General features: G+C 37.9%; 3 protein-coding genes and 1 long non-coding RNA gene across 15 annotated transcripts; 2 read left to right on the plus strand and 2 right to left on the minus strand.

Moving 5' to 3' along the window:
* Positions 1-30863: 30863 nt before the first annotated feature.
* On the minus strand, positions 30864-168463 carry STXBP4 (syntaxin binding protein 4). 6 transcript variants are annotated; one of them, XM_037491920.2, is made up of 18 exons: positions 168166-168462; positions 162946-163022; positions 162368-162492; positions 157603-157735; positions 146146-146252; positions 145727-145946; positions 144690-144768; positions 138723-138817; positions 131631-131727; positions 130272-130363; positions 125078-125167; positions 121984-122049; positions 97231-97407; positions 91034-91150; positions 90547-90593; positions 87426-87559; positions 49667-49724; positions 30864-36238 (listed from the first exon to the last, which is right to left on the minus strand). In XM_037491920.2, the coding sequence occupies exons 3-18, from the start codon at positions 162412-162414 to the stop codon at positions 36127-36129; spliced, it is 1671 nt and encodes a 556-aa protein (XP_037347817.1). In that variant the 5' UTR covers positions 162415-162492; positions 162946-163022; positions 168166-168462; the 3' UTR covers positions 30864-36126. The 6 variants fall into 6 exon arrangements, with proteins under 6 accessions (XP_037347817.1, XP_054544958.1, XP_054544957.1 ...); XM_054688983.1 differs by lacking the exon at positions 168166-168462 and adding an exon at positions 167915-168155; XM_054688982.1 differs by lacking the exon at positions 168166-168462 and adding an exon at positions 167541-167903.
* LOC119230622 (cytochrome c oxidase assembly protein COX11, mitochondrial) lies at positions 168306-176018 on the plus strand. Its single transcript, XM_037491931.2, has 4 exons — positions 168306-168692; positions 169398-169553; positions 170750-170875; positions 171217-176018. The coding sequence occupies exons 1-4, from the start codon at positions 168330-168332 to the stop codon at positions 171397-171399; spliced, it is 828 nt and encodes a 275-aa protein (XP_037347828.1). The 5' UTR covers positions 168306-168329; the 3' UTR covers positions 171400-176018.
* TOM1L1 (target of myb1 like 1 membrane trafficking protein) lies at positions 169343-219705 on the minus strand. Of its 7 annotated transcripts, none has more exons than XM_054688987.1 (16): positions 219684-219705; positions 215916-216000; positions 213973-214051; positions 205948-206097; positions 205108-205233; positions 202032-202127; positions 200926-201042; positions 186882-187015; positions 183341-183401; positions 182405-182522; positions 181035-181131; positions 176608-176659; positions 174648-174753; positions 174125-174206; positions 173445-173503; positions 169343-172860 (listed from the first exon to the last, which is right to left on the minus strand). In XM_054688987.1, exons 2-15 carry the CDS (start codon positions 215951-215953, stop codon positions 173446-173448), a joined length of 1314 nt encoding a protein of 437 aa, XP_054544962.1. In that variant the 5' UTR covers positions 215954-216000; positions 219684-219705; the 3' UTR covers positions 169343-172860; position 173445. The 7 variants fall into 7 exon arrangements, with proteins under 7 accessions (XP_054544962.1, XP_037347819.1, XP_037347820.1 ...); XM_037491922.2 differs by lacking the exon at positions 219684-219705 and adding an exon at positions 218303-218434; XM_037491923.2 differs by lacking the exon at positions 219684-219705 and adding an exon at positions 218303-218434 and having other exon boundaries at positions 169343-172921.
* LOC129144823 (uncharacterized) lies at positions 218644-226600 on the plus strand. The gene is made up of 3 exons (XR_008549519.1): positions 218644-218682; positions 219798-219966; positions 226400-226600. It is a non-coding gene; the product is annotated as an uncharacterized LOC129144823 (long non-coding RNA).
* The last annotated feature ends 61758 nt before the right edge of the window (positions 226601-288358 follow it).

Consider the following 288358-nt stretch of genomic DNA (forward strand, 5'->3'; position numbering starts at 1 on the left):
TATAAAATGAAAAATAGAGCAAAAAATGAGCTTAATAAGCAAGACTTTCCCTCTGCTCAGGTTTTCCTCACTAAGACATAAGAGCATAAAATGCCATTGGAAAATTTAGATTTATAGACTGTGTCATGGTTTAGTTCTCTTCTACCTGGGTGTTGAGAACAAGCGAATATTCTAGATGCAGGGAGTCAGCGTGCTTGAGAGATAATCTGTGGTTTGGTAGCTGCCTTAATTCTGTTTTCCTCATCCCTTTCCTTCCCACTAAGCACACATTCACACACACTCACCCTAACTTGTTTGGTGAACCCCTTCACCACTAGATCTTATATGTTCAGCCTGGCTCTTGTTGATGACTTGAAGCCCACAAGCCTATATCTGACTCCAAGATGGGGATCCTCTTGGAAAAGGGGAATATTTGGTGGGGTGGAGAGTGATGTTGTCGGCAGCCAAAGCTATCTTTCAGCTCATGACATGACCTGCGGGGCTCAAGGTGATGTGCTTTGATGATTTAGTCCATTTAGGCTGTTGTAAGTTGTCTATTACCTAGGATATAAACTAGGTGGCTTATAAACAACAAATATTTGTATCTTAGTTCTGGAAGCCAAGATAATGGTAAAACCTAGGACCAAATACACAGTCATTTTCTGTTAGATTCTGAGTTCAACTCACTTAATAAGCCACATACACACAGGCAAACAGATATACACATATCATATACATCCAACAACCACCGCAATGGAGTTTTTAAAGATATACTATGAATTTTTCATAACTTGATGTACTCACTAATCAATAGATAGCCAATGATAGTAAGGTTATAACTGCCTTTTATTTTTTAATAGATTTATAGTATGCTATTTAATGTGTGCACAAGCATTTAATTAGCAATTCCTTTACACAGAGAACATTTAGGTAGTTGCCAATGTCATACTGTTAGAAATGTTTCAATATATTTCTTTGTACCCAAATAACAATATTTCTGCACAAAGACCCTAATATCTAATGTTATAAGAAATAAAATAATATTCATAAAGTTTGATAAATATTGCCAAATTGTTGCCCATAAAAGTTGTATCAACTTATTTTTCTACCAAGAGTGTTTAACTACATAGTCTTGGTTAATATGAAAGATTTTTAAAAATCTTATATTAATGTTATTTTATATTTCAGATTTTTTAATGTAGTGAGGTTGAACATCTTTAAATAGGTTTTAATAATTTTTTATGTAAATTTTCCATTTACCTTTTCTCTGTGATTAGGCTAAGTGTGTGTGCAGGTGTGTCTATCTGTCTTTCTGTCTGACTATAACCTTTTCTGAAGGCCTAAGAGAGCTAAAAAAGCAGCAAGAACTGAGGAGCAAGAGCTCAGAGAAAAAAACATATTGCTCAGCCTCGTTGGTGAGAGAATGAGAGACTGAGAAGGTGGAAGCACTGCCAAAAATTGAGTACAGGAATCACCAAGGAGAACCATTCTTGGTAAACAAAGATCCAAGGCTTTTAGTTAGAATCCCTGAAGGGATATACCTTAAGAACAGCCAAAATATACTAAGCCTAGCTCTCACAATGACTGAAGTTTAGCTCTCAGGGAATAAGGTGATCTACAGCTATTATAAATGTTGTCACAAGCAAAATTAAAACTTTCCTGAGGAAGAAAATATCTTTCATAGTCTTGAATTACCTCTTTGATTTTCATATACAATATTTGGTATTCATTTTTAAAATAGTAATAATGAGGTGGATACACAATTAATAAAAAAAATAGAAATAGGCCCACAGGTATTCCAGATGTTGGAGCTACCAGGTGTGAAATCTAATTTAATTATAAGTTAAACTAGAAACAGGATGACAAAAAAGGGAATTTCAGCTGATAACTGGAGACTATGGGAAAAAAGCAAATAAAAACTATGGGCATAAAGAATATAGAAACTGAAATTAAGGGCTAAATATTTTAACATCCGATTACCCACAGCTGAAGAGAGAATTAGGTAATTGGAAGGTAGGTCAGAAGAAAAGATTCAGTATAAGAAGAGTAGTATTTTTTAAAAGGATGATAGAAGGACATGGAGAAAACATATCCAACTATATGATCTAGTCTACATGTAGTGGAGTTCTAGAAATAAGGGAAAAGGAAAATGTGACTGAAGCCTATTTGAAGAACTATTGAGATTTTCCAAAATGACGAGAGTCCAATCACTTTTTCAAGAAGTGTTGTAAACTCCAATCATAATAAGTAACAAAGAAAGCCACATCTATAAACACATAGTAAATGGATAAAAGTCAAAGGAAAAATATTAAAATCTTTTTAAAAATTACCTTCAAAGGCACAACAAAGACTTATGGCTGGCTTCTTAATAGAAACAATGGAGGACAGAATATAGTGTAATGTTATTGCTGAAATCCTGAGACAGCCTTGAAGACTTCAAGTGAAATTGGGAAATAGTTTCATTTAGAGATACTTGTGATTGATAGAAATGCCTTTCCCATATTGTGCTAAAATATTTCTGTCTATGGGCATAGGTGGCCTGGTGGGGGATTGAAAAAAGTAATTAATTTTTAAAAAGAATATTAAGAATTTATTGGCTGCAGAAGCAGAGCATTCAATCTAATACACACACACACAAATATACCTGCCCAAAATTTTCACTGGGTCTAGTCTTAATCAGGTAATGTCAGAGAATTTGGAATTATAAAAATTGTGGAGCTTATGTTTCCTCTATGTTTTCTTTCCTCTATTTTTTCCTCTATAATTCTCAACAGCTTCTGCAGTTTAAGAAACATTTTCAAACTTGCCTAAAATGCCCTACCACTCATCCTGCCTACAAACTCAGAGCATCTCTCGTATACCTGTTACTTTCCTAAATGATGTGATTGCAATGGTAACTGTGACACACTCTCTATGTAGAGGGTGGGAGAGACAGTAGACAGTAATTGCAATGCTGTAGGATAGTTCAATTAAAGGTCTCCAAATGCTAGGAGAGTGGAGAGCAAGGCTATCACACTCAACATGGGGAAAAAGGACAAATCTCCAAAAGGAATGACCCCTGAATTAGACAGGAATTATCTGTATTTTTTTATCTTTTGATGAAAAGGTAAAACAGGTGTTTTAGATAGACAGAGCCACGTGTGCAAAAGTTAAAGAAGTGCAAGAGCAATCTATCTGTTTTTTTTTTTGCTTTAATCTCAACTACAGCACATGAGTTCCTTCCTGCAGTTAAGAAATACTAGTGCCAAGAGCTCCAGAATTGTATTGTTCCAGCTTTGCAAACTCAGTGGAAAGAGGAAGCTTTTTTTTCTTATAGTCCATTTATCATTTTCCAGAGTTGAAAGCTCTGAAAGAGCTCTAAACATGTTTGCTTGGCTCTTATACACATGCCCTGGACTATGTAGATTTGGTGGAGAAATGCAATACCGAGATTGAGCAGCCTTGAAGCATGTATCCAGCCTCAAGAGAGGCGAGGGCATAATTAGAGAAGGATCAATCATTTCCAGCTCCGGTGAAATCACATGGAGTAGGGAAGGGGTAGCATCCCATGGGGTAAGATGTTAGCCAGAAATAAGCGATGCTTACTACATCCTCAGTTTAAATAACTCAGACTATTTGCAACCCTATTCGCAAGCATTTTTCTATGTTGTTAAGAAAACAGCATGAAATTTGGAGTCTGAAATGACTGTTTACTGCCTTTGTCACTCTGAACATGTCACTCTTTAAACTTTAACTTCTGTGCATATATATGTGAAATATCAGATTGGCTAGGGTCTTAACATTTTTAAATGAGAGCATCCATATGTAAACATCCACCACAAATCTTGATACTCAATACTATTTAGATTTCCTTTGCTTTTTCTTGGACTCTCAGCCATCTGAGAATTTTATACCTGCATACCAGGTGTTCCAAGATTTTAGAACTACAAGAGCAGATTGCAGAAAGACTTGAGTTCGTGGGATAGGAAAGAGATTTGAGACAAGGTAGAGGTTGGGTTTGGAGGATAGGGGGGTCTTTGATTTGACCATGGCACAATTTTCTTGTGTGTGTGTGTGTGTGTGTGTGTGTGTGTGTGTGTGTATGTGCACACTCAGAGCTTTGTGTATAGATTTAATGAATGAAGTTAAAGGTAAATTATTGATACTAATATAAATGTTCTTGAAGAACGAAGGAAAGGGAACATCTTGATTAGAGAATGTAAAGGTAATGCCACCTTTCATGTGAATTGTTTACCATTTATGCTAATTATACTGCAGCAGAATAAGAACCCTGAACATTATGAAATATGCTTTAGATTAAGTTTGTTGCAAGTTGCATTCAGTGACAACAATGAGCTGTGTGCCCAGCTTGCTGGGTTCCTGCTGTTACTGCTTGGCTTGAAAAATTAAGAGTAAGAAAAACTGTTGAGGAAGCAAATATAGATAGAGCAGATCTCCTAGAGTGGCTTATCTTGGTCTTTCCTGCTTTTGCCACTTTTGAGCATTTCCTTCATTACAACCTTAGCAGTTACATCTTGATAGAACTTCTTCCCTGGAATTTGTTCAAATTTCCTAGGCATGCTGAGAAGTGAATTGGAAGCTGATGGGAATGAGAAATGCTATAATTACAATGCATCTAAATATTGAAAAAGCAATTGGTTCTTTAAATTTATTTTCATTAATAACGCAAGATACTAGCATCCTGAAGCAGAGTTCTTCTCTCCTCCCTTCTCTCCCCTCTTGTACCTATCTTTATTGTTTGAATAAAACAACAATAATGATTTTAAATGAACATTTATTATTTAAATAAAAACAGTACATTCACTATGTAAAAAAAATAATAAAGCTTAGCTGACTTTAAATATTGCTATTGTAATTACTGCTTTCAGTACCAGTGGGACTGTGGAAGGAAGGCTTAATTCTGCAGCCACAGCTTATATGCTGCCATGGAAACATCTGGGCTGTGATGTTAACAGTGAAGCTTGTCATAAAAATCAACTTTGGCACGGAGAAATGACAGTGAATGGACAGTTTTGACTATGGGCGCTCTTGTGTTAAGCAAAGCATTTGTACAACTGTCTCCATAGGAGAAAAATATGAATGTGTCTCCTTCCTGCTACCATCCTTAATCAGATAGCAACGCACTCCCCTTGGGTCAGAGAGAGAGAGAGAGACCTCTGCTTACTCTTTCTTCCATTGTCTTTGTTTTATGCTTCTATTTTGTTTTTAACATATGCATTGTGTTTGTTAATTGTTAAAAATGTGTGCTGAAACTGCTTCTCAAAAATGGATTTTCTCCAGTCTGTTAATTTAACTGTATACTCAATCCAATTTGAAATCAAACTATATTTCTCCTTCAGGGTAGATTTTTTTTTTTTACAAAAATCATCTCCAGAGTGTACCAGGAGTAACTTGACTGCAAGACAGAGAATAATGAGGCAGGGTGGGGAAGAGAATGGAAAGACCAGAAAATTAGGTACCTGTCCATCCAGGTCTGAATCCTAGTTCTCCCCTTGTTAATTTGTGATCTTCGGCAACTAAAAATGTGGGAAAACTTCTGTGTGTAGTTTTTTGTTTCCTTATAAGGAAGGTGATATTAGTAAAAGTACAAGGGAGTGCTTTGTGAGTTATAAAATACTATACTAATGGCATTATGATGAGATTAAGTCCCTTTGAAAGTTTTCTCTTCCTGTTTACAGAGAAAGACCCTTACTTAGGAAGATCTCCAGAGATAATTTCATTAATTGTGACTGATTTGGTCACAGTTAATGAATTATTTTGCCAATTCATACTCATTCAAACTTAAAGATAGCTGATATTTATTGAGATGCTAGTAAGTAAAAGGTACTGTTCTGGGTCATTGAGATGCTATGATGAAAAATAATTACTTAAGCTGTGCCATTTTGGAGTTTTCCTCCATTAAAAGGGACAAAAAAACAAACCACACAAAAATAATTCCACTATTCTGAGTGCTACAAAGAAACAAAGAGAATGGCAAAGTTCTAAGAATAGCAGGAAGGGGGTTAGGTAGATAGGATCAAGGAAGATTACTAGCGGAAGTAATAAAGTAAAAAAAAAAACCAGGGGTAGGACACGTACTCAGGAGAAGCAGCATGTGCAAAGGCCTGGGGTGAGGAGATGTTGGTTTCCTGAGAGAGAACTGAAATTAGGTCAGTGTGTCTGGGGCAGGCGGAGAGAGGTGCACAGGTTGAGAGTAGAGACAGAGCTTAAGGCTAAGTCACCTGGGCCTTGGTACTTTAGTCTGATGTCCTGGAAAGGTTTGAAACAATGGATGAACGCAAAGATCTTCTGGGGCTAGTCTACTGTGCGTCTCTTGAGTTAGAATTCTAGTTATTGCACTACGTATAGTTGAAGATATAAGTACAAAATAACAAGCACTCTTGTTATCACCACTAAGGGAAATCTCAAAATTAGGCTGAGCTCATTTTCCTGTCCCCTTAAGCTTTTCAGTTGAAAGCAGAAGATGGTTGTATTAGTGGAAGGTCACTCGAGCTTCCATATGAGGTGAATGGCTAACACAGATGTTGATGGGTTTTCAGAATTGAGGAACAGGAAAGAACCAGCTAAGGCTTTTCATCAGGAAGGCATGCATATAATGAGCTGAAATTCTTTGAACTTGTCTGCAACTCGGAGAAAAGGCACCCTGTTAGAGAATGATGTTAGCTTCCTATAGTTTTTTTTTTTTTTCCCTAAGACATTCAAGAATTCACCCAGTACTGCTTTCAGCAAGAATATGAATAAAACTTTCTATCCTGTTGTGCTTTCTGTTTTAAAATTTTTGTTCTGGGCAGAATCCCGTCACTGAGCAAGAAATGCTAATTGGACATTTGATTCATCTGGACAGATGTGAATGGAATTTTTGCTAACCAGCAGCAGATGTGGACTAAAACAGCATGGCAAATGGCCATTGGCAGAGATGCCATGTTAGCTGTGTGAGCCCGTCCTCCAATCCACAAGCTCTCAGTCTCTTATTCCTTGAAAGACTTTTACTAAATGTTTCTATAAATTAATCTTAGTAATTCTAAAGGGTGAACCTAATCCATTGGCATGGAAAGAGAACATTTGTCATTGCCTTTACAGTACTCCAAAGAGTGGAGGTCGATGGGAAACACTTGGCTTCCAGTTGAAAATGCAGAACAGATGCTGCATTATTAACAGAACATTGCCTACTTGCAGTTCATGTCCTGGATGGAGTGTGTGCCACTCGGTCTCCCCACTCTCCCAAACAGGAATTCAGTGAATTTGCCACAAGATGATACTGATCTTTTGTCTTTGTTTCTAAGTTTGATGAATGGGTGAATCCATTTTACATCAAATACTGGTTCATCTAGAGTGGCTACACTGAACCTAGGTATCTTAAATGCCAAAAATCATTCATGGTATTTACAAAAAACAAAATACATGGGCTCTATCTGCAGAGATTTGGTTTCAGCATACTTCCTTGAGGATTTTGATGCATACTCCTGGTTGAGAATCTCTGGTCCAAATAAGAGTAAAAAAATAGTTTAAGATTTCTGGTGTTAGTTCGGTCTGGTATATATGAGCCGCAATACCACACTCCTACATCCTGGAGTTCCTGTACTGAACAGCCAGTTGAGATGAAATCAAAGGATTTGACATCCCATATCTCAATGGCCTGTGATCCTCTCTGCAGCTTTTCTCACTGTCCCAGCCTGCTTTTCTAGAAGAATCAGGCTAATATTTTTCAATGTATGTTCCCTGGTGAACGTGATAGACTTTATTCCTGTTGTATGAAAGAGCAGCCCATTCTCCCACCCATTTTATATAGACAAGAAGTTTCTCCATTTGAGTAGAACCATGTTTTCCTTTGGCCGGTCAAGTCTTTGGCGTGTTTTCCTCGTTGCAGCGCATCTAGAGATCCACACAGCAGTTCTCTGCCTTGTCTGCACATTAGAATCACTTGGGGGGTTTCTTTTTTTTTAACCATGCCTTCTCCCTCCAGCCCCTAAGAGATTCCAATTTAATTGGTTGGGCCTGCAAGGTCTAGTTGTTTTAATAGCTTTCCAGATGATTTTAATATGCAGCCAGATTTAAGAATCACTGGCCCATACCCCCTGGTTTGTCATCCACAGATCTAAGGGTCTGATCTCGATCGAGAACAGTCAATAAGGAGAATTATTAAGACAATTGGCAGGATTTATTACAAACCCAGTGGGACGGACACAAAGTCTTCATCATAACCTTATTGTGATTTGGTTATTTATACATCAAGCTGCTGATCCAATTGATTTGTCCATCATTTGTGATTTAGGCCTCCAAGCTCAGAAAATTATCAAGTCTAAAGGATTATCAGATAGGACTATTCTTCAAATATCCATTCATTTTCATTCATTCTTTCATCAAACAACTATTAAGTACCTCCTATGTGCCAGGAATGGAATTAGATACTGGGGATAGACATCTTATAGGAGCTCACAGTCTAGTTGGGAGGAACAGGTATGCCAATAGTTGCAGTATAATGTCATAAAAAATTCTATACAGGAGCAATGGACAAATGAGATCACAAAAAGAACAGCTGATCAGTCCTTATGGTGAGTATGGAGATACATTAAAAATAAAATGGGGAAGTTGAACTAGGCAAATGGAAGTTCAACAAGTAGATATTGTTTAGGGCAGGGTTAGAAAATTCTAAGCAAAAGGAAGACACTCTGCACAGCCTTGAGAATTCTAAATGGCACATCTGTATTGTAAGCTGAATATCATTTGGGGCGGCTGGCTGGAGTGTACAGTAAAGAGAGGAGGGTTCGAGTCAGCAGGAATTGATGGTGGGGGGCTTTGTCTGCCATCTGTGGGAATGTGCCCTCTGAGCTCATTGCCAGCAGCACCACAGAAGGGGACAAGCGGCAGATGACTTATGTATCATCTTACAAAACACACGTCAGCACGACTGACCATTCAGGCAGAGAAAACCAATCACCTCATCTCAGAGCCAACCCATATTGAAGGGATTCAGACATGAGCAAACCGCTTAAGCAAATGCAGACTATCCATCATCCATCTAGTCATTGAACATTCACTGAACACCTACTATGTGCCGAACACCAGAGAGATACACCCTGATTTCTCAACCTTGGCATTGCTGACATTTTGGACAAGGAGCACATTCGGGGGAGGGAAATTTTGTGTATGGTAGGAGGTTTAGGAGTCACATTCTCCCTCGGCAAAGCAAATCTCCCTTTGATTTTGTACAATCAAAAATCACTACTGATTGAGAACCATCAGGGTCCAGAGATGAATAAATAAGCCGCTACTTCAGCCATTCAGAGCTTACAGTCGAACCCAGAAAAAAAAAAGTCCGTTAAAAGCACAGAGGTAAGAGTGAAGGCATCACGAGAGATATACAAACTGTTCTGAGGGTTTTTATAGAAGGGGAAAGCTGTTTCTATTTAGGGTAAGCAGGGAAGTCTTCCTGGAGGTGAAGAGTTTTTGGCATGGCTCTTCAAGAGGTTCTGGGTGCACGAAGGTGAACTGCAAAGACTGACACTCATCCTGCCCCTCCAAGGCCCAGTCCTGTCTACTGCACGGCTTCTCTGTAAATTGCTGCCTTGGGACCAGCTGATTTGAACCCTGCGCTGGGCCAGGGTTGGGCAGCTACCAATGTACAGGCTGACTGGCGACCCTAAGATGACCTTGCAAAAATGTTTACTTGTGTGCTTGCCACTGGATTTTAGCTTTTCTCCTCCATTTCCCCCTCGTGGCTGCCTTTAAGGCGGCATCAGAGGTCCCATTCCAATCAGCTGACGCTTGGGCTGCACAAGCCATTGCATACCCTGAACATACCCTGACCCGTCACCCAAGGAACATCATTCATACCGTCTTGTGGACACAGTGCCTGAGAGCTGTGCTCCCAGGTGCCCCTCACCTCTGCCAGCGGCGTGTCAGGCACAGCAGCACTGACCACCAGTCAGGATCCATGACAGCCAAGGCGCTCAGAGCTGCTTCTCTCGACTTCTAACCTTGAATCGATGCCGGATGTTTATCCTCTCTGTCTCTCTGCAGCAATAGAGAGTTAGCTCAGGGAGATCCCACAGCATTTTTCAATGTAGCCATTAGCAGAGACCCACCAGTAATGCTGCTATTTCCATTTCTGCTTTCCCTGCTCTAGGGAGAGCAGGAGCACGAGGACTTAGCTGATTTGTGCTACAATGGCGTTTGGTTGGGGTTTCCATGGAGCTGTGTTGGCGCTTTAGAGGGGACCCCCAGACAGGCCCAATAAGAGGATCTCCAGATTCCTCACTCGCTCACGCTCTGCTCCCTTGACTCAGATTAGTTCAGCTGTTTTCTTTACACATGTATATAAAGAAATTATGTGTATTCTGGGTAAGATTTAACTTGGAATAAAAGTCAGAATTTCTACCCTTTAGAAGTTGAAAGCGTGCGGATACATTTGAAATAATTTCTTCTGGGAAATGCAGACGCTGAGAGCTCTCACTGCGGAGGACGGCTTTCCCAGCAGAGTCAGAATCATGGATCCCGCTGGAAATGCAGATTCTCGGGCCCACTCCAGCTGTGAAATCCTGGATTGTGCATTGTGACTCCCGGGTAGCTCAAGTGGACTTCATACTTCATTATAGTTTGAGCAGCGCTGCCCTGATGTATCTGAACATTATTAGAGGGAAAGGAAAGGACTTGACTTCTCATATTCGCCTCGCCGCCACTCTGCAGCCATATGACTCTAACAATGGCTTATTTCCCCTGGGTCTTGGCTTCCAGATCTGATCGCGAGAATGACCTCTCTGCGCTCCTTATTTTTAGGACTCGTTGGGCAGAGCCAATGAAACTTAAATGTGCAAGTAATCGCCATGGGCCCTGGAAATGGAAGATCTTCCGTCTCTGAGTCTTTGAGGCTGAGCAAGGGACACTGATCTTTCCCCCAGTTGTCACTTGTGAGTTTAACTTTATGGCTGTATTCTTTCTTTCTGAGTAAACTTCACCATGTGTGAAAGAGATGTGAACAAGTCAGCAGATGATGCATTTATTTTTGAACACGTTAATTTCTTTATCAGCTCTATTTATTTTCTGAGGGCATCACTGTATTACATTAATGCCTCAAGTTGTTAACAATACCAGCTGGCACTGCAGGCATCACTTACATTCACAGTGTAAAAGCTCAGAGGGTTATATGGAAATTGCCATGCAAATGCCAATGCTGGGTTTCCTCCTTGGCATGCTTTTTACCTTCCCTCGGGAGCAGATCCACCATTCCCTCCTCCGTATCTGAAGTCTTTTATTTAGGATATCATTTGGCATCTCTGCAATTTATTTTCATCTTTGGTGGAATTTAGGTCTTGAGGAGCAGAGAGTCTTCATTTTCTTTTTTATCTTTTATTCCTTGGGACTTAGCACATAGTAGGAATGCAAGAAATAGCTGCGTTATTAGAGCAATGCAGGAAAATACAAAATCCATCATTTTATCCTTATGCATTCATTTATTCCCAGCATCAATGGAACATTTAGATAAGCTATCATCTTTGGCAGTGGATACCAGGCCCTGTGTTCCCATATACTCCCATAGCATCCTTTCAAAATGTTCAGCACCCAACTATATCTATCTTTAACCAATGTTTTTCCTGACTGCTGGTGAACTCTTTGATAACAGGGATTGTCTCTCTTATTCCTCTCCTTATCTTCGGGACTCAGAACAATGTCCCATCATAGGTGTGTTCAATAAACATCTGTAGACTACACCCCAGAAGGGAATCCCTATACTGTCAACACACTAACAAGGATGTAATACAATGTTACTTCCATGAAAAAAAAGGGAGGGGAAAATATGTTAGAATTAAAGTAAGAGATTTGATGTTGATTGCAATTTTTGAGGACTCCTATCTTTGCTGTTTTTTCTACAACCAAGTTATTTCAATAGTAACCTTCTCCATTGAGGAGTCAGGCCAATTTCTTCCCAGTTTAGGAAGTTTCTCTGCCAGTTGGTTTTCCCTAGTGGCCTATTGCCTGCAGAGAAGGAAAGCAACGCTTACTGAATGCCTGTGTTGGGAGTCCAAAAGAAATCATCCCATGCCTTTCTCTGTTCTTCTGGGGCTGAACAAGTCACCAAAACAGCATCAGGCAGGTTATAAAGGAAAAAAACAATTAATTAATGACAATTAATTTAAAGGAAAAACAAATATAGAGGTTTTGCAAGGTTGTAAATTCTAGAGCATAAAGGAGTGGACCAGGAATATTTATTTTGCATTTAGGGACCTGTGGCATCAAGGAAAAGGAGGAAGAAACTTCACAGGACAGACAAGGATGGAAACCTCACCTTTATCCTGAGAGTAAAGAGGAGATTCTTACTGATAAACCTACTACTGGTTGAGATCCTCCAAACTACATTCTTTTAGGTGTCTCTTTAATTAAGGATGGGCAAAGGATTTAAGTCAGGACAGAAGCTTCTCCTATGCTTCAGAGCCCTCATGGCTTTCAACCCAAATAAATCTTCTTTCTTTCTTTCTTTCTTTCTTTCTTTCTTTCTTTCTTTCTTTCTTTCTTTCTTTCTTTCTTTCTTTCTTTCTTTCTTTCTTTCTTTCTTTCTTTCTTTCTTTCTTTCTTTCTTTCTTTCTTTCTTTCTTTCTTTCTTTCTTTCTTTCATTGAGGTAACATTGGTAAGGCTCAGAAGGCTGTGACTGACCTCTAGTTCCCATGCCTAGTGACAAGCAGCTGATACTAGGCCAACTGAGAAAGCCTATATGGCCTTTGTGGGAGGCTGACCTACCCCTACTTTCAACATGTGATGTGTTGCTCTTTTTACTTTTCTAGTGACAAAAAAGATGCCCGAAGATTAATTATCTGACGAGTTCTAGAGCTACTAAGATGCAGTCTTTCAACTCACCTCTCACTGAATGAAGTCACTCCTCCCATGCAATCACATGGCATGAAGAGAGTGAATGAGAGTCTCGTATTTTCTCTCAGGTATCTTCATCTTGTCTGAGTAGGGGCCATAGAGCTGATCAATGTTTGAGAAAAGTGATAGCTGAATTTAAGGGACTGTATAGATTTATTGCCAACAAGCATCACTTTATAACCAAAATTCATTCTTCTACATGAATCCATTTCCTTCCAATGGGTATGTAACTTGACCATGGCCTCATTTCATCTTGCTCAGATCTGGGGCAATGATGATCAGCCTGTTTATTGTCGAGGCTTGCTGGTTGATCCTTTATCCAGTGGGAAGAACTGGGTTAAGACTCAAAGTAAGCCCTGATGCAAATATGTTTGGATTTTCAAGAAATATATCTTCCTCTTTTCCAGGTAAACAAACTGTTCTTGGCGTCTACTTACACAAGGCCTGCGCAAGTCACGTAGTTCATAAAATCCAAAGGGAAAATATGGTGATCAGTGTAATTACTGTCTGGCTGCAGATGGATAACCATCAAAGAAACATACATTCTCATCATTTAATTTTAATTTAATCCATTAAAGTTTTGATTGATTTTAGCACCTTTTCAACCTTCATTTGTCAAATAGATATTTGATACCCACTTTGCACCAGGTGCTTTGCTGGGGATTGAGAATACCCGGCAGAAAAGCATAAGCCCTGGCCCTCAAGTATAATTCTTTCCTACAAAAATTGTCCACATCTGCTTGGGAGCCTCAAGGAAGGCCTCTTAGAGGAGGGAGACTGAGCAGAGGAGTGAAATGAATGTATATGAAAGAGCTCAGGGGTGACTGAAAACATGACCTGTATGACAAGGTCAGGTTTGTACGAAAAAAAAATCTAGAACAACCAATTCCATCATCCAGTAAGCTCTGCCCATGAACTATTATTTAATGCCAATTAGGAAAAAAAAGGAATTTTTTAAAGGAAAGAAAAGGAGCATCTGAAAACATTCAAGACCATAATGTTGTTCTGGAAACATTCTAATAGGTTTTTCCTACCCTTCTGTGGTCATTTTGGTGGAAAAGAACTCTGCATCTCAACTGCCAGGAAAGAGCCATCTGACTGAGCAAAGAGAGAAGCCCTTTATGGGGTCACTTAAAATCAGGAGTGGCTGCAGCGCTCTTGACTGAGACAAATCTGGTCACCAAGAATGGAGTAGTAACTGAGATAAAGGCTCCTTCTGTTAATGGCAATGACCTTGCCAACCAGCACACAGGGTGCTTTAGAAAGATGCCTGTGTTTTCCAACCCCCCATGCATTTTTATTTTTCTTGGGAAAGAGAAGCAATTTCATACAGAGAAGGGGACTTGGGTCATAGCTACATTTGGAGGCTCTGGTTTCAACTTGATGGATAGCTCACTTATTTTTTAAAAGGATTTATTTTTATTTATGCATACAAGAACTGGGGTGTAGGCCAGAGGAACTGGGGTGCAGGGGGTCAGAGGATTCACCAGAGACAGAGTGGGGAGCAGCACAGGCAGAACTACTGAAATACACTGCTGAGGGGAGCAGTGGGCAAGACAGGAGAGGTTTGCTGTGCCATGTGGGTTGCCCCCTGGCCGGGGATCAAACTCATGCTGCAGTGGCTGCCAATAGCTTGATAGTGCTGACTTTAACCCCTGTACCATCAGGGAGGCCCTGGATAGTTTATTTTAAATGCTGGCCACCCTGGAACTTACTCATCATTTCTTATAACCCAGAGAATATCTGGTCTACACTCCTTTTTTTCCCAAATGAGGAAAATTAGAGCCAGAGAGGTCAAGTGATTTACCCAAAGTCACACAGCTGATAGGTGCCAGGTCTCTATTAATTCAGTGCTGAACTTGTAAAAGTATACTAATTATCTAATATTAGATAATTATTATCTAATATTAATATTAGATAATTATTTGTTTCATTAATAATTATAGATAAACATCTTTTTAGGCTGTGGGTTATTTTCAAAGGAGAGCAGCATCCATTGAACATCATCCAGCATTCAATGGAGAACAGTTGTGAGGGTTCACCCCTCACTGCAGTGGGGCCTGGGGCTCGTATGACTTCTCAAGCTTCAGTTTCCCCATCTGTACAATGGAGGAGACAACAACCTCTGTCCTAGGGATAGCGTGATGATGGATAATGCACGTCTTAGTGCATGTCTTAGTGCATGTCTGACACATGTAATGCCTGAGTCGCCACGATTTAATCCTGCACTCTCCTGTCAAAGATCTTTATTTTTTCATTCTTATGCCAGTCTGCCCTAAAGATGGTTATGAAAGGTTTATGTCCTTTGAGTGTTTTCATTTTCTCTAAGTCCTTCTAAATCTCTGATTGACAGCTCTGGAGGGCTGGAGCTTATCTCCCTCACAGTCATCCCTTTCTCTAGACACGCTTCCCCTCCTCTGGGTTCTTGGCAGCCTCCCCTGGAGGGATTTTGGATGTGTTTTCACTACAGCTTCCTAAACTTGGGAGGGAGTTTCATCAATGGTATCCCTGTATTTCCTGAATCCAGAGAGAAACAGGGCCAGCTCCCAGGAGGTATGTCATCCATCTCTAAGTTCAGCCAGGTTTGGGTTGGCTGAAAAGATCTGGGACTTGTCATAGTCTTTGGCATTCTAAGAATGGGTTCCTTAGAGCTCTGGAGTATACACACACACACACACACACACACACACACACACACAATATGCAGTGCAGTGCAGCACAGCATCCCTTTTGGCAAGATCCATGGGAGGAGCACAGTTGAGCACACTTGGCTGGGTGTGTCCTTAGAGCCATAACAGCCTTTTCTTGGTTCCTTTCAAGACTTGATCACCTCTAATGTAATAAGTCATCTTCTGGGCAAAATTTCTGCCCATGCATGGACATTCTGCTTCTCTGTCTCCTATTGCATATCGTCCTTCCCAAAAGTGTGCGTGTAGCCTACTTCTGTGCACAGCTAGGTGGAGGGAAAGCTGGCCATTCAGGGCACATTAATGCTGACGGTACATTCCCTCGGGAGGGCAGAGCTTCAGTCTGGAAAAGATCCACAGACAGCTCCAGTCATCCGCAAATTCCTTGGCCCCACAGACTCTCAGGCTCATTTGAATGGTTACCTTTTGTGGTTTGTCCCTTTTGTTTTGAGCAATGCATTCTGTTGTACATCTTATGGGAATTTGAGAGGGTCTTGTCATGACTTTTTTTTTTGTCAGCTATGAAAAGGAGTCTGTGGCTTTGAAGTCAGGGATGAGGACTCAGTGGAAAAGAGATTTTTTGAATGTAGGGGACTTACATGAGACTACATCCTTTTGTCATTTAACGTCTATGACAACCAGGATAAAACAATTTCATCATTTTATTATCTTTCCTCCAAGTCAGTAGTTCATTTTTTTATCACTAAATCAGCCTCCTTCTCACACTTCTGTATTCTTTTGAGTCGAACTTCATGCATCCTTTAGGATTCGGGACACTGCCTTTTCTCCCACTTAGATTCCAATAAGAACATATTCTCCTTCTGTACCTATTCTTTTTGACACTGCAGGCTTTGGTTAACTGAACAAAAACATCCCGTTTCTTCTAATTTGATTAGTGTTAGAAATATTAACCTACAGTGGAGTTAATAATTTCTAAAACTTCTCTTGCTATTTATGTTAGCTTGAAATACAGCTAGAGCTTTTCTTTCCACATATTGTTCTTATTCTGAAAATTCCTGTTTGTGGCATTGGGTATGTACAAGCATTTATCCCAAACTACTTGTTTAATTCATCTATTTGGTCACAAATTCACTTATGTTTTAGTGTCAGTGATAATTTGAGGTACTTGCAGACATGTCATTGTACAATGACAGTAAAATCTCTAATAGAGAAAATATGGAATGAAGTGAGTGGACAGAAATTTGCAGTTTGGGAAGCTATATGTGGCTGTGGCCCCATGGCTGGGGCCCAGGTCATCATGGCTGGAGCCCAGGATTTGTGTGGAGGCAGGAGGTCTTTGAAAAAGCAGCCTGGACATTATCCTGCAGGTGATGACACATCCTAGCATGCTTCACCTCTAAGTATGATTCTTGCTGTGAATTTTTTCTCTTTTTTTTTTAAGATTTTATTTATTTATTTATTTATTTATTTATTTATTTATTTATTTATTTATTTATACAAGAACCGGGGTACAGGCCAGATGTGCAGGAGGGTGAGAGAATTCACCAGATACAGAGCAGGGTACAGAAAAGGCAGAGTGATGAAATACACTGCTGAGAGGAGCAGTGGGCCAGACAGGAGAGGTCTGCTGCGCCATGTGGGACCCCACCGGCTGGGATCGAACTGGCGCTGCAGAGGCTGTGGACAGCTTCCTTGCTGTGAATTTTTAAAGTTACCCTTTAGAAGATTAAGCTAGTCAGCTTCAGTTAGCTTGCTATGAGAATTTAAAATCATAAAATGGAGATGACTTTTGTTGAATGCTTTTACTGAGATGAGAACACGATAATAATGTGGTGAGTTAATTGTTGTATTTTTGGAATATTAAACCAATCTTGCTTTTTTGGAGTAAACATTTCCTGGTCATAATGCATTACTTTGAAAACATTGCTAGATTTGGTTTGCTAGTCTATTATGAGTTTTGCACCTTTTATAACCAACATTGTACTGTAATTTTCACTTCTGGTAATGGCCTTGTCAGATTTTGGTATAAAGATTTTGCTGGCCTGACAAAACGAATATGGAAGTGTTCCATTTCATGCTGTTATTTGAAATAATTTGGATAATTGGCTTCTACCTTCCATGAATATTTGATCGAGTACATTGGTGAAGCTGTTTGGTACTGAGTTGTTTTTTTTTTTTTTTTTTTGGAAAGTTTAAAACTGTAGATTCAATTTCTTTGACTGTTACATGACTATTCAGATAGTCTATTTTTTCTTGTTAGTTTTAGCAAATTTTTTTAATATAAATTTTTCTATTTATCAAACTTTAAATTTTAATGACCTTCATTTGTTTATAATATTCTCTTACTATCCTTTTAATGTCTATGAGAGCTACAATGATTTTAATTTTTTCTTACATATCATTGGTTATTTTTCTTTTTCCCTTTATTAGTTTTGCTAATATTTATCCATTTTAATACTCTTTCCAAAGAATCAACTTTGGTCTTTGTGGAAAGAGATTTCCTCTAAGATGCATCCTTCTGTAAGTACGTTTATGCTCTTTTTTCTCTATTAGTGTAAAATATTTTCTAATTTTTGTTATAATTTTAAAAATAACATTTTATGTAGAAGGATAATTCTTAATTTCCAAAGACATGGAAATTTGTAGGATTTTTCAGAGATGAGGGTTTTGACATCTGGATATTGGGGACACAATATTTGGTCATTAAAAGGTGGTTGTTCTAGAGATTAAAACATGCATCCATTATTTATCAAGGATTAGTGTTATTTGATAATATTACCCGCTTTCTGGACAGTGTAAGGACCTTAAACTCTTTGAACTCTATCTTCCTTTTGATACACTATTGTTGCTGCTGATCAGCAAGTTTGTTTCCTTGTCATTTGGTGATAGGGCAGAGTCTAGTGAATGCCCTGCCTCAATGGGGTGCCTTCTGCTACTTCAAGGGCTAAGAGCCTTGATTTGCTTTAGTGATCTACACTCACAGCCTTTGCTTAGAGGACTGGCAAGATGCCAGAGCCTAGAGGAATGGCCATTTTCATTTTATGCTCTAGGAATCAATATGTGGCATTATCCTATTTCTGAATTACTAACATGCATTTCCACCTTACCCCAAGTGTTTTCAGGAAAATGGTCCCAGTTAGAATGCCTGCTGTGAACTGAATGTGCAAGATGTTGAAGATTTTCCTAAAGGAAGAATTTATTATGTCTTTTGATTTCATTATCATTACACTGATGACTGTTCCTGGTTTTGAAGGACTAGACAGGCACAGAATGCCAAGTCTGCAGTAATAAATATAGCAACGGTTTTGTTAAGGAGGAACCATTTAGAAGCACAAAGGTTACTTTTATGTGTCAACCTGACTGGGCCACAATGTGCCAAGATATTTGGTTAAATGTGATTTCTAAGTAAGTGTGTGGGTGTTTCTAGATGAAATAAACACTTGAATTAGTAGAGTGCTTACTATGAATCGCTCTCCCTAATGAGGGTGGGCCCTAGGCATTCCCACAGGAACAAGGGACTGACTTCTCTCTGCCTGACCTTGCTTTTTTTGTTTTGCTTTGTTTATGCAACTATATTGAAACTTTATTACTTTGATTTTGAATGGGGAGATAGGGTTTCTCCTCAGCCTTTTGACTCAGACTATAACTTCCCCTCCAGCTCTCCTGGGTCTCCCACTAACAGAGGACAGGACTACTCAGTCTCCATCGCTGCGCCATCAACTCCTTACAGTAAGTGTCTGGTCTGCTTCTACACACATGCACACACACTCACACATCTCTTATTGCTTTTATTTCTCTGAAGAATCCTAGTCAATGAGCGATGAACGTATATCAGGCACTGCCCTGGTGTGCTGCATATAATTATGTCAGTTGGCGTGACTCTTTCTAATTGTAGAACTCCGTCTTTCTTGTTTCTATTCTGTAGAGGGTACTTCGGTCAGCGAGAGAACTTTGTCAAGGTCACAGCTCTAGTGGCAGAGACAGCTGCTCATCCACAAGTTATGTGACTTTTCAGTAGGTGGATAAACTTTGCTGAATTTTTTGTGTTAAATGGTGGGGGGATGAACATACTCACCTTGAAGCACTGTCAGGGGTCAGGGATAGGTGTGAATTACTCTTGACACAGGGTAGAATGCATGGTAAAGGACTCGGAATTAGTAGAATTGTAGTTTCACCCTTTTTATTACTCATTGTTACACAATTCAGAGACTTTGCAGCTTGTGGAATAGATGAACTTCCTCCATCATAATATATCACTAACATCTGAATTTGATCACTTGTTCATCTCCATTAAGCTCTGATGATATTTCATGTTATTCTGGGGAAAGATGTGATTACTGTGACATTTAAAGTCGTGCACGACTCAGGGAGAAGGAGGAGGCACACTCCTGGGAAGGAGGGAAAGTCTGGGTTAGACCATAGCTCCCCAGCGGCAGGTTGCTGTACTGAGGAAGCTGGAACAGCTGCAAAGGTCACCACGAGGTGCTTTGCTTCCCAAAAGGTGTTTGGTATTTACTTTCACTCAAGCATGTTCCTTCTGCTCTGATAACCATTGTCATCTTCCATTACAATAAAAGATGTCAGAGGGATTTCTACCGGCATATGGCATTCATTTAGTTTTCCCTCTGTGGTCATAGGAGAGTTTACAAAAATGAAAACAAAACAGAACAAAGCCCCATGCAGCCATTCATTAATGCGTGTTTATTGGATGGCGATCATGTGCCCCTCAGCCTGGAGGAGGACGGGGGCTCTATTTTGACAGCCATGGAATGCACACACGCTCCTTGCAGAGCACTGGCTCTGGCGTGCTTCCTTTTCAATTTCCTCTCTGGTCTTTGGGAATTGGGTCAGAGGACTATGCAGGTTTCCTCCGGAGAGATAACAACATCCGCCACATTTTCATCACGGCATTACATGGGATTGCACTTGCCAGAGGCTGTTCCTGTCCACCCACACTGGCCTCTGACCAGGGGGTGGACTGGTCAGGCCTGATGGCTATTGTCGTATGGGTGAGGATGCTGAACTCGGGTTGTTGAGACACTTAGCCAACGTCTCAGTGAGAGAAGGGGCAAGTCTGTGAAAACTCCCTCCATTCTTGCTCCTGGCCCATCTCCCTTCACAGCGAGAAGAGCCTTTACACAATGATTCCCCACCTGTTATCCTATATAAAACCTACCCTTCCTTATCCTTGAACATCCAAACTTAACATGGTTTAGGGGGGCTTTCAAGATCTGGCCCCTGCACAGATCTGGCCCCTGTTTCAGACCACTCCCATTTCCCCCATTCTGTTGCCCACCCCCAAATTTATGTTCTGGTTATACCGAACCCCACTGTACCGCACTCTCCCCTTGCCCTGCCATTGCTCAAGACGCTCTCTCACCATCTCACTCCCCCATGGTCCAGTCCTGTTAACACTGATCACTTAAGCCTCCATTTAAATATCACTTCCTTCCAGAAACTCTCCCCATCTTTCCTATCTAGGTGAGATGCCCCTGTAGTGCATCCCTCACACCTCCCTCCCCGCACTGGGGCTATTTCTCTCTCCTGTGGGACTGTGAGTTCACGCAGCTCTAATAGAGTAAGGACCATGCACATCTCACCCATGGACAACAGCTGTGCCTACAGAGAGCCAGCTGAATTACCCATCAAGGAGAGATGGTTTGTTTACTCATTCTGATACGACTTCTCGGAGAGCAGATCCTTTGCACACAAACCAGAACTCACAGGATTACTTCTTATGCCATTTACCTCCATCTGCCTCCTCAGCCCCAGGAAGAAGTGAGCCCCTTGGAAAGCCGGCCTTGGGCTCGCCTGCTGGAGTTTGGGTTTGGCTTCCTTCCAGCAATGGGAAGTGCCTTGGGAGGAGACAGGACAGGAGTAGAACAGGAGCAGGACAGTCTTTGGTTCTGCCCCTTCTTGCTGTGATACCATGTTCTGGTGGCAGCTGGGTCCCTCCATTGGAAACCTTCTCCTCCAGGGTCCTGTTCTCAGCAGTCTGCAGCAACATCACGTCTTTCCAAACCCTTCAGCCCTAAAAGGAGAAATGGTTTCTAACAAATGTTAGTTTCCAACTGTTTCCCTATGGCTTGTTCTGTGAGTCCTCAGCACACTGGACCCTCTATTTTACTGCTTCATCAGTGGGTGGGGGTGGGGTGGGGTGTCTATTTCCAGGATTCTGACTGATAACATACTCTACTTGGTACAGGGAAGATTCCGATTTTCAAATTATCTGGGATGATTTCTGGCAACTTTAGATTCCTGGAGGTAATTCTCAAGACCGCTCCAGATTGCTGCCTTATTTTACAGTCGTAGACAAGAATTTCCAGAAGGTTTGCAATAAAATTTCCCCTCTGCTTAATTTTCAGCCTTTCTTCTCTGTGCATCAGCAGGTGTCTTTAGATCTCAAAAGTCACATTGTTTCAGGCAGATTTTGTGTCTATATATTTCTGTAATTCAGTGGTATATTTCTGTCCTATGTTTAGGAAGTACTCTGCAGTGATCTCTGGATTCCTCCCAGTTCACTCTGACTTCCTGTCATCTGATGCGTGTAATGGTTTCCTTGTGAAGGCCACATCCACAGTTTCACAAGATTTGGGAGTCTGTAGGGACGTTGGCATGAGGAAGCTGGAGATGCTGTGACTATTGTCAACAGCATTTTCTTATTAGGTCCTGTGATCTTATAACACTGTTTTTTTTAATAGGGCAAAAGTTGTATTCTCCAAGAGGAATATAGTATCAGGCTGAATTATGATTTGGGGATATATGAGATATACTATAACTAGAACAAGACAGAGCCAGGTTGTCTTCTGAATGGGGAACCTCAAACACCTTAGAATCCGAGATTGAATCACTTTGTGGCCTTGGCCAACTTTAACAGAGCCCAAGCGGCAGAAAAATTACATGCATGTAACTTGTACCTAGGGGAAATGTAGAAAACTGGACTTAGACAAGAAAATATTTGAAAATCACCTATCTGACAAAGGGCTTGTATCCAGAATATAATCATCATTATCATCATCATCATCATACATGGAGCTGTTGGAACTATCACATGGCTGATGGGAAGGTAAAATGGTATAGCCACTCCAGAAAACAGCTTGGAACTCTTGAAAAGATAGGCAGACAGGATAATTCCCCCTCCCTGACAAAGATGCTTATGTTCTAATCTCCTGCTCCTGTGACAGGGCTACCTTTAGTACTACCTTAAGGGAAAAAGACTTTTACAGATGTGATGAAGGGTCTGGACTTTATAATGGTGACCTTATCCTGGCTTAGCTGGGTGAGTCCAATCTCATCACAGAGCCACAGAGCCATTAGAAGTGAAGGATATTTTCTGGCTGCATCAAAGATGTGACCATGTAAGGAAGGGTCACAGAGAGATGTGATATGAATGGGACTTGCCAGACTCCAGCTGGCTTTGAAGGTGGAGGAAAAGGCCAAGCAGGCAAGGAAGGAACCAGGGGCCTCAGGGCTACAAATGCAAAGAACTGATTCTGCCAGCAACCAAGTGAGCAAGGAAATGGTTCTGTCCTGGACTCTCCAGTAAGGAATGCAGACTTGCTGGCAACTTGGATTAAGTCTGCTAAGTAAGCTCCATGTTGGGTTTCCAGTTTCTGACCTGAAGAACTGTAGGATAATAAATTTGTATTGTATAAGCCACTATTGTGGCGATTTATTATGGCATCACTAGAAAATACCATGCGATCCAACAGTTCTGCTTTTGGATATTTGCCTGATCCACACAAAGCCATTGCACAAATTTTGTATTATGCTGTTTTTGTTTTTTTTTTTCCCCCCACAATTGAAAAACAAACACCAAATACATGAATTTTATAGCAGCTCTGTTTGTAACTACCACCAACTGGAAACAATCCAAATGACCAAACTGTGGCAGATCCATATAGTGGAATATCCTCAGTAGTGACAATGAACAAATTACTGCTACACACGATGGTGCCTACTGTCCAGTGTGCTCTTGCCACAGAAGTGTTAGGTATTCCCAAGAGAACTGACTTCTGCCTCAGTAGGACAAGAACGCACATCTACAAAGTAGGGTGATTGTTACTGCTTTTCTTGCTTAAAGGGGGTAGTGAACTGGGGAGTATATTAGTTTGCTGGGACTTCCAGAACAATGCACCACAAACCAAGGGGCTTAAACAACAGAAATGTATTTCCTCACAGTTCTGTATGTTGAGGCACAGGAGCCAGTTTGTTGGGAGGGCCACGGTCCTACTGAAGGAGCCAGGGAAAGATCTGTTGGGGCCCATCTCCTGGCTGCTGGTGGTTCTTCAGCTGGTGGCTGCATGCCACCAGTCTTCACAATGCATTCTCTGTGTGTGTATGTGTGTGTGTGTGTGTGTGTGTCTGTCTGTCTGTCTGTCTCCACTTCCCCTTTTCATAAGGCCACTGTGATATGGATTAAAGTGCACCCCTTCATTTTAACTTGATTACCTTTGTAAAGAGCCTGTTTCCAAATAAATTCACATTTTGAGGTACTGAGAACTTACGACTTCAACATATGAATTCGGGGAGAATCACTTTACCCCATAAAATGAGAGGAGTCACAAATCCATGTCGATAGTGCCATGTATCTTATTCTGATGGACTGGAAAACAGCATGACAGGATGTGGTCAGAGGGGCTGGTGTCCACCTCGCCTCAGGTGGGGAGGGTGCCCCTGGTCAGCAAAGGAAATTTATGTGAGGGGCTAAGTCTCAGGCTATTGTCTCTTAGTGATAAAGCAATCTTGATTGAATGTTATTTAAAAAATACTTTTTAATACAATATTTTTGGAGTTTTAATTAAAAACCTTTTAGTGGAAATTTAAAGCATTTTATTAAAAAAATCATCTTAAGGCAAAATGAGAATTTTTTTTTAAAGGAATTAACAAGTTTTCCCTCAAGGACATAGCTCAGCAAAACCTTGAATAGCTATTGGCCAGGAATGCTTTAGAAGAACCATTTCATTTGAAAGATGGTTGTACAAGAGGGACTTACAAGTTCTCATCAATGGTAAGATTTTGTGCTTCTTGGAAAGGCATCATCAGAGTCTCACCTAATGTCTTGTAGGGACAGTCCTATATCAGGCGTTTTGTCCAAAGGAAGAATATTTCGAAGAGTTAATGTGAAAAACTTAATGATGGGTCATTGCCATTTTTTACTGCACAAATGTTTCCAGTGGAGGTTAAATAGGTCTGGGATCTTTGACAATGGCAGACAGATATGGCAAACTATGGCAACGTGCAGGCTGGTTCACCCTATGATACTCTTGGGAATATTCAACTAACATGCATAAGAGCAATAAGGGGCTTGCTCTTTACTTTGCCATCAAATCTGCTCCTCCCCAGAGGATGGAATGGAAATACCACATCTGTCACAACTCTAGCTTTCTAGTAAGAAAAAAAATCTGGAATAAGCATCCAGTGCAGAGACTCTGACCACACAAGTGGGGTAGAAACAAGTATTAAATGCAAATCTGTATATGTGTGTGTGGGAGGGGGGTTCGTTTCTACAATAATCCCCTTAATTATGGAGAGTGCAGTTGAGGTCTCACTCATGCCCACAATCCACTCATTTATCTTTCCAGCCCCTATAACATTACAAACTTTCACCAGATTGTATACAGAGTTCTAAAGCAAAACTGTCCTAGGAAATGTATGGGGAAATAATAAATATAATCAAATCAAATATGCTTTCTTCACACCTGCATAGAATTACTAACATTTATTTTTTCTAATAAAAGACATGCCCACTGTAAAGGATTTTTTAACTAGCAGGAAAGAAGGTGCTGGACTAGATTACTGAGGGAGTTTGAATTGTCTACAGCATTAAAGATTTGCATCACAGAGTAAAAAAGAGTTATCTGTTTCTGGAAGCTTAGACATTCAACTCTCATCCATATGGGACTATGAATCACTTGAGCTCTTCCAAATATTTTCTGTTAGGATTTTTAGGAATAGCTTTTAAAATCATTTTGATTGAATTAATTTTTTTTTTCAGATGGGGCATCCTGTTTTCATTTGTTAAGGCATTTCATCTTTAACTCAATTTTAAGGATGCTGCGGGATGAGCCAGGAGCAAGGAAATTTGATCCTTAGGACCATATTTCAAGGATTCTAAGACACACATTTTTCACATTTAAATGTCTTTGAAATTGGGATGTGTACCAGACACTGTCAGTGCTCTTGGGTCGCTCTACCGCTTTCCTGAATTTTAACTCTATGCATTTTCACCCTCAGCATCCAGCACCTGTGTCTCTTTGCTCTTGAGCTCTGGGAACCCACTTGGCCGACCCAGAGCTAGAGGTACCTGGAATTGACCCTCCCTCCCAGGTCTCTTCTATTCACCAATGACTGAAGGTGCAAGGGTGTGAGTACTCTGGGCTCCCTGGCCTCTGACTCGGCACGGGGGTGGGGCTGCCACTGTCTCCTGTGGGATCAGCTGAATTGGGCTTTTGCTTGGCATCACAACTTTACGCTGCCTTCTCCTCCACTCCCCTTTGTGTTGATCCAATTTCTGTACTTCCCTGCTGGATTTCTCCCTCATTCAAGCAATGCTTCATATCAGGGGAACCACACATATTCCCGGCTGTCTTACAGTCGTGATGTCTTGTGGTGCTGTTGGCCGGAACACAGTGATGCAGTCAGCACATGAGGAGTCTGGCTGCGTTTCTGGCTGTTTCCTGTAGCTTGAGTGGACCATTATTTCTTTACTCCTCAGTGGATCAAGCATTGAAGGTCTACTGGAGAAAGGGATGTGGATCCTGATTGCAATCTAAAAATCTATAAAATCTTTTTGAGAAGGAATAAAGTCACAAAGATAGATATCAGATGGTTTCACTTATATGTGAAATACAGAGAAACCAAACAAAGGGTCAGACAAAGACAAACTTTGAAAGCTGAGCATAGATATGAGGCGTCCAGGAGAGGAGGGGTGAATAGGTGTGGGAAGGGTGGAGGAAAAGCACAAGGGACTGTGGTGATGAGGTAGGGGAGTTTTGGCAGTGGGAGAAATCATATATTGTCCAAAAATTAACAACGATGAAAGAAAAAAATACTAAAAGAACAAAAAAACAAGCATCAAAACCTGGGAATCGATGTCAAAGCACAAGCTCTGTGGTGGAGCACTCGGGGTGTCTTGGGGGTGGATGTGGTGAGATGTCAACCTCTACCTCTCAATCACATAGTGTGATAAACCAATGTTACCTCAATAAAAAATTATATAAACCCCTAAAGACTTGGGAATTCTAGGAGCCACGGTGGAGTCCCCCTTTAAGAATTGCTTCAGTTTGAAGGTGGACGACTCTAGTTTGAAACAGAGATTCAAAAGCATTTCATTCTGAAGGTAAAGAAGTTGTAGGAATATCACCAATTATTTGTATTTCATTTTACAATGATACAAATCTATGTTCGAACATCTCTTAGAGTTACTTAAAGATACTATGCCATATTTTAAATAACTTTTTTACATATTCAATGATACATAAAATGGTGAGTCCTATAAGTGATGGTGTTTCACATTCGGTAAAATTCTGATCGGGTATATGGTCTTCAATGGGGCAGAAGGAATACAATCAAAGAACAGTCTTTGCAATATTGGGAAAACTGAGATAACCTCACAGATGTGTTACCTTCTGTGATTCAGTGAATCCCCTTGGTGAGTGAGGACCTACCAACTTGGTCATATGGCTGAAATTTTGTAGAATTTAGTCCATTAAATATTTTATTCTGCCACTGTGTGGGTATGTGTGATGTATTCATATTCAATGTGTGTGTGCACCCAATTCCCTTCAGATATTCCTGATATTGAGCACTTTTACTATTCAGATGCAAAACCATGCACTTAATTTGCTGCCAGCTTCTTATTTTGTGATCACAAAACTATATAGAATCCATGTGATCACCACACGAAAACAAGAAGTTGGCCTTAGATTAAATGTGTGCATGAGTTCCCAAATGCACAACTATGCAGGATACAGGACTTGGATCTGCTTGCTGGCACATTTTCCTCTTCCATTCCAGAGAAATACCTGACCGACACTGTCTATATGCCAAGATAACTTCATTAGCCACCCAGTTTGTGTTGTCTTCCTATTTTCCCTCCCCACATTTGGCTGATGAAAAATTAATTTCTCCATTGTGGAACAGCAATAGTCAAGCAACTCCAGTGGGCTTAGTTATAGATGGGATAATTTCCCCAGTTCCAGAGTACCGTGGCAACACACAGCTCCCCTGTGCCAGATCAATTCTTCGGCAATGTGATTAATTAACCTGTAAGAATAGAAGTTTGATGCTGTTGCCTTGAAATGCACTTGTATTTTGCTTCTAGGGATGATCTACTCTTTTGTACCTGCATTATTCTATTGCATTTTTTTAAAACCCTGAGCAAGTAAGCTATACGTATGTGCTTTACAAATCCTTCCACTGCGATCACAATGTGAGTTTTTTTTTTAAAAGATTTATTTATTTATTTATTTATTTATTTATACAAGCACTGGGTACAGTCAGAAGCGCGGGAGGGTGAGAAAATTCACCAGAGCCAGAGTGGGGAGCAGAACAGGCAGACTGACAAAGTACACTGCTGAGGGGAGCAGCAGGCGCAGCAGGAGAGGTCTGCATGCCATGTGGGACCCTTGCTGGTGGCTGGGGATTGCACTGGCATTGCAGAGGCTGCAGGCAGCTTCACAGCCCAGTGCTCAATCGCTGCGTTACCAGGGGAGGCCCCACAATGTGAGTTTTATGGTCAAATTTAAGCAGCGTAGACTTCTTCTTCAGCAAAAATCTCAAATTATTTCAACATTTGTAGACCTAGTTAGTATAGACGTGCTTACCTACCCTCTTATTTCCCTTTTTACATTCACTTGGTCCTTCCCTGCCAGAAGCAGGAAACTGCTAAAAGTTTTTGAAAACAATAAGTGACATTTTATATTTGTTTTGCTTTATTGGATATTGCTATGTCATGTCTTATGTGAGGGATAAAAAAAATACATGAACTCTGACTTACAGGGCTCAGAGTTGAGTAGGAGAGACACACAACTCCCTTTCCTGCCCAAGTGAATAGTAATATAGTATGATGGAGGTTTAGTAAGGAAACTTGAACGATAGGGGGCTGGAGTAGGATTTTAGAGTGTGATGGTCCCAGGTAATCTTCTCACCTTCCAAGGTTCTAGATAAAAACACCTGAAAGCAGCAATAGACAAAAAAGAAACAACAGACTTTATGAGCCAGTTTGCTATCTTTCCATTTTTCCCCCAGCGCCTGATGTACTTACCTAGATACTGATGTTAAGTGGAACAGCCACAGGAGAGAGACTAGTTGACTTCAACCAGATCTTCAATTTTCATTACCACATAGAGAAAGGAAGCACAGAGCAGATAGAACAGATTTCAAGTCTTTAAGACTCAGTTCCCCAGCTCATTAGACAAAAATAAATTAGTAAATGAAGGGAGTGAGTGTCTTTACAGACAGCTCAGCAACCCTGCTTGGGACAGTTATTCTTGCTGGGAAGAGGGGCTGGACACGGATGAAAAATGCAGAGGTGGCACCTCTAGAACGCCAATGCTGGGCATGCGGAAGGAAGTATGGGTCATGTCTTCACAGAAGAGAAAAATTGAGAATGGGGACGTGAAGAATGAGAAGGAATTTGATGAAAGAATAAAGCAGATGTTCCCCAGGCAGAGCAAACAGTTTATTTGAGTAAATTTTGGGGGAGAGAAATGAGGGTAGAGACAAAACAGAAGGGGTACTATGGAAAACAGGGGGACACTGGCATCAACTGTGTGTTTCAGAAAGATAATTTCGACAGAAATGTGGGGGGATCGGTGGAGACAGGTGCAGTAGAGAGGAAGGAAGGTGTATTGCCTATATTGCAATTATCCAGGCAGTAAGTGAGAAAGACCTGGGAAATAGTGTTTGCAGACAACAGAGAAAAGGTGATATATTTAAGAAATGTAATAGAAATAGTATGTCTTCTTCTTTGTTCTAAACTCACTAAGCATGTAAGTCACTGCTTGAGAGTGCAGAGGAAAAGATAGGTCAAAAATGTTACTCTAAAAGAGTTCCCTCTAGGAGGAAGTAAATAGCAGGAGAAGGGAATAAATGATCTTGACCATCACTAATTTCACCAACTTGCAGTTCCTTCTGTTGTCTGGAATCATTGCTAAATTCTAGGAGGTTTACCTAGTGCCAATCTCCTTGGGTTTGGATAGGCTGATGTCATTGCTATCAGGTTCAGTGGGTTTAAGGCAATCAATCTGATCTTCTTATTTGGAGCATATTGAGCTGCTGAGGCCCACTGAATTTGTTCAAAGGCCCAACTGCCTAGAATCACCAGGCTTCATTTTCATCTTAGAGAACAGTGAAGAATGGGCTTTCTTTGCTCTCCAAACTACAAACATAACTAGGGTTTTGCTGCTTATACAAAGTTGACCAGGAGGTTACATTACAGGAGGGCTCAGGAAGGCCTTTTCTCTGGGACCTACCAACATTTTTGTTGTTTCCCACCCACAGACAGAAGAATTTCCTAGATAGGGAGTAGCAAAGTCCTGTTCTTCCTCATCATAAATGCTCTCAAATCTTTGATCAAAATCATGAATCCTCTCCAGTTCCCAAAGGAGAAAGAGTTTTGAAACTCAAGAGTATATGTTCCTTTTCTTTCTTATGTTATACCCCTTTCTTCAGGCAATGAACATTAAATGGACTAGAAGTTCAAATATGGGATAAAGAAGGGGGTGAAAGAAAATAAATGGAAAAAGCTTTGGTGACTTTGCCTGTAATATAAATCACATGGGGGCTAGGATCATGTCTGTTTTGCATTGTACCCCTAATACTTAGCAAAGTTTCTGGCACCTAGTAGCATTCGATAAAAATGTTTAAGTGAATAAATGAATATAAGGTCATGAGAGTTAAACTGGAAACTAAGTGTTAGTTATGGACAGCACATTGTGCATTTGATTTGGAACATATGCACTGAAGTACTACGTGACAGGTACTGTGCCACGTCCTGAGGATACAAAGGTGAATAACACAGATAAATCCTTCCCTGTGGAGCTGACTTCCATTATTACATCCATTGTTCAGAAGGACAATAAATAAACAGATCACTGAAAATTGATAAATAATGTAAAAGGAATAAGTAGAGTGAAGTGATAGAGACTAATTTGATGATGGGGGAATTGGAAGGAGGGGGTGTCAGAGGTATTGAGCTGATTTCACATTCCCTTAGATACCCTCCCTCCAGAGTGAAAATCATACTAAAAACAATTAACACAAGTAGTGTTAGTTAAATGGAAAAAGTCATTTGAAGAAAGCAAATGCAGAACTGCAATTAATATTTAATATATGAAATTAAATTAAATATTTAATACATAATCATCATGCAGGCACAATATTACATGTGGATAGTTGCAGATAAAACATATCGGGCATTTTATTTCTAAAGTTACTCCATAAGCATATTCTTTTTAGAGTTCTGTCCATCTTATCAAAAGTTATATGCAATAGAGTATGCGAGTTGTTTCAATGTTAGTCCAGTTCGTTCTGTCCTATAGCTTGTAAAATTCAAGTTTGTTGACCCCTAAGAAAGTTGCATTTCACCTAGCAGAGAAAATAAAAATGTCTCATTTCCCCCTAGGAAAAGGATAATATTTTCTAATTTTTCAAGCACTTTATGAAAGTATCATTTGACTCTGTATTTTTACAGCTGGTTAGCATTTATTATTGGAGAGGCCCTTCATGCAGTATGTTCCTTTTCTTTCTAGTCGAGGGGTGTTGTTATTATTTTGGAATTATTCAAATTTAAGAGAGTGATAAAAGACCTCTACTCAGGGTTCTTGCTAAACAACCTCCTAAATTCCTTTAAGGAAAAATAAAATTTCTGAGGAAATGAAAATAAAGGGAAAGGTTTGGGATTATGAGCTTCTTGATTGGGAATCAGTGCTATTCAGTGTGGCAACTTTAAGACCTTAAGTCTTGTTTGCTATTTAGCAGGTGCTCAGGAAATGTCTGCTGTGTTGAATTGGTTCAGGAAGAGACAGGAAATTATGATCCTCATTACACAGATGGGGAAACAGAGGCTCAAAGAATTTATAGGGGTGCCTGTATTGTGCTTTGTACTTTAACCAGGGACTGTCACCCAAGATAGCTCATTTAAAAGTTGGTCCTCATCACCATTATATGTAAAGCAGTAAAGTGAATATTTTCAAGTAAAAAGATGAGAGTAATAGTGTGTTCGACATATGGTGAGTTATGTCATTCCTAGCTCCCCTATATACATCTAGTTAGTCTCAGATGCTAAGGGACAAATAAAACCTAATGATGACGAAATTCTGGTCCTTATACATAGAAAGAAGGCTATTCTCCCAAGGACAAAACAATCAGAACAGTTACTAGCCATGTTTGGATTTTAAGTAAGTCCTATAAGAGAGAGAAAATAAAAGCTCTCATGTACTATTGTGGTAGCATAAATTGGTCCTATTTTGTGGAGAAATTATATTTACCAGAATTAAAAAAAAAAAAAAACAAAACAACCACCACCACCTAACTTTGAGGTAGTATCTGACTTTTATGAATGTATTCCTACTACAGACATAATGGCACAAAAATACACAGGAGGAATAGCAGTATAATGAATCTAAGAATGTTCATGGTGACGATGTTAATAACAAGAAAACTTAAAACAGTCGAAGTGTTCTGTCAACAGACTGCTGGGTACAGATGTTATGGTGAGCTGGGAAGTGATAGTTTATGCAGACATTTGCAATATAACATTAATCTATGTATTGACATGAAATAATGACTACAATACATTAAGTCAAAAGGAAACTACTAACAGTTATGATCTCCTTTGAATAAAGACACCAAACTATTAATGATGGCTACCGCTGGAAAATGAGATTTTTTTTTTTTTACTTTATTAAATTCTCTATGACTTGATTTCTAAGGGGAAATAGATTATTTTTAAAATTAAAGAGAAGCTGTTTAATTCTGGTTAACTGAGAAGCATTTTATTTTTATTTTTTTTAAAGCCAACAGCAGAACCCAGGAAATGGCTAGCTGTTGCCCTACCCCCCATGGGGAGCACTGGGTACTGTGCTCGGAACCCTATTGGGGTGCAATAAGTGTTTTGGGAATGGATAAGTAAGGATGAAGTTAAGTGAGTTAAGTGAGAAGTTAAGTGAGAAGGACATACGAACATTGCAATTTTTCTAACCCTAAAATATGAGTGAGTCAGGAGAAGAGTTTGCATTGACCATGTCAACAGGGTTGACTTCTATTAAAGAAAGTTAGTTACATAAATGTCAACTCACCAAAATGTAATCTGGGGGTTTCCCTTGTGTTAGAAAAAGATTCTTAAGGAGTCCCCACCATGCTTTTTTTGGAACATCTTTGACCCTCTCTTAGGACACTTGGCTGAGAGGTCCTGAGAGCATAACAGAAGGGACAGTGCTCCAGTCACCCAGCCAGTTCAGACCCTCAAGCTCCATGACAAGGAGTTCCAGTTGACTGGCCACCTTCTATGACAGTGCTTCCACTTTCTCCCAGGGAATTCTTTCATCATTAGCTCCAAACACAAGAAAGATTCCTTACTTCACTGAACAGAAATCTGCTCTTCATAAAGCTGACCCCAGTCCCCAGCTCTGGCCTTAGCATCACACACACACATTAAGCAGTTCTGCACCATGGTTTGGGAGAACGGGCTCTGGGAGACCAGCTTCTACATGCAGGTGCTCTAACCCTTCCGGAAAGATGAGCTGCTGGCTTTCAGCCTAAGTGCCTTCTTTCCAAATGGAGAAACCTATTGTTTCTACCTCACTGGGGGGTTTTAAAAGCTAATGAATTAATATTTGCAAACTGCCCATCACAATACACAGATGCTCAACAAGTAATATCCTTACAATAGTTACAGGTCTTTTCCATTAGGTATTTGACAGAAGCAGGGAGAAAATGGCACAAAACAGCAAAGTTAACAAGCTCGGTGGCTGTCGGTGAGTTGCATGCCTGAGGACCTTGCTCTCAAGTCACTCTAGCAACTCTTTGTGTTTTCCTCACTGGAAACAAATTAGAAAGACACTTCCGTGGGGGGAGGGAAATTTCATACCACTAATTTGGCAACAACAAAAAGTCTGTACTTTCACAATCATAGGTACTAACTTACAAAAGTAACTTCAGGTGTTTGAGAATCTCACTCACCTCTGGGGGACACAAGGTAAGAGCTCCCTCAAGGGTTTCTCTCAAAACTTGTCTCCCTGAAGCTTCCTCATAGTCAAATGGCTGTCAGGTGAAATGCAAGTCTCAAGCCATTCTAAAACACATACATGTATTATAAATACATGTATTTATAATATTCATTGAGATTATATATAACTTATGAGATTCAGTAGATGAACTAGATGAGACTCAGGAACTAGGTCTAATCTTAATCTAGCTACTAACTTGCCATGGAAACTCTTAGGTTCTCAGTTTACTCATCTATAAAAATTAGAATGGATGCTGCTTACACTATACTCTAAGGAGCTCTAGTTGTGCACAGCGGTGCTGGGAGCTGCCTTAATTGAGCTTCAGGTTTTCATCCTATTTCAAGCAAAACAGCAGCACTGACCAAAAAAAAAAAAAAAAAAAAAAAAAAAAATGTGCCACATGTATCAGAAGTTGGCATAAGAATTCATGGAATCAGGTGATTTTCAAGGTTCCTTCCAGAATTTCAAAGTTCTGAGTTCCTGTTTCCAACTTTTATCTCCCTGGTAAAGAAGGAGAGCAGAGGGTGAGGGGAGTGGAGGATGAGGGGGGCAGAGAACACGTGGTGACCTCTCAGTGGTATCAGACAGGCACGGTTTGGGAGCCCAGTATTCTGATTAACTAGTGATTCTTGCTTTCTTCCTAAGTAAGTTACCTAACAAAACATTGGGTGATAATAAGCTCCTTTTTTATTATTAAGTTGGTTCTCACTGCCCAAGACATTGAAAATAACTTTCCGCCTCTCAACTCCCCATTTCCCAGCCTCAGCTTAAAGGCATTAAACTAAAGGAAAATTGGGGTCTCCCTGGTGGCTTAGGGTTAAGTCTCAGCACTATCACAGCTAAGCGCTGAGTTCAATCCCCCTCTAGGGAGAAACCCACATGGCGCGGTAGACTTCTCCTGTCTCGCCCGCTGCTCCCCTCAGCAGTATTTCAGTAGCTCTGCCTGTTGTGTTCCCCGCTCTGTCTCTGGTGGATCCTCTCACCTCCCTGCAACTCTGGCCTACACTCCAAAGTTCTATGCAAAAATAAATCTAAAAAAAAAATTAAAATTAAAAAATTAAACTGAGAGAAAATCTTTAGCACCTCCAGGTCAATGGCTCATTCCTCCCAAAAACTATCTAGCAGGATCCTCACAGTACAACAAAGCCAAATCAAAAGAAAATTAGCTTGCAGGTGATATTGGCAATAACATGGTCAGTGTTGAAGAATCCCTGGATGTCTCTTTGATGGCAGAGGACATTCCATGTATCCTCTTCTCATCAAGCCTCCTCAAACGCTCCCCCTGGCAAGGGCAACCAAAGCAGAGTAAATTCTGACGTCAGCCAGTCACTTGATTTTAGATTGTGCTGCAGAAAAACCATCCCTCCAAGGCTGTGTTCCTACTTGATGAGTGTTTGGGGGTGGAGATGGGAGAGGGTTCAGAAGAGAACAGTGGGGTTATGTGTAGGCCACGCCTGACTGCAGAGGCACTTTCTGAGTGTGCGGCCGCTGGCGCGCACAGCTGTGGAACTCAGCTGCATCAACAGAACCATGGAGCCCTGTGTGAAGGGCTGTGACCTCCTACTGCAGGGGCCTGGGGGTGGCAAGGGGACTGGACATGGAATCAGAAGACTTAGGTGTGAGCCTCAGTTGCTGGACAAGGTGCATTCTTTCTCTGAACTGTGATTTTCCTAACTGTAATAAAAATACTCACGAAATCTGTCTCATAGGCTGAGGTATGGCTAACATAAAACAGGTCTGAAAACATTTTGTAAATTGGAAAGCTCCATAAAGATGTACGCTGTATTCAAGAGCCTGTGAAATAACTGGCTATATGTGATCCTGAAGAAACACCAAAGAGCGTTGTCCCAATCACTCTCCTAAGATTTGAATATATGAGGTTAGTGAATTATCAAATAAATGAAGTGTTTCACTATGTTCTCAGAAATCCCAATGTCTGAATATAAAAACCATTGTATCTGATATTCCTTCACTACATATAAAATTACAAAGAGCTAAATATAAATGAACAGCAAACATATTATAAAATCTAATTAATATGACTTCAAAAATACATTCTTAAAGAACTATTATAGTGGCAACTGATACTACAAATGTATGCAGTTAACTATATATAAAATTACAAAGAGCTAAGTATACATGAACAGTGTACATAATTATAAAATTTAATTATCTATGACTACAAAAATATGATATTCTTAAAGAACTACTATAGTGGCAATTGATACTATAAATGCATACAGTTATACCACAAAGTTTTACAAAAATAGCCTAAATCCAGAGTGTCCATTTCTCAACTATAGTAAGTAGCGTGTGTCTTACTCCTATTTTGAACTGCTCAAGAGTTGTCCATGTGGGCCGAGATGCCAGATGGCCACAGAGCTCAGCTTCCTACAGGGAACCACTAACTCTTCTGGTCAGGTTCTCTGAAGCAATCCTCTTCATTTTCTTCTGAGCAGGACAGGTTCAGGGTGTTCATCACGGGATGGATCCACGACGTGGTCTGTGTCACGTGGCTTGAGGAGAACAAAGAATGCAGTCAGAGGCTGAAAAGGCTGGCCTCCTGCCCACCACACTAATGCTGGTGGGTCCTAGTGACACCACCTCTGCCCGCTGCAGTCCATGGTGAAGCACCTAGAATGTCCTAGTAGTTGTACTGAGTCTTAAAAATGTCTTAAGTTCAACAAAATCCATTTCTTTTTCCTTTGGTACAAAGGCTTGCAGGAGGACATACCATCTTTGCCTCCTCACTTTTCCTTACCTGACATCTTGTTCATCAGTATGTCTGATAATGATCTTGCTGCCACATCTATGTAATCTTTTCCTTCCTTTCCTTTTCCAGTGCTCTAGCTTGGGTCACTAAAATAGCTCATCTCTCTGCCTCTGTTCTGGCTCTTTTCTAATTCATTCTCTACTCCAGCCAGAGATCTTTCTAAATGACAAGCCATACACTGTTGCTCGCCCGCTAAAAATTCAGTGCCAGCCAATGCTTTCTGGATTCAATATATATTCTCTAGTATAGTAAACCTTGTTTTTTTACCTGCCTCAATAATACTTTCAATACAATTACAGTTCTCTGCTCCAACTGATTTATTTAGTTAGGTCATATTAATCCTAAAGAACCAAATTCCCTTTAGGATTCTTCCAACTTGTGCTCATGGTTTTAGCTCTCATTACACTATATAATACATGTCTTTTTTATTTTGAGACATTCTTACTGCACATGAAGCTCACTGGGGGAAGGAACTATGCATCTCTGCAGTTATGGTGCCTAACATGTCCACAGAACAAATGACTAGGCATTTCAGGGAAGAACCCAAGCAGAGCTAAGGAAGAACATACAAAATATATACATACAGCATGTCTAATGAGCAGTGAAAAAACTTTACAAAGTGTGTTTGGTGGATGGTTTTTCTTAGACCTCATATTCAACTCCCAACCTTCAGCTAGACAAATCACCTAAGTATTATACTCTCTGCCCAATTTTTGAGTGATGGACAACTTCTGGAATTAGGATGATTTATTTCTTCTCCCTGGCTACTCTTTCTAGTCCTGGTTCACCCACTGTCCTCACCTATTCTAGATGAGATTCCCCTCCCACCATCATACCCAAAAACCACCTCAGAAGCTGCCTTAGACCAAATCTGTCTGAGGGCTGGCACTTATGAGGCTCAATAAGATTGTGGATCTGAAACTATCTCCTGCTACAGAATAACATTTCCAAAGTGTATTCCATGGGTTTTTAAATAAATGTTATGTGAGGAAGAAAAGGCTATGGTCAAAAAACTTCGAGATACAGTAGGTTAAACATAGTTGTAGACCTCTTTACTGTAGGATTTCAGAAAGCCTTAAATATACCATGGTTCTCTGAGAGTATGCATTTTATTCAAACCAACCTGCCTCCATTGCACACCCAGGTCTGATGTCCCATAGAGCACAATTTGGGGACCGTCACAAAAATGCACCTACTTTATTGGTTGTCGATGATAATCACTGAAAATGGTGGATTTAGCACAAATGGTTAGTTTCACTGTTCTTACTGGATTTGGCTCATTTTTAATCTCATAGTCTAAATTTTATCTTCCTCACCACCCCATATAAATTGTTCCATTTCTCTACTTAAATATTTAAAAATACATTTTTCCAAGGAAGAAGATCACTGATAGTTTCAGGATGGGGTAAAAGTTAAAGTTTTTCAGAATCAAGGTGAAGTGGAAAGGTCCAGACATCTTCAGTTTCAAAATCTCAGAGTGTGGTTAAGTGCTACAAAGAATCATTATTCTCTTGACAGTAATCCACTTTACTATTATCTCTTTAAAATGGTTTAATGGAATTTCTTATTATGCAGGTTAAACTTACTAACGCATTTGATTCTGCACAGGTTAACTTCATTTCATGGCATTTATGAAGCTGGAAAGCTGCCTAAATGAAAAGTAGTTTTAAAGGAATACTAATGAGTGTAACGTAATAGGGCTAGAATGCCATAAGGTGAAATGAGGACAGCGTCCTGTACAAAGCACCTGCTTAAAGCTAAAAGGAAAAAGCTTGAGAAAAATTTAAATCTTGGTGTATTTAATGTTTATTAGCACATTTATAAAATGTTAGTTCAAGGGAGAAACTTGAATTTATTATTCCAATTCCCCTATAATGGAAGAGGAAGGGTAGGAAGAAAAAGAGAAACAATTATCTGGAGATAAGTTTCAGTGAATGTTTTCCTATCTGGCTTAAAAATAATATTCTCATGCTTGCAATATTATAACTGTCCATTATGGACACTGCATTAAATTTGTAATTTACAATAATCAAAAACAGAGTTCAAATTTTAAAAAATTTAGTTATAGACACTGAACGATGAATGAAAGTCATCCTTGTAACCTTCTAACCCTCCCTTAACACATTATCAAAAAATCAACATCTGATCCTCCTCCAAATACAAAATACCATGAAATATTTATTAATCATATGTTTATAACATACCTCTTTGTACATGTTTGATAAATCTAGCACCAAACATGTATTTACAAGTCAGACAGCATTTTATGTTCCAAGTATGTACTGGGTTCCAAGTTCATAACTGGGTCTTTTGTAAAAACATTCAGAACTAATGCTTTTAAACTTATTCAATGCATGTAATGTACCTAGCAAAGATACTCAATAAATGATCATGGAGCTTTAAAGATAATTAGGACTTTCTGATTACTGTAAGAAAAAACTTGGAGTTCGCCCTGTGATGATGGAATGGGGCCATTTATGTGTAGACCATTCAATTTCATGTCCTAGTGAACACTGTGACTAAGAGCTTTGACATAATCAGTATGATGAGATAATCCCAGATTTACTGGCTAGAGAATTTTCCTGTCTTAAAAATATTTCCTCTCTGATTTCTATGCTTGGTAATTCAACTGAGAAGAGAACGTAAATCAGCCCTGTTGACTCTGTTTAATTAATAAAGATCCATGGTTCATAAAGTGAGATGCTTCTGCTTAGTATGAAAAATTTAGAGGTCTGGAAAATAAATGAGACTGACTATGAAACATGAAACTCTTCCATTTGAACATACAGTATCTCTGGCAAATGTTCCTGCAGAGAGCATCTGACCTGACTTGGAGAGTAATAACAGCAGTTCAGATATATCTGAAAAATTAAGAAGCATAATACTACATGTCTCAGAATGATGGCCAAATCTGTTGTTGGAAAACAATAATATTTGATCTGGGAAGATGACAGTATTGTGCTTTTTCTTTTATATTAGTAAATTGAAAGACATATTTTAGAGCTTATGAGGGAGAGCTAAGAGAACATAATTTATTTTATTGGCAGAGAAATGTAAGTGAATTATTTAAATCCCATTTTAATTACCCTCCTTATGCTTCTTACCTTCTAACATGCAAACTGCTTCCTTTCAAAATAAAAATTTAGGACAGTCTGTTAAGAGAAAAATGGTTTTCGAAAGACAAAAAGTGTACTAGTTTTGTAGAAATTCATTCTTCCAACTGTCTGTAATGATGAAAGAGGTTCTTTTGTTAATTTTCCATTGTAGATGGCACTATTTATATATCATTGGGAATTTAGCAAGACTGCATGCATTATTTTATCACATTGAAGATAAATCTGCAGATCGATGAGCCTAAGTAATTACCTCCCAATGTCAACTTTTTTGGGAAAATATAATCGTATGTACATAATATTCACACGCACCAGAAAACAAAGACAAACAAGCAAATAAATGTTAATTACATATTTCTAGCACCAGTAACTTTGAAGCACTGGAAAATTTTACAAATTGCCATGAACTGCGAGCTATAATAACAATCAAAGAGTTATACTTAAAAGTAAGCCTAAAATAGTCTTGTGCTAGAATAATTACCTTTCATTTCTTTTTGGATGCATGTCATCAAAGATCAATTATGTGTGGTAGAGGAAATGCTGATCAATTTTGTTTAATAATAAAAAAATAAATACATGCAATTCTAATTGGAAACAAATTAGAAGCTAAGAAGAAAAAAATGAACCATACCAATAAGAGTTCATAAAAGTCACCAAATCACAGTAGGACAAATGTCATCTTGTCACATACTGTTTATGAGAATGACTACAGATTAGTAATAGAAGTAGCAATTCTAAAATGTGCTTGAGAGAAACTTATAGGCATTTTGCTCCCACTGATGTATAAGTAGAGTTCCCTCTTATATAATTCTGGAAATATATTCCTAAAATCAAAATGAGTAGTTCTCATTAATGATCTTCGTAAATATCACAGAACATTTTGAACATTTTGTAATTAGGCATTTGGAAATCCAACGAGGCTCTGATCAAATGAGAATTCCATCTTTTACGATCTTGAGGACAAATTTTATTTTTATTATATATTTATGGTACTTCCTATAAAAATTACATCTGATATAGTTTAAAATTTAAAAAATCCAATTAATTGAAAAAATCTTTAGGTCTCCAATTAAAAAAAGCTATAATAATATAGTACTTATACACAATGTTGGACAAATTTGCTATATCACTAAACTTGTTAAAGGTCAACACTGAAAATAAAATTTCAGAAAAAAGTGAAAAATATGAATTACATTTTTTAAAATAACATACACATACTTGGCTGCTGTAAATTATTGTATAGCAGTGATTTACAGAGTATCTTAGGGAGCGAAAAAGCCCCCCAGTTGACACAATAAAGTTTTCAAAGAAACCATTCTGAAGTCAAAGATGACAGTTCTTGGTAACTCTTGAAAATTGATGCTATTTTCAAACATGATAGAAAGAAAATCCAGAAGCCATCAAGGAACATGTCCTACTGACAATGATATCTATATCCTGACCTATTAGGTAGTATAGACAATTATATAGATTTTTATAGTTAATATAATTGTTTATTCTCATACACTTTTTAGCAGTACCCACCATCAATTTATGTTCTCCATAACAAATCTCTAAACACTACAGAGATCTGCTACTAGGAGGCAGTTGCCCACACAGGGACTAACTTCCCAGCTCCCTTCTTATACTTTTTTTTTATATATATACTTTTTTTTTTTTACATCGTTTTTCATTTTTGCACAATGTATGCATTTTCATCTTGGTTATTGTCCCCATACAATTCCCACCCATCTTGTTTTGTTCCTACTCCCTCCTCCTCCCCCCCACCCCTTGTAATGTGTCTCTGGTTTATAGTTACTTATTGATTTTGATTTTTACTTTATTATAATTAGGTTTTTTCCGAGTCCCTTATTTAGGTTTTCTACACAATGGAATATTACTCAGCAATCAAAAAAGATAAACTCATGCAATTTGCAGCAACATAGATGGGCTCATGCTCAGCAAAATAAGTCAGAAAGAAAAAGAAAAATAGCGGATGGTCTCACTCCCCCTTATGCTCTTACTTTAGCATATCACCATTTAGGCAACTAGAAAGTGTTTGGGGACATAATTAGGGTTAGGTGTGGTTATAGAGGTGGGACCCTGGCCCAAGGGCACTGATGTCCTTATAAGAAGAGGAAGAGAAGCCAGAGACCTCTTGCCATGCACACACAGAGAAGCCATGTGAGGACAGGAAGAGAGTGCACCAGAAACCCATCCTGCTGACATTTTGATTTTGGATCTCTGGCCTCCAGAACTGTGGGGAAAAAAAAAATTCCTATAGTTTTAGCCACCCAGTCTGCTGTGTTTTGCTCCAGAAGCCTCTGTTGACAAATTGAATTAGTAAGGCAAAGCATTTGATTAAAAAAAAAGTTTTTGTTAATAAATTTAAAGAAAGGGTCCTGGAGGAAGAGAGAAGTTCACCTCTGGCTAAAAATAAGTATAACCCCAGGAAGGGATGAATTTCCAAAGTATTTTACGCAACTATAGAAGGTTTGCTTATATTACCCCAATGGAATGATACAGAATAAACCTCATGCTTCAGTTATAGCTATTATTGGTTAAGGGGGGGGGAGGGTTTGATATTAGCTATTTTGATCTGGATGTTTTATTCATTTCGGAGGACTCTGCCATTCTGAGTATCCTATGCCCGCCACGGGCTGGTTTTTCCTTGAAATGACAGCTGCTCACACTGTCTTTCATAGTACTACACCCTTTCGTTGATATTTACAGAAAATCCAGAGCACACAGTCTCAGGTTCCCGAGTAATGCAACCTCTCTGCTCCTGTCACAGGGCTTGGCCAGGCAGAGGGTTAAGTGCACATCCTGTCTACTGGTTTCTACTTGCAGCTGTGCAAATGTCACTTAAAACTGTTCCACTGGCAAATATCCACAGCATAAAATAAGGGAAGGAAGGGGGAACTGACCTCTGGTAAGTATGAACCCTGTGCCAGGTATTTGGACAGGAGTTCTACGACCCTTATTTTATTAAATTCCTAAGACGCTCCTGGAAGATATAAACTACTATCCTTGTTTTTGGACAAGAAAAGGGGGTACAGACAATTGAAATAGAACAATTATACCAACGTCACACTTGAAAGTCTTGGCTTAAACATTAGAACCCAGGTCTAATGGGTTCTATATGGGAAGCCCATGTATTTTTTCTGACCGATTGCTTTCTGAAATTGCCAGTGCCAGAATTGCTTTGATAATATCTACTTAGTCACTACATGTGCTTCAATGGATGTTTCAAATCAGTTCTCAGATAGATGGTTACATCCAAACTTAAAATGTATTCATAGCAAAAATGTGTTTGGGGACAAAATATTTCAAGTCCTCTTTTGATTTCTTCCTAATAGTCTCATGAAGAATAAATGCTCAGGATTCTCACACATGGAAAAATAAAACAATGAGGCATTCACATGCATTCGCCTTATCTAGGCTAATGATAGGTACACAAAAATCACCCTGACACCTCGTCAAGTGAGACTTAGATTTGAGGAGTCTCTCAGTGGCTTCTTTTTTAAGTCACCAAGAATATATCAAAACAGCCAAATTAAGGGGGTCTTCAGAGGAAGGAATCCTGCCAGGGTCCAGGAGCTAAAACAATCTGCCAAGAATTTAGGAAGTCATAACTTTTTTGCAATCAAGAAACCATCCCTTCCTTTTCAATCTCCCTAAATTGTTAACTACATTAAATCTCCTACATTAGAACTAGGATTCCTTTACTTTCAAGAAAGTTAGGAAGAAGAAAAGATAACCTCAAATTTTTCTCTTTTGGGTTTTCTATTTTTTATTCATTTTAGAAGCGAAATGACAAAGAAACTTAAACCTTTAGTAGTAAGCTGACAAAGACACATTTTATTCATATTTAAGTTATAGTTTACATACTTTTTATTACCTGGAAACAACCTAATAGGTTGTCCTACCTCCAGTTCAGACAATCATTTAAGGTATTAATGAACTGAGTGGAGAGAAATGAGTAAAACCACACCTACTCAGTCATACTTTATAGTCATAAATGCAAAGCTCTTAAATCTCTATCTCATCAGAATTTGGTGCGGGTTACCACTGTCTAATTTGCTATTCCAAACTACTATTTGTAGAACTGGCACAGTACTTGCATCAGCAAGATGCTCTTAGAAGGCCAAAGATTGCAAAGATGTGGCATGTGTCTGATATGCCTCTTCCCTGCTATACCCACAACAGACATATCTAATCGATCAAGACACACATCACTGACATTGAATGTGGTCTCAGAATTCTTCACAAAACACTGAGACAGTGAGCTGAATTCTGTTTGTCTCCTCTGCTCTACCAGAAACTTTATTTTTATTCCGAAATCATAGATTCCCTAGGTTCTACTAGGGAGTAGTATACATTTATATGCTGTACATATAATACTTCCCATATAAAGGAGAACAGGTTTTACAACATAAGGAGCACTTGTTCAAATTTTAGGACCTGATACAAAGGCATATCAACACAAACACACAGGAAGAAATTATAAGCAAGCTTAAGTAACTTAAAAATAAATGATTATACCTACTTGAAAAATCACTAATAGTATAATTTAATGTTTGAAGCAAGTATTTAACACTGAAAATTTTATATTGTTAATATATTACATAAACAATATTATATACATTGTGTATATATTATGTGTTTGACATATTGTGAAATGACAAGGGGCAGCATCCTCTACGATACTTCCTGATGACCCCCACCTTCTAGTACTCACTCTTGTGTACTTATACCAGGGTTGGGCTGTGTGACCACTGGTATCTGGCAAAGGTGATGGTATACCATTCACCTCTGAGGTTGGTTACAAAAGACACTGTAACTGATGTCTTAATGTGTCTTCTGCTCTCATGTTCTTATGTGCCTTGCTCTGGGGGAGGCCAGTTGCTACTGAGCGCACAGCTCCAGGGTCCCATGGAGAGAGATCCACTTTGTGGTGAGGACTGAAGACTCCTGCCAACAGCCAATATGTGAGCTGGAAAAAATACTCTAGTCCCACTAAAACACTCCATGACTCCCAGCCCTGGCTAACAGTTTGACTACAATGTCATGAGAAACCCAGAGGGGAAAAGAGCCAGAATGATCTGGCAAACCACCCTTGGATCCTTATCTTTCTGAAAATTTGGTAAGAAAATAAATGTTTACTGTTTTAAATTGCCAAATTGGGGGGAATTTATTATTCAGGAATAGGGAATTAATATAGTAATGATCATCAGTCATAGTAAAATCTTAATCTTTCAAAGAAAAATAGAGTATGAAGAAAGCAATGTAGCAGCTATTTCTAATTTGCAATATTTAAATTCACTTTAATTATCAAACATAAGCCTCATAATAACTGTTAAGTTATAAAACATACATAGAAGGCATGTGAACTTTTAAAGTGGGATGATATAAAAAGAATACTATAAATCTGTAAACATATAACTTAAAAAAATAAGTTCAGTGGAAAAATGGTTAAGTTGATCAGATAATTTCATTATAGCACCATGAAAATAACTGACACCTTGTGATTAAATTTAAGAATGCCGTAATTCTCTCTAAAAGGAGAAAATAAGCAAATTTTCCTTTGAGCGCACTGATACCTATCAATCAATTAAGTGAGCAAGTTGTGCCTCTGCATACACAATTTAGTATGCATGCGTACAACATAAATATGTGCACAGACATGTCCATTTGTTAATTCCATGAGACACTGGCTCTGGCGATGCCAACACCTTGATTAAATTTGTCTGCACCAGTTAAACTGTTTTCTTCTCTTGCAACAGGACTTAAGTAGATGACTACAAGGTGTTAACAGGTATGCAGTGGATATGTGAATGGATAGGAATATTCAATGTGGACTATATTCATCGGGCATTCCTGGGACAGTTATTCCTTTGCCTGAGGCTTGGCTTCCATCAGATGTAATAATTCAGTTTCTGGGAAGACAGTGACAGATGTCAATCTCAGAGAAAAGATTCTATGTATACAGACCATCATCTTCGCCCATGTTCTGGAAGGCTGATTGCAATCACTGCTTTATTTTTTTAATTAAAGGTGAGAGTGGCAATAGTCAGAGTTCATGACTTATTTCTTGCCTCCAAAGTACCATTCACCTGGAAAATGAACTACTCCTACTTGAAAAAGCTATTTTTGAAAGAGTTCACTTTAGGTCAGGTGGTAGGACAGGCTCTTAACATACATAAGCTCATTTATTCTAGACAGGAACCTTAATAAGGGCTAATATTCTTTCCATTCTATAAATGTGGGAATTAAAGACCAGAGGGGTTAACTAAACAAACCCAAAGTTATTTAGCTCTTCTGGGGAGACAACAGCCTTTGAAGCCAAGTTTCTCCAAATCCAAAGCCCATGTTCTTCCTTCCTCTACACCAGATGGCCTTTCTGTAATCAAACCCACCTGCACCAGAACTTACACACTTGACTCTCATATAAACTCCTGTAGACCCACACTCAGGGACCATTTACAAGCATCAAATTAGTTTGACAATCGGGCATCCTGTCTTCTTCAAATAAGAAACTCCTGAAGAAGAAGGCAAAGAGCTTAGAGGATTAAAAAAAAGGTGGGGTTATGAGGACAGACAGGCGTGTTTGGAGCAGGGAGGAATGACAGCTGCCTCTCTAATCTGACTTATACAGTTTAATATCTCTCTGCAGAGCTCACTGTGTTATATATAAGATAAATGTGCACAATGATCTTGTTCAGTGGCTTTGGTATAAGAAGTCGGGGAAGTATGTGACTCTTACTGCATACGACTTTGATCTAGAATAGTTAAGCTAAAATTATCGTCAGTGTTTGCATGGGGTAACTTCAAGCAAAAAACCCATCTCACAGTAAATAACCGATTCTTCCATGAAGCCGGGTAAAGGAAGAACTGGAATGCAGTTATATTTTCTTATCTTTACTATTTGACCTTTCTAATCTCCAGAAGATAATTACTTTCTTAGAACTAAGTTTCTATTCTGCTGTTTTTTAAATGGATAAAATATAGAGCTCTACCTAAATCAAGAGCTGTTTAAATAGCTTTCTTGGCATATGTAAACATATTACTTGAAAATAAGGAAATAGAAATGGTATAGCACGGGTGTATGTGTCATGTGTCTTTGTGTGTGTGTGTGTGTGTGTGTGTGTGTGTGTAGGGATGGAAAGCATGGATCTGTGTCATGGCCCTGTAACTTTTCTATAGTGTGATCTTGATGAGCTTAGCCTCTTTTTCCACATATTTCCTCTTCCTGTCATGGTGAGACAATACCCACCATGGCCCTATGAGGAACAGGTCTATCTTATCTTTTTTCTGCTTTCCTGATAAGTCAAGATGAAGGTCAAGGAAGAGAACTGATGGGCTTCTCAAACACACCCTTGGAGATACACTTCCCACAGCTGGAGTGGACTACATAAATGCAGTGTCTCGTTGTATTCCTTCCACAGGGACTGTAGGTTAGATCTCAGTGCAGTCAAAGGGCACATCTATTGTTTCTCTCCTCTCCTCTCCCTCCCCTTTCCTCCCCACTCCTCTCCTCTTCTTTGAAGCTATTCTCCCTTGGAATGGGAACCTAGTCAAGGTTATTGTTCCAGTCTGTTAGGACAGTGACTTAAATCAGCTGCGTACCAGGGGCACATTCACTCTCTGGCTGGCCATCTCCTGTTCCCTTCAAAACCTTTGTAGTCAGTGATTGTGTCCTTAGTCTCCTTTGCTCAGAGGCACTCATCAGGCTCTGACATTCAGCTTTGGTTTGGGATATACTGACAGAGAGCTGAGGGTAAGCTTAGGCACAGGAGTTCTCCATAACCCCAGATTCACTAACATTTTTCAGGGGCCTTTGAATTTGGAACCCCAATTTATTTACCTTCCTTTGATTGGCTTATGGCTCATCACAAAGCCATTCTAGTAGGAGCTGAGTGAGGCCCACTTTCTGTGTTGTTAGGATTAGATGAAACAATGCACAGGACAAAACACCTAACCATGCTTGGCCAGTGAGCACCAGCTAGTGTTCAAAAAGAGCTCATTTCCTTCCCTTGTATGGTTTCCTTATTCATACAAAGCTAACAGAAGAAAGAAACCCAAAGTGAATTTCAAAGTGGTTTATCATGTTCCTGCCACACATAAAAATTGAGTGATTCAAATCTCCCAAGAATGCAACATATTTAACACAACATTAGAGCACAGTTTTCTTCCTCCAGGAGAGTTATGATTCTGGAAGTGAACAGTATGGTGTTGAATGCGATCTGTGAGTGGGATTCCTGGGTCCTCTGCTCCAGAAGCCCCTTGCTCCTTCACACGTTATCAACTACACTCTTGCTTTATTAATTACTTTTTGCTGGAGAGCACACAAAAAACACTTTGGAAGGTTTATCCCTAGTTTTTACTTCTATATTTTCAAATATGAAGCTTCTAGATTCTCAAGTGTTTCTAATGGTTACATGATTTTTCGTGTTATTTTTTGTCCACAGTGATGACTTCTTCGTAATATAAATTAACGATGACTATTTTGGGGCATCTACTGAGTTCACAGTTCTGTGCTAAGTGTTTAACATTTAACAGCTCTAGGGCCTCCCCGGTGGCGCAGCGGTTGAGTGCTGGGTTGCGAAGCTGCCCACAGCCTCTGCAGCGCCAGTTTGATCCCCGGCTGCTCCCTGGCCACCGGAGGAGGGTCCCAAATGGCGCGCAGACCTCTCCTGCCGCCCCCTGTTCCCCTCAGCACTGTCTTTCGTCAGTCTGCCTGCTCTGCTCCCCGCTCTAACTCTGGTGAATTCTCTCCCCCCCCCCCCCACCGTGCTTCTGACTGCACCCAGTGCTTGTATAAATAAATAAATAAGTAAATAAATAAATAAATAAACAAAAAAACAAGAGTTCTCCTTTAAAAAAAAAATTAACAGCTCTAAAGTAGGTAATATTTCTCTTACGATAAAACTGAGATGAAGAGTAATATAAGAACCTGTATATAGTTACCTGTATAAAGTCACCTTTATACAGAACCTGTGTAAAGAATCTGAGAATCCAAAATCTGGATAAAGCTTTGGAAAATATTTGCACATTTGAGAGGACAACAGGCACCTATCTCCATTTCCATCTCCAAATGCATACCAAGTATAATTTGCTAATAAGACATATAAGAGAATCTGTTGGGATTCTCCTTAATGCTCTTGCAATGCATACTATGACCTAAAAGGAGTTACCCAGAATGTGGAGGAAGTACAGCAGACTGCTTTGGCCAGAGTAACACTAACCAGTCCGACAGCTAAAAAATGAATTCCTGTTGAAGGAATTTCAAAGACAGGTCTATATCAGTGATGGTCTCATACAATAGAGAGACTTTTGGAGTCAGAGGACTTTGATTCAATTCTGGCGTGGTAATTGAACAGCTATGGATTTTTTGGCAGCTACTAGGTTCTTATTTTCTTCATCTACAAAGTAGAGAAAATGATATGGTACATTCACCTCAAAGGGTAGTCTGAAAATCCACTGAGATAAGGTTTGTTCATATATGGCCTCATTTATCTCTTCAGTTATTTATGTCTGTCTTTCCTCATGTTATGTAAAGTCCATGACACCAGGGAACTAGTCTATATATTTCATTACTGTGTCTCCAAGACGTGGATCATTGGTAGGCACATAGAAAATGCTTGAAAACATTTTCAGAATAAACAAACTGTGTACATTATAAAGCATTAAGAATGTTGGTTATTACTAGTGGTATTGTTAAGAAGTAATTTTAAGACACACTAAGTGGAGTTTTTCATTAGACATTAGCTTTTCTGAAATATTAATACTTTCGGCTGGAAGTAAATTCGGGTAGTCATCATTTAAGTTCAAATGATGATTCTGTTCCATTTTTTTTTTTTGATGTTCCCTTTTAATTATTACTAGGATTTTCCCCTCAATGGTATCTGATATTAGCATTTAAATCACATGAAATGAAAATGGTGAGGCTTCACTTCTTGTTTCTAATTTTTGTAACCTCCAAGAGGGTGTCTTGGTTTTGCTGATTATTTTGCAACTTCCAGGTTCTCTCCAGATGTGAAGAAAATTGCTTACTTGGTTGAGATGCTTGTACTTACTTGATGAAGTACTTGATTCCATCTGCTGTGTAAGCTTCCTCCCACCCGTAAGGTAGACCTAGAGTGAAAGGAAACCAAAAATACACTTAATAAGCTGATAAAGATAACTTTATTTCCTGGACAAAAACTTCCCACATCTTCACAATTATTTAAGTGCATTTCTTGTAAAAAATAATTTTTTAGAAAGGAGGAATTAAAACAATTCAGATGTGCTTTCATAATCAGCATCTTTAGAACACAATAAATAAGTCTTGAACAGTTAACAATCTGCTTTAGTTGCATTAACCGGATTATGACTTGTCATTTACATGTGGTGAGCATTTTTGTCAGCAGGATTCAAGCAACAATTTTTGGTGCAGGAGCTGGTGGTTTCTGCCTGGAGGCGGAGGATGGACAAGATGGCCGCTGCTTGTCTATTCTAGCTCAAAGTTTCTTTAATTGGCTGCCTTTACATTCCTTCACTCAGCTCCACAGGGAATCAGTGCATGAGTGCCAGATCAGCAGGGGTTTGAAAGTGGCTTTTGGACAAGACAAAAATCCTTATGAAGTTTGAAAGTTTAGCAAAGTGATTTACAATGGATTGTGGCATTTTATTTTGTTAATTAAGAATTTTGTGCACTAAACATAAACCGCTAATTTGCTAAACTTAGCTTCCATTTCTGTAATGGGATTGAGAATAGTTAGCTATAAAGAGATGCAGATTGAACTAAGCAAGCAATTATTTGGCCATATTTCTGTAAATGAGTACATGTTTGTCCTCATCATACCAATAGGAAGGGGCCGATGTTGGGCCCGCCACATCCTCCTACATTCTGACGATGGGTAACACCCCTCTGGAACACAACAGCTTTCAGCCCTCAGCTCCCAGCATCCTGCTAAGGATTTTAATTGACCTTTCAGATAAGTCCTTTGATAATGTCTTATCATGGGTCCTTTGAAGAAAGAGACTCTCGAAAGAGATCCCATGGCTCAAATAACTTACTTCTTTGGAAAGTAACTGGGCTATAACAACAAACTTCTGACTTCCATTCCTCCAAGTCTCAGTACAAGGCAAAGTCAAGATGCAGGAACTGGAGCTATTTGAAGTAAACCTAAGTTACCATTTGCTGCTTAGAAAGTATTCTGAGACTATTATAAGGATGTTGTTTCTGTCATTAAAAAAAAAAAGAAACATGCTTCCTTTTATATTTACTCCCAATTTTTGAACACAAATTGTATACATTGAGACTTTGGACAAAAAATTCTGTAACAGGTTCCCTTGTAGATTAACACAGATCACCTAGGGGCTTTTTTTTTTTTTTTTTTTTTTCATGAACAAATGTTCCTATTTTAAGTGAAAAATAAGCACTTCTGGGAACTTAGCATAAGTCAATGACTGGCTTCTTAAAAGTCCCTGAAGTGACACCACATACATCTCTCTGGAGCCACCACCAGCAGATGCTTGGCCAGATAGATAGGCCAAGATAAACGGCTGCTGTGTCTCTGCTAGAGTGGTCTTTCTATTTTCTTCACACTTTCAGTGTCTTTGTTACAGATCATTTCATCCATCACTGTCAAGCCCCTCACCTACAAGGAAGAATCTGATGACTGTATAGAAAACCTTGTTTTCAAGACAAAAATGCTCAGAAATACCAGAATTTCTGATCAATAAGGCTAAGAGAGTTAAAAGCTATGTATAAAGTCTTTCTGATGTGACTAAGATTTTTCTCTAAATAACTTATTTGTGCAGTACAGTCATATCTATATATCTAAGTACTTAATTCATAGATATTTTTAATGAAAAGAAGAAAATATGTACATGTTAGTATCTTTTAGTCCACAGGATCGTTTAAAAAAAATAATACTGCCCACATTCTCTGTGCTATCAGAATAGAACTCCTGCCCTGGTATATTATTAAACAAGAATTACAACTTCATAACAGACTAATTAAAGGTATTGATTCCTATTCATTAAACAAAAAGGTTAGGGTTGTAAACTTAAGAGATTTATTTTAGGATAAATTCTGTTCTGGAAAAAATAAGCATTTGCTTTTAGAAGACTGAACAGTTTCTTCTTTTTCATGTAGTTTATATAATCTATAAAAACCAAACTTGGGTGCTAAATTGATAGTAACTATCTCTCAGTGAGCATTCAAGTGATTTAAAACACAATTGCTGTCTAATTACAAACTGAAATCCACATTATTTAATAAGCCAAATAGCTTAGTCTGTACAAAAAGGACACATGAGATTTTCACATGCTTATTTGATCATGTGGATTCAGTTCTTTCCATTAGTAAACTGGGCTCAGTTCCACAGGTGAATGAATTCCCAGGGGCCACAAGCCCCTTGGCGGGTGGAGAGGGCACAAAGCTCTTTGCTCTTGGTAGGGAGAATGGCGCCCGAACAGGGACTTCATCTGTGACCAGCTGGCCTAAACTAACCAGGGATGATGGATTGACCGGGGATTGGGAGCTGCTCCTCGACCCAGTGAAGGGATAGGATGTCAGCCTCAGCTGTTACAGCTCACAGACACAAGAACTTCTGTTCAAGTAGCAGAATCTTGCCTTGCAAACCTGCTCCATGACTGTTGAGTCCCTCATCAAGTTCCTGCCGCAAAGCGGCAACAAAGTTCCTTTCCCAACAGGAGAGAAAGAGGTGGTGCAGACTCATGCAGGTCCTGCAAAAGTTCAAGGATAGAGCAAGGGAATCTGGAGAAGGTCCTCCATGCTCTGTGCCCTGCATGTGTACAAGATGGTGAGTGACTGCTCAAGGGGACATACACCTACAGATGTCCAGGGCCTGGCTCTGATAGGAAGTAATAGCCTGCGACTGCTGGAGGAGAAGCGAGTGACACTGAAACAGCCTGGGCACGGCTCTGACCACAGACATGAGGCAAAAATCATTTGTTCCTGAGGGAGGGACTAGAAATTGTCACACCCCTAGTTTTTTACCAGACTCCAGGAAAAATGCTTTTGTCCTGGGAGGTTTGTGTGCATGGAGGTGGGGAGGAACTTGACTTCTTCAGCAAGCACTGACATAAGTCACTGCAGGGGTGAGAGCAGAAAGTCTTTCACATCCAGAATTTTGTACTGATAGAAAGCAGAGTTTTTAACTTTGGCAAGGGGAAGAGTAGGAAACTCCCTTGAGCCTGAGTAGGAGGTGGGGTTGTTTGCCACAGAGGAGAGAATGAAGGCTTGAGAAAGTCCCACCCCTGGGCCTCACATGCACAGACAGGGCCTGCCTAACCAGAGACTGGAGTAGGAGATCCAAGCACCACTCCCCTACCCTTCACTCCTCATATCCACTACTAATCCCATGCTGAGTAAAAAGAACACTTTCTATTTCTGGGGAAAGTGAAAAAGCAGACATCAGACATTCACTATGATGCAGCTACTTAGAGCCAGCAGCCAGTTAAGGACGGGGTGGAAATACTGAAATACCCCCACAGCACTCCAGACCTCACATAAGCAAAAGAGAGCAGCAGTGAGACCACTGGAGGAATCTGAAGCCCATGGAGAACTCTAGAAACAAAAGTCAGCTTGCCTGCAAGTGAGAATGAATAAACAAAGCCCCACACTAATGGCCCATTTCTTGGTTTAAGTAATATTTATCTCAGCTTCTTTAGTTTTATAACTGCAAAGTCTGACCTTTAATCACAATGAGACACACAGAAAGGAAGAGATTAAAAAAAAAATCCATTACCAAACAAACATTGCCCAACTAAAAACCCACCAACAGTACCAGGTCCAGAGACAGATAAAATGTTTGACTATAAAATAATTGTAATAAAACATTAGAAGACCTAGTGGAATCTAGTGGATTATGGTTGTCTAAGTGTAGCAATGTTTTTTACATGCATTTATTATACAGAAGGTGAGTGGGACTGAAGTCTAGTTAAATGGTGTGTTGGAAGGAGAGAGATTCAAATGAGTTGAGGGAATTTCAAGAGATAAGAACAATGAGGTTAAGCTGAATGAAGAGACAAACAAGTGAAGAAAACAACAGTGGGGACTGAAAGAGAAAATAGATCTTACTGAGCATTATAAGCCATAGAGTGAGCTGGAAAGGAGGGAGGTTTGATTGGGAGAGTGAGGAGTTTGAATCACCTTCTGTTGATGTCCAGACTCATGGTGGGGCAGCAGGAGAAGTAAGTTGGGGGGAAAGGGCATGGAAAAAAAAGAACAAAAAAGTTAAGGTGGTGGGTTCACATGAATGATGGCAGGAGTTGAAATGGGGAGAAAGCTGGAGAATGAGAATTCTAAGAATAAATAGAAAGACAATACCAAAAGACGATACTCTGATTTCAGACAGAACTCACACAAAGACAAATTAATTTGAAAAATACTTGCTAGCATATTTATTATAAAAACTTAAATACATTTAACTTTTAGCATCTGATATCTTGCAAGAGAAAAGAGGAAAAGGGAGGGGAAAATGGTGAGAGAGGAGGAAAAGGAAAGGGAAAGACATCTGTAATTCACAAGAAAGTTTTATAAAAAAAATATGACATGAGACTAATTAGATTATACATAACTACATAATGCTATACCAAAGGAGACCACTATTATTCATAGTAATGAGAATAACAGCTCCTTCTTTGTTGCTCATGGCTCTAGAGATAGAAAGTACTTTGCATGCTTAAGATAGGAAAAAGCTTTTAAATTATCTATAGGGGGAAATTTCCATAAGGTGTAGGTATATTTATTACAAACCTGTCAAGACAGGAAATTGTAGTCTCTATTTCACTCATGATAACACTCAACAAAAGAATAAAAGAAACTAGTGGGACACTGTGACCCTCCTTGAGTGGTGTGATGGTAAATGTTTAACAACCAGCTCTTCAAGGGAAGGAATAAAAGGCCAACCTTTGTAGCAGTTGCTGAGTTCTGTGTTGTGAATACACCTAACTTGACTGATTTCAGACTACTCATGTGATGTTACTGACTACAGAGCTGGGGAGAAATGCGCAGCAGGACACCATGATACAGTATTCCTAGATATACTAGCTCTAAATAAACTCAAGAACAAAGATAATAGTAAAATGTAGGAAGATAATTAGGAAGTGGTGAATCATAAGTATTTATTATTTTTTCTTTTAATAGTGTATTCAATTTTTCGTTTAACCATCTTAATTTTTTTTTTTTTTTGCCTCAAGGGGTTACCTTTTTTTTTTTTATGTAATTCCTACATCATTTTTCATTTTTGCACAATGTATGCATTTTCATTTTGGTTATATTCCCCACACAATTCCCACCCTCCTTATTCTGACCCTAATCTCTCTTCTCCTCCCCCTGCCCCCTCACTGTAGTGTGTCTCTGGTCTATAGTTGCTTGTTGATTTTGATTTTTACTTTATTGCAATTAATCTTTTTCCTGGTCCCTTATTTAGGTTTTCTAAATTCCTGCTATGAATGAGACCATCCAGTATTTTTCTTTTTCTTTCTGGCTTATTTCGCTGAACATGATCCCTTCCAGCTCCATCCATGTTGCTGCAAATTGCATGAGTTTATCTTTATTGATCGCTGAGTAATATTCCAATGATTGTTTGACAATTGGCTTATAAAAGTCTTGCCAGTCCCAATCAGTATTAACCAGCTCCAACATAATCCTGTGGAACCCATCTCTTGGCTCCCTGGTCTTACCACACTGAAATTCTAAAAATCAAAAGACAGGAAGACTGTTCCGTTCCAGAGGTAGTTACATGAAACTGATACTAGTCCTTAACGATGTGGAGGATCAGTGCATGAACAATAAACTATGTATTTATCAAATGTTTACACATAGCTTTCCATGTGCCTGACTATTTTCTAGGTATTTTATAAATGTTAACTACCTGTATCTTCATAACTATTTGAAAAGGTGGTATTATTAACCTCATTTTGGAGAGAGGAAACTGAGGAGTAAAGAGGTTTAAGTAACTCACTATGGTTGTACTGCTAATAAAGGGTATAATCACACTGGAACCCAGGAAGTTGGTACCACCACCTATGTTTTTAATCATTCTGGCCTGTTTCCATTTTCCTAACTCCTATTTGCACTGCCTACAATCAATATTTTTAAGTGGTCAAATAATACTTTTGCCTAACTTTCTGAAGAACAGAAAAAGAAAATAAAACTCCCAACATCTCAATTTCTGTATTATTACCCAGAGAAATGTTCTTTTGAAAGAACTGAAATCATTTTTAGGCTTGAACACAAAGCAGTCTATTTTAGAAACACTTTATGTTAGACTTATGATTATACAAGTTAATTTGTAGGTCTGAACTGTAGTGCCAATTTTAAAAGAACTACTAGTTAATTTTCCTATGAAGAAAAGAATCTTATACTGCAAGATGGTCGTAACCTATAAATAACCAATAATGCAGTATTTTATATATAAAAATAATTTCTAAGGAAAATTTTTCTTTAAAAATTATATAGATTTCCTGAATTATGTTTAAATACTCCTTAAAATTAGATGTGCATAAATGTATTAACAGACAAACATTTTTGGACCTATGACTTGATATTTTTACCACATAGCATTTGATCCAAAAAGCACAAATGATATTTATCATGTAAGAAGATCTTATGTTTTTATATTTGTATGTCCCAAAATTATAAGTTCAAATGTTAACATAATTAGTTGTGAGTTCTTTCCAGCTAGAAGTCATTCACTGAGCATGCTAAAAGCTATACTATATTAAAGGAACAACATTGTAAAAACATACCCAGAGATTGTTTGATGGTTCATAGTTCTCTTTATTTTACTGTCACTACTTTTGGGCAAATAAGGATTTCAATTTTACAAATCTAAGTGAAATTTGAGCCCAATTTTGTTTTATAGTAAAGCATTTGTTGGATGTCTACTATATGTCAAGTGCTAAAAGTTGGACTGCTTTAAGACTTGGTCATTCAATTTCTTGGTTTAAATGTTATTTAAATTCTGATGACTCAGAATGCTATATTCCTAGGCTGGGTTTCTTTCCTGAATACTACTAAACTGGTCAATTTAGCTGCACACTCGCCCCTCCATTTCGCTTAAAGTTGCCATCTTTTTTTTTTTTTTTTAAAGATTTACTTATTTACACAAGAACTGGGGTATAGGTCAGAGGTGCGCGAGTGGGGAACAGAACAGGCCGATGGACTGAAAACACTGCTGAGGGGAGCAGTAGGCGAGACAGGAGAGGTCTGTCGTGCCATGTGGGTATCACCCTGGCCTGTGGGGAATCAAACCAGTGCTTCAGAGTCTGTGGACAGCTTCACAGCGCTGCACTCAACCCGCTGTGCCAACGGGGCAGTGCCCACTACTCATCTCCTGACTCTGCCCTGGACCTGGCCTCTCACAGTTCTCCCCATCAAGTGAGCAGCAGCTCTCTGCTTCCTTGCTCAGATGTGGAGCCCATCCTTGACCCTTCTCATTCTTTTACATCCCACATCCAATTTAGCAGCAAGTCTGGATGCTTTGTCTTCAAATTAGATGGAGAATTTGGCTACTATTTGTAACTGCTGTCTTTTTAAAACTGCCCATCCCCTACCTGGATTATTCCAGTACTCCTACACTGATAGCTCCATTTCTGCATTTATTTCCACCTCTACAGCCTACTCTTCAACTAACAGCCAGAGTAATTTAAAAAAAAAAAAAGTTCAAATCATGTTCCTTTTAATTCATAGTCTCTCTGGTCCCCAACTTCTCCAAATTTAGTTTCTAACTCTCCTTTTGTTGAACGTGCTTTGGTCATACTGGCCTCCTCATCATTTCTTTCTTTTTTTTTTTAAGATTTATTTATTTATTAATGCATACAAGAACTGGGGTACAGGCCAGAGGTGTGGAGGGTGAAAGGATTCGCCAGACACAGAGTGGGGAGCTGAGCAGGCAGATTGACTGAAATACACTGTTGAGGGCAGCAGCAGGTGAGACAGGAGAGGTCTGCTATGTCCTGTGGGTTAGCTCTCTGGCCAGGGATTGAACCTGTGCTGCAGTGGCTGCCGATAGCTTCATAGTGCTGAGACTTTACCCCTTGCACCACCAGGGAGGCCCCACTGTTCCATTTTTAAAGCATAGGTTATTTGTAATTCTGTCTCCCCACTCCTGGCTGAGAAGCAGTTGTGTTAGAGAGTTTTTGGAACCAATTTTCTCGAACATAACATGTATGCCCAGTATACCCCGACCTCAGAGCCTTTGCACTGGGAGTTCCTCTGCCCAGAAAGCTGCTGCCTCTGTGCTGTTCACTTCTTCACTTCCTTCAGGTGACTAACACTGCTCAGGTGTTAGATGGTCAGTAATGCCTTCTTTGTCACATAGAAATAACAAGCTTCCTTCCTCTCTAACCTCTGACATGAATTATCCCCTTCAACCTGCTTTTCTTTTGTCTCCTTCCTAGGATGCAAATGCCATTAGGAGGTACAGTTCATTCACTGTTACACTGGGAATACTTTTGTGTCACACAGTAAGTTCTTAATTGTTATTTGCTGAACTAAGGAATCAATATTTACTACAGTAAATATCTGTGGTAACACAAACACCTACTATTGAATCAGATGTAAAACTTGGGAGCAGAGTTCCTTAGAATAAGATGTTGAAAGGCTCTTAAATTAACAAGAGTATTGAAAATGCAGTTCCAAAAGGATACACTGAAATATCTGAATCATTTCTCATGAGCTGATATTCTTCTTTATGGGTTAAAGACACAATGTGTGTGGGGGATTACACAGATAAACAGATTTCTTTAAAGAAAGCTTTTACTGCAATAATAAAGACGTTGAAAGGTCAGTGGCTGTTGAACATAAATTAATGGACCTATTAGCAGGAAAATAAATGAATTGCCCCTTCTCTTCAGAGAAAAACTATTTAGTGGTTAGAGACGGTAAAGCTGCTATTAAGTATTAAGCTGGATTTCCACTGGCTAAGAGCAACAGCAGTGGTGGGTAGTCCAAAAAGCATACTACCATTTGCCTGCAACTAACAGGTTGTCTGAGAGTAACATTTAGTTATGGGATTAAAAATTTTTCACCAGTAACTCCAAAACACGGTTTTGTGTTTCATTCAGTGGTAAGGAAGATAAAGTGATAAATAGAAGAAAAGCGGGAAGAAAGAGAAGCAAGACAGCAAGGGAATGAGAGGCCAAAGATTTTTTAAAAAGCTTACTGCTCTTAACTGAAGTGGCTATGAAATCTTACAGTTGTGTGTATAAGTATAGAAAATGGGAGAGAGAGAGAATGCACAGGAGGGACTGCAGCAGGTTAAACTCAGGCAGGGAAAGTGGGTTTTAAGGGAGTGAACTCTACTCTCCATCTCTCAATCTGATGTGGCATCTCACTCAAGCTTTTCCTGGTACTGCTGGTCAACAAACATCTCCTTCAGACTTGCCCAGCATGGTAACCTTGTGAACATTCTCAGCTGTGTCTCTGGTTTCCTTACTTGCCTAGACCCTGGATCTGCCAGAAACTTCCTGTTTCCTACTCACATTTAGGGAGTGCTTACTACCCAACACCTGGTAGAATGGGGGCCAGATTCAGAACAACACTGCATTGGGCCCTCAAGTAGAAATGTGTCTTCCCATGAAGGCTGATGGTTCAGTGAATCCTGCACATATTTGAAATTTTACTGTTGTTACAAGGTCTTTGTACTCACCAGGGAAACTTTCTTACAAATATTTGTACAACTGTTATTTGTGGACTTTGACAACAGGGTAGTGGAGGACCAACAGACACACAATTTTAGAAACCCTGTCGCAGACCAGATGAGATGAAGTCAAGGTCACTGATGGTTCCTACCTTGCAGATAAATAATGTGACTCTAAAATCACTAGTCCATAATCATATAGCATTTTACTGCTAGCATTTGCTTGTTTTTCAATTTTGTTTATCTGGAAATATCTTAAGGATCTTGTATTACTTTGAGGTCAAATTGGAAAAAATAATAGAAACATAACTTGCTTCAGATATTTTCCTTTAAGAAGATTTGTTTAAGTTTTTGTTAAATGCATTCAAAAAGATTTAAAGAAAGTAATAACACCTCAGTAGAGCAGGTAAAATTTTCAAATAATAGTTTTCATACAGATATTCAATATATATTCAATATTGATTAAAGAGTTAGGAACTCAAATAAAAGTGATTTGAACTTTGCTTTTTGTCCTCTGTAAAGATCTCCTCTGTACAGAGTAGTAGTTCTCAGTCTGTTGATTATCATTTGAAATAAAAATAAAAACAAAATTTCAACTATGGTAGGGCATGCAAGACACTTTCAAAATACAGATCCACAGAAAGACATGTACTTGAATGTTCACAGCAGCATTAATTATTACAACCCCCAACTGAAAACAATTCAAAAATTTGGACATTGATGACTGAATTAATAAATTATGGACTACCAAATAATGGAATGCTGCTCCAATGCAATGTTGACTCAATTGATAGACACAAAATCTTGGATGAATCTCAAAAGCACTATACTAAGTGGAAGATGTTCATACTTAAAGCCTAGTTATATAAAATTTTAGAAAAGGCAAAACTAGAATGGCAAAGGGCACATCAGTTACTGCATGGGACCTATGGGCCTGCAGGGGCATGATTACACATGACAAAGTTTTGGAGTCATGGAGATGTTCTAGAATGTGACTATGGTAGTGCTGCACAACTGTATACCTTGACAAAGCTCACTGAATTATACACTGACATTTCAGTGCATACAAATTAGTTTTAACTAATTTCAAGGATCTGATTTAATGCACTATCAAGAGGCTTCAGGTGGTTGTCTTTTTAATGTTTTGTCCTGGGTTTATAATTGGGTTTTGTCAGAAGCCTCCTCAGCCATACTGTTAAGTGGAACTCAAAGATTCATAGAATTTTGAGTTGAAAGAGTTCTTAGAAGTCATCTATTCAATTATCTGATGTTACAAATTGGAGACTGACATCAAAATTGGTTAGAAAGCTTTGTCATAGAGTCAATCGGGGAAAAACAGTAATGTAACTTCGAATCTAATGAGCATCACCTCTGGTACTCTGCAGCAGTGCTAAAAAAAAAAAAGGCTAACTCTGTGCAGCGTGTAAAATATCATACATACTTAATATCTCAATGTATCTCAAATGTAAACATTGTATTAACTCAATTATTCATTACTGCCCGCTTACCAGTTTCCTGATTTTATGAACTGAATGCTTGTGTCCCCAGTAAATTCATATGTTCAAGTCCTAACCACAAGATAGATGTTTGACTACTGGGGCATTTAATAAAGTAATTTTGGTTAAGTGAAGTCATAATGGTGGGACTCACGATTATTGACCTTAAAAGAAGAGACACCAGATTGCCAACAGGCGCATGAAAAAATGCTCATCATCACTTATTCATAAGGGAAATGCAAAGCAAAACCACAATGAGATACCACCTCAAACCAATGGCTCATATTACTTAGACCAGAAACAAATGTTAAAAGTGTGGCAAGAAAGGAAGCCTTGTATACTGTTAGGAATGTAGACTGGTCCAGCCCCTATTAAATAGTATAGACGTTTCTCAAAATATTAATGATAATTTTTAATTAATTGTAACAACATTGCCCTATGATCCAGAAATTCCACTTCTTGGTATCTATACAGAGAATGTGAGGCCACTAATTTGAAGGGACAGATGCACTCCTATGTTCATTGCAGCACTATTTACAAAAGCCAAATTAGGGGAAAACTTAGTTGCCCAACTACAGATGAAGAGAATAAAACGATGTGGCATATGTACACAATGGAAAACTACTCAGTGATAAAAAAAAGATGAATGCTTTAATTTGTGACCACTTGAATGGAACTAGAGGATGAGGCTAAGCAAAATAAGTCAGAAAGTGAAAGACAAATACCGGGTGATTTCACTCACACGTGGAATATAGAAAAATAAAGCAAAGGAACAGACAAAACCAAGCCCAAACCAACCCTAGGAATCTGACTGCAGAATTGAATCTACCAGATGAGAAGGTTGAGGGTGGGGAGCAAAGTATGAAGAAGGTTGAATGGAGTATGTTGGTGGACTATGGGGTAGGTGTGGTGTGGTAACACATCTGAAGAGGTATGAACATATACTTCTGAATCATAAGCAGTGTTGCGTAACAATGTTACCTCAATAAAAATATAATAGAAAAAGTATTTTTAGAATTCTACTTATGTCCTTAAATTACCTGAATTAAAAAAATATTAAAAAATAAATTTAGTCATACCCAAAATAAAGTAAACATAAAATGTTTCAACTACTCTTATAGAGAGTAGCCCATGCTCCATCATTCATCTCAGCATTTGTACAGGCTATTAACTCTGCTTACAATTATTTTTTCCTTTCTTCTCTACCTTGTAAATTGCTCATCAATCCACAACCAGCTTAAATGGTACTTCATCTGCACTTCCTCCCCCAATTTCTTTGGCAGAGATCATCATCTCTCCTTTACGGTACTTCCGTGGTTTGTATCAGTTTCCATTACAGCACTCATCACTCTTCCACGTAAAATATGAGTTTCTTGAGGGCCATGGCCATGTTTTATTTATCTTTATATCACCTTCTGGTAAACAGGTTAGTCTTTGCTGCACAATGCATGTTGAGTATTCACATCTCAAGAAGACCTCTCTTCAGATTTTTTAAAAGCGATATTGCTGGAAGAGATTTAGCAAAATGTGGTATATTAATTAGGAATGCTTTTAGGTGAAAGTGACAGGCAACTCAATTAGCTGGGCAAACAACCAAGAGTTTATTTTTAAGGAGCTTGGAGATTGCTCAACGATAACAAGGTCCCAAGGTCTCTTTCACTCCAGCATCTTTAGTGCATAGATGGTTCATCTTCACACTTCTCTCTTGAGGCAGGAAGGCCTCTAAAACTTCAGGCATCATATCCATATTTGAAGGCAGGATGAAAGGAAAAACAGGTGGTTCCCGCTCCATCTGTCCTTACTTGTTAAGTCAAAGTTTCCCCAGAAGTTCCAGAGCACACTTTTCTCCATATCTCATTGGCCAGAACTGGGTTGTGTGGCTACCCTCCAGATGCAGGAGGCAGAGAAAACAACTATCTGCCTTTACAGTTTCCAGTGGGACAGACTGGGTTGGGCAAAACAGAAAATGCCACAGATGACAAAAAGCACAATGACAGACAACAGGAGAGTGGATTAAGGTTAATTACTAGGTTTGTCAGCATGAATATGCCTCTGAGAACTTGGGTGCCCTAGAGTATCTGTGCAAATGGGTACGTAGTTAATAATTCATGTCGAGATATTTCCTCAAGAATGGTTGCTTAAATAATAAGATATGATTCAATCTTGCAGCTCATAGTTCTTTCAGTGCTTTTAAGTTATGACGCTTTTTTTTCATCTCCCATTCATCCTAACTTCCCTTGGGCTCCTTTGCTGCCATTTAAAATTTCTCAGAGTCAATCTTAAATGTTTTCATTCTTTATGCTTTCCTGATTTTAAAATAATCTTCTTAGCTAGAAGCACTTTTGTACCAATTTGCCTGATCATTTTACTCTCCTCCTCCCATAGACTGCTAGCTTGGGAGTGTACTTAGTCTTTCTCAAACTAGGTCCCCCCCAAATTATTTTCTGAATTAAAAATTTAATTCATCTTCTTTCATTTGCTTAGGAAGACACTGTGGTAGAAGGAAATGAAAGACTAGTGTATAAAAATGGACACTACATACCTATTGCAATGTTGTAAAAACAGAACAACAAAAAAGGTTTCCATTTTTTTAATATTTTATTTTATATAATTCTTACATCATTTTTCATCTTTGCACAATGTATGCATTTTCATTTTGGTTATATTCCCCATACAATTGCACCACCTCGTTCGCTATTTTGACTCTAAAAAAAAAAAAAAAGGTTTCCATTCTGGGTTCAAAATGTGCAAGTGCTGGAGAACAGTACCTCCTCTGAGTGAAGCAGCTCTGAAGGCATGGCACTTGCAAAGCAGGGTTCCTTATATGAAATTTATAATGAGGCACTCCTTCCTCTAGAAAACAGTTCTGGCCCAGAATATCCACCTGGGTTAACAGCAGGGGCTGTAGTTTAGTCCCCACATACTCCTGTGACCTTTGCACAAAATGTTAAAGCTGCAGCATTTATAGAAAAGGAGTTTTAGTAGGTCCTTTTTTGCCCAATATAACTGGAAGTTTGTTTGATTTCTCCAGCTCTGTAGTGATGGGGAAATCTAGGACTTCAGATTTTTTGGCTAGGTCTAACTGTCCAAGGTTCTTGCTCAAAATTGACCCAAATTGTTTCTATCTGATGATCTAAAGACTTAACTTTTGATGCAGTATATAATCTTCATCTCAACTGTATATGTCTCTGGCAGGAAAGTGCCTCCTAACTAACACACAAGTAATAGAATATATATAATTTTATATATAGGAAACGTAAACATTCTATTTAGTTCAGACATCTATCTCTGTGTGCCTGCCAAAATTTAAACTTTAAAATCCAATAAGTAAAATACTCTAGGAACTGAATTTAGAAAGCATGCAAATCTTGAACTTCATTTCTATTCCCCCCCTCAATGGACTGTAACTTTCTATTATACTATATTTTATGATTTACCACCACATATTGCCCACTGAAAACTGACAACTACATATGGAATTTAACTTTGAAAAATATAACTGTTAATTAAAATCAAATGTTTGTGGCTAAACAGATAGAACAATGAAAACTGTTATTTAAAAGGTAGCCATATAAAAATTATTTTTCACAAGTCTACTAGTATCCTGGGAAATTAATTATGAAGAGAATTTTCACCACTAAGGGAAAATCTTCTCATTTATAGTATTTTCTGTTTTGAGAAGCATGCTTTAGTACCCTCACCTATGATTGTGTGTTAAGAAAAAAAGTGAGATTATAATGTTGGTTTGATTTGATTAGTAATCAAATATATTCTTAAAAGTTATCAGTGTCATTAAAGCAAAGAAATATAAAAGCTAGGTATAGAATACAATATGCACATGCTTAGACAACATTGCTTGTTTGAGGTAAATATCAAAATTGTGAAAGAAAAGACTACTTATTCTGCAATATTCTATTTATTCCAAGGTAATTTATTAAAACATTTTGGTAATGAACATAAGTTGAGTTAGTTAACCTGTATTGCCTACAGTAAAAAAAAAAAAAAAAAATCAGTTAAGGTTTTGAGGCTGTATTTTGATTTTGTAATTTATACATATATATCCATATATAATAATTTTAATTTTATATTTAATGTATGTAATTTTAAATAAAACCATGTAAATATATATATTTGCTTGCCGATCCATATTAGGTCAAAGTTTTTTCTTTGTTGATTCGTTCTCTGATTAGGGATCTGTATTGTTCTTGTAGAAACAATACTCAAAATGCATCAGCTATCATTTCCAGTTTCAGTTTCTTTAAAGTGGATTGAAAATGAAGAAAATAATTAAGAACAGAATCCTTCCAGACTTTCATAATTATAAATTTTATAATCTATAGATGACTCCCTCACATTGAATCAACAATACTGTTAGTTCACTTTTATCAAAACCTCTTTAAAGCATTCAATTCAGTTTTAGTGAAAACCTTTTCTTTCCATCGAGTTAGAAATTATGTAATTCAGGTATATACAAAATACCTGGCATAATCATTTTGGAGTGAGTTGGTTATTTTGGTTAATTAAAAAAGTCTACTTTTCTGAGAAATTGGTTCTTAATTTAAAAAAAATACATACAACACACACATATATAGAATTAATCACTGGAATCATTTATAATTTATTGAGGGTAATTTTTGAAAAACACACACACACACATCTTACTACTTATCTGTTCAAAAGCATAAACTTTTACAATTCAGTTTTCTTGGCTTCCACAACACTATGCTTGCCTCATTTCTTATCTTTCTAACCAATCTTTTTAAGTCCAGTTTCTTCTTTTTCCAGACCTCTAAACATTCCTTGGGTTTGTGTTGTATTCCCTTCTTTTCTCTCCTTATATTCCTATCTGAGACAACCTCATACCTTTCATTGCTTTAAAAACCCTTCAAATGCTGATGATTCTCATATTTGATCAACCACTCCTTTCTTGTGACTCCTGACTAGTATAAACAAATCAATAGCATCTCTTCTTAGACGTTTAACAGGCAATTATATTGAATTTTTTCAAAATCAAGTTTTGATTTATTTCTCAAAAGCTAATCCTCCCTGAACTCTTAATTCAGGAAATGGATCTATTCTAGACTCCCTTCATTCTTTGGAGTAGGCAGCTCTTTGCCTCAGACTGGAATGTTCTCCCCTCAGCTCATTTGATTATTGGCGCTTATTCATCTTTCAAGTCTCAACTTAAATCTTACTATTCAGACACCATCCTTGTCCACCCTCCATTTCTATCAGAGCAACATATTCGCTATAGGGCCTCCCCAGTGGCTCAGCGGGTTGAGCTCAGCACTGTGAAGCTGACCACAGCCTCTGCAGCATGGGTTCAATTCCCGGCCAGCTAGGGAGATACCCACATGGTGTGGCAGACCTCTCCTGTCTCCTGCTGCTCCCTTCAGCAGTGCTTTCAGTCCGTCTGCCTATTGTGCCCCCCACTCTGTGTCTGGTGAATCCTCTCACCCTCCCGTGCCTCTGGCCTGTACCCCAGCTCATGTATCAATAAAATAAATCTTTAAAAAAAAACATACTCGCTATAGTCACAGCACTTGCTCAGTTTGAAGTTACATACTTACTGGTTTTCCTCTTTCATCTCTAACATGGACCTAGTCAAATGCCTGACATAGAGTGGGTCCTCAAAAATTATAGGTGACTCAACAAATAACAGCTTTTTCTTTAGAAGTATTTATAAGATACAATCGAACATTTAAACCAGGCCTAATTACTCCCCACCAAGTATATGATAAGGCCATGTCTGTTTTATGTCCCTGCTCAATACATAGTGTTTGACCCACAGTAGGTGCTCAATTACTATCTATTGAAGGGAGGAAAATAAGAAAAGAGAGTAAAAGTGATGTCATGACTAAGAAGTAGACCCTAAAGGATAGTGCTTTACAGTAATATTTTAAGCCATGGTAACAATCCAAACACAAGCTAAAAACAGTCAGTCATTCAAATTGTTTTGCCCACATAATGTAGACATCTTTACTTTTGGAAAGAGCTAGATGAGTCAGCCTTTCACTCATAATACAGTTGTTTAATGTTATTTACATGCAGCTGAAACATCATTTTATTTTCTGATTATTCATGCAGCCAATTGGATATATCCGTGTTTCTGTAAGACATGTAATCCTCAAATGAGGTGTTCTCAAGGCCAGAATATTGGGAAGCCATGGCCATGTGAGGCATGTTTAGTGAAATAACCTGGCATTTGCTAACGGTAACAATTCCTAATAATTCCTAACAGTAAGAGCATAATGGGTGCCTAAGATCTTTCCTCACCATCAAAATCTGAATGGGCTACAAAGAGAAAATTTCACAATCAGTCCTTTTTACCCTAAAGGCTGAGCCAAGAGGAAAGGATCTTGACTGAAGTCTGCCATATCACTTGACATATGACATAATTGGATAGCTGTTTGCTTTCCTGAGTGTAAATACTAATTTTAAAAAAAGGTGAGATTATAATAATAGATTGCAATAACAGGAAGATTCTTTGAAGAGAGTAGATCAAAAAGTGTTTGTTTAGTATAATATCAAATTAGAGTCACAGTTTCTGCCTACCAAGAATTCCAAGATTACATCAGATGCAGAAATAAGAAAAATTTCTGTGTATATATTATTAAAAAAAAACTTAACAGGGCATCTTTAAATATTTACCTCCTGAGAAATTTGCTTCTAGAAAGATTCTTAATTATACTGAGCTTATTAGCTCATCTGCATTATTATAGCACTATGTACTTGTTTCTCATTAGTAAAAGGTTTTGAACAAAACTTTACAGAGATAGCGTCTCCATATAGCTGACTCATATATTATTACTGGTAGGTGTGCAGAGAGGGAATACATTGGTTTTGTACAGGAAATACTATAGAGATTTGAAATCTAGGTCACATAATATAGCACTGCTATAACAGAGGAGCATAAAAGCCTGCTGTTCTTTTTTTTTTGCCTTCCATTCAAATAAGAAAATCATGTTTAAACAAAAGTTAACAATTAACTGCTTCATAATTACATTTGGTTAACTTACATGACAATTAGTTACAGCCATGCTTATCTTATTTGATCTCTTTGGTCTTAACATACTACCTTCCTATTCAAGGAAGTCTATACTCAGTGTACTGACAGCAACCACCAGACAGAAAGCCAGATAATAAAATTTGTGCTTCTGTGAAATCTTTTATCTGAAAATCTCAAAACTATTTTAAATACCAATTAAATTTCTGTTGCATCATTAGGCAGTAGAGTTAAGATGAGGAAATGTGTTACATGGCAAGTCAACAAATACACAGAAAAGAGGGCCTGCTTGCTCTCCTGGGCAAACCAACAGATTTGCTTCCTTGCATGGTTTTCTGAATGTGATACATATGGGTGTGCTGTAACTTAGACATGAATGGCCTTTTGAAATAATACGACCCCCACAAAACAGGTTGGCAGTATAATATTTAAGCTACATTCTCAAATGCAAATATATTCCACAGCAATGTTTTGAGTACACCCATGAGGTCTTTGAGAAGTGGTAATATCTCCTCAGAGTATTAAAAAAAAAAGTTCATGGATATGTATGTCACATTAAATTTTTTAGTTTTGAGACATAAGAAAGTAGTTCAGATGTTTTAGTCTAAATACAAATAATCAAGAAGGGCATTATTTCCTGGAGATTGACTTAGGTGTTGGACTAGCATGACCTAGGTAGGAGACCTAACCTAAACTAAACTAACCTAACCTAAAACTAAACTAACCCGAACTGAACCAAAATCAACCCCTCATTAACAATTTAGAAAAGAACTGAAGGAGCCTTCCTCTGTCATTTCCTACCATGGGAAACCATACCCCCAATTTTCTGTTAGTCAAAAAAATTCAAATGATGAAGCTTTTATGACTAATCTTAGATAAATCAAGTTTCATGAATAAATAAAAGTAGCACAAGTTAATTGACTTAGGAATCTGTAAAAAAATAAAATCTAGCATATGATTCATTTCTTATTAGTCAAATTTAGTTTAGATTTGACTCATAATTTGTAAATTCAAAAAATAATCCTAGGTGCTGGAAGATGACATGTCTACATCCTAACAAATATTCCCATTTCTTAGATCTGCTTCTCTTGGCAATTGCTTTAGTCTGAGTTTCAGATTCACTTACTAGCAGATATCTGCTGCAGAATTACTACTGTAAACTGGGATTAGGCTAGATATTTAAATATTTAGTAAACAGTTTATTTTAAAATAATTGTGTCATTGCATTTCTTTAAAGAGAAAACAATGATTTCATTCCACAGAATAAAAAAGAGGGGTGTGGATAAAAATTCAGAAAGTACATGAACAAAACTTGTACTTCTCCATGGAAGGAGGTACATAATTAGTCACTTTTTTTAAAAGATTTATTTTATTTATTTATGCATACAAGAGCTGGGGTGCAGGCCAGAGGTGTGTGTGTAGGGGTGGGGGTGTGTGTGAGAGAGGATCATTAGTCACTCTTTAAAAGAAAACTTCCAGATAAATGAGTGGAGGTAAGAGGACACATAAATGGAGCCTTCTTAGTCAACTACTAACTAGTGCAAACACAGAATTATGAAACTGACATCTCTATTGGATTAAGAACAATCATCAGGGCCTCCCTGGTGGGGGAGGCGATTAAGCACTGCACTGTGAAGCTGTTTGCAGCCTCTGCAGCACAGGTTCCATCCTGGCCAGCCAGCAAGAATCACACAAGGCACAGCAGACCTTTCCCCTCAGCAGTGTGTTTTGTCAGTCTGCCTGTTCTGCCCCCCGCTCTATCTCTGGTGAATTCTCTCACCCTTCCGTGCATCTGGCCTGTACCCCAGCACTTGTATAAATAAAAAATAAATCTTTAAAAAAAAAAAAAGAACAATCAAGCTTTTTGTTGTTCAAATCCCTAGGAAGTCATATTACATACTGATAAGTTTTTCTTATCTTTGAATTAGAAAAAAGAACAAGATGATTTAAGAACTATGTTTAAGGTATTGCATTTTTAAAAAGAGCCAATGTGTTTCCTAAGGAAGTCTTTGAAGGTTGATTTACTGCAAGGTACTTAGAGAAACTCCTGCAGCAGTCTGTTTCCTTAAGTTAAAGTCAATTCACCATCTCCTCAAGCAACAGAACAATATTTTGCTGTTGGTAAAAATTCTCCAACCCTCCTTCTCCAACCCCAAAGCACAGCAATACATTCCACACAACCTTGTCAGCTCTTTATCAATAAAGACAGATCCACCTTCAGATAACAACCCACATTAAAATACTAGCACACAGAGAAAAGATGTTTGCAATAAAGGCTAAGATTGACAAAAACCTGCTCACATACAAAGGATATTATAGATACATCAACTTTTTTTTTTTTCTGAGTCCCAAAGCCTGAGAGTAATTGAAAGGCTCTCAGAACACTCAAAATCTAGGTTGGTTCTAGGAAAAATGAGAACTATAGTGACTATACCCAGAGGACCCATTGAAATCAATGGGGAGAACGACGGGTTAGTTTTCTTTTCCATCATGAAGCCAAGAAAGAGTGTTGTCTCTTCTATGGCATGTCCAGCCTTGATGCTATTTGACCAAGTATTTTAACTAAAAGTCTAACAAAGCCATTTTTCTTAATCTCTTTCTTCTTTAAGGATGTTTAAATAAATGCTAATCCTTTCCTGAAATAAAAGAAGAAACTGTTTTCTTTTGGGTTCTCTATTACTTTAATAGTTCACATTTAGCCTAGTCTTAGAAACATTTCTGTCACAATTATCTGCATAAAGCACACAGTGGTGATGGGGTGCCCACAGGGACATATTACCGTTAACAGCCCATCCAGTCATCTGATTATCATTGTATGGTTAATGGCTTTTCAGGATAATAACTTGGATACAGACAATAAGATGCTTTAATTAGTTTATTATCCTTTTTTTATTTCAGAACAGATATAGGCCATATTTGCCTTTAATGTGAAGGCAGAGTGCAATGCAACTTTAAGGCCATTATAGGTTAAGTATAATCCTCAATTGGGTCCCTTGGTTTCTCCTCTCAGCTCAGTTTCCAATAGAGGAAGGTTGCTACCAATTTAAATTACATTTTTAAACGAAATTTGCGTATCAAAGCAAATGATAAAAGTACAGACCATGAAAATGACAGACAAATGACAAAAGGGATGAGAAGTCATCCAAACGAGTGCCAGCGGAGGGGGAACAGAACAAGGAAGACTGGAAAGGTGGAAAGGATATGGGATCAACTCTGTTTTATATGCCAGATATTAGGACAAATAAGCTTATCAGAGAATTGCTTGTTTCTACACTTTAGAGATGAGGAGCCGAAGGCACAGAAAAGTTATGAATCTATTAAGATCTTGCCGGCTCATGAGAGGCAGAAGTGTCATTTGAACCCAGGCAAAATCCCAGGCAATCTGGCTCTGGAGACCAGGCTCTCAGCCACTATACTCCTTCTTCCAGTGTATCCAAAATAAAACAAAAGTGTTACAAGTTTTAGAAAGCAGGAAAAAAGGACTGAAAGCAATTAGGCCACAATGTAAACAAATGATTATCTCTGGGTGGTGGATTATAAGCAATTTTTTCTGCTTATTCATTCCTCTCAAAATAACAAAAAAAAAGTTTAATACATTTTTAGGTCCACAGGCAATAAAACTACTGTCAGCATAGACTAACATTTTCCCTTTTATCTCAGCACTTCCCAATTTAGAAAAGCTATGCGTACACCTAAATGACACTTTGTTGGCAGCCATCAGAATATGCTGTATCCTGCACTAGAAAGGCACAGAAACCTGGACACAGGTGGGGATTTGTTCAAATTAAGAAACTTCTACAATATGTTGTAGGATCAGTATATATTCAGTTCAATTTCCTATACACTTATCCCCCTTAATCCTACACCTTTTAAACAACAGTTACATAACTGGTATTTATAAATGACCAGGAGGTCCTAAGAGATATTGAAATACATTATGAATCACAGAAGAAAAATTAAACTGACATTCAAGACAGTGTTGGTGTAAAATGCATTTCTGCCCTTACCTATCTACTGATGCCTCTCTCTTAAAGGTCACAAATGCTTACAATCACAGTCAATCCTTTTCTCAAATGTTGCCCTCTTGTTATCATTTTGCACTGCTTACTACTCCCTTTTTGAAATTCTCTTCTCCCAGGATTCTTTGTCATTATTAACCTCCCAACAATCAACACTTTATTTCTACTTTGATCCCCCTCTGGCACCTTTTCCTCCTCTCAGTTCTCCCCACAGGACTGACCTTCACCTCCTCTTACACCTTCTCTCTGCAATATTAGGGCTTCAGTGATCAGAACTACATGAATAATGTCCTAATAACATCTCGAATTCCAACTGCTCTCCCAATTTTTCCTCTAGATTTCTATGAGATTTAAATTTCTGACACAGAATTCATCTTCTCTCCCAAATCTGTCTTTCCTTCTGAGTACCCATGACTTTCAAAAGTTCTTCCACCCTCCAATTATCTAGGCTCAAAAATTCAGTGGCATTTTTATCTCTCTTCTTTGTTTCTCTTTTCAGTTGTTGTGTAGTTCTACATAATCTACCTCTATGATTTTATTCATTTAGGTATTCAATTAACATGCATTGAATAATGTAGTAGGTTCTGGAGTGAATAAGACAAGTGAGGACCCTGTGTTGCTGGGGTTTATATCCTAGAGCACGCACATTCAGATGGTAATCAGTACTGTTAGAAAAACAAACAGGAATAGAGGGATCATGAGTGATTGATAGTGATAATGGGGGTTGGTATTTTTAGATAGAGTGGCCTCTTAAAAGATGATGTTATAGCACAGAGCTGAATGAAGTAAAAAAGTGATTCTGAAAATCTGAAGGAAGGCCACTCACTCAATGGAGGTAAAAGAGCACATGCAAAGGCACTAGGGTCAAAATGAACTGGGCATGTTTGAAAAACCACATAAGATCAGTGTGGCTGGCGTAGTATAAGCAGGGAAAGAATCATAGAAAGTGAGAACAGAATCAGGGCCAGAAAGAAAGGGCCGTATAAGTCTAAGAAGTTTTGATCTCATTCTAAGTGTTATAAGAAGTGATTGGAGAGTTTTGAGTTGGGAAGTGATGTGGGCAGATTTCTGTATTAAAGGCTACTAAAGCACAGACTGTACAGGGGAGAAGTAATAAAGTGCTCGTTAATCACATTCTTAGGCAATAGATGTGACCACTGAGAGCATTTATCAATTCACTTTTAAAAAGTGAAGGTTTCAGCTCAATTGGTATGGTCTTTCTTAATTCATAAATAATGACATTATGAGTTGAAATACTTTCATTTCCTTAATTTGGGTTAAAACAATACCATGCTTCTGAAATGGAAAGTGAAAGCAATGATGCATATATTTTTGCCCATTTTCTACTTACATGTTTTGTAAATGAAGCTAATTTTTTTGGCATTTGTCATTAGTAGTGTCCAACAAAGCAATTAGGAATGAATTAATGAAAGAATTTATAAAGAATTCACAAATTGCTAGTAATGAGATACAATGTATCAGGCATTCAATGTACCAGAATGAATAATGTCAAAATTATGTTTCCATTAGGGGTCTACAAAGAAGGAAGTTAAAAACAAAATGAATAAAACATAAAGGTATTTCAATTATTGTCAGGTTATAAAAGGTTTGTGCTTTATGTGACGTGAGGATAGAGAATGGAGACATTAACAAATGAGTCCATTATATGTTGGTATCATTTGGAATCAGACAATTAAGCTTTTGGCATTTACCAACACTGAATATGTCTCAAACGAAACTAAACACAGCTCTGCAGATGGAGAAGAAAAGGAGATAATTATGAAATAATCAGTATTCATGTTAGGTTTTTAAGGTTCCTTTTATTTACATAAAGTAAATCACTCACTTTTGTATTCTCAGGGTTCATTCATTTACTTCCCTCTACATAAATGTCATGCTTGCCTTTTTATTCCCAAAAGTCTAAGAAGAAAAAGCATCACCACAGGGAAGAGTGACTGTCCTTTTTTCTTACTGGATTTTTGGGTGAGGTATTTAAGGGATTTGTTCATCAAATAGCCATTGAGCACCAATGTGCCAAGCATTCTGAGACGTTCTGGAGATGGTAAGCTGATTAAAACAACAACACCAGGTAAGGAAAGAGAGCTGCTTCTTGCCAGGATCCAGCACTTGCACTATAACAGCAGCTTTTAGCTTCTAGAGGTGTAAATTGCAAAGGAGTGTCTTATTTTCTCCTTTGATTGGATAGAAAAGAGTCAAAGAGGTAGAGGAGATAGAAAAGAATCACCTCATGGGGAGTTTGAAGGTTGACTCCAACTCCAGGAATGCAATTTGTATTTCCTATTCTATCAGAGGGAACTTTTTATTTCAGGGAGAATTCAGCCCTTTGCCACTTTGAAGGCTATTTTCTCAATCTAAAATATAAAGCAAACGACTACAGTTTATATTATTAAATTTCTACTGCTACGTAATAAACTATCACATAATTAGCTGCTTAAAACAACACACATAGTATCTCACAACTTCTGTAAGTTAGGAGTCTGGTTATCACTTAGCTAAGTACTCTGCTTAGACTCTTAAAAGGCTACAATGGTGGCACAAGAGGTTAAGCACCGCACTATGAAGCAATCCACAGCCTCTGCAGCATGAGTTTGATCCCCGGCCAGCCAGGGAGCAACCCGCGTGGCGAGGCAGACCTCTCCTGTCTCGCCTGCTGCTCCCCTCAGCAGTGTACTTTGGCCAATCTGCCTGTTCTGCTCCCCACTCTGTCTCTGGTGAATCCTCTCACACCCCCCGCATCTCTGGCCTATACCCCAGCTCTTGTTTGCATAAATAAATAAATCTTAAAAAAAAAAAAGGCTGCAAATCAAAATCACAGACATGGCTACGGTCTCATTTGAGCCTTGACTGGGGAAGGTTTTGCCATTGTCAATAGAATTCAGTTTCTTGTTGTTATAGGATTGAAGGCTTCAATTTTCCCAGCTGTTAGCCAAAAGCTGTCTTCAGCTTCCATAATGTGGGTCTCCCAACTTAGCAGCTCATTTCTTTTTTTTTTAATAATATTTTCTTTTTTTTTATTTTTATATTCCCCATACAATTGCAACCCTCTGATTTTGACCCCAACCCCTCCTTCCCCCCCCCCCAGAGTGTGTCTCTGGTTCATAGTTGTTTGTTGATTTTGATTTTTTTCTTTCTTATAGTTATTCTTTTCCCTGCTCATTTCTTATACAGTGTTATATAAATACCCTGTCATTTTTGCTGCATTCTATTGTTTACAATGAAATCATAGTTTCTGTACATATGCCAGGGGAGGGGAATCACCAACGGCATGACATGACATCAGGAAACAGGGATCATGGGCTACCCCCAAAGAGTAGTCACCACTTTGCTTAGACTTTTCCCTCTATATTAACATACCAAATCTTTCTACCCATTATTGTTTAAATATAGCTTTTCTCAAATTTTTTTCAAAAATTTATCAATCTTGACTTCAACATTCCTGCCACTATTCTAAAGAATTCTTGTTAGTTCCAGGTCGTTTCTTTGTCCAACTTTTGAATATTTGTTAAACATCAAAACTCATCCAAGAGTTCTGTGAAACTTACCTTGATTTTTGTATACCTCCAACTTTCCTTTCCTATAGAGACTGTAAGCAATTGTATACAGTAGAGCTCATCTTTTAGAATTTCTTCCCTCACAAGTCACATTTTTAACTCATTATCTCTAAACATGAGAATGTTTAGAATGAGAACAAACCTATTTTACCCAAATTTAAAATAAAACAATACAAGGCAAAACAAAACAAAACAAAACTGCTTTCATGGGATCTGTGGTTTATGTCCAGATATGTATGTAAGTCAATAATCACATCCTCTTTAGATTCTTTAGATAAACTATAATTTCAGCAGATGTTACAGCAGTTGAAGTGTTTTCCGATTATGACAAATTGGCATGATCTATTTTTGAGAAAGCATCATTTGCATTTTTTTCTGCCTGGGCTTTTTGAGGTCCACTCTTAAGATTTCCATGAGTTTATTATCTCATCTCTAATGCTCTAGGGTGCATCCCTCTCACCCACACTCAGGGCTTTCTATACAGGAAACTGCCTATCTTACTCCCCTCCAATCAGATCTATTGCTTAAAAAAAATGGTGTAGCCTTTCCTAGAAATATTTTGGTTAGAAAAATACCATTGTGTGGCACCTGAACTGGGATCCATTTGTCCAAAAGAGAAGAGTTAATTTTGTCCTTAAGACCCACCAACTCCATGACTGAACTTCAGCTTCTTACCTTCTACGATAAGGCCATCCTCAACATTAGCAGAGGTGGTCTCTCATCTGAGTGTCTGATCACAGTTACTCAACAATATGTGTGGAGGGAATGACTATTTGACACCTATTTGTATAATCAAAGGGATATTTCCGTATATTAGATTCATATGTATGATTCTGTACTTATTTCTGTATAGTAAAATGTAGAAGTGAAAATGAGAGGTCAAAACTGATACACATTTCAGACTCCTAGAGACACAGAAAATTGCTCTCCATGAATTGAACAGAGAAAACATCTGTCTGCTCATGTGTACATAAGTACATATGAACAATATCACTTGACCATCATTGTTATTTTGTGATCTTTGGTGAATAAAAATGGTGCCTCATTGTTTTAAGTTCACTCCTAAGTAAATGATATTAAAACATATAAGTTAAATATTCATATATAGTAAATGTATTTATCAAACAGGTATTGATCACAATTATAACATATCTTATGAACTCCTACTGTGTGTCAAGTACTGTTCCAGATGTTACTGAAACTGTGATGAATGAGATCTTCAAGATCCTTGTTGTAAGAAGCGCATATTTTAGTAGAGGATGAACAAGAAACAAGGAAACAAGCAAAAACTAAAGTACTATGAAGAGAATAAAATAGGGAAATGAAATGGAGTGCTTAGTGGTAGGGTTTTTAGAGGTAGTTGGTTAGGAAAGGCTATTCTGAAATCAGACATTTAAACTGAGGACTAAATGGTACAAGGAGATGGACCTCTCCATCATATTGCCTTGTTTTTTGCCAACATGCCAGGCACTCTCCCGCCTCATTCTTTGCACTTACTGTCTGGAATGTTCTTCCACCAGAAAAACATATAAGGCTTACTCCTTCCTCATATGAGTGAAATGTCTGTGAAAATCTACTTTGAGTTTGCAGAAATGATAGGTCCTTTTACCTTCACTGGGCAATTTTAATATTTCTATTTTTCTAAGCAAGTTCAGCAAGGTCCCCTTTTCCACATACAAGACTATGAAATACGGAGAACACCTGAAGCTGCCAGTTATAGAGACATAAACTTTATTCTTTCAAACTTTATATCCATGTAATAAATTTGAGTTGAAACCTGGGTTTCCTATTCAAACTGTACTTGCTGTAATTTTAGAATGAAGTATTGCTTTGCAATTGTTTTCAGAGATTTTAGCACATGGTTTTCTTACATGTCTCAGTACAATAATGTAACAATGATAGCTTATAAAAAACTACAGTAGTAGAAATCTTTCACCATCTTTCAAGGTAGAGAATGAGAGAGAGAGAGAGAGAGAGAGAGAGAGAGAGAGAAGGAAGTGGGTAGGGGAGAGAATAGTTTATCATATCTGACTAGGTTGCAAGGACAAATACTCCCTTTACATAATGACAATGAATGATGAAGAAGATGATGATGATGATAATGATGCTATATATGGCATACCTACCATAGGGGAGCCACTTTATAAACATTATCTTTAATCAGATAGCAACTTCAGTACATTATCTTTAATCCTCACAACAACCCTGTGAGTGGGTAGTATCTCCATTTTCATAGAGGAAGAAAATGAGAGTTGGAGAGATTACAGAACCTCAAAAGCAGCATCTATTATGTGGTAGAGCTGGAATTTGAACCCTCTAGCATATGGTCTTTTTGTTATACTATTCTGCCTCTCTACAAATAAAAAGGAATCTATTTTTTTAATAAAGACATCATTTAGGATATAAACAACTAATATTTTATAAAATCTAAATGCAATTTCACAATGGTTACTTGATTTTATCCTGTAATTTAATGCATGCTTATTCTTTCAGTTTATAAAGGGAGGTTGAGGAATTTATCTAGAGTTTTAAAAGATCTTGTCCAAAAAGCAGATTTTTTTTCACCTCAACGTTCTCACTATGCAACCTAAACTTTAATTTTCATTAGCATTTGAAGGTTATATTGTAAATGAAATGAGAAATAGCAAAAATATTTACTAATTTTTAACCTAATTGGAAATGTTGATTGGATAAGTTCATAAGGGCACATATTTTTTAAAAATATTATTAAATTTCAGTTCTTGAATCTACATCCACAGTTTTAAGATCTTTACCTAGGTATGCATATATATCTGTTTTTTACAGTGATTGCAAAGAGGACTTTTATTTGTGAGGTTTTCATGATGCTTAAAATTCTTTTATTTATAAAAGATGCTTCAGAATTAACAAATACTCATTAAAAAAAAAGAAAAATAATACAGAAGTTTCTGAAGAAACTAAAAAAAGATACTCTCCCAATACATCCTCCAGAGAAAAACAGTATTTCAATAAATTAGATATCCCTCTACATTATACCTGATTGAAAATTATTTAAGTTCTTTGAACCAATGGAATCTGTTACTTTATTTTGAATATTTGTAAATCATGAAAGTTAGTTAATGAGGTAAATTCTGGCCACTGTTCTAATTTAAAAAAAAAAATTCTAAAATACAACAGTTATACAGTGCTTCACATTTTACAAAGCATTTTCATACTAGTTTGCTCAATTTTTGAAAAAAACTAGTGAAAATTGTATCTCCAGTTCAGAGACAGAAAGCTAAGACTCTGAAAGGTCATCAAATTTTATCAAAACCTAAGATGCCATTGATTACCAGACATTCTGCTATTTTCACATTCTTCAAATATAAAAAGAAAAATAGCCATTCACTTCTAATTACTTAACCATACCCCTGTGACACTCATGGGATTTAACATTAGAATAACTGAGCTGGGGTTCTGGCACTGTCCCTTCCAAGTGTGACTAAAGCAAGTCATTTTCATGCTCTAAGCCGTGATCTTTCAGCATCTTAAATTAGAAACAACAGTAATGCCTATCTTATAGCGTTGCTATGAGGACATATTGATGAGAAACTAGCACTTTTAAACTATAAAGCTGATAAAAATTTCAAGACCTTTTGTATTTATGGTATTATTATTTTAAAATCTATTATTAGTAAAGGCAATATTAATATTCTGTTGTTAAAGGTCAGAATGTATGGATATAATTGAACTACTATCATGTTAAATGACTGACAGTTACTGTATACTACCACTACTGCCGCTGGATCTTCTGAGATGAGTTGTTAATGTTTTGTTCTTATCTGAACTCTGAGAACACGTAGGCTATTAACCCCAAAAAATGCATTCAGTTTGGATGAGGAAATTTCAGGCCTTGAAGGACAATATTACTTTCTGGCATCATTTACATTTTGCCTATCTAGTTATAGACCTGAAACATGCACTACACTTTAGATATTCTATTATTACAGTTAGTTCTAATTGTGAAAGGAATCAGAATTTCATTTTATGGAAGAGTAATAGCAGACTATAATTTACCATCAAAGTCGCCTGTAATTTTTGAGGCAGCCTTGTGTTTTTTCTGCCTTTGTGTTAGAATCCACTTCAGTTACAGACTATTCACCACTTAGTGTGAAGGTATAGATAGAAGCTTTGACCTGGTAAACGAGGAAGATCCTGCAGTCCCTTTGACAACTATATTCTTGCCTTGTAAAAGAAACAAAATGCTGCTTTTATATCTTGCAGCTACTAGCAGTGTATGTGGTTAAATTATACACCCAAAATACTTTCCTGGAAATGATCTTCTATGAAAATGCCCACCACGTGGTAGTTCTGGGACTGATTCACACTAGATATTTGTTTGTATATACTAAATGTTGGAATAATAGTGACCTTCCAATTTTTATGACTGACAAACTACATTATGTTTGCTTCCTATGTAACAACAGAGAATAGTAGATGGTCACTAAAGATGTGCTACTATTACGTAATTTCAGCATGTCAATTATGAGGAATTTGTTTAATAAAAAAGGCAAACACCCTGTAGATAATGTACAAAAGGAATAATAGAAAAACCTGAGGCAGTCTAAGATCCAAGATGAGGGCTGATAATTGCTCTGGGCAACTGGATTTTCAGCTACTCATTGACCCTATAGGCACAGGAATGCTAAGCTTAAACATAATTCTGAATTTTAGGTGTTCCAAAAAGTTATACTCACTGATGAACTATGACTCTCTTTTTTAAAATGAGTATTTGGGCCTCCCCGGTGGCGCAGCGGTTGAGCGCTGGGTTGCGAAGCTGCCCGCGGCCTCTGCAGCGCCTGTTCGATCCCCAGCTGCTCCCCGGCCACCAGAGGAGGGTCCCGCATGGCGCACAGACCTCTCCTGTCGCCCGCTGTTCCCCTCAGCAGTGTACCTCGGTCCTTCTGCCTGCTCTGCTCCCCGCTCTGGCTCTGGTGAATTCTCTCACCCTCCCGTGCTTCTGACTGTACCCAGTGCTTGTATAAACAAATAAATAAATCTTAAAAAAAAAAAAAAAAAAAAAAAAAAATAAAATGAGTATTTGTTCCTTGCTACTTCAAACTTAGCCCAAGTTACTACTATCTCCCACATCAATTCCTGTAGCTGCAATTGCAACTAGTCCTGCTTTCTTCACTCTTGCTACTTTTACAGTCCAGTTTCAAACAACTGCCTGAATGATCTTTTAAAATGTACATCAGGGGCCTCCCCAGTGGCGCAGCGGTTGAGCGCTGGGTTGCGAAGCTGCCCGCGACCTCTGCGGCGCCGGTTCAATTCCCGGCTGCTCCCCGGCCACCGGAGGAGGGTCCCACATGGCGCGCAGACCTCTCCTGCCGCCCGCTGCTCCCCTCAGCAGTGTACTTCGGTCCTTCTACCTGCTCTGCTCCCCGCTCTGGCTCTGGTGAATTCTCTCACCCTCCCGTGCTTCTGACTGTACCCAGCGCATGTATAAACCAAAAAACAAAAAACAAACAAACAAACAAATAAATAAATAAGACATGCCTCTAGAAAATTAAAAAAAATAAATAAATAAAATGTACATCAGAAAAGAAAAATACCGGATGGTCTCACTCATAGCAGGAATCAAGAAAACTTAAATAAGGGACCAGGAAAAAGAATAACTATAAGAAAGAAAATATCAAAATCAACAAACAACTATGAACCAGAGACACTCTATGGGGGGTGGGGGGCGGGGAAAGGAGGGATTGGGGTCAAAATAAGGGGGTTGTACTTGTATGGGGAATATAAAAATAAAATTTAAATTAAATAAATAAATAAAAATAAAATGTACATCAGATCATGTTACTCTTCTTGCTTAAAACCATCAATGATTCCTTTGATACTCAAAATCCAAGCTCCTTAGCATGATATTCAGAGTCCTATGTAATCTTGCTCTCTCTACTCTCTTGTTTGCTCAGATGTATTGGATACTCAGACTTTTTTCTTTTCCTCAAATGTGTTAAGATTGCTCCTACCAGCTACTATATGACCCAGCAATTCCACTCCTAGGAATCTACCCAAAGGTCACAAAAACATTAATTTGAAAGAAATCCCGCACCCCTATGTTTATTGCAGCACTATTTACAATAGCTAAGATCTGGAAACAACTTAAATGCTCAAAAACAAATGACTGTATCAAAAAGACATGGTATATATACACAATGGAATACCACTCAGCAATCAAAAAAGATAAACTCACACCTTTTACAGCAACATGAATGGAACTGGAAGGGATTATGTTCAGTGAAGTAAGTCAGAAGTAAAGAGAAAAATATCAGATGATTTCATTTATAGGAGGAACGTAGGGCAACTAAACAAGAGATCAGGAAAAAAAAAAAGTTAAAACTAGCAGGCAAACTACAAATCGGAGACATTCAGCTGGGAAAGGGGTGGGAGAGAGATCTAAACAGCGGAGGAAAGAGAACTAGAAACTATGGTGACAGTTCATGGTATCTTGGCGGTAGTAATATTATGGGGATTACACCTGAGAGGAGAATGAACAACAATGCAAAAAAATATATAAATTAAAAAAAAAAAAAGGATTGCTCCTACCTAGAGGCTCCTATACTTCACCAGACAAGGTTTTTTCATAGATTTTCTCCTGGTTGGATCTTGACTCAAATGTCACTTCTTCAAAGGGATAGCATCTCGATTTAGTCACATTCCCTTATACATCTTCTGGTTTTACTATATGCATAACACTCATTACTGTCTGCAGTTGTAATGAATTTAATTGCTAACTTTTTTTGTTCATCTCTGACCACTGAAATTTATTTAAGGAACTGAAGAGAAAGGGGCTTGTTTTTGCTTTTATCCCAGGGCCCAAGTCAGTGTTTCTCCCATTGTAGATACTCAACAAATAGTTCATGAAAGAATGCAGTAATGAATGAATCTAAATGATTACCTTTTCTTAAATGATATATGTTTCTCTTATTTTCTCCCCCCAGAAATAAAATTGCACCATGAAAGAAATTATTTATTTTTCTTGAAGCCAACAATAATAGTCCATTTAAAACAAAATTAAATAACCCAGAAATCATCCAAGATTAAATTTGATATATTTTCTTAGTGGAATATTACAGCAGTGACCTACTTTCAATTTGCAACAATATAAGAGAATATGTGTGTTTACCATTTTCCTTGAATGGTAAGATACCACAAGTATTTACAGTGGTTTTTATCTGGCTATCATTAATTAAGTCACTAGAGAACAGATCTGCCTTACAAATATAGGTGAAATTATCTCTCAAAATGGCAATAAGAATTTGACAAGCTATTCCATCTTGCTTGGAACACCTTCTGTAACTCCAAATGAAGAAAGATACAAAATAGCAAGATTGCTTTGTGGGGATATAAAGACCATAATGCCTCTTCTAAATAGTAAAGTTGATATTCATTAAAATGTATGGTTTTTCTTTTTATAAATTCATGTAAGTTAATAAAAACATGCCCTGGGGGAAATAAGAAAAGCAATGATGAGAGCTGGAGCCTAGAATAAGCACAATGGGAAGATACTGTATCAACTCTGAGTTTTGGACATAAAAGAAAAATTATGAAGGCCTTCAAATGTTGCAGTACTGCATTTCCCCCTTTTCTTATAAAACCTTTCCCCATCTGTCGATACAACTTCTAATTAGCTTCAGAATTAAAGACAAAAAACAACCATTACTGACATTCTAATTTTAAAGTTAAAATATTGCTAATTCAGACAGGAGCACCTGAGTAGATGCAGGAGGTTTGTGTAGACAAACATGTGCAATCAGATGGTCATTGAGAGGGAAAAAAATGCATCCTTATTTTCAATTGATTAAAAAATTACATTATCATTCAACCAATTTGTAAGAGTTAAATATCCATATTCTGTTGTTATAACAAATGTGATGAAAATATATGTTCATTTTTATGCACATCTTTCCATTATTTTCTTTGCCAACAAATAGATTATTGGTTCAAACATGTGACTTTAAAACATTTTTTAATTTCATATAAACTTTTCTAATAGATACCTTAAAAGCTCTTGATATAGACTGCAAAACTGATTCCCAAGCATTTGTGCCCAGTTATATTCCCACCTGCAGTGAGTAAGAATATTTACTTTTAACTTCAATTACTGGTAGGCTCATATGACTCCTAAATTGGAGGGATTATTTAAATGCCTAATGGATGAGTAATTTAAGAAAAGCAAATGCCTGAAAGATGGGAGGGAAGAGCACAGGGGATATGGGTGCTTTGGTGGCAGGCGAATAGTAGAGGCCACACTAGGGGAGAAATCACATACTGTCCAGAAATTACCAATGATGTTATAAAGTTAAGGAAAAGAAAAATCATCTTAAAAGAATTAAAAAAAAAAAAGAAAAAAGAAAATAAAATGTTTTCTTTATGGGAGGATTCCTCTGCCCCCTTCAAATTTGAATGCAATAAGGTATCCCGTCCTGCTAGACTGCACTCCAGTTATTTCCATTGTCCTAATTAATTGCCACAGTTGTTCTCAGAGCAATAAAGAAATAGGTCCTCGGTGCTTTCCTTCTATATGGTCCTACCTGTTCTATATCAAAGTTTTGGGGATCTGCCTATAACTGGTGAAGTGTTTGAAGACTGTACCCTATTATTATATTCTACTTATCACTTCCCTGGGAATCTTGAAGGAAGACAGAAACCTGTGCTTATGCTGCCAATTTACCAGGAAGTCAGTAAGTTCTCTTTTCATTAAAGACCTCCTATGGGGTATCTGGGCATATATCATTTTATTATGCATGTTTTTAATAGAACTGCCTCTTCCTACTTTTGTTACAGAATTGTTTTGTCAATCTAGATGTCAATCAGACAAAGGTTACAGTTCAAAACAGTTATTTCAAATAAAGGTTGCACTAAAGGTTATTAAAATGGGTTGCATTGGATGGAGCTGGAAGGGATCATGCTCAGTGAAATAAGCCAGAAAGAAAAAGAAAAATACTGAATGGTCTCACTCATAGCAGAATTTAGAAAACCTAAATAAGGGACCAGGAAAAAGACTAATTATAATAAAGTAAAAATCAAAATCAACAAGCAACTATAAACCAGGGACACACTACATGGGGGAGAGAAGGGAGTATGATCAAAACAAGGGTGGTAGGAATTGTATGGGGGCTATAACCAAGATGAAAACACATATATTGTGCAAAAATGAAAAATGATGTAAGAAATACATAAAATAAAAAAATAGGTTGTAATGTTAATGTAACAGGTTATTACAATATCGGCCATGTAAATATTGATGGAGATCAATAGCAGCACCTCCAGGGGTTCAACACTGATTGAAAATGCCTATTTTTGGTTACATATTGTTTCACTGGAAGTAATGTAACAGAACAGATCAAAGTCTCATTACAGTTAGCAATAAACAACTAAAAGGTAAGATGCTGATTCAGACATTTATCTGCTGTGTCCTGTGATGTCTACATTCTAACTCAATAACACTAAATGTTATATTTTAAGAAAAGCTCTCATCGATCACATTTTCAAATGTATCTGAGATTAAAGAAGCTTTAGATAATACTTACATAAAATAATAAGGAAAAAGTAAATTGCTTTTAATAATAATAGCAATAATAATGATGCTAGCATTAGAAGCAGTAATGTCCACTTACAGAATATCTATAGACCATCTTATACTACCAGGTACTTTTCATGTATCTCATTTCATTCTCTAAGTCTGCCACTTTGATATTATGATCTCCATTTTTTTATATGAGGAAACAGGTACAGAGTTTAAGTAATTTTTCCAGTGAAATTGGATGATCAAGTGTGATGCTCTCTGGGACACCTCCAGGGAACATCACAGAATCTTTGGAGCACTGTTTATAAGCAAGCAATTTACTGCTGTTTGACTCCAGGCTGCCTCTCTGATTCACATACTTCCCTACTGCTAAAAGTAATCTGAGGAGGGCTGGATAGCTGTGTTGACGATGCTGTAAAAAGCATTTTTGTTTCCTGTGATGCTACATTGGGGTCCATAGTTGGGGCTCATAAACACTCTGAAATTGGAAACAATATGCGTTTATAATTGTGCCGCTGAAATCTATTACCAAAAAAAAAAAAAGTTCAGAATTGTCTTCTACATACTCCTTAAGAGCCTGGCTTTCAGTTATAAGACCCATGGAATCTTATTCTCATTTCTGAGGAAATCCTGTAGTATAATATCCTAGAATGTACTTACATTAAGATGAAAGTGGGGACAATTACCCTAGTGAAAATTTCAAATTGTAACTTGAAATAAGCAGACAACCATAGCAAAGGAAATGAGGTAGAGGCTGCAGCTGAATTATCTACCTCGTGGTAGCAATTTTCTGTTTCTCATTAAATATAGAAAAAGCTACAGCTTAAAAGAAAGAAAAATGAGATGAGTTTATCTGAATTATCAAATTAAAAAAAAAAGCTGTCATATAATTTTAAAAGCACTGGCAAAATATGCAAACATGAGCAATTATATGTTGAAATAAAAAGACAACATAGCAACTATTTGCTAGTTTTAAAGAGTAGAGTAGCTATAATCTTATAATGGATAAAAAGTACAGATGGAATTTTTCACTTTTCTTCCAGCGAAGTTCTGCTGAATTTCAAATATTTTCTTTGAATAATCATGTTTGACACATATAAAGATTAATGTCAGCAAGGTAATTAAAATTAATGATGGGAATTGTCCACTGGGCTATGTCTGTGCAGGTGTTTCCCTCCACTGTTCCCATGTAACTGAAAAAGGTCTGATACATAAAATTCTGAGCTTTCACATAACACACTAGAAGTGGTTATTTTCATCTTTCCTAAAGTCCACAGAATTTCTTTACACAAAGAGTTCTTGTAGGGTTTTTGAAATGTAATTTGATTTTTAAAAACAAAATAGGTCATAAAAATTAAAAAAAAAAAAAAACCTCACTGCAGAAATCACACAGATAAGATTAAAGGCATGGTCTCTAACCCTCTATAATAACTTTGAAGTCAAAAGTACCTTCAAAGTGTCTTTGAATATAACCCTACACTAAACCAAGCCATTTACTACAGGGACTCTACTCAAAACTTATTATTTTGATATTAATTAACATAGATTTTATCTATATCTTTATATATTTTTATTTGCATGTATGGGGTATCTGGCCCCCAGCATAGGGAAAATGAAGACTGGTAATTAAAAGGATAGTGGAATGTTAGAGGCCAGCAATTAGACAAACAGCAGACAGACTGGCATTAAGAAAAGAGACAGAAAAACAAAACAATAAAAAGGAAGTCCAAATACACGAAGAGGCAAAAGCGCTTGGAAGACAGGAGAAGGGAAGGATGGACATGTCCAGTCGTTTAAGTTTTTCCCCAAGGATCTCCATGTTTATGGATGGGAGGTTGTGCTGAAGGTTACTTAGAGCACTGCCCCCCTTCTCTTTCTAGCTCAGTGCTTTAGATGGGGGTGTCCAGTGACAGATCATGAGGCTTTTTAAAAGAGGTATACTCTGGTCCCTTGCTTAGGTGTAAATGCTTGAGCCAGCAGCTCTGGAAAAAGAGGGGACTAGTTCAGCTATTCTATAGCCCTTTAATTAATTACCTTACTGACTGCCACAGGGTCTGTTCCTGGTTTTCCCTGTCTGTGATCCTGGGAATTTTTTGCTGAAACTCAGTGTTTCAACAGCCTTTGCCTTTCATCTTTATTGTGTTTTGGAGGTCTTTCGTTCATGGGGCTGTACCTTCCATCTTATTCTATCTATTGTATATTATTCAAAAATTCCTCAATGTTGATTATACCCTTCCGGGTTTCCAGTGCTATTGTAGATGCAGTTTTATATTTACACTTCCATTTCAAAGAGACTGTGGATAGAAGCAGAGGTTAAGACATGTCTTAATCAGGTATCCTCTGTTGGAAGCTATTTTAAGTATACTAAATGAAGCAAATATTTTCCCTTTACAACCAGTGCACGAAATTTTTATTGATTATTGATTTAACTGTAGGCAAACCAATACATTTAACAAAAATTAAACTTTCATACTTTAAATTTTCTTTTGTTAAATGAATTATTTAAAAAGAAAAAAATATAGGAAACTTACAATCCATATCAAGCATTGCACGAACAGATTTCACAAGTTCTTTAGATTCCAGTGCCAGCATCGCTGGAATGTTACGTCCATTCCTTCCCAGGGGTGTGAGTGAAGTCTGAGAAGCTAACACAGATCTTCTTTCACTAAGAGGGCAACAAAATAAAGTTGAATTTAATACTCAGTAGATGACATCTATTCTTGCTAAATCTGAATTCTTATTAATTATGAATTTATATAAAAATGTTTTTTGAGGGAGCATTGCATTCTTATAGTCATAGAACAATATTTCTGTTCTCATTTATTATATAATAAATAGGTGTACTGAAAAATTAGGTTGACTTCATATAGGGAGAGGAAAGAACAGATGGATGGCCTATCTCTGCAATCACTTGTTATCTAATTTTGTGAGTACTGTGTTATTTTTTATATTATATTTTATAATATTATGTATCCTTTTATTTATTTTTCTAGAAAGTTAAAATTAAGGGCTTAAACATAAATTAAGCAGATATCCACTATTACTTCTAGTATTAACTATTCAATATGTATATTTGCTCCTGAAATTCTATCTTAAGCTCTAGAAGTTGTTGTCTCTAAATCTAAAACAGACTAGAGCAATTATATCACTTTTTAAAAATGCAAATGTTACCTGAAATGAATCCATTAATTAAATTAATTAAAAAAGCAAATCTTTACGGTGAAAAACCATCATGCTCAAATTTTTCCTTGAACAGAGACAATTTTAAACTGATGAAGGACCGATCATTACTTACAATCCATTTTCTTACACATGCTGCTATTAATTCACAAGAAGAAATTGAAGCATCAATTCTCAAATTCAAATACAGAAATTTATTCTGTGTTCCATGACCAAACCCAGTATCCATTATAAAAGATATGTATATTAAAAAGACTGAACAAAATTTTACTACTATTTTAATTCTCCAAGATGTGGGGTTAATTTGCTTAACATTGCTTTTTAAAGTGGTCCTTTTGTCACAAATCAGTTTAAGGCATAGGGAGGCTCTGACTTTAAATGTCAATTTTTAACCTTCATTTTTAATATCAAAATATTCTGAATTATTACTCAAAGTCACAATGTGACCTTGGAGGAAGTAGGGGGCCACATCTAACTCATATAAGGAGAATCTTATTGCTGAGTATTTTAACATTCTTACTGCATGGAGTTGACATAATTTTCTAATATAAGGAGCATGGGTTAAAATCAAAACATGTGAGATTCCTTCATTAGATGAAATAAAGCATTACATCAAAATGAGATTACAAGTATTCTACAGATATTCTTCTAAATTCAAATCTGCTCTGTGGAAAGCTAAAGTATAATAAGAATACAGTATATCATGTTCATTTATTAAATTGCTGTTTTCATAGTAAAGGGTAAAGTTTTCCTATGTTTCTGCAAGTGTACATTGCAAGGAGTGTACATTGCAAGGAGTCTAAGTACATTGCATAGCAGCTATTATGAGGAAAACATTGCTTTGAAAATGTATAAACAGGAATCTTTCTTTTATATGTCTTTTATATGTCATATATCAAAAAGACCATAAACTTGCAGTTTGAAATAAATCTTATTAGTATGTTTGTATCTCTTATTAAGAAACTTTAAATAGGAAACAAACTGAATAATAACAAAATCAAGGTATATTCTCCAAATAAATTTTTTTAGTATGTCTACTGAATGATAAAAAAGAAATTGATTGCATGAGGATGTTTTGTAAAATTTTGTTTACCATAAACATCTGATCCTGGGTTGAGATAGAACTTTAGCAGAATAGTGACTGTTATTCATAAACAGGATGCTTACAATTTCAAATTAATCTCACCTTTACAGAAATCCTGAGAAGGACAAAATAGGTGATGATTTCTACCTCAATTTTATTTATTTATTATTTTAAAAATATTTATTAATGCATACAAGAACTGGGATACAGGCCAGAGTTGTGAGGGGTGAGAAGATTTACCAGAAACAGAGTGAGGAACAGAACAGAAATATACTGCTGAGGGGAGCAGTGGGCAAGACAGGAAAGGTCTGCTGTGCCATGTGGGTAGCTCCCTGGCCAGGGATTGAACACATGCTGCAGTGGCTGCTTGACAGTGCTGCAGCTTAACCCCTTGCGCCACCAGGGAGGCCCTACCTCAATTTTAGAATACAGGTTCTCCCCACTATTTGAAAACAGAACAACCCTATGTAACCTTTCATAAGCCAAAATGGCATTAAAAGAAGAAATTAGTTTATATGGAAAACATTTTGAGAGTTCCCACACCCAAAAACTAAACTACCAAGTCATACCAAATAACACATAAAATCCAAAATAACATTAACATATAGAAAAAGCAGGAATGATGTGATAAATACACAGCCTACATAAAGTAGTTCCCCCGGGAGGGGCCGGATGATGGCACTCTCCCCGCTTTGGGTGTGCACTGCCTCCAAAACAGTTGTGGCAAAACCAATGCTGAACGCTATTTCTGTGTGTTTTCTTTGGTTGTCAAAGCAAAAATCCTCTGAATTTCTTTTGGTTAGCATAATCAGGTACTAATATGGGTCTTTCATGGAAGTGAAGTGGCATAATGAAAACTTTTGAGGGAAAAAAGAGGGGGGCACTTGCACTATGATACAATGACTGGCTACATACCTCCAAGAATTTTATTTGTGTAGATGAGCTCAAAACTAATGTGTCCTTCTATATCTTCCCATGAGACACTGAATAATAACACTGCAGCTCCAGTTAGATCCTTGATCCCAGCCAAGTAGCTAACCCACATGGCACAGCAGACCTTTCCTGTTTTACCTGCTGCTCCCCTCAGCTGTGTATTTTAGTAGTTCTTCCTGTTCTGCTTCCCACTCGGTCTCTGGTGAATCCTCTCACCTCCCGAGAGGATTCGTACCTCTGGCCTACACCCGTACCTCTGGCCTACACCCCAGCTCTTGTATACATAAATAAATAAAATAAATCTTTAAAAAAATAAGTTATTAAAAAAATAATGGTGTCCAATAGGAGTTATGTAGCATCTTAAAACTATTTAAGAAACTTTAGTATTTTAGTTACAATTACCAGATGAAAATGTAAGTGGTCATACTCTGCAGAACACATTTAAAGAATCTTACCTTAAATTTGATAAAGGAGCAGAACTATCAGAAAATACTTGAATAGCCTAGTGAAAAACAAGATAGTGAAAGAGATATGTAAGCTTGATGATTTTTTAAAAATGCTTTTTCTTAATAAATATTTATAACTTCTCATTGAATGAAAAGGTATTTCTGTTATGAGGAGGGAAAAGTTGCATAAACATGTAACTTTACTCAGAAATATAATATCCATAGAAGCATTTAAGTGTGACCATAATGTTTACATAGTATCAAAATTTTTAGGAAAACTTCATTAAAACATAATATACATTTGGTATAAAGTTATCTTGTCTCAATTATTTTTCTTCATCTGTATTTTCATTTTCTAGGGCATTTTAAATCTAAATCAGCTTTGAGCCCAGAGAATGTTTTACCAGCCACCAAACTCACTGCTATTTATCTGTAAGTCAGTCACCTATACAATTGTTAAAAATGGACAAAACATAATGTTCACAGGAGACTTTACCTCTACAAAATGAAGCAGCTTTTCCGTGGAAGCCTCAAAAGTTTTTCGAGCCATTTCTGATTTTCGCAATTGGCAGTCGAGAACTGTGATTCTCTTTCTTAACTCTTGAACACCTTCCTGAACAGACATCAAAAGAAATTTCATAAACATTTTTTTTGTTGTACATTAGTGGCTCCTATTTTGTTTTAATTAAATAATATGCAACAATACTGTATCATTTATTTTCTCTTATTGTACATCTCTTCTGATATGGGGGGGGAGCACTTTACTAATTGCAAACTTTAAGTGAAATTGTATATGGACACTACAGCTGCCTATAACTTTATTGATTCTTATAGTAAAATATATTTAAATTAGTTTATTGCATTTTTTGGGGGGAGAACAACATGATTTACCAGATACTGACAGAAACTTCAACCAAAAAATCCTTAATATAGGCACATCTATTTATTTATTTATAAAGATTTATTTACTTTTATACAAGATCTGGGGTATAGGCCAGAAGTGCAAGAGGGTGAGAGGATTCACCAGAGACAGAGCAGGAAGCAGAACAGGCAGACAACAGAAATACACTGCTGAGGGGAGCAGTGGGCAAGACAGGAGAGGTCTGCCGCACCATGTGGGATTTTCACATGACGCCAGGATTGAACCAGCACTGCGAACAGCTTCACAGCACAGCGCTCAACCCACTGAGCCACTGGGAAGGCCCTGCACATCTATTTAATGTACTATAGTCCAATGTAAAGCTGAGCTGGCAGGGAAGTAAAGGAATTCCATGAAAACAAGCAATAGCAATATTAAGTGAATATACTGGAGTAAGTTCACTGTGAAATAATTTGCTTTGAGGGTATATGCTGATCTCTTCAATGGACTACAGTTTGGGGTTTGATCAGCCACAAATGGCAAAAAGGAGTACACTAATAGTTGAAATAGGAAGAAATAAAACATCAAAAGGTAAACATGAATTTAATTTTGGCTGTGGTAGTGGGTAAAAAAAAAGTTTTTCCCAAATAATTTCTAACCACAAATCTCTCTCATGCAGATTTGAGGTGAGAATTTATATCACCTGTGTGGCCAATAAATTCATAAGCTGAAAATTTAGTTAAGTTGGTTGCAGGCTAGTAAAAGCAAACACAAACTTCTATGGAGAGATACTTTCTAAGTTCAGACCTCATATAATAACCACATATAATGTATCAAAATAGCATGAAATATAAAATTATGAATGAAAGCTAGCTAAAAGAAAAAATTACAGGGTCAGGCTTAGAGTGACAGCAGACATTGGAGTGATCAGATACATAAAATAAAGCAATTTTTAAGGTGTTTTAAATTTTTGAGAAGAAATGGAAAGCATAATAGAAGGATAAAAAACTATCAAAACAGATCCAGATTATATAAAAATAAGTCTTAAAAATAAAAATTTAATCATAATTACAATAGATACTCTATTGATTAATTATATAATTAGATACAGTTGAAAAGAGAACAGGTGAATTGGAAGACAGAGGAAAAGAAATTCTTCAAAATGGAGTAGAAAGAGAAGCAGAAAACATGAAAGGAGAAGAAGAATTAAGAGAAAAGAAGCAAAAGAAGATTCAGTATTCATCCTGTTTGAATTATGTAATAGAGACCAGAAAGAGAAGTAGTTCAGAATAACAGTCTATGGTTTTCCAGAGATGACAAAATATATTGTTCATAGATCAGGAAGCTCAATGAATCTTAGGCAAAATAAATAAAAATAAGGCAATGCATGACTCATCATAGTCAAACTGTGGAATGCTGAAGATACAAAAATCTTAAAAACATCTAGAAAGTAACAACAGATTGCAAACAAATGACAGATTGACAACTGATATTACAACATTGAATAAAAACACTGGAAAAAAATTAAATGTCAGCTTAACATTCTAAATGTAGCAAAAATGTACTTCAAAAACAGGAGTTTAATAAAGATGTTTTCAGACAAACAAAAAACAGAAAAAATTTATTACCAATAAATCACACCTAACAAATTTTTAAAATATGTACTTTGGAAGGAAATAAATATTGCAAGAAGGCCTGAGTGCAAGGATGGATGTTAAACAAAGAAAATGGCAAATGTGAGAGTCTATATAAACAAAGGTTGACTGCAAAAAAATAAGGGGAAATGGAATCTAATTTATGGTATTTAACGTCAAGAAAAAAGTAAACTACTGGGCCTCCCCGATGGCAGTTGAGCGCTGGGTTGCGAAGCTGCCTGCAGCCTCTGCAGCGCTGGTTTGATCCCCGGCCGCCGGGCAAGGGTCCCACATGGCGCACAGACCTCTCCTGCCAGGCCCGCTGCTCCCCTCAGCAGTGTACTTTGGTCCTTCTGCCTGTTCTGCTCCCCGCTCTGGCTCTGGTGAATTCTCTCACCCTCCCGCGTGTCTGACTGTACCCAGTGTGTGTATAAACAAAAATAAATAAACAAACAAACAAATAAATAAATAAATAAAAGTAAAATACTGACAAAAAGAGAAATTAAATAGGAAGAGATGATTGGATTTATATTCTAAAGTGCTTATAATATTGATAAGACATGGAATACTAGTGATTAGTTTTATACTCTAAGGTAAAAGAGTGTCGCAAATTTTTAGGATAATCCTTAAAACTCAGAATATATAACTTCTAAGACAGCAATAGGAAATAGATTGGGGAAGGCAATTCAAGAGAAATCTGCATCAATTTAAAAAGAGAAAAAAAGGGATAAATAAAATGTACAAAGCAAGAATATGGAATCGAAGCCAAGGACAATAGCTGATAAGAGTTTAATTGGAAAGTTTTTTCCAATTAAAGGTCCAAAATTAATAAGAATGGGGGGAATATCTAGTTACATGCAGTTTACCACATACACAATTACCATATTAGGACACTATAATGTTGAATATAAAAGGATAAAAAAATAGGTTAAAAACTAAAAGAAGCTGGTGTAATTATTTTCATATCAATCAAAAATAAGCACTAAGGGGGAAAAAAGATTGCCATATCAAAGAATCATAACATTTTCATAAAAGGATAACAATGTAATTCCAAGTTTTTATGCAGTCAAAACCTTACTTCAGAAAATATAATGAAAAATTAAAAAAAGAAACAATAAGTGAAATATTAACATATTTTGCCAACAAAAAAATTAATAACTAGTGAAGAGTTGAACCCCACCATAATGACTTTTGTCTACTGGACTATATCAAACAACACATCAAACAATAGCCGAATTCTCTGTAAGCTCACTTTGAACATCTGTATACACTGGTCAGATAATGGAGTTATAAAACCACCATGAAAAAATTATGCATTTGTTATCTTATAGATTAGATTTTCTTACCACAATGCAAGTAACCTTTCTGTGCCTCACTAGTGTTTACAAATTAAGTCTCAATCTTAAATATGTAAGGTCTTCTCAAATTAATCTACATATATAATGTATTTCTAGTAAAAACTCTAATAGGTCTATTTTCTTTAGGTAGAATTTACAGGTTGAATTCTAAAATACATAAGAAGTTCAAACGGCCATGTCGTCAACATATTTTTAAGGAAAATAACTAGACATCAAGACTTACTATAAAATGCAGCATATATTTGCAAATAAACTAACAAACCAATGAAAGAATAGAGACCCCCTCAAAAAAGAGCGACACACGTGAAAATTTTTAAATGTGACAGAGCTGATTTTGTAGATTAATTAGAAGAGGCACAAAGCAAATTGTAATAGTATCTAATATATGGTATTCAAAGTAAAAAAATGGAATAAATTATTGACAAAAGTAGACATTTTGGGCCTCCCCGGTGGCGCAGCGGTTGAGCGCTGGGTTGCGAAGCTGCCCGCGGCCTCGGAGGCGCCGGTTCGATCCCCAGCTGCTCCCCGGCCACCGGAGGAGGGTCCCACATGGCGCGCAGACCTCTCCTGCCGCCCGCTGCTCCCCTCAGCAGTGTACTTCGGTCCTTCTGCCTGCTCTGCTCCCGGCTCTGGCTCTGGCTCTGGTGAATTCTCTCACCCTCCCGCACTTCTGACTGTACCCAGTGCATGTATAAACAAAATCAAACAAATAAATAAATAAAACATGCCTCTATTTTAAAAAAAAAAAAAAAAGTAGACATTTCGCTGGGATAGTTTTTCATTTAGAATTTTAAAAAAAGACAATGAAATGGATCTCTGCTTCATACAATGCCACAAAACCAATAACAGAAGGAACAAAACTTAAAATCTTTTAGAGGCAAGTATAAAGTATACTTCTAAAAAGACACACGAGAGAAAAGACTGGGAAGTGATTACATGAAAATTAAGAATACCTGTTCATTTTAACATACAGAGAAATGGTAAACCATATATTTAGGAGATTTTCATAACAAATATAATATAGGATGAGTACCCACACATATGAACAATCACTACAGATCAATATGAAAAAGCAATCCAATGGAAGAGGGTTGACAGATATGAGGAGGCATTTCACAAAAACAAATACCTAATAAATATATGAATATATGCTTATCTGACTATCTGGGATGAGATAAAGCCTTGGCTCATATAACATTTGGGGTGTAATGAAACCCACCAGGGCTGATTTCAATCTACCAACCTGATGTTACTGCACATGTGTTGAGAAGAGATGCACTCAACACCACAGCATGTCAGTGACTCAAAGTCATTAGTAAGCAGGGAAATTCAAATTTCAAATTCAAAATGAGATGTATTTATCACACCTACCAGATTGGCAAAAATTAGAAGTAAAAGAAAACAAAGTGTCAGCAAGGATGTGCAGTAAATAGTAATTCTCATTTATTATTGGTGGGAGTAAAAATTGGTTCCAAACTTTCAAACACAACTGTTTTTCAGCCAGGACTGAGAAGACAGAATTACAAATAACCTATGCTTTAAAAAATGGAACACTGGGGCCTTGCTGGTGGCACAAGTGGTTAAGTCTCAGCACAATGAAGCTATCAGCAGTCACTGCAGCATAAGTTCGATTCCCAGCCAGGGAGCTAACCCACATGGCACAGCAGACCTCTCTTGTCTTGCCTGCTGCTCCCCTCAGCAGTGTTTTTCAGTAGATCCACCTTTTCTGCTCCCCACTCTGTCTCTGGTGAATCCTCTCACCACCTCCACCCCGAACCTCTGGCCTACATCCCAGCTCTTGCATGCATAAATAAATAAAATAAATCTTTAAAAAAAAGGACTATCCTGGGCCTCTCTGGTGGGTGCAGCGGGTTAAGTGTAGTGCTGTGGGACTGTCCGCAGCCTATGCAGTGCAGGTTGGATTCCCAGCCAGCCAGGAAGAGACCCACATGGCGTGGGAGACCTCTCCTCTCACCCGCTGTTCCCCTTGGCAGTGTTTTTGGTCGTCTGCCTGTACTGCTCCCCACTCTGTCTCTGGTGAATTCTCTCATCCTCTCGAGCCTCTGACCTGTACCCCAGTTTTTGTATAAATAAATAAATCTTTAAAAAGTAATAAAATAAAAAAAAAGGAATATCAAACACCTATTATGTTCATAAATGAGTTGTAAGAAGTTATAAAATATACATTTCAATTTCTTTAATTTGGTGAGTAAAAATGTATGTTATATATTTTATTTTTGAAGACTATAATGAATATAGTACACACATAGAAAAAAAATCGCGGATTCATCTTAAGTTCTCACTGTCTTCTGAAAAGCATTCAGCATTTTGCTATTGAACTGGAGACTGGATTAGTACATCTTACATTAAAAAAAAAAAAAAAAAAAAAACCTAAATTCAAACTCAGTTTCTTTCCATTAATTATCTCAAGCCTTGGGCAAAAATTACTTAACTTTCACACTTCCTGGAATGCTCTAATCAAAGAGTAAAATCCATCCCCAGGCTCTCCTCCTCTTATCCCCACAAGACAAGTCAGAAACTTTAGAAACAAAGGGGGGAAAACCAATGTCATCAATTAAATGGCAAATAATTCCAAGACTTAATGTTGACCAGTGATGCACACAAATTGGGGGTACATGCTTTTTCCACTCCAAAGCTATCTGAATAAAGGGAGGCTCACCACCTTCACATTAGCCCCATCACAACACATCATCCTATCATTGAATAATAGAAGACAAACACTGACCTAGTTTAGAAGTGCAGATGAAAAGAAAATGAAAACAGGATACATGACAACGGCAAGGAAACCATGGTAACGACGAGAGAGGACTGTTTTGCTTACTTTATTTTGGTCAGAATAATCAGCAAGCTGAGCCTTTAGCTCTGTAATCTCGGCCTCTAACAGACGGATCACTTCTTCATAGTCCATTTCCATCCCGTGGGCCTGTCTCTGTGCAGCTTCTGCGAGATGAATTCGGCTTCGCAGGGCTCTTGTTTCTTCAACTACAGCTTTGGTTTCCTAAAGATTTCAAAATTAAATGTCATTGCAAGAAAAACATATAGAGAGTAGTTTAGTGGTTAAACAAAATATTTCTCTTCCTCTGGAAGTCATAATTCCAAAACTTAATTGATATACATCTGTTCCTCACATCTTAATTTGAAAATTAACATTCATTGTTATTTTATTATGCAGGGTAGCTGCCTGATCTTACTTTTCCTTTATTGATTTCATGGATAATTTTCAGTGTGGAATCTCCAACTTCACATGCCTACCATAATGCTTTGAAAATAAAGGAAGGAGCAGAGAACTGAAAACAGAGAACAGGAGAACAGGAGTTGGGTTCAAAGTATAAAACCAGTAGTCTTCCACAAAAATCAAGTAGTCAGTGAGGCTGATGTTCGAGGAAGGCCAGGCAGTTTTATCAGATAGTGCTGGGACACTAAGGGTGCTGTGGGGCTTCTCTTTGGTTCAAGTCCCAGGGGTCAAAGCTTATTCTCAGACACCAGTCTAACTGCCACTTCTCCCTTTGATTTAAGCCAAAATGTAGAACTCAGTTGCAAAATATACAGTTATTTCTGCAAGATGCAATGTTTATAACACATTTTTTAAAATATGTCTCAGAGGATTTATTTTTCTTTCCTCTTTTAACCTTTGAACAACATTGAGAGAAAGGTCTTGTTAAAAAGTATTTTATACATAATCAAGAATCAGAGAGTATATATAACCTGTCCAACGATAGTCATGCCAAAATTGAAACAGCCTCACTCCCACATCAATGATCTCTTCACCATTTAGTCTGATGCTAGATGAAGAAAAAAACAATATACTAACAACATTCTTGACCTCTGGAAGTAGATAGGGTGGCCAAAACCATTTGCTTTCTTACAATATGCCTTAACACTGGTTAGTGATAGTCCCCCAGGACACCAATATAATTTAACAAGAAAGTTATATCATAAGCCATTTCTTTTCCTTCATTTGATGAGAAATCTTTTTTCTCAGCAATGGAACTTTCTGCTCCAATTGCTATGGCTAATATTCAACTATTGCTATTATAATTTTCTTGGAGTTATTATAGGGCATTTGCTTTTGTGTGAGCCTAAAAATCGTTCAAAGGAAATGGAGGGTTAGGAATATGAATGCATTATTCTTAAGGGTAAATTTTTATTTATACATTCAATACTATTTACTAAAACTTGATAGGCGCCAGATTCTGCTTTAGGTACTGAGAATAGAGTACTAAAAAAAATAGACAAAAAGTCCTTTCTCCTGGCCTCCAAAATTTACACTCCAGTTTGGGGAGATGGGCAGTAAATAGGAATTATCAGTGAAGATCTTACTGAGCAGGAATGTGATCAGAGAACTGCAGGAAGGATGGAGCCATAAGAGTTCCCAAGGAGGAGTTTTCTGGCCAGAGGGAACAAGCTGTGCAAAGGCCCTGAGTTGGGATTTCCTTTTGCATCTTCAGAAAACAGCAAGGAGACCAATGCAGCAGAAGAAGAGTAGTAGGGAACAGGTAGAGGGCAGTAGGAGGACATGGAGGAAAGCAGTTTCAGGATTAAGAAGCAGGCATGGGATAGGGGTGGGGGTGGGGTGACAGATCATAAGAGGCTTTGTAGGCCATTATAGGGGCTTTGGTTTTACTCTGGATGATGTGAAAAGGAATTGGAGGGTTTTGAATACAGAAGTGATATGATCTGACTTAAAATTTAAGTACTGCTATGTTGAAAGTAAATATAAAGGGTGGGCAATGATGGAACAGGAAGAAAAGAAAGGAGGCAAGGAAAGAGTAAATGTGACTTGGCCAAGAGTGACAGTGTTAGAGGTGGTATGAAGTAGTTAGATTCTAAATGTAGTTTGAAAGTAGAGTTAACAGGATAGTTTATCATCATTAACAAGCTTCACTTAGACTATATCCAGACAATTAAGCTATGTGCTAAAAAAATACAATCAAATATATACCTTCCCCTTTATGACTCTTAGAATATTAGATTGACAAAGGAATACTACTCAGCTATCAAAAAGGCAAACTCTTGTCATTTATAGCAACATGGATGGAGCTGGAAAGGATTATGCTAAGTGTAGTAAGTCAGGAGAAAGAGAAATACAGGATGGTGTCCCTTATATAGGAAATATACAGAAAACAAAGGGTCAGATAAAGCCAAAGTTAGAACTAACCCTAGAAAGTTGACTATAGAACTGAGGCTCCCAGAAGGGAAGGTGAAGGGACAAGAGCAAGGTGGAAAGGGAGCACAATGGACTATGGTAGAGGGCTATGGGATTCTTGGCGGTGCTATGATATAGTAACAGCACCAGAGAGGGGAGAGCCTACACTTCTAATGCACAAACAGTGATATAAGCCAATGTTACGTCAATTATAAAAAAGTGTAAACAAGAGAAGAGAGCAAGAAGCAATGTCATATATATGAGAAATGACATTAGAACAATTTTGACTAGAGTAGAAGGGATTAAAAAAGTCTAGGGGGAGGGAGAGAAAGGACAAGGCTCTGGTAGAAATGGATGATAGGGGAGTTTATATCTGAAGGACACATCAAAGCCTTCTGAGCAGAAATAGATACAGGGAAACAGTGTTTTAGAAAGCTAGGTCTTGCAGCAGGATGTAGGATGGGGAGATGGCCCACAAACTACCTACTATATCCTTGATTCAAATAAATATTTCTGTACTTTTTTAAGTAATTGCCCTATATTAAAATGATACTTTTGGTAAAGTGTACTTTTTAATGCGTTTAGAAAGTATCCTTTTATTATGAGTGAAAGCACCCAAAATAATTTGGAGAAATAAACATCTGGTCCATCACATCAATCTCTTCAGCCCAGCTGAGTCATAGAGTCACCAATGTCACACCTGGGTCAACCGCACATTAGACAATTGCTGTGCATATAAAAGGCAGTATCTTAGCATGTGCAGGCACAACTGTCTTACATGGATCAACTCAGTTAAACTACCCACTGCTGGGTGATGTATATTTATTATCCATCTTCACTTAATAGATAGGAAACTATAGACAGAAAGGTGAAGTAACTTGCTCAGAATCACAAACCTATAAGTGGGTGAGCTAGGACTTGAACCCAGGCAGTCTAGTTACAAAGCTTAGCTGCAATGCAAAGCTTCATTATACTCTTGGCTACTATACTACAGTCTCTCCAACTGCATAAAATGTTTTCTAAAAGTCACCTGTAGATGACAGTATCATCGATGCTCAGTCCTGCATGAGCTTAGGATGTGGCCATCACAATTGTGGGTCTGCTACTCCTAGGCAGCCTATTCGGCCACCATTTTGTCACCTAAACAAGGTCAAAATGGCCCGGCCAGTTAGGAACAGGAGCCCAAACCCTTAAGCCCTTCAGATCAAACAAGAGCACAAAGCTGGATCACACTGGGAAGGTTATGCATCACAAGGTATGTCCAGAACTCCCGGGGGTGCTGAGGACCGATGCATAACATGTGCATTAGGATGTATGTCCAGAATGCCCAGGTGGCTGAGGACCAATGTATAACATATACTCGCGATTTATACATCACGAGGTATGATTGGAAATGCCTGGGGGGCCTAGGACCGATGTATAACAAGGGTCCCCAGAAGCTGATCAGTGGAGCACCTTGTTGATAAGATTAGAACCATCGCTGGGGATTAGGGTGTATCATCAAGTAGATTAGAAGTGCCTGGAGGGCAAACTCACAATCCCTAATCTTCTATACCCTTCCCCTTTCTTTAATCTCCTTAATCTCCTTACAATCAATTACATGTGTCAATAAAAGGGCCAGGATCTTGCTCTTCAGCAGCATCCTGCATTATGTAGCCTGCTTCACCTCTCCCGTTTGTCAGTGTGGTGTTGTCCGACGCAACACACAATATCCTCAAACACATCTGAGACTGCTATACCATTCCCCATTTTCCATTCAATCAAAAAAAATATATTGTGTCTGAAGAGAAAGAGGAGCAGAGAATTCCCCATAGCTGCAATAATCTGATGACTTGTCTCCTCCACACTCACTTCCTGCACTTTTACACTTACATAAAAAAGAACTCTTTTATTTTTTGTTCAAAGAATATGTGTTCATTAAATGAAGAATCTGGGTGGAATTTATGTAGCTATTGTACACTGATAGTAAGACAGCATGAAATACAGTTAGTTGGGTGATAAAAATACATTGGTTTTGATGCTGAATAAATTCATGCAATTTTTTTTTTAGTAAATGTCTAACTGTCAGGTTGGTAAATGTGACCCCTTAGCAAAGTTCTAGACCAACTCCGACAGAATGGCTGTTGAAAAGATTAGTGCATCGAAATGATGACTCTTAGAGAAAATAGTAAAGAAAAGATAGCAGCGGTGTGCTGTATTTAACAATACATGATCACATAAATCCAATTTTTTCTCTTCCTCCCGACTACCTTCTAATAAATAACTGTAAAGCCTCCTATGCCAGTAACAACTGAGCCAAATTTTTCTCAATAGCTCACCATGAGTCTGAAATCTCAGCGGGGTAAATGCTGCAACCAGTTCACTGATTTACTTTGACTAGGTAGTGATTAATTCACTTTAGAAAGTTAGAAATAAAAAGGAAACTAAAATGAAATAGGCCAAAAAAACCAACATAAACATTATGCTTTGTAATACCGAGCAGAAGCAAATGTACTAGAAGAGAATCCTGAATTATGAAGGAAAATCTCTAACAATTTTCTTTTTTTTTTTATTTTTATTTTTCTTATAGATTTGTGATTCTGAACAAGTTACTTCGCCTTTCTGTCTATGGTTTCCTATCTATTAAGTGAAGATGGATAATAAATATGCATCACCCAGCAGTGGGTAGTTTAACTGAGTTGATCCATGTAAGACAGTTGTGCCTGCACATGCTAAGATACTGCCTTTTATATGCATAGCAATTGTCTAATGTGCAGTTGACCCAGGTGTGACACTGGTGACTCTATGACTCAGCTGGGCTGAAGAGATTGATGTGATGGACTAGATGTTTATTTCTCCGAATTATTATGGGTGCTTTCACTCATAATAAAAGGATACTTTCTAAACTAAGAAAATGCTTTCAACTAGTTCTGTCCCATTGTTAAAATGAAGATTTTCCAACTCGCTCTTCACATGCATCTTCAGAAAAGACTGAACAGAAGACAATATGCGGTGTGTACCCACACAAAGCACTTTTTCTCACAAGGCAACATGACATAGAGTTAAAAAAAAAAAAAAGGCATTTGATGAGCTACACCTAGGTCAGGATTCTAGATTTGTGCTGTTTCCACTTTCTGGCTATGTAAGTCTTTAAGATTCAGTTGGTTCATATGTAAACTGGGAAATAACAGTATCTATTTTATAAAATCAAAACAGCCCTCACAAGAGGTTAAAGTCATGATTACAGTTCTTGGTACAGTTTTTGCCCCTGTCCTTTATTGCTTCTGAAAAATATACAATCACCTATGCCATTTGAGAACTAGACTAACTTATTAAGGGCTCTCCTGGGGCACTCAAGTAGTTACATGAGTTACTGAACTTTAGAAAAGTTGTTTAGAAACAAAATGTGCTTGCCTTTTTTTTTTTCATATAAGCAACGGTCATGTAAAACCTTTCGTTTTCCAGTTGTGACTCTTAACAGCTCCTTACAGCAGAAGGAAAAAGAACTGACTGCAGTTCACATTTGTAATTAGACTAACACATCCACTTTACCAACTTCGACGTCCTGTAATTTTTATCAGTAAATCTTTCAAAATGTCAATGGTTGACAGGAGAAAAAGGAGACTGCAAAAAGATATATGTTTTAGTGTAATGTAACTTATGCCACAAACCCAAAATAATACTTTCTTATCAGCTTCCTACAACCACTCATTGGAAAACCTTTCTTGGTGTTGGCCCCATTTTAACTTGTGAAAAAGTTTAAGGGTTACCGTAGGATGGAGGCTGTTGATAAAAAAGCATTTAAAAGTAAGTTATATCTAGTTTCCTTAATTTACATGTTGGATTTATTAATATGTTCAATATTTCTCTCAGTGGATGATCTCAAAGTAATTCACAGATATTTATAAAAGAATCTATAACTCATCCTTTAAGCATAGATGTACTGGGGGAAAAAATCCACAGAACTAAATTTATCTAAGCCTCTGATAAGTACATGCTCCTTTCTTTTTTTACTTCCCTCTATGTACACATGTAGCCCGCTACTCCACCTCCCTACCTAACCAGTTATTAAGCACCGGGAAGTTTCCCTTATGATATATTTCCAGTCATTTTAAAATTTCCATTCTTTCCGCCACATTGTTGATTTATATCTTTATCACCTCATGCTTATGTGCTATGAAAATCATGTAAGTGATCACCCTGCCTGCTATGTTCTTCACTATAATGTATTCTGTGTACCTCTAAAGATCAATTTTCCTAAAATATTGCTTAATTCCATCTTATATAACAAACCTAAGTACATGGTACATAATAAATACATCCTCAATCTCCATACTTCAAGGTTCTTCACTAACTTGTTCTAAATCAATCTTTCCAGCATCAGCACATTTAACACTCTTACATGATTACCATACTCAAAAATCATACTCAGACACACCAAATTTCCCAGACTAAACTCTCGCACCTCTAAGACAAAGATGCTTTAGGTCACGTTATTCCTTCTATGAGGTGAGTAAGTTTTTCTCCTTTTTCTTCATCCAGTTTTCATGTATGTTTCAAAATATACTTCAGATTTTACTTCTCTTTCCAGACCACTTTAAGCTTATGAAGATTTTCCTTCCTTTTATCTTCTATAATATCTATTATCTATAACTAATCACATATTATGTAGTATCTCCTAATGTGATTTTGGGCTTTTGCTAAAATACTAAATATTTTACTATATAACTTTCTAATGCTAAAGGGTTCTGACTACCCAAATTAAAACACAAGTTGTCTGAGGCTGAGAAAAAGCCTATCTAATATGCACAGGTGCTCCACTTAACACAAATATGAGCTTTAACTGAATTTACAAACAGTGAAAAATGACTATTTTGTTTTTCATATATAATAACTGCCTTGGGGAACTTTATTAGGTAAGATGTTTTCATAGGGAAGATCTTCATAATAGCTTTCAATTTTATGGGAATATTAGAAATATATTTCATTTAAATAATTATAATAACTACCATAAACCATGCTATGAAAAATACCACATAATGAAAAGCAAAACATTTATTGTATTCTATATGTAAATTTAAAATATAATTTTATAATATTTATCAAGCTATATGGAATGAAGAAAATACCAAGTTATTCTCTACTGTGGTTGATAATTTTATTTCTTGATTTTTCACAAAGTAGATTTAAACATATAAAGATTTTAAAATAATGCACAGTAGTTTATATTTCCTTAAAAATTATAGTTTTCCAACTGCTTTCAAGGCCTATAATCATAAAGGTTCTTTCCAAGCCTATCCATATCTCTGATTCTATGATTTATGTGGTGACATTTTTTGTAGTGTGTAGAAATGATAGCTATCGGTAAAGCCAAGAATAAAGATTCTCCTTAACTTGTATGAAAAAGTAAAATTCTCACTTATCAAAGGAAGATTTGGTTAAGCTTTTTGGAGAAAAAGCAGGTCAATCAAAATATATTTAGCTCTAATTAACCCTCACAAGGGCTATCAACTTCTTTACCTGCAGCTGTTTCATTTTCCAAGAGATACAAAATTGATTTCTGCCTCTGAACATCAAAGAACAATTTTCAATCTACTTTTATAAACAGAAACCCCTAATCAAAGACAGATGCACAAGTACACCTATCTGATACATTTTACAATGTGAAATTTTTCACATTATAAAATAGTTAAAATCCTGCATTGGCAATGTATTTAAACCTGAATGTGACAAAAAATGTTGACATAAAAGAAAAAAAAATATTTTTCTGTTTCTCCAATTCTGGTAAAAATTTACGAAAGAGAAAAATTACAGTATTTATAAATTTCTTTCATAATTGGAATTTAACCTATTTAATCAAAACCTGGCACAACTTAAAAGCTACTTTTCTAGTTATTAAACATGTAGAATTCATCTGAAGTAAAGGAATTCTGGCTTCAAAACAAATATATTCCCTCCAAATTATCCTTCATGATTTAATTCAACTGGAATCAAAATATATCAACTTTTGTTTGTCCTGGAGAACTTGACCAAGAATTCTAAATATGAATATAGATATAATAAGATCTGAATAGTAAATAAAAGTTTAAGTTGGCTTGGAAGAAAAAAATCAGTGAAAACTAGTAAGCAAAGTTTGAGAAAAAAGAAGGCAGGAAGGCAGGAAGGACAGCAAGGAGGGAGGGGGTCACAAAGCTTATCTAAAGCTATAATAGTTGGTACTTGTCAAAGACTTAGACGAAACATTCATTTGCTCAATAAATATTTACTGACAAAGCAACCTGAAAGACCAGATACCTCCAAATAGATGCTACATTATGTAAGAATTTAATCTATGATAGTGGAGGTAACAAAAAACTAAGTGGTTGTGACAATCAACAATGTGAGAAAAAAGTGTGAAGTACATGCCCCAAGTGGGTACCATACACCAAACAACATAATTTCTCAGATGGCTCAAGGTCAGACAGACATGGGAGAACATAGGTAAATATATATATCTGAAATCTGGGTAGGAAAGAACATTTAAAAAACTATATAAAAATGGGTGAATTCACAAAAATATTTGACAATACAAAAACAACTGTATTTAAAAACTTTGAAAAATAAGAAAGGCAGTTCAGATATAGGGAAACATATTTGGAACAATAAGAGTGTTGATACTTACAATGTAAAGAGATCTTATAAAATGATGGCCAAGGAAAGGGAAGTCAATTATTAAGAATACAAGTGAGGTGAAGAAGAAGAAGCAAGAGTGGGAGAGAAAGAGATAATGGTCAGGAGTAATAGCACTTCACTGGCAATCGATCAGGAAATCCACTAACTTTAATACTGAAGAAGAATCAGGGTAGAAGTCACAATTTAATGTGAAACCTATGGGCACAGAAATCTCTGGTATCTAATATGGATGACAATGAATTAAAGTACAATATTTTCAAACAGGTTGATTTATTTAAATAGTATAGGGTATGTCTAGAGAAGTATTGTGTTCAATCTAAAACAGTTTCAGAATAAATCATATAACATAATGTCATGAGTCCCATCTTGAGGTAAGAGCGCTAAAAGTATTTCTCACATAGCAAGCTGCCAAGGTAAAAGTTTTATAGTATCCATTGCCTTATCACTACTTCCTCCTTGGGTAAGATTTACTAGTTTGTCAGCCAAAATAATACATATTGCTCTTACATTAAGAAACATAAAATGTTTGGCATCTACATAGATGTTTAAAATACACCCTGAAAGGTGATCTCTTAGCAACTGACTAATGGAATTTTAGAGATCTATATTCATTTGCTATATTCATTCATTCAGTGTTAGTTAAATGAATAAAATTATAGTAATGTTTACTTCAGTGTACAAACATGCTGTGACAACCTACCAACTATAGGCCACTAACTCTGAAGTGTTTTCTAGGAAGTCATGATTTCGGTCTATTTTTCTTATTAGACTGAGAATTCCTTGAACAGGGTATGTCTAGCTTTTCCAATACATCCAAAAAATTAAAAGAACATTTAATAAATGTTCCTTAAATTCCTATATCAAGCCTTCCATGTAAGTCACTACAGGCATGTGTGAAACAATGGATAAAAAGGGTGTTGAAAGTGGTCCTGAAAAGGAGTGGCTCACCGTATGGAATCTGGGCCCCCAACATCAGTTCTAACTTAGCCAAGGTACCACATAAAATACCATAATGAATCAAAGTGGAAGGTTTCTATGAAGAGTCAGATCACTGTCCTTCCAAATTCCTCCAGCATTGAAAATTCTGTAATTCTAACTAAACTAACACAATTAAAATGGTTCTACAGTATCAACAGGATAATGAAACTTTTTTTCAGAATTCTTAAGATAGTAGATTTTTTTTTACATGAATAAGAAACAACTATTTGGAAATGGGGGTTCTGGCACAGACATCTTTGTTTGCCAATACTTGCTTAGAATCCTACATTCACCTCCAGTGAGTCACTAGGAATGGCTGGTGTCTGTGCAGACAGGAATGCCAACTGAGGTGTCCTCATTTTCCATTTCCAAACAAGCTCTCTTTAACTTAGGTAGTTTCTTAGGCAAAATATTACATCTGAGAATACATGGTATTGAATTAATGTTTAAAAATAAATCCAAGTATGCTTAATAAGTTTCTCCATACAGATTGCTATCACTATAGTTTTGTAATTTCTTTTCTCAACTAGTTTTTTTTCTTTCAAGAAAATTTCATGATTAATAGTTGATTATACAAACTTGTAAGAAATCATATGGCTAGGACTCCAGTACACTTCACTTAGTGCTGCCAGTGGTTACATCTTTCTTGCATTACTAGAGTGTAATATTACAACCAGGAAACTTCTGCTGACCTTAATCAGATCCCACCAGTTTTATATGCATTCAGCAATAAAAAGGAGTCATCTATGAATATACAACCTGGATGGATCCCAAGGTAATTATGCTTAGTGAAAAGAGCCAAAAGTAAAAAGTACTACACAGTATGATAACATTTATGCAACAGTCTTGAAATGACAAAATCGTAGAGATAGAGAAAAGATCGGAGGTTGAGGGTGTAAAGGGAGGTGGGGAAAGGGAGAGGTGTGCCTGTAAGAGAGCAGCAGGAGGGATCCTGTGTAGAGGGGTTTCAACAGAAAATAAGCTGACAATCTGAAGTCACAAATGATTTTTTTGAAACGGAAACATAGGAGCACCCTTTTAGAACAGAAAAAAACTGACAAATCAAATATATGTACCTTCTCTTCTTTTTCCCTTGAAAGATGAGATTGGCATCTTAGACTATCTACTAGTGCTAAACTGAAATACTATAAAAATTTCAGAACACAAGGAAGAATAAAAAGGGAGTGGAAACTCATGTCAATTCTAAAAATTACAGGCTTTACTATTTAATAAATGCACAAAGGAAAACAATCTCTAAAAATGTGAAAATGTGAATTCTTTAGTAATCACATAGTACTGTTGTTTCTCTTAGATATATTTAATCTGTTTTTAAAGTTCCCTTTGTTGCCTCACCCATAAACCAAGTTGCACATGGCAACTGCACCAGCTGTAACCAAGTTCATATTAACCTCAGTTGTCCATAGAGGATCCTATGCTGATTTCACCTTACATTTCCGCCTCCTTCATGCCGTCTTCAAGCATTTAACTCAACCTTAGCACAGGTGAGGCCAACTACAGCTGGGTTTATTTGAACCCAGAGAAGTTGCCAAATGAACAATTTCCCATGTTTCTTTAGGGCAAAGACTGGTTCCGACAAGCTAAATATTTTGGCTTTGGATTGTTCACCAATTCATTGCTGCCTTAGGTCATAAGACTATGCTGAAAGAAACTTTAAAAACAACTTAAGTGTGAGAGTAAGTTTTAGAAAGTTGTTGATCAAAGAAAGTTGCTAGAAGAACGGCCCATACCTGTTAAAAGTTGTTAGAACTTGAAGAAAAAAAACAAGAAGTATAATTTCATAGGGAACTGTACTCATGGTTTTAAATAAAGCTGGGTTATTCTGTACTGCCCAAAAGTTTACCAAAGTACTTAGATTTTAGAGAACAGTACAGACAATTCTATACAAAACAGCAAGTATTCTAGTAGCCAACTCTGGTTGAAAAAACAATGTACATCAGACCCTGATGGTGAAAAAGGATTCCTTCCTAACGTTCCTTTTTCTTTGCTCTATTTTCCTTTCCTCCATTCTCCCTTTTAGTTTTTCATTGCTTTCCTATTTGGGGGGTCATCAGGCCAAAGAAAGGTAAATTAATTTCCATAATTTAAAACCAGCTAATGTACCTTCAAAAGGGAAGAATACTCTGTTTTTAGGATCAGACCACTATCTTAAAATAATTCAATTATGAGTTTATAAGTGAGTGAACAAAGGGTATCAAATTGTGTTCGCTTCTTCATTTGGAAGCAATGGTAACCATCATTGTAAAATAAAATGAAAGTTAATTTAGTAGTTTTAATAGTTACCTACATATTTAAAAAGATTTATATGGTGTCATTATTAATTCTGAACTGCTTTCATGTTAGTATCTTCAAAAAGTTACAAAGAAAGGGGAAGAAATTTTACAAAATTTCATATAACTTAAGTTTCTGGCTTTTAAAAAATTTTAAAAGAAGTTACACATGCTCTCAATTGTAATTTTTAAATGATCTTTTTCTAATTGTGAAAAAATAATCTTTGGAAAAACACAGAGGTAACATTTTCATTAAAGCATAGAAACTCTTTCATTAACAGTCTGCATGCATGGAGGTTTCTCAAAATATTAAAAATAGATCTACCATAAGATCCAGAAATTCTACTCTGGGGGAATCTAGTTTAAGAATGCAAAAACACTAAATTGAAAGGATATATGCATTCCTGCTTTCACTGCAAGACTATTTACAATAGCCAAGGTATGGAAACAACATAACTGCCCAACAACAGATGAGTGGATAAAGAACATGGGGTGTGTGTGTGTGTGTGTGTGTGTGTGTACATATGCAATGGAATACTACTCAGTGATTAAAAAAGATGAAAACTTGTGATTTGTGACAACATGGATGGAAGTGGAGGGGATTATGTTAAGCTACAAATACTGGATAATTTCACTCATGAGAAATATTAGGGGAAAAACCAAAGGAACAGACAAAACTAAACCAAAACAAACCCTAGAAATCTGACTGCAGAATTGAGGCTACCAGAGGGGGGAATAAAGGGGGAGGGGCCCAGTGAATTGTGGTGTAAGATTATGGATATTTTGGTGGTGGGTGTGGTGTGGTAAGAGTCATGAGAAGACCTGTGAACCTATCCTCTAAATCATATACAGCGTTGTAAACCAATGTTAGCTTAACAAAAAATAATGCAATTTTAAAAATAATAATAAAAGGCAGGATGGGGGAAAAATCTCTATTTGTATCACTGGAAGCCTCTTAAAGAGAATGATATTCTACATACATTAAGAGAAGCTAAATGGTGTACATATAGAAAACATTTTAATAAAAGGAGAGTTTTAACATTGATTTATAGTGGTATATTTTTGTATTTTAACTGCAAGTGTTTCTGAAATGAATAGTTGTACCAGTATACATGTGATTTTGTATAAACAGACATATAGATATATTCTTGATTATTTTTGCTAAACTGAAAAATATACATTAATCTATTCATTAGAAAACCTTTACATCTCTTTTCTGTTTGGTTAAATGTTATTTCAACCTCTTAGTCACCAAGTTACAAAGTCTTCACTGCTTTCTCTGATTTTTACTAAACATTTTGTTATTGGTTCTATTCTCTCCTGGCATCTTTCATACAAACCCCCTTGATACATGTGTTAAAATTCCACTGACACTACCCACTTAACTCCCTCATTGCCTATTATCTGGACAAGTACTTCTCAAATTTTAAGATACATATAAATCACCTAAGGACTGATTCAGCAGGTCTGGGGTAGGACCTGAGACAAAATTTAAAGCAAATTCCAGGTGTTGCTGACATTCCTTGTCCTGTACCACTTTTCGAGTAGCAAAGGTGTTCTAGATCTGCAGCTATATGTGGCTAATGAACAAGTGAAATATAGCTAGTTGACTGAAGGAGTGAATTTTTTATTTAATTTGCATTAAAATTTAAAAACTTAAGTATAAAATATTTTTCCATTACACAAAAGTTTATTACGGTAAAACTATATTTCATGTTATTAATCATTGCATCACTTAAGATATTACTGCTGAACTACATAGTATTTATGTCAGGCATGCGGGTCATTAGAGCAGTATACATTAATATAACTTATCTTGTTACTGCCAATGAATTAATTTAAAAAGTCTTTTTACACACCAATGTAACACTGTGCTTATCGGAATATTTTATGCAAACAGCATGGGTTACAATAATACTCATGTAAATCATAATTGGAAATATTTATTTTTATTAGAATATAATTAAATTTATTCTTTTGCATTTAGAAGGGTAGGTATGTAAAAGTTTTAATTAAAAATGAAGACATTGATACACAATAAAGTGGAGATGAATCAATTAGTAATATAACAAGATAATAAAAAGAGACTAGAAGAAGGCGTGTTACAAAATTCCCTATGAATGCAATTGCAATTTACAAAACTGTTTGCTATGCAAATTTTTTTAAACATATAACAGATGAGCAGTATTAACAGTCATTTCTGCAAGCTGCATGGTGAATTTGTTAAAAATTATTCCTTTAGTCAAACAAGAACGAAAGAAATAAACTATCTGAAATCAGAAGCAAATGTTCCTCTGTAGCACTGGCCAGCTATTAAATTGCTTAGCTTTTCTGAGCAAAAGAATAAGCCATTTTTAGATAGACAGTAATTTTTGTTAAATAATAATAATAAAAAGTTAGAAGAGATATTTTATGAAACTGAAAGGTCTTCAGTTAAGTGACAAAACAATGTACACAGAATACAAGAACTTTCTAACAATATCAATGATCAATTGACTCAAAATTTGAAAACCTCCAAGTACCTTTCTTCGATTTTAGACGAGTCCTGTGACATAAGAACTATTACCCATTCATGCTCCAGGCATGCACTGTCTTAAAGGACTTCTAAATTTACAAGCTGTCAATCTGCAATCTACAAAAATTAAACTTGTGGTGTAGATATTAATTCTTTCACATTTGTCAAAAAAGGGTTTCAGCTTGATAATGAAGAAAAAATTTTTCTTATCATAACTGATCATGATCCAACTACGTTACGTTGGATCCAAAACTTGAATTTATTGACATTTTCAAACAAGAGACTAATGTTTTCTTTACTGTTTCATTCTACTGTTTGATACAAATTGAAAATATATGTGCTTAGTTTTCTGAGGCTGCTTGTATGGCTGACTTCATGGATATAGCCATTAACATTGTTCAGGATATATGTGCAATTTTTATGACTTTTCATTAGTTACAAGACAGTTAACATAATGATTCTGTATTTGTTAATGCACAAACAAAAGGAATGCTTGCCTTTTGTTTGTCCTTTTGCCCTCTTTTATCAATAAAGATAAAAGAATTCAGCATAATTTCTGTTTTATCATTGATACCACACTAGATATGAATGAGCTAAATCAGAAGTTCCAAGGAACAGGAAAACTTATTTTTGAAATGAGACAAGTGTAAATTATACTAATAATGAAATAAATTATAACATCAGTAAATTATAATAATTTTACATATTTCTACCATAAAACAGTATGTAGATTTTAATTACTGAGAGCATTATATAAATTATAGTTTATATAAACATATAAATTACATAGTTTAAAAAAACTAAAAAGCTTTTGGAGTATGCTTAGTTGATACTGATAAATTTTAGAGTTGCTTTCAATATCTGTATTATACTTGATGTTAATAATATTGTGTTGGCAAGAATTAGTGATTTGCTTAACTTGATGTAGTTTTGAAATGATTTTGCTTCAAAGACAAAAACTTCTAAAAACTATGACACAGTTTTGTCAATATGGATATAAATATTAAAAGAAAAATGATTTTCAGTATTTAATTCAGTTACTGGAAACCTTAAAGTATATTTGGAACATTTATGTGTATGAGTTCACATTTTTAACTATAAAACATTTGGAACATTTGGGTGTATGAGTTCACATTTTGAACTATAAAAACTAAACACAGACCCAGTATTTCCAATGGAAATTTAGTGCACAAAGTAAGATGTGCTGTAAGTAAAATAACACTGGACTTCAAAGATGTAGTATGAGAAAAGAATGTAAAAATATCTCATCAATGAATATTTTATATTATTCCAAGTTAAAATGTTATTCTTGATATAGTGCACTAAATTAGACTTAAAATAATTTTATCTATTTCTTTTTACTTCAAAAACCTGTGGCTACTAGAAAATTAACAATACATACATAAGTGACTTAATTACATTCTATCAGACAGTGCTGATCTCAACTATTAAAGTCTCTTGTATGAACTTCAGTTACTTCCAAGATACTGTTAGATTAATCTTCATAAAATATAGACATTCTTCATTCATCTCTTCATCCACTCATCATATACCTACTGACTACTTATTCTGTGTCAGTAGTTTTTCTAAGATAAATTAAAGGAGAAATAAAAGATAGCTGCCCTCAAACAGCTTACCCTCCAGTGGGGGATACAGATAAAGGGTAAAAACACAAGTATGTAAATTGCAAGGAAACAATCAGCAATACCAAAAGTGTTCACATTTAGTGTGGGTTGGGTGTTAGTGGGGTGATAGTGCAGGGTGGTGAGAGGGTTTGGAGAAGTAGTTGGAGAGGGGTGGTGGGAAGAGTAGTAACAGCTGAGGTCATCATAGTAAGGTGATCATAGGGCGGCAGATCAAGTAGGATCTTATAGCCTTTCACACATGTAGGATTTTAGCTTTAATTCTGAGTTAGATGAAAAGTACTAGAATGTTCTAGCTTAAATTTTAAAAGGCTGTTTCTCTGTTCAGGTTAGATTAAATGGGACTGGGGCAAGGGTAAGAGCAGGATGAGCTGGTAATTACAATAAATGCAGGAGATGATGGTGACTTAGGCCAGTGATGAAAGTGGTGAGAAGTGATAGAATTTTATATATATATATATATATATATATATATATATATGGCCAAGAGATTGGGGTCAGATTGTAGGTGGAGTTGATAAGTTGTGTTCCCTTATCAAATATCTTCAGTGGCAGTCCACTATCTAAAATCTCAGACTGATATTCAAGTGCCTATATACTTTGGGCCCAAGCAAACCCTTCACCCCCATGTCATTTACCAACACTTTCAGCTGTCCATGTTTTCCTACATTCTTGGGCTTTTTATGATGGTGATGAAAAATAATACATCTCAAAACAGCATGTTTGACAATTTTAGGCTCTTAAACTCTCAAGTCTTATGAACAAACTACATAATAGACATCACATTTTTATACACAAAGATAAAAAACATTTAAACAAATAATAGTGAAGTTAGTATACAAAAGAAGGCTTACTTAACTCTACTGACAGGACTTTCCCTTTCATTCATTGATTTTCATGCCATATCCTCTGGAATGTTCTTCCCTTTCTATCACCAGTTCACGTGTCAACTTCTCAACTAAAATTATTTTCTCAGCCAGATTTAGGTTTTTCTCCTCTGAATCTGTGGTTAAAACAGATCATTTCCACCTCTTTTCAGCACTTAGTATCTTCTTGTTTCCTCTACTATTTATAATAATGACCATAAAAGTTAATATATGTTGACTGCTTACTATTTATCCATACAATGCATATTATTTAATACTTCGTACACTCCTGTGAAGGATCATGTTATCAAAGTTGTTTCATCCTTGAGGAGACTGAGGCTTAAAAAGGTAAAGAAGTAGTTCCTCCAATGACAAGAGCAAGTAAGAGGCAGGGTAGGGGCATAAACCTACATGGACCTAACTCCAAAGCCCATTATCTATTACACTACTCCTTATGTTAATCCAACCGTCATGACACGAGATTTTTTATTCTGCTCATTTTTTCTCAAATATGTCCCATCTCTTCCTACTGAATCTTGTTAAATTATGATACATATTAGTGTCATATTACTTATTCAGGCAGACCTGACCTTCCTTAACAACAGAAACTAATCCAGCCAGACAAATAAATATAGGAGGGCCTCATGTGGAAAGACTAGGTATTGCAGAAAAAGAAAGCAAAACGCATTTCCCTTTAGATTCACATCTCAATTACCCTTAATGTAATTATTATTTATCAATATGCTTGATACTCTAAAGTTTTTAAGTTCCAAGCATTTAGGAGATTAGAACATTTTAATCAAATGTAGAAAAAGCTCCATACTCTAAGTTATTCAACATGTAAAAATTAACAAAGAAGAATTTCAAATGTCTACTTTGGGGATGCAAAGAACCTAAAATGTATAAAAAGGCTTGGCCATATAAACTGATGCAGGCATTGAAGATGCAGAATTAAAAGATTTAAAAAGGCACACCAAGACACAAAAAATGGGGTCTGAAAATTGGCTAAAAATTAGAGGGCTTATGAAAACTTTTTATTTGGCAATAAGGCAAACATATATAAGAGTTGCAAGAATAGAAAGAGAACAAAGAATTATTCTCATACTCTTTGCCTAGATTTACTTAACTCACCAGTCACCCTTTTGTCAACATGTTTGTAAGTAAGAAATAAAACACTCTTGTAAACCACTGATATTTAGAGGTTATTGTTGCTGAGATTTTGCATATTCTACATCCCTCTCAAACATGTATATACACATGTTTACATATGTGTGTACATATGTCTACATACACATATACACACAATTTATAACTTACCCATTTGAGAGTAAGTTACATAATGGGCCTTTACCTTCCAAATCTTTATTATATCTTAAATATAAGGATATTCTATTATATAACCATGGCAAATTTACAGAATTTAAGTAATTTAACTTTGATTCAATACTTTAATCAATCATCTATATTCCAGCTTCCTCAATTGACCCAATAATGTCATTTATTGCATTTCTCCATCACATCACAGGATCCAAGCTAGGGTCAGGCATTCTGTTTTCATCTCTTCATCCTCTTTTAATCTGGACAATTTTGTTGCCTTCCTTTCCACTATTATTTTTACCCCCTATGGCACTGACATTTCTGAAGAATACAGCCCCCTACACACACACACACACACCCCATTTGTAAAAACATGAAACTGTCCTTCATTTCAGTATTGTCTGATGCCTCCTTATGGTCAGATCTAGGTTTACACATTCTCAGCCATGATACTAGACAGGTGATGTCTCATTTCAAGAACCACATCTGGAGTCACAAAGTCCATCTGTTCTTCACTGGTGTTATCAATTTTTAGCACTAGTTAAGAGGTTGTTTGATTTTACTACCATAAAATTACTATTTTTCACTTGCAAGAAATAAGCAGTTTATAGAGAGCCACTTTAAAAATGTGTAAGTATGCAAATGATCAATTCTTCATTAAAATTTCCCCCAGATTTAGCATCTTATGATTCTAATTTGAGTCAGTCTTTACTAAAATAGATGCAAAATGCTGATTTCCCAAATCTGGCAACCTCTCCGTAGCTTCCAGTCAACACTCAGCAGTCTATAATAAGCAAGAGTCTTCCTTTCTCCCTTTTAATTAACTAATTAATAAATTATACTATTTATTTATTGTATGAACTCATGAATTATGACTTTTTTAGGCCTGTAATTCTTTACTGTATTTAGTTATTTTGGCGCTCAAGTGTTTTCAGATTTGGCCAGAGGGAGCCCCTTCAAACTGGTTCCTTGCGACATACACCAGTCATTTCAAGCACCTCTTTATTTTCTGGCATATGATGTTCCAGACTAATCTTACACTCACTTTCTCCAAGTCCTGAAGTCAGTAAATTCTACAAGAAATCTAGGCTCCTTTTAGTAACTGGACACTTAGATATGCTACTGGTATGCCTGTTTCTTGGCTCTTTCAGCTGAAAACTGGATCTATAGATATACATATATACACATACATGTGTGCACATGCACAAACATATTTTAGAATGTTCACATTAGACCTCCAATCCCAGGCTGTCCCACAGGATTTTTTCTTTACTTTTTCATTGAGATTCTGGCTTTCAACAACAATCAACACATTTGCCCAGACCTATAAAATATCCTATAGTAGTTTCAGAATTGCTTTGATCATAACTCTGTAACAACCACAAAGCAAATACTAAAAAGGACTCAGGACTTGTCTCCAGTTCTTTTCCACTGTATTCCAAATTGTCAACACTCAACACAAATATGATCGTAAGTTACTTCGATGGGTTCTTTCCTTTTTTTCACCTTTAGTGTGATTATGGCATTCACTTGAAATACAAATAGTTTCATTTGTTTTAGTCTGCTTTTACTTTATTTTCCCTTTCCTATCTTTGATTTCTTTACATATCTTGTGAATGTGTAGAATGTGAACATTACCCAAAAGTAAAAATTACATTCAACAGTGTTCTTAGACGGGTGTCACTCCCTCCTGTATCTTACCCACCCACATTGTAGATAACCTAGATCACTGCTTGGTAGTTTAACCCTCTTTTGGTTTCTTTTGTAAAGATAAACTGATTTATATTTTCTCTTATTTATAAAAGAAAGCATTCTCCCTTCCTCTCTATTTCTCTCCCCCTCTCCACCTCTACCTATCTATCTATTTATCTTTATCTATCTGCCTTAGTACCTTGCTTTTTTAACTTGATAATAACTCCTGGAAATCACTGCATAGTACTTAGTAGATACTGTTCTTAGTCTTTCATGCAGTGATATACACTCTATGTATGTACCATAGTATATTCAATCAATTACCTACGTTGAGAGATTAAAGTAGGTCACAATATTTTCTAATTACAAATGACAATGCAATAACTACTATGCATATATATTATAATATTATTGGACATATGCCTTCAGGGTAGATTATTGGAAGTGAGATTGTCAGGCTGATGGGTAAACACATACATAGATTTGTTAGAAATGCCAAATTTCCTATCATAGGGGTGTACCATTTTACATTCTCACCAGCAATGTACCAGAATGTTTTAAAACAGTCCTGCCAGCAATGTACTATCAAGCCTTTGAATTTTTGTTAATCTGACGGGTGAGAAATTAACATAGTTTTTTTTAATGAGCTTTGATGAGGAAAAATTTACCTATAATAAAATTTACTGATGTTAGGTATACACTTTGATAACTTTGCTTAACCTATGGTTACAAAAGTTTCTTCTAAAAATTAATAGTTTTAGTCCTTATGTTTAGATATATAAGCTATTTAGTTAGATTTTGAGAATGATATGAGCTAGGGGTTGAGATTAATTTTTTCTCACACAATTATTTTCTGTTTTAGTTCCATGTTTTGTGACAAACTTCTTTTCTCAATTGACTTGTCTGTGAGCCATTTTCATTTTATTTATTTTATTTTTTTAAAGATTTATTCATTTATTTATTTATTTATACAAGCACTGGGTACAGTCAGAAGTGCGGGAGGGTGAGAGAACTCACCAGAGTCAGAGTGGGGAGCAGAACAGGCGGACTGACGAAAGACATTGCTGAGGGGAGTAGTGGGCGCGGCAGAAGAGGTCTGCACGCCATGTGGGACCTTCACCGGCAGGCGGCCGGAGATCGAACCAGCGCTGCAGAGGCTGTGGGCAGCTTCGCAGCCCAGCGTTCAACCACTGCGCCACTGGGGAGGCCCTGTGAACCATTTCCAAATATCAAGTGACTGCAAAAGAGTCAATTTCCCCTGTTGTTGAATTGCTGTTAGCTCCAGGCTAAAGGCCTAAAATAGGAAATTTAGTTCATAGTTCACCTCCTCCAAGACGAACAGTTTGTCTGGTTGTCCTCCCCAGTTCCTTCAGCAGATGCTTATTGTAGAATGTGCTGGTTTTTGAGCTGACTTATGCCATCCATCAGTTTCCTACTGTATCATACTAGAAGGTTGAAGTCCTATCTCAGTGTAGATTTAATTGGTATTTCTCTTATTATGAGAAAGAATATTTTTAATTGTTTAAGGGCCATTTTCATCTTTTTTTTTCCTGAGTTCTGCACATTAACTTTATACATTGCTAGCTTGGGAATTAAGTTAGCTGTATCACTGATTCTCCAAGGTTTTCTGGATGACTATTATGTCATTTGGCATGCAGAAACAGTCTTATTTTTTCTTCTCCATTTCATATGTCCCAAGCTGCTTGCTTGTCTATTTACATTTTCTTTTTTTTGTGCTATTTTTCTCAGGTTTAAGCATCAAATGTTATACTTGCTTCAAGAAAAGAGTTTAGAATTTTTCTCTTATTTTTTTTTATATTCTGAAGCCTTTTATGTAGCATTGGGTTTGATTGTCAAAGATTTGGTTAAATTTCCCTGTGAAACCATCTGGCCTGGTCCTTTTCTGTAGGGTAGTTTCTAGGTAACTTTACTTCTTCTATGGAAATTGGTCTGTTGAACTTTTGGTCAGGCTATATTTTGCTAAGAGTTAATAGATGTGTTAACACCATTCATGTTAATTAAGATGACTTATGTTTGGCCTCAATTCTGTCAAATTGTCTTTTTTTGGAATTATTATTTTTTTAAAAGATTTATTTATTTATGCATACAAGAACTGGGATACAGGTCAGAGGTGGAAGGGTGAGAGGATTCACCATAGACAGAGTGGGGGAAAGAACAGGCGGATTGACTGAAGTACACTGCTAAGGGGAGCTGCAGGCAAGTCAGGAGAAGTCTGCTGCGCCATGTGGGTAGCTCCCTGGGCAGGGATCGAACTCGTGCTGCAGTAGCTGCGGACGGCTGCCGTCAGTGGCTGTGGACAGCTTCATAGGTTGCATCTTAACCCCTGGTACCACCAGGGAGGCCCTTTTTTTGGAATTATTGTGCACATTCTCTTTATTGTGTGTGCCCTCTTTGCTCTAAAATTTTTTGTTTTGGTATTTAAGAAGGTCTGTATTGGGGCCTCGCTGACTCTTGACAAATTATTCCAGTCATGAAACATATCCTCTACTAGATTCCGCAGGAATACTACCTATATACACTATTCCCTAAATTCTGGCATATTCCAAGTCACTTTTCTATGGCCTTGATATTTGAGAGTTAGTTTGGTTCTATACAATATTCTTGATTTACATTTTCTGTTAATTTCTTGAAAATGTCTCTCCACTATTGCAGTACTTTGCATGTTGTGTGGGAAGGTTAATGATGGTCTAATTCTACTTCCTTATAAGCTGTTAGATCTTTTCATTTGGAAGTTCTGTACATTCTTTTCTCTGTCTTTGAAGTCTAATAGTTTCACTTGGAAATGCCTTAGAGTTGACCTAGCTAAGTCAAATTTCTCTACTCCCCAATTATAAATTCAGGTCTCTTATTGTATCTGAAAGTTTTTCTTGGATTACAGTTTAAAATGTTAGTGCTATTCAGATGTTTGGATTTAATTCTTTAAGAACCTCATTTACTTCTTTACTTTATTCTCATTTTTCTGGTTTTCTTCAATGATTCTTCTTTTGAGTAATTTCTTCCTTGGGTAGCTTGTCCATTTCCAATATAATGCTGTCTTCTATTTCTTTCCTAAGCTTTATGAACTCTCATTTTATTTCTTCCTGATTTTTTTTTTGTCAATTTCTATGCTAAGTTTTAAAATTTCTGATGTGAGATTTTTTTTTTCTTAGTACCAAAATGCTTGTGAATATTTGAGTTTACAGTGTTATGTTACAGTTTACTTCAGCTTTGTAGTTGAATTGTTTTGGGAAGTTTTCATAAGGAGGAGGGCCTTAATTCATACTGACTGATTTTTACCGTTGTTTTATATTGTTGGAAACAGATTCCTTTCCCCCTACTTCTTTCTCTTTCATAGACAAGTTCTTAATTCAACAGCACCCTCTTCTGTGCAACATCTATTATGGATCAGGTTTTGATGGTCAAGGGGCAGGGTAAATGGAGAGAATTGGTATTTCTTGTTTCTCTTTCATTTCTGCAAGATCCTTAATTTTCCTCTCTTATTTCCTTTTTCCCCTTCTGGGCCTGTCTCCAAAGGATATCAGTCCTCTACTTGGTTCTTCCCCAGAAGCAATGATTCTATAAGGTTGCCTCTTGTGCTATACACACTTTCAAGTGCTGAGAACCACTGAATCCTAACCTGTGCTCAGTATTTTGGCATTAACTGTTGCATTTTCTCTTTCTGGGTGATTTTATTTCTACTTTATCTAATTGCTCTGTTTATTCCTAGTCTTTTAAGCCTCATTTCCCCTCTGTTCTACTGTATCCAGGTTTCAGTGGCAGGCAAGCTGCCGGACGTCGCTGGGGTTTTTGTAGTCTGTTTAACATGTACTCTGAAGGTTGTAGTGTTCTCTGTTCATGTTGTAGGAATGGATCCTATAAGCCTTTATTTGTTCTTACTTGCTGACTTTATGTTTTCTGGGGGATTTTATGGGGAGAGTCAAAATCTGTAGATTGCCATTGATACCTAGCAATGTTGTCTTAACTTTCTATTCATTTGCTATTTGTAAAACTATTTTATGATAATGTAATCATATCTGTTTTGTTGTAAGCTCCCTGAAATTTTTGAACACTGATGCAGAGTGAAAAAGTATTCTGCACTGAGGGTTTTTTGTTTTTGCAGGTTTGTGTTTTCCTTCAGTAAAATGTGTTATGAGTAAGAGAAGGAAAAGAGAAAAGGACAAGGGAAGGTGAAGAAAAAAGAAAAAATATAGAACAGCAATGAAACTGATCATTTCATTTCAGTCCATGGATGGATCTCTGGTTTTGAAAGCAATTTTGAAGAGTAGTTTTAGTATCTGAGCAATAGTAGCAGGACTTCAACACAGATACAGCCTCTAAGTGTGATTGCTTTTAAGATACAGACATCTTATACTATTATATACATTGGTAAGCTCTGGGATATTATAAAGCATCCTTGCTTTATATCATATCTGTTTACACATGCACACGGAACACATGTATACCACACATGCACTTACTTGTTTCACAATCTGGAGTTCTTCTGTTAATTGTTTCCTTTGCCTTTCTGATTCAAACAATTTTTCCTGTATTTAAAAATCACTGAGTTAGTAAATTGCTATGAGGGTATCAATGGATAACTTTTTAGTGTTTTATTTCAAATTCCCCAAACATCCAAGTGCTGCAATCTGAAAATGTAGTCCCAGTTACTTTTCTGGCTTTCTACATGCCATTTAGAAGTAATTAGTTATTTCCTATATAAGTGTGATAGAAATATATTTCCTATTTCTGTTTCACAAGTTAGCCATTTTGTAAAATCTCAAAATCTGATGACCAAAAGTGAACCAGGAACAACATGTATAAATACTAACTGAATTTTTGGTAATACTTATCATCACCAAAGAACTTAGAAATTGAAAAGCATCATTTACATGGTAAATTTTGGGATATTATAAAGCATCCTTGCTTTATATTTTATGAAAGTATATACTTCCAAGTGAGAAATAAAGGTCTCTTACTGTACTAAACATGAAACATACCATTGGGTTAACTATTATCTTCCTAACTTAGCTGACTCTTAGAAGATTATCTATAAAAATGAAGATATGGCTGGTATAACCAAAATATGAATTAATTATTAAGGTAGAAAAATAATTTTCACACAAATCAAATATTATCATCTTTGAACTTAAAATTAAGATAAAGATATGCCTTAAAATGTTCAATTTTTTAAGTATTTCATAAATAAATCCACATTTATTGCTCAAATTAGAAATACTAAGAGTAATTTAATAACCATTATACTATAGACAAGCCTAGGAATTGCTCGAAGATTAAGTGGAACAGTATATATTCAGGGCAACATTGCAATGCTATAAGAAGCAATCTGCTTTCTGGTATATTTCAGATCATTCTGTCTGAGAAATGAAATGAGGGTGATGAAGATGAATATAATATAGCAATCTAATGAATCTTCCATAGACCAGGAGTGAAGTGCACTGGCTCCCCTGCTTTCATGCTCAGCAAATCACCTTCACTCTTTGTGTCCTAGATTTTTACATCTGTGAGTGGAAAATACATCTATTTTATTTCTGCTTTGCAAACAACAGCATTGTAAATTCTGCAGAAAGGCTTCAGGTTAAACAAAGCCTACTGCACTTTTAAAAATCATTCTTGCAAAATAAAAATTAGTCATTGGCATCAAGTTTTTATTTGTCCCTCATGTTTGACAGGAAGAATAGAGATATCACAGAATATAACAGGAAGAGATGAGAAACTATCTACATAGTCTATGAATTTTATTTAACAACCTCTATTATTTTTCTTTGTGTGTATAATACAAATGGAAATTTATTCAATTTGAACTATTACAATTGTACAATTGATCAAAGATATAACTACAAAGCTATTTATGGTGGAACTATTTTTAATAATGAGAAATGGCAATAGCCTAAATATCCATCAATAGGGAACTGGCCAAATAACCTAGGATTTGACAAGTCTATATATATTAACCTGAAAAGTAGCTTCATCCATAATACTAACTAGAGAAAAAGAGGCAAGCTGTAAAAAAATGGGCAACATATGAAGGAATTTATGTAAAAGTTAAAATACATACTTATTTATATATATATATTTAGGAAAATATGACTGGGTACAAAAGAAACTGAGAGAATAAACAAGATATATTTAATAGCTTCCTCAAGAGTTTAGATTTAAAAACTAAGGTGGTAAGGAAATTTCATTCTTTATTACAAAGATATTCCTTTAATAAAAAATAAACAATAGAATTTCATTTAAGTAAATAATTAAAAATAATTTAGAAATATCTTCCCATGGTGAATTAATGATAAATCAAGCAGGTAAGTTGCTCTTCTTGAAGATTTAGAAAATATAAAGGATTTCTGTAAAAATAAGGATATCATTTAAATTTGATATTTTACTAAAAAAAAGAGAATATATAAAGAAAATCAAAATCTTAAGGTACATTTGGGATAGATTGTGTGCTTTTTCTTCCCTTAAGTCACACTGCCTTAATTCTAAATTATGTTAGCAAAACAAGATGTCCCTGAAGCATAAACATGAATGTGGGAGAAATGTATTTCCCAATGAACAGCTGAAGATCCAAAATTGTCATAGTTTTCTTTGTTGGCTCCCCACCCAATCTTTCTTGGCTTCCCATCCTTGCCACAAATGTGAAAAGAAGAAAAAAAGGTGACAAGTAGCCAGAGATCAGAAGATATGTACAAAACCTACTACCTGCAATAAATCTTACCTGAATAATGCAAACATAAACAATAAGTGTGTGGACTAAAAAATTAACTTTCTGAATGTGAACTAAAGAAATAAATTTCAGGGCCTCCCTCATGGCATAGGGGTAAGTCTCAGAGCTATAAAGATATAGTAAGCCATTGCAGCATGAGCTCGATCCCTGGCCAGCGAGCTAACCAACGAAGCTTAGCAGACCTCTCCTGTCTCGCCTGCTGCTCCCCTCAGCAGTGTATTTCAGTAGTTCTGCCTCTTCTGCTCCCCACTCTGTCTCTGGTGAATCCTCTCATCCCCTGCACCTCTTGCCTAGACCCCAGTTCTTATATGCAAAAATAAATAAAAATAATTTTTTAAAAAAATTTTAAAAAGAAGTAAATTTCAAACAATTCTTATATTAATAACCAATAACAATTGCTATCAATATTAAATTGCTTGATGGCATATTCTTTAGTTAAAAATAAAACTAAGCTCTACTACTTCAGAACTCAACACAAGATCATTTTCTTTTGTCTCCTTTTTCTTTTTTTAATTTTTCTTTGAAAGATTTATTTATTTATTTATACAAGCACTGGGTACAGTCAGAAGTGCGGGAGGGTGAGCGAATTCACTAGAGCCAGAGCGGGGAGCAGAACAGGCAGACTGACGAAGTACACTGCTGAGGGGAGCAGCGGGCATGGCAGAAGACGTCTGTCGCACCATGTGGGACCCTCGCCGGTGGCCGGGGATCAAACAGGTGCTGCAGAGGCTGCGGGCAGCTTTGCAGCCCAGCACTCAACCACTGTGCCACCGGGGAGACCCTGTTCCTTTTTTCTAAAGAAAACGTAAGGGAATTAAATTGGAAGTTACCTTAAGTCTATTCACTTCTTCCAGTGCATCATTTCTTTCACGCTTAAGTCTTTCCATTTCATCTGCTTCTAAAGAATCACAGTGAAGGAGCTGTCAACATTAAAATACAAAAGTTATGCATTAGATACTAATTATAAGAAGGAACATAAAAATTCTTTTTGATGAGTCTTAGGCTTATGCATTCTATTAATAAATATTTTGGAATCAGATGATTTCACTTAAGCTTAACTTTATGCTACTGTTTCTTAAAACAGAATTTAGATTTTTATGAAGTATATATTCTCTGTTGTCATCTTTATGATTCTTATTTGAACAATGTAATTTTCCTAAAAAGTCTAAATACCAATACTGTTTATAATGTCAAAAAAGACTTTATGGGGAACACAATAGCCTATGGTGGGTACTTTGGTGGTGGGTGCACTATGGTATTAACACCTTAAGGGGAGGATCCTGTACTCCTAAAATACAAAAATGTAAACCTATATTGCCTCAATTTAAGAGAAAGACTTCCTTAGAGTTATGAACATAGTCTATTCCATAAAGACATCCACTTCAAATACATGGTTTCTAAGGTTAATAAAATACTGGACATTATCAACCAAGATAGTTTACATGAACCCAATAAATTCTATTAATCAATTATGTGTCTTCTTTTACCTAAACAATGTAATATAACAGTCAAGTGGCTTAAAAAGATTCCTGCATAGAACTGTGATTGAAAATAATTTTAGCAATTCATGTGCATGTGAACAACTACAGAATAGCAAAAATGACAACTTTTTTTTTACTTCTACATGATTTCTTTTAACTACAAGGTAAAAAACAATGACAAACTTATCAGAGGTAAAAATCCAAGTTCTAATTATAGTCATCTTCTATTAATATTTAAAAGTTATAACAGAATTTTTAAATAAGGCAATATAATTTAAAGGATTAAGTGGAGAATGTGATAGCTGTAAATTTGGGCTTAAAAGAGTACTTCAGTTAGGAAAAGTGATTCAGAGTAGGAAAACAATACAAATTATTAATAATATCAATCATTTATTAGTAACTTGTGCATTTACAGTGCTAAGAAATATATATGTATGGATATATGCAATATTATATTGTTACTATAATCTTTTACAGATGAGAAAATGAGCTCAAAATATTAGTAATTTGCCTAAGGTTTCATAGCTAATAAACGGGCACTCTTACCACAATTTACTTTTGATATAGCCATTCAATTGTGTTTAAGTTGTTAAAATGCTGGGGGGTAATTGATTTAACAAGAACCCAAATGTGGACAGCCTGTATTAGGGGATTTACAACATTTAGTCCGTGATCTTAAGATAATCCATTCATGATACTTGATCACTATGGTAAACTCTTCATCTGATGAGCTGATGTTTATCATATTCTAAGTGCAGGCACCAACCTTGCCTTTTCTGTGTGTAACCTGGTACCAAGGTATAACCTGTGCAGCAGCTGTAGCAGTGATTAGAGTTATAGTGAGTTAATTATATATTTTTGGTTATAAATAGTGAGATAATTATATATCTTTGGTTCTAAAATTTATATATTTTGGTGTGCCATTTTTCTCCAAAACCAAATGATGTTTGTCATCTAAACCAAAATAGCACTGATATATACTGATTCAGCAATTCCCCATGAAATTAGATTAAAGGATGAGCAAAAGAAGCTAGTTACAAAGGAGTACATGCTCATGTTTTACGATTCTAATTATTATAATGTTCAAGAACAGGCAAAAGTAATCTATGCCAATAGCAATAAGAACAGTGTGAAGGGGGACAGGATGGCTGGCTGGGAAGTTGGCAGGAAAGAAGCTTTTGAGTGAGATCACACCTGAAAGTTGTACAATTGGATTTTTCTATTTTACTGTGTCCATTACACCTCAATAAAATTATTTTTAAAATATATTAAGGAAAAAAGAAGCCATCTCTAACAGTCAAAAAGAGGAAACACAAAAGTAAAAGACAACCATTCCTAACAAATGGATTATAAATTCTGACTCTGTTGTTTGTAACAATGAGAAAGTTCAAGGGATAACCACAGTGGAATTCCCCCACCCTAGTAGTGTGTCAGCTTTCTCAACAACAGATCAGTTGATATACTTCAAAAGAAGCAATTCTGGCTTTTAACTAAAAAAAATTAAGAATTACACCACAAAATAGAGTTTTACTTGTTTTTGATGAGCTGCTAGACAAGCAGTGATTTTTATAGTGTCTTTCAAACTGTGGTATATGACCTGTTAGTAAATTATAAGACCAATTTTTAATATATATATGTGTGTGAAATAAAATGTATTCTAACTGTGGATTCAAGTGAACAAAAAGGACAGCCAACACTTTACAAGGATATCTTCTGTGTGTTGACAAGCACAATACAACAAAGGAAACCTTATAAACTGATCTAATGCTTACTGCACAACATTTTGATATGAAGTCACAAACAGGAAGGAAATTACTGGCATACAGAGGACCTTGCACAATTGCCATTAGCACTCTGGTCTTACTATCAAAGTATCACAGACTGAATACATTCTTATGCCCTAAAATCGTATTGGTAAGGAGGAACTAAATTACTATTTTGAAGCAGGCTATTTCTTTGCAGCTAGGAAGAAAAGTTTTGCACGTTCATACAAAGCACTCTCAATCACCCACTTCACTTATGTTGTAAACCACCTAACCACCATTGTCTTTCCTCATCAAAAGAGGGTATGATAGGAATTGTTTGGCAGTAAGAAAACAATGTTTAGTTGTCAAAATTAGGTAGATAAAAACATAGCATCCAGGGCCTCCCCGTTGGCGCAGCAGATTGAGCGCAACACTGTGAAGCTGTCTGCAGCATCTGCAGCATGGGTTCGATTCCGGCAGGCCAGGGAGAAACCCACATAGCAAGGTAAACCTCTCCTGTCTTGCCCGCTGCGCCCCTCAACAGTGTTTTCCATCAGTCTGCCTGTTCTGCTCCCTGCTCTGTCTCTAGTGAATCCTCTTACCCTCCTGCACTTCTGACATGTACCCCAGTTCTTGTATAAATAAATAAATAAATCTTAAAAAAAACAAAAACATAGCATCTGAATGAACAGTAGGAAAAAAACATGGTCTTACAGTTTCAGTTTTTCTACCCTAAATGCTACAGAATTAGCTCTAATAAATCTGTGCCTCGATTCTAGGAAAATGGGTGATCTCCTGAGAGTTTCTAAACAATTAAGTCTTTGGGTGATTGGACAACATGCTTAGTAGTACAAGAGACTGTTCATTACATTAAACAAAATTATATGAGATATTGCCATCTATGAAATAAAAATCAATTTCACCAAAAATAAAAATTAAATACTGGGGGAATAAAACGCTCCATATTAATTTTTAATAAATTTGATATCTTAATGAAAGGAAGACAAACATTAATAAAATGATTCAAGAAAAGGACAAGAATTTGAACAATCTTAGAAGACTTTAAAAGTAAAAATTTCTCTTCTGAAACAAAATTTGGAGGAACCGAAGTTTCTGTTATTTAAACTCTCCCAGAAAATAAAAATGGTATAAAACTTTATTTTTCAGTAAGATAATACTAGCTATAAGAAAATTAAATGTAAAGTGATTCAAATATCATGGAAATTTCTTTCTTGCTCACTTTTGCTGCTCCTCTTCAAAAATACTAAGAAAAGGTTAAAATTCATGAGAGAGAAAATATATAATTAATTTTAAATGTTTATCCAAGGGAAATTGCAAAACAACTGGAAGAAGAAAATTCAGCAAGATGGTTTCACATAAAAGAACCATTCAAAAGTTAGTATCTTTCTAATCATCAGAAAACTTAACACAGTGGGTCTCCCCGTGGCACAGCAGTTGTGCGCTGGGCTGCGAAGCTGCCCGCAGCCTCTACAGCACCAGTTCAATCCCCGGCCACCAGCGAGGGTCCCACATGGCGTGCAGATCTCTCCTGCCATGCCCACTGCTCCCCTCAGCAGTGTACTTCGTCAGTCTGCCTGTTCTGCTCCCTGCTCTGGCTCTGGTGAATTTTCTCACCCTCCCGTGCTTCTGACTGTACCCAGTACTTGTATAAATAAATAAATCTTTAAAAAAAAAAAGAAAACTTAACACTGAAAAAAAAAATGTCATTACCAATAGCATCACAAACTATAATTATTCAGATTCAACAAAAAATATTCAAGATATAATTTTCTCTCCCTAAAACATTAGCAAAACCCAGAATGAGTGGAGGAAAAAAATCATGTTAATTGTTTCCCAATTCATCCTCTAAGTTCAATGCAATTCCAATGAAAAAAAGTCCCAACTGAATTTTTATTACTATGGAAAATGATTATAAAAAGTGAAAATAAATCCAAGGATTTAACCTACCAGATAACAAAGAATCTATTAACTATAAAGCCAGAATAATTAAAATAGCATTGTACTGGCAGAGAGACCTGTATAACTAGGCAGAAGTTAGTATACAACAATGTTGGTATTTCAAGTTAGTGGCAAAAATGGAGAAGATGGTCATTAAATAAATGATAATAAAACAAAGGCAAGTGGTTATCCATTTGGGTAGACAGGAATAAGTTTAGAGTGAATTAAATACACAAATTATATGTAATAGAGGGAAGCTTTCCTTAATACAATATTTTTAAATGACAAAGACTGAAAGATATGTCAATATAAATATTAACATTCTGTAGAAGAAGTGATTACAAAATTAACAAGACTTCACAAATCCATTTTATATAAAGCACACAAACAGGTAAAACAATTCTGTGTTAGAAGGCAAATGAGTAGTTAACTTGATTGGGGGAAGAGAGAGCATTAATGACTGGAAAGAAACAAAGGGTAGGAAAGCATCAATGTTCTAGTAATTCTTTAATGACATCTCCTGACCTGGATGCTGATTACATGAGGATAGTTGAGGCTGTAAAATTTCAGTGGGTTTTACAATTAGTATAGAAGTACTGTTATGGGGTGTACAGCATGAGGGGTTGGGAGTAACATGAGGGGACAGTGAGAAAGGAGGAGATAGAAGATCAAGATGAAATTTTATAATTGATTTTAGATTAACTTATTTTACATATTTATTTAAAGAACATGCATTACTTGCATAATTTCTAAAAAATAACGAAAAACTTACATATCATACAACATTCAAGATTTACGATACAAATGTTATCAACGCATGTCTATAACATGTACTCTACCTGCGAATCTAAAAGGTTGGAAATTTCATGTGCGCCAACATTTACTTCATCCAACTGTAAGCAAAACAAGTTCCTGGCAACCTGGACAAAATCTAAATGGAACACATACCAGTCAGAAGACAGCTTAATCTCATTTAAATATTACTTTTTCTATATGAAGTTGATATTATATGTTATAATTGATGCTTCAAATTTAACATGCTTAAATAAGTTACCTTAAAATGGTGTGATAAATATAAGTTCAAATAAGAAGTAGAGAGAAATTGCTTTAACTTACTTCAGTAAATTTTACCAGTTAATAAATCAGTTAAGATGATAATAAAGCAAATACATATCACAATCAGATCTATTCCTCTAACTCATTATGAGTAAAATTTTTCCTAAAACGTGACTATTATGATACACCTTTTCTAGCAGGAAGAACCCAATGTTTAATAATAATAATAACAATAATAACAACAATAATTATAATACTACCAGCAGTTAATACTCATGTAACAGCCTGTGCAAGTACTTTCACCTCACAATTTTGGGAGGTAGGGCCTCTAGTCCTCTCTATTTTACAGACTGCAGATAGGGCAAGTGAACTACCTTTAGCATCTGGGCTGTATACCTGCCTCAACACACTAAGTCAATTACTTTCCCCTGTACTTTCTGTCCTTATATGTTGTGGTTTTAGTTACACATGCATTTGTGTTTCTGGTTCTCATTATTTTGGGAAGATTTCCAAAAGAAGAGGGGAGCAAATTTATATTTTCCATCACTTCAAAACCAAAAAGTGATTTTAGTTTTTTAGCAATAAAGATATTTTAAAATGACATAATGTTGTATTTATAATATAAGGAAAAATACTTAACACTGTCAAAGATACAAAAAAGCTATTATATTCACACATTACAAGACACAGAACAAACATGTTTAAAATGTCTCTGGAAAACAACTTATCAATATATATACACACATATAATGCATTGACTAAGTTTGTAACATTATGTGATCTTTAATAACTGTAAAAAATTAGAATACTAACTATAAAAAATTAGAATCTCGCAGTAGCAGAATTAGGACATCTATATTTTATATTATTTATTATTATTAAAACACTATTACATAAAAAATAAAAAAGAATATAATAGAATGATATTTTAGAGCTGAAAGAGTCTAAGAATCTTTCTGCTGACCCAGCCAGGCCAGTATTTCTAGCTGAGCTTTTAGGGAATTGACTGAGGAACTTGAAATAGATGTGGTTTCATTTTTCTCTCCTTCTTCCTAAAGAAGAGGTACTCTTAATGAAAACAGGTCACAATAAATCTCCTACCAAATTTCTGTAATGATACAACATGATGAACCTAATATTACCTCCAAAAGACACTGTCCCCTTTGGGTCCACTTGTACTTGCTGTCTCAGAGCTTGGTGTTGTTCCTTTGTGGGCTGAATACCAAGATAATTTAGAGCCTAGAAGGAAAAGGACTCATGTAAAGCAATTTTTTAAATCCCCAAAGAATAAAAGTTTTCATTACAACTTTATGTTATAGCCCAGTGAAAAGAACCAATATCAGCAACAGTGACCAGAATTAGAAGCCCCAAGAAAGTTAGCTGATTATTTGTAGATTAATTTTCCAAAACATATTAGCTTCCTTATCCCACCTCCACCACATCTTTTTTTTTTTTCTTCAAGGCAAGGCCATTCAATAATGCCAAATTTATAACCACAATCATAGAACCACACCTCCACCTACCTCTTGGTTTAAAATATGTGATATGGCAAAAGTATAACAGCAAGGAAATCCTATTAAATCAGATTTAACTTTAATTTCTATAAGCAGCACTCTAAAATATGGGTATTTGGTTAAGAAATGTTTTATACCTGAGAACAAAACAAATGTTGATAGGGATTGGGTTAATATAACAGATTCTAATTTTTAGTTTAATTTGAGGTAGGCTTACCCAAATAGTAAATCGAAAAGCTTTCTCTAGAACCCACTTCTCTCTACCATTTTTAGTAGCCACTGATTAAAAATTCAAAGACTAACATAATATACATTCCCTGCTTGGGTTTTAGTCACAGAACCATAGTTTTTAGCAAGAATCATTGCCATCCAGACAAAAGGTATTTCCCAACCCATTCTGCAGGTTGATGAAGCCATGTGATTCAATACTGGCCAAGGAGATACAAGGCAAAGTGCTACAGGGAACTTCTGGAAAGTCTTTCAAAGGTGTGGCAGGCACTTCTTTCCCCCTTGCCTTTCTTCTTTAGGGTTAATTAAAAGAAAGAAAAAGACCAAAATAAAAGGAAGAAAGAAGTAAGGAGGGAAGCAGAAAGGAGGGAATAAGAGGAAGGGGAGAGGGCCTCCCCGGTGGCGCAGCGGTTGAGCGCTGGGTTGCGAAGCTGCCCGCAGCCTCTGCAGCGCCGGGTCGATCCCGACTGCTCCCCGGCCACCGGAGGAGGGTCCCACATGGTGCGCAGACCTCTCCTGCCGCCCGCTGCTCCCCTCAGCAGTGTGCTTCGGTCCTTCTGCCTGCTCTGCTCCCTGCTCTGGCTCTGGTGAATTCTCTCACTCTCCAGGGTCCCACATGGTGCGCAGACCTCTCCTGCCGCCCGCTGCTCCCCTCAGCAGTGTGCTTCGGTCCTTCTGCCTGCTCTGCTCCCCGCTCTGGCTCTGGTGAATTCTCTCACCCTCCCGCGCTTCTGACTGTACCCAGTGCATGTATAAACAAAAACAAACAAACAAATAAATAATAATAAAAAAATGCCTCTATTAAAAAAAAAACATTTAAAAAATAAAAAAAAGAGGAAGGGGAGAAAAGAAGGGAGAGAAGAAAGGAAGAAAGAAGGAAAGAAAAGATTGTTGGAACTTTAGTTTATGAAGTACCCCCAGGAGCAGAAAGAGAGTTGGAGTATGGGGCCCTGACATTCTGGGAACCTCCATGCCAGTCCTCATTACCTTCTTTCAGGTTTCTTTTGTGTGTAAGATTAAAAAAGTTTTCTAAAGGAAACCAATGTTATTTTAGGTTCTCCAGTTATTTATAGCAATACCTAATCATAGCTAATACACAGGGCTTGACCAGATGCCGTATTACTTATTGAATTCTAACAAGAACATATATAGTGACAAGGAGATCAAAACTAAAATATCGGCAACGTTTAGTATTGACAATTATCCCTTATAAATTTCTTCTTCCTCTAGAATCTGTTTAGTCATTCATCATTTCATTCACCAGATATTTATTTAGTGCTTACTAATTGCCTTGCCAGACATTAAACTAAGCAAAGAGATATATGAACAAGATATATATAGCCACTAACCTTAAAGAGCTACAACCTCTACGAAGAGAATAAAATGTAATAAATGGGCCTCCCTGCTGGCGCAAGGGGTTAAGTCTCAGCACAATGAAGCTTTCCTCAGTGACTGCAGCATGAGTTGAATGAGTTGAGTTCGATCCCGGCCAGGGCCCTAACCCACACGTTGCAGCAGACCTCTCCTTTCTTACCTACTACTCCCCTCAGTAGTGCATTTCAATGGATCCGCCTGTTCTGCTCCCCACTCTGTCTCTGATGAATTCTCTCACCCAGCACCTCTGGCCTGCACTCCAGTTCTTGTATGCATATATAAATAAATCTTTAAAAAAATGCTAATAAATGTAGTAAGTAATTTGCAGCAGGATATATATATATATATATATATATATATATATATATATATACACCATGGCAAAAACAAAGTGGATAATGTCTATCTGGCTGGGCACAGTGAGAGGAGACAGGATTTGGAAGGGAGAATATCAGGAAGGATTCTTGCGAAGTGTTCTGTAGTTTAGTGTAGCATTGTATGCCTAGTCTGTCAAAAATAATTGCCTTACATAACACAAAAATAATGACTACTAATTTTTGCATGTCCTTTTTTCCCTTTTGTCCTAAAAATGTTTAACTACAAGGGGGTGGGGAAGTAAAACAAAGAACACCCATGAACTCACTAAGTACTCATTGATATTTACTTGAAAATTATACCCATATGTAAGAAATAAACATAGACTTGGTTGAAAGTTTTCCCCATTTTGCCTCAACAACCACGATCCTAAGATTGGTATATCCTTCCTATGTATGATTTGATGCTATTACTACATAAGCATGCATATTCTAATAAGTACTCCAGTATATTAAAAATTTACATGAATAGCAAAACAAAAAGGAAAATATTACAAAGTACTTTTATTTTTATATCAAATATTTCATAATTGTTCAATATTGTTATACGAAAAACTAGTTTACTTATTTTAACTTTAGTATCCCACTGCATATATTATGATTTATTATATATTTCCTCATCAATGCACTTTTATAATTACTCCATCTGTAATTTATTACAAAACATTGTACATGTTTCCTTGTAGAGATGTGTGAAAATTTCTCTATCCTCCATCCTTGGAAGAGGAAATTCTGAATAATTGGGTATGTCTATTGTCAACTTTAATATATTGCAAAATTTTTCTCCAAATTGATGGTACCAATTCATGCACACCACTAGTATATAATCTCTCCTATTTCTACATTTTCAACAGCATTTTGCTTTCACACTTTCTTTTTTGTCATTATGCTGGGTATGAAACAATACATTGTCTGTTAACAGTACACTGTCTTGAATTCCCCTAAGATTAAACTTTTAACATGTTTATTAGCAATGTTTTGATTTATAAATTATTAAGCAATTTTTAAATTTTCATGAGTTTTAAGGAGTATTTTTTGTTATTTAATTTCTAATGTGTTGGCATTCTTCCAAGTGTGACAACTAAACAGGTCTCCAGATATTGCCAAATATCCCCTAAGGACAAGAAAACACCCCCATTATTCTTGAGAAACACTGATACAGAGGAAAAAAACACAATTAACAGTTTGGTGTATACTTTTCTATGAATGCAGAATTTATACTAAAATATGTAAAGTTACATATTTTTTACAAAAATTAAATTACACTATATATAGCATTTTGTGTTTAAAAAAAATCATCACTATGTAACAACTTCTTATTTTGTACATTTTAGAATGCTTTTTCAAATTGTTAAAACAGTACATTACAAGTTAGAGTTTGAGTATATTTAATACAGATTTTGAATGTAACAAAACACTGAAAAGGCTCCTTTTGAACTTCTTCTTAGAGATAAAAACTGTCACACATTGAATTTAACAGCCCCAAGTGTTTTATTTTTATTACATAAAATTTGGTATATACTAAAGCTACATATGTAACATATACATAGGTTTCAAAGCAGGACTTCATAATATTTTAGTAAAGCAATTTTTAAAAAGCACATGAATGAGAAACTCAAAATGTACAATAGAGTTATCCTTAGGGAGAGAGATATCTGGTCAATATACACAGGTAGGTCAAAAGGTTCTCATTCTAAGCTGGGCCGTGGGCACATTTATATTTGTTGTATTGATTTTTAAATTGTACATATACAGCATAATCATTCTTGCATGAGTGACATTTTCATATAAAGAACTAAAAACAACTTTATAAATGTTAACAAATAAAATACCTATCACATAAGTAATAATAAAACTGCAAAATATAATTACTGTGCAAATTAATTTAGAACTAAACTTTCGTGAAAATTTTGCTGAAAGTAAAATTTACTCAAGATAAACACAGCATGTCAATGAAGTAAGTTCACAATTTAAATTGAAAGTTATTTATCATTCATCACAAAGTAGGTTCTAGTAGTTTTTGGAATAACTAATATTATCTTTAACCTTAAATAAAAATGTAAATTTGTTAACTGGACAAATAAATGTCCTTAATTTCTCCTAATCTGGATGAATTTTAAAAAATGTTACTCTTTATGATATCAGCCACATACTTCCCAACCTAATACAGAGAACAACTCATTAACTATAATCAGATATTGGATATGCCATTATTCACTACATCTTTCTTCAAATGTTACAGAAATGGCAAGAGGAAAAGTAAATATCAGTGAAATGTTATCTATATTCCCAAAGCACCTTTCTCAGGTACAAAAGTATAAAGAGTATAGAGGTGCAATAATTTTTTATCTTCTAACCAACTAATAAATTATATTCCTATTTGCTATGTTTACCATACCTACTTAAAATTTTAATACTCGACTCAAATATAACACACAATACTCATTGAAATGCTTTGAAAAAATATATCACAACATATAACTATGGTAACATTATTTTAAAATACCTGTATATAAAATCATTCTCAGAGTATTCATGAAAAGTATAATACAACAACCACATGGTATTTATGGAAAAGAAGCAATTCTTTATTTAGAAAATGAATTAATAACTAGTGTGATGGAAGTCACTTTTCAGTATATCTTGATATAAAATTGTCTACATAGACTAGAAAAACAGAGGATTTCAGGAAAACAATACAAAACATACATGGATATTAATAGGTAATTTCCTAATCCAATTCTTGACCATTCTGCCTATCTTAAAAATTTATGTGAGTAGGCTAATTACTTAATAACCACATAATCAATGTACATCTTTTCTTTGTGAAATCTTACCATAACGCCAAATTTTCAAGATGCTATATGCAATATATTTGTAGAAAATAAGGAAAAAGGTAATTTTATTTCATTTTAAATACTTGAGCATATTGACCTTATCTATTACAGAGTAGGAAATAGGTTAAAAGGATAAAGTTGAATCTAAAGCAAGCAACTAAGATAGAAGGATCTATTTCACAATGAAATGATACACCAATACAGAGTTATCCAAAAGAGTAAAACTAGATTAGGAAATATTTGGGTGGATAAAAAGTTAATATGGATCTTTTAGAAAAACATATTTTACTAAGTGAAATATAGCTTCAAACTCTGAAAACAATGTTCTATTAATTAAGTCACAAAATATATTTTAAATATAAGCAAAGTAGCTGAATTTAAACAGGATATATATTTCCTTTGCTCTAAGTGTTATTTTTATTTTTCTACAAAAATAATCAATGTGCTTGGGTAAAGGAGAACTGAAAATTGGAATTCTGATTCAGTAACTGAGTTACATTTCTCAGAATCAACACAAATTTGGATGATTTCTTATTTCTAAGAAAATTAATCAGTTTTAAAAGATACATCACTGCTAGGAAGACTTAAGTTGAGCAAACAACAAAAATTGCCAGGTAAAGTCATTAGCTAGATAATTTTTTCCTCATCCAGAGGAGTGATTAGTATTAAAACCTGGATGTTCAGAAACATGTAGTAAAGCATTATCACTAAAGAATAATAATTATTCATTGTTAGATATGAATAGTATGTTTTTAAATCTCAAAATTTCATTTTTTTGAAAATGTTAACCCTGACTGTAAATTTTGCCATTAGCTAGTACTTACATTTTTATCCACAAACAGTGTAAGTTAGAAAAAGATGGTCAGGATTTCAAAACTCTGAATTATCTCATTAATCAGAAAGTTTTATTGAACACAAACCAGGTATTTAAACAGAGTACAGCAGGTATGGTCATGAAGAAGCTTTAGTTCATTGATAAAACAAGACACCTGCGAGGGTAGGGGGCTCTGCAAAGTGATGTCAAGTGCTGCAGATACTGAACTGAACTGTAAGAGCAGGTCTGGACAAAGGAGTTGGATTGAGTCAGAAATTGAACATGGGGTAAGATTCAAGTTGGCAATGAAAGGGTATTGCTATAGGACCATGCAGAGTATGACTATGAGAAAAAATGCAATGTGTATTTTATTCTAGCTAGATTTATTTCCACATTCTTCCTAAAATCTGAAAAAATCGTTATCTACAAAACTCATAGGATAGAAGCTATGGAACTTCAGCACTATATTCATTTTATAGTAATTTAAAAACAGAGTATTTTTCCTGTTAGTTCCCAGGTCACCTGATAGGAGAAGTTTCAAAATGTTTTTCTACTTTAATTTTTCTTTTTTCAACCTTTTGAAGTTTTTTTCATAGAAACTCTCAATGTTTTCACTTTCCCACAAGAGAGTAAAATGCTACCATCTTCTTTATATTTAGTGGGCATCTGACAATTACTTTCTTCATTTGAATTTAGTTTCCCTTTACTTTTTTAAAAAGTTGAACAACAAAGGATTACTTCACTGTACTTACTGCTGTTAGATATGAAGTATAGTTTGTCATAATTTATTCCATGTTTCCTTTGATTCTAGATTGTAAAACATCACATTTGTCTTATTCCTACACAGGAGAAAACTTACTAATTTGAATGTCAATTTAGTTACAAAAGAATTTGTTTTTTATTTTGTACTACTGAGCCACCATGAATTATCCAAATCAAACATGAATTGAATAATTTAAATCCAAACAGGCATTCATTTAAATGCAAATACATAACTCTGCAAGAAACTAATGGCTGTAATAACTTTACCCTATCAAAGAATACTTCCTTGCTGTTGTTTTATGGAAGAAAAATGAAAATTTAAAGTATTTACCATTTCTAGCTTCTCTGCCTTAAGGCGCACAGAGGGACTTAGGGAAATCTTCTTTCCTTGGGGTCCATAATTATCAGTGCAGGCAGGGGCAGTATCTACAAGACAACAGGGCGCACATTAATTAGAAATTTAATTGGAATAGAACTTTCCATTTGATAGGATGTATTGTGGGCTTCTACTGTTCAAAAATAATTCTGGCTAATCAGTTGGCAGTTTCCATGATCTTTCTTTTTTTTTTCTTTATATCTAAAATGTATCATATAAGCCAGCTTTACTTGAGACCTAAAAGATGACATAAAAAAGAGTGGTGAATGATGCATTAAGTCCCATGAGTATGTTAACTGAAAAGACACACATACATCCCACCTTTAGCCTGCCTCATTAATTGTAAAATGAAAAGTATTTTTTTTCTTTCAAAGTAAAAATCATATTAGAGATTCAAAAAAATCATGAAATTTCTTTGACTGGCACTAGTTATTCTGTTATGTGAGTTCTGATGATAGTTTAGAAAAAATATTAAATGTAAATTGTTTCAAGTTTGCACATAAAGAATAATATAGACTCAGAAGTTGTTGAGCTAAAAATCCTACTTCTTATTTTACAGAAGGGTTATATTTCAAGTCCCATAAATGGACTTTGAAGAGTTAGGTTCCTGTACTTCTCAACAATTCTCTAACACCTTTGCAATATGCTTCGATTATTTGGATGAGCCTTGGTCTTGTTATGTGAATAAGAGACTCAGGTGTCACAAAATACTTGAACTTGAAAAATTATTTGTTTCATTATGTCAAGGTTTGTAAAACAAGTTTTATAATTCACGTCAACCATTACTATCTAAATTGTCATTATTATAAACACACTTTAAATGGTATTTTACTAGTTCTACATAGAAACAAGAGGAAGAGAAAAAACTTTTTAAAATGTCACATCTTTATGCAGTGTTTTAATTTTTTTAATCTCTCAGAGCATCTGTCTCTAAGTACAAAATGATTTGCATTCTCTTTCTTAAGAACATAAGAAGTGCATATGAAAATAAATAGTCTTCCTCTAAACCTTTAACACATCCCTAACATTCGATGTAAAATTGTGAATACAGCTTATAGGTGTCAAGATCATTTATAAAAAAAAACTAGTTACTGACTTTAGCTTCAAAGGGAATCAAACCTTGAGAAGGACTGATTTTAGTAGAAGAGAATTTTTACCAATCTGATAAAAGCAACAGTCTCCTTTGTTACTGTGTTACCTAATTGCTGGCCATGGAATAAAAATAACTGTTTGTGGGGAGGGATGACATGTGTATTTTTTCTTTATTTTTTTCCTCTTGAGAGAAATTCTATGCCAAACCTGAAATGTGGTATAAAAGATCAGCATGGAGTAAAGTGGGAGCGAAGACCACAGGGCAGCTTAGTCACACTTCAATTTTTCACTTTTAAGGTTTGAACTGCTGATGCTTGACAGTGAGTTTTAGTTTGGTGCTAGATTTACAATCAAAGTACACTAACCCCAGGTGGACCTATGCCAACCAAATTAAGGTCTCAGATAAAGACTAACCCTGGGTGTGAATTACTTAACTCAAGTGCAAGTATGTGGAGGGGTTGGAAAACAGAAGAGGGGGCAGGGACAGAGACTCACACAATATCCACAGGCACCGAGGCATGCCTCTCACCCCTGCTTTTCTACATCTAATATGAACATTTGCTATGTAGCATTAGAGATAAAAGATTAATTTTTATTTATGCCTACTTCTAGCCAGGAAGTGTAACAAGTATTTCACACATATAATGCTTATATAAGCTCATTCATCTTCACAATAACCACAATGACCTAGGTGTTATTATTCCCATCGGAAAGATGAAGAGACCAAGGCCTCCAAAAGGTAAACTAGATTAGTGGGCATCTGACAATTACTGACAATACACACTTAGTAGGTGACAATGTTAGGATTCTAATCTTTTGTGACTGATGAAAACAATGTTCTTAAATGTGTCGCTACGGCTTAGCACCAGTTTTCTCACCTGTACAACAGGAAGAATAAAACAGACCACCTGCAGGAATTCTAAAGGTAAAATAAAATCTCATAGAAAACTACTACAAAAGCTAAGAAGTATTAATATAAACACAGACACTATATTTAAATAGAAAATGTAATAGAAAGTCATACTAACCACTCTTTTAACAATATGCAATCTTAGCTTGACAAAATCTTGCTTTTTTTTCCAGACAACCTTCCTGTGACAACCTTTGAGCCCAAACCTTAAACATATAAATCCAGCATGTTCTGGTAATTCAGAGTAGCCTGACCTGGAAGCTCATAGATGGTTTTCCTGTTTTGCCAATGTTTTGTCTCTTGGCTCCAGCTTATTTATTTGCTCCTTCCTGGGAGAATAAAACTTTCTAAAGGTTAGCTTATCAGTCTCTTGGATCTTCTGTTGCCATTCCTCTTTTTAAGAACAAAAGACAGGGAATGTTTTATAAGGCAGGATCAATATCATTGGGTTAATAGCATGAAACTTCCATGGGTATTTTCCCTCATCACATCTGTACTTCAACTTCAAAAGCCTAAGTGCATCTGCTATTGTTAAGATAAGACAGCATTTTGTTATGCAATTATTTCCTTGGGAATGTCCTTGGAGTGGTGTTAGCTAACACTAAGGAGTTCATGTGTTATTGAGTTAATGGTAACAGTATGACACAGGATTTTGAAATAAGAAGTGTATATAATAGAATAGTTTCAGAAAACATACTCAAGTACTATGTAGACTTTAAAAATTAAGACCAGTTTTACACTTTGGAAGATTGTGAGATGGGTAAGTTTACGCATTAAAACTTCCTCATATTTTATTAGTAAGAGTCAACTGGCTGACGGAAATCTAGAAGTGAGAGTGAAGGATCTAATTTGGGAACAATCTATAGTGAAGTACTTATAACACAATGATCACAAAGCATGTAAGTTAACCTAAAGATAATTTAGAGTTAACTTGCTTTTTTTCCCCCTAGAAATATCTGGCCGATTGCATTTATATGGAAATAAGAAAATGGGACTAAGTCAATACTATTTTTGCCTTAGAAAATGTTCCCTTTTAACTATATTTTAATACTTTTACTTACAGCTTATTAATTCAAAATATTTTTCATTAAATTATTTTTCTTTTTTTTTTTAAGATTATTTATTTATACAAGCACTGGGTACAGTCAGAAGTGCGGGAGGGTGAGAGAATTCACCAGAGCCAGAGTGTAGAGGAGAACAGGCAGACTGACGAAGTACACTGCTGAGGGGAGCAGCGGGTGGCAGGAGAGGTCTGCGTGCTATGTGGGACCCTCGCCCAGCGGCCTGGGATCGAACTGGCGCTGCAGAGGCTGTGGGCAGCTTCGCAACCCCGGGGAGGCCCTAAATTATTTTTCTATTACACATCTACCATGTTTCTTAATAGCTTTTGGAGTATGGGGAGGATACAAAAGTGAATTCAAGATTAAAATAGATGACTGGATCAAGAAGATGTGGTACATATATACCATGGAATATTACTCAGCATTCAAAAAAGATAAACACATGCAATTTGCAGCAACATGGATGGCGCTGGAAGGGATCATGCTCAGCGAAATAAGCCAAAAAGAAAAAGAAAAATACCGGATGGTCTCACTCATAGCAGGAATCTAGAAAACTTAAATAAGGGACCAGGAAAATGAATATAAGAAAGTGAAAATCAAAATCAACAAAAAACTATGAACCAGAGACACTTTTTGGGGGGTGGGGGCGGGAGGGGAAGGATTGGGGTCAGAATGGGGCGTTTGCAATTGTGTGGGGGAATATAAAAATAAAATTTAATATTAAAAAAAAAAAAGATTAGAAGCTTATAGTTCTATTCTAGAAACATGCTTTGGAATATTACTGAGCCTCACTCTAGTCTGTAGATTGTATAACAATAGTAACAGCAAAATTTACTAAGCATAGCCTACATACTAATTACAATGTTAAATGCTTTACACATATGATATGGTTTAATGCCTTCAACAATCCCACAAGGTATGTAACGAATTCAAGGTGACATTGCTAATGAGTTGAGAGCAAAAATATGAACCTCTAATTTTGCATTCAGAGCCTATTGATTAACCACTGCACCTTCCCTACACCATACTCAGGCCTCTTACTATTTCTTAATAGTAATAATGTTCTAACATTATTTGTGCAAACGTGTTATTCACCCACAAGAAAACATGCTCTTGTATGACTAAACCCACCTATAACTTGCTCTTAATACAGACTATTAACTTGCTCTTAATACAGACTATTACAAATATTATTTCATAAACACACACACTGAAACAAACACACACATATATTTACATATTTAGATGTTTTCTAATCTGAATAATGATGGTTCTTAAACCCCATGGTTTATTTCACCATGTAAGTATCTCACAGAAAATATCCTAATTCTTTCATAACTCCTACTGAACTATGTTTTCTGTACATGTGATATACTTAGTAAATGCTTACTGAATAAATGGCTGAAAGAGGCACCGAGTAGCTAATAACTTAAACATTAAAAACATGTTATATAAATGTCTTCTCACCATTGCTTGCTTCTTTTATCTGGTCTTTTATTTTTTCCTCATAAGGGTTCCCAGTTTAAAACAAAAACAACATATCAAGATAATAGAAACTAATTATGTAAGGGGAATAATATTAATAAAGTTTCTAAGAGTCAATAAGTATCACTTAATAAAAAGGCTTATGACTTATGGTTAAAGATTGCTGCTAGCCCACTGATAAATACTGCTCAAATCAGAGCAAACTATTGTGGAATCTACTATAAATCCCTGTGAAGTGCAATAGCTATGATCTAAATGTTTATGTCTTTCCAGATTTCATGTGTTGGTATTCTAACACCCAAAGATGAGGGTACGTGGACGGGTGTCTTTTGGGAAGTGATTAGGTCACAAAGATGGAGCTGTCATTTATGGAATTTGTGCTTTAGATTTGTGTTATCCATAGTCTCCTCTACCATGTGAGGACAGGAGAAGAAGTCTGCAACTAGAAGAGAATCTCACTCAGGCCATGCAAGCACCATGATCCTGGATTTCTAGTCCCCAGAACTGCAGGAAATAAATGTTTGTTGTCTTTAAGCTATTCAGTCTGTGGCAGTCTGCTATAGCAGCCCTAGTGGACTAAGACACTATATAATTTATACTATTTCTTCCTTATTTTGTAATTGTGATATAGATAAAAATTATTAAAAATTAAAATACATGTATAAAACTTGCATTATAACCTAAAAATATATAATTAACTTTTCTAATAAGTATAGTTCTTCATTGTTGTATTTAACTTTTGGAGATAATTTAAAGGGAGGGAATTTTTTTCTTGATATTTGACAATAGACATTTTACAACTTGATAAAAATCCTTGTTTTTTTAAAATTGGTAGCTTCTACAATTAGTCTTTTAATGTTTTTTAAAAATCTGAAAATAATTTTATGATAATTAGGAACCACTAACACTAAATTAATAGTGATGTTCTTTCTAATTAATATGTAACTATATCTTTCAAAAAAACCAAAACCTATTTCTTTTCTTAAGTTATGCTCTCTTCTATAATTTCTCTGAAAGTGCATCTAATATATATTACCAGTATTTCACTAAAAGGACAAGACAACCTAATCTGGATTTATAAGAGTTTTTTCACTATTTAGTTTCAATAGTTCAAAGAGTATTACACCTTCAAAGACATGATAATGTTATGATAATGACTCCTTTAAAATACCAACCATTTGTTAAGAAAAATTTCCAACAAGTCATAATCTAACAGGTACCACTGCACAATTCACTCATTTTATCCTTTTATTCACTGAAGGAAAAAAGATGTAAAGCACTTTCTAAAAGACTATTAAGTCACATTATGTACTCCTCATTGAGAGAGAGTAATTGAGAAAAATAACAAGAAAGAGGAATTAAATGTGCATTTACCGGTATTAGATATATTTGTAGGGTTGTTGTCCAAAGAAGTAATTGGAGTCTGCTCTGTTTTTTCATATCCAGCTTTTATCTATGAAAGAAAATGAGGAATAGGAAATGCATTTTTTAAAGTAGGTCAAAAACCAGACCAGAAGCTAATGTTAACATAAAATGAATGGTTAAAGAGATTAAAGCAAAAGCTCACAAAATATTAAACCTTTAAGATTTTGATATAGTCATCTTCAAACAAAGCAATTCAGAATTAAAGGTAAGTGATTTCAGCTCTACCATGTCCAAGGACAACAAAATATAAGGTCATGTATCCATTTTTTGAAGGCATTAAAACCTCAGATGAAAAAGTATAAGGGGCTGACAGACTTACACTTTGTATCTAATTAGCATTTACCTAAAACTGAAGTTACCTTTGACAAATTTTATTTCACTCACTGAAAGCCTATCTACCTGAGCTTCCTATTTTGTTTCATAGCTAACACAGATTTAAGAGGTATATGCTCTATTTTATAACTTTGTTGTTAGGGCACTTTAGCAATTAAAAATTGTATCAATTTTGACACAGAAACTCAACTTTTTGCATGATTCAAATAGGGGGAACTATATTTTAGAACCCACAGGTGAGGGAATAGTATCCACCTCCATTGGATGACTAGGAAGAGCCTCACTGTATATAAAAAGCTAAGGAACAAAGAGGAATAAAACAAATAATAATGAAGCGAACCATATTAGGGACTGTCTGAAAATAAATATAACATTCCGAATAGTTTAGAATGAAATGTATTTTTGTGACTCCATTGAGTCAAGTATCTTCTAACTAAGTATGATCTTCTGGCACAGGAGACACGCTGATTTAAAAAACTGTATTTTACTGACAGCACAATATAGGTATCTTAAAACCAAAAAAAAAAACTCTTTCAAGGAAATATCAATTTGCTAACAAACTGTACTACTAAAATTATAATTTTATGTGTATATAACAGCATAAAAACATATGGAGATTTATGGACTGCATAAGGAGAGAAATTGAAGATTACCTGATTTATCTTAAAAGAAGGTAAAACAGCATCTGTAGTTTTGGGAGTAGATGAGGTCTTTGGAATTAGTATTTCAGGGGAGGAAGTTATAAGACTAAATGCTGAACCTTGAGGACCATATTCTTCTGAATCTTGCAAAAGGGATGTACAGGACGGGTTCTCTGGATGACTGCTGTCTGATTTTTGTCTTATGAATGCTATCTCCCAAGCAGATTCTGATCTAGCAATTAAAAGAAATTATTTTATACATATTTGCAGCTATAGTATAATAGAAGCCTGAGATAATAATGCTTCATATATCAGCAAAAACTATCAAGAATACTTTTCTTTAGGGATTAAAGTACTAAACATAATGTACATTACTATTTTTAAGGAGTCATGCTAAATGACTCATCCGATCGTATGGATAGGATAGTTACCTCAATTTGGCTCTGGTAATTATGCTTTTTGCTTCTTCAAATGATACACCAATCATAGATTCCTTGTTTATTGAGACAAGCTGATCTCCTGGCTTCAATCGTCCATCCTAACAAAAACAGTAAAACAAAGAAATGAATGAGGCATGCTTTAAAAAAATTAAATGATGGAATTAAAGGACAGTTTTGGCAAAGAATGTCTTAAAGAAAGGGTAAAACCAACCTGAGACAAAGAAGTTTAGTAGCAAAAGTTTAGATTAAAGCCTTGTTTGGCAATATACACAAATGAAATTGAACAGTAGATGTATTTCTTAAGAAAGCGTGGTTCTCGGGCCTCCCCGGTGGCGCAGTGGTTGAGCGCTGGGTTGCGAAGCTGCCCGCGGCCTCTGTGGCGCCGGTTCGATCCCCGGCTGCTCCCCGGCCACTGGAGGTGGGTCCCACATGGCGCACAGACCTCTCCTGCCACCCGCTGCTCCCCTCAGCAGTGTACTTCGGTCCTTCTGCCTGCTCTGCTCCCCGCTCTGGCTCTGGTGAATTCTCTCACCCTCCCGAGCTTCTGACTGTACCCAGTGCATGTATAAACAAACAAACAAACAAATAAATAAAACATGCCTCTATAAAAATAAATAAATAAATAAAAAAAAAAAAAAAAAAAAAAAAAAAAAAAAAAAAGAAAGCGTGGTTCTCTTTCATCAGTCTGCCTGTTCTTTTCCCCGCTCTGGCTCTGGTGAATTCTCTCACCCTCCCGAGCTTCTGTCTGTACCCAGTGCTTGTATAAATAAATAAATTAAAAAAAAAAAAGTGTGGCTCTAAGGAATCCTGAAGCACTGGGGAAAGAGACCCATTTTAAAAATTTGGTACTCTGGGACAGACACATCTCTGATTCTATGATAAAATATGCCAAATCCCAGCATACTTCAGATTACAAGACCCACTCACTTTATTTTCCAACCACTTCTGAATCTTTTAGACTTACTCCACAGTGAAAATTTTTAAAGAATCAGTAATTGTATCAATCTTACCCATATATCAGCTCATGATCAAATTTCACCTTTTTTTAAAGAATATTTTTTTATGGAGTTAACCTTGGTTTACATTATTATTTCCATTACAGAAGTACAGGATAACTGCTCCTTAGATTTGCTTTCCCTTTTGTGACTCAGTTCAAGCTGGCTATGTAGATAGCTTTAGTTAAGTCCTGCAAATGATGACCAACTTCAAATGTCTGGCACTGTCTTTGTTAATCCAGGCTTTGCCTATAACTAGCCTGAATAAAACAGAGCCTATCGGTTACAAGTTTCTCAGTCTTTATCTGTCTTTTATTCCCTTGAATGAAAGCGGAAAAGAATGAGCTCTTTTCATCTTCAGTTCCTAAGATACTTCTATATCATTTATACAAAACACAGAAATTCCTATATAGGGAATATAAAACACTGTAACTAGGGAAGATGCTTATATGGTTAAAAATCTAGATTGTTGCCTGATGGTAGTTACATAAATTCAAGAAATTCAAGAAAATATCTTACTTCAAAGTTTTACCTCATAAAATCTGTTAGATAATTGACCTTTGAACTGCATTATATATAATAAATGGTGACCCATGGTTAATTTACAGCAAAATAACAATATTCCTGTTTTTTTTTTTTAAACAACACTTAGTATTATCTTTCACAAAATGCTAAATACATAAGGAAACAAATATAAAAACATTTATCAAAAATTTCATGAGAACATTTTTGAACATTTTCAAATATTATATAAACGATATTTCAATCTGAATGCATAATGACTCTAGACCCTTCAGAAATATAAATTATTTTATATTTTATAAATTATAAATTATTTTAAAATTAAGCTAAGAGGGCCTCCCTGGTGGCACAAGGGGTTGGGCACCGCACTATGAGACAAACTGCAGCCTCTACGGCATGAGTTCGATCCCCAGCCAGCCAAGGAGCAACCCACATGGCGAGGCAGACCGCTCTGTCTTACCCGCTGCTCCCCTCAGCAGTGTATTTCAGTCAGTCTGCCTGTTCTGTTCCCCACTCTGTCTCTGGTGGATCCTCTCACCCCCCACATCTCTGGCCTATACCCCAGCTCTTGCATAAATAAATAAATCTTTTAAAAAAATTAAGCTAAGAAAGAAATTTGATTTTAAAATATATTAAATCTGAAAATTAATTTGGATCTTATAAAGATATGATTATAGATAACTAGTAATGTCAGAGAATATAACACACAATTGCTATATTCACAAGTCATTGTTTTCCTTCCATTTGATAAACATATCGGAAGTAACATAAGATGGTGATGCTAGAAAAGATTAAGCAGTATCAAGAAAGTATCTAGATATGTATCCTATATGTTCAATAAAATGAAAGGATTTATCTTATGAGACTTTATAAACTGTCTGTGTCCACATCTTATTACAGAGTTGGTTATGGTTACAAATGCATTTACACTTAAATAATTACATACATTAGCTTGCAATTTAACATGCTAAATTTTAGACTGTGAAAGTCACTCACTCAAGGTTGAGGTAAAATGGTAGCAAAAGCAAAAATAATTTTAAAATCTAGCTAATAAAAGCTGAGGAAGAATAAACAAAACTGGGGAGGATTAATTTTGGGGAGAGGAGGAAATATGAATGGGGAAAAGTACACAGAAAGCTTCAATTGTACTTACATTTTCTACTGAAGACCAGTGGCGAACTCTAAGTGAATTATAACTGTTTGTTTTATTATTATGCTTTATAAATTAGATACATGTTCCAATATCATTTTGTTGTGTCAAATAATATATAAAAGAAAAGACAATCCCCCCAAATAAAAAGAAAATTCATATTTACCCCAATAATGTGGCTAACTAGATAAATTATAGTTTGGTTTTGTTTTCCAAAACTGGTAGGAAATAAGGGGTTAAATTTTTAAAATTCCTTGGCCTCCTGGTGGTGCAGGGGATAAAGTCTCTGTGCTAACTAGCTATCAACAGCCACTGAAGCATGAGTTCAATCCCTGACCAGGGAGCTAACCGACAAGACCTCGCTTGTCTCGCCTGCTGCCCTCTCAGCAGTGCATTTCAGTAGATCCACCTGTTCTGCTCCCCACTCTCTCTGGTGAATCCTCCCCCACCCCCAGCACCTCTGGCCTACACCCAGTTCTCGTATGCATAAATAAATAAATCTTTAAAAAAAAAAGAAAAAAATTAGAGGGCCTCCCTGATGTCACAAGGGGTTAAGCACAGCACTGTTAAGCTATCCACAGCCTCTGCAGCACGAGTTCCATCCCCAGCTGGCCAGGGAGCTACTCGCATGGTGCAGCAGACCTCTCCTGACTCGCCCACTGCTCCCCTCAGCAGTATATTCAGTCACTCTGCTTGTTCTGTTCCCCACTCTATCTCTGGTGAATATCAAGCAGTATCAAGAAACCTCTGGTGAATCCTCTGTCTGTCTCTGGTGAATCCTCTCACTCCCCTGCACCTCTGGCCTGTACCCCAGTTTTTGTATGCATAAATAAATAAATCTTAAAAAAAAAAAAAAACTTTAAAAATGCCTTAGTAGAGTTTGGTAATTATAAGGATGACTGTGGAATGAGAGGGTGAGTGTAAGTGTGTGTGTGTGTGTGTGTGTGTGTGTGTGTAGGTAAGTGCATGCATGCAGAGGTAGGGGAATGATGTTGCTATGAGTCTGGGGGAGAGGGTGAGGCTATATTAGCAAGCCTAAATACAGAATTTTTAAATCCTATTTGTAAACAAACTCATTGTTAAATCCAGATCATATAAAGACCAATGAGATCTGAAAAATAATTCCTTACAGGAATCAGTTTAATAAAATAGTTTAAATGACTATAATTTAATAACTATACTCTGATGGACTTGTATCCTAAGTTATTATTTAATTTACTATTATTATGATGATGATTAAGAAGGGAAAAATAAAGAAAGCCCTGCTTTGCTGGAGCAAAGCATTTACAGGATACTGATGGGACAAGACTAGGGTAGTAGACAGTAAATATTATGTTATTTTGCTTCAATAAATGTTATTAGTATAAATAGTTCCTTCTTAAAAAAGGAAAAAATCCACAATGATGGGTCTAAGTCAGATGGCAATTCAACTGTCTTTTATTTGGGTAGAAGTCTTCAGAACCAAATGGACCCAAATGGTTTAGCAACCAGAGAGACCTGAATTTGAATGTAAGCTCTACAAATTGCTAATTGCTAGTTAGATCTTAATAAACAGGTAACTAAAGTGGTGGGAATGGGGAGGAAGATAGTGAGAAAGACAGGGAGGGAGAGATGGACAGAAAGAATGGGAGAGAGGTATCCACCCACTTATAGAGAAACCAGAGCTGGTTGTCAGTGTTGTAGAGAAAAAGGCTACAGAAAATAGAGGTAAGCAACAGGGTTTAGGCTGGTCTATTAAGGCCCGCATTCTCGTCTCAGACTGTATAGTATCAGTTATAAAGAGGAAAATGCTCTCCTGAAGGCAACTTAACATATTTTATATTAAAAGCATTTTCTAGCAGGACATGTGTCAGAAAAGAGGAAGAATAATGCCTTCTAATGGTGGCTTCTGGTATTTATATATTGTTTTCTTTCTAAAAAATATTCACAGCAGGTTTTTTTTATTCTTTGTCTCCTAGAATAAGATCTTAGCAGATCATGTGAATTTCTAAACCTGTTTTAAAGTCAGAACCTGCAAACTAAAACAAAGCTATTTCTGTAAAAGTCTGGCATTCAAAACCAGTGAATTTTGCCCCACTGGATTAATGTATATGTGAAGATACTAACTTCAGGGATATGCTGAGGCCCTTCCACACTGTCTAGATTCTGAGTCAGCAGTCACTGAGCAACCATACGACATAGCAGGAAACTTGCCAAGCACTTGCATGGCCCAACTTCAGAGTCTGAATTCCTTCACACTGACATTTATAAAGATGTTGAAATAATAATGTATTCCTGACCACTTGCACACTTGTTAAAAGCTATCAGCACTGTTCATTTTAGATTATACTTCTAAATAACATGGTACAATATTAACAGAAGTTATTTATACAGCCTAACTTTGATTTAGCTAACTAGTTACTCTGAAATCCTAAGTAATATGCTCCTGCAAGTCTTCAGATTCCTTTCCCACACTTCTTACATAAACTGTCAATTGGCGGCATCCTTCTTTTACTACCAGTTATTAATATGAATTTAGGCAAGCTGTTTACTGCCTCTGAGGCTCCATTTTTTAGGATGTAAAGTCAGAATACTTATATCACACAAAGTTGCTGTAGTTAAATAAAGGTACATTTAATCAGAATCCCATATCTATTACAGGCACTTTTCAGACTGAGTGCAAATTTAATCCTGTTACTCCTCAAATTAAGAAACTTTTTTTTAAGGATTTATTTATTTATGCATATAAGAACTGGGGTGCAGGCCAGAGATATGGGGGGGTGAGAAGATTCACCAGAGACAGAGATGGGAACAGAACAGGCAGATTGACTGAAATACACCACTGAGGGAAACAGTGGGCAAGTCAGGAGAGGTCTGCTGCACCCTGTCCAGGGATCTAACTCATGCTGCAGTAACTGCAGAGAGCTTCATAGGTTGTGTCTTAACCCCTTGCGCCACCAGGGAGGCCCTCAAATTAAGAATATTTAAAGGCTACCCACTGGTAGGAAGAGTCAAAATTGCTTAACTTTTCAAACCAGCACAACTGCTAGCTACAGATGATTTTTCCTCACTTCATCATCCACCTTCCTTCCTCAGCATATAAATTTGTTATTCTATTCTTAGAAAAAGTTCTCCAAAGCAGCCACAGTCTTCAAAGCTTAATGCTTTTACACATACTAATCCTGTCTAGTATGCCACCACCAACCTGCCACTTTTCTATCTGATGAACTCTCACTTAAACTTCACAGCCAAATTCAAACATTATCTGCCATAAATGTTCCCCTACTCCCTTAATCTCCTTGATCATTCCTTTCATTTTGCTCCAAAAGCACTTTTATTTACCTATGATATTGCACTGTCTTTATTTCTTTATATGTATATTTTTCTTCTAGCAGAGAATATTAATTCAGTAATGCCCACACTAGTATTACTGATCTTTTTATTTGGCCAGAACCAAGTCCTTTTCATGGTTATGTCCCTCAGCATACTGCCAGGGAGACAAGCCTAGAAAGAGGTTAAGGAAATTAAGGCAATTCTGACAGGAGTAATAATCATAATACAGCAAAAGAGAGAGTAAAGCTACAAAGTGAATCCTATGAATTGCTACAACTTTAGCTCTCACCAGTGGGACTGGTTTCTTTACTTTTGGTAAAAACCTTGATCCTAGTCCAGTGCTCAGCATATCCTGAAAATAAACTTCCTTTGAAAGTTAAATATGTCCTAATTCAATTCTTTGTGAACAATGACTAACCATTAGTTATCTATCTGTATGATCTCTGTTTACCTTAGGGTTTAACCAAAAAAAGTTTCAGACTAAGATGACAATGAGTATAAAATACATCATTATTTTATGTGGTAGTAAGAAAAAAAAATGCTGTCAGTCACACAACTACATGAATTGTAAGACGTATCTCAATTTTAGGGATGCAAGAGGGAAAGGGAAAATCTACCTACTTACCTACGTAGCCACGTACGTATCTACACACACAGCTAATTAGACATTTGTTTTCTATATATGTATGCATGTTTACCTATATAACTTATAAGCATGTGCTTTAATATGTGTCTTAGAATTAGCTAAATGAGGGCCTCCCTGGTGGTGCAGGGGGTTGGGACGCAGCCTATGAAGCTGTCCGCAGACTCTGCAGCACCAGTTCGATCCCTGGCCGTCCAGGGAGCAACCCACATGGCACAGCAGACCTTTCCTGACTCGCCCGCTGCTCCCCTCAGCAGTGTGCTCCCCTCTGCCTGTTCTGTTCCCCACTCTGTCTCTGGTGGGTCCTCTCACCCGCCGCACCTCTGGCCTATGCCCCAGCTCGTGCATGCATAAATAAATTTTTAAAAAAAGTCATTAAAAAAAGAATTAGCTAAATGAAATATATCATATTTGAAGAAAAGTTGTTGACCCTGCCTGTTTTTCTTACATTAGTAGTAAAAAAACAAAGACACAAAAATGTTTGAAAAGTTCAACGTATTAAGAATCTAACACAAGAAAAGTATCTTGATATGGAGGCCCAGATGGTGGAAGTATAGTAAAAAATTAGGCTGATCAATAATTCTCAAAAATGTTGCAGATTAACTGAGAAATCGATCATTTGTAATTGATGGATTGAGCAATTAGTTTTTGTAAGGCATCACAATGGGGATAGTACTGTGAATAAAATCAGAATCCTTGCACTTCAGACACAAACTGTCTTGAGGTTCACAGAGTTAATAAAACAATCACAGACATCGATGAATGATTATAAATGAGATGGGTGATATGAAGGAAAGGAACAGGACCTAGGAATACCTACAGGAAAAAAATCTGGCCTAGATTGTGTGGGGGAAGGTGAGGGGTGAGGGGAGACAGGGAACACATTCCTTAAGAAGCAGACTTTGAGGTGATATCTGGAAGTAATGGGAAAGGATGGTGGGGTTTGTCCCAGCCAGAAGTAATTATGAGATGAGAAAGCAGAAGTCATACTACACAGAGCCTTGCAGGCAACTAAGTGTTAGTAAGACAGGTTGAGAAGGAAATAAGCATGGTGCTTAGCTTAAGAACAGACAAAGCTATTGCAAGTTCTGATAAAAATTAGTAGCTTAAGCTGTGGTGATGGCCGTGGAAACCAAGATCAATGAGTTCAAGAGATATTCTGAGTTTAACAAGTCCACATATATGCTAATGAACTGGAAAAGGGACAGGAGTAGTTAGACACTGTTAGGTTTTCTGACTTTGTGCAATGGGAAAAACAATGAAAGAGGCCCTATTTGGGAAAATATGGGCAAAGAAGGTGCGGTACAATGTCATGATGTGGCCCAAACATGCTGAGTATGAGATGCCAGTAAGAGATCCAAATGGAAGTGTTTATCAGGCAATTAGGTATGTGGGTATAAAATTCAAAGGAGTGTCTAGGACACAAAAAAGCCTAAGACCAAATGGTGAGAACTCTATACTGACGTGAGACTGGCTGGAGGGGGGAAAGAAGCCTTGGAGTTCTCTTATTTCCTTAACTCAGTACCTATATGTTCTTTTTTTTTTTAAGATTTATTTATTTATACCTCATACAAGAGCTGGGGTACAGGCCGGAGATGCAGGGTGTGAGAGGATTCACCAGAGACAGAGTAGGGAACAGAGCAGGCAGACTGTCGAAATACACTGCTGAGGGGAGCAGTGGGCGAGACAGGAGAGGTCTGCTGTGCCATGTTGGTTTCTCTCTGGCCAGCAGGGGATTGAACTCGTGCTGCAGAGGCTGCAGATTGCTTCATAGTGCGGTGCTTAACCCCTTGTGCCATAGGCTGCCTCCAGCTCTAAAGCTGGAAGAATCTTCATTTCTACTTGAGCTAAATTAAAAAATATGTTCATGTTGTCCCAAGCTTGAACTCTGAATGTTTTTCAAAGAAACATGTTATTTTGGTTAATGAACCAGTATTGTATTTTGTATCTCTCAGGAGAAAAACGTGTGTGTGTGGGTGTAAGGGGAGTAGGAAAAGAGACTTGGGGGTGCTGTAAGCCATATGAAGTTTGTGAATATAAATGGAATATCATCATCTATAAGCTTGAGAATGCCTATATCATTAGTTCTGAATCATGATGTTAAAATTACATACAGCAAGTAAAAGAACTCATATGCATTTTAAAAATATTAACAGTAGCTCAGATCAGCAACTTAATCAGGATAATCCTATGAGCCTGTGCCTCTAATTCATTGAATATATCTACTAAGCAAAAATTTTGTACAGATTAGAAATTTATGAAGATAACTTACAGTATTTAGAACACAAGAAATAGTTACTATTAATTTCAAAATATTTTAATATAAAATTTTACCTCTTTTGTACTTATATACAAGTACATATAACAAATGTGCATATAACTCCATTATAAGGAAGTATACAAAAATAAATGTAAGCATTGCAAACTTATTCTTCTCTGTCTACACCTTTCCTATGTTGCCTGTTCTCTTGGAAATTATCAAGTGTAGTCAAAGAACATTAATAACTCTGCACTGCTCTCTAGTGGTACATAAAGAACATAGTTCATTACAGGCTTTGCTTTTTAAAGCCCTTTCAAAGAAGAAATCTAAGAAATCCAGTAAGAGAAAGTATATAGTGTGGGCATAATTTCTTAGTCTGCTATCAGTGAGCCATGGCAAAGAGTCACTCACCATCACCACTACCAACTTATTACTTGAACTACAAATATTTCTCATAGAAATATAAAAGCACAAACTGATGCTTGTCGTGAAAGCAAATTCTTATCACTTATTAAAGCCCATGATCTATTTATTGCATTTTATTTAGTGTTAGAAGTATTGTAGTACTAAATGTCTCAATTCTTACAAGAAAAAAATCATTTTCTGTGTGCTAAGATATACTCTTATTTGGCTAATAATTTTAATTCATCAAAAATTTGTATCATTGTAATAGCCTTACAACTTGGTAAGGGTAGTTGGAAAATGCCTTATTATTTCAGTAAGGCTGAAATAAATGAAATCACCTATATCCTTTTGGAAGTTACTGATGAACTGTATACCGAATAGATAAACTGCTTGCTCAACAAGCGTTTAGTGTGGGATGGGGCTAAGAATAAGACTATTTAGGACCTCCCTGGTGGTGCAGCGGGTTGAGCGCAGCACTGTGAAGCTGTCCGCAGCCTCTGCAGCAAGGGTTCAATTCCCAGCTGGCCAGGGAGATACCCACATGGAGCAGCAGACCTCTCCTATCTCGCCTGCTGCTCCCCTCAGCAGTGTTTTCATCTGTCTGTCTGTTCTGCTCCCCACTCTGTCTCTGGTGAATTCTCTCACCCTCCTGTGCCTCTGGCCTGCATCCAGTTCTTATATAAATAAATAATTTTTTTAAAAAAAAAGACTATTTAACAAAAACAATTATAAGAACAATAAGAAGAAATTTAAGAAGAGAATCTTTTCTCATTTTATATAGCTTGACACAAAATGTGTTATTAAATTCTTTATATCTTATCTCTCCAAAAATGTGGGCAATTTTGAAAAGACAGAGTCACATCAGTGAAACAAAAAGAACAAATGAAATCTAAGAGAAATGAAAATGCAAATATAGTAATCAGTTTGCTGACTAAGTTACTGGTTAGTATTGAGTTTCAACTTTGGATCTACGCTTCCTAGAAGGCTTAAGGCTCCCCTGATAGTGTGCATTTCTTTCTGATGGCCGACTCATAATACATTTTCGTTCTGACTGCAGCACTGACTTAAAACATGAATTCCTGAATTACTAAGATAGCAAATTCACACAGATGGAGGTTAAAAGTGTCAAAGGGATATAAAGGATGGTGGTAGGGGAAAAAAAAAATCCCCCAAAAAATAAGCAAATCGAAACAGCAGCATGTGCCACGGGAGAAATATGAAATTTCATTTAATAGTGTGGCTTTTATTGGGCACTAAAAATTTTATAATTTAACATGTTTCCTTTTTTCTTCTATCAAGAAGCATAGAGTCAGGGCCTCCCCGGTGGCACAGCGGTAGAGCGCTGGGTTGCGAAGCTGCCCGCGGCCTTTGCGGCGCCGGTTCAGTCCCCGGCTGCTCCCCGGCCACCGGAGGAGGGTCCCACATGGCGCGCAGACCTCTCCTGCCGCCCGCTGCTCCCCTCAGCAGTGTACTTCGGTCCTTCTGCCTGCTCTGCTCCCCGCTCTGGCTCTGGTGAATTCTCTCACCCTCCCGCGCTTCTGACTGTACCCAGTGCATGTATAAACAAAAACAAACAAACAAACAAATAAATAAATAAAAACATGCCTCTATTAAAAAAAAAAAATCTTAAAAAAAAAAAAAAGAAGCATAGAGTCAGTTGAATGCTTAATGAAATCATTCATTTGTTCCCTTACTCATACATTCAATCAACCTCAGGCTACTTAACACGTAAAATAAAAAAAGAGTAGATTCTATTTGTTCAGTTTTTTATTTGTTTTGCTTTGCATTTAAGAGGTTCTAAATGAATGTAGTTCACATTTAAGCTGTTTGACTTAAATGTCAGAGCAGTGAATAGGTAACGTCTTCAATTATGTCTCTCAACCAGACTTAGGATAAGAGTTGAACATTAAATAATGAAAAATATATAGCTTTTAATTAGAGCCTGAAATCTATTATTTTCATATATATATTTTATATTCATTTGGTAAGTTAATGTTCTTTGAGGGTAAAGATCTAATTTCCTTTATATTTTCACTAAGAAATGGTCATAGCTAACATCCGGTTAATAGCAAAAATTTACTGATGAAGTAGGAAAACAAAACTTGCCACTAGTAGTTTTGTTTTGATTTTTGGCGAAGGGTTATTTTTGTCTTTGTTTTACCTTGTAACAGTCTCCTCCAGGAATAATTTCTTGAATATATACCAGGGGACCTTCATTCCTGTTAATTCCTCCTAGAATCTTCAGACCAAGGCCTGCTTCCTTAGTAACTGTAATCATCTGAAATGCAGGATCCCTAAAACAAATTAGCAAGTCCAGGTTAGTCTAGAGATCTGTATCTCCTTTTTCTTTAAACTACTTGTTTAATCAAACTCTCAGATTCAGACAACTCAAAATACATTCAAAAGCAATCAAATGAATTTTTTACCTGTATTTTTTATATTTTATCTATAAAACTAAAACATAAAAGAAATTAAAGCTTTACATAAATCTTATGTTTTAGAAGTAGAATAAAGAAAAGTTCTTTTAACAATTTATTTAAATAAATCAAAAGATTTATTAAAGTTGACAAAAAACATTTGCTTTTAGCTGATTTTTAGATTATACTGAACAATTCCAAAACTAATATTTAATGAATTAGGTATGCATTTAAAAGACATGTTTCTAGCTATTTAAATCAAAATAAATATGAGCTCCATTTGAATCTAAAAAAAAAAGCTTATCCTTTTAATTTAGAAAGAGTGAATCTCTAATTCACCAGAGCCGGAGCGGGGAATAGAACAGGCAGACTGACAAAGAAATACATTGCTGAGGGGAGCAGCGGGCGCAGCAGGAGAGGTCTGCGCCCCATGTGGGACCCTCACCAGCTGGGGATTGAACCAGCGCTGCAGAGGCAGCAGGCAGCTTCGCAGCCCAGCGCTCAACGGCTGCACCACCAGGGGATGCCCACGGAACATCAACCAATTCTTGATAGGCTGTCAGATTGTAAGCCCATATAGGAATGAAGCCTAGATATGCCACAGTTGAAGGGAAGAAGGGAAGGTGCCTCATTAGCAATTCTTTCCATTAACTTCTTAATCCCTCTATATGTGAATTTCCTTCAGTGGGCTCAGAAATAATCCCCACCACATATTATTGTGGATCCCTCTTTTTCTAATTCAGGGTAACTACTATTAACACAGCTGTGTATTTACTTACTAAGATCTTATTTTAAAATTTCCCTGTTGTTTCACATATTACAGGTCAAGTTTTAGCGAAACATTTTTACATTTTTTTAATCTCACACCTGAAAACATAAATTGACTACGGAAATTCTAATCCCTTTAAACCCAGCAGCTTCAAAGCAAATAGTCATGATCCCTTAAGAGGATAAATATGCCCATTTTAATTAAAAATTAAATTATGTGACTTGTGCAATTTTTGCATCTGTATTGTGAGATCTATTTATATGCCCCATGATTTTCACTAATGAAAAACTGAAAAGGAATATAATTATTTAGTACCTATTAATTGACACATTCCTCAAAGATCTGTACTTTGTCTACAAAGGAATTTAAGCTATGAGAAATGAAGTCCTGGTACATGCTATAACATGGACAACCTTAAAAACAATGTGCACAGTACAAGAATCAGTTACAAAGGGGCATATATTGTATGATTCTATACATATGCCAAGTCCAAAATGGACAAATCTATGGAGTAGAAAGTAGATTATTGCTTGCCTAAGTATAGGGCAGGGATAGGGAAGCTGAAAGGAATGAGTGATGACTTCCTTTAGCGATGACAGAAATGTTTAAAATTGATTAGGGAGATGGTTGATCAATGTGGTGAATATATTAAAAACCACTGAATTGTATACTTTAATTGGGTAAATTGCATGGTCTGTAAATTCTATCTCAATAAAGTGGTTATAAAAAAAAAAAATTCCCTGTTGTTAAGGATTTATATGAACCATCTACCCCACTTCTGGGTATTTAAAGAATACAAAAATACTAATTTGTGCTCAATAATTTATGTTCACTACAGTGCTATGTATAATAGGCAAGCTATGGGAATACCTAAGAGTCATGGATGAATAGATAAAGAAAATATGGTATATATACATAATGGAACACTTCTCAGTCATAAAAAAGAACAAATTCTTGCCATTTGTGACAACAGGGATGTGTTGTCACATGTGTTCTTGCCATGTGACAACATGGACCATATAGTTAGTATATTACACCTAAGGAAAATAAGTTAGTTTGAGAAAGACAAATATCACATGATTTTACTCATACGAGGAATACATAAACAAAAACAAAACAAAACAAAACAAATTCATAGATACAGAAAACAGACTGGTGGTTACTAGAGGGGAAGAGGGTTGGGTAAAAGTATAAAGGTGTCAAATATATAATAACCCCTAGATTTTTAGTGGTGAATATGCTGTAGTGTATACAGATGTCAAACTATAAAATTATATACTTGAAGTCACTTATATAATGTTTAAAACCATGCTACCTCAATTTCAAAAACAGTAACATATCACTCACTTAAATTTTGCTACTCAAAATAATTGCTCTGCTCAGCTGTAAGAATTAAAGACAGGCAGAAATACCATTATTCACCTATCATATCAACATAAATTTAAAACTTGAACAATATATTCTGATGACAAGGCTGTGGGGAAAGAGGTACTTCTTGATATTGTTGGTGGGAATACAAAATGGCATAACCTCTAAAGAGGGAGTCTGGTAATCTCTAAACTTAGTCCCTGATCTGGAAATTCTATTTCTAGAAATCTATCCCAAACATATTCAGACAAAAACTATGAAATGACTTGTATGCTAAGTTATTAATTTTGGCATAATCAGTAATTACCAAAAATCTCAAACAATCAAATGGCCATCAAAAAGGTACTGACTGAATAAACTATAGTACATACACACACTAGAACACTATACTATGCAGTTATAACAAGGTAAAAGGAAGATCTTTATATCATTAGGGTATAATTTGAAGTTTAAAAAAAGACAAGGTTGGGCCTCCCTGGTGGCACAGCGGTTGAGTGCTGGGCTGCGAAGCTGCCCGCAGCCTCTGCAGCGCTGGTTCAATCCCTGGCCACTGGCAAGGGTCCCACATGGCGCGCAGACCTCTTCTGCCACCTACTGCTCCCCTCAGCAGTGTACTTTGTCACTCTGCCTGTTCTGCTCCCCACTCTGACTCTGGTGAATTCTCTCACCCTCCCGGGCTTCTGTCTGTACCCAGTGCTTGTATAAATAAATAAATAAATAAATCCAAAAAAAAAAAAAAAAAAAAGACAAGGTTGGCCTAGGGGTTAAGACTCAGCTCTACCACTACAATATACTGAGCTCAAGGCCTGGCCCAGGAGCTAACCCACGTGGGACAGCAGACCTCTGCTGTCTCGCCCTCTGCTCCCCTCCTCAGCGCATTTCAGTGGATCTGCTTGCTCTGCTCCCCACTCTGTCTTTGGTGAATGCTCTTACTGCCCCCTCTCCCTGCACCTCTGGCCTACACCCCAGCTCTTGTATGCATAAATAAATAAAATGAATCTTAAAAAGACAAGGTCAAAAAAGTATATATAACATGATTCCTTATTTTGTGAAGAAGATGCTAGAAAGTGGAGCTTGGATGTTTTGGAACACTTGCCTTAGTTGTATGTATGATTCCCATGGACTTGATTTTGCCCTAAGTGGCTTGATTTTGCCCTTGTGCTGCCCCAGAGAATAAAGCTATTCAGCACCAAGGCACAGAGCTCTGTGCATGGAGCTCTCTGTACATACACACAGCTGGACCTGGCTGTGGCCCTTGGAGACAGAAGCTTTCCGGTGCTTCCAGGAGCATGCATCAGAGAAAGACCCTGAGTTTAACTGGCCTGACATCCTCCAGGGAAACCTGTGAACCTGAGCCAAAAGGTTGGTGTAAACTTGTTTTCTTCATAAGCAATGGTAGAAAAATATCTAATGTACAGAAGAAACTTGTACACAATAAATAACTTTGAGAAAAATATATAATTATTACTGTGTTTACATATGTATATATAAAAATGTACAAATTTATACACACACACACATATATATATATTTGCTTATAGAAAAGGAAGCCCTAAAAAGGAACCAAGAAAAAAAAAAGATTACCTATAAGAGAAATGAAGGCAGAGTAAAGGAGAAGAATGAAAGCAAGACTTTTCTGAATAAACATATGTGAGCTACATTTTTCAAAATGGTCACCCATTCCTGTTTTCATTGCCTTGGAATGTGACTTTACTGTTTCTTCCATTAAAAAGTAAGTCTGTATCTGTACCCCTTGAATTTGAACTTGGCTTTCTGTAATGCCTCAGCTAACAGTATACCAGCAAATGTGAGCGGAACAAATACATGAAAATATATGTGCTTGTTACTGGAACCCATTCTGCCACCATGTGAAAAAGTTTGAGTTTGTTTCCTGGAGGGTGGGCCCAGACTGAAAGAGACCTCAGTGATCCAGCCTTCCCAGCAGAGGCCTGGGACTCTCCTACACCATCTGGTGCAGACCTGAAGAACTGCTCAGCAACCCACAGAATCATGACAAAGAAAAAATGATTATTGTTTTAAGGTACTTTGTGATGGTTTATTACTCAGCAAATGCTAACCTTACTTTTATATATTTTTTATACTGGAATTGTAAAATATTTTATATACGCAAAAATATCAGGTCAAATGTTTAAAAATCAGTCTCTATTTGTAATTATAAAGAGAATATGGAATTTATCTCATACTTTAATTCATATTGAAAGGTGTTTTTTGTGGAAAGTAATTATTGATCAATTTTCTCATTATTGCTGTCTGAGACAAGTTACATACAATTTTCAACCAAAAGTTCCTTACTAGCCTGTATATTTCAAACAAGAATAGTTCAGAACATACTAAATTAATTTAAAAATTACTTTTTAAGCAGATCAGATGATACCACAGCAGCTGCATTTTTATTCATGGTTTCACCAAAGCAGCCTTGTCTTGAACAGCTGTATAATTGAAGATCTTGATGGTCAGTCTAGAAATTCTTCTTTTCCTATGATTGGAGAAGTAGAAAATGAATTATCATGTCAATTACATTTGATTTCAACTATGCATAAAAATATATATACCTAGTACATGAACAGTATGTATCTGTGTACAGATAGATATTAGATCTATTTTATAGATTTTGGGCTATGGCATTTTAGTCATTGCTGATATGTGAAAAATGCAGTGGCAGAGAGAAAATGAGTAAGTTGTCAGACTACCTCTATATTATTATCAATATCTATATAACATGTGTATTTTCTGGCAGAAGAGAAAAATACAGTTAACCTTTAGGTAACATGATAGCTTCCACAATTAGTGACCTTAAAAAACACATTAAAAAAAAAAGAATGAGAAAGATGTCTCTTTCCTCATACTCAAAAGAATGAGAAAAATGAAGATATATCTGCAAAATAATTATACAGTACACTGTTGAACAAAAAAATTCCTATTGTCTTACCATCTATCTTGTAGAACTTCCTGCAGATACTATATTACTCTGATTCATATTACTCCACCACCTTCTTAAATATTTTCCTATGGAAAAAAAGATATAATTTTAATGCCTCATATAGCTCTAGTGTGAAAATTATGGAGACTGGTATAATTTCAATTAATTAAAAATACTGTATTTGAAGGGTAGTTTACCACCTCAGCACAAGAAATATGAAGTACAGAAATTTTAAGTTGGAAAACATAGTAGGATCATTTAGCACAAATCTCCTATTAAGGAAGTGAGTAGCTAGACTTAGAAAGATTGTATTTCCCATACAAATGAGTAAGTCTGTGGTGGTTTTCCTACTAAAACTCCAGCTTTGGAGCTTTGAGCAAGGACCTTGACATCAGAGAGACCTGGATTCTAATCTGCATTTCCAGATGTGGCCAAATTGCAATTTATTCATAGGGAAAGTATGTACACCTTGAGTACAGTGATGGTCTACAAATGTATATATCACAACTTACCAAAACATCTCCAAAATTACAGACGTTATTTCACGACAGAACAGCAAGATGGTGTTGGATACCCAATAATCTAGATTCTATGATTGACAAAGTAAAAATGCTTACTGTTTACAGGTTTACTGGCACTAGTATTTAAAAAGTACAAGGTACATTTTATAAAGTTAGACCTACAGATTTTATTTTAGCTTTATACCTGAAGAGGGGGAAAAGAAAAAAACAGCATTTAGAAACTGTACTAACTTGTATACCTTATCACAATGGAGATTCTCCAAGATAGCATTAGCTATTTATATAATCTTAAATTTGTTTCAGAACATTGGCAAAATCAAGAATGACTCCCTTCTCTGGGCTAGACTTTACTTAACTGATACTTTTAAAATGCCTGAAAGTTTAAGGAAATCAAGATACAAGATGAATCAGAGAGTTAATTTACTGTCTCCTTTATTTTGTACCCAAAGGCAATATTCCTGCCTCTGGTGCATTTTTTTTTCCCCCCAAGAATCTAAACAATTCAGTAACACTGCTCATTTGTCTTGGGGGGTGATGCACAGTGTCTGCCAGTAACAGAGTTCAACTCTGTGTGAAACATGGGAAAACTGCTTCAAAGGAGGAGCCCTAGGGCTTCTCGAAGCATCAGGGCTTCATCAAAGTAACAGCTCAGAGCTCTCAGAAGTTTCCTTAGACTAGCTGACTGCTATCCCCTTGCTTTCATTTGGACACACATCCACCAAACATTAACTTGGTACAATCACATGCAGAAACTATGGTAAGTGCCCGTGACACTGTGGTGAACAAGGCACGGTCCCTGCTTTTAGGGCATTTATGCCTAGTGTTGGAGAAAAACAAGAAAAAAGGACACAACAAAGTGGCCTAGATTTCAGATACTCAAAGATGGTATGACTGAGTTGACTGTACAGAGGATTGGGTAGTGGTGTGTAGCTAAGATCCAAATAGTAAGTCAGCCAGGAGAAAAAGTATTCCAGGCAAAGAAATTACAGGACAGTATTACAGGACAGAAAGAAATGTGCCTGGAGCATGGTATGTGATGAGAGAGAAAGATAGCAGATGAAGATAAATAGGCATAGTCTAGATAACCTAAGGTCTTATGAGCCATGGAAAGGAATTAGGATTTTTGTTTGATCTTACTTCATATAACCTCACTATTCTCAGAAGACCTGAATTTGCCTTGGCCTTGTCACTTACCTTTCATCCACTGAGGTTAGGCGCTCCTCCTTCTTCTTGGTTTTCTGTTTTTGCCTTTAACTCTGCTTATTCCAGATAGCCTGACACCGTGTTAGACTAAATTATGTCAAAATGTCCTCTGTGCGTGTGTGTGTATCTGTGTGTGTGTAATATAAAATGAAAATGCAAAACTCCTTATTAAAAAAGATTACTAGGAATTTCAAGAAAGTGACAATAGAGCATTAAACCAACAACAAGGGCCATCAAAGTGCAGGACCCTTGTGCACTTGCACAGGCCAGGAACCCATGAAGCAGGCACTGATGGTGATAAACATAACTTGAAAAAAAATAAATGCCTCTATTGATGTCTGATTTTGATTTTATTTCATCTTATCTGTCAATCATATAAACTTAGTCATCTTTAAATACAGCAGCTGCTCAAACCATGCGGCTTAAAGGAAGCTGCCAGGAAATACAAAATTACATTAATCAAGACTTACTGAGGCAACTTCATCTCATTAGTGCGCACTATGTTGGAAAACCGTGATTTTCCGGCTTGTTCTCGAGCAAACTACAGTTCATTTGTTCTTACTATTTACTCAGGTGCATACTTTTCTTCTTTTAGGTACAAGGAAAGTATTATAATAAATAGTTACCAACTGAATAGTTGTTAGTACTGCTAGAAAAAGTGTTAGCAATTTCACAATAACAAATGGATCCAGTACCTTTATTAGGAAAATAGACAGCTAAGAAATACTGCTCATTGATGATCATACTATGATTTAAGTTGCAATTTCCTTAATTTATATTATGCATTAAAAATACTAAAAAATATAATCACAAACCAAATATTAAAAATACGTATGTGTCTTCAAAATTTTTGAAAACCAATAATCAATCAGATAAAAAAAAAACTTTCCATTTTTCTTCCTTTCCCTTCACTCATTTTGCTCATCCTCAACTCCCAAAATGATTCCTATGAAAAAGCAAATATCTTACCTACTACGTAAAATCAAACATGATCATAGCTAATTAGAAAGGGTTCATAGGTTTAATAATTTGCTGCTAAAGAATATTACAGGGCCTCCCTGATGGTGCAGCGTTTGAGCTCTGGACTGCAAAGCTGCCCACAGCCTCTGCAGCCCCCAGCGAGGGTCCCACATGGCGCACAGACCTCTCCTGTCTCGCCCGCTGCTCTCCTCAGCAGTGTACTTCATGAGTCTGTCTGTTCTGCTCCCCACTCTGGCTCTGGTGAATTCTCTCACCCTCCCGCGCTTCTGACCGTACCCAGTGCTTGTATAAATAAATAAATGAATCTTTAAAAAAAAAACTTAAAAAAAAAAGAATGATATTACAAATTAATGGTGCCAAGTCAGCAATGTCAGTCTAACACCTGATATTTTAAGATCATAAGCGACACATTTACCTGCAGAATAGACTTATATTAGCCTTGCCCTGAGGTGCCCTATTCCATTCATTGTAGAACCTATTACTTAGTGTTATCATACTGATTTATGCAATATGGCAACCACACTCAGACTCACAAGAACTGCAGTCAACACAACTTTACTGCAATCAAGATGATTGTACTTTGGAAAGGAATTGTTTCATTTGCAGTTATAACACAAAATAAGAGACTAAGACAAACTACTATTACTGACATATTTATAAGATGACCTGATGATACTGGAATGGATGCAACCTGAAGAAAAAGAGTGGATGGAGGAAACCTATTATTGGCTTCAGTAACAACATTTGTATGGGCTTGAATCTATGCTGAAATTTCAAATACAACATGTTTTGTACTGATAGAGCTGATAATCTGGCATAAGAAATGAGTTAGATACAGAAGAAAAGCATTTTCAGACATTTTCATTCGCATATGAATACATGTCTAGAATCATAGTATCTGGGCATTTTCATGCCAGAGAAGAAAAGAATCATAAGACATTTGAATTTTATTAGTGTTGCCATTTTCTGGCCCTGTGACCACAAGTTAAACAATTACTCAGTCAAGGTGACCATTGTTATTCACCAGGACTATTGCAATTGTCTCCTAAATGTTGTATCTCCATTTTGCCTCCCTTTTAACATAATTATAAAAATCTGAATCACATTTGTTGTATGCATTAAACTCTCCTATACTTTTAGAATAAAGCCCATGCCCCTGGTCAAGGCTTAAAAGGTGCTGCATTACTTGGGCCCTGGATTCCTGCTCTGTCCCCTTTTCCTACCACTTTCCTCCCTGTTCACTCTGCAAGAATACACTAGCCTCCCTTTTGTTGTTCAGTGTTATCTAGCTCCTTTTCACCTTAGCCTTTGTATGGTTTGGGATTGTCATAGTGTGGGTAGCTCCTTATCAACATTCAAGACTAGGCTCAAATGTCACATTTTCAAAAAGCTCTTACTTTACTACCCCTCCCCTCCTCCTCATTTCAATTGCCCTTTTCTAATCCACTGTCTTGAAATGCACAGGTTGTTATCTGAAATTCCTTTAGGTATCTATTACCTGATTATCTCCCAAATCTCTCATTATAAAGTACAATCTGCAACAGAAGTGATCTGGTTTTATTCCCCGTGTGCTGTAGCCACAGTAGTTTGGCCAGCACCTGGCCTTTGTAGGAGCACAACAAATGAAATAAACGTCGCAGCACTTAATCATATAAAACTTCTCAGTTTCCTCATCTGTGAAGCTGAGATAATTATACCTGTTCTGGACATCTGAAATAATGCCTAACATTTACTAACTATTCCTATGCCTCAGGCACAGTAAGAATCACCTTACATGCAGCTTCTCATTTACTATTATGATTACTCTCTTACAAATAAGGCCACCAAGTCAGAAAGGACAAATAACTGGTGTAAGGGCACTGCCCATAGTGATGACAAGGGTGTGAAGTGAGTCCTGACCTCAGAATCCGAGTTCTTAACCACTATTTCCTCCATTCTAGTAAGATGCTTCCTTCCAACGCGGCGAAATCGACTAAGCTAGCTGGGTCCTCTGGTCCTCCTTCGTCAGTGGGCCAAGTAAAGAAAACTATTACATGCTCCACGCCTTTCTTTTCCAACTTGAATGCCCCCCCCTCCCCATCTCCTCCACTTCTTCCTTGAAAGATCCCCAGATCCTGGTCCCTTCTAAACAAACTTGAGTTTGACCATGTTTCTCCCGCGCCAGGGCAGGGATGCTCGCAGAGCAGGTAAGGGGCATCACACAGCAGTGAAAGACAACTGTCAGGGACGGAGAAAATGCAGAAGTTCTGCGTGTCCGCGAGGCCCGCGGTTACCTCAGGACGGTCCCGGGGAGAGACCACCCTGGAGCCGCCCTCAGCGAGCAGCGGCCCCGAGGCCGGAGGCGCCCAGGTGCGCGGACCGCGGGGCAGCGGCGAGATGCAGACAAAGGCTGGCGGGGGTTAGGAAGACAGAGATTTTCTTATTCGTCGCGTAACGTTTTAGGCACTTTCCTCAAAGTGAGTGAGATGGGCTCTGGAAGGAAGCACAGTGGGAGGAACAGTAAAGCAGCAAAACGCGAACCTACCCGCGATCTGGCAACCCGGCCTCCGTAGCCCGGCTCAGCGCGCGGCCACCTGAAGAGCCCGGTAGCCAAGGCAGCAGCGGGCTCGACTAGCTATCGCGAGGCAAGGCAGGTCTCGCGAGATCTGAGCCCGCGCCCCTCACAGGCGGGCGTTCTTTCCGGGCGCCATGGGAGGGCTCTGGCGACCGGGATGGCGGAGCGTCGCTTTTTGTGGCTTGCCTTTGGGCCGCCCCGGGGCCCCGAGTGGGGCCGCCGAGGCGGTAGAGGCGTGTCTCAGGCCGTGGAGGAGTGGGGCGGCGGTTGCTGAGAGGGGGCTGAGGCGGCTCGGGACATGGAAGCGCCCCAGCCTGGCCCGGGACCGGGCGGTGCTCCCGCCGCGGCGGCCGAAGAGCACGAACCCGTTCACGCGCGCGCAGGAGGAGGACTGGCGGCGGCGGAACAAGACGCTGCTCACGTACGTGGCCGCGACCGCCGTGGGCATGGTGGGGGCGTCCTACGCCGCCGTGCCCCTGTATCGGCTCTATTGCCAGGTAGGGCCCGCGCTGGCCGCTGACAGGGGGATGGGCAGAGTCTCCTAGCTCCCAAACGACTCATTTTTGACCATAATCAAGTGATTACTGGAACAGTATGAATGGTAACAAATAGAGACCCTTGACCCCCACCCCCCAAAGTGGTTAAACCATTGACCCATTCATAGGAAATGGTGGGTGGCAGTATATAAACTTGGCTCCTAATGGATTTTTGTTTCTGAAGACTTACTTGTTTATGCATACAAGAGCTGGGGTACAGGCCAGATTTTGGGGGGTGGCGGGGCGGTGAGAGGGTCCACCAGAGACAGAGCCGGGAACCGAACTGGCAGACTGAAATACACTGCTGAGGGGAGCAGCAGGCGAGACAGGAGAGGTCTCCCTGTCTGGGGCTCGAACTCGTGTGGGTAGCTCCCTGGCTGGGGCTCGAACTCGTGTGGGTAGCTCCCTGGCTGGGGATCGAATTCGTGTGGGTAGCTCCCTGGCTGGGGAGCGAACTCGTGTGGGTAGCTCCCTGGCTGGGGATGGAACTCTTGCTGCAGAGGCTGCGGATTGCTTCATAGTGCGGTGCTTAACCTTTTGCACCACCAGGGAGGCCCCCCTAATGGATAATTAAAGTTAAATATTTTACTTGTTTTTACCCAATAAAGACTTCATCAGCACCAAAAAGTCTTGCTTAACATGTAATGCTTTAATGTCTTCTTTTAGACTACAGGACTGGGGGGATCAGTAGCAGCAGGTCATGCATCGGATCAGATTGAAAACATGGTGCCTGTTAAGGATCGCATCATTAAAGTCACCTTTAATGCAGATGTACATGCAAGTCTCCAGTGGAACTTTCGGCCTCAGCAAACAGAAATATATGTAAGTGATAAATTGTAAGATTACCTTTTTCTAATGAAAATTTCTTGCAATATTTTGAACAGTTTTACTATGTAGGGAACACGTATCTATACTTAATTTCAAAATGTTGACTCCATTACTATAATTTCTTCCCATAGACTACTGTTTGGCCTTTATGTAACAGTATATACTCTAAATTTTAAGTTATATGGTACTATAGTGAAAGTCAGTTTGGAACCATGGGAAATGTCATCTTTTTTTATTGGAATCATTAAGAGTTCACTAACCAGTTCTCTGATCACTGATCTTGAGGATAGTATCAACTGTCATAGTTTTCCTCAGGAAAAATGTTGAAAAAAATTGGTTACAATGAAAAGTAGATTATTGATTCACTTCATAAGAATCCCTGTTCTTTAAAAGAAATTGACAGGACTTTTGAAGTACTAGTCATGTTCTATTTCAGACTTAAAGATTTCGTGAAATCTTGACTAACTGGAATTCCAGAGGATTCAACTGAAATTATTTCATCAGCTGGTGAACTGCCAGAAAAGCTCTATCATAAACCTTATTTTTCCTTTAAGTATTAGTGCTCCTTAAGTTAATAAACATGATTGAATCTCTTCAACAGTCGACAGCTTTTTAGATTATGATTTTGAATATCGTTTTCAGTTATGTAGCCCAAAGCATTAGTGGTTGAATAAGTGACAGAGTATTCTTTGGAAACCAATTTTTTTTAAAGCCTGGCATTGTTATCTACTGTTTTTTAAAAAAAATGCATTACTGCTCTTTGGTTAAATAAGAGGTCTATTCAGTTATTAGAGTATTACTCTGGTTATAAATTTAATTTACTCTGGTTGTAAGCTGAATTTATGTTGGTAACCTTTTAATAAGAATCTTTAGTGTATCATTGGACTGTGATAGGCTTGATATTCTCTGGAAGACATTTTAAGCAACTCAACTTGTAGATTATTGCCAGAAGACTTCAGATACACAAGAGAAAATTCATAATTAATTGGGCATAATAGAGCACTGGTTTTTCACTAATATATGCTAGTAAAATTTGAAAATTAGATGTTCATTGGCAGTATTCACAATTTATTTTGTCGACCCTTATTAGCTTAGGTATTACATGATGGATAGGAAAAATAATACGACATATGTTGGGGGAAAAGGTGCTGCGGAAGATGAAATGATATTATATATTTTCTTCAAAACAGGTAGTGCCAGGGGAGACTGCACTTGCATTTTATAAAGCTAAGAATCCTACTGACAAACCAGTAATTGGAATTTCTACATACAATGTCGTACCATTTGAGGCTGGACAGTATTTCAATAAAATACAGGTATAACTAAGTGCAAACTTCATAAAATGTGATAAAAGTATGTAAAACTGTTTAGTACTAAATTGCCATATTTTAGTAGGTATTGATTTCTGAAAACTTCTTCTAGACTTTTTTCATTACTTACAGTTGCTATGCCAAACCAAATGGGTATCTGCTTTGAGATTAATTTGCTTCATAATCCTTAAAGCAAAATGCAATCAAAGGTGAAAAATGTGTTACTCTATCACAGAACTTAAAGATTATATTTAATAATATGTTCATTAAAGCCAAGAAATGAGCCACCTGTTTCCACTGTAGATAACTGAATAGAAATATTAATAAATACTTTTCTATAATTTTAGTGCTTCTGTTTTGAAGAACAAAGGCTTAATCCGCAAGAGGAAGTAGATATGCCAGTGTTTTTCTACATTGATCCTGAATTTGCTGAAGATCCCAGAATGGTGAATGTTGATCTCATCACTCTTTCTTACACTTTTTTTGAAGCAAAGGAGGGGCACACGCTGCCTGTTCCTGGCTATAGCTGAAGTCAACAACTTAAGTCCTGCTTCAGATTTGTGATTTTTGAAAAATCATGTATCTTGTCTTCTCAGAGGAGAAATACTGTACAATAATGTGAAGTCTTCTATTTTAAATATTATACACTAATGATTATTTACCCCCAACTAATTTATTCAACTTAAAATTGAGAAAACAAGTTTAGCTTTTCACCATGGATTCCATATGCCTATTCAGAATGTATGACTATGTAAAACCCATGCTCAGAGTTTGAGTAGTAGTATTAAAAAAAACTTTTAACTATGTAGGCATGGACTTGATGGTTCCTGTCCACCTTCAAATTATTAGTTCATACTTGTAGCAATAAGGTTTTTTTAATGCCCAAGTTTGTTTTAGGCACTAGGTTGACCTTCTGATGATTTTATTATTTCTAAAATAGCTGGTTACTACTTTTATTGTGAACTGTGACTATTTTAAAGGTTCAATATGGAAGCAGAACCACTAAGCCCTAACAGGTTGCCCAAAATTACATTCTGATTTCAGTTTTGGCTGCATTTTTTTTTCTTGTAGGGTTATTTCATAGTCATAGTACTTAATAGTTACTTTGAAACTTTTGGGTCATGAAATTGAAATAAAATGTATAAACGTGTATGGATCTAGTAGGTTTCTCACATTTCCTATCATATGTCCAAATCCCTGAATGTTAAAATGTAAATGTAGGATTGTGAAGATTTACTGATACCAGAAGTTCTATGAACAGACTGTAAAAAAAATGTATTAAATTGTTTTAATTGTAATTTGTCATTATAATTTGACATATAAATGAATGCACAATTTGTTTTCCAGTGGTCTGTCCCAGTTAGAATATTAAATTACAATATAAAGGAAAAAAGAACATGTTGTATTATAAAGAATCATATTTAAAGACAGCCCAATGTATAGTCCAGTGACCTCTCGGGGTATCTAAATATAATTCAACTACAATCATCAAAGGTTTAACTCATAATGCTAAACAAGAATACTATTTATAAAGAAGTGCAAATTGATTTTTACATTCAACTTTAGTTAAATGAAGGCACTTAATATTTAGTTTCTCACATTTCACACTTACATCTATTCAGAATTATTTTGTAATTAAATCATCTGCTCTTCATTCAGCTGTGTGATGGTCTCTGTGGTGGAAGGCCTGTGAAACATAAGACGCTACAATTAAACTGCTTGGCCTCAATACAATGAATTTTTCTTCTGAAGTTTTAAATGAGTATATGTCACAACCAAGTTCTTTTGAGATAAAGCTTGAGATGGTGCCAGGAGCCGTTACATGTCAGACTGGAACTGTGACTCTTCTGTTAAACTTCATTATTGCACAGGAGAAATTTTCCACCATGTTTTTGATGTTTAGTAGGTCTTGTCTTCTCAAAGGTGGACAGTCTGTCTTTCAGAGAGTTGGAGCCCCTAACGCAGCTAGTGACTAGGTCCTCCACTTGCACCTATAATAAAGAAGACAGTCCACCATCTCCATCTTTTCCTTCTTTCCTCATTCCTTGATAACTGGAGAATCACATAGTAGAGGAAAGGTGAGAATTTACAACACTATTACTTCCAAGGAGGAGGGTGTGTGGGATAAATACAATACAGTTAATAGGCCATATATTCATTAGTAAATTAGTTAGTAAATAAATGGGATAACTAGTACTGCAAAGAATGAATTTAGACCCCTGGACAGTGAGTGGGTTTTACCATTCCCAATTTGTAAGTATTAACACGTCTGATTTCAGTTTCTAAGAAGTTTCTTCGATCAACTATTTTTGTTAGCATTAATATTTCTATACTGTAAACCAAATTCTCGATTTCCAAGATTATCTTTAGCAAACAAGGCCACAACGAATGTTATTCTATTAGTGAAGAATATTTTATTAGAACTTGATTTAGAGGAATTTGTGTAGTAATTTCAATCACCAATGTGTTAGAGATTCAAATAGCCTTTATACAATGTAAATAGTAAATATAGAAAGCAGTGATTGCACTGAAATCATGTGATGCAAGAATGTGATATGTAAATTGAACTCTTTACCTCAACATTCACTATGAGTTCCTTTGGGGTGGTGATGATCGATTTCTTCATAAATACTTCTAAAACAAACAAGCCATCATGGCAAAGAGGGTTATGTTACCAGTTTCAGAGTACTATTTTGGCTTTTAACTGCCAAAACCTTAATTAAAAATCTGGTCTCATTTTAGGTGTTCAGACTACATCAGTGATGATATCATAAAATAAGCTGCTTTAAAGATTTCAAGTTAAAAAGTATTTTTATACAAGTGTTTTATTAATTCATTTTAAGCAGATTTTTGTCATAGGTACCGGAAGCTAAAAATTAAGTTTTTTGGTGATTAATAGTCAAAGAACAAGAATACTGTCCCATCAATACAGTGTTATGTCACCAATCCGTGACTAGCCCTTCTCAAGCTAGAGAGAACCTTTGCTAAGGCAGCTAGAAGAATCCATTAATGCAAAGCTGGTTCCAGTTATTTCTTAATATGCAACCACAGCATTTTTATTTTTCAGTCACAAGACTGAGAATGAAAAAGACCATTAAGAGCAACAGCCTCTATAAAACCTCATAAGTCATTTTTAATAAGCCATTGATTTCTGCCAAGGCCTAAACAAATGTAAATGTATAACCAAGTCCTGTTAGCTCTGCTACAAAGGGAAGCAAAACAAAAAATAAATTAATCTTTTTGAAAATGACTTACTCTGTAGTGACAGCAGGAGCTAAGGGATCAAACTCCATTACCTCATAGTAATTGGGTGACTGGGGATCACTCTTTGTCATTGCTTTAGGCAAAAGAAGGAAAAAAAAAAGATTAGTAAACACACATCCTGCCTTTTGAGGACATATACAATTAATAATTCTCTTATGACTTAGACTTCAAACACAAAACCCAAACAAACACTGAAAACCAGAAACAAACAGGCTGGTGTTCAACGGGACTTCCAAGTGCAAAGAATTTACACACATCAGAAAGATTTCCAAACTTCCCCTAGACGTTCATTCAAAATACAGCACATTCAAAATACACAAGCAAGTTTACTGTCTCCTGCTCCTTTACTGTCTCATAATGGGATCAGCCCTGAATTTATTTCACGTGGCCTTAAAAAGAAAATGAATTCCTGTAAGTTTTCCTTTCGATATATCTCTTAATTACCAGTTACTCTCTGGCAGACCCACTTATTCTCACAGGTTTCCTTATTCGATGGAAATAAGGTCTCTAGTACCTGGATGATTGCTGGGCAAGGGTGGCAGTCTCTCGCTTGATGGTGTTGCTAGAACGTTTTGTAGACTAACAGGCTGCAGTAATACTGTACTGGAAGATTCCAAAAACTGAAGAAAGCATAGCACATATTTAAATCAACATTTTACTTCAGCTTCTCATATTTAGATTCCTAGGCTTCCAAGTGGTGCTATTCCAAGAACTGTAACAGACTTTTAACTGTATAAGAATAAGTAATTATTGATGAAGACTGTCATCACAGAAGGGTTTTTTTTTAGCTAATAATCACTAATAAAATGTACTGCTTTTTCCATCTGGTTTCATGCACACTGCATTTTCTACCTAAAATGTAAAATTTTTCTGAAATGTCATTTTGAAAAAAAAAAAAGAAGCAGGGATGGTTCAGTCCAGATTCTGCTGCTTCATACAGATGTAAAAATCTCAGCCTCAAATAGAAAGAACAAATATCTTTTCAGAAAGGTATAAGGTAAAGACATCAAGTCAGGAATGATAAAGGATTAAAGCCTTAATTAGAGACAGCTTTCCATTCATTTCACAAATGTGTCTTGGGCATCTATTAGACATCAAGCCTTACAAATAAAGCAATAGATGGACTAAGTCCCAGCCCTCCTGGAGTAGACACAAACGGAAACAGTTATCAGATGGCAAGTGCTTTAAAAATAAAAAAGGGTACCAGGGAGGAGAGAGGCTGGGGTGGCAGTGTCAGGGAATGACTCAGCACTGCGGACAGTGAGTAGAGCCCTGACTCTGACATGGGCCCTGTGATTATTTGAGGAGACGCAGATCACATGCTCTTAACTGGAGGAGGCCACTGTGGTAGAGCACAATGAGCCAAGAATGAAAGGTGAGGCTGGCAAGGTCACATTCAGATCAGCATTTCAGGTTTTTACGGAGTAAAATGCAGCAAGGAAGAAAATCACAGGAGGGGTTAAAGATGAGTAATATAATATTCTTACTTCTGAAAAAAGATTGCTCTGGCTTCTGCTCTAAGCATAGATTGCCGGGTGGGGACAGAAGTGGCGAGGCAGCAAAGGATGACTCAGGGCAACCCTTAAGAGGCCATGGCCGTGTCCGTTTGAAGGCCTGGATTGGGATGCAGCAGAGGTGGTGGTGGGAAGTGGCTATATTTTGTAGGTAAAAATAGGTTTAGTACAATTTTTTAAAGTTTTTGACCCAAGTGAGTGAGTGGTCCCTTTCTTTCGTAGGGAAGACTGCAGAAAAAGTAGGACAGGGCTAGGGAGAAATCAAGAGGACATGGTAAGTGGAAGGTGTAATTCTGAGTTTAGGGGAGGGGTATTTGGGCTGTAGGTATCAATATTAAATTGTTAGCACCTGATACTTCAAGATATGAGTTCAAAGACCAGCAAAAAATGAATGTAGATAGAGAAGTCTGAGCCCTGGGATTTCTAACACTGAAAGGCCAATAGAAGTGGAGGGGCCAGCAAAGGAGACATTGAAGAAGCAGAAAGGAGGTACAAGAGGAACCAATGAGGAGTATCCAGAAGCCACGTGTGCAAAAGGAGGATGTGATGGGCTTTGATACTGCTGGTAAATCAGGGAAGAAGAGAACTGAGAATGGCAGCACCAGCTGTCGCAATATGGAGCTCACGGTGGCCGTGACCAGCGCCACGCCCGCAGAGTGTAGGGATGACATCATGTCTGAAGCCGGCCAGAGAGGGGAGGCAGGCAGTGGAGACAATACATGCAAACAATTCTAGAGGAAATTGGATCCTTAACAATCTTAGTAACAGAAGTGAGACTCAACTTGTCCATCATAAAAGAATAAAAAGAACACAAGGGAAAGTTCTAACAAGGGCTGCTCTGACACATCATACATATAACGAAACGTTGAGCAGAACATGAGAATTACAAACAGGAGCTCCTTTTTGGCCATGACAATCTGCTGACGTAGGTGCACTGCCAGGAAGGATTTCTCTACTTACATTCTCATAGGTATGACCCGAGTCGAAGTTTTGGGTGGTCCTTTGGGGCAACCTAGGATAGTATGATAACACAGTATGATTACAGTGAGAACACAGATGCAAAAAGTAAGATGACTTTGGTGGTCTAAAAACAAAACTGAAAAGATGTACCATCAGAATGCACAAAAGTCTTACTTTTACATAATAATTGTCATTTGTATTAGTGCCCACCAGATCATGATGCCAAAGTAAGAGTAGCGACAAAGCTGTCCCTTAGCCATGGGGTCCCCTGCGGCCCCAGAGCAGGCACAGAACGCTGGTAAGAACAGAGCCTTCAGTCTTACCATCAGAGTAGCTACTGTCCCCTCATTTCCTGAAGGAGGAGGAGTGATGCAGGGTGGAGGTAAGAGGGAAGCAGGGAGGAGTAAGGTGGGAGGAACACATCTCACCTTGTCTGTCCCGTTGCATGCAATTATACAATCTGGGCACAATACGTGGTGTAGATGTTTGAGGAATGAAAACTAAGTAATTACAGCCTGACCGGGAAGGAAGACCAGAATTTGAGTATGTTTGAACTGTTGGTGAACTTACATTTTTGGGGCCCTCTGGTACTCCCTGACCTGAATGCAAATGCAGACTGAAACCCAAATGCGGGCATCAATCAGTGAGGACAGAGAGAGCTTCAGGAGATGCCCGCTCACGCTCACTCAAGGAGCAGGAAAGGGAAGGCCTAATGCTGAGAGAGAGAATCCTACTGGAAATCCTTCTCCCTCTTTTATTTTTCCTCTTCTGTTGTCTCACACCCAAAGCCCAAGGCATACCAAGATAGCTGCAGTGACAGCTGACTTGAAAGTGACCTACAAGAATGTAAAACTCTGAGCAAGAGGACCCTCTGCCCAACAGATGGAGCTATGATCCCAAGACCAAGGCCAACCTGTTCTGTCTTGTCCCCATTCTGTCTTGTCCCCATTCTGTCCTGCCACTTGATCTCAGACACAAGCACAGTGAAGGGAATGCACAGCAGGACAGGTAGCTAAAGCTTTAGCTTTCTGATTGGAGACCCAAAAAGGAGAATCCCAAGATGTAGGGAAATCACAAAGAGAGAAGAATTCAGGAAAGCAACTTTATAAAGTTGTTTATAAGATTGTGGGCTGACCTCCTGGATCTGTGCATCTGTGGATCCGATCTCAGCCTGGATGTCAAAGACTGAGAACACACAGATCTGCTGCCCAGACCTTAGACAGACTGTGGAGGCCATACATGGGGGGACAGATCTGAATAGCACTACACAGACTTTGACAATTTAACTGACATCAGAACCAGAGCACATGAAGGCAGGTTCAAACTGCAGCATGAAGCTAATGAGGTTGTCAGCCTATTATAAAATCAAAAAATCGGCATTCAATCCAAAACTACCAGGGATATGAAGAACAGGAAAATTTTCAGATTGCAGAAGAAAAGACAATCAACAGAACTGATATTGAGGACACAGAAGATGAAATTATCTCAGAAAGATTTTAAAGCAGTTACCATACAAATGCTACAACAGGCAACTGCAAACACTCATTAAGAAATGGAAAAACAAAGTCTCAGCAAAGCATTGTAGATATATACTGCCAATGTTAATTTTAGAACTGAAAAATACAATAATTAATTTTTTAAAAAACTTACAGAATGAGTTCTATAGCAAAATAGCAAAAACTAGACACAGTGAACCTGGACAGAGGTCAACAGAAATTATCCAGTAGAAAATTCAGGAATGAAAGAAGTAATTAATAGAACCCTAGGGGTCTATGAGACAATGACAACAGATCTAACATTTGTTTCATCAAGAATCCCAAAAGGAAAGTAGAAATGTGTAGTGCTGAAAAAATATCTATAGAAACTAAGGCTGAAAGCTTCACAAAATTGGTGAGGGACATACACCCACAGATTCAAGAAGTTCAGTGTAGTGGGTTAAATGGACGGTCTCGAAAATGTTATGTCCATGTCCTAATTCCTGGACCCTAAGAATAATACCTTATTTGGAAAAGAAGGTCTTTGTAGAAGTTTAGGATCTTGAGATAACAATATCATCCTGAATTATTCAAATGGGTCCTTAATCCAAAGACATGGTCTTAAAAAAGAAAAGTGGAGGGAGATTTGAGACACACAGAGGAGACGTGAAGATAAAATGGAGTGACTGGCCACAAGCCAAGGAAGTGAGGAGTGCTGATGTCACCGGAACCTGGAAGAGGCAAGTTGGCTTCCCCTCATGGCCCTGGAGAAATTGGCCCTGCTAAATGTCAGATTTCAGCCTTCAGAACTATAAGAAAATATTCCTGTGGTCTTAAAACCACCCAGTTTGTGGTGATTTTTTGATGGCAGCCACAGAAAACTAATACAGTCAGCAGAAACAAAACAGATTAAACCAAAAGAACTCACATCCAGACATATCAGAATTGAAGTGCTAAATATAAGAAAAAAGGCCTCCCTGGTGGCGCTAAGGGTTCAGTCACAGCATTACCACGCTATCCGCAGCCACTGCAGCATGAGTTCGATCCCTGGCCAGGGAGCAGCCCACATGGCATAGCAGACCTCTCCTGTCTTGCCCGCTGCTCCCCTCAGCAGTGTATTTCAGTCAGTCTGCCTGTTCTGCTCCCCATTCTGTCTCTCGTGAATCCTATCACACACACACACACACACCCGGGCACCTCTGGCCTACACCCCAGCTCTTGTAAGCATAAATAAATTTTAAAAAATAATTATAACACTGCCTAGTGCTGATTTTTTCCAGTGTGTAGAGATGCCATGTATCTGATAACTATAATAAAAAGAGGGGATCGATATGATCACAAGGTTTCTAGGTTACACTTCAAGTGTAAAATACTGATTCTAAATAGACTAAAAAATAATGTTTATTGTACTACCAAAGCAACCAGCCCCAGGCTCCGATATCAGCTACACAGATACCAACAAAATCACAGTAGATAAAATGGAATACTAAAAACATTCAAATAATCCACATGAATGCAGGAAAAGGAAATGGGGGGAAAAAAACTCCAAACAGAAAACTATACAATGGCAGACCTCAATCCAAATTACATTAAACAAAAATGTCTAAATGTATCAATTAAAGGCAGAAAGGACAAGAATACATAAAAAATGTATGGCCCCACAATACGTTATGTATAAGACACTCACTTCAAATATTTTGATACACTTAAAATAAAAAGATAGAAACATATCATGTAAACATTAATCAAAAAAAAAAAAGCTAGTATGGCTATATTAATATCAAAGTAGACATAACGGCTAAGAAAATTACAATTCACCAAGAATACATAACATTTCTGAATGAGCTTAAATAATAAGGTTTCAAAATATATGAACACCGATTTTACACAACCTTTTCTAGAAATATTATATACTACGTGATTAAAAACTTTTGGAAAGAGAGTCTAAAAAACCACTGATACTACAGATTATTTTATTCCAGTGAATTCCATCAACTATTAATGATTGTTTCTCCAACTGATGGGTACTTAAGTTGTTTCCAAATATTAGGTGTTCCCTAAATGCTGTAAAAATATTCTTATAAATACCCCATTTTGTATAACTAATTATCAATTCCTAGACGATAGTCTGAAAGTTCAAAGATAAATGCATTCATAATTTTAATAGATATTAACACTTATCCCCCATAAAAACTGCATAAATTTGTGATGGCACCTGCTTTTCCATAGACAGCAAAGCATGCTATCAAACATCCAGTCTTATGCCAATCCGTAAGGGTAAAAAATTTTTTTTATTGTAGTTTACATTTCTGTGATTGTAAATAATAAGGCTGAGCATTACTGTACATGCTTACAAGTCATTTTATTTCTTTCTTGGTAAATTATCATTTCCCCTACTTAATAGCTACATATAGACCTGGATAAGTTTTATTCTCCAAGTCTCAGCCTTTTCTCCTGCAAATTGGGAATAATAATAATATTGGCCCAAGGACGTTAGCAAAGATTAAATTAAATAAACAACAACAGCTTAGCAAAGTGCCTGGACACAGAAAGTGTGCCATAATTGATGTGCCCATTACTCTTTCACAATTTTGAACCTCATTTCTCTTCTCTATTCTTTGTTACAATATTTCCCCTACCTCCTATACCACTAAAAATATAACAGAAACTGACAATTTATGGAAGGTTTATTATGTACCAAATGCTATATTAGGACATGTATACAGGACCTTATAGAATCTTTCTAAGAGGTTAGAAAATATTCTTAAAAAAAAAGGAAGGTTCATACTAGTAAAATATCTTATCCATGGTTATAGAGTTAGTAGCAAGGAGCACTGACATTCTCAGGACTGTCAGATTCCTAGTGTCTCTACTTTTTCTTGGACATCACGTTTTTTTAGATATGAAGAATTAGAATTACAGGGAGTTCTGGAGAACTTTTACCATACTTACAAAGGTGTTTCTGTATTTTCCAAGGATAGCAAATCTGCTTGGGGCTGAAGACTGGGTTTTACGTTGTTTGTTATATCAGGACTTGGAGAGCCGAAATCTAGAACGCAAAATGGACTTGTTTGACTTTAAAACATTCTGTCAACCAGTTGTTCAGTTGTTTCTTACAGTAAAAAAACTAAGACACAAAAAGCAACCAAATGAAAGACACAAAAAGCAACCAAATGAAAGATATTTCTGTCACCATAAAATCATAGGATTTCCTCAGATGACAAAGCATTATTTATAATTGGGAAGAGAAATCCCCTACCATGAAAAGAGGTTGTGAAGGTAACGTATGTTACTGTATTGAATATTCTAAAACTCCAAGCTGATCCAGAATGGAAAGGGTTTTGTGTTTAGTTTTGCTAAGCACAAAAGTAAACAGCAATGGTCACACCCCCAAGCTCTTAACTTCCCACTATCCTAAGTGAAACACCCCAAAGGGAGTAATTATTTTTGCCCCCACTAAAAACTCAAGAAAACTCTTCAGAGTTACAGGCTCCTCACATTCCACTGGCCTACAGACACAAATTGCCAACATCTTAGAAATGGGGCAAATTAGAAGGAAAATCACAAATTCAGGGACAGTGAATATTGTGACTCTGGAAAAACCTGCTCACATAAAAGAAATAAACTGATTTTAGTTCGGCAATACTTCTGGATTTCAGCATTTTTCTTCAACTTACTTTGTAATTTACCAGAACTTTTTGGGAATAAGGATAATAGGAGTGAACAACTAACACAGATATGGTCGATGACCCTAAGCTTACCATACACTGTATTTACATTCATAATACAACCCTTTAAATAAGTAACCATTATTCTTGGTTTATAAAATAGGAAAGTCTCAAAGGTTGGACGACCAACAGAGGATGGGATTAGGATTTCCAGCTGAATCTCTGACTCAAAAGCCTGTGTTTTTGACCCCTCGACTTTTCCCCACCAAGTGAACCGAGCCTCATTAATTCCTGGATTTCTCTATCTGCCTCAAATATCCTCTTACCTGATATAGTAGTATGGCAGAAAAGCCCAAAGACAAAAGTGTGCGGGTTCAGAGTAAAGTACAGGCCAGTTTGTGAAACCACCTCTACAAAGCAGGTCATATGAATTCCATGAGATTCTAAGCCAGTGGGGCGAGTTTCAAGGACTTCCTCCCCATGACATATCCCATTCTTGCACTGGGTTTGACCCAATCGTTTGCCAAGAAGTAATTATATCTCCTGATATTGAAACTGCCTTCAGTTCTTTCAGGCTGCATTTAATCATGAAACCAAGAGCTATTGCACAGCCTGCTCTTCCGCTGGTCTGAAAAGGCCCACGTGCTTATTTACTTAAGTCTGAAAGCTGAGCATTCACATCGCTGAGTTCCCCCAGAGCGGCCCTAGGCATGGGAGGGCTGGGACTTAGGTCCAGGAGGTCACAGGATGGGGCAGAAGGTTCACTGGTAGTCTGAAAACAAAGCAAATGAAAACACAATTTAGAAAGGATGTGCCGTGTACTCTATCGTGGCTGTCTCCCCAGAGACTTTCATTTGGAGAAAGGAAGATCCTATATGGATGCATTCTGAGGGAGAATTCTCCATTCAATGTGAGGCACTAATATTTAGTCCCATCTCACCATCCACATCGGTTCCTACTTAATTGGAGAATCTTCTATTATAATTTATTAATAATTTAATGACATCAAGTTATTAACACACATACTCTATACCAGCAAATCATTAAACTTCCCTCTTTTTGTTAGGGGGAAAGGATGTCCTGAGCAAACTCAATACAGGTTTTGTGGACTCCACCACCACTCCAGAACAAAGCCATCAAGACACTGGGAATGACAAATCCCATCATCACTAAAGGGAGGGTTGCTGAGACCTGAAGGTATAGGTTAAGCAGCCAGGTTTGGTATAAAACCAGACATGTAGGCCTTGGGTGGCTCTCTTGACCTCACAGCTCTTGGCTTTTCTCCAGCTCTCAGCATGACATTGCGATTCCAGGACACATTCATGAATTTATCTTCCTCCTTTACTCCCTGAGATATTCATTTCCCTTTCTTTTGTAAATAAACCTTTTATTAAGCTTTTGTGTGTGCCTGCAGTTGAGCATTAATAAGTTCCTCGTAAGCGCACAGGTGAGGACCCACAGTCAGGCAACCCATTTCATATTGGGGTTGCCCTGTAACATTTTCATGACTTCTTTTAGGCAAGACTTGATCTTGACTGCACAATTTGTAAATGTTCAGTTGTTCATTTTATAACATGTTTATCCACTTACGTTGTTGTCTTCCCTCTGGTTTTTATTTTGTTCCAAAAATCTCTGTTGGTTTCGAGTAAACCTGTTTGAATTAGTAAAATGCAAGTAGTTAAAAGAAAAAAACAAGTTGAAATGCTATAGTATTTAACAATTAATGTGTAAAGTTTAGGAACAAAGACAATCAGCCTCATTCTCACTCCACTCCCAGCAATTTAATAACATTTTTCCAGTTTATAGAGGTTATAATGCCTTTAGAGAGAACTGAGAAAATGAAAAAAAAAAATTAAAAATTAATAATTCCATACCTAGAAATTGTCTCTATTAACACTATTAACATTATGATGTATTTTCTTCCAGTATTTTTCAACTTAACCTATATTAAACTTAATTGAAATTATACTTTAACTAATCCTGTATGCTACTTCAATTGTCATTTTTCCTAGTTATTCAGAAATACATTTTTTAGTAACTGCATATTTCACCTTATAAAGGTATCACACATTAATATATTTTATTCTCAAATATAAGTTATTACCAACTTTGTCATTATAAATCATTTTCCACAAAAATTCCAAGTATTTTTACTGTTGATCATCTTTTTTTATAAGACCCTTGATACCTACTAAAATTATTGACCTGTTACAATTTTGATTTAATTTCACATTGCACATACACTGGGGTTGTAAAGAAAGAGCAGTTACAATTGAGAGTAGATTTGAGTAACAGTGAAGCCGGAGGTAGAAGTCCAAGGTTTAAGTGTCAGCATTATTATCTAGTAAGGATATGATTTTCTGATCCCTGGTTCTTTATCTGCTAAATGAGAACAGCAACATTTAAGTCACTTCCTCAGAAGCTACTCTCGGGGGTAAGATATAGATAATGAGGAAACGCTTGGCAAACTAAAACTCACTTCAAAAACGTACAGAATTACCATTATGACACATGAGGCCATGAAACTCACACTTTAAAATCTAAAAGCTTAGACTGAATTGGAACATGCTCTGAAGTTTAAGGGTTTTTGCCTTACCGTCTACTTATGACAATGATTTCTTATACACTAGTTATGTGCTGTGTATGAAGAACCTTCACAGATGAAGTCAGGAGTAACCAGTATCTACTTCCTTATTGGCAAAACTATTCCATAGACTTTAGGGGATACTGGACTAGGGTGAATATATTTCACATGTGAAATGTATGTGAATCTTTGGGGAATGGAGAGCAAACTCTGAGAGGCAGAATAACGCCACTACTCCTTAACCCCATATTCATATCCTAATCAATGGAAGTGAATAATAATCGGTTAGATGGCAAAGGGGAATCAGTTGTAAATGGAGTGAACGTTCCTAATAAGATCCCCCTGGACTATACAAATGAACTTAATGTAATCACAAATATCCTTAAGTGTGGAAGAGGGAAGAGACAGCAAGATTGGAAAGACATGAGCAGTCGATCAGAAGACATTGGTTTTGAAGATGGAGAACAAGGGTCATAAGCCAAGAGAAGTGAGCAACTTCTTTGCAAAAGGTAAGGAAAGGGACTCTGTAGAGTCTCCACAGAATGCAGTCCTACCCACACCTTAATTAATCTTGACACCAGTGAGATACATTTCGGACTCTTACGGAACTGTATGATAGTTTAGGTTGCTTGAAGCCACTAAGTTTATGGGAATTTGTTACAGCAGCCACAGAAACTCATACACCAGTGTATTATCTTTTCAAGAGGCAAGTGTTTCTCTCTGAATCTCAAGACTCCTGTGTTTCTGTCTCACGACTGACCACAGCTGCTTTTGGCACACACAGTTGAAAAATGAGTCAGAATGTGTTGCTCACAGAAGTAATCCAGTCTCCTGATATTTAGATGAAATAAACACACATTTCTCCTATGAGGAAGCTTTTGGTCAGTGGTCTTGTGGTTTGTGATAGAATTCTCCAAAATGAAAACCAAAAGGCAGCATTTCACTGAAAACCATGTGGTTTTCCTTAGAAATTTCTTCACTTACTAAGACTTCTACCACATGAAATGAAGGGTAAGGACGGCAAGGATGTGCAGGGCTGAGAGGACACTAGCCCCTGGGCTCACGTGCTAGGTCCCTGCAGGCATCTCCTCGCATGAGGGGCAGAAAGGGTGAGAAACTGCTGGTTTTACTTCACTGATGCTCTTTGTTCATTCATGATCAGTGGTGGGGAGAAAGCCAGTAAGTTAAAAGGCTCAGTGGGACATTCATGGGGAGAAGGAAGACAAGAAATTACTATTTAATGAGTGTCCATATGCTAGTATCTTGCTAGGTGCTTTTCTATGTATCAGCTCATTTAATTCTCAAAACAAAAGCCCTCCAAATAGGCAGGATCATCATCTTAAAAAGATGGAAGAAAACCCAAGGTTTAGTAACTTGTCTGAAATCTCCAAGCAAGATCTGATTCCAGGCCTGTTAACCTCATTCCCTCATGTCACACTGGTGTTAATCTTCATTGGTTGGTTGGAAATACAGCCAAAGTGCAGCTAAATATTCCCAGTTATTCTCCACTGAAATGGGTTACTCAAGTGTGTCTACAAATGTTACCTTAACTAGGAAGATGGACTGTGGCATTTAGCAAACAGGAGGCCACACAAGGGAAAACTGTCCCATCCAAAATGCCAGCAGCACCCCTAGACATCTAGAAAAAGTTGGGGGACTTCATAAGCTCTAGAATTTCTATGATAGGAAGGCTCATGGATGGGCTTGGAAAGATATTAGGACACTTGCCTGACACTGTGTTTTTATACAACACATTACATTAAGACGGAGGCCCTACTGTCAATCTAAGCAGCTACAGTTCCTGGGGGCAGATTCTGGGTGCAGGTTCTCCCCCAAGGTCTATGGTACATTCCCATAGCTTCACATACCATGTCTGCTCTGGTAAGTCTCCTCATTGAATTAATTCCTAATTCATCCTATGACCTCTGCCTAAGTGGCACTTCCTTATAGGGGCCTTCTTTTCCTGCTCCCAACCCAGATCATGGAGCTCCTGTCCTTTTATCTCACTGTGCTTAGTTCAATTTTCAAGTGTGTGTATACATATATGATTTTTTGAAAATCTCTGCTCATACACAAAATTTCCTCACTGGCTGCTGTGGTTACATACAATTTTCTCCCTATAAAATATCTTCCCCTCTTCTCCTTACCATTCCATATTCTCCTCCATCTCAAACTTACTTTCACTAAGATGCTGTGTTTATAATACCGTCTGTTAAAGAGTCTATGAAGTGCTCAAGGCCGACAGTAAGAGGAGAATGAGACCCAGGACCTGCTGAAAGGAGCACATGTGAGTGTTGTTTACACTGTCCAAGAAGGCCCAAGAACACTCTTGGACCTGCTGAGACAGGCGTTATCTTGGAAGCCTTATCACAAGCTCCCAGAAGGCCAGCATCAAGATGCCCGTTCTTGAGGGGAAGGAGGTCTTTGTCTTAAAAGTTGTTCTTGAGTATTCACCTTGTAGGTATGCTAGTAAGAATGCTGAGTAACTGGTGGTGAAACTGGAACTGGAAGAGGGCTGGGGAGGAAGCACACCACGCATTTTCTCACCTCTCACATCCAAGGATGGCATTATTCAAATCCTCATTCACTTGAATTAGCTCAACAGTCACATCTTCATTCTCCACCACTACAAGCAAATCCATGATCCTCTCCTGCATCTGCCGGCTTGTCTTATAAAGTTTCTGCCAAAGAAAGGAGAGATATTTCTTCTTCTGTTGTAAAAATAAATTCTACTTTTTACCCAGGCAGAGGAAGAACAAGCGGTACTTCAGGGATGGTGAGGTCAGGAGAAGCTTTATTACTCACGCATGAGGTCCCAGACCTGGGTAACCCCGTAAGGTCTGAGTGCCCATTTAAAGACCAGGGGTTCCTTTTATACACAACTGTCCCCATATCTGTTACATTGATAACATCGTTTTTTTTTTCAGCAAGCACAACAATTTGCAGCAAAGTCCCCAGGCAAGGCGGGCAAGGCAAGGGCGGAAAGATGCAGGCATTCGCGGATGCAGGCATTCAGGGAGGGCCTTGGAGAGACAGACCAGCTTGGCCAGCTGCCCGACCTCGTAGATAAGAGTGCTGAGGCCCAGGCCGCGAATCTTGAAAGGGAAGGAGCTGTAAGTAAGCAAACTTGTTGATTATGCCTGCGTTGGAGTGTTCATTGCACCTGGGCTGGAAGTTCTGCTGGAATCTTTATTATATTCATTTGCTCAATAATATATTTTCGCTTCACTTCCATACTAGAAATGTTTTATACAACCAATTTGTCAATCTGTATTTATCTGTAATCACCTCCACTCTGAGTCACCTGAGAGAAGAGTATCAAAATATTTAACTATGAACAGTTTATCTTTCTCATCGAAAGGCAAGGGGTTATAAGAGATGACATTTTTTCTACAAATCAAAATAGGCGTCATAAGGACAATATGGTATGCCACAGTGTAATGCTGGACTGGAAAGCTGAAGAGGTATATGGGAATCCAGATGTACTGCTTATTAGATATAGCTCACTGAAGGAAAAAAAAAACAAAACTTGTTTTCTAAATCTCAGTTTTCTCATTTGATAAAGAGATGTGACTAATGAGTGATTCTGTAACTATAAAGCATTATATAAAACATACACTACTGTCATTATTAGCAGTAGTGGAAGAAAGACGTAGTTTAAATACATTTATAGCAGCATAATTCTCCTATTATGTTTTGTTTAAATAAACATTCACACACTTCAGAGTTACAATATCACATTCCAAGGTAAACTGAACCAGCATTTAAAAACTATGCCCAGATACTATCTTTATTTGGTCTACCTAGTTTCTCTGCATTTAGCTGTGACTCTACTCCCCAAACCAGTTTGTTCTCCTAATCATGGGAGACCCCTCCAGGGGACTTACTGATTCTGAATCTCCAAGGCCTGGGAATCTACAGTTTCTAACAAACATCCCAAAATGTTCCTTATAGACACTTGAAAACTACTGCCATAGGACTTACTTCCTCCTAGGCAAACCTGCCATAAGTACAAGCATTGAAAACTGATGACTAACATTTTTTTCAAATCCATCTTGGTGAGAATTTGTTGGTGTGATAAGACATTAACATCAGACCAAAACATAGGTAAGATGCTCCTTTCAAAATGTAAGCAGCTGGACTGCTAAATCATTACATTATTACATTATCCATTTTTCTCCCCTCAAGAAAAAAGAGCTGCTCAAAAACTTGCACTTCACAAAACCATTTAGAGTCTCAAGCAATCTATTACAAGACTCCTGACAGGAAATCTCTAAATAAATACATCAAAGTATTACAAGCTGGCATTTAGACTCAAAGGTAAAAGCTACCACCTCCACAAAATCTTAAAAATATTTAGGAGACAAAAGGTAATGAAAAGAAAAAAAAAGAGAGAGATGGATGGAAACTCTTGGAATATAAAGTGAAAAAAATAAAATAAAATAAACCTGTCCTTACTGCATTCAGCAGAATTGAAGGTTTTTCTTTTTTTTTAATTGTTTCATATTTTAAACTATTATTTTTTCTAAATTTTCTTTCTTAGAGGTGCATATATTCACTACTTTCTGCTTTGTACGGTCTGTGCCACAACCATCATCTCTACCACTCTAACATTAAAGTGAGACAGGGCAAGCTAGGGTTATTAGGCAGTTTTTAGGGACAGTGCAGGAGGGGACCTCTGAAGAATTTAGGGAGGCTTCAGAGATAAGGACAACCAAAGAAATATAACCAATTCCATTAGGAAAACAAACACCCCAGGACTACGAATAATATTAATACTGTTAAAGATGGTCCTGGTTTCCTTCAGGTGGTAAAGGGAGGCGGAGATTGGAGAAATGGAGAGTGGTTTAATTTATGGACACATTAGAAGGGCAGCTGTTAACTTCAATGCAGGGATGTCCATCCAGAGGACTGGGCCATAAATTTAAAGATGCAACAAATGGGGAAAGAGAAAGCTGTTAGATAAGGAATATGAAGATCCCCCACTCAGTAGCAAATTAAGTGAGACAGCCGAGAACTAACCAATCACAAAGAGACTGGGGCAGCTTTAGAATAATGAGGGAAAAAAGGTATATATTCCCTAAGACACGACTCTACTTTGGCTTCCTTGCCCCTCCCAGGCCTGGTTCCCTGGTCTGGGAGTCCCACTTTATTTCTGTTCTTTTTCTCCTCAATAAACTTTTTCTTCTAAACAAACCTGCCTTTGCTCGCTTGCTTGCCTGAGCGTCTACGGAAGTTCCTGCTGCGGCTTCCTGAGACACCAACCCGTGGGGGGTCTAGCGGCTGGGACTCAGCGCTGCCCCTGCAGCCTGGGATCCATTCCTGGCTGGGAGACTAGGCCTGACAATTCCGGTATCAAAAGCAACCAGGTCAATATATAAACAAAAGGGGATGACCATGTTCTGACAAAACAGGACTGGTGACAGGCTAACTTGGCCCAATTACAGCCCCTTTAATAGAGCAAACAGAACAGACTTTAGACTCAGTCAATCAAAAGCCCCTCCCATATATACAACTGCTATGGGATTTGGTTAAATTTTAGCCTCTCTTATTTCTTCAACTATAAAACAAAGATAACAACAACTATTTTGTAGGGTACATATCTGCTATGGGATTTGGTTAAATTTTAGCCTCTCTTATTTCTTTCACTATAAAACAAAGATAACAACAACTATTTTGTAGGGTTGCTGTGGGAATGAGAAATGTGTGGTTGAAACTGCAGTGTCTGGCCTACGGTGGGTAGCCAGTGAATATATTATGCTTACCAAGGAGATATCAGCAGATGCTTAACTAGATTAACTAATACAATCCTCTAATATGTGCACCACCACTCAGAGACTGTTACAGGGCAGCCCCAATATAAAACGGGTTGCCTGGCTGTGGGTCCTCATCCGTGTGCTTAAAAGGGACTTATTAATACTCCACTGCAGGCACACACAAAAGCTTAATAAAAGGTTTACAACAAGGGAAGGGGAAATGAGGAAATATACAACTAAGGAATAAAATAGGGAAATAAAATCTTAAATGCATCCTACCCGATCCGCCGACCTGGAAACCCAATGGCACTCTGAGAGCTGGCCCAGAGCCGCTAGCTGGTGGAGAGTCAAAAGGGAACCCCCCAAGGCCCACGTGTCTGGTTTTATACCAAACCTGGCTGTTTAACTCCACCCTCAGGTCCCAGCAACCTTCCCTTTGGTGGTGATGGGCTTTGTCTTTCCCAATGTCCTAATGGCTTTGGTCTGGAGTCGGGGTGGAGTCCACAAAGCCTGTATAGAATTAGCTCAGGACATCCTTTCCCCCCTAACAAGACCACTAGCCTACAAAGAAAAGAATAAGAACAGCATGTAATACAATCCTCCTGATGAATGAGAACTTTCCCTTTGTTCTTGCTTTCATGAGTGTTCAAAAATTGTTCTCCCTCTTGCTCGTGGGTGGCCCTGCTAGAGCAATGTCAAGATCAAGGAAATGCAATGGCTGTTAAAGGCCTGTGACAAAAATGTAGAAATTAATTTGAAATCAATCTGTAACCAACATCAATAGCTTCTGGTCACACGAAGTCCTTGCCCTCTCCAGAGACAGATGGAACGGAAACATGAAAGTAGCCCCACACCTCTCAGTGGGTTTGCAAAGCAGAGTTTGAAAACCTCTTCAAAAGCCAGCCCAGTCTGGTCTTTGCAATTGATGTCTGTCTCAGAGGAGGGCCAAGTCACCTGGAAACAGCATGGAGATCAAGTACCATTAGACCTAAAGGATGGGTCAGAGGTTACCCACAGCAGACACCTGCAAGAATGTGGATGTGCGGAGTAAGTCAAACCTAAGAGCAGCTTCTGGTGCATGTGTCCATGGCAGAGGCCCTGGAATCACTTCCCTTTATGCTACATCAGAGAAGAGGCAGGCTTCTGCATTCCAGTGAGTTTAACAATCAATTGAAAATTCTTTACAGCAAAACAAGGAGCTCATTAAGAGCTTCCTCTTCTGACATCTGGATGGCTCCTACTCCTCCACAAAGTGCTCAGGAATTAAGCAAGGAGATCCCTCTGCATTTCAAATTCAACTGTAATTGTTGCATGTTCAACAACACAGGGAAATTAAAAAAAAAAAAAATAGTACCTGAATATCTACTTTAGAAAAGCGAAGCAGTATGATTGCATGAAAGCCTTCTCTGGAAATAGAATCCACGTGGCAAGGTTCCTATTATCAGCCTATAACATATTTCCTCCCTGCTAGTACTCCCCACCTGACTACAGAGACCCAGAGAATGTCTATCTACTCAAAATAAAAACTCCCACTGCTCACCCTACAACCGGACACTTCTGGGCTTAACTTGCTCATACAGGCATCTCCTCATACAGGCTTCAGCTGAGGGACAAACCAACTGTCAAGATAATCCTCAAGAAGAACATGAACTCAATGGGAACCTTCCAACTCTTTCCCAACTATGTATGTCAACGTTTTATTTCCCTTTGTCCTTAGTAACATCTTTGTCCTTTCCTCTTAATCATTAATTCTTCAAAAACCATCCAGCTGTTCCATTAGATAGACATTTAATGAACTTGATGGAGGACAAGAATAGTGGGGGCAGAAGAGATTAGCATAACCACTGACATAGTTGTGGAAACTAGTATCCTGAGGCATGGTCTAAAGATATGGAGATTGAGCCCATTGTGGAATCTCCAGGCCCTTTCAAATTCTACAAAGTTACCCAAATTTAGCAACCAACTGATAGCTCACAAGGAGTGAGCCCCTCCCTAACAGAAGACTGTATCAGTACAGTTTCAACACAGGCTGAGGCAGCACTCCCACTGCCCACCTGTGACTATGCAGGTGCTGCTTTTCACCAACTCTCCCTCTGCAGGGCGGCAGCTTTCTGGCTGCCTGTGACCTGTATCATGCCCAGATTTCTCTTCACTGACCTCCCTCAGCGGAGGCAGCTGTCTCAAGGCCACCTGCCTGCAACCACGCAGGCCTCTCTCAGCAAACCAGTCCCTTCTGGGGCAGCTCTTCCCACCCGCTAGCTAGTGTCTGTGCAAGTGTACTTTACTTTTCTAACCCTTTTCCTAATAAACCTGCTTTTTAAATATAAAGACCATCTGTGTCTCATGGAGAAACTCATCATGTGCCGTTGAAAGGGAAGCTCTGGTGACCCTGCATTGACTCAAACCTCATCAAACTCATTCAGTGTACAAAGCATATACTCTAAATATACATAGTTATATGGATTGACAAGTGTAGTGCTTGGTTACTGCCTCTTAGCTGCTTCCAACCTAGCCACAGAACTAGTACTCACCCTTGTGAGAATGTAACAGGGTGGTCCCCAGGAAAGGGGGAGGTTCCAGGTTTCCTGCCCCACCCAAAAGGAGGGTGAAGCTGAGCAGAGAGGAGAAGAAGCTGCAGAGGAGATTGAGGAAGGGAGGAAGCAGGATGGAGCCAGAAGGAGACCTGGATTTGGCAAATGGAGCCAAGAGACACATGAAGAAACTGTGCTTGCCTTTTGGTCGTGGACTGGGTGACACAGATGTGGGTGAGAGACCCGTGGGGAGGTGATAATGGTTTTTGTCTTGATTTTGATTTTGCTCTTTTCCTTCCAGACTTGTCTGGTTGTTTCTGATCCTTTTCTGTGGGTCCCCACTGGAAGATGCTTTAGACCTGTGACAGGCTTTGGGGCCTTGTTCTGGGCCAATCCTGCCTGGGTGGACTTTTACCCATGAGGGGACGGGTAACTTTGGGTACCTGATTTAGAAACTATATTCTTTGCCTTTCCTGTATTGTTTCCTAATTGTATTAAAGTTCCTTCCCATTAAAGTCTCGTATGTTTTGTGTTGATGTGGTGAATGACAGAACCTATTTAGAGCAGGCAGGTTTGTGGGGCCTGGGGTACCCCTCTCCCTGCCCTGTAACAAGAAGACTACAGCATAGATATCTATGAGAAAGAAGTTGGTGTCACGGTTAGAACATCAGTTTGGAGAATGTCCTCTCTCCCAGCTCCATCACTTTACTACCTACTCACCATGTGAGCAAATAGTGCCCCTTGTAGCCACACAGCCTCATCAATATAGGAAGGTGGTCTCAATGACACTGAAGGTCCCTTCCACTCTTCACACAAGTCTTTGAAATGTAAAGACTTTCATACTGGTCAGGGCATGATGACTTTTCATTTTACCCCCCAGCTTTTCTGAGAGACTACAAATCATCCTCACAGGGTGAAGTTTTAAATTCACAAGATTTTATTCTTCTCTAGTAGGTTAGAACAAGATTTTCTCTACTTCTACATGCAAAAATCAGAATTTTCTCTAATCTAGAGAAGATGTAAAGATTCTCTTTCATTGCCTTACATCAATAGTCCCTGGTAACATAAAGTGCCTGCCCGCTCCATAAACAAGTGGAAACAGAAACATGAAAGCAGCCCCACATCTCTCAGCAGGTTTTTACAAAGCCTGGGGTTAGGCAAATACAATGTTAGACAAAAATGGGAGGTACCAGGCAAACTCAGCTAGTCAAGGTCAGAGTATGGTGGCCCATAGCCAAGTGCACAAAGCCAAGAAAGCAAATACAGGATCATGTGCTGCGACATTTCATTCCTGAGACCAGGCTTTAACTCATCACAGTACTCATGACACTGGATACAGCCTCAGAACCTCTGTACTTCACCACAGAATTCCACTCTCCAACCCTAATGAGGTGTGAAGTTCCCAAGCAACACAGTGGTAGGGAAAAGTGTTTACTGCACAAAATAGTTTCATTGCCTAATAGCCTAAGAAAGAGCAAAAGGCCTGGTAATTAGCAGGGCTTCTGGATCTAACTGTCTGGCATGGGTTGGAAAACAGACTGGGGATTCTAAGTGAGTGCAGTGGATTTTGAATGAAAGGAAGAAGGCTGCTTCAAAGGTGAACAGGTGCCACAGCAAAACTGATCACTGGTAAAATCTGCATACAAGAAGAACCAAAACATTTTTGAGTAGAGAGTTTTGCTCTGTGCTGGACACCATTCTTTTGCTCTCCAGATCCACCATACACTCTCCACATCAAGCTCTGTGCTCTGGGGTGTTCCACAGGGAATACACCACCAGGTACTCTGTCCTCCCACTTCTGATTGGTTCAGCTAACAGGGTGCATTGGCAGGAAATGAGAGACAGATGAGAGGGAGAGGTCTGAATATTTATCTGCTGCTCGTTCCACCAAATTTTTTTTAAGATTTATTTATTTATGCATACAAGAGCTGGTGTGTAGGCCAGAGGTGTGGAGGATACACCAGAGACAGAGTGGGGAGCAGAACAGGCAGACTGACTGAAATATACTGCTGAGGGGAGCAGTGGATGAGACAGGAGATGTCTGCTGCGCCAAGTGGGTCACCTCTATGGCTGGGGATCAAACTTGTGCTACTACAGTGGCTGCCGACAGCTTCATAGTGCTGAGACTTTAACCCCATAAGCCACAAGGGATGTCCTCTTTCCACTAAATGTACCATGACTCTGGAGGCTGCCTTCACCAGGTGACTTTTCTTTTGGGCTCTGGCAGAAGTTCTCTCCTCTATTTATTCCTGGGGATATTTGATAATGGTTCAGGGTAGTAATCAAGCTCCTGTGGCTTCCCTGAACCCTGTGTTATCTCACTAAATAGCACCTTGATTAAGCTCTCCTCAAATGACCCAAATAGAGCCATCTGTTTGATTAATAAGCCCTATATGACATGAAAATACATACTTAGAGTAATTAAAATAGAAATAATACAAAAATAGACAAACAGATCAAACAAAACAGCCTCTGGAAAGATACCCTTGCATTAGAAAATGGGATGTGATTAAAGGTATTTGAAATTAGTGGGGTAGGGATGAACTGTTGGTACATTTGGACGACCAGTCATCTAACTGAAAAAAATGAACCTAGGTAATTCATTTCACTCCATCACTGGTAAAAAAATCTATGTATTACAGACCATTTTACTGGTGATCACACTGTACCAAGCACTACTTTGGGAAGTAGAACCCAAGTAGGAAACAAGACAAGCCTCGTGATGCTTCCATTTAGGAGACAAAGACATGAATTTGCAAGAGAAGCATCAGAGTGCCAGGTGAAGGATGGGATGTGACAGGGAAGTGGCTGACTCTGGACTAGGAGGCAGAGAAGACCTCTTGCAGGAGGCAAAGTACTCAGGTTGGCATGACAAGAAAAAGTTGGCCACTGGAAAACAGCCATGGGGGGGCCTGAGAGTGGAAGAACTCACTGTGTCAGAGGACCAGGAAGGTGACTGCTAGTGTGGCTGGACCTAAGACAAGGGGTGCATGCGCCGTGCAAGGAGGGTAGGTGGGAAGGTCTCAGGTCAGAGTAGGGAGGCTGGGTTTTACTTCTAGTGTGAAGGGAAGTCGCTGGAAGGTTTCAAGTAAGAAATGACATGATCTAGTTTACCTGTTAAAATGCTATACAGGAATGCTCAAATCAAAACCATAATAAGGGGCCTCCCCGGTGGTGCAGTGGTTGAGCGCTGGGTTGAGAAGCTGCCCGTGGCCTCTGCAGCGCCGGTTCAATCCCCGGCTGCTCCCCAGCCACCAAAGGAGGGTCCCACATGGCGCGCAGACCTCTCCTGCCGCCTGCTGCTCCCCTCAGCAGTGTACTTGGGTCCTTCTGCCTGCTCTGCTCCCCGCTCTGGCTCTGGTGAATTTTCTCACCCTCCTGCGCTTCTGACTATACCCAGTGCTTGTATAAATAAATAAGTAAATAAAAATAAAAAATAAATCTTAAAAAAAAAAACCAAAACATAATAAGGGCCTCCCTGGTGTTGCAAGGGGTTAAGCACAGCACTGTGAAGCTATCCACAGCCTCTGTAACATGAGTTCGATCCCCACCAGGCCAGGGAGCTACCCACATGGACGGCAGACCTCTCCTGCCTCGCCCGCTGCTCCCCTCAGCAGTGTATTTCAGTCTGTCTGCCTGTTCTGCTCCCCACTCTCTCTGTTGAATCTTCTTATCCCCGGCCCCACACCTCTGTCTTGTACCCCAGTTCTTGTACGCATAAATAAATCTTAAAAAAAAAAACATAAGATACCACCTCACACCTACTAGATAGCTATAAAAATTAACCAGTGTTTGCAAGGAAGTGGAGAAATCAGAACCCTTGTGTACTGCTGGTTGGAATGCATGGTATGTATGGCCACCGTGGAAAAGAGTTTGACAGTTCCTCAAAGTGTTAGGGGGAAAAGGATGTCCTAAAGCTAATTCCATACAGGCTTTGTGGACTCCACCCCCACTCCAGACCAAAGCCATTAGGACATTGGGAAAGACAAATTCCATCACCACCAAAGGGAAGGTTGCTGGAACCTGAGGGTGGGGTTAAACAGCCAGGTTTGGTATAAAACCAGACACGTGGGCTTTGGGGGGGGATTCCCTTTTTGGCTCTCTGCCAGCTCACAGCACTTGGCCAGCTCTCAGAGTGCCATTGGGTTTCCAGGTCGGCGGATCGGGTAGGACGCATTAAAGACTTTATTTCCCTATTTTCTCCCTGAGTTGTACATTTCCTCATTTCCCTTTCCCTTGTAAATAAACCTTTTATTAACCTTTTGTGTGTGCCTGTAATGGAGTATTAATAAGTCCCTTTTAAGTGCACAGGTGAGGACCCACAGGCAGGCAACCCGTTTTATATTGGGGCTGCTCCATAACAGTTTGGCACCCAACGTGGGCGTAGGTGAGGACTCACAGCCAGGCAACCCGTTTTATATCGGGGCTGTTCCATAACGAAAGGTTTACACAGAGAGTTACTCTATGGCCCAGCACCAAGCACTGCTACCCCTAGGTGCATACACAAAAGAAAGGAACATGGGTATTCAGACAAAAAATTGTACATGAATCTCCACAGCAGAATTATTCAAAATAACAAAAAGGTGGTAACAACCCAAATGTCCATCAACTGGCAAGTGTATAAATAAAATGCATTATTATCTGGAGGTATAATTCCATTTGGACACACATGAGAAAATCTTTGAAGTACAAGTGAAAATTACTTGCTTCTCCATATTTCTGTCTCTGTTGGTTTCATTTTTCTGATTCTTGAATCAGACAGGCTCCTTGTCCTCTAGCTTCATACAAGATTCACCACATTATTTTACATCGACCACAGTAGAGCAGAATACTATGACATAATAAATAAATATTTGTCCCTTATCTCCAGTCATCCCCTAGCACAGAGCTCAAAAGCCCTTGAACTGTGAAAGGACCTCTTCTGTATTCCCAAGAACCAGTGTTCTAACCACACCTGAGTTTACAATAATAAGGTCACTCCAGAGGAAGTAACCCAGTGGATAGAGGGTTGAAACTTTCCAAGAAAAGCACAGAAAAAAAAAAAAAGTTAAATGTTCATGAGGCTTTGTAAACAAGTCGATCTCATGCCAGAACTCACTCAACCTGAATTGGCCATGAGTAGCATTCTAATGTTGATTTATAACCCAAGTCTTTTTACCATTCAAGGCAACACAGAGCCCTGAGCTCTGGTATCAAAACAGCAACCAACAAATTAGCATCACTGTTTGCAAACTTCAAGCAAACAAACATCTGCACCCAAAGATTCTCTTCACACAAAAGCCTTTCGAAGTATTCAGAGGATGGCACAAAACATAAAACTGGAGTCATATATTTGAGTGGAATGGTTCTGTGTACACTTCTACTGAAGGACTGACACAGAGGGATGACAACATAAAAAAAAAAATCATAAATCACTTCATTTTAGAGCTCTGAAGGCCTGGGAAGATCACGTCAACCAGAAGCAGAACCATGGCAATTTTTGAAAAATAACATCTGCCACATGCCCTTCTACTTTGAGATTTAATTTTTAAAATTTAGTTGAATATACTCGTTAACACTGAGTCAAAAGTTTATATCTTGAAAAGCTTCTGAATGTGGAATTTTTAAAAAAGCATTAGGGTCTCTAAGGATTAATTTTTCTTATAAACAGTAAACTATCAAAAGCAACACATCCTAAGATGCATCCTAACATTTCATTTTATATATACAGAAACTAAGTCCAATGATAGCAAATGATTGACCCAAGGTCAATAATTCTCAGCAAAATGATGTTCCTAAGTGAAATATTCTAAAAACACTACACATAAGGTCATTGATGCAAAACATTGATTGTTTCTCACGGTAATTTACTGATGTTCTGAGAGATATTAACAGATACTCAGCAAATGGGGATCACAGGTCAAATAAGTTTGTATATGTTGGATTAAACAACAACTCTTACAGTCTTAACTATACTAACAGGATTTATGAACTTCCCAGAGGAGATACAAAGCAATTGGTTTTGTTTTATAAACTTATTTGAATACAGATGTCACTTTTCCCCCATATTATATAGTCTCAGATTAGTGGAAATGCTGTCTTAAATTGTATCCTAGAGTTGGTCGGGTCACTGCAGAATTTATCATGTCAGTGTCACCAGAAGACTAAAATTTTATCTAATTATGCAGCACTTCAGTCCATATTCCTTTAATGGCTCCCTTCTGCCCTCTGGATTAAGTTCACTAGCATAGGGTATAAGGTTCTTGATAATCTGTACCAGCCAGATTTTACCATTCCTCAACTGGAACTCTAAGTTCCCAAGCTCATCCCGTATACTAGAGAGATACCACTAACTCAAACCCACTAACAGTGGGGGAGGGAGCTCCTTAATAGGTATATCTGGGGCTTCTCAGATATATGGCATAAAGGGTTAAGACATAGCACTATGAAGCTATTCCCAGCCTCTGCAGTCTGAGTTTCATCCCCGGCCAGGGAGTTACCCATATGGTGCAGCAGACCTCTCCTGACTCGCACGCTACTCCCCTCAGCATTGTATTTCAGTCAGTCTGCCTGTTCGGCTCCCCACTCGGTCTCTGGTGAATCCTCTCACCCCCCGCCTCTCTGGCCTGTACCCTAGTTCTGGTATGCATAAATAAATAAATTTTTAAAAAATAGGTATATCTGATTCCCTAGTGGCATCTGGAAGGAGATTTGCTTAGATACAACTTGAGAATAACCTTTTCTCCCTAAAACTTTCAAAAATATAAAAAATATTCTGAGTTCTCAGAAAGAACAAAAACAGATCACATCCTGTATGTGGCCCCCTGGGCCCAGGTTGCTAATCCCTGGATTAGAGAAAAGCATATTTAAGACAATCCAGGGCATTCAAGACCACCCACAATGAGCAGTGCCACAGGACATGGAAGGAAAAGGGAGGATGTGCTCTACCTATAGAATGTAGAAGTCTGGTTAAGAAGGCGCAGAGGAGGGCCTCCCTGGTGGTGCAAGGGGTTAAGCACAGCACTATGAAGCTATCTTCAGCCTCTACAGACCAAGTTCAATCCCAGGCCAGCCAGAGTGCTACCCACATGGTGCAGCAGACCTCTCCTGTCTCACATGCTGCTCACCTCAGCAGTGTATTTCAGTCAGTCTGCCTGTTCTGCTCCCCACTCTGTCTCTGGTGAATCCTCTCACCCCCCCACACCTCAGGCATGTGCCCCAGTTCTACTCAGAAAGAAAAAAAAGTATCCAAATCATTTCTCCGTCCGTATCACTGGGTGCAAGGGAATAGTGGAGCAGTAGAGGGGTGTTAGGAAGAAGAACTGTGCCTAGAACTCTGCATCTAGCAAACCACTAGCATTTCATATGACAGCGAAAGACATTTCGGGATGTGGAAATATTTAAGTGTTTACAACTAGTAATGATTCAAGGAGACAGCAGTTACATAAAAGAAGTAATGCTGAAAAAGGAAAATTTTACAATTTCTTATTTCTCAAATAGGTGAAAATCAAGAAAAGTGTTATTTACTAACAATCTAAGGAGATAAAGGAAGGCTTTAACCAACGTGAGAATTGGGGAGTATGAATCTGACAAGAGCAAAAGTATGATAAGGTTCTAATTTGCTTGGGAAGCAGATTTACACACTGATTTTTTATTATAACGGTTTCTACAATAATTAGGCTGAAATGTGCACTGAATTTAAAATTGATAATTAGAACAAACCATTAGGAGGAAAAATACACGGATGTGCAGACATAAAAAGGTAACGGCAGGCTTCCTCCCTCCAGTAATAATGAATTGCTCGTGCTATTCTGTACATGCTAATTAGATCCACTTCCTCCTCCACAGCCTGAGTACTGTCTACATCCAAACCTTTCCATAAATCCCCACCGTCCTCCTTGTCCCCACCCCTGCTCCCACTATGTGATACTTTTCTATGACAACACCTATAACAATCTTGTAAGTAACCTTGCTCATTAAAGTTCCTTGAGGCCCAGGACAGTCTTATTTCTATACTCTTTATCATACTCTAGTTATTCAAAATGTTGACTGGATGTATATAGAAGCACTTTTAAACATTTTAAAGACATGACACTGTACGTGATCATGGTCAGTTATTGGCTGCAAAACAGTCAGGGCCATGTTTAAGTTACTATGACATTCTCATAGAGTCATCCTTCCATCACTCTGTTAAGTTTAGGAATCAGCTGAAGATGCAGGAGAAGGAACTAGACAATGTAAGATACTTTTCATCTCCAGAGCTCTAAGTTTAGATAACAACTCTAAGAAACACTGTGACTCATCATCCCTGAAATCATACTACACCTGCAGAAGCTCCATGTCTTCAGGGTTTTCAGACCCAGGAACATTCTCCATCAGTATGGCAGACATGACCCTCACATTCATTTTCACCATATCCAATTCACTGTGTAATTTTCCAATCTGTAAAGAGCAGCACAATCACCAGTAAGTGTGACAGCTGAAGAATGACTACCTTGTTCCCTTCCCCCAGGGGGCATTTGTTGGAAGAAAAAATATTACTGCATTTTTGCAAAATTTAATGTTTTCAAATTTACATGTAAATGCATATAAATATACTTATCATTATTTTACAAATGTATAATATGTTACCTTCAAAAAACATAAAATGTCTTGCAAATAAACTTTTAAATATGGTAGAGCAAGTTGAAAGTGAAGGTAAGGGAGTCAGATTAGAACTGATATGGAAAAGGTGAAGGATTCTAAGAACGTGGCCAAAATGCAGGTTAGCCTGGATTTCTTGGCAAGCAATGAGAAAAAAAGGCAAAACAATGAAGGGTTTTGTGTTTCTCATATTAGGGAAGAAAGAATCAAACCAAAAACATTTTCTTCCTGAGTTAAATTTTAATAGGAATTAATCACACAGATTTTTATGAGAATAACTAAATAATAACAGTATGAATAATAACAATACAAAACCATCAATGATAGCTCCCTGATAGTAGGACAGAAATGAGCTTATTTAATAATTGCTTATCTGAATCTGACAAACAGGCATAGATGAAGTAATTAATATAACTTCTTTAGCACGGTACAAGCAACCATCACTTACTGATTTCACTGAAATGGTACAAGGACAGACCTACCAGGAATAACAGGAATGAGCTGGCAGACATAAGACCCATTCCATAGCCTAGCCTCCACAAAGCCACAAAAGCCACGATCTGAACACACATGAGCTCAGGTTTTAGAATAAGACAGAATGCACAGGACTAATTCTATTTAGACCCGAAACATGGTAAGTCCTCTAGCATCACCTAAGCTCCAGTTTCCTCTATAAACTGAGGGCACCAGTGTACCTCCACCCAAAATGTTAACAAAAATAAACCAATTAGATGTAAAGTGTTTAAAACTTAAAAATAAGTCACCACAAGGATACTTATTGCTGTTACCTGTTCTGGAACCAATTTAATTGTTGAGTTTTTTGGAGCAACGACAGAAGAAAGAGCTGGTGCAGTGGGAACAGCTGGTGACTGGCTTGATGACATCTGGGCAGTTAATTGAGATGAAATATGGAAATATTATTATTTAACAGCCACCCCAAGCTCAGTTTTTCTCTTCTGATGACTCAATCATTCTCTCTCAACCAAAGTCCTGGGTAGAGAGTGCTAACCCAGAATAAATCAAGTGTACAACCTACTCAGCATTTTGAGAAGAGTACAAAGCAAATTTTATATGCAGAACAGAGCCCGCCTTCTAAAAGGGGGTGACAATTATAATTGCTAACTGAATTATAATTTGATGCCCTTAGTTTTTTGGTTTTCTTTTTTTTTAGGACCTGAGCATCAATATTTATTTTTCAAATTTTTTTTTATTATTACATCATTGTTCATTTTTAAACAATATTTGCTTCCCCCCTCCCCCTCAGGTGTAGTCCCCATAGAATTTCCTTCACCAATGCACCCGTGCACATCACCTCAGTCCCCTATGCTCCTCCCTCCCTCCCTTTGATCCCTCTCCCACCTCCTCCCCTGGAGGATGTCTCTGATTTATAATTGTCCGTTTTTGCTTTGTTGTGTTTTGTACTGTTATTATTGTTTACACTGATGTCTTATTTGGTTCCTCTATATTCCTGTTATAAGTGAAACCATCCAATATTTTTCTTTTTCCTTCTGACTTATTTCACTGAGCATAATTCCTCCTAGCTCCATCCACATTGCTGTGAATGGCATGAGTTTATCTTTTCTGATTGCTGAATAATATTCCATTGTGTATATAAGCCACGTCTTCTTGATCCAGTCATCTATTTTTGGGCATTTGGGTTGTTTACAGGTTTTGCCTATTGTAAATAGTGCTGCAATAAACATAGGTGTACAGGTGTTCTTTTGAATCAATGTTTTTGTGTCCGTTGGGTAGATCCCTAGAAGTGGAATTGCCGGGTCATGTGGTAGCTCCATTTTTAGTAGACTGAGGACCCTCCAGACAGCTTTACATAATGGTTGGACCAGTCTCTACTCCCACCAGCAATGTAGAAGAGTTCCTGTTCACCACATCCTCGCCAACATTTGTTGTTGCTTGTTTTTTTGATATGTGTCATTCTTACTTGGTGTAAGGTGGTATCTCAATGTGGTTTTAATTTGCATTTCCCTGATGATCAGGGATGATGAACATTTTTTCATATGCCTGTTGGCCATTTGCATTTCCTCTTTGGAGAAATGTCTTTTAAGTTCTTCTGCCCATTTCTTGACTGGATTGTTTATTTTGTTTTTGTTGAGTCTGAGTCTTGTGAGTTCTTTCTATATCTTTGTGATCAGACCCTTATCAGTTGACTGCAGTAATGCCCATAGTTTTTACCAAGGATCTAAGATAAACTGCCACATGAGATAACTGTTGCCCTCTTTTAGAGTTTTCCAAAAACAACTGGTGAACTAATTCATGGAAAGACATCTACACCAAAGGCTATTTCCCAGAGTCAATGCCTCATTTCCAACCCTGGCGAGTGAGGGCACACAGGTCAGGGCTCCATGTCTGTGCTTGTCATTACTATGCATAGGGCACACCTGAAAATCTTATAAACATGAAGATTCTGATATAGTCTAGACTGGAGTATGCCTCACAGGCTCTAGATTACACCCCAAATCACATTTATATAACAAGGTCCCTGCTTACAACTACATTTTGCCTTAGAAGAAAGGAAATACAGATTATGATGAGCAGGGTCATGGGCAGAGAAGAGCCAGGCGCTCCTCATGAGGAGCAGCCTGTACACAAAGAAGAGTTAGGCCTGAGGATAAACCCTCCATGAAACTCAAACTTCCAGTATATACCTGAATTGCTTATTCAAGCAAAGCAGGACTCACCAACCTACAGACAGGAAGAACTACTATTTTCCCATATTGGAAATTACACAAAAACCAAAGTTGAATTATAATCAGCTACCTGAAAGTGTTGCAAGTACAAAACCTTGAAAAGTATTTGCAATCTTGAGAATGAATACAAGGAACATCTATTATTTATTATTAGTAATAATCAAGTGTATCATGTGATTACCTATGGTAGAGACCCTTTCTAGTTTAGCACCAGTCCTATCCTCTGAAAATAGCCCCATCCTCTGCTCGAGCCAAATGAGTCCCATGGCCTTACCTGACCTCAGCTGAATAGTGAAAAAGAGAAAACTCACCCAGGTTGGTTCAATAAGTCCCTTCTCTAAGATTTTTACACTTAGAGTCTATACAAGCTAAAGCTGTAATGTGAAAATTTGGGACCTATGGATCTACTGTATAGAAAAAGCTAGTCTTCAATGAGAGAAGATTAAGCTACTGATCAGATGATCAATGACAAGTAGACAAGTAATGAGGCATTTGTCTGGTTCTCTGCTGTTCCAAAGGCCCAGCTCCAAACACCTTCTTGTGCCTTGGTTATTCTGAGATGCTGCAACATCTTTCAAATGATTTTTTTTTCCATAAGTTGGATGGCACTAGGACTGCCCCTTTCTTTATTTTTTTAAATAAATTTTATTTTTATATTCCCCATACAATTGCAATCCCCTTATTTTGACCCCAATCCCTCCCCTCCCCACCCCCCACCCCCCATAGAGTGTCTCTGGTTCATAGTTTTTTGTTGATTTTGATTTTCACTTTCTTATAGTTATTCATTTTCCTGGTCCCTTGTTTAAGTTTTCTAGATTCCTGCTATGAGTGAGACCATGCGGTATTTTTCTTTTTCTTTCTGGCTTATTTCGCTGAGCATGATCCCTTCCAGCACCATCCATGTTGCTGCAAATTGCATGTGTTTATTTTTTTTGAATGCTGAGTAATATTCCATGGTGTATATGTACCACATCTTCTTGATCCAGTCATCTATTTTTGGGCATTTGGGTTGTTTCCAAAGCTTAGCTATTGTAAACAGTGCTGCTATAAACATAGGGGTGCAGGTGCTCTTTGGAATTGATGTTTCTGTGTAGGACTGCCCCTTTCAATGAGAAAATATATTATCTTACTGTACATGAGTTTAAGAAAGGCCTCCTACCTCTTGTCCTGCTATTGCAGCCTCTGCGTCTGAGAGAGGAAAGTGAACACCTTTCTTAAGCAGGTCAAGGTACACTTCTTTCACTTCACTTACATCCACACCTCCTGGGAAACCCTGTGACCAAGTCTGAATTCAAGAGATGATTTCAGAGTTAACACAGCAGCAAAAACAAGACACAATTCTTGAGTTGAAGATAAGAAATGAGAGCTTAACTATTGCATACACTACTCAGTTACTTTTCAATGTCATAGATCAGATGCCCATTTTCAAAGAATAGAATAAGAATATACAGTATTTTTTAATTACTAGGCTCCCATACTTGAAAATTTTGTTGAAAACTTGGAATAGGTATTATCATTTGTTTTTGCTGTGATAATTCAGAATCAATAGAGCCTAAAATAGCATCAGGTCTTTAAGTAACTTTGAAAACAGTTATCTACTATTGGGCCTTCCCTGGTGGCACAGTGGTTGAGCGCTGGGCTGCGAGGCTGCCTGCAGCCTCTACAGTGCCGGTTCATTCCCCGGCCGCCAGCGAGGGTCCCACCAAAAAAAAAAAAAAGTTATCTACTTCAGAACATAGTTTCCACACTCCCGAAATGATGTACACATGACCCTTTACTACCTGATGTGGATAAAATAGAAACCAAGAAAAGCAGAAAATGACTACAAAATCTTCACAAAAGAGGTTACCTTCCAATGCCAAGAAATTATTACATGGTAGCAAAATGCTTTCTGGCTCAATACTAGGTTGATAAGGGACCACTGAACCAGCTGGGAGGCAAGTCATTAGATCCCTAACCTTAGACATTCACCACCCCAAAAGATATATAACAGACTCACCTTAATGAAGGTCAAGATTCTATTCTGAATTTCTAGTGGCAAGTTGTATCTGGGATTCAGCAGCTTAACTAGACTATCTTTAACAAATTCTTTCTTCACAATCAGACACTGGAAACTTGGACCACAGTTCTGCATGCACATGTCAATAAGCTAAATGAGAGAGAAAAATTTATACATTTTATATTTCTAACAAAACCACTTCATAAATAAAAGATAAACAGTGCTAATGCTAATGATTCCCACCAGCATTCTAATGAACAGATTTTAGTAATACTAAAATATATGGTAAAATGTTAGGTTCTGGGGATGTGAGGAGGTAGAAGATATAATGTAAGTGCTCAGAGAATAGCCTTGATGGAAAGTTGGGACACAATTACAAAAACATTAATAGCAATACAAGGTAGTAAATGCCAAGGGCTAAATGGAAAAAGCAAACAAAACTCACGTATTACAGCCAGGGTGACATCTGCCCCTGAAAAATTTCCAGTTTTCCAGGAAAGTCCTGGCATAGTCCTGTTGTCCTAGCCTTATTTTTTTTTTAATTTATTTATTTATGCATACAAGAGCTGGGGAACAGACCAGAGGTGTGGGGGGGTGAGAGGATTCACCAGAGACAGAGTGGGGAACAGAAAAGGCAGATTGACCAAAGTACACTGTTGAGGGGAGCAGTGGGTGAGTCAGGAGAGGTCTGCTGCACCATGTGGCTTGCTCCCTGGCCAGCCAGGGGATCGAACTCGTGCTGCAGAGGCTGCGGACAGCTTTATAGGTTGCCTTAACCCCATGCGCCACCAGGGAGGAACCTAGCCTTATTATTGATGCTATTCCCCTTCCACTCTCAAAAATGTCCCAGTTTAGGCAAATCATGGAGTTACCCTACCTGCAGACCTCTATAAGCAGATGTGATCATTCAGAGATGTGTAAAACCAGACGCTGAAAAAGCCTGGTCCCAAGCTGGGCTGTGGAAAATGTTAAGTGCAATGAGTGTAGAGCAATACATACATGTGACAAAGAATATGAGTTTTCAGGAGGAAACAAGTCCTCCTGTTTGTAGAGGCTTCTTTATGAGGCAAATCAGGGACACTGAGGAGGTAGGGCAGATAAAGTATAGGGGGCATCATCCACAATGAAGAGAAAGTTGTGTGGCAGCGTAAGGTGTTTCTACATTACATTAAAGACACTAAGAAGCCACTGAAGGTTTCTTGTTAGTTGGTCATCATCATGCCTCTATCCTAAACTTGAGAGAAAGGTTAATGTGCACAGGTAAGGTCTGCAAGCAGCACTCTACCAAGGGAACTGGAAGGTACATGAACCTGGGATGATGGAAAGATCCAGCAGGGATCTACCAGTATAGGCCAGATGCTGAAAGGCCTACAAAGGAATGATGTGAATATGAGGAAGGAAAAGATGAGAGAATTATGAAGGCAGAACTTTTGACAACTGCGTGATTTTTGAGAAAAGGGTGACAAAAGTCAGTGACTGTCATTCTGCATGAGATTGAGGGCATCCTTGATGGAATGTGGAAGTGGATAGGTGGCCTGGTCAGTCTCAGTTATAAATGAAGCATTGAAATTGTTTGAGTATGATGTTTTGAGTTTAAAAGTACTATGGACTGAACAGTTGTATCCCTCCCTAAAGCACAAACTGAAGTCCCTAATGTGATAGTTTTTGGAGGTGGAACTCTGGGAGGTAACCAGGTCAAGAGGGTGGTGTCCTCAGGAGTGAGACTAGTGTCCTTATAAAAAGGGATGAGAAAAGAACTTTCTGGACCATTGGGAGGAAACAATGAGAAGACAGCCATCAGATCCAGACTCTATCCATATCCTGATACTGAACTTCACAGTTTCCAGAACCATAAAAAATGTCTGTTGCTTAAATGACCTACTATATGGTATTTTCATTATAGTGCCCAAAATGACGAAGACAAAAAGGAGGGTGGGACATCTGAGTAGAAATGCTTAGCTGAGATCTATACATGCATAGCTACAGCTCAGGGAAGAGTTAGGCCAAATGTGAGTAATCAAGGCTGTTTGTGTGAAGCAGAGAGGAAAAATAGCTGGAACAATGGGATCCACCTATTACACAGGCTTGAATTCAATCAAGGCAATCAAAAGGCAACAGAAACCAAAGCACAAAATAAGAGGCTAGCATGCAGAACAAACTATGAACTGAGGAAAACTCAACTAGGTTCGGTGATTAGTGGGGTCCTTAACACCATGAAAAAAACATTCTCGGGCCTCCCCTGGTGGCGCAGCGGTTGAGCGCTGGCCTGTGAGGATGCCCACAGCCTCTGCAGTGCCGGTTCGATCCCCGGCCCTCAGCGAGGGTCCCACATGGCACGCAGACCTCTCCTGCCACCCGCTGCTCCCCTCAGCAGTGTATTCGTCAGTCTGCCTGTTCTGCTCCCTGCTCTGGCTCTGGTGAATTCTCTCACCCTCCGGTGCTTCTAACTGTGTCCAGTGCTTGTATAAATAAATAAATCTTAAAAAAAAAAGTCTTATAAAAAAAAGGAAAAAAACATTCTCAATAAAGCAACATGAGAGATCTGGCTAAGAACTGGGAAACTGAAGAAGTGCAGGCAGAGAGCAGATTTCTTAAAGTGATCTAGAAACAAAATTACATTTCTAGTTCAGTGCTATTCCGGTAACAGGACCAGGGAAGGTATGATCACCTCTGCAGAAAAGTAGCCTGAAAATTGACTTGCTACCATGCTCTATATTTTATCATTTTAATGGCAATACAAAAGAAGCAGGAGTGAAAGCTGTAGATTTAAGGGCAGTGACTAAGAAGTCAATCAGGAAAGGCAGAAGCTGAACACGTGCACCTAGAGAAAACCTGAAAGGCAGAGGAAAATAAAAGTGAAATGCAAAACATATTAAGGTGAAACCATTTTAATGCAAGTTTTTAGAGAAAGAGGAGTTGAAAAGCTGAACATCACACTTTCTGCTTAATACATTATGAGTTTTTATGAGGTAAAATCCTGAGAGGAAAAGTGGCTCTAGTTCAAAGGGAATTTAGAGAAATCCTTCATCCAACTGGTTATGCAGTTTCAAGCAAGATAATTAGCTGCCAAGTCTCACTTTTCCTAATTAGTAAAATGAGGGGTGAATTTCGTGCTAAATCTCCTACAAAACAACTTTTATCTTTGGAGTACCAAGATTTTATGATAATGGGTAATATTTTCAGCATCAACATGAAGCACGGAGAATGCTGACTTGTGTAGTTCACAAGGGCAACATAAAGATGCCCTTTGTGACTTCCCACTGAAATCAGATGTCAGGACTAATTCGACATCGAATTAGACTCCCCAACAGTCTTTATTTGGAAATCTGATAATATTGTTTGTAACCAGAACTATACCCATGTGTCCCCAGTACCTTTCACCCACAAGCCCACTTAGATGATAATAAAACCTATTGTGATGAAATGGAAAAATTAAATACATTAATTTTACATATTTTGGGCTTTGGTGCAATTTATATGCTCAGATAGCACTCTCTTTGCCAAGAAACTAAAATTGGATGCAGGAGAGTTTAAGGCCAAGGGACCAAGAGAGAAAAAAGAGGGTGCCAAGTTTAGACTTCACCAACCTCCTTCTGCAATTGGCTGGGTAAATCACTTCACCCAAGTCCAAGCCTCAGGATCTTCATACACAAAATAGGCAAACTTTAGAAGTCTGATTTAAGGCTTAAAAGAAACACAATGATACAAAGAGCCTGACACAGCAGGATCTTACTAAGTGGTTTTCTATCTTCACTATGGTCTTCCATGGATAAACTCCTATCCAGACTATGTTGACTGGCTAAATATAAGTATTATTTTCAAAAAGGCTACTTGGTATATCCGGTCTTCAGTAATGTCATTTTGTTCAGCATTGTTTCATTATAATGTTGATGAGAAAAAGACAAATCAACCCCCAGCCAGGCAACCTCTGTGTGGTCTGCACTATCTCCACACCTCCCTGTGGTATTCTTTGGGTACCCCAGCTTCCTCCTGCATCCCAAAGACGCGCATGTTCAGTTCACTGATGTGCCCTTGTCTCCTAGCCTGAGTGAGTGTGGATGTGAGGGTGCCTGTGAAGGAAGGGCATCCTGTCCACAGTTGACCTTGAATACTGAGCTGCCAAGAAAGACTTCAGGCTGACCTGCAACCCTGCACTGGAATAAGCAGGCTGGGCAATGAAGGAGTGAATGAATGAAGACAAGCTATGGTTTAAAACTAGAAGTGTTTGGGGTCTTTATTTAGAAATCTGATAATATTGTTTGTAACCAGAACTATGCCATAGGAACTTAACTCTTGTTCCTATTGATTAGCCTATAGTGAAAATGATTTCTTTATAATGTTCCACATTAAGTCACCATTTCCAGGAATCTGCTTTCAATGGTGAGGTCACACTGTTGTTCTATTTTCCACAGTAAGTTTCTCTACCAAGCATAGTAAGCCAGGCCTTTGGGCCATGAGAGCGGAAGACCACCCCAAGATCTGGCACCCTGGGGGATGAGCTCCCCCTAGGGGAGAGTGTACTCTACAACAAGCTCCTGGAGGAACAAGCTTTTATTTTTAGCCTTATTAGATTTTTATTTATTGTAAGTTACTTTAGATTTCTGTTTTTCATTATGCTCTGGCTAAAATTATATTGTACCCCAATTTTATTTCTGTAAGCCATCTAGTCTCCAGCTGGCAATCATTAATATAACAAATGCATAACTAAATAAGAAGTAAAGATCTTCACAGTATTTTAGAAAAGATTTTAGATATCCTATAACCCACACTTTATGGGTTTTTAAAATTAATTTTTAATTGTGGCAACATTAGGATTGTCTCCATCAACTATCACCACGCTAGGGTACCACCACTGAATCTCCCACAGTCCGTTGTGCTTCCTTCCCTTCTGGTTCCTACTCCTCCCTCCTTCTCAGCTTTCAATGCTTCAGTTCTTTAGTAAGTTTTCAAGGGCTAGCTTTTAAGGTTGTCTTTCTCTGGGTCTTGGTTTGGTTTCTCTCAATTACCACTTATTAGTGACACCATCCGGTATTTATCTTTCTCCTTCTGACTTATTTTACTTAGCATTATCTCTTGTTTCATATTTCTGAAACTCCCATAGCTTACCACCTAGGGGGTACTCCACAAAGCTGATTAATTGATTTCCAGGAACCTGTTCAACCACTTTCTATTTGACAATAGTAATATCTTGCTGAGACTTATCACAATTGACTCATTCAAGAAAAGGCTAGCCTCTGGCTTAGTTAGAAAGCCTAGGAACAGGGCCTCCCCAGTGGTGCAGCAGGTTCAGTGCAGTGCTGTGAAGCTGTCTGCAGCCTCTGCAGCGTGGGTTAGATTTCAGCCAGCCAGGGAGATTCCCACATGGCGGCCAGGGAGATACCCACATGGTGCGGCAGACCTCTCCTGTCTCACCCACTACTCCCCTCAGCAATGTTTTCAGTCAGTCTGCCTGTTCTGTTCCCCATTCTGTCTCTGGTGAATGCTCTCACCCTCCCACGTCTCTGGCCTGTACCCAGTTCTTGTATAAATAAAACAAAATCTTTAAAAAAAAAAAAAAAGAAAGTAAGTCTAGGAACAAAATGCTTTAAAAAAAAAAATCAAAACCACTGGCTTCTTGACAAAACTGCTCCACCAAGTGATGGTAGGAAATCACAGTACAGTCAGATCCCATCAAAGACCTAATCAAGGCTAACAAGTCCATGGAGAACCCCAAATGACAAATAATACAAAGGACATTTATAATTGACTTTGACAGGCTCTCATCACTTCATAATAATAAAATGCAAATGTCATCTACGGGAATTCATTTTCAAAGTTTACTGGTAAACATATAATTGTCTTTGACAGATATTGGAGGATTCTTTCAGGGACTAATTTCCCTTATAATTAAGTCTGGCTTAAATTAATATTAAAGTCAGTTCTGAAGCCTTAAACACACCTCTGTTAGGTAGTGAGTAGTCTGAGGTGAGATGACTAGGCCATTAAGTGTTTACCCTGGGGAAATATGAAAGGTGCTATCAAGACTCTAAGGCCTACTGAAGGGCAGATTCCTTATATGCCTTAATGAACTCAGACCAAGGGGGTATTCTGATTCCCAACCTTTGAGTCTCACCTTTATTTTAGCACAGGTTTTAGGCTCACCTGTTCTTATGTACTGGCAAAATAACAATGTTCTTTTGTGTGGGAATCACAAGTTAAAGGTCATAGAGTTATCTGAGGTGGAACAGGTAATAGGAACAGCTGGCAGTAAAGATTGATATCTGACTACCCAAAGGGAAGGAAGAGCAGGAACCCAGAGAGAAATGAAGGGTCAGAGGGACAACCCTCTGTAATAATCCAGCTTCTTCAGAGAAAGTTCTGGTTTCATCCTCTCAAGAACATAATCGTGACGGGGGGGACCACTGGAAGTCGGGATAAGAAGCAAGCACAGAAATGTCAAGTAGGCTGGGAACAACAGACAAAGAGGCAACCCCGTTATATAGAGTTAACAACAAAAAAAGTGACAATACTGCTGAAATATATATAGAAGGAGGCACTAATTCATCCTCAGCCCTTATCTTCCTCACTCAATGCTTCTAAAATTCGGCAGCTTTTAGCTATCCTGGATCTACTTCATACCACAGCTTTCTACCCCAATTCTCCAGTACCTTCAATGAGTTCTTGAATCCTCCTGGATGGGAGGTTGGGTGGGGGATCAAGCACTAATTGAGTCAACACCCAACACACTGACACTTGTGTCCAGCACCAAACAATAAGTTGGAAACACAAATGAATCACAGGAGCCCATCCTTTCAAGGGGCTTGATTTGTTCTGAGAAGCAAAGTAGTTTGGGGCAAGGGCACGAAATTTAGAAGCTGAGGACTGGGTTCAAATCATGTGTATACTATTTAAATGTTAGGGGGATAAAAATCAAATCATTTAACCTTAGTCTCGGTTTCCTCATCTGTGAAATGGAGTAAATACAACTACTTCACAGGGTTGTCCAGAGCAATGATGAGGTGCCAGGCAAAGATTCCTTTCAGTCACAGAGCTGTTCTGTTATTTTCAATTAACATGCCTTACTCCTCTCTCCAGAGTTTCCTCCATTCTGTGACCTCCCTGAGTAAGACACAGAAGGTCGATAAAAGGTGAAGGAGAAAGGCATCCAACCATATTCAGACCCCAACTTGAAGGGTTTCTTCAGTGATAGAAATCATGAAAATCATTCAGTTGGTTTCTTTTCACTCAGTTCCTCTCCAGAAGTAAGCAAGATGTGATAAATTTTCTTCCCCAAACTAGAAAGCCAGTGCTGTGCTCACCTTGACTCCATAGCCCTTGACAAACAAGCCCAGAGTCCCAAAAAGCAAGAGTGTGATGCTGGCCGGTTAGTGTGATAACCATATGTGGATGTGGGCTGAGCGGAGGCCAAAAAGACATGCACAAGACATATGAAAGCCACACACTCTCAGGCAGCAGGCAGGACTTGCCAGACACACCAACGTGAAAAGAGCAACTCACCAAAGGGACTGAAGAGGTCACATGGCCAAGGATGGGGGGCAATGCAACACGTCACATGGGTGTCCACACCCAAATCGAAAACAAGATGGCACAGAGGAGAATTACTTAAATCAAAGAACATCCTCCAAATTACACCAACCAGCAGAACCTTGGTTAAAAGTAATGAGCTGTCAAGACCCCAGAAGTGAAGTAAAAAGCCAAAGGGGGGGCATTTTAAAACTTCATTTCTCCCTTGGTGTAACATATACACAGAGCTCTTGATAAGCTCTTTATCTCCAAATTTTTAACCACCAGTTCCCATCTCCTGAAGAGAAAAGCCGATTTTCCAGGAACATTCTCTTTCCATGAAATTAAAAGCTATCAAAGCAAACTTTCCATTTTGTAATTCTCAATGGCTATAATTCATAATAGAAATAACTTTTCTGCTAAATTATCATCTTAGACTATTTACTGTTTTGACCCACAACCAAAAGTGTGACCACAGTTTGGGAAATCCTAGAATCTTAATTATAACATTAAAGTACTTACTGACAAGGTGAGCTGGATTTCTTTATGATTGTAGTTTTTGGAAATTCTTTTCTTCAAAGCTTTTACTGCATCTTTTGGCCTATGGCGATACAGGTAGTAAAGTGATCAACTAAGGCGCTGCTGAACACAAGTAACCTCTGCAAAGCAACAAGCCTTGTAGAAAGAGGCAAGGCAAAGGAGGAGACTAAGGTCTTGGCTCTGCTGTCCCCAACTGTTTCCTCATCTATCCAGCAGAAAATACCATTCACATCCTTGTGAGAATCAAATCTGTACCTAACAGTATTACCTAGACAGTACTCGAAATCCAACAGGCTCATACCCATATCCCTCTATTAATGCACAGAACCAGTTATAGGAAATGTCATTTCCAAAGCCATGAAAGTTACCAATTTTAATTAAGACCATTGGGTCCACAGCACCCTAAAAGGCAAGAGGATGTGGGAGAATGATGAACATCCAGGCCAGCTTCTAATATGCTATGACTATATGTTATAAAGAAAGAACTAAGTAGAGGGTCAAAATTTACTTTGAGATGATGAAAAAAGTACAAACTTCCAGTTAGAAAATAACTGTGTGGGGATGTTATGCAGAACATGATGACTACACAGTTAACATTGCTGTATTGGTATATTTGAAAGTTGCTGACAGTGGATTCTAAAAATTCTCATGAGAGAAAAAAATGTAACTATATGAGGCAATGGATGTTAATGAAATAAACTGAGTGTGGTAGTCACTTCCCAATATATGTATTTCAAGATTGTACTCCTTATAATAACCTGTAATTCACAAACTCAATAGTTTCTTTAAAAAATTCTGAATTTTCTAAAGTTTAAAAGGTAAAGCAGAAGATGGTATATCATTTAAGATTATGGTATGCTATATACCTTAAACTTATACAATGTTCTATAACAATTACATTTCAAAAATCTGAGAAAAACACAAATCCTTTCTACTGTTGTCTTCTAATTTTGTTTTCTGTATTTGCATGGGCAGAGTTTCTATCATAATTAAATAATGATTACATAGAATTATAACTATTAAAATATATTATACCAATATAGATATATTATCTGTATTTCTCAAAAAAAAAAAAAAGCCTACATAAGATCTAGGATTAGACATCTGGAAAAAGGTAAAAGAGTAAAGATACTATCTTAAAAGGGAAAAATTACTTTGCGACTTCTTTATTTCTCCATTGGCAGTAGAAAAATCAATGATCAAGTATAATGTTTTTTTCAGCAACATACTGGGCTGAATCCCTTTCGTTATCAGTTATCACTTTAATATGCACAGGAAAATTAAGAAGATTGTACTTTTCATTATAACCTGTAATTCACATTAAATTCAAAAACCCATCTTAATTTTTTTTAAACATTCTGAAGTCTCTAAAGTTTAAAAAGTAAAGCAGAAGATAGCACATCATTTAAGGTTATAGCATGACCATGATTATAGAATGACCAAGGCAAGTTGGCATCGAGAAGAAAAAAATAATTGTCCTGTTTTCAGGGGAGGAAAAAAAAAGGTTATTTCCTGCTTAATAATGACAACTGCCCAGAAACAGATCACCATCACTAAAATTTCCTGACAATATTTTCAAGTTATAGTAACGCAAATTACTAGCAATCAGAGTCAGATGAATTTCCGAAGAAGGAAAACAATTTATCCTAAAAATATAAAACTTGAAAGACAAGGAATTTGAGCCTCACAAAGATAAAATTTGAAACTACTAAGGAAAAAGCAAAGAGAAAAAAAATAATGATGGATTCTCGAAATATGCCACAAGCTCAAACAAGGAACCATTGTAGTATTTCAACCTGCTTTGTCTTCAAAAGGCAGTAGGTGCCTAAGGTATGATGAAAACTCTTTCAACAAGAAAACCTAAGAGCTTTTGCTGGAGAAAACACTCTGTAGTTCTGACACTTCACCCCGTACCCTGTACTCACCCATCCTGGGCAGCGTTAATTACGTCACAGATGTGCATGAACTGGCCCCAATCTTCAGTTTGAACTCCAGCAAATGTAGCCTTTTCTGCAAAGAAAAAGCTATTGTATTGAGTCTGAGCTGCAACAGAATAAAAAATGTCTGGTCTTCCTGAAATAATTTGCCTGGTGTTCCCTAGCAAGTACCAGTACATTTATAGGGCAAAGTGATTTTCTTTTTTCCTGGCCAATTCCTGGTAACCCAGGAATCAATCAGAACCCAAGTTCAGAGTGCTGCCGAGGCAACAGCAATGAATGACCTATTAATAAAGGTTGTAGGCACAACACCTGACTGCAGAGTCAGGGCAGGCTAGCTACATCTCCATGTGCCTGCCCATCTTTCAGATGGGCACCTGTTGAGCAGCCACAGACAAGGTGAAGAGCATATTATTATAATATCCTACAATTTCAGTTAACCCACTATTAGAGATGATGAAACAGAAATTCAGAGAAATGAAGGAAATTATCCGCTACACAGCTTGTCAAGGTAGAACTAACATTCAAATCTAGGTCTTTTCAAGCCAGTTTTTGGTTTTCTTTTTTAAGCCATTTACTGTTCCTTGGGGGTTTAGGAAAAAAATCAGAATTGCTAAAATTGCTGAAAATCCTTTTGCATTAGAGTAAGATCACTTCTGGCAATTGTGCCTAACCAAAGCTAATATAGGGCTCTTGTACCTGGAACCCCCTCATTAAACAATCAGATTTTATTGCCTCACCAGACATCCTCTTTAATAATATAAAACGTCTTCTGGAAAAGTAACAGAACAGTCAACCTGAGTTAATGAATGAGCTTACCATCTACCCTACTGAAAGGAGAGGGTCCCTTCTTTGAAAACCAGGTACCAGGAGGTTTGAAGAGAGAAGAATGAAAGTAGATGATGAATGGAAGAACAATGGCATGCTGAGGGGGAACCCCAAAGCTCAGGCTGCTTCCCATCTATTTAAATCTTGCATTCCATGGACAGAGATGACAACCTCATGTTGTTTGGGCACACGGTCCTGTGCCCTCTGCCAGGTGTTACCTCCTATCCCTGCTGTATGGTCCTTGGTACCCAGCTTCCAAGAAACCTCCCCACTCACCCTTCAAAAACCATAGCAGAGTCAATTTCTCCCATTTCATAAGTTTTGGGTATTTTTTCATTTTTCTTGTTTTGCCAAACTATGTTACCGTAGTTACTACAAATTGTTTCCATGTTCCCTTCAAGATTGTGTGTTCCCTGCAGGTTGAGATTCTATTCTTCCCTTTGCCTCGCCAGAACCTGGCCCAAGTCAAACCACAAAGCTGACCACACTAAAGAAGTAGCCAGACTAGGAAGATAGTCTGAATTCACTTTTGTTCAGGGTTCATATAATAATATTCAATAGGGATATAGCCATCAAGAGTTGAGAAAGCATTTTCTCCTGAATGATAGCTACTCTCACCAGCTTATAAAGACATGGGAACTAAGGTCCAGGTCAAGTGGTGTGGTTTCCTATCACACAGCAGTTAACTGAACTGCAGCCCAAATTCTCCAAATCTGAGTCTCCTCACTGTAATTACCAGCTCCCCAGAATTTCCTCACCTAAGTTCCCAACATTATTGCACTTTGCCTGGCGTCATCATGCACTTCTGCCACACCCGTTTCCCAAGAGAGAATCAGGGAAAGAGGGAGAACTGAGCTGCTGCTGGGAGAACAGCCCAGTCACTGCCTTCAGCTTCCACCAACAGCCACATGAGAAAGAAATGAATTAAGCAGATGCCTGCGTGATCCCGAGTGGCCCCAGATGGCTCCCTCATCTCTCCCTTACTCTCCTCACTCCAACACAGAGTATTTGCCTTCTCTTTGTTGAGCCAGGAAAAAAGTAACAGGTTGTAAGGGCTCGGCGCCAGGCAGAACTGGTTTGGAGAGCCTGGCCTCTGCCGGCGAGGTCAACCCACTGAAGCTCCCCAGCCTACTCCCACCTCTGTAAAACGGACAGAGCAATACTGGGCCCTGGAGGGAAGACTCTTCCCGAACCCTATTCCCTGGGCCGGCAAGTGGACCCACTCTTTTTGTAGAGACCCCTGCACTCCACCCCCGAGTCCCGTGCACGGTTCACCTGTTCGGTTTCAACCTGCCCAGAAGGCATCCAAAGGCAGCGGCATTGGGGCATTCTGCACGGACACAGGGGGACCCTAGAGAGACCGAGCCAGGGAAGCTGGCAGGGCTTCTGGTGGAACGCGGGCGCGCCGGGAACGCTCAGGGGGAGGGGAAGGCGCTCCAGAGCCTCGGATCAGCGCAGTGCGCCGCGGCGGAGAAGGCAGTCCAGGGGCAGGAGGGGTCCCTCGGCCCCCAAGGCCCGCCCGGCCGCCTCACTCCGCGCCCCCCTACCTATGAGCTGGCCCACGGAGGTGGCGTAGGGATCCCGGTGACTCTTCCCAAAGGCCATGGTCGCCCCAGAAAGCCGGGCCCAGGAAGTCTGCTTCCCCCGCGCGCGGCTCGCGGCTCCACCCGCTCCGCGCCCCTGGCTCCTCCTCTCCGCCCCGGCTTCCCCGGCCCCGGAGGAGGCGGCGCGCCCCGCCCCACCGCTGCGGGGTGCGGGGCGCCGGGCACCGGGCGTGGGGCTCCGGGGAGGGGCCCGCGCACCTGCCGCGCCCTCACCCCGGCTCCAGGGGGCGCCCTCCGGAGCTGTCGTGGGGGCCGCGGGAGGGACGCGAGGGGCGGGCTGGCGACGCAGGTGGGCCGGCGAGGCAGGTGGGCCGGCGAGGCAGGTGAGCTCCGGAATCAGAAACTCCGGCCTACTGGGCAAATCGCCCCTCTTCTCTGCGCCTCTGGCTGCCCGCTGTCTTGAAGCAAATAGGGGAGTTAAAAACACATCTCAAGGATATTGTGAGAATTGAGGGTGTGAGCCGCTTAGGTCAGTGCGTGACACCCACAAAATAAATATCTAACCGCTCTGAAAGAACAGAGCAAATAAAAGACTTCACCCTCCAGCCCATCTTCGCTCCAGGTTCGGAAGGGGAGGTGGTCCCTGGCCCTTTAAAGAGGCAGGTGCTGGATTAGAGGAGGGATTTGCCTTCAAGTTTCGGGGTCCTTGGGGAGCGGGCGTCCTTTGTCTCGCCCCTGTTTCCCAAGGGACCCCAGGACGCAGCCTCGCAAGCACTTGGCTCCCAATTCTCCCCCCCCCGCCCCCCTCACGGGAGCTGTGTTTTCCAGCGAAGCTGAGAAAAGAGGGGCTTTCCTTTTGCTCTGGCAGGGAGTGTGTTTGGCCTTAAGACTGCATTGGAATGTAAATCCGAGTTGAAACAGTCCAACTCCTTTCCCTTGCCCTTTCAGAGGCCTAGTTTATTTCCTTTCCTCGTGCATTCAATTAACATCTGATTAGTGTTGTTAATCTCCAACGAAGGCGGGAACCTGCTAGAGAGTGGGTGTCTCCAAAAGATGCCAATTAGCCATCCTCTTGCCACCAGATCTTGCTTCCTGCCAACCCATGCCCAGTTCCCCAAGTTCGTTTTTTAGGTCTGGAAATGATAACGACATACATCAATGGAGGTTGGGCATGACTTATGTCCTTGGTCTTTCATATTTTTAAATAGAAATCAAAACCAATTGCAATGTCTAGCAAGTAACTAATCTGGGATCCCCCCCCCCCCACCACCTAATTCTGTTTCTAATTTTTCTTGATTCAAATAAGGGAACATCTGGAATTCTAAAATGCAGGAATGAAACATTTTTGTTGTGATGTTATTTCTCCTAATGGGATTAGTCCTACCTGAAACTAATATTCTCCATCTGCTTTTCTAGGTGGACTAGCTATTTACTCTGCTGACACTGCTGAAAGCCTCTTTTGTGACATCAGCAGACTGATCTCTATTCCATGTTACAGACTCTCACAAAATATTTTGCCTGCTCTGACCCCTACAATCAAGCCACCTGAAAGCAAAAGCCTGTTATAGGTTGCTGGTGGTGTCAATGGCTTCCACCAAGGAGTGAGAACTAGGAAGAAACCAACCATCCAGACATTAACACAACTCTGCTACTTCTTGTGTGGGAGGGTATGTTGTTTTACATTTTCTGGTCATCTGAGATTGAGGCACTGAGAACAGGAGAAAAGCCACCTGGGAGCATAGCAGGGTATTATGGTTGAGGAAATAGATGTAGGTTAATGAGTACTACCTGTGTCCTATCTCAGCTACACATGGTCAGAAGCTTTTCTCTCTCCCTATAACCACAGGGTATTGTGGTGGCCTCATTCTTAGCTCTCTGTGTTCCAAGACTCTCCATGATCATCTAATCAGTGAAAATCAACGAACTAAATGTTAATATGGCCTGGACACAGGATAAGAGAATGCATAGATAGGTTAAAGTCAAGAGGGGCAGAATCCCAGAAAGAAAGAAGGGGTAGAATTTCTGGATATCAGGAGCAAAATCTCACCATGATGTTAGTTCCAAGGACACTAGGTATTTATTTATATGTAAATCCTAATGCTAGGGAAAAGCTTGGGGAAGAACCTTTATTTCAAATATACTAAGTGCCCGGAACTGGATCTTAATGTAGTCTTCCCAAATTTGATTTTTTTTTAAATTTTTTTTTTTTATAGAGGCATGTTTTATTTATTTATTTGTTTGTTTGTTTGTTTTGTTTATACATGCACTGAGTACAGTCAGAAGCGCGGGAGGGTGAGAGGATTCACCAGAGCCAGAGCGGGGAGCAGAGCAGGCAGAAGGACCGAAGCACACTGCTGAGGGGAGCAGCGGGCGGCAGGAGAGGTCTGCGCACCATGTGGGACCCTCCTTCGGTGGCCGGGGAGCAGCCGGGGATCGAACCGGCGCCGCAGGCCGCGGGCAGCTTCGCAACCCAGCGCTCAACCGCTGCGCCACCGGGGAGGCCCCAGTCTTCCCAAATTTGGAAGCAAGTGTCATTTGCCTCACTTTTCCAAATACACAATCTGAGAATAAAAAAGATAAAGCTAATAAATGGCTCGAATAGAATTGGAATCATGGCTCCAAAGTCCATACCATAGTCACTAGGTCAACCTGCTCTGTTTGATTTCTAACGCAACCTCTTGAAGAAGAGGGGGATGGGGCAGTCATATGAGTCCTGATTTCCTTTCTGTTCTTATTCAAGTGTGCTCATATTTCCTATACTAGAACTATGTGCTGGGTGTTTGCTAAATACATTATATGCATAGCTCATTTCATCCCATATTAACTGAGGCCAGTACCATTATTGCTCTATTTTACAGATTAGAAAAGCCAAAATATTTTACTAATTTTTTACAGCCTCTTTGGAATTAAAGGACTGTCTGATTCTAGAAACTGGGACTTTAACGTGCTATGCCGCCTTTCATGTGTAGAGCTTTTCATGGGTAGGTGGTACCCTTGACGAGTTCACACTTTTTTTTTTTTTAAAGATTTATTTATTTATTTACACAAGCACTGGGTACAGTCAGAAGTGTGGGAGGGTGAGAGAATCCACCAGAGCCCGAGCAGAGAGCAGAACAGACAGACTGATGAAATACACTACTGAGGGGAGCAGCAGGCACTGCAGGAGAGGTCTGCGCGCCATGTGGGACCCTCGCTGGCAGCTGGGGAATGAACCAGCGCTGCAGAGGCTGTGGGCAGCCTCGCAGCCCAGTGCTCAACCACTGTGCCACCAGGGGAGGCCCCACACTTTTTTTTTTAAGATTAACTGTTTATGCATACAACTGGGGTGTAAGCCTGAGGTGTGGGGGTTAAGAGGATTCACCAGAGAAAGTGGGGAGTAGAGCAGGCAGATTTACTGAAATACGATGCTAAGGGAAGTAGCAGGTGAGACAGGAAAGGTCTGCTGTGCCATGTTGGTTGCTCCTTGGCTGGCCAAGGAAGGTACTTGTGCTGCAATGGCTGTTGATAGCTTCATAGTGCTGCCTTTTACCCCTGTGCTATGAGGCATGCCCCAAGAGTTCACACTTTTTTTAAAGATTTATTTATGCATACAAGAGCTGGGGTACAGACCAGAGATGGGGGGGGGTGAGAGGATCCACCAGAGACAGAGTGGGGAACAGAACAGGCAGACTGACTAAAATACACTGCTGAGGAGAGCAGCAGGCAAGACAGGAGAGGTCTGCTGCGCTATGTGGGTTGCTCCCTGGCCAGCTGGGGATCAAACTCATGCTGAAGAGGCTGTGGATTGCTTTATAGTGCGGTGCTTAACCCCTTGCACTACCAGGGAGGTCCAGATTTCATACTTTTAATAAAGTGGACTTTAGGGGATGGTGCTTGGAGAATGAGGTGGTTGAACACTGCAAATGCAGGTGTCTAGAAAGCAAAAGTGACTCATCATCAGGCTGTATGCAGCTGAGTCATTTTCATTCTCTAATTTTATTCTGTTCTTACCACTAAATTTTTTTAGATTGTCAGATCTGGATGTGGCCCTAGAAATCATACACTTTATCTCCCATCATCTTAGAGAAGAAAAAAGTGGCAGAGAAGGGAAGTGACTGAGCTAAGGTCATCTAGCTCCAGGCTCTGAGAATGCAACACGCTGGTTTTAAGTCCGAATCCCAAACTCTTCATGCTCTTTTAATCTTTAAACATGCTCTCTGAAGCCTCCATATAGTATTTTCTCTAGCCCTCTCTTTAGTCTTTTTTGATGGGCACAGTTCCAAACACCACCTACTCTTCCCACTGCACTGTCCCAAGGCAGAAACTCATCTCCATAGCAACGTAATCAACTCTAACAGCCCTTTGTTTCTCAGCCTCCTCTTATTTCCCTCTCTGCAGCATGTGAATCCCCCTTCCCTACTCACTTTTCAGCATACTTCTTATCCTAAATTCTTTTCTGTGACTACTTCTCATGATCTCCTAGCTCCATTTTTCTCCTTAGCCTGCCAACCTAAGCAAGCCTCCCCGTAGTTTTACCATCTACCTCTTCATTCTCCATTTCCCTCAATGAGCTTTCTTGTCATCCTCTGTGAAGTCTTTTCTGACCACTGCCAGGTAATGAAGATTATTTCAACTTCATGCGGTTGTTTTGTAGAATCATGAGATGATGTATGTATAACACTTAGAACGGTGCTTGGCAGGTAATAAAGCTTGGTAAATATTAAATAGTTATCGTTTTTCTTTCCAGCCTACTAGATGACTTGAAATTAGAAAATAGCCTCTGAGATTTAGCAGCATCTCCCTAAAAGCCACTATTTAACTATGCAGGTGTTACCTGTTGGGGAAAAGAAGGTCTTATTAGCATCAACTAGCATATCTGTCACACATTTCGTTTCTATTAGCATGTTATGAATAATGTGTGATGTGTTGATCAATTTACTTGAAAAAGGTCTTATGGGAATGGGGTTCTAAAAAAGCCCGAGAGACTCAGAAATGAAATTTCAGGCTGGAGTGGAGGAAGGGCAGGCCCAGAAGGATGCTGCTGGAACATTTGTTCTGCCAGAAAGCCTTGAAAGAAGGGGTGGACAGCAAGGAAAACAGTGACATTTAATTGATATGTCAAACTTGCTTCAAATCCCAGTGTTATCATTCACTGACTCTGGCCTTTGACAGGTAAATCATTCTTTCAGAACCTGTTTCCTTATCTGTAATAATTGAGTTAATGCCGTACTTTTCCCAAAAATGGGTCTCAAGATTAAATGAGATGACATTTAAACACTTAACAAATGTGTGCTGCCTGTGCAATCATTAAAACGCAAGCCTAAATTTGGCTTCTATGCCCTATTACATCATCTCGGTTATTCCCTTTTTTTAAAAAAGATTTATTTATTTATTTATACAAGCACTGGATACAGTCAGAAGCGCAGGAGGGTGAGAACATTCACCAGAGCCAGAGCGGGGAGCAGAGCAGGCAGAAGGACCAAAGTACACTGCTGAGGGGAGCAGCGGGCGGCAGGAGAGGTCTGCGCGCCAGGTGGGACCCTCCTCCGGTGGCCGCCGGGGATCGAACCCCGTGGCAGAGGCTGCGGGCAGCTTTGCAACCCAGCGCTCAACCGCTGCGCCACCGGGGAGGCCTTCAGTTATTCCCTTTTTAACAGTGATTATAACCTGGAAATAATTTGTGAAATTACTTCCTTGCTAACTACAGTAACATGTGTGCAAGATTTGATATTGCCTCCCTTGCACTGCAAAACATACCCTAGCTTTACTGTACTTTGCCTTGCAAATAAGACCCACCCCTCTGCCCACATCAACCCTTCACTGCTTTTCAGAGTCCAACTCTAAGATCTCTTTTAAGGGATATTGCCTTGATGCTGCTGAGAACAATCCTCTGCACTTACCTCCAATGCCATTTGTCCTAGTTGACCGACCCCCTCTTCTTCTGGAACACTCTCCTCCTCTTACCTCTTGTGAAGGGCTGGTGCATGCCCCTGAGCTTTTAGTCTCCCTGTAGTGCTGATCTAAAGCCTCCCTCTCTCCCCACCTCTTATCTTATCACTCTGTTTTATTGTCTCCATTGCACTTACTACTCTTTGAAATGGCCTCATTCCTTTATTTGCTTGCCTGTTTATGGTTCTTTCCCTGTCTTCTAGTTCTGTGAGGGCAGAGAAAGATCTGTTTTATTATCACTGCATCCCCCAGTAACTGAAACCCTACTAGAATGTTCCGTAGTTCATTGAATCTAAAACTCCTCATGTAAGATCCCTACTATTTTAGGGACTACTAAAGGGTGAGGGCTCAGGGAACCCTGGCCAATTGTGTATTCCAGGATACTTTACTGCTAAGGGCTAGCTGCTCCCCAGGGAAACACATAATGCAACTGACAGTTTTTCCTTTTACTGACAATTGAACTGTGACATATTGCTTGCTTACCACTTAGAATTTATCTGTATAGTACTTTAAGTAATCCTTTGAGACTTATTAGACCTAGGTGTTTTATTTTTGCATGATTCCCTGTTCCTATGTGAGAAAGAAATATAAGGAAAATAAATCTACAAAGAGATGTTTTTTCTTCCTGTACAGAATTCAACTCTCTTGATTCACTGCTTGACTCAGAGGCATCAATGTGTCAATGTGTTTTTGTGGCACCTTGTCATCAAGCATTTCTTACAGTGCTTCCCTATCATCCCAACATTGTCTTTTAAGCTGTTGACACCCATTTTGCAAGATTTGATAGTGGTGCTTTATTGATCTTTCCAGAAAGTTTCAATGAAAGGTGTTTAGGCAACATGTAGGACTCAACATCCTCCCCAAAATGGTCATTAAATTTGAAATAGCAAGGGGCTGGACATTAAGAATTGCCTCAAGAGTCACCACCAGCAAGAGCAAGCAGGTTGCATGTGCCCAGGGAGTGACAACTACATTCACATCTCTGCTGCCACCTGGAGACAGATTATCAAACACCACAGGATGTAAGAATGCATCAGAAATGTTAAAATATGAAAGAAGAGAATCTCTTACAATTATAGAAATTCCCTAATAAGTATTCTATAGATAATATCCTCAATGAATGAATGCTTGAATGGAAACAGTATAACTGTAGCATAAGGCAACTGAAGTATCAAATAAATCACCTATGAAAGAAATACCAAGTATTAAGAAATTGTTTCACCTGCCTTTGAATTTTGAAACCAGTAATAAATTCTTGAGGATGATAACAATTCAAATCTATAGCAGGTTCTAAAATTGTGAATATACTTTTCCACTTAGTAATCTATGTATTCATTTTATCTTAGAAATTGGCTACCATGTACTTTAAATGTGTTTTAAAAAAGGCATGTTTTACTTACATTTTCAATAGGGTGCCCTCAGTTTCTTGGATATGAAGAATAGAACGCATTTTATATAGGTATTTTTTTTTAATCCAGAAGAGGGCAGTCTTGTTTAACTTATCTCATTTTCACCCAGTCCTAGCAGGGCAGCCACATTCTGACAGAATGACTTACTGAATTGGGGGGAGGGCTCAGGAAACCCTGGCCAGCTGTGTTTTCCAGGGTGCTTTACTGCTAAGGGCTAGCTGTTCCCCAGGGAAACACGTGGATACCACCGACAGTTTTTCCTTTTACTGACACTAAAATCTGCTGGTATACCAGTAAAACCTGGTATGCTTTTTTAGATAATCAGATAAGAGGTGTAAGGAAGGGGATGATTTGGGGCAATTGACATATATTAGGAATTCGATGGCTGCTGAAGGATATAGTTTAAAGAAAAACAAACATGTTTTGGATTTGAACTCCTGGATAATTAGAGCAATAGATACTTAGAACAAACTGAAATTTGGTTAGAGACTGCCTGGAGATGCTACACTATTAAGAAAGAGAGGAGGTCAAAGATGGGCCTAGCAAAGGAAGTGCGTGCTGTGATTGATTAGCTGACGTTCCAGAGATAGGAAGGGTTCTGGGACAAGGACAGGATAGGATTCAAAGACAAGATCTTCTGTTCCATGGGCTGGTAAACAAGAGGTGAAAAACTTGATGACTGCAGTCCCTGACAACTGCTGCCATAAATTTCCTTGACTCTTTAGTTGTGATTTTTTTTTTTTTTTTTTTTACCATTTCTGAGTTATCTCCCTACAACTTACCAAGTTGACTGCCATGGGAAGAAAAGGGAACCACAGACCTTGAGACCAGAATGGTTCAGACTGGAGTTGTGGGCACAGGATCTCCACGACATGTTCATCCAGGAGCTGTTCACAAGCATGCAGGACTACCAAGCGGCAGCTGATTGGTGCTCACAATTAGCAGTAATAAATGATCTTTAGCCAATTCCACTCTCCTTGCTTTCTCACCAATAAAGTTAATTCCTTTGTTCTCAAACCCCAGCCCTAAAACCCATGTAGACCCCTAGGCCCAGTACCTTGGGCATCTCACTCATGCCCATAGAGGTTTTCCAGAGCTCTCTTTCCTTACTCTTTTGCTAATCATTAAGTGCTGACTCCTTGCCTGCCTTCACTGGTGTGGGTGGAGTCCTCTTTTCAAGGTCTCATGAGCCCTTTCCTAGGCTTGGAAGCAGGGCACCTCAGTTCATCCCCCTGGTTTCTAGTGTGTGGAGCAGCACACAGAAGCTGGCTGGCTCTTCTTATCCTCCTGTGCAATTGGAGGGTGGGGTCATGCTCCCTTGTCCAGAGACAGGGAAACAAGAGAGGATAAAATTATATATATTACATCCTCATTAGGTCATTTATTCATTCATGCATTCATTTATTATACACCATAAAATCTTAATCATGCAGAGGCACAATATAAACTCCTAGGTTAGTAGAAGAAACTGTTCAGTAAAAGATTAGTGCAATTTAGTCCAAGTAAATACTTGTGGACACAGTGAATGTGGACTCAGTGTGGAAATGGGACCAGAGAGTAGGGACTTTGAATGGAGGATTGGACTCTGGTGTGGATTAAAGTTTCGGGGAGCACAGGCTTAGAGCCAAGTCTATTAGTGTCGGTCTGGCACAAACAATGCAATGACCAGGTGGGGACAAAAGGGCTCTATTAAGTCCACATCTCACAAACTGCATCTGACTCTCTATAGGGGGAAATTTCACTTGAGGTGCTTTGCTATTTCTATGGGGAGATAGCAGTTACAACGATGTGTCCAATTTCCTTTACAGTGAAAGGTTCTTCTATGTCAGCTCTGCTAACTGAGCTATGAGAACATATGGCAACATTGCTCATTCACTCTGTAAATAAATATATAATGGGGCCCCCAAGTTTGGTGGGGGCTCTCAAACTTTTGATGCCAAACTCCAGACACCATGGTGGATATGGTATTGGAAATTATGTGTCTTGAAAATCATCTTACAGTTTTTGACTATATTCGGGTTTTAGCCTCACCATTCCTGGGTTCCTGGGGAATTTCTGTTCTTAATTCCAATTGTAACTTTATAGCAGATTTTGCCTTCCTAGAGAACCTCAATGAATCTCACCTTCTGACAACTCGGAAGAGTCTAGCTAACACTCTCCTTTGTCTGCAGTTCAGGAGCAGCGCTACACATCAAATATTCATCACCCAGTATTGGCTAGGTGAGATTTCTCTGTTAGTTGTTCACTATATACTTTTCGCCTTGTCTTTGAGTGAACTGAGTAAGCCCCAGTAAACTTCCCTTGGAAATACACAGATCTTTTCTCTGGGGACATCTGATGAGGAATGAGCTTGAATGTGTGTTCCCTTCAGGCCCCCCGTGCTGCTCACTGAGGCAGTGGGGCTCCATATGGTGAAAATTGTTCTGTGACAAGTCTAGCTTATTCCAGTTGTTGCTTCTATTGAGAATCTTGGGGAAAACCTTTTCATATTTCTCACCTGAGTGCAGCGAAGGATTGTGGGCTGCCTGGGAACAGGTTTAAAGGAAGGTTACATTATTAATCAATATGCTTTTATGTCCAGTTATACCTGGCCAGAGATGAGTCCTTCACACAGCTCTTCACAGTCCCTGGAATTTAATTCAACCCTTGTCATCACTGACAGCATCTTATGGTCCTCTTCTCTGGCTGCCAATCTTAAAATAACTTAGACTTTGAAGGAAATTTTTGTTCTTTCCTTCCACAGTTTTTTCCTTCCATGGGAAAGGAGATGCAGTTTTGCAGCTATTCAAGGTAGAAAGATATTTTAATTTTGAAGGGGTGAATTCTTGCGTTTGCTAACATTTCTACTTTCACAGAGATGCAGAAGGATATTTTATTTCTCTGATCCATTCTTCTCATTAAAACAGAAAAGAAATTTGGCCAGTTGGCAGGCATGGCATGAAACATGGCACCCTGCTTTTGTAAACTCATTTTTGTAGATCTGAGAGTACCTTGAAGCTATTCATGTAAATTCCTTATCCCCTTTCCAGAGCAAGCAAAAACTGACATCAAATTACATTAATAACATACCTAAGTTTGGAGACTTACTTTGAATTAGACACTGCGGCACAGAGTGATGGTAACTTCCCTAAGGTCTGGTATTAAGTAGCAGACACATTTAATTTCAGTGTATGTAACCACTGCACAGTTCTGCCCTCCACGTGTTATGCCCATGAGCTCAGGCTCAAGAAAGCTTAAAAGAACTCTCCAGGAAAGGAACATAGAGAGCTAAAGAAGAAAACCCAGGTGTGAGCAACAAGATATTTTATCCATATAAATTTCCTTTTTGCTTTAAGCAGGAGAAACAGGCTTCCCTGGATTGTGTTGTGAGTAACCAGTCAGACAATCAAGGTGATGCAGTGATGCCCATTTCATGGCGACCATCTATCAGGCGCCTTCACAATGAGGTTACATATAAGAAAAAGCCAGTTCAGGGGGCAGCTGAAGTAGAGATGGACAGAGGCCTGTGGTATACCCTTGTTTTACATGAAGCTTGTGTTTTCTTTATAGAAAGCTATGTTCCATGCTGCTCACATGGTTGTTTCCTGTCCTAATTAATTTTTGAGCTCTCTGTTGGATTTTAATTACAGACCTATTAATTCATGGGAAGAGTTGACAGATGTGGTATGTTGGTCATAGCAAATTAATAGGCAGGTACTGGGTAGAAAGTCCTGAAGACTTTTCAGTAATTGACTCACAGGCTAGTTAATACTGGGAAATACAAGGCAAAACTCAGCATATCCTTAGTTACCTGGACTAGCACTTTTAGAAGGAAAGAAACTGAGATTGAAAACACAGATTCTATTTTGGATTTGTGCTTCCCATTGTGGAAGGTGAGCTGGGGTTGTAAAGAGAAGGCATGAGGATGCTATTAAGCTGTGTCACCCAGAAAGACTTGCAAAAGTCCTTTGGGATGATATAAATACAAAAGAAGTCAAAGAGATGTTCTATTTTAAGCAAATTTTTCTTTAAATCTCAACAAAGAAATTTAGCAGGAGCCAAACTCTAGAGTTCCCTGGAATCAAAGCTGTGAAAATGGCCAAATATTTGTTCCTAAGTCCACTTCCAATTTTGCAACTGAGTCCCAATGTTGGTTGAGAGAGAGGAAAAGCCTTGTCAGAGAAACTTGAGTGCAAAGGAGTCCCTTTGCCCCAAAGCAAAGATTTCCCTGACTTTGCCCTGGCCTACTCCTTGGAAAGGGGACATCAAAAAGGACTGAACTGGGCCTCCCTGGCGGCTCAGGCGGTTGAGCGCTGCACTGTGAAGCTGTCCGCAGCCTCTGCAGTGCGGGTTCGACCCCTGCCAGCTGGTGAGAATCCCACATGGCACAACAGACTTCTCCTGCCTCGCCCACTGCTCCCCTCAGCAGTGCATTTCGTCAGTCTGCCTGTTCTGTTCCCCACTCTGGCTCTGGTGAATCCTCTCACCCCCTGCACCTCTGGCCTGTACCCCAGTTCTTGTATAAATGAATAAAAAAAATTTTTTTTAAACATTTATTTATACAAGCACTGGGTACAGTCAGAAGCGTGGGAGGGTGAGAGAATTCACCAGAGCCAGAGCAGGGAACAAAACAGGCAGACTGACGAAATACACTGCTGAGGGGAGCAGGGGGCGCTGCAGGAGAGGTCTGCGCGCCATGTGGGACCCTGGCTGGCGGCCAGGGAACCCTTGCTGTGGAGGCTGCTGCGGGCAGCTTTGCAGGTCAGTGCTCAAGCGCTGCACCACCAGGGGAGGCCCTAAATAAAAGTTTTTTTAAAAAAATAAAAGGAAGGATTAGGGTCAAAATAAGTGGGGTGCAATTGTATGGGGAATATAACCAAAATGAAAATGCATACATTGTGCAAAAATGAAAAATGATGTAAGAATTATATAAAATAAAATATTTTTTAAAAAAGATGTGGTAGATACATCCTGAGGAGTATTACAAAACCACAAGAAAGGTTGAAATACAGCCATTTGCAACAAAATGGGGGGGAAGTGAAAACCTATGCAGCAAAACAAGTCATTGTGGCTAAAACAAATATTAGACATTCACATAACAGACAATTTGACAATGTAAAACACTTTCGGAAACTACTGGACATCAATAAATATCCTGAGGACTCTGAGGTTAAGAGAGAGGAATGGAAAGAGACAAAGGGCCTTTCCTTTGGGTGATGGTGGGGGAAGAAAAACAAAACAAAAATAAATTAAAGTAAAATTGTAAAAAATAAATAAAAAATTTTAAACACCTAAAAAAAAAAAAAATGACTGAACTAGGCAGTCTCTTCCCATTTGTTTTTTTTTTTTTTTTTTTTTATATAGAGGCATGTTTTCTTTGTTTGTTTGTTTTGTTTATACATGCACTGGGTACAGTCAGAAGCGCGGGAGGGTGAGAGAATTCACCAGAGCCAGAGCGGGGAGCAGAGCAGGCAGAAGGACCGAAGTACACTGCTGAGGGGAGCAGTGGGCGGCAGGAAAGGTCTGCGCGCCATGTGGGACCCTCCTCCGGTGGCCGGGGAGCAGCCGGGGATCGAACCGGCGCTGCAGAGGCTGCGGGCAGCTTCGCAACCCAGCGCTCAACCGCTGCGTCACCGGGGAGGCCCAGTCTCTTCCCATTTGGAAGCGGTCCTGAGGGAAATTTACAAAAAGGGCAGAAAGCTCATGCACAAAAGCTGACATTTCAGCATGTCAAAAAACTTCCCATGAAAACATAGCCTATAGTCTAAGTATGCCACCCCTTTCAGCTCTCCTGCCCCTTGAAGGCTGAAGATTCTTCCTCCTAATCTTGCCTCATTCTTGGGAAGGAAAAAAATAAGGGTGAGTGGAGGAAGGAGCCTTGAGTTGCCTGCAGAATCAATACCTGTGTCTATAGGAAACCAGACCATTCAGGCCCATGTTTATAAGGCAGGATTTCTGAGGGTTTAGAGTCCAAGAAGAACTTTCTAATTAGTGCCTGGATGAGACTGTAGACTAAACAAAGATAATAGAAAATCTTTTTAACACCTAAAAGGTAAACAAATATAGTAATTTTTTAATATGCCCCCAACCTTTTGAACATAATACTTACCAATCTTTAAGACCCCCTTGGGTAGAGTTAGGTGCTCCCTGCTTAGTCCTATCTTACACTTACATATTTGCATACTGATTACAATACCTATTCACAGCAGAAAATGTAGTCTATTTTGCTATTCAATATTAGTTGCATTACTTAAAGAAAACTGGTGTAACTTTTAAACAGTGTTCCCAAAACCACTGTTTAAATGATATAAAATGGATTATTTTCCCTGAAAACTTTAATCATGTGGGTGTTTCTATAGGCAAAGTATGTAATTATAAAAATCATCTATCACCGAGGAGATCCAGCATTTAATTTTCTCAAGTGAAATGACTTCATTCCCTCGTTAGTAGAGCATCTCTAACACTCTTTTCTTTATGACTGATTATTTCCAATGTTAATGCAAAATGTAACTCTCAAACATAGTAACTGCAATAGGTCAGCAGAAGCATTTTTACCAAACCTTGTGTTCAGCAGATTGTGAGTACCTGCCCTTCCCTTTAGAGCTGATATTTTTCTTGAAGTGCAAAGATGTTCCCTAATTTTTCAATCTTATTATAGCCAAATCATCTTAGGAAAACATTAATTGTAAGAGAACTGTGTGTGACAGAGCTGTGCTTTGCACAACTGGCTGCACATTAAAATCAGCTGGGGAACGTTATTGCGTATTGCAGTTTCTTACCTACATATCAAATCAACAGAATCAGAATCTCTGGGGGTGGAGTTTGGGAAGCCTCCCCAGATTCAGATGTAAAACTGGATTTGGAAACCAAACACTAAGATTACCTCTTGTCTCACTGCTTAAAAATCCTTTGAATGAAGAAAAACAGTGTCTTCTCCCCCTTCAAGATTCTTACAAATAGCTGCCCAATTAATAATTATAGAAGGAACATAATCTATTATTATTCATTTATTTGGGGAAGAAATAAACTTATTAAGAGCCTTAGGAGAAACTGTATGTAATTTTCTATCATATATGGAACACATGTTCCCTAGTTAGTATTGAAATAAAGTTTGCCATGCAAGGTTGCTCAAGAATTTGATAAGATGATGCATGTCAGAGTGTCACAACAAAGGTTGGCATGTAATACATTAATCGATAGATGCTCCATAAATATTTCTTCTCTTTTGGATTTTCATTCTCCCCATTGTAATTCTCTCTTTCTCTCTCTCATTCTCTCTTTCTGCAAATATTCAACACTTCTATTTTCCAGAAATAGGGAGAACAAAAATATAATTAAAAATTCAGACACCATATAATATTAGCTATTATTCTCAGACATGTATTTGGAGCTAAATATAATATTTCTACCTGTATTGCTTCACTAACCATTCTTTTAATTGGTCTCTAGAAAACCAGTACTTCTATATTACAAGCTAATTCTTCTTTATCCTTCAATAAAACAATCCCAATCTTCTGTTTTTTTTTTTTTTTTTTTTTTTGTTTTGGAAGATTAGCAGCACCTCAGACAAAAATCAATCCCTTTCTTTACTTGGATCCCAAAGCACTTTGTACCTCTGCTGTAGAGTTATCACACACTGGCTTTTATTTTAATTAGCTAAGTGTGCATTCACTTTTCCATTTTGATTACTTTTAATATATCTCCACCGAACCTTTACCATTGTCGGTGCCGCATAAATGTTGCCCTGTTCTATGCAATTATCATAATTGTAATCAATTAGATTTGGAGGCATTATTTCTTTTTCCTGACTTCTCTAAGATAATGTTGTCTGAAGCAGATACTGTTTATTTTCCTCAATCCATAATAAACTTCCAGTTCTTCCCCATTTCTCTGTTTCCCTTCACATAACATTGCTTTCTTTATTTCCTTACCTTGCTTTCTCCCCTCAACCATTTAAGTGGTTTCTTTCCTACTACTGCACGGAAACTTCTCCAGTTAATGATGGAGGACAGGAATAGAAAAAACTGAAAAGGAGGTACCAAAAGACCAGAAACCTGGCTCACACAGGAGGTGGGGTAGAAAAGATTAGCATAGCCATCGACACAGCTATGTAAACCAAGATCCTTAGGTGCTGAGGCCTAGATTACCAAGCATAACATCCAAGCAGGTATCAGAACATCCAAAGGTAAATATATGGAGATTGACCCCACTTGTGGAATGTCAGGTCCCTTTTAGATTCTACATAGTTATCCAAAATCAGCAACTAACTGAAGGCTCACAAGGAATGAGCTCCTCCCATACAGAAGAAGACTATATCATTGCAGTCTCTGCACAGGCTCCGGACAGCACTCCCTCTGCCCACCTGTGACTATGCAGGTGCTTCTTTTCGCCAACTCTCTCCCTCCCCAGGGCAGCACCTTCCTGCCTGCCTATGACCTGTACTTGCCGGGACTTCACTGATCTTCCTCAGCTGAGGCAGCTCTCCTCAAGGCCACCTGCCTGCAACCATGCAGGCCTCTCTCAGCAAACCTGTCCCTTTCAGGGCAGCTCTTCTGCCCTCTTGTGTCTATGCAAGTGTCCTTTATTCCTCCTTCCCTTTCCCTAATAAACCTGCTCTTTAAATATAACTAACGTCTCTGTCTCATGGAGAAACTCACCTGGGAAATTTGCTGTGTGTTGCTGAAAGGGTAGCTCTGTTGAAACCTTTCCCAGAGTGAACCCAAGGACACTGCACTCCAAACCCACTGACTCCAAAAATGACAACACTAATAACTGACTCAGTCACCATGTGATGTATGTCCAGACACAAGTCACTGGACTTCCCTGGACCTTGATATTCCCGCCTGCACGAGGAAGAGTTTGGTCTAAACTCCTCTCAAGTGCTGTATGGCTCAATAAGTTGATAATCATAGTTGAATAGATAGGGCATGTGCAAACAAACAGATATTTAAGAATGCTTTATGGGTCTCCCTGTTGGCACAGGGGTTAAAGACAGTTCTATCAAGCTACTGCCAGCCACTGCAGCACGAGTTGGATCCCCGGCCAAGTAGCTGACCCACATGGGCACAGCAGACCTCTCCTGTCTCATCTGCGGCTCCCCTCAGCAGGGTATTTCAGTAGATCCACCTGTTCTGCTCCCCACTTGGTCTCTGGTGAATCTTCTCACCCCCCGTACCTCTGGCCTACACCCCTGTTCTTATATGCATAAATAAATAAATCTTTTAAAAATCCTTACCAAATAATTTATGCATAAGCAGGCAGTGTATAACAAGTATTCTGGTGGGTCAAATGAGACAATAACCCCATTTAATTGGACATACTCAGGAAAGATAGTGACATCTTGACTGATAAGTCCTTTGCCAATGAATTGCTTATAATAACAATTTTAAAAGAAATGTTCATCACATGAAACTAAAATCATGTACCAAAATCTCCACAACAGAGGAAGGGACCAATCACAATTCTACTTGGTGTCTGCTAGTGCCAGTCATTTTCATATTCATTATTTCACTTAATTCCAAAGAAGTTCAGTTATGTGAGGAAGGTCAGGTTGCTAGCAAAGGATGAAATGGAGAGTCAAATGCAAATCTTTGATGCTAAATTCACTCTTCCTGCTGCTATACTATTAGTGCCTCCCTTATACTTAACCTTATTCATTGTATGCAAATAGGTTTGACCCTAGAGTTCAGATCTGATCAACTGGTGGTTATCTCTCTCCCCCAAGGTTTTGCATAAAATGCTTTTTTTTTTTTTACTATTTTTAAAAATCAATTTCTTATAATGGCATCTCCTTTGGGTTTTCTGTTGCTGATATTGCAGGAGTTGGTAGTTACTGTTTCTACTTATTCCCCATGGGTCAGTTGAGACAAATAACCTCGATAGACTTTTGACTTGCGTGAACAGTTTCCTGTCCTTCAATTCCCACCACACCCAGCTGGTCCTTCCAACAGCAATTCCTTTACTGTGAAGCATTCTTCTTAATTTTCCAGACAGAGAATTTTTTGCAGGTGGGGGAGAAAACATTATCGCAAAGGTTCTTTGTAACACTTTTCTCCCATCTACCTTGTTAGTCTTTACCACATATCCACACTGCTTTGGCCACTGGAGTATTTCCTTGAGTTGCTACTAATAGATTAATGCACAGTGCTTTATTAAGATATATGGATGTGTCACTCTAGTGCTATGCTAAGTATCAGCTGCTTTGGAGGGCAGCTGCAGTTCTTCCTTTGCTATGAGTTCCTCCTTGAGCTCTCTGCACAAAATTAAATGATCAGGCTATTTTACCAGTGCCTGAAGCAGCTTCCTCTATCCCCCTTGTGAGTCCTCTATGGGAAATATTCCATACAATGAGATGAAAATAAACTGAGAGGGAGGTATATCTATCACATGCCGAGCCATATACCCTGCTTCAGAAAGCTCAGAAACAATAATATGAAGTTATACTCTTTCTCAGTCAGTGGCAATTGCACAGAGAGCTGGAATCATCTCTTGTATGTCAGCCTTTAGGAGCACGCATTTGTAGGCGTTACTCAGTAGGATCACCCTTGAAAGCATGGTTCTTATAATGTGCTCACTAGAGGGGGTGCTATAGACCAAAGGTAACATGTCAGGAGGAAGGTTGAAATAATCCTTAAATCTACAATTGCATAAAGGGCACTTGGACTAATTATAGTATTTTGTTAATTCTCATACAGCAGAAATGTAATGAGTCCATTTATTTCAATTTTATAATCCTTAAAGGAAGTTTTTTGAAGATGTTAAACGATTAGCTAAGAATGGATAACTCCAAAGTATATAATGGAAAAACTTACATTCAGATTAATATACATTCTTTCATAGGGCGAGGGACTTTTGAGTTTCAATGGCTCATGGATGGTTATTACAAAAAAAGGAAGAAAATATTTATAGGTAAATTCATGTACCGGTTTTTATTATTGAATAAATAATAGGTTTTTTTAAATTTACATATTCTTTTTTTTAAAGATTTATTTATTTATTTATTTATACAAGAACCGGGGTACAGGCCAGATGCGCAGAAGGGTGAGAGGATTCACCAGAGACAGAGTGGGAAACAGAACAGGCAGACTGACTGAAATACACTGCTGAGGGGAGCAATGGGTGAGACAGGAGAGGTCTCCGTGCCATGTGGGACCCTCGCCGGCCGGCTGGGATCGAACTGGCGCTGCAGAGGCTGAGGGCAGCCTAAAGCCCAGTGCTCAACTGCCTGAGCCACCAGGGGAGGCCCTGAATAAATAATAGTTTTTGATTTCCAACATGTGATGAGTCTATTTGGGATCCAACTTATATGAAATACTTTGCTACTGAACTTTAAAGGTAAATAAAATAAGTATCTCATATGTTCTTGTAAAAATTAGGTTGATCGAGATATAAGTTATATAAATATTTACCATATTTTGGCAGGCAGTTCTATGAAATTTAATGGATATATATGGTTGTGTGATTGCTACCACAATAAAGGTACACAATACTTTGGTCACTCCCCCAACATCCTTCATGCCTATTTTTAGTCAATCTTTTCCTTTCCCCCCCATGCTATTCCCTCCCCATCACATTACTGTTACAAGGCAGGGAGAGGGGCACCCCAGACCCTGCAAACCTGTCTGCTCTAAATCGGTTCTGCCATCTGCCACGTCAATACAAAACATACAAGACTTTAATGAAAACGAACTGTAGTACAATTAGTAAACAATAAAGGAAAGGCAAAGAATATAGTTTCTAAATCAAGCACCCAAAGTTACACATCCCCTCCTGGGTAAAAGTCCATCCAAATGGGATTGACCCAGAGCAAGGCCCCAAAGCCTGCCGCAAGTCTAAAGTATCTTCCAGTGAGGACCCACAGAAAAGGATCAGAAACAACCAGACAAGTCTGGAAGGAAAAGAGCAAAATGAAAATCAAGATAAAAGCTGCCATTGTCACTTCCCATGGGTCTCTCACCCACATCTGTTTCAACCAGTTCATGACCAAAAGTCAACTGCAGTTTCTTCACATTTCTCTCTGCTCTATGTGCCTCCTCCAGGTTTCCTTCTGGCTCTCCATCCTGCTTCCTTCTGTCCTCTGTCCCTTCTCCAGCTTCTTCTCCCTTTGCTCAGCTCCACCCTCCTTTGGGTGGGGCAGGAAACCTGAAACCCCCTTTTCTGGGGACCACCCTGTTACATTACTACTAATGTGTTCCTTTCATGACTGATTTCACATTTGCCAAAGTGTCATATAAATGGAATCCACAGCATGTGCCTTTTAAATTTAGCATCTTTTTGCAGAGCACTCTAAGCTGATGCTTAGCTCCATCTATCAGTTCTAGGTACACAACTTCTCATTCTACCAAACCTCCATTGCATTGTTTGCCTCTAAAGTTTTAAAAATACTGTCCAGTTATGTGCCATATAACAACATTTCAACTTAACGATGGCCTGCATATATGATGGTAATCCCAAAATTCCTACTATGTAATGGCAGGGTAACTGCATATATCTCACTTTTATTGCATCACTTACTATTATTATTTCCCCTTGTGCTTGATTTAATCTCATGTTACTTTGTCCATCATGACACCCAAGGGCCCAAAACCTACTGTTATTTTAATGTTTGCACCATGACAAAATAGAACAAAGATGCATTGCTCAGAACATATCATTTGTTAAATGACACACAGCTGGAAGAGGGAACACCACAAGAAATCCTTGAGCTATATCCAGCTCATGATTCAGTTCTGTTTATGCTCAGTATCTGGTACATGGTCGATACTAATAGCAATAAAACTGTCCGAGAAAGTCCTGTGTGCTAAGTGTTTTTATGGACACTTGACATGTACTAACTTGTTTGGTCTTTTGCAACAACCTCAGGAGACAGATATTATTACTGTTCTTCCTCATTTTTCTTTATGAGAACAGTGCAACAGAACAACAGTGTTAGGTAACTTGCCCAGGACAACACAGTGACTCATGGAACCAGGGTCACATCCAGGCATTTGGCCCCAGAGCCACTAAGCTGTACATCTAGTTCTTGAAAAACAGCAATGATACCAGCATCCACAGGCATAGTATACAGGGGTAGGAATGGAACTTAATCCTATTTGGCCAAAGATTTTGGTTGAAATTTATATCACTATATAGCAAGAATGAACTACCACCTCTGCTGTCATTCCTGGTCTGGGGGGACCACTGTCCTAGTAGGTAGATGTTCTAGTCCTTTTACTGTATGTCCTGGATTTTTCATTCTTTCTATCTATGTATCTCTGTATTATCTATCTATCTATCTATCTATCTATCTATCTATCTATCTATCTCACTATATTTTTGACAAATATTTACAAACATATCCATGCACATTATTTCTATCCTTAGTGGGTAAGGGTGACTCAAGAGAGGCAAATTGCATGATAGAAAAACTCTAAGTTAAAATATTAAGTTGTACTCAAAATCTGTAACCTGGAGCTCTTCAATATTTCTTTCTTCTTAAAAGAAATTGTGCTTTTATTATATTTTTTAAAATTTGAACCATTTTTTATTGAGGCAACATTGGTTTACAAAACTATATGATTTAGGGGTATGGATTCCTATCTCTTCAGATATATGTTACCACATCATGCTTACCACTTACTTATAAACTCTCCTCCCCACCCCACCACCCTCCTTTTCTGGTAGACTCAAATCTGCAGTCAGATTTCTAGACAAGTTTAGTTTGGTTTAGTACTGTCTGTTCCTTTGTTTTGTTTCTTTATATTCCACATATGAGTGAAATTATCTTGGTGTTTTTCTATCTCCTTCTGAATCAAGTTGCTTAGCATAATGTCCTCCAGTTCTACTCATGTTGTTGCAAATGACAAGGTTTCTGTTATAGATCATACACAGCTTAGTAGTATTCCATTGTGTTTATATACCACATCTTCTTTTTCCACTCATTTATCATTGAAAACTTAGTTCCCATATCTTGGTTATTATAAATGATGCTGCAGTGAACATAGGAGTGCATTTATCTCTTCATTTTTTTTTAAAGATTTATTTATTTATATACAAGCACTGGGTACAGTCAGAAGCGCAGGAGGGTGAGAGAATTCACCAGAGCTAGAGCAGGGAACAGAACAGGCAGACTGACGAAATACACTGCTGAGGGGAGCAGCGGGCGTGGCAAGAGAGGTCTGTCGCGCCATGTGGGACCCTCACCCACCAGGAGGCTAGGAATCGAACCCGCGCTGCAGAGGCTGCGGGCAGCTTCGCAGCCCAGTGCTCAACTGCTGCACCACCAGGGGAGGCCCTATCTCTTCATTCTTGAGGTTGCTGATTTGATCCTCCATTTGATCTATTCTTACACAGCTTTCTCCAGAATTCTTGATTTCATTTATTGAGCACTTTACATCCTGAATCTCTGTTACTTTTTTATTTAAAGCTTCAAGTTCTACTTTCTGTTTATTTCTAAGTGCATTAATCTGTTTTTCTGAATTTTGCTTAATTAGCTTTTGATTAGCTGTTCTGAGTTAGAGACCTATTTCACAGTTTCTAAGTCAACAGGTATGCAGGAGCCTAGGTAGATCCACCTGTTGGCTAGAATATGGAGGGCTGGGAGGCTGGCTCATGTTTGTGGTACAACCTACATCGCTCTATTCTGAGATTCAGGATCAATGACTTGGCAGTCCTTGTGTTCTCAGTGCAGCTCACAAGATAAGCACCAGCTCTAGGAGGCTGGGCAAGAGGAGTGCAGACCAGAGTGACTTCTCTGCTATTATTTTTACTGGTGGCACAGCCTATGTGGAGCACCCCAGTTCCTTTGCATGGTTTTCCCCTTTTTTAAGTATTTGTGCTTCTAACCACTTCTGCTCCCTCCTCCCTGGGGCCCTGGCTGAGTTAACCGCCTTGCCATGTGTCCCCTACTCTAGACCAGGTTCTTCTGTTCACCCAACTCCTGTTAGATGAGGCATTTATTTCTTCAGTGTCACCTCTGTTGTTTGTGTTGTTTCCTGATGTCCAAGGAGTATTCAGTTCCCACTCCTAGCTATAGGATTCTATTGGTGCAGAGTCCCTCTAGTTAAGTGTTAGAGGCTACCTTTGGTGGCAACCCCAGGAATCTCTTCTACAGCCATCTTGGTGACTTCTGGTCCACCTTTAGAAAGATGTCAATTCACCTGCTCCAAAGGAGACCCACAGCCAGTGAGGACCAGGCACTGTCACCAGATCTGCAGACCAGGCCCTGCTGCCTATTACATCTCTCATGTCTGTGATATTTCATTTATTTCAGAAAAGTATTATTAGAATGTTATTAAAATAGTTTTTAAATTGAATTGTCATAGTTTTAAAATAAAGAAACCATTTGTGGTCAAATTGAAATATATTTATTTTTAGCAATCCTTTTCACATCTTAAAGGTGTATTTTCATGTAAATAACTTTTGTGGTCACTTTCACAGTGCCTGGCGGAGTGCCTGGTACATAGCAAACTCAGTTAGTTTTAGTAAAAGAACTGATTGATAAAGCATTTATTGAAATTTGTATTGTTGAAAAACCAGAAAGGCAGATTAGTAAACAATTGGGGATGGGCTCAATAACAAGAAACAGAAGGGCAGATTAGAAAAAAAAAAAAAGCTTATATGGTTGTTGCATTTACTGGAGCAGAGTTGTTAAGATGAAAACAACATCCTATTGAATTATCTCTGTACCTTTTTGTTGGGTATTTGATATGATTTTTTCATGTTTGGAGTTCTAATTTTTTAGAATATGGATCACAAGTACATTGTAAAAATTTAAACTTTTCCTTGTCTCGCATTACTCTTGAACTTTTATTTTGACATATATATACATAAACTTAATTATCAAATAGTTTACTGAAAAAATAACATCACATTTACTTTTTAAAACTATGCTGAAAACAACCAAAGAAACTCCCTACCCTACATTGAGTATACAAAAAAACTCCCAGAAAACAGCTGCTATGGATATTTTTCTATGTGAAAAACTGTATGGACTTTTATAAATATCTTTTTCTAACACAATTTATGTTGGTAAATTAATCTATATGTGAACATAGGCAAAATATTTTTCCCAATTAAGTATACTGCATCCTGAGAATCAAGTGAAATAAACTAAGTGGGATTCAAAAAAATCAGGTGTCTTTCACTTGTCATAAAGTTTTTGAGCTTCCTTGTTGTGGTTGTATATATCAATAATTCTCCCCTTTTCATTGCTAAGTAATATTCCGGTACATGGATGTTATATATTTTCATTTCCCTTAGGTGATTACCTGGATGTGGAATTATTGGGTCAAGTGGTATGTATATATATGTAGTTTTTAAATAAATTATCAAAATACTTTCTAAAATGGTTGTACCAATTTACATTCTAATTAGCAGTATATGTTTTACATCCTAACCAACATGTGCTATGCTCAGATTTTTAAAATTAGCATTCTACAAATGTATAGTAATATCTTATTGTGGCTTTATTTGCATTTCCCTAGCAACTAATGAAGTTATTAGTTTTTAGCAAGTAGTTAACAAATCATAAGATACTGAGCATCTTTCCATGTGCTTATTTACCATCTGTATATCTTCTTTAATGAAGTGTCTGTTCAGATCTTTTCCATTTTTAATTGGTTGTTTGCTTTTATTATTGAGTATATGAATTTTTTATATATTCTGAGTAGAGTACATTTTCTGATATGTTTTATAAATTTTTTTCTCCAAGTTTGTGACTCTTTTTTTCATTTTCTTGACAGTATTCTTCAAAGAGAAGTTTTTCATTTTGATGAAATCAGATTTTTCTTTGATAGTTCATGCTTTTGTGCCTATCTAAGAAATCTTTGCCTATCCTTCTTTGATAAGGACAATCATTCTTTACAAACATTGCAAAAATTCTCCATGGTGTCAAGCTTTTCTTAAGTTTACATCTCTGCAAATGTATTCAAGATAAGTCTGTCTCATACATAATAAAAATCTTTCTAAGTTATGTTAGTTCACAGTGTTCTTTTCCTAATGAGAATTTCTCCATATTGGTAGAGCCATTTTTAGATATTTTTTTATTACCTGTATGATTCATTGCTAGGTACTAAGTTTTTCATAGAGCTCTTTTCTTTGATCATAACCATGAGCATATTTTCTGTTGCAATACGTTATTTGATATTCTCTGACCTATTTTTATTACTTTTATTACTTATCTATAACTAACCTATTGTTTAATAAAAATGTTGCAAACCACACATTTATTTCCTATAGGAACAGAATGAACTCCATAAAGGAAAGACTGTGTTTATTTCCTGAATGTGTTGTTTTTGTTAAACAAAACAATAAAATTTTATTGCTAGTAATAATTATCATTGTGTTATTGATTATATTCTTCCTTCTCTGCTTCATTTTTGCAAGGAGTCTTTTCCTACAGTTTCATTTCTGACATGGCTTAACATATTTTACAAAGTACTTGATAATCATATAGAGCTCTGCAAAGAAACAAATCACAAAATGACAGAATTAGAACTCACCTCATTTGACATAGCACTTTGTGCTCCCCTCAGTACTTCATCTTATTATGGATTATGCAGGTTGAAAATACCTATAATTCTTTAACAAAATGTCCATTTTTGTTCATTCTCTGAAGAGGCAATAACTTCACTTGTACCACCAGTGGATCCCTTGGGCTTCTGTCTGTTTCTTACTGTGCCCACGTCTATTTCCTGTTCTAAATTATGTTTCTGGAGGACAAGGACTATGCTTTGTTCACCTTCATATCCACAATGCCCAGCATAAGACCTTCCCACATCACTGTGGATATGGTCATAATAAATTAATGTCTGCATTAGTGAAACCCAGGCAAACATTGATTATTTTTTGTATTTTTATTTTTTGTCCTTCTGTATCGAAAAGACCAAGGAACAGTAGTTCTTGTACCTCAAAAACTGGGTTTTGGAGTTCCATGGACTTGGATTCAAGTTCCAACATTGTCATCTCCTGGGTATGCCATCTTGGAAAGACACTTTATCTTTGGAACATTAATTTTCTCACTTATAAAATGGAAATAATGACACCCAGTGTCAGACTGTTTTGAGTATAAAATGAGGCACACGAAGTACATAGCACAGAGCATTCAGTAAATGGTAGCTGCCTGTGTGTGTGTGAAGGTGGGGTCTCATGTCAACTCTAAGGATTGCAACTTCCCAAATGAAAAGGTCACATAGTGGATATCTATTCTATTTACAAACCTTGGACTCACATCTTTATTTAGAGAGAGGTGGACTCACTACCAACTACTGGAAGTTGGTCATAATCATTTAAAATGTTTTTTAATGTAATTATAATTTTAACATTTTAAAATGAAATATAAAAATATTTAAAACTCTTATTTGCCTACACCACACATACTATACAAAGAGAACATATCGCATCCTCCAGCTGAATGCACATACATAGTGTTCTTTAAGCAACTCATCTGTATTTCCATTTAAACATTTTTTTAAGTATTACATGTTTGCACTGAAATCTGTCCTAGGAATTCTTAGTGGTATACAAAACTGCTTCTTACAAATGTCTTAATTCATAATATTCTGGACTAAATTCACCTAGAGAATCTGTACTTTCTGAAAAGTAATAACACACAGTAACATTTTTTACATGTAAGTAACTGAAAGGGCATTGTATATATTTTAAAATGTAAAAAAAAAAAATCAATCTCCAGAAAGAAAAGGATTCCAACTAGTTTCACAAGCACACAATAGTTACCATTCAGTCAGCCTTCAAAAGTACCCCCAACCCCTTCCAATTTCACATCCTCTAACCCCCCATGGATCTTAAAACATTGTGTCTGTGCCATCAATTTTCAGATTTCCTGTGAAATGAAGAATTCAAGCATGGCAGAGACAATCTTCCCTAGAACAGCCTGTTACTTATAATTTCTCTAGCGTACATTCATGCCAATCCTCGGTTTGGATCAATAGAGCTAAATGCATATCTTGTTGCATCTGATAATTTAACAAAAGAAAGCCCAGAGTCCTGGAATCATCTTGGTGTTGTTTTACATGAATCTTTGTTGTTCTATTCAGATGTCCTGTACATGGAACAGTCAGGTTATTTGGCCTCAGGAGATGAAATTTTGCTCTTTATTTCTTTTCGTCTTTACTCTCTGCACCCCTTCACATGCCTCCCTCTTAAAACACACAGCTGGGTCTTCAATTCTCCAATTTTCCTGAAGTCTTAAACTAATGTTTCCATTAGTTTGCCTTTACTTCCTAGAAGCAGGATGATTGATTTGCCTATATCCAGATCTATACATTATGTATTAGTAGATGAGAAATCACACACAAATAGCAAGTCTTGGCAGGAGGCATCAACACAGATTAGCTCTAGCTGATCAAATAATAACCACAAGCCAGCTCTTCTCTCTGCTCAATGAGTCTCAAGAGGGAAATCAAGGGAATCTTTTCTATTTTTCAGAATGGCTTTCCCTCTCTTACGCTCTTAATAAAAACATTTATTCCCTGGACATCCTAGGGTAAAATTTAGTCCTAATCAGTAATAGTCATCCTAGCATAAAACTTTAAAGGGAAGAAATGTGACAGGGACTGCTAGAGTTCAGGGAATAACGGAGGGAGAACTAAGCTGGTATTAAAGCAATGACTGAGTGCTTCCCAAGCAAAATGTGGAATCTGGGGAAAACAGAAACAACTATGTAGTTGAGGGTTGGTCCTGCAAAGAAAGGGATCAGTGCACCTACAAAATTAATAAATAAAACCTGAGAAGGAGGGGTTGCCAGTATTTTCAGGCACAGAGAAAATGTTTTCTCAGCCATGGCCAGGAGGTCAGCAGTGTAAATTTCCACTCAAGCCTCAATATCCATAGTATCCAGAAAGGGTCCTTTCGTATCTGCCATTTAACAGATAGAATCTGTATGGGTGCTTGAACAGGCTGATTTGTGGCCTCTTTAGAGTCCAGAGGGTGAAGGCTTTTTGAACTCACCACAATTAGACTATCTCGTTAGAAGTGGGATGTTTGCCTTGCCCAAAGTTTTACAACTGTCTTAGGACACTGTGGCCTCTTGCTTGGGTCCTAACCCCTTCCCAATGGTGGGAGGGGAAGGATGGAGCTAAGGGGAAGTGGGTAAAAGGAAACCAGAGATGTCACGGGTTGGTCTATGTGCTAAAGTTCCCAACAAGGGTTGGGGGAGTGGATATGTCTTATAGGAACGTCTAGATACTCTGAGACCTTACAGGATGGGTTACAGAGGCACTTCCATGCAAAGGGGAGGAATATTGCAGGGCACTGAACAGGCACCATTTCCCCCACCTTCACTTCCATTCAGCCACCTTAGAGGACAAGACCCATGATACCACGAATCAGACTTCTTCAGCAGGGTTGCTGCCAGAAGGTAGAAGTTAAGCTGAGCGGTCAAGAGGACCTATACAACATGGAAGGCAGGTATGCTCGTGCTCTTGTTTTTCTGGCTTCAAGTTGTACCCTGGTACTGCTGAGGAGACACATAAAGGAAAGACATTGTTTAACTGAGCATTTGGCCAGAAGGGGATGGGTAATTTTTTGAGTTTTTTTTTGGAATATCCCTTCTTCTCTTTCTCTGCACACAAATTCCTTCACACTAAGAGGATGCTTCCTTGCCCTTGCATGTGTGAGTGGTGGAATCCCTTTCAGCGAAGTTACCCCTTAACAGTTTGGGATCCTTGGGTGTCCCTCAATGACATGCTAGCAGGTGGAGATTAATATTCTGGATGAGGGGATTTACAGGAGTTCTTGGACTAACCAGGAGAGGCAGAAACGTATGCTAAAAACCAAAGAATGTGGATCAAGCACCATGGAGTTTGAAGAAGCATAGACATGTGAATGCATTGGCGACCCTAGACATGTCGTCAAGTTCTTGCTTCCCATTTTCAACAATTTCATGCAATACTCATTTATTTTTTACTTTTTTAAAGATTTGTTTTTTATCTATGCATACAAGAACTGGGGCACAGGCCAGAGGTATGGGGGGTGAGAGTATTCACCAGAGACAGAGTGGGGAACAGAACAGGCAATCTACTGAAATACACTGCTGAAGGGAGCAGCAGGTGAGACAGGAAAGGTCTGCTATGTCGTATGTGGGTTAGTTCCCTGGCAGGGGATTGAAATCATGCTGCAATGACTGGCGATAGCTTGATAGCGCTGAGACTTTAACCCTTGCACCACCCAGGAGGCACTTATTTCATGGAATATTTAAAGGTCAACTAAATATTCCATATTTAAATATTCCATATTTAAACGCTCCCTGGTGGCGCAGCGGTTGAGCGCTGGGTTGTGAAGCTGCCTGCAGCCTCTGCAGCGCGGGTTTCACTCCGGCCGCCAGGTGAGGGTCCCACATGGCACGCAGACCTCTCCTGCCGCCCGCTGCTCCCCTCAGCAGTGTACTTCGTCATTCTGCCTGCTCTGCTCTCCGCTCTGACTGGTGAATTCTTACCCTCTGGCGCTTCTGACTGTACCCAGTGCTTGTTTAAATAAATAAATAAATAAATTATAAAGGTCAACTAGTATTAGTTTTCTTGACTTTGACTTTCCCTGTGTCTTTAATTCCCCTGTTTCTGATCTCCTGGGTTTTTGGGCTACATGGTGGTATTTAGTTTTAGACACTATACAAACAGTTCAAATATCACCTGTGCCACTAAACAAGTTGTGTTACCTCAGACCAGTTCATTCACCCTTCAGGGTCTCAATCCCTTTGTCTATAAAATGGAGGAAATAATACTACCTTGCAGAAATGTTAAATGAAGATTAAACAGCATGACATACATAAAACCCACATGGTGGAATCTTCCTTAGGTGTTCCTACCCTGGCATTTAGGCATTCTCCAAACTGAGAGTAATCTGCCATCTCAAGGGTTCACCACAGACAGCTCTTTTGTCATCTTTTTTTCCTTCACTTTAAAAAAATTCCTTTATTTATTTTTAATCTATTTTCTTACATTGTTGTTCACTTTTGTACTGTAATTGGTTTCTGTGCTCAGGTGTAGCCCCTGTTGTTCCCCCACTACCATGAACCATGACCATAGTCTCTTGTGCTCTTCCCTCCCCTGTTTTGATCCTCCCCCTCCCTTCTCATATGCCTCAGATCTGGTCAGTCTGCAAGTTTTGTCTTTTCTTGACCTTTTGTTTGGTTTCTCTACATTCCACAAATAAGTGAAACCATCCAATATTTATCTTTCTGACTTATTTTAGCTAACATGATCCCTTCCACCTCCACCCATATTGCCACAAATGGCATGAGTTTGTCTTTTTTGATTGCTGAGTAATATTCCATTGTGTATATATACCACAACTTTTTGATCCATTTCTTTGTTTTGGTGTATTTATGTTGTTTCTTGGCTATTGTAAATAGTGCTGCAATAACCATAGAAGTGCAGGTTTCCTTTTGAATCAGTGTTTTTGTGCTCTTTGGGTGGATTCCTAGGAATGGAATTCATATGGATCATATGGATCCATGGATCATATGGAAGATACATTTTTAGTGTTTTGAGGACCTTCCACATAACTTTCTGGCTGGATCAGTTTACATTCCCACATATAGTGTAAAAGCATTCCCTTTTCTCCACATCCTCACCAGCATTTGTTGTTTCCAGTTTTTTTGTTTTTTTTTTTTTTTTAATGTGGATCCTTCTTAATAATGTGTGGTGCTATCTTATTGTGGTTTTAATTTACATTTCCCTGATAATTAAAAAATGTTGCACTTTTTTCATATGCCTGTTGGCCATTTGCATTTCTTCTTTGGAGAGTTTCTTTTTTAGTTCTGCCCATTTTTTGACTGGGTTGTTTGTTTTGTTTTTGTTAAGTTGTATAAGTGCATTGTAGATCTTTATCCATTGTGTGATGTGCAAATATTTTCTCCCATTCAGTAGGATGCCTCTTTGTTTTGATTACTGTCTCTCTTGCTATACACAAGCTTTTTAGTTTTTTTGTAGTCCCAGCTGTTTTATTTCTCCTTTGTTTTCCTTGCTTCTGGAGATGAATCTTCAGAGTTGTTTCTGAGGTTTATGTCATGGAGTGTTTTGCCTATGCTTTTTTCTATATATTTTATGGTTTCAGGTCTTACATTCAAGTTTTTTGTCATCTTAATCATAAGGTTTGTCGTTTGTCTCTTAGCCCTTTGCTAACCATATTGAGAGGTCTAAATTCCCCTCACAAGCAAGCTCTTAGTATTTCTTCTCCACTACTCAATTATTTCTTTACAACTCAGGGACTATTTTAGGCGTTATTCACATTGTGCTGGATGACCAAGTGTTAATGCAAGAGTTAGTAAAAAATTTCTGACATTAACTATTTTTAAATCACAGCTGTTAAGGTCCAATATAGTTTTTCTGGGCATTAAGCATTTGGCTAATTGTTTCAATATCAACTGAGATGTTGGATAATGTACTTTGAATTTAGTACAGGCAGCATATTTAAATAGCCAAGTACCATTTAACATTGTCAGGCATGGTTCATAGGAAATGATATTTCTGCTTCTTTTTCCTTCAATAATCTCCCTACATGGGAGAGACCAATGTCTGTAAACACAAACACTAACAAACTCACATAAAACCAAATATTGGTTGCAACAACTCAGATCTAGGAGGAATAACTGACCTTTACCAGCGTATGGTTCATTTTGCCTGAGGAGATTTGATTTTTCAATGTGATCATCTTCTTGGGTAATTCTGCTTTGAAAGCATTTTTTTTTTTTTTAACTGGTGGAGCTGTCAACTTTTGCCTAGATCCTCCTGCCCTTGTTTCTCTTTCATTGCAAACAAAATGTCCTCGTCTAAGTGCTTTATTTTTATTGTAATTCCAGCTCAATTTGGTGGAGTTCAGAGATGCTCCAAGAATAATGATGGCCACATGTCAAGTTTGAGCCTCCCCTTTGGTCAGGGAACCCACTGACTGAGCTTCTAGATTTTATTGATAATGATAGAGAGGTGAGTGGCAACATCACTACATTGTCCTCACCATTATAATTCTGAATATTTTATGTTGTAAAATGGGAGCTGCTGTACTTGTTCCATTATCACCACTTTGAAATGAGATGCTAACAGGCTCAAGAGAATTAAATTTGAGATGAGAAAGTGCAAAGATTTGTAACATAAGAAATAAGGACAAGCATAGCAAGTGAATATATTTTCCACTGTTTCTTTCTATTTACAAACCAAAGTAATACTGCATGAGTGTAAATATAGTTAACACATTGAAAGGATATGAACTAAAGAGCAAGGTCTTCAGCTTAAGCAGTTTTATGGGTCTGCAATGTTAGCACCAGGTTGTGGCCAATGGTTCCAGTAGGCTGCGTCCAAGCATAGACACCCATCAGGTGACTGACATTTGTTTTAAAAGGATAGGGCGCAGCAGACCTCTCCTGACTCACCCTCTACTCCCCTCAGCAGTGTACTTTGGTCTATCTGCCTGTTCTGTTCCCTGTTCTGTCTCTGGTGAATCCTCTTACCTCCTGCTCCTCTGGCCTGTGCCCCAGTTCTTATAATCATAAATAAATAAATATTTAAAGAAATAAAATAAAAGGATAGGTAGTAGGCCATAAAATGAACAAGTGGAAGAAATGCATTGTTCAAAAATGGCAGAAAATTCAGTGTGACTCAAATATAAACTGGTGAGGGGTGTGTGTCAAATAGAGTGTGCAATGAATGATAAGACTGAAAAGGTGGGTGGAGGGCCTTAATCTAAGTGCAGTGTGTGATTAAATTCCAAGTGGCTTACTCTGTAAGTGATGTGAGTTCAGAGAAGGGAAAAAGAAATGTGATCATTTGCTCCTTGAGTCATTTTTATAGAGGAAATTTTATGCCGATAGTGCTTCTCTCTGTCTCTGTCTCTCTGAGTGATATTTGAAAATACAGACTCTGCATCTGTGTGTAGCAGAGAGCTTTGCAAGTCAGCTGGTGGATCAAGGACAATTCTGTCATTCCTCAAAATTGGGGTTATCTGCTCCCTCAACCAGCACAGTTGCCAGAGACCCTGGAGGAGTCTGTAAGGGTTTACCCATTCATGGGCTTATCAGGGAAAGCAGTTCAGAGGCTGTTTGTGAGAAAGACAAGATAGCAGGCCGCTAAAGAAGAGGGAAATGACAGAGCAAAGAAAAAACTATGTGCGTGTGAATATATATTTATGCATGTGCATGAATGGGTCTATATATATATGCATATAATACACATGCATGCACATCTACATATACACATGCACACATACATATAGTTTTACATATATACCTATATGTGTTTATCTATGTCTATATATTATCCTTGGCTGGGCTTTATCATTTAGCTAGGTATCTCTATTAAGGAAAAGGATTCTTCAGTAAAGAAAACTGACATTAGGATTCAGGTGGGGAATATCCTCATTGAACAAGGGTTGTTTTCAAAGAACAGGTTATGTAGTCTCAAATGGTTTGCAGGGTTCAGGTCTGAGCATACAGGCAGATGTCTGCATAGGAGGGGTTCCAAGCAAGGCTGAGTAAGCAGGCAGCTAGCTTGCAGACAAGTATCAGATTCCTGTCCCAGAAGGAGTGAAGGAGTCAGAGCACACAGACAGGTTGTTATTTTATTATCTTGTGAGAATTTCTGTAGACTAATTCAAGGCTCGAATCCACATGCCTGTGTGGATAAAATAGGAAGTAGATCAACTTAATAATCAGATGTAGGTGAAAAATAAGTCATTTATCGAACACATCTTTATTAAGCACCTATTAGGTGCTAAACCCTGTGTTAGAAGCTGAGAAAATAAACTAGAAAATAAAAAAGAAAATACCTCTCCTGCTTGGAGCTTGCATTTCCATTTGAATCCCTGTAGATTCCATGTCATCTGCTCAATGCCATTCACAGCTAACCTTCCCCCAAGGGTGCTCTCTGCAGGAGTTGACACACGATGGCCTGCAGTCCACATCTGGCCTGACAACTATTTTTGTACAGTGCATGAGCTGTGAATGAGTTTCTCATTGGTAAAATGGCTGGATAGAAAATCAAAAAAGGAATGTTTTGTGAAATTTAACTACATGAAGTTCAGATTTCTTTTTTTTTTTTTTTAATTTATTTATACAAGAACCGGGGCACAGGCCAGATGCGCGGGACGGTGAGAGGATTCACCAGAGACAGAGCGGGGAACAGAACAGGCAGACTGACGAAACACACTGCTGAGGGGAGCAACAGGCAAGACGGGAGAGGTCTGCCATGCCATGAGGGACCCTCACCGACCGGCTGGTATTGAACCGGCGCTGCAAAGTCTGTGGACAGCTTCACAGCGTGGTGCTTAACCACCTTAGCCACCAGGGGAGGCCCTAGTTCAGATTTCTTTATCCATAAATACAGTTTTATTGGAGCACAGACTCATGGTTACTTTTACCTACAAAAGGTAGAGTCAAGTCACCATGATGGAGACCATCAAAACCTAAAGTCCTGCAAAACCTAAAATATTTACTGCCAGGCTCTTTATAGACCCCTGCTCTAAAGTCTTTACTCTTCCTCGTCCTCCTAGTTCATTCCAGTAAGGGTCTGTCTCCACCCTTCTGCCCTGACTGCACTTGTCAAGCAAAACACCGTTTTCCAATGTTGCCAGATGCATGGATTTCCTGTTACTTGATGGCAGCATTACACCCAGTTCACTTCTCTCATCTCATGATACCTTCTCCTCCTGGCTTCTAGGATACTACATTCTTGTTTCTTCTTCACTGGCCATTGCACCCTTCAGCAAGGCTGTAGGTCTAGAAAATTCCCTTGTGCTTACACAGCCCATATTCCTCTGTGAGGATACAGTCTAATGTTACAGGGTCTTTCATGGAGTTAAGCCCACATCTGCCTTCTGGCTGGTTGCCCAAAAACTCCCCCCACCCCCCACGCACATCAGCTATATGAAAAGGAAAATGGCAGCACATTTTAGGGTCACTGTGTTTTGTGGTTTGATAATTACACCCAGATGTCCATTCCGAGTTCCACTCAGGGCTATTTGGTCTAGAGGAGAGATGTGGAGCAGAAAGTGAGGTATAGTGCGTGACCACATGATTCTCTATTGCTGGAAGCAGCCAATAGATGATGGTAAGTGGAGGGATGATGTCACATTCTCCAGGATGGTCCGTTGGTTCACATGTGATTTTTCCCAGGCAAGGTGAATCAGAATAGAAGAAAAGAAAAAGATGTTCAGTTTTCTGAGGCCCAGGGAGAAGCCTCTTCAGCCCCATGTGACATGAGTGCTTATCCTAGGTGTTCCTTACCGAGCAGGGCTCACTGGGGGAAGATCTTACTATCTTCTGTGCCTGCTTCCCTAGTCTCTGCCACCTGCATTGCCTCAGGCTGACAAGTAACAGGGTCAATTTTGTAGTGAGGGGACTTCAGCATCCCCCTGGTGCTCTCCAACCCTGCTGAGCTGCTCCTGGGGTTCTTCAAGTTATCTCCCGAGGTTCAGATGATGTAGTTCAACTGTGGTTTGGTTCCAAAGTCACATACACCTTCACATACATCTTGAATGGTTTGCCCCCACCCCTTATTCTACATAAATCTTGTGACTTTTGTCTTATGTTATAAAATGTGAGGTTTGCAGGAATAAATGTCATGTTATAGCAAAGCTATACCTGTACTAGATAAAAGGCAGCTTTTGCTGATGATATAAAACTGGAGTTTGGGTCTTGGGGTCTGATGTGAAGCTGGTCTCCTTTCTCCCTATGGACCCCTGCACAAGCTGGTGCATCAATTAAGTGACATTTATGAGTTATTAAACTACCTCTTGAAATGCTTAGGGAGTGCTACAAGCTCTGAAGCTGATGATTCTGGTTTAATAAATATGAGCGTGGATGTTGGCAGAGCTGAGCAGGAGACCCAAATTCCCTATAACCTCCTCTGTCCTCTGAGGCCCAAGGTGAAGGGATGACGTAGGACACACCAGGCACCCCTGGCATTCTTGGGCGAGCAGCAGCTTCCTCTACACTCCTGGGGGATTGTCCCTAACTATGTTCGCAAGTCAGAGGCCTGAGGATTAGCTGGGGAATTTGTCCTTTATTCCATCTCTAACTCTGGAAACAGTCAGGTCATTCTGAGCACCCTTGTTTTCCTGTTTTGTTTGTTACTTACTTTAGAGGGATTTTCCAGAGCTTTTATTTCCCTCTTCTCTATCTGTCCCTTTGGGAGTTGAGGTCCTTTCTCCCTGCTTTGCCCCATTGAAAGATAGTTGCTGTAATGGTGCCATTGACTCATACTGTATGGAGGGATTGTAGTCTCTTTGAATCAGGCGCGGAGGGGGGACTTTCTTTATTTCTTATTCCATTACACAGGAACTTGACGATTCTCTGAGATATCATGTTACTTCCAAAACATAAGCAGTGGATTTCAGTCACATGGCGATCAAGCTGTACAATTCTGGTGATCAGTGGGGCTTGAATCAGGGAGAGAGGGAAGAAGAAAATGGCTTCATCTCAAGGCCTGGGACTTATTTCAAGTAACTTCGAGGTTTATTCAAGAAGGATACTTAGGAATCATGCAAAAAAATTTAACACGTTTAAAAGTACATGTTGAGTTCTCCCCAAAGAGCAATTTTATTAATTGCTGGTGTTGTGACAAACTAGAGTCAGAATCCTTTTCTTACATTACAGAGCATGCTTTGACCTAAGTATCTTCTGTATATGCTCTCTTATTAAGGAATATTTAAAATTTAAAATTAAGAAATGATAAACCTGAAATATTGCCAAGGATGCTGTTGACACAATTCTCTACTTAAGATATCACGGAATTTCCAAATGAGATCTGTTTATGATATTATCATTCACTGTTTCCCAAAGCTTTCATTTAATCATTTTTTAAAATAGTCAAAGCATTACTTAATAATTCCTTTTATTAAAGGGACGCTATTGTCCCAAAAGAGGCCACCTAGCACAGGGAAATGATAATCACACTGATATTACAGTGTCATTAAGCTAAGGTGATGGGGATTTGTCTCACTCAGAAAGAACCACCAACCTCATGCATGTGATTATCAGCAGATTATCTCTCAGTTTGGTAGTGCTGCCAGGAGTATGTGGCTCCTGTGTTCTACCTTTCCTTTCCTAACAACTTCCATGATACTTTCGAGGCCCCTGAAATCTGTCACTGGCTCTCCAGTGCCTCAAGAACAATTAAAACTTTTTAATATGGCATGCAAGATACCTGGCATCCCCTGCTCCCCTTCTCCTGGCCACTCTGCATCCTTAGACCTGTGTGCATGTACAGGCCACATAGAACACTCATGATTCTGTAAGCCAGTTCATCTGATTTTAGGTCTGTGATTTTGGACATGCCTTTGCCTTTTCCTAAAATGCCCTCTTACCTCTTGCCTTTCCAGAGAATTCTTTCTTATCTTTCTAAGTGTCAGCTCAATTGTTATCTTCTCAGTGAAGTTTTTTCCAAGCCTCCCTCTCCACTCTCTGCCTTCTGCCATGAAATTATTATTTCTCTGCATCATCCCAAGACCTGTAAACATGACATTAGAGTAACTAGGTATCAGTCTATCTAGTAATTATATACCTACCTTTATTCATTACTGGACTGTTTCTCAAGGCCTGGGGTTGTATTTAATTAATTTTGGTTTTCTTAGTAATATGGTAATATCCAGCATATAGCAGGTACTCCAAAAATAGAAAATAAATGCTGATTAAGGAATTAAAGTAGTTTTATCCACATCACATATTTACTGAAAGGCTCTATTCCTGCACTATGCTGATGCTATGGGGACTACAAAAGAGATCATTATTTCTCTACTCTTGGGGACTTTATGTTTTAACCTGGAAGACACGGCTGACACACTTGAAACAATTAGACATTGTTTGCCACCATGTGTTGCACAACACTTATTGTGGGAGAGCCTTCTCTGAAAGAGTTCTGGGGTCAATTAAATCTGAAATGTTGCACATTATATCTTCTTTCTGAGATTTCTGTGGACTCAGGCAGGCATACTAAATGCTCTAAAATATCTTGTAATCGAGATGCCTTTGTAATTCTCATGTGACCAGGAGGCCATTTTTTTGTGTGGGTAACACCTATTAACATCCTGTGGTTCTAAGGAATATTGATTAAGAAACTAGACAGAAGTGTTAAATGGCGTAGAAGCAATTATGAGCAGAGAAAGAGACATCACTGTGGTTTGTGTAGGTAGGAAAATATCCTGATAAGAATCTAGATTGGGGGAATTAAATGAAGGAATATTTTATCATCTGGATTTTTATGATGCTTTATTTTTCCTTTCTCATAGTGAGAAGAGTCGTGTTCACCATCAACTGAACAAGGTTGGGTCACTTCTGCTGGTGGCCCTCTCCTGTACCAAATAGTGTGCCATGTACTCTATTTCTTTTATTTCATTGCAACTTTAGGAGTTGGAGGCATTATACACTCTATTTCACAGTGAGAAAGTGTATGAAGTATATATGACCTTTCAGTAATTACAGAGCTAGTAAGTGGCTTTCCCACACTTAACAGTCTATTTGAATTTGATTCTACTACAAGTAGTAGTCTATTTGAATTTGATTCTATAATAATCTATATATCTTTAGATTCAATATTTTGGTTGCTGGACGTATGCAGGTGTATCATATGTTCCCTGTTTACAGAGACTTGGAATCTTTATTAAGCCAATGAGAACCAACTTCTAAGACTTTTTTTTTTTAAAAAAAGATTATTTCTTTATACAAGCACTGGGTACAGTCAGAAGCGCAGGAGGGTGAGAGAATTCACCAGAGCCATAGCGGGGAACAGAACAGGCAGACTGACAAAGTACACTGCTTAGGGGAGCAGCGGGTGGCAGGAGAGGTCTGCGCGCCATCTGGGACCCTCGCCCGACGGCCGGGGATCAAACCAGCACTGTAGAGGCTGCGGGCAGCTTCACAACCTGGCGCTCAACCGTTGCGCCATCGGGGAGGCCCCTAAGACTTTTTATTCTAAGACTCTTAACACCGTTCATTTTCAGAGAGATCTGCATTATTGCTCAAGCCAAAGTTGAGGAGTCTGTCTTGGCACCTCTTTTTCCTTATTCTTTATATTTCTGATTCACTAGCAAAATCTTTATATTTAATACACTAACACATTAAATCTCATGAGTCTCATCTCTTGTATATAGTGTTCTGAATTTATCTCTTTCTTTGCATCATCATTGATAACTCCTATGGAATTTAAGCTACAATAAAATTTATGTTTCCTTTTACCCAACTTGATTGAAAAGAGAAAATCCAAAACAGAAATCCTACACTGAGAGAAGATGTGGACATTTATACAAAGAAGGTGTTCATGAAAGACTTTACTTTGTTCTGGTAAGAAACTGAAACTAAATAGAAACTTTGATTATCCAATTAATCAAAAAAAAGTGAGTCCCATTAAGTCTCAATTTAACTCTGTTTTTTAACCCTGTCCCAAGTGGTAGACATCCTCTTTTGAGATTTTCCTTCATCTCCTATTATACAAGTTTTATTGTCAAATTCTTTTCATGGAACTGAGTTTGCTTTTCAGCACTTGTATGGAAACCTTTGATCTCCTTTCAAAAAGTGAGTGGAATCCTGAAACGTTAAAAGGGTGTTGATTAGTAAAAAAGTATGCTTCTTTTGGGTTTATGTTGCAAATGACATCACTGATACACTTTTCCTCCAATTTTTTTCTCTCAAATTTTTTTTGAGTTGGGAGGAAGTAGTTCTATCTCTGTTTCTTCCAGCATCCATTAGTTTTAGACTAAAAAATTGATTATGATATTTCTGAATGAAAACAAAGGTGGTTTATTTCCCCCCAAAACCCTAGTCTACACTCCCACCATTATTCAACTGGGTTACACCACTGCTCTGTCTCACTTTAGATCTGCTGTTACCCAATTTTCAACTACTTTGATATAATTTATATTTATTTTTAAAACTTAGATAATGTCAACTCTAACTTAAACTTTCCAAAGTTTTTCCATCAATTCCAATTGGTTTTGGTCCCTCATGTCTCTCAGTCACTAGACTTCAGCCCCACACAGGCTTCTCAATTTTTGAGACTCTCTTAGTTTGTTTATAGCTTAGAGTCTTGAAACCAAAGTCATTTTATATCTACTTTCTCATCACTTATGTCTCATCTCCTATGTCACCTCTTCAGAGAGGCCTTCCTGATCCCCTCTCCTGTGTATCCCCCCCCCACTATTCATTGTTATTTTCTCACCCTATTTTGTTTCCATCACTTCATTTTACATCAATCTGAAATTAGCTAGTTTATTTATATGATTTGATGGCATAGTCCCAATAAGATTATAAACTTTCAAAGACAGTGATCTTATTTGTTTTTACTCTTTCCTGAGTGCTTAGAATTGTCCCAGAAATACAGTAGTTGTTTCATAAATATTTGTTGAATGAATAATGAATTACCTAGATATGTTTCCTAATTATATTCCTGTTGTAAACATATGTGTACTGCTTGATTGGAGAGTTTGACCTTAATTATAGGTCCATCTGAATAGATCAAAACAAATGATGCCTGCTATTGCTCAGGGGCTCATATTTTCAAGAAACAGGTTGAGTAGATCTTAAGCTCAGGCTGTCATAATGTTGTAGGCTGCATTTAGCAGCATTATTTCTTGGACAACATGGGAAATGCAGGAATGATGCCAGGACTCAGTAGGGATGCCATGGACAGAAACCCACATATGTGTAGGCGTCTGGAAAGCAGGGAAGAATCCTTCCATCCTTGCATTAGTCACATCAAAAGTTGCCCTTAAACATTCTTCAGCACAATCTACCCTACAGGGCCTGGACCCTTCCAGACAAAGAACAAAGGCAATGAGTGACAGATTCTGTCTGGTGTCTCTCTTTTCAGTGTAGCTGAGATTTAATTTCAATAAAGCAGATTACTTCTTAGGGATGGTGAGCTGAGCTATCAATTCATGGGAAGGAAAAGAGGAGGTTAAATGTGGAGCTGTCAATCTGAGCAATGCCCTTGCAAGACAGATGATACCATCTTCCCTTTTCAATAGCCTTCCTGGCATCTAATTTGCATGAGTTGTGAGATAACACTCAGCTCTGTCTCATTTGCAAATCTGGAAACATAAAGGAGAGACACTGAGGCCTCCAACTGTAAATCCAGAAAATGTAACAAGGTTAACTCTTCTCATTTAGAGACAGAATGACGTGCTGGTCACCTCCTGGATGAAAAAGAAGGACCTATGAAATTATAAGGATATCTACTTGAGTAGATACTGTTATAGCCTCTGAAATAAAAAAGATAAAGAATCTTATCTGTCCCCAAGTTGAGGCTGTCTGTAGAACGCCACCCCTTAATGAAAGAGTAAAATTATCAAGCAAAAGAACAATCAACAGGGCTGTCAGCCATGGTTTCGTGTTATTTTTGGACTAGGTACCAAAAGTTTTAAATTTAAAAACTGTTAGTATTTCCTGTTTCTCTTTTGGCTTGCTAGCTCTGTGGCATTTCTTGCCTCAAGTCATAGGGAATGAAGAAGAAAGTCAAGAAATTCAATTTTTTTTTTTTTTTCCCAAAAGAACACTAGAGTGGGGAGAACGCAAGATGAGTCAGGGCCAGGAATCAGGTCAGGAGACTGAATAGGGATACAACAGGGTGTGAAAATAATGCAATGTGGGCTTAGATGTTATACCTCCTGGAAAAAGCACAAGTGGGCAGTATTCATCCCTTGTGCTAATTTGAATGGGACAGGGCAATAAAAACCAACAGATAAGTCTGGAATTTCTCTATGCTGTTTCCAAAACAGAATCACAAAGAGATGGCAGGACCCAAGACAGGAAATGGGACGAATTTGGGTAGATAGGTTCTTACAGAGGTCACAGTTTCTATCCCCTGGCCTGTCACTAGAGCCACTGTGTGATGCCATGGTTCTGTGAGCATAGGACAATTGAGGCTCGGTCTAAAGGATTTCCTGCAACTTTGTGTGGGATGGGGTCAGTGGAAGCATTCCCTTGCACATAAAAAAAAAAAATAATAATTGAAGTTGCTGAGGGAAAACTAAATGCTAGGAAAGTTGGTAGAGATTCAGCGCCACCCACTGGACTGATGATCAAAGACCAGAAGTGGGGCGCCACCCCTAGGGATGCTGAGACTCCAGCAGAGGAGGTTGGTGTCTCAGTAGTGTTCCCTCTGGCTCCATCTTGGCAGTGCAGGTCTGACAGCAGCCTGCTTTCCATTGCTGGAAGGCTCTATCTGGGGGCTGCGACCAGCTCTGTTTCTGTGCCAGTCAGACAGCAGTGCTGAGAAATTAGTGTCACCCCAGTCCCAGGAGGCACACCTCAATCAGCAGGTTAAAGGAAGCTAGCATACAAATACCCATGTGCTCTTGTGCTCAGATGGGATAACCCAGAGGCCTGTGTTCTACACGAACTCTCAGGGTTCCCCAGCAGGAGAAAGACCATTATCCACAGCATCAGCCTCGTCTTCCTTTCTGAGTCTCACCTCTCACTCCTACTAATGTTTGCCAAATCAGATCCAAGCAAATAATGTGCACTGGAATCTTCATCTCCAGAACTTTTCCTGGAGAAATCCAAACATAGACTACTAAATCCAACATGGGTACGCGCTGCCCCCCTTAACCCCAACCAGGTCCTGAACACGCTGTAATTTCCCTGGAACTTGGCACAAATTGAGTAACGAAGAAGAAACTCTACAATAACTGAGGTTAAGTACTCATCATCTGGATGAACAATTACTGAAAACAAAATTTTAATTTAGTTATAGAAAAACAAAGGAAGTTTTATAGTTGCAAACTTGGGTTTTGGTCAGAGATTCTTATGAACCCATCTATGGACTGATTTGTTTGCAAAGTTTATCTATTTATTCTGAAAGGGAGATTGCCACACCTCCAGCTTCTGCTTTATTTCTTTTTTGTCATCTATTTTATTTTATTTTTTTATATTGTTTTATTTTTTTACATCATTGTTCATTTTTGAATAATATTTGCTTCCCCCCACCCCCTCAGGTGTAGTCCCTATTGAGTTTCCTTCACCAATGAACCTGTGCACCATCACCTCAGTCCCCTGTGCTCCTCCCTCCCTCCCTCTGATCGCTCTTCCTCCTCTTCCCCTGCAGGATGTCTCTGATTTATAATTGTCCATTTTTGCTTTGTTGTGTTTTGTACTGTTATTATTCTTTTTACACTAATGTCTTATTTGGTTCCTCTATATTCCTGCTATAAATGAAGCCATCTGATATTTTTCTTTTTCCTTCTGGCTTATTTCACTGAGCATAATTCCTTCTAGCTCCATCTACGTTGCTGCGAATAGCATGAGTTTATCTTTTTTGATTGCTGAATAATATTCCGTGGTGTATATATACCACATCTTCTTGATCCAGTCATCTATGTTTGGGCATTTGGGTTGTTTCCAGGTTTTACCTATTGTAAATAGTGCTGCAATAAACATAGGGTACAGGTGTTCTTTCAAATCAATGTTTTTGTGTTCTTTGGGTAGATCCCTAAGAGTGGAATTGCCGGGTTGCATGGTAGCTCCGTTTTTAGTAAACTGAGGACCCTCCAGACAGCTTTCCACAGTGGTTGGACCAGTTTGCACTCCCACCAGCAATGTAGGAAAGTTCCTTTTTCACAACATCCTCACCAACATTTGTTGTTGCTTGTTTTTTTGATATGTGCCATTCCTACTGGTGTAAGGTGGTTTCTCAATGTGGTTTTCATTTGCATTTCCCTGATTATCAGGGATGTTAACCATTTTTTCACATGCCTGTTGGCCATTTGCATTTTCTCTTTGGAGAAATGTCTTTTAAGTTCTTCTGCCTATTTCTTGACTGGATTGTTTATTTGTCTTTGTTGAGTTATGTGAGTTCTTTGATTATCTTTGTGATCAGTCCCTCATCAGTTGACTGGAGTGCAAAGATTTTTTCCCAATCAGTGGGATGTCTCTCTGTTTTGGTTAATGTCTCTTTTGCTGTTTCTGCTTTATTTCTTGCTTATGTTTTCCCTTATTTCCCAAGAGTATATATACCAAAATCTTTCTGAAGACCCAAGTTATCTGATGATCCTGAAAATCTTATCAGAGCTAATTCTGAAATAAATGAGAAGACTCATTATATCTTCACTTGAGATACTGCCCACCTATATAATACATCTGGTTGCCTCTATAACTTTTGATTTCCTTTACATACTTTCTGTAACTTTTCCTTTTGGTACCGACCTTTTTTTGACTATAGAAGTGAGTTACTGCCTTATTGATTCCATAATTGGAAACTTTCTGTAGCAGAAAACATACATTTATAATACTAGATTATTTTTTTCTGCTATTTTATTTTTGCCTCTTAGATGATTTAATCAAACACGACACTTATGTTGTTAATGTAAACTCCAAAGGAATTGAGAATGATTGAGGATTAGTTACTTGCTGCAGCCTCAGTGATAAGCTTTCAAGAAAGCAAGTCTCAGGTCAAACTCAACTACACACACATACCTTTAATTAAGGAATCTATTTATGGAGGAGATACAAAAAATTTATATAATCTGCTTTGTAAGTTCCATAAAGTCTCCACATGCTTTATTTTTACATACCGTATCCATCACTTGGATACATACATGGCATTGCTTCAGAGGCAAGATTCATTTTATGGTCAGCACCAGCTAGAAGTCTCTGAAGCTTCATAGGAGACCACTTATAGACAAGACCCAGGGGCATCCTTACAGGGAAAAAGTCAGATGCCTGTTCATATCCTCATACCCTGTTAATGCAAGAGTGGGACATATTTCTAAATTGTATTAGGCCTTCCACGTATCTTAAATAGTTTTAATTTCCCTACATGTAACATTTATTATGTTATTTATTTAATATGCTATACATTTTTGCAATAGATCCCATTTCTGCTACTTTCTGTGCTAATTAGTCAGACTTCAAGTATTGATTGAGATATGAATAATAGAAGTGTTTGTGGTGATTGCCTGTGGGCTGTGACTTTTCTGATATGCCAGTTGACTACCCTCATTCAGCTACACAGATATTTCTTTGTTTTATTTTTATTTTATTTATTTATTTATTTAGCTTTATTTTTAATAGAAAGCCCAGAAAATATGTGCCTCTTGAAGATTTTTGAGTTTCTTAAATTTCATTTCTGCAAGTCACGAAAAGGGGGCTTTTCATATTCATATTTCGGTGGAAAAGTATCAAGACTTCTCTTCTTCCCCAGTATAAAAATATTCTCTAGGTCTGGGATGGGGGGGGGGCAAAGGAAGAGTGACACAGTCATTTCAGGAAAAGTTTGTTGGGGTTGATAGACGGAGAATCCCTCTGAAGAGATTAGTTTTGTGAATCAGCGTATTCATACTTCACAGACTGCTGGGGCTAGTAGTGATACTGAACACCGGCCTCAGTTTCCCTCAGCCAATAAAAGACAACAGAGTTTGAGTAGAAGGAAAATAGTTTAATTTGTGGGTAAACTGAGGAAGGCAATAGACTCGTGTCTGAAAGACCACTGTCCTGACTTTGGCAGAGTGCAGGGCTATTTATATAAAGGAGTAAGAAAAAAAGGGGGAGATAGGAAGGTTTGGGCGAATCCTTTTAATGCAGGTATATGGAGAGTTTGGTGGACACCACATTGCTTTGTTAACACCTGCTATTTAAATTCCTTGTTATCTTCTTAGGAATATCCCTCCTTTTCCTTAGACTGCAAGAAGACAAACTTGTTAAATGCAACAGATAGGAATGCTTATCTGATGGGGCAGGAAGAGAGACCTGTCCTGTTTCACTGCAGCAGTAGTATTTGTTACCAGTGACCAGACTTCATCAATGGCCTCTCTGCTGGGACCATGGTGCATCTCTTGTGCTGGAGACTTGTGCCCAGAGGCTATTCTGGGTTTCCTCTTGTATAGGGAAGTCTTCAACAGTCATTAGTACTTGGCCACCCATCAGTAAGAGGCTTTATGAGCTTGGAGACAGCTCTGTCTCTGCCCAACATATTCTCTGTGAACTACTTATTATCTTCCTCTGTCTTGTAAGCTCCTAAGATATTTGTAAGTTACAGAGAAAAGCTGAATAGTGTCCCAGAGGAAGAGGGCAGAATCCTGGTTAACTGTTAAGATAGTAATGTTCCTACACCCGGAGTGTTGTGGAGTGACATGGAAACAGAGATTCTCTCTGAAACAAGAAAGCTGAAAAGTATCTCTATCTTGACCTAGGTTGACAGATTAAACTCTCTGAAATGAACAAGTACAAATTTATATACTTACTGGAAATGTACCTCAAACAGCTCCTCTGTGGAAAATATAATATGGGTTTAGCTGCATTTATTTGGACTAAGCTGTGGACTAAATCGTAACAATCAGGTCTTAGGTTGATTTTTCCTCTTGTCATTCACTCTTGGACCCCACAGTTTGGCCTCATACTTACTGTCTCTGTGTGAATTAATTCTTTATTACATACACAAAGCGTAAACTTTTCAAGAAGTTTCATCTCTTTTCCTCAGATAAGATTAATTTTTGTCTCTGTACTTAGTGGAAATAAATACCCACAGCTTTAGCTGCATATAAGGAGAAAGACTATTTTAGCTTCCCTAAGCATTCATTTCTAAAGAGAAGTATTTCTGAGTAAGATGGAAAGAAAAAGATAAACACACCTTTTCAGGTCTGGAATTTAAAAAACCCTGTAGACGACTCAACAACAAAATCCCAAAGGACTTAATTAAAGGTATGGGCAAATATCTTGAATAGATGTTTCCTCAAAGAAGATATACAAGTGGTCAATAAGCCCATGAAAAGAAGCTCAATGTTACTAATTGTTAGGTAAATGAAACCCAAACATTCAATACAATGAGATACTACCTCATACCCATTAGGATAGCTGCTATCAAAACCCAAAACAAGACAAAACAGAAAATAACAATGGTTGGCAAGTATGTGGAGAAATTAGGACCCTTGTGTGGTAATGATGGGTATGCGAAATGGTGAAGCCACTGTGGAAAATGGGTGACTGTTTCTAAAAAAAAAAAATAAATAAATATAGTTACCATATATTCCAGCAACTCCACTGCTAGGCATTTACCCTGAAAGGATCAATAGCAGAATTTTGACGAGATGTGTACACCTATCATCATAATGGCATTTTCCACAATATCCAAAAGAAGGATATAACTGAAATGTCCATTGATGGATCAATGGACAAACAACATGAATCAATTTTGAGGACATTATGCTAAGTGAAATGAACCCATCAAAAAAGACATATTGTATGATCCCACTTACATGAAAAATTTACTCCAGCCAAATTTAGAGACAGAAAGTAGAATGCTGTTTGCCATGGGCTGGTGGTGGGGGAAACGGGAAGTTGATGAAGAGAATGCTAGAGATATGCGATGATGATGCTATCACAGCAATGGGAATGCAGTTAACATTACTGAACTGTCTACTTAAAAATAGGTAAGATGGTAAATTTTTTGTTATATGTATTTTATCACAATTAAAAAAAATCAAATAAGGAGTCCATAAAAATTTGCAGTTTTTCCAGTTCTGTTTGTGGCACAATTGAAAAGAAAGATATTTAGGACTGAAATTCAAGTCAAGAGTAAAAGGTGGGGATTTTTATAAAGGGTTCTGTGAACCATATATTTAACAGGTACTAGTGAGAAGTGGCTAATATATATGATAGCAGAATTCTGAAATCTCAGAGGCTTATTGTGAGAATAAGTTTACTGATTAATTTATCAATTAATTTACCAGTCAATCACCAATTGGTCAAAAGGCAAGTGTAGCTTCTTCACGTGTTTCTCTACTCCATGTGCCTCCTCCAGGGTTCCTTTTGGCTCCATCCTGCTTCCTTCCTTCCTCAGTCTCCTCTGCAGCTTCTTCTCTCCCTGCTCAGCTCCACCCTCCCTTAGATGGGGCAGGAAAGCTGGAACCTCCCACTTTCCTGGGGACCACCCTGTTACAGCTGCTCTATCTTATGTTGTTTTCTCATGACTTTTAGGTTTGAGAAGCAAAAGAGAGTGCAAGTGTCATGCTTAGAATGACAAATGTTTGTTCCATCAAAATTTTATTGGCCAGAATCCACTGATTTGGTACCAACTTAACTGCAGGTTGGACAAGAAGTATACTCTTCCTGGCTGTCCAGGAAGAAGAGAGTAAATTAAAGTTGATAAATGCATGGCATTGTTTCTATCACAGGAAATACTAGTAATTGATAGATGAATCTAATCATGGGTAACACTCAGAAAACCAAATCAATAATGAAGCCATAATTATCACTGCTTTCAGCAATCTGGTGTTTAATTTCAAAATCTATATCTATGCCAATATCTATCTATATCTATCCATACTTCCTCTTTCCAAAAATGAATTGTGAGGACTTCCAATAAGAGTAGAAAAATACAAAATAATATTGAAGAAAGTGTAAAAATGTTATTTTTGAGCTTCCTGATATCATTGTGGAAAATCCCAATGCTGTAATTTTCTAATATAGTAGGCTGGTTCTGTTTATCAGAGAGCCTCATATTTTTCTTGCACAGATTTTGCTTTTGAGTTTTTTATATAGTAGAAATTATACATCATTTACCACATAAATTTTTCAATAACAGTATTGCAAAAGTTGACCAATTTTCGGTTCTCCAAATAAGAAGATATAATGTTAAACTAGCTTGTAAGGGCATTTCTACAGGTAACTAATATAATAATCCTTGCACATAACTTTTCTGGCTGTTTGATTCAGGGATAGAGTTAGAAGATTGAGGGAAATGAATATTTAGCAGGTCCCTTAGCTTATTCCTCTAGAATATCAGTTGTCTCAGTGAGAATTCGGACATTGTATGGATAGAATATAATGGGAAGTAAAGATCAGTGTCTCCTTTCTTAAGTACAAATAGTCTGTGTTATTGATTGAGGAAAATCCATATGCTTTTGATAGAGATGTACAGTAGAAGAGTTGACATTTTAATAGGGAAATTAAGGGACCTGCCTTTTTAAGAAATAGCTTCTTTGGAATCTGGCTTTCAACTACCTTCAATAGATATTGGCTTGTGTGCATTTTCTATCTTTTTTTTTTCTTTTCATACTGCCTTAGATAGTTTAATTTGGAATGCCCTTCAAAAGAGAGTGTTTGAACAAAATTCAAGAGAGACAAATTCTTTTTTTTTATTTTTTTTAAGATTGATTTATTCATTTATACAAGCACTGGGTACAGTCAGAAGCGTGGGAGGGTGAGAGAATTCACCAGAGCCAGAGCGGGGAGCAGAGCAGGCAGAAGGACCGAAGTACACTGCTGAGGGGAGCAGCGGGCGGCAGGAGAGGTCTGCGCGCCTTGTGGGACCCTCCTCCGGTGGCCGGGGAGCAGCCGGGGATCGAACTGGCGCTGCAGAGGCTGCGGGCATCTTCGCAACCCAGGGCTCAACCGCTGCGCCACTGGGGAGGCCCGAGAGACAAATTCTTATTTCTAGAAAGTCTTCCATTCTTACTGCCATTCTCCATAGAAAAATTTAAGGGTATATACATTCAGTGGTGGACATATAAACCACCAAATCTTCATGAAGACAATAAGGAGAAGGTTGCGCTTATAAAAAAACAAGGTTTATACTACTTGATCCAATCCTCAAGAACCTATAACTGAACCATTAATTAGGTTAAAGTGTTTGAAAAGGATTCAAAAATACTTTCTTTTGTAATATTCTTCAAAAAAAATGCTAACCAGATACTTGATATTGGGTGGACTTAATATATCCCAATTAGATAGAAGTTGAATTCTGTAATATATGAGGTTGTCAATAGGTTATATAGTTACATCACTCAGAATTCAAAATATTTTTCACTATATTCAATAAGAAAATCACCAGGAACTCTGCTTTTGTGTATCTCAGTGGATTTTGCAGTATCTGCTATTTTGATCTGTTATAGCCAGATCCCTCCATTTTGCAAGAACAAAAAAAAAAAAAAAAGAAAAGAAAAGAAAAGAAAGAAAACAACCCAAGACAAAAAATTAGGAATAAATGGAATTAAATTCTAAGCACTCTGTTCTCTCTTCTCCCTACCCCTTCCTTTTCCTTGTGATGAACTCGTTACCTGGTTCCATCTGCATTCCTGGGAACTTGGAAAATTGATTTGCTACATCCCTAATAAAATTCTCCATGTCCCTCTGCAATTGACAGTGGCATCAGGAAAAAAAAAAAAAATCTGATTGCTGAGAAAACACCCTGCTGGGAAAAATCAAACACCTGACTCTTGTCGCCCAGACTGCCTGGCACCTCCTGGACCCAGAAATTTGAAGCTCTGCACTTCCCTCACATTCCTTCTCCTCCTATATAACCCCAGCACTCCTGCCATTCGGTAGCCAGGTTGTTTTTTTTTTTTTTTTATTTCCCCCAGGTGCGCCTTGGTGGTGGTGGTCAAAGTGGTGGGGGTGCTAGGAAGCCTCAGCCGAGTCCGCCCTCCACCACCGCCCGGTCATCTATAGGCGCCCCCTAGTGGCAACCACAGGAACTGGTCGCGTTTCTGGCGAGCCGGGCCAGGTGGGCAAGATGGCGCCGCCAACCTCTGCGCCTGGTGGGTATACCTGCAGGCCCCAGAGGTGTGCACAATTAGACGCCTGCCCCTCAGGCCAGCGCTTTGAGAGAAGCCTTTTTCACACAAAGTCTGGGTCCTTCTCCATTGAGAGTGTCTGCACCGGGCCCTGGGGCAGGTGAGTCGGAACACACCAGCCCTTTTCTCCATTCGTTATGGCCTTGTGGGTTTCCAGGCTGTGAGTCCTGTCGCTTTTCAGAGCTCTACGCTTCAGGGACTCGTCTAAAATGGGTCTAAAAAGTTGGGGTGTCCCATGTGAGGTTCATAACCGTTGCTCCTCAAAGGAGAAGCCCCGGGCCGGGTTTTGAGTTTGTGCCTGACAGAGAGTTGCCCCTGCTGGGCGAGGTTTAGGGTGAGTTTGGGTTTCAGCTTCTCCTGTCTGCTTGGATGTAGGTTTTCTCTCCTTTTCCCGGTGTGTAGAACTCGCTCAGCTAGTTTTGGTTTGTTTGCTTATTATTATTATTTTTTTAAAGAGAAGGTTGTTCTGTATGTAGTTGTAGATTTCTCGTGTCCACGTGAGGTGAAGACACAGTCTGCTGAGTCGCCCTATAGTTTTTTTTATACCTGCCTTGAACAGCGTGTTGGGGATCCTCTGCTATCCCCGATAACCAAGGTAAGGCTGACATGAACACAGTCCCCAAAAGTTCACAAAGATGGATACGCTGCTGAATTATTTAAAAGGATCAGTAATTTTTTATTTTATCCATGTGCATGGCGTGGTGATCCAGCTAGCTTTGCGACTTTATGTTGAAAAGAGATTTTAGAGACAAGGTTAATCAGACTATCCCTCTTAGTTAAAAATCACTTCAGAGCTAGATGAAAAATGTGCACTCTGTGGGACAGGAATGAATCTCACAAATATATTTCTGCTCTTTAGTGCTGATTTGTGTCTTTAATAATTTCTCCATATAACTTTGAATGGTACCTCCTTCTGGAGTGCCACCACTTGTCAACAGCATTATTTACCAAGGCTGGAAAGGTCGGAGTGGAAAGTAGAACCTAAGATAATCAAAATTCCCCAGGAGAAACAAACCCTTAGAACTGGATTGGCCAATAGTGCTGGATTCAGAGAATGCCTCTGCCCTTTCTTGGCTTTTCCTGGCCCTCCTTACTCATACATGTGGTTAACTTGCAGCTGTCCCGTATTATTTTCTCCTGTACAATGGATTCCCATGAAACCCTGGAGTTGTGGGATGCAAATTAAGCTGTTTGTTCTCAGCCTCTCAGAGGTAACCTGTATGGCAAAGCGTAGCTGATTTATTATTTCAATATCCCAGTCTTAGTGCTATCTTCTGTCATTGCCAAGATCTAGTGTCAATTCTGAGACCTTGGTGGGCAGTAAACACCTGAAATGGTGGGAGAGAAAATCAACATGCTTCTCTTCTGGGGATAATTCAGGGTAGGCTTTGCTTGTGGACTCACAGAAGGATAGTTGCAAAAAGTTGGTGAGTGAATTTAGCACTTGGCAAAGGCAAAGGCTTGAGAATCCTGGCTGAGGAGGCTGTGAAGCATGTTCAGTGGGTCTGTTGATGAGTCAGGCTTTTGACTTGCCATATGCTGCAGCTTAGATGCAAGGCCTGTTGGGAGCAGAGCTGGGCTGTCTCAGAAAACACTATGAGTCTGCAGAGGGAGGCAAGAGATGTCCCGAGATAGTCATACCCACAGCTGCCAGCGGTACTGCTGGGCTGCTGAGGACTGACAGCTGAGTCCCTGTGGAAAGGCAATCCAGAGAAAAGGGAGAGAATAATCAGAGCTACCAGTAAGAACCTATTTTTGGTGGGGAGAGAGAAGGCATGTAATGAGGTGGATAGGAAGTAAGATTATAATGAATCTGTGTCATAATGAATGAGGAGTTTGAACTTAATTCTCTGGATGTGTGTGGTTCTTTAAATTTTTATTTATTTATTTATTTATTTATTTATAAAGATTTATTTATTTATGCATACAAGAGCTGGGGTACAGGCCAGAGATGTGGGGGGTGAAAGGATTTGCCAGAGACAGAGTGGGGAACAGAACAGGCAGACTGATTGAAATACACTGCTGAGAGGAGCAGTGGGTGAGACAGAGAGGGTCCAGGTGTCCTTCACCCAGTTTCCTCAAAAGTAATACCTTACAAAAGATATAGTGCAGTGTCACAATCCGGAAGTTGGCATTGGTACAAGCCATAGAGCTTCTTCATAGTCGACCAGATCACATGCAATGGTTTGTAGGTGTGTAATTCTATGCAATTTTATCACTATCCATTGATTCTGATAGCAGCACTGCAACCAAATACAAAACTGCTCTATTGTCTCAAAAATTCCTCATGTTACCCCTTTATAGCCACATCCATTGCTACCCCACCTTCCACCACTTCCCAACCCCCCATTTCTAACCCTTGGAAAGCACTAATTTGTTTTCCATTTCCATTTTGTCATTTTGGGAATGTTGTACGATTAGAGACCTTGAAATAGAGGCCAAAGAAAATGAAATGGTAACTAAGTGCTAAAGAATTTTGCATTAGATTACGAGGGATAATTTTTGCATATGACATGTCTAAAGTTCCCGGGAATTGAATGACTTTCTCAGACACATTAGTTATAGTTAGATCTGCTACTGTCTTTTTTTTTTTTTTCCTCCTGTGATCTGCAGTTTTTCTGGTTCTCTTTATGCAAGTTGAGAGCTGAAGTAACGTACTCCTTTTCTTCTACACATTGTTTTGGGAGTCATGAAAAATGAAAACAGCCAAACTGAAACCTCAAACTCAGTGAGTCTCAGATTTTTTTTCCCCCTGTGATGTGGGGATCTTTTTGCATCTCTACCCACAGAGTCATTAGTAGGATTAAATGAGATCACATATTTTAATGCAATATTTAAACTGTCAGGGATTATTTGAAAGGAAGGGAGGTTTTTTGTTTTTTTTTTTTTTTATACTGACATGCCCTGATGAAGGGATACAAGAATTATTTTTCCAAAGTCACAGATTTAAAACATGAGAGGCAAGTTAGTGTAAGAAAGAGCAGGGTAATTACACAGCTATTAAAAGCTGTGTCACTTTGCAAATTTACCTAACCTTTCTTGGGCTTGGTTTATTTTGAATCTCAAAAAATGTATTTAATACCTATTTTGAAGAATTGTGAGGTGACAGGACATAGTATGAATATAAAGACTTTAGTTCATAGTACATGTTTAACAGTGGTAGTTCCCACATTTTTGCAATATGGGAATATATCTTAGAGTTTATTAAATCATCCAATTTTTTAAATGTTGAGATTCAACAAAGACTTAGAAGTCATTGGTGTAACTTGGCAGTGAACTTAACAGGCACCCCTCCTACAGACACCCCAAAAGCCTCAAGGCTGTGTTCTCACAGAGCATCGTGTGATACTTTTCAGTAACTCCAGCCTCTCGTTTGGCCTTGGCAAATGTCTGTGGTGCTTTAATCCTGAGCATCAATGAGTAGTGTCTGTTTTTCTGGACCTGGAGGTCAAAGCTTTTGGGGGTAAAGCTACTTAAGATGATCACAAATAACAAGAACCAGGGAAATGAACCAAAACTATGATGCTGAAGAGTTCTGGGTTATGGAAACCCCAGAAGTCAGTAGTTCCAAAGGGCAGAGGAAGTGGCTTTTTGGTTGCGATCTCAAGGACAAGAAAGTTCCAGCTAGACTGATTTTGGGGAAGAACATTCTGGGTCAAAGAAACTGCTTGTGAAGATTTACTAAGTTGAGATGAGTTTGGTATGTTCCAGAAACCAAAAGGTCCATGGGTAAATAGTGGGGGAGAGAGAGGGAATTATTTCTTATAGAATTAACTTCAAAGAAAAACATATCATAATGGTTTTTAGCATGAATTTTTTTTTTAATAGTGAAAAATCAGAACCTTTTCAGTTCTGTCATGGGAAAGAATCCTATTTACTCAGTAACAGAACTGATACCTAGGAGACCATCTGTACATATTTGTTGAGATAATCCAAATTTCTGGCAAAAGGTAATTGGCTAATTTGGTTATATCACTTTGATGAATTTTTCCAACTATAATGTGAATTTAGAATGTTTTCACCTGCAATAACAGACATTCTGACTAACAGTAGCTCCTGGAAACCTGAAATGATTTTTCTCATATTACAAAAAGTTCTTTATGAGTTGTTGCAATGACTTGGTGACCCGATGACTGATGTCACTGAAACTCTTCGGTGTTTCTCTCACACACACAGAATGAGTTCCAAAGCACTAAATGGCACATCTGGGTTTAAGGCAAGACTAAGAAGGGGAGGGCAGAGTCCACTGTTTTTGTCAGAAAATCAGTATCTTCCCAGAAGCACCTCTGCCTCTTTCACTGACAGAACTTAGTCACATGAGCCCACCCCCTACTGCAAGGAATGTTGGGTAAAAAGGAAACAGATTTGCCATGAGTGGTTTAACCAATTATGATTTCTTACTATTCTGGCATACACATTGCTAACCTCAAATGAAATTAAAGTTCTGTTAATGAAATGAAAGGGGAATGGAAATTAGGTAGGTCACTATGAATATTGTCTGTCATTGTGGAAATATGCTAATTTTAGAGGAAATGAGACTAGCTGAGTGAAGAATTGTATTCACACTGTGATCACCTATATTAATGTAAATTACCAAATGTTTGAACACTGCTTATTAATGCACATTACCTAATTCCTCACAACAACTCTGTGGGGTAGATAATATTTTCTTCCCTTTTATAAAAGAGCAAACACAGATTTGGAGAGATAAGGTAATTTGGCAGAGGCCACGCAGCTAATAAATAGCCCATCAAGGATTTAAATTAGGTTCTCCAATTCCAAACCTGACTTAATTTATATAAAAGGTTTGTGTCCAAAATGACTGTAACTGGAACTATGGAAAAAACATATGTGGGAACTTTGATAATATTGAGAAATGAAAATAGCTCATGTTTTAGTGTTGTGTTATAAGTGGAAAAGAATGTGAGTTTTCTTTTAAAAATCTTCTTTTGTAAAATTTTAATAGTCTTATGACCACTATGAAAATTTGGGAGAAGGACACCTAGAGGATGTGACTGCCAGTTGACGCCAGAGCTGGGCCCTGGCAATCAGAGACCCCTCATACCTCATACCCCTCCTCTGTTCTTAGGGTGTACGTTCCTCCCACAGTTCCTGCAGGAGGGGCTTGGTCTGATTCTGTGATCCCTGTAGTTTCTTCCATATCTCAAATTCTAGGATTCCACTTTGAGTTTCTCTCTGATTAAGTGTTTAGTGTGACAAGGGAAAATTGAGTTTAACATAAAGTTGGCTTGCTACAAAAGACTCGGGTAATTAAGAAATCTTCATTATCTTGGCAAGACCTTTTAAGCTGGCTATATTTTGCCTTAATTATGGTAATAATAACAAAGTCAATGAACTTACCACCTTTCCATTAAGTGCCTCCCAATGTTTTATTCAGAAGCACAATGATCCTAAGAGGGTTATATGTAATGTACTCTCTGCATGATGAACCTTATCATTTGATTAAATCACATAATTTTTGAGTTAAAGGTGAAAATTAGGTACAGAGACATTGACTGTTAATTCAATATATGCCATTATGAAAGCTGTTATAAAATATAGTTGTTAAATTTCTCATTATGATCTAGGTACTTGGTGTTTTGGCAGGTTTCCTATTAACTGTTTTTTCAGGTCAAGTGTTGATGCTATGTGTTCTGGCAGATGTAAAGTAATTTTTTTTTATTCCATGCAGTAAAATTCACTCTTTGTGGTGTACAGTTCGATGCATTTTTGACAAATGTGTAGAATTGAATACAGCACCACAGTCTTGATACAGAACAGTTTTCATACTCAAAAAATGCCTTATACTGTGTAATCAGTGCTTTCCTCTGTCTTCAAACTCTGGCAATTGTGAATCTGTTTTCTGTGCCTACAGTTTTGCCTGTTGAGAATATCATATAATAAAATCATACATTTAGTCTCTTGAATTTGGCTTCTTTTTGCTAGCAAGTTGTATTTGACATTCATCCACATTATTGTGTAAATCAAGAATTCATTATTTTTTATGGCTGAATAGTATCCCATTATGTGATTGTACTGCAGATTGTTGAAACTGCAGTTATTTCCAGTGTTTGGAAATTATGGATAAATTTGTTATAAACATTTGCATACAAATTTTTATGTGAACTTAAGTTTTTCTACTTCTCTGGTCACTATCCAGGGGTGATAGTGCAGGGTACTCTGTGTGTGTGTGTGTGTGTGTGTGTATGTGTATGTTTAATTACAAGAAACTGCTAAACTATTTTTCAAAGTGTTTTCACCATTTTGTATTTCTCCCAGTAATATATAAGAATTTCAGTTGCTCCACCTTCTTAGCAGCACTTCATTTTGTTAGTTCTTTGTCTTTTAGCCATTCTTATAAATGTTTAGTGATATTTCATATTTTTAATCATCTTTTTACATGCTCATTTGCCATTTACATATCTTCTTTGATGAAGTATCTGTTCAACTCTTATGTCCACTTTTAAATTGCATTTTTTGTTGAATTTTTTGAGTTCTTTGTGAATTCTTTTTATGTATGCTCTATCAGATATGACTCACAGATATTTTCTACTAATGATGGGATCTAGTCTCTCTTCTATTTTTTGTGGAAGTGATTGGTCAGAATCCTTATAATTTCTTCCTTAAATCTTTTGTAGAATTTTCCTGTGAAATCAACAGGGACTGGATTTTTAAACCAGACATTCCTTTTTTGTCCTTTAAGGCTGTTCTAGTTACCTATTTTTTTTTTTTTTTTTGAGTGAGTGTTGGTACTCATTAGTTAAATGAGTGTTTTTTAAAAAATTTGGACCATTTCATTTATGTAGTTGAATTTGTGAATTTAATTTTTGTAGCATTTTTATTATCATTTTATATCTGTGCTGCCTGTAGTGATGTACTGCTTTCTTTTCTTTCTTTTTTAAGATTTACTTATTCATTTTTGTGTAGAAGAACTGGGATGTAGGCCAGAGGTGCAGGGGGTGAGAGGATCCACCAGAGATAGAGTGGGGAGCAGAACAGGCAGACTGACTGAAATACACTGCTGAGGGGACCAGCGGGCAAGACAGGAGAGGTCTGCTGTGCCATGTGGTTTATCTCCCTGGCTAGGAATCGAACTCAGGTTGCAGTGGTGAGAGTGTTGAGACTTAACCCCTAAGCCACCAGGGAGGCCCCTGATGTATTGCTTTCTTTCCCAATATTGGAATATTGTATCATTACCCATTTTCTTCCTTGGTCAGTTTTTCTTGATGATTATGCATTTTATTCATCCTTGCAAAGAACCATCTTTTAGTTTTATTGAGTTTTCCTTTTTATTATTCCCTTTTTATTTGTGCTTTTAAGGAAACTTAAGAGGAGGGAAAAAGTCTATTGTGTTTATCCAGATATACATCTTTACTGTAGTTTTTCCTTTATTCTTGAAGTTGCAGGTTTCCCTCTGGCATCATTTCCCTTCTACATGGGCAAATTAGTGTATTTGTTTTAGAACAGATTTGTGGGTGATAATGTTTTCTTCATCTGAAAATATTTTGCTTCCCTTTTTAAAGGATGTTTTTGCTGGACATAGAATTCTAGGTTGACTGTTCTTTCAACATGTTTGAGATGTTATTCCATTATCTTGTGACTTACAAATCAGAGATGTGGGTGTGTGTTGAACTAATATCACCATGATGGTTTTTCTTTTTTTTCTGTAGTCTTAATGGTTTTGCTGATATGTTTTGAAGAATTTTTAGTTGGATGATGCAGTTTTAGAACTATAATATTCTCTAGGTGAATTGATGTCAGTATTATTAGCAATTACTGATAAAGCTTTCCCCTCAGGGTTTACTTTGTCTGACATTAATATCTCTATGTAAACTAATTATAAAGTTTTTCCTTAGTACTGCTTTTTCTGTCCTTCTATATGGCTTTTATTGCCTCTTTTTGAATTAAAAATATCAACCTGGAAATCTGTTCTTTAACTGGTAAGTTTAATCCATTAAATCCATTGTAATTACTGATATGTTAGGATTTCTTTTTATCTTATTATGTGCTCATTACTTTTCTGTGCTCTTGTTTTTCTGAGTAGAATGGATGGTTTTATAATCTCTTATAGATCTACAATTCTGTGATGTTAGAAAAAAAACAGATACAATTAATTGGAAAAAGCATTGATGGAAGCTATGCACTTACTAGCCACTAAAGTACATGAGAAAAGTCAGGAATGACTTCACTTGAGCTCATTCTTGAAGGGTAGATTCTATTTGAATAAATGAAAGATGAACATTAACAATAGAAACAAGGCAGGTTGTTCATATACTCCTATAAAGAAGTTTGTGAATTTGGGAGCAGAAAGTAAATTGAAGATCAGCAAAGAAAGATATGGTAGGTTAGGACTACTGGAAGAGAAGGACTTTGAGCCAAAGGAACAGAAGAAAGGCAGAGGATAGAGAAGAAGAAGGAGCTGAAAGATGATCATAACAAGGAGTGTAAGATACCTTTTAGATGTTTACACTGGAGATTAGCAAAGCAACTTCAATTCTTGCAGTGGTCTCTCCATGTTCTCAGTAGTGGTAATGCAAAAGAATCTTACATTTCATGTTATTTTGCTGTGGGAGAAGCAGGCTGGAAGTGAATTGTTCCTGGTTGCTTTGGGTGCAGGGGAAATCATAGGTGTCATCTTTGCCACTGAAATCCTGTTTCCCTAAGGATGTGACACTTATCAGTGGAAATGACATCTGAGCTGTCACAACATGCCAAAGTGCCCATGTGCTGTCTGCCTAGCACTGCTCCTCTGGGAGAGATGACCTTTTCTGAAATGTTTATTAGAAAGCTCAGGGAGTAAACTTGACTTCCCAACACAATTTATATATATATATATATTTTTTTTTGTTTTGTTTTTGTTTTCTAAGTAGAAGGCACAGGTTAGCTTACACAGTGTTCTAGAAAATGTTCATAACTTTGAAGGAAGGATAGAAAACACTGGTCAAGAAATTCCATTATATGATTGCAAGGTTAGTGTGCCCTTATTTACATTCCAGGCTGGGAATTGGTCTCTTTTTGGATGATCAGAGAAAAGCAGAAGATTGTTCATGACGCTTGTATTAAAACCAGATTTATGAGTGAAAAAGAAATAATGACTGAAACTTTATAAGAATTATGAGGTGTGAACTGAGCAGTATGTTCTGAAGCTTTTGTTCTTGCTATCACTAATAAATCTGTACTGCCCAATTGCTGTTCTTATCTGAGGAAGCTGAATGATGAAGAGAAAATATTCTGCAAGCAATCTGAATGGAGTAGCAAAATGTCACTTTGTTGAGGATTAGATGTTGGCAGGGGGTCACAAAAGCAAATGCACAATTCACTTGCACAAAAGTTCTACTCCTAGTGTCAGGGAAGGAAAGTCTGCTATTAGGGCTGAAATTTCTGTGACTTTCCTTAGGCTGCATTGGTAGTTTTGTCATAGCAAAAGGTTACAGTCCAAGGAAAGCTGAACAATTTTGGCGATGGTCTGATGTCACAACTCTTTACCATAAATCCACAAGAGTTAAAATAGGGTGCTGCCATCATAGAGGTAGGCAGATAGGTCAATGAATAGCTTAGTTGTCCCAGACCCTGAAATCTATAAAAACATAGTGTACAATTAAATTCTTATCTCACATCATATTCCCTCCCACCAAAAAGTGTTAGATTTTAATATAATGGAATAGATAAACGTAATAAGAAACTGTCAGAGATTCGTTTTCTTTTCTCTGGACTGGAATAAAGTTTGTGGTAAAATACAGGCAGTATAGACTGCTTTGAGTAATACAGGACTCTGGAGTTAGTAACCTGTGATTTATTTCTAGTTAGTAACAACTGGCTTTTTCATTTGGGTGTGTTGCCTAATCTTTACAAATTCACAATTCTGCTATCTTTAAAATGGGAGTAATATTTGAACCTGACAGGGTTGTTTTGAGAATTCCATGGAATAATGCATGTGAAGTCAGTTCTACAATATCTGGCATATTGTAATTAGTCAGTCACTGTACAGGAAGCAACATAGCAAAGGGTGTAAGATTTTATGCCCTGTAATTGGACTTCCTGGGTTCAAATTCCAGTTCTTCAACCTACTAGCTGTGGAACTTTAGGTAAATTACATTTCCTCATGTCTAATAATAGAGGAGTACTAAAAATCATTACAATATATGGTCACTGGAATAATAATAATAATAAAGCCTATGTCATTGTTGCCAGGATAAATTGTAATAGTAGGTAAAGCATTTGGTGTAATAAGTACCTCATAACCACATCTCTTGTCACCTCTTATTATTGTTAATGTATACAGTGGGACAAAGAAAGGGAAGATATGGCTCTAGAAAACATAAAAAGTGAATATAAAAACTTAATAGGGAATAATATCAAACAAATATTTAGAATATGTATCTAATAAACTTTATGAAAATCCAGTTTTTGGAGAGTATAACTTCTGGTGGATTTATTGGTAATTAATTCTTTAAGTTCCTTTTTTTGGAAACCATTTCTTTCTTTTTTTAAAAAACATTTTTATTTTGCCTCCATTTCCCGGAATATTTTCACTGCATACAGAACTCCAGGTTGAAAATCTTACCCTTTCAGACCTTAAGTATATCATCCTGTTATTTTCTGACCTTCATAGATTGTGATACAAAGTTAACTGTCCTTTTTATTACTGCATATCCCTAGTATGCAGTGCATTCCCCCCTCCATGGAGCTGTTTTAAAGATCACTATCTTTGTTTTTCATTACCCTCTGATGAACATAGGTTTGATTTTCATTGTATTTGTCCTGATTGGTGTTCACTGGTATTTCTGGATTTTTGAGATTTGTTTTTGATGAAATTTACATAAAGTTGGCCAATTTTTTCCCCCTCCCCACTCCCTCCCTTTCTTTATAAGATTTCAATTACATGAATGTTGGAGTGCTTGATATTGTTTTAGATGTAACTGAAGCTTTTTTTGTTGGGGATTTTCTTTTCAATCTTGTTTCTCTCTCTGTTTGAGATTAGATGATTTTCATTTACCTGTCTTTAAATTCACTGTCTTTTTGTGTATAATCTGCTATTACTCTTATCCATTAATTATTATTATTATTTTTGTGATACCATTGGTAAACAGTATTGTGTGTGATTTAGAGGTAAAGGCTCACGCCCTTCTGATGTGTGTTGTCACACCACACGCACCACTAAGGCACTGAAAGTCCTCCACTGCAGTCCATTGTGCCTTCCCCCCACTTTGCTCTCTGTCTTCTCCCTGTGGTAGCTCCCCTTCTGGTAGCTTCATTTCTACAATCAGATTTCTAGGGTTTGTTGTTGGTTTGGTTTTATCTGACCCTGTGTTTTGTTTCTCTGTATTCCTCATATAGGTGATACCATCCAGTATTTTTCTTTGTTCTGATTTATTTTGCTTAGCATAATCTCCTACAGTTCCATCTATGTTGTTGTAAAAGACAAGATTTCATCTTTTTTAAAAATAGCTGAGTAGTATTCCATTGTGTATACATATCACATATTCCTGATACATTCATCTATCTTTGCTCGCTTAGGTTATTTCTATAGCTTGGCTATTGTAAATAGTGCTGTGATGAACATAGTAGTGCATACATCCCTTCAAATTATCTTTTATTGTAAATGGTTTTAAATTTTTAATCTTTGTTATTTTAAAATTTTGTCTGAAAATAGCAACATCTGGTTTATTTCTTGAGTATGTTTCTGTTGAGTGATTTTTCTTTTGAACATTTGTTATATTCTCCCCTTGCCCTGTATCTCACTCCCCCCACCAAAAAAAAAAAAAAAAAAAAAAAAAAAGCACATACACAATGGTATTTTTTTCACTGAATAGTGGATATGATTAGGGACACCTTTGTAGAGTCTGGATTTTTGTATCTTTCATTGGTGTATGCTAAAGTGTTATTTTAGTAGGAAGTTAAAATACTGACTTAGCACCTTGACCTTGTGAAGGTTTAGTTTTCTGATTTGCAAGACCAAGTCTCTTTCTTTCTTACCTTTAATATTGGGGAAAATCATTCAGTCCTGGAATAGTGTCTTTATCCCTACAGTAGGGGTTCTTTTAGGTATCCATGAAAACTTGGATATTTTTCTTCATTGCTTGGTTCTTTCAGGTTTCCAGCTATTGCTTTTATTCTGGAATCCTTGGCATCTCTTCCATACATATGCATTTCACAGATCAACCAAGCATTGGCAATTCATATGCCAAGTTGAGTTCCTTTGTATTTAAAAAAAAATAGTTTATAAAATTGAAGTGACACTTCATTACAAGATGATATGCTTCCGGGGTGCATCATTTCTATGGATTTCTATTTTATCTGCAATTTCCCCCTTCAATTTTTACTCTTGTTGATTCCATAGGTCAAAAAATAATGCAAAATTATCCATACCTTGCTTCTTGTGTTTTAGCCACTGCATGTCTATAGCTTCATGGAACTAGCTATATAAACATGAATCTCACTAGCTATATAATCATGAATGGAAGAATAGGCATGCCTGAATCTCAGCTATATAAACATGAGATTTTTGAACAGCACAGTCCCTTTATTTTCTTCTTGATTTTGGTTGCTTTGCTATATCTTCAAAAAGATTTTTTTTATAATTTTGTACAGTGTCTAATTGTTATTATTGGAAACATTCTGGTAAAGCATTACTTAATGTCCAGAAGATTCAGAGTTGGAATCATTTAGATTAAAAAAAAGAAAGTTCACTGTGAAATGTATAAGACAGTTAGACTTCTGAGGAACTGATTGAAATATAAAACACAACAACTATTTTAAGGAAAAAATGCAATACTGCCATGGTTACTGAGTTAACACTGATCTGCTCATAGAGAAAAACAGCAACCTTTTCATCAAAACAGAAACATAATTACTAAACTCAGGAAGGTTAGAAAATGGCCTGTGAAAGTAGCATAGCAGAAATCCAAGCAAATAATTTTGTTAGTATTCAGATTTATAGGAAATATTCAAGATTTTATTATTTTAGAGCCCAGAATCACTTAGCTTAATCCTGGCTTGGCCTTTTATTTGCTTGTTCATTTTTCACTTTTGCAGTGAAAAAGTGTTATTTATGTATTTTTTGATTGATAATTTGGTTATTGGGACATAAAAACTTGATTATTGGGAGGCAAGGATTTTATTAACCTGTCTCATTTCCCATCACTATGTGAATAAGGTCACATTCTTTTTAAGAAGTTAAAAATATGCATCAAGAATCTTACAGCTGTTCATAGTCTTTTTTTGTCAGTAGTTGTAATATACAAAAAGCCCACACAAATTGATATGAAAAATAATAAAATTTGAATGGAAGAATAGGCATGCCTGAATCAGACAATTAGTAGAAGAAATTCATATATGATAAACTTCAAAAAATGTTTCAACTCATCAAAAATCAGACCAATTCAAAATCAAAGTAAATATATAATATCCAGTTATTTGACAATTTCCCTAACACCACTTTAACAAATAGGATGATACTTAATCTTTGCAAAGATACATTTCAAATACATTTTCAAGTACTGCTGAGAAAACTATAACTTGACAAATCTTTTTTGAAAAGCTATTTATTTATATGTTTATGAGACTTCCAAACCTTGAAATATTCATGAATTTTGACCCAGTAATTCTCTTTGTAATGTTCTATTTGGAAAAAAAAAATAATAACTTAGAAAAGGTGTATTTATTTGAATGTTAAGAAACTTTTATTTAATGCTAGTGAGTGATACACTTACTGAAATATTGAGAGATGAGGGTTATTGCTATCTGCAATCAATGCTGGGGTGGGTGGTGGAGAACACAGTGGACTATGGTGAGGGAGGACTATGGATGTTTTGGTGGTGGGACTGCTGTGGAGACTACACTGAAGCTGGGAATCCTGTGTTAAACACTAGCAAGGATGTAAAACAATGGTACTTCAACAACAATAAATACATTTAAAAAATGCATCAAAATTTATTGATTGATATAGGGAATAAATAAATGGAAGGATATGTAATCAACTAAATATAGCCAAAACTAATTAATGTTTGTTATAAATCTATGTGGTTGGTATATTGCTCACAGAACAATTCTTTTAACTTTCCTGTATATTTGAAAGTTTTCAAAATAAAATGCCTAGCAAGAAAAAAGAAAATAATATAATTAATAATTATTAATAAATGATAAATACATACATTAATCAAAACAATTAGCTAATGAATAGTTAATAACAAATAATATTCAAAAATAGTCTAATGTATGTTAATTATAGTGCCTACAACTGAGAGGTTAATGAGCCAGTTATTCAAATAATGTTTTAAATGAGTTTTTAGCAAAGGAGGTTTAATGACTGTAATATTAAAAAATAGAGATTTCAGTGTACCCCAGTTAAAAAAAGAAAGTATGTATATTTTATCATTGGAAAAAGCTAACCAGAGAAATGTCCCAACATTTCAATATTTTAAAAAAATTTTGGGTGCTAGTATTATGGATGCTTACCTTCTTTGTGCCGTTTTCTGAATTCCAAATTCTCTGTAGAACATGTATATTAATTTTTTATAATTAATTTTTAACTTAGGTAATATTGGGGTACCCCATCAGGTATTAACCACCATAGTGCACCAACCACCAGCTCACCCATATTCTACCACTGTAGACCACTGTGCATCTTTTCTTTATTTCCTTCTTCTTACCCCTCCCCCTGCCTTGGTGCACTGAGATTATGCTTTTATCATCATTTCTTTCTTCCACATTTTCCTATAAACCATCTAGGACAAAGGGCTAATCTTTTTGATAAACCCAGACCAGAGTCCTGATTCTGAACCTTTCTTTAACAGCTATAAGCCTGTTATTCTCAGATGGGAAGCCCTAGTTCTACCTACCTGTTTGGACTTATCTGCTTTGGATTCCTCCCTGTTCTGTGCTGTCTACTTGTGGGCAAGCTCATTCATGATACTAACTTTTGACCTGAATCAAGACTGTGGAGTCTATAAAGAATGTTTGTCAGCTAGACCATAGCTCCCATGCTAATTTATTTCTGATTTCTTTGAACAAATATTTAATCAAACTGCCTCTATATGCCAGAAGCATGGAATAGAGAGATGACACTACTGTGAAATCCTGATATTAGCACTGACTACTCACTGTCAGAATAAATATCTATTAACACTTGAATGGGACGAAGGAGTCTCTGAAGGAAGGGATGTGTGTGTGGATAGGTAGGTTGGCTGTTTTATCACAACTAAACACTGGGAGTCTTAGCCAAATAGTTGGCTTTGACCTGATGCTCAACATCTCATTTGCTTCCCCCATGAAACCAGAGGACCCTCCTTCCCAGGCTGCCGCAGTGTCACTTTCTAAAGGCTGGGAAAAGTCATTAAGCATAGCTGACATGTTCCCAAGGCATTGGTTACCTGCAGAAAGCAAGGGTGGAGGCAAATTGCTTCTCACTTTTATGCTATGCTGACCTGTAAACTTAGAGGCAGGTGGTATTTCATTACCTGTGATTTTGCTGGGTATTAATCTGGACAGTTCATTCAGACAAATCTGCCTATCAAAGTGGCACCTGAAGTTTTATTTATTTATTTCTTAAATATTTTTTGTTAGAAAGAAAATTAGAAGTGAAAAATTGCAATTAAAAAAGGTTGATAAGAATTAGCAAAAAAGAAAAAAAAAAAGGAGAAAAATGGAACTGACAAGAAATTGGTTGGGGCAAACCATTTATCTAGAATTCACAGTTAGTTGTGGTCATTCCTTTGCCCTGGGAAGGGATGAGGTGCCCCTTTCTCTTTCCTTTTGTTTCTCTCTTGTGATGCCTATGAAGGAAGGTTATCCTGTTCCACTACTTTAATATACTGGAGTTTCTGAATTTTACCCACACTGGTGCCATTTTCTTGGAGTTGAAACATTTGAGCAGTAGGGTCTGAATTCTCACAGCATCTGGCTTTATCACCAGTGCAGGAATCCAGGAACAAATGTATTGCTCTCCATCCCTGAACTAGAAGAGGAGCCTTTGGTAACTATGCTAGATAAGTTTTAAGAAGACTAAGAAAGTGTGATTTTCAAAATTTACTTAACTCTGGAGCCCTTTGTTAATATTAAAGTTTATGAGAGCTTGGTGGGAATGAATGGAAACTTCATGACTCATTTTTTTTCACTTGAATGTTGGCCCTTTAAATAGATTCTTGAACCAATGCTTTAAAGCTATTTGAATATGCTACATATAACTCATGTTATGGAAAATTTTGAAAGTTCAAAAAAGATAAAGAAAAAAGAACTGACATCATGCAACAACTACCTTTAGCATGGCACATATCAATATTTATGCCTATATACTTATTTTTGCTTTTAGAGTTTGAAAGCAGTGATTACTTAATTTTGTAGCCCAACTTTTATTGGAATTTTAATAGGAATGATGTGTTATTTGAAGACACTTTATTTAATGCTGCATCTTACGAGTCTGTCTTCCCTCTCCCCCAAATTTTATCTGTTATGAATGATATTATGATACATGTCTGTGTATTGGTTCCAAAGATAGCTGACAGATTTTAAGGGAATATATGAACTCTCTTACTAAGAACATCTCATGAAAAGGAAAGAGTATATAGATATACATGAGATATTCATGAGTATATCTATATACCTAAATGGTTCCATGGAGAGATGTGAGGGAATATGGGTCTCTCCTCATTCCTAACAAGATATAGAATACAAGCTTGTTAGATCTAGTGGGGTACTAGAAAGTGAGACAGTTGAGTAGGAAGGAAGTGCCCTTGACTCACTGCTGGCTTCTCAGCCTCTTCCTTTCTTTTCCACAGGGTGGGTAATTAATAAATCTGACTGTGTGGAACAGGTATTGGCAAACTTCTATATTAGCAAATTTACCTTCTGTAAATTTCAGAAGGTAAATATTTTAGGTTTTTTACTCCATATAGTCTTCATGGCAGCTATTCAACTCTCTGCTATCATGGCGTGTAAGTGGGCATAGATAATATGTAAGCAAATGGGTGTAGCTGTGTTCAAATAAAACTTTATTTACAATATCAGATGGTAGGTTAGATTTGGCATGCAGGTTGTAGTTTTCTGACCCTTGACTTTAAGCCCAAAATATTGATTGTGTGAGGTTCACCAGTGGGCAGGGCCACTGTGTTTTAAAAAGCCTTACTCATAAATGCGTATTGCTTAAACTGGCCTCTTCCCCAGACCTTGAAACTAGTGAATTGAGAAGGGTCAGCTAATAGGGTCGGCGATCTTCCTCCTTGTCTTTCCACTTGTATATTGGTCATAACTCTGAGCCATAGGGTATACAAGTTGGATCTAGGCATGCTTAAGAGGATAAGTTGATCCTGCATAAGCCTTGAAGCAAAGTTGTGTGTTAAAACCCAACATTATCATAACTTTTCTCTAAACAATGTTGGGTAAAGCTCAGCTAAAAACAGGCATTTTATGAATCACGTACTATAATTTCTTCTATATTGAGCTCCTTTGGTAATCTTGCTTGGTAAGAAGGTTTTAGGGTATCATTTGGGAATTCTGGGGTCCTCTGGTTAGATACCATCCAAAATCCACTCCATAGTTTTCAGAGAAGTAATACCTTTTCTGCATACACTGTTAACCTGACATTTCAGCACAATGGACTACACATTCTTCCCTGTTTAAAAATAAAAAATGTCACTTGAGTGTCCATTGACATGTGATTGTTGTTCAGAGCAAAGCATTTAGAGATGGCAGGAGGCCAGATGGGCTAATCTGATTGCAAGTGGAGCAGGGGCTTCTGGCCTGTCCCATGGGATCTTCTCTGAGGAAACTCTAATGAAAAATAGATTAGATTTTTTACCAAGTGGAGCTTCGGGTGTCAATGCGTAAATTGTACCATTTCCCATCCTCATTACAATTACTGTCATAAAAATTGATTCACATTGTGCTGTGCTTTTTTGGTCCTTATTGCAATTGCCAGGAGAAAAAAAAAGGCCTTGGAGTGAATTATCTGCATAAGCCCTGGGAAGCCACTGGTCCCTGTAGGTGGAAGTTTTATTTTCTTTCTTAGACAATCTGTAGGTGGAGATGCTTTATGAAAACTCATGTTCTCAGCTGGGAAAAATCTGGCATGGGATATGGAAGAGTGAGAACCTGTTCAAGGAGATAGAAAGTAGGAATAGTAGCAGAAACTGGAGGCATAATTTATATATACAAATTATACAGAGATTATGCTGGAGAAACATTTTATTTTTTTAATTTAAATTTTATTTTTATATTCCCCATACAATTACAACTCCCTTATTTTGACCCCAATCCCTCCTTTCCCCACCCCTACACCCCCACACAGTGTCTCTGGTTCATAGTTGTTTGTTGATTTTCATATTTTCTTTCTTATAGTTATTCTTTTTCCTGGTCCCTTCTTTACGTTTTCTAGATTCCTGCTATGAGTGAGACCATCCGGTATTTTTCTTTTTCTTTCTGGCTTATTTCGCTGAGCAGGATCCCTTCCAGCCCCATCCATGTTGCTGCAAATTGCATGTGTTTATCTTTTTTGAATGCCGAGTAATATTCCATGGTGTAGATGTACCACATCTTCTTGATCCAGTCATCTATTTTTGGGCATTTGGGTTGTTTCCAAAGCTTAGCTATTGTAAATAGTGCTGCTATAAACATAGGGGTGCAGGTGCTCTTTGGAATTGATGTTTCTGTATCCTTTGGGTAAATACCTAGGAGTGGAATTGCTGGATCATATGGAAGTTCTATGTTTAGGGTCAGGAAATCTCCACACAGCTCTCCACAGTGGTTGGACCAGTTTGCACTCCCACCAAAAGTGCAGGAGAGTTCCTTTTTGGAGAAACATTTTATAAGGAAAGATGGTAAATATTAATGATATCCAAGGGAGCAAAAACCAAAATGAGGAACAGCTTCTGTAGTTGACAGCTGAAGATTTTAAGACAAGACTTTAATATGAAGTGATTTGAATAATTGTACCTCCAACAGGGTAATTTCAAAATGGATGAATATTGGGAGGGATGTGGAGACTTCTAGATCATTCCCTGCATTGCACAGAAGGGGATAGTGTCACTGGAAGTGCCCTTCTTGCTCTGTTTCAGCCACTATCCTCATTCCACAATCCACCATTCTTCTGACTAATTACCTAGAATAGGTTTATCTGTTTTTGAGCTTTTTGTAAATAAGATCTTTGTGTCTGGCTTCATTTACTCTTATGCTTGTCACAGGTTCTTGGTTGCATGTAGCAATATTTCTTTGCTTCTCATTACTGTTTAGTATCTGTAACTGTGCCACATGCATTTATGCATTCTACTGTTGATAGGCATTTGTTTAAATTCTGGTTTTTAGCAGGTACAAACTGTTACAATGAACATTCCCTTGCATGCCTTTTATTTGTGAACATATGATGCATTTTTATTGGGTGTGTACCTATAATGGAGTTGCTGTGTTACCACAGTGCATTCATATCTTCAATTTCAGTACATAATAAATAATTCTCCAAAGCGATAATGTTAATTTATTCTCCTGGTAACAGGTCTATACGAATCCCAAACACTCTACTTTCGCATCAACTGCTAGGACTTACTCTATAGAAGAAGTGCTTCTCTGAATCATGGGAAAATCATTGTGAAAGTTGATTCTCCCATTGGTGCTCCTTGTGCTGTCTGCCCCCTATCCAGAGCATTCTCCAATTCCTTAAATCCCTCCCTCTTCTCATTCTGCACTGTCTTCTCTGGGCTCTTTATTGGAGACATTCATTAGGGCTGTGCTGTGCTGCCTTTCCTCATGAGTATGTGCCTTTGTGAAGAGAACCACCTCAACAAGGCCTAATGGGAACAAGAAAAATGAATCACTAGGATTTTCAGCACAAAAACTGTGTGTGTGTTATACATATGATAAATACATATATATGTATTGTATATTAACTATGTATTTAAGACTAATTTTTAGAGAAGTTTAGGTTCACAGTCAGGTTGAGAGGAAGGCACAGAACTACCCCACATATGCATCTTCTCTGCCATTATTAACATTCTCTGCTTAAGTGGTACATTTGTTAACAATTGGCGAGTCCTTGTAGACAAATCATTATCACCCATAGTATATAGCATATTTTAGGGTTTATGCTTGTGTTGAATAGTCTGTTGGTTTGGACAAATGCATAATGACACATCTCTGCCATCATAGCATCATACTGGGTTGTCTGTCTTCTGTCTTTTCATCCTTCTTTGTTTCTCTCCCCCCAACCCCCCAACACCTGGCAACTACTGATCCCCATAGTTTTGCCCTTTCCAGAATATCATATCATTGG

Source organism: Talpa occidentalis, unplaced genomic scaffold, assembly GCF_014898055.3.
Source record: "Talpa occidentalis isolate TD23 unplaced genomic scaffold, MPIMG_talOcc4v2.1 talOcc4.7, whole genome shotgun sequence".
Classification (NCBI taxonomy): domain Eukaryota; kingdom Metazoa; phylum Chordata; class Mammalia; order Eulipotyphla; family Talpidae; genus Talpa; species Talpa occidentalis.

Coding starts and splice junctions, on each gene's coding strand:
- STXBP4 (XM_037491920.2), bottom strand. CDS start 162,414: ATGAATAAAAATGCAGCTGCTGTGGTATCATCTGATCTGCTTAAAAA. Junction 145,947..146,145: donor ATTACCAGAGCCAAATTGAG/GTAACTATCCTA, acceptor TTTAATTGCTAG/ATCAGAATCTGCTTGGGAGA. Junction 87,560..90,546: donor GCTCCTTTATCAAATTTAAG/GTAAGATTCTTT, acceptor TTGCCCTCTTAG/TGAAAGAAGATCTGTGTTAG.
- LOC119230622 (XM_037491931.2), top strand. CDS start 168,330: ATGGGAGGGCTCTGGCGACCGGGATGGCGGAGCGTCGCTTTTTGTGGC. Junction 169,554..170,749: donor CTCAGCAAACAGAAATATAT/GTAAGTGATAAA, acceptor TCTTCAAAACAG/GTAGTGCCAGGGGAGACTGC. Junction 170,876..171,216: donor AGTATTTCAATAAAATACAG/GTATAACTAAGT, acceptor CTATAATTTTAG/TGCTTCTGTTTTGAAGAACA.
- TOM1L1 (XM_037491922.2), bottom strand. CDS start 218,360: ATGGCCTTTGGGAAGAGTCACCGGGATCCCTACGCCACCTCCGTGGGC. Junction 216,001..218,302: donor CTCCGTGGGCCAGCTCATAG/GTAGGGGGGCGC, acceptor TTTTCTTTGCAG/AAAAGGCTACATTTGCTGGA. Junction 183,402..186,881: donor GCCATCCTTGGATGTGAGAG/GTGAGAAAATGC, acceptor TAATTCAAACAG/GTTTACTCGAAACCAACAGA.